This window comes from Schistocerca piceifrons, chromosome 7 (assembly GCF_021461385.2).
Source record: "Schistocerca piceifrons isolate TAMUIC-IGC-003096 chromosome 7, iqSchPice1.1, whole genome shotgun sequence".
NCBI lineage: Eukaryota > Metazoa > Arthropoda > Insecta > Orthoptera > Acrididae > Schistocerca > Schistocerca piceifrons.
In genome coordinates this window covers 568,417,044-568,682,857 of record NC_060144.1, presented here as the reverse complement: position 1 = coordinate 568,682,857, position 265,814 = coordinate 568,417,044, and the positions used below count along the sequence as shown (strand labels likewise).

The following is a 265,814-nucleotide window of genomic DNA, read 5'->3' as shown; positions in this document are numbered from 1 at the left end:
AATGGTGGTATCCTGTTGTGCTTATGGTTGTACCGAGCGTTTTGTGAAGGGAAGTAACATTAAATTTCACGTGTAAGTATAATTAGTATAATTTAGTAGTATTTCTTGAATACTGATTAACTATAGTGTGTATTATATCCTTACCCAGAACGCCACAGTTACGTAAATGGGCGGTTTGAAGTGCTGTGTGTGTTTCTAGGCGCACATTGCAATCGTATATATTTCATGAAATGGTAAGCTACAAAGCTGCTTTTTCTCTTTTGCATAGGTTTCCAAAGGATGAAGGGCGCAGGCAGTTGTGGATACAGGCAGTGAAACGAAAAGATTTCAAGCCTACTGCGTACACACGCATCTGTTTGAAGCACTTTGAAGAAGATATATAGTGTGTGTGTGTGTGAGAGAGAGAGAGAGAGAGATTTATTACCAATAACCCTTCCCACTCCAAAAGCAATGGCAATGTGCATTGCTACTACATAAGAAGAAAGGGTGATTTTTACTATCCTGGATTAAATCTGACTGGTACAAAAAGGGGTGAATTATGCTGGTATTGTTTTAGAGAACAATTTGCAAAAACAAGTTAGGGGTTTGATTTCTCATCAGGGTTTAGTTTTATTTTGTACTTCCCAGTTACAAAACATACAAATATCAGAAACAAATACTGAATACCATTTGCAAAAAGGTAGTTGTATGGCCTATGTTAGTTTCCAGATAATAAGCTGTAATGTATGGGATAAATAATATGCTGCTACAAAAATCTTTGGTCATTTACCAAAAAGCATTAAAAGCCCGACAGATAGCCAACCAGCATTTAAAATCAAACTAAAAGAATCTGTGAATGACAGCTCCTACTCAGTAGACGATTTTTTAGGTATAAATAAGTGATTGGAAGAATTGTCATGTAATGATAGGTCTACCTTTCATTAAACTGACACATCATTGTGAAGTATTGTATTCATGATCTGTGGAACAAGTATTCATGTAAGTAGGTACTGATTTTGTAGATATCTTATTTGATACATCTACGAAACAAACTGTTTAAACCAAAAAAGAGCTTTCAAATGAAACTGCTTTACGTTTTGTGGGTGAACGACACAACTGAGTTCGTTACATTCGATGTGAACACGTGTGTTTACGCTACAGGTTTTGTTGTTTATGCCGATTTATGAAGTCTAAAACACTTTCTACAACCAAGGCACTAAAAGACACACACACAATATTTACATTTTATGCAGTCCATAACGCGTATTGTGAGTAGAGAATGCATCTCATAATTGGTAACACTGAAATATTCGCGGCGAATATATTGCCGAACATCGAAAGTGTTTCTGCAGTTCACAAAGTTCATTGTGAAGTAATGGCTGTAAAACTAAATTTGTACAGTGGTTACGCAATAATTTATCACTTCTAGCTGTGTTTACATAAGCTACATTTAATGTGGTAAAGTTAGGAGGAAATCCACTGAGAAATACTGGAAGTGAAATCAGGAATCATAATGGTGCCTTGAACTCCCGCCGACGTTCTGCCAACAGTCACGTGATTCTATGTTGCAACCACGCCAGACGTATAGCAGCTGCACTGCTTGCCCAGTCTATTAGTATCTATGGTCGAAGGCTCTAACTTATGTAAACAATGACAGTGATCATCAAGTGACAGTCCAAAGAAGACATACCCCAAACAAAATTGTGATAAAACAATCTCATCAAAAGAACACAAAGGTACTACGAAAAAATAAGCACTATAATAACCTGAAAGTTTTCTCAGACAGTTTTGGAAGAGGGTTAGCTATAAAACTGAAAACAGATGAGGCAGCAGGAAGGTTCAAAATTCAGGAACTAGTAAAACCAAATGCAAAATTAAGCCAAGTTGTTGACAGTGTTGAAGAAGAATGCAAGAACCTATCATCAATGGACTACGCAGTAATTATAGGAGGTGCCAATGATGTGTATCATAATGATACAGTTGCAGCAACAAAAGCACTGAAAGAGTCACTGTGTAAGCTAACACATACCAATGTAATAGTGTCTAAAATATCTCACAGTCATGATCTAATAGAACAATCACGTGTGAACAATGAAATCAAAAAAGCAAATAACCTCTATGATTCAGTATGTAAACGTTTCAAAAATGTAACGGTCATTGACATAAACGATATTTCAGACTGCTGCCACACCACAATTGTGCCCCTTAGCAAACCTTGTCACTGCAACAGAGCTTGCCATATAAGCCATGGTCAGTATCTAAATGGCTCAGGAAAGTCGCTTCTAAGCAAATAAATACTTGGGATTGTAAGAGAAAAATTAAGCTCTGCTAATAAAACGATTTATAGGCTTCAGTTCAAAGATATGGTACAGGGAAACTCCCAGTAGTGACCAAATCTAACACAAGTTTGATTTGGTCACAACAGCCTGCAAGGGACAGTAAAGATAATACAACAGAAAAAGCAACAAGTATTTCTCTCAGTAACAAAAACGATTTAATGTTATTTCATGTTAATGTACAACCCCTAAGACATAAGGTTAATGAGTTACAGTACTTGGCAGACAAAGTTAACTGTAACATACTGTGTATTAATGAGCATTGGTTGCATGACTCAGAAATAGATTTGTGTGTACCTTAAGGCTACATATTAGCCATAAAATATTGTAGAACAAATATTGCACATGGTGGAGTTGCAATCTACATCAAAGAAAACTTAAATCTGCAGCATTCAGTGATAGACCTACGCAAACATTGCATTGAAGGTGTATTTGAAGTAGCAGACATAGTACTGCATACCCAAAAAATTATCATTGCTTCTGTGCACCGTACACCAGCCTCTGCTTTGGAAGTTCTTATAGATAAACTAAATTCACTAATCAAATTATTCACTAAACACAAAAATCACAAAATTTTTATTGCAGGTGACTTCAATATAGATATAAGGGAAAGTAGAAAAAATGTAAATGACATTGTTAACAGCCTAAAGGCACTAAACTGCTACTGTATAAACGATAAACCTACTAGACTAGGTGCATGCCTTGACAATATAATTAGTAATGTAAATCAGGATCAACTAAAGCATGATGTGATTAAGTTAGATTTATCTGATCATGACGGGATATGGGTCAAAATAGGCAGTATGAACCCGGAGATAACTAAACAGTTAGTCACTTTCAGAATACTAACAGAGAGTAATATTGCACAATTGAAACATGAACTGAAGGTGGTAGATTGGCCAAATACACTACACAATATAAAAAGTCTTGATGAATGTTTCTCTATGTTTTTATATATCATTAAAAAGGCATTAGATAGTCATTGTCCACTTATCACAAAAAGATGCGCCCCTAACAACAGAAAAAAGCCTCAGCACTCTAACAAGTGGTACACTCCAGAGCTCAAGCGAATGACGACACTGCTACTTATACTAAAAAATAATAGTGATAAAAATGAGGAAGCCAGGAAACACTATGTGACCCTTAAGAAATTGTACAAATATGAAATAAAATCAGCTAAATGTAATGTAAATGATGAATATATTGCAGGCTCAAAAAATGACTGTCAAGCAGCTTGAAATATAATAAAAAGTGAAATCAATATGAGTAAACAGGAAGCCACAGTGCCTATAGGTTGCAACAAACTTAACGAGTATTTTATAAATTGTGCCAACTCTCATTCTTCTTCTTCTTCTTTTGGTAAAAACAATTCTGATAATATTTCAGCTGCTGTAACCCTTCTTAAACAACAAGCACCAGCAACCAATAAATTCTCTTGGTCAAAAATCACCTCCGGCCACATTATCAAATCTATAAAGAAACTTAAAAACTCAAAAACAAAGGACTATTACAGACTTAGTAACAGTACTGTTAAACACATAGGCACTGCAATCTTAATGCCACTAACATATCTGACGAATCGCATACTAGAAGAAGGAGTATTCCCTGAATGTCTGAAAATGACAGTTACACAGCCAATCGATAAGAAAGGTGACAGAAAAATGTCAAATAATTATAGACCTATATCAATAGTTCCCATTATATCAAAAGTAATAGAAAACTGCATACATATCCAAATTTACAGTTATTTTGAAAGTAATAAATTATTGAGTAAGAACCAGTTTGGCTTTCGATCAGATCTATCGACAACCAAAGCAGTTGAATGCCTCCTTAGTCATATATATGAAGGATATGAAAATAAGAAACTCACTTGTGCTACACTGTTAGATTTAACAAAAGCATTCGACTCAGTCAACATGAAATAATGATTAAAAAACTAGAACATTATGGTATTAAGGATAAACCATTACAATTTTTTCAATCATATTTAAGCAATAGGGTACAATTAGTAAAAGCAAACTATCAAGAGTCAACATCCATGAAAGTAAAGAGAGGAATTCCACAAGGCTCAGTGCGTGGCCCTTTCCTGTTCATTGTTTACATCAATGACTTCTCAAATTATATTCCATGCAACAATGTACTGTATGCTGATGATATGATACTAATAACAGATGGAGAAAATCTGCAAGATGTCATGGAATACAACAAAGTAGTAACTGAAATGAGGAGTGACTGGTGCAGAGTCTATCTTTTATCAATAAACAATTTGAAAACTGAAGAAATTTACTTCACCCTGAAACCAATTTAACAGAATAAAAAATGTCAAGTTACTAGGTTTACATATAGATCAAAAACTTACATGGGACAGACACACAAATTATCTATGTGGCAAACTTGGTCGAACTCTCTTTCTAGTACACAAGCTGAGACACATTATCAGTAAAAATCTGCTAATCTCCACATACTTTGCTTTTTTCCATTCACGACTGCAATACGGGGTACTTCTTTGGGATAACTCAGTGGGTTCAAGTAGCAGAAGAAAGCAGTCAGGTGCATTTTAGGACTAGCACCAAGACAACGTTGCAAAAACCATTTTCAAGAACTAAAGATAATGACACTACCTAGTATATACATTTACAATTGTTTAATATATGCTAAAGAGAATGTAAAGAACTTTAACTTAAGATCTGAAGTGCATGTTCATAATAATAGTAACATAGACCTACCATACACAAGGCTGACATTGACACAAAAGAGCCATAAACACCTTAGCTTAAAATTTTATAACAAACTCCCAAAAGCTGTGAGTGAACTACCGATGAATAACTTTAAGCAGACAATAGAAGTGTGGCTCAAATGTACGCCATATTACTCACTTGATGAATTTCTAAACAATGACACAAAAGAGATATGCTACATGAAACAAAAAACTGCCATGTGAATTATAAATATATGTTTGTGGCAGTAATGTACCAGCAAAGACTTTTTACATGGATACGTAAGATGTACCATAAATATATCTTGATACTATTGTATATTGAACTGTTATGATGTATTATTATTACTACTATTGTGAATGAATAATTGTGGTATTATCAATATTACTTTAGCATGCTATCTGCTTGCCCTGCACAGGTACAAATATGTGCAATAAAAAAAAGTATTGAACACACTGATGATGCCAATTGTATGGAAAACATATTGAAAGGCAAATAAAGATTCTATTCTATTCTTAATTCTTGAAGGGAGGGCATTAAAAATCTTACAGCCACTGAAATGGACTCCTTTCTGCACCATACTTAGATTTGGCTGTTCATAGTGGATATCATGTTTCCTTCTAGTATTGTGACTGTGATATGCACTATTCAGCTTAAAGATGGATTTTTCTTTCCTTATGAAGCAAATCAAAGAGAATATATATTGCGCAGTGAATGTAAGTATTTCAAGCTTTTTAAAAAGGTTCCTGTATGTGGCTCTAGGATGGACTCCACACATGATCCTTATGGCTCTTTTTTGTACATACAGTACTTTATTATTCAGTGGCTGATTTCCCCAAAATATAATTCCAAATGCCATAATTGAATGAAAGTAACCATAATACCCTGACTTCATGGTTTCCATATTTCTGTAAGAAGAAACAATGCGGATGTTGCTGAACTTAGTCTTCTGCATAGATCAAGGATGTGGTTTGACCAATTCAGTTTGCTATCAATATGCAAGCCTAGGTATTTTGAGAAATCTACCCTGGTTATTGTCTGCTCACCTATTTTTACTACTATTTCCTCATCTTTGGATGTTGTGTGGAACTGAATGTAGTTTGTTTTACTGTAATGAAAAATAAGACCATTAATGTTAAATCAGTTCACCATTTCATTTAAAACCTTATTTGCTGTTACTTCAAGTTTATCTACTGAATCATCAATAAGTAGTGTAGTGTCATCAGTAAAAATGGTGAATCTACAATATTCTGTAGAGAGAGGGAGATCATTTATAAATATAATAAAAAGTAGGGGACCCAGAACTGAGCCCTGCGGCACTCCACATGTGATGGTACCCCATTCTGAAGATAAAATGGGACACCATCTTGACTATCTACCACAACTTTTTGTTTCCTGTTTGACAGATATGAGTCAAGCCATTTCCCTGCTGCACCACTTATACCGAGATGTGCAGCTGCTTGTAAAAGAATTTGGTGATTTACACAGTCAAATGCTTTTGTTAGGTCACAAAATATGCCAATCACTTTCAGTTTTTTGTTTATAGGTTCCAAGAGTTTGTCAGTAAATGCAAATATTGCATCTTCTGTTGACAAACCTTTCTGAAATCCAAACCGACTTTTGCTGAAGATATTGTGTTCACTGAGATGATTAGCTATCCTGGCACGCATTAGTTTCTCTAAAACCTTTGAATAGCTTGTCAGTAGTGATATTGGCCTATAGTTAGCAGTATCCATCTTATCCCACTTCTTGTACAGCGCTTTTACAACTGCATACTTAAGCCTCTCAGGAACTATTCCTTGCTTAAGTGACGCATCAAAAATGTGGCAAAGGACTTTACTTACATGGCTGGAGCAGTATTTGAATACTTTGTTAGAAATGTTGTCAATTCCAGCAGAGTTTTTACTTTTCAGGGATTTAATAACTCTTTCAATTTCTTGAATAGTGACTGGTTTTTCCTTCAGGTACTCTAGCTTTCAAAAAATTGATGGTTTGCTTCGTGGACCCTTGTAAACCAATTTTTTCTGTTACTGTTAAAAAATTGTTGTTGAATGTGTCTGCAATTGTTTTTGGATCGCTAACAAGATTACCCTCACTTTTGATGTGGATATTTTCACTAAAAACTGCATTTTTTCCCCTTTTCCTTCTTTACAAATTTCCAGATAGTTTTTACTTTATTGCTCGAGTTGTCAATTTCTGCCTTCAAGCACATGTTCTTTGCTACCTGAATGTTCTTATTCAGAACTTTATTGTAGATTTTATAGTATGTAATCCTACTGTTATCATTTGAACTCCTGGCTGCAGCATATAGTTCTCTTCTTGTTTTACAAGAGAGTTTGATGCCTTTAGTAACCCAAGGCTTGTTTCCAGATTTGAACAGCTTTTCTCTCACTGATTTTTTAGGAAATGCTTCTTCAAAAAGGCTTGTAACTTCATTGATAAATATGTTAAATTTTGAATTAACATCCGCTGTAGCATATACAGGAGACCATTTTACAAGCTGTTATTGCTGATTAAAGGTTTCAGTGCTGTGTCTGTTTATTATCCTAAATGTTTTCCAAATTAAATTTTCTTTTCTTTGTACATTCATTTGGTTTAGAGTGAGGAATTGCCCTTCATGATAAGAGAGACCATTTATATTATTTTTCATGGTTAAATTATTGAAAATATCCTTATCTGCAAATACATTATCTATTAAAGTGCTAGAGCTGGCAGTTACTCTAGTTGGAGTGTCCATCAGTGGTACTAAATTGTAACAGCACATTAAATGTTTAAAGTCTGTTTTGTTTCTATTTTCTGTTAAAAGGTCCACATTGAAGTCACCCATAACAATGAAAGATTTGTTTTCCTACATAGGTGGGACAAAAGTGATTCAGTTTGTCTTAGAAATAGATTTAGATTTCCAGCAGGTGCCCTGTAAACAGCCAGAAGAATAACAGTTGCACTGTCTGCTGTTAACTCGATGCCACACACTTCAAAATGTTGTTAATCACAGTATTTGCTTAAATTTAGGGATTTATACACTACCGTATATTATTTTTTATAAATATTGCAACACCACCTTTTTCCGTAACAGATCTACAGTAATGAGTAGCTAAACTAAAGTTCTCAATCTGTAGCACGTGGATTCCAGTCATAACGTGATGTTCCGAGAAAAACAGTACATCAGGCTCACTTTTACTCTCGTCTTTTAAATTTATTAGTAACTGGTCCATTTTATTCTTGAGGCTACACATATTTTCGTGGAAGAAAGACAGTGTTTGATTTTTTCTCACCTCTGCATTTGCGTGAGGTTTGCTAGGAGTGGCTTTTTTCAGTACATCAGTTGACAGTATTGCTTGAGGTGTGGAAAACTCATATTGAACACGCGAGAGAGATGCTTCAAGCAACTTTGAATCCTCATCTCTCGTGTTACCATAAAAAACGATTAGTTTGTTTTCTGTTGCGTGTAGGACGGGCAATAGTTACCGCTGAATATGTTGTTTTAGCTGTTGGTTCCGCCACTGACGATTCTGCTACTTTTGAGGATGCTTCTTTTTCTTTTGCTGAGACTGGTCCCATACCGGTACATGGAATTTTTCTGTTCGCTCTCTCTCTGTTCGCAGTGATTTCATTTATCATTTTACGTACAAAGTTTTTTCCTTCATAATTTAGATGGATTCCGTGTTTAGAATGCCGGAATCTGTCCAATTTGTCTGTATCAAGGACGCTACATTTTCCAAACAAAGAACACATCTGCTTTATTTTAATGTTAGTTTTTCTAATTTCTTTGTTTACACACGAGTGATACATTAGATCATACATGTGTGGTAATGTTGCAACTATCGTATTTTTTTGTTAACTGCGCTCCAGGAATTCCTTTAGTTCAGTAAGACAGTTATTTGCTTCGTTTTTCGCAAAATCATTTGCACTCGCTATACACACGAAATAGTCATTTTTTCCCGACATTTTGTCCTGTAAATCAACACCAATAGTATTTTTTGCAGTTGCTCCTGGCTTCACAAAACCTGTTGCATCCTACTTCGTGCTTTCTTTGAATAGTCTCATCATTTTTCTGCCGTGACTGTCATTTTTAAAGCATTTTTAAAGCAGGCCATTCACTAGAGTGGTCCCAGAGTAGTAGGGTGATATTCGTTTAACCAATAAATATTTATTTATTTATTCATCTATAGGTAAATTGCTTTGTGCGGATGTCGTTATTACACATATATGAGGTCTGTTCAAAAAATTCTGAAACATTTGTAATTTTCCACCAAGTGGTTGGCATCACTGCACATGTTGTGTTTAATGTGTAACTGCCAGAAGTTTCATTGTTGTGTGTCTATTAGCTACTGTTCAGTGCTGTATTGAGTAGAACTTGGTGTCACACAATTTGTGAATTTCGAGATGGTAGAGCTAGAGGAGCAATGCATCTGCATGAAATTTTGCATAAAACTTAAGAAAACTTTTACAAGGAATCGAAATGGTGCAGGAAGCCTATGGTGGTGAGTGCTTAAGCCATACTTGGTGTTGAAATGGTTCACATGGTTTTAAAAAATGGTCAGATGGAAGTTAATGATGACTTTCGTTCAGGATCCTTCAATGTCTAAAATGTGAAGTGTGAAGTTTCCAGCTACAGACCAATTTCTATCACTCCTATTCTAGCTAAAGTTATGGGGTCTCTTATGAAACTCCAGTTGCAGAATTATTTTGAAGTAAATAAGCTCTTCCAGGACACACAGAACGGTTGTCGCAAGGGAAAGTCAACATTTACGGCAGCACTGGACTTAACCAGAAAAATAAGGCAAGGATTCGAATACAGAGAAAGTGTGGCACTGACACACTGTGATCTTAGCAAGGCATTTGACTGTATTTCCCCACAAGATACTGCACCATAAATTGAAGTGTTACGGTGTCGGAGTTGTTGTTCTGGCAACTTTTCAGTCTTATCTGGAAAACAGGAGACAAGTGGTATCAATTCATGGAGCAACACCACAAGAACAAAAGCTGGAATATGGAGTACCCCAAGAGTCCGTCATAGGGCCTCTCCTGTTCCTTATTTATGCCAATAACATGGGTTATAACAACAATATGTTGCTGATGACACCACCCATTTTGCCAAAGGAAGAACTGCTGCAGAATCACTCCAAGAAACAGACGTACTCTTCCAAAACATTAAAGAATGGTTCATTCAAAATAAAATGAATGAAAAAAAATACAACTTCTGATATGCACCCTTAACAACATCAGATGCCATGACAATATGGAGGCTGTCAAACTATTGGGCTTCATGATAGACAGGAAACTAACAATGAACAAACACACAGTGTACGTGTGCTCCAAGCTCTCCCGTGTAATGTACCTTCTGAGGAGGTTAAAATGTGTATTGAATGACCAATATCTCATAACAGTACATTACGCCCTATTCCAAAGCCACATCAATGATGGCCTACTGTTATGCGGACATTCTGCAGGTTGTAAGGATGTGCTAATTCTACAGAAAAAAGCTCTCAGAATAATCACATAAAGCAACAGACAGGAGCACTACAGACCTATATTCAAGCAGTTAGGAATTATAACAGTCTTCAGCCAATAAGTGTTTTTATGTCTCATCAGCGTGAAAGAAAACCAAGGAGTCTTCAGCATGAGGCAAGATATACACAATCACAATACCCGTAACAAGAGGAGCATCGAAATACCCAGGTGTCGACTGATGGGAACACAAGACAGCTTTCCAGTGGTTGCGCTAAAGATGTTCAACTCACTGCCTCAAGATGTGCAATCCCTGCCCCTAGGAACATTCAGAAGGAGAGTAGTGCAGGACCTGAAAGAACGCCCATTGTACTCCATTGGTGAATTCTTAAATAATGACCAAAGTGAATGGACAGACAAATATTGTTTCTATTAAGTATAAATGTCTTAATTTTGTGAATATTTTTTTAAATGTATATATGTAATTAATCTTGATGCAGTCTGTCCAGTCATGGTTGGTAAACGACACAGATCTAGTAATAAATTAATAGATAAAGATAATGCACATGTCAGGAACATCAATGAAATTTTGTGTGCCAATCAAATACCTACTGTCCAAGTGATTTTAGAAGAATGTAACATTTCAGTTGCAGCTTGTCATGAAATCCTGAGTCAGCATCCTGGAATGTATCATGTTGCCGCCAAGTTTGCACTACGGCTCATGAGTCAAGGCCAGAAAGACCTTCGCCTCACAGTCTGTGAAGAGGTTTTGGATCACGTAAATGGCAAAAAGATGTTCCTTAACAGAATCATAACTGGTGATATGTGGGTCTGTGGTTATGATGTTGAGACCAAGGTTCAATCTTCACAATGGGTCAGGTAAGCTTCTCCAAGACAAAAAAAGCTCTTCAGGTCAGGTCAAATATCAAAGCCATGCTGATAATTTTCTTTGACAATGTAGGATTAGTTCATCATGAATTTGTGCCTCAGGGCAAACTGTTAATTGATGGTACTATTGGACAACACCTGCAAGAAAATGTGGGCAGGAAATTGTCGTGTAACGACATAAGTTTTTTATAACCGATTTTCGTTTGATATATGACCATGTGCAGACTTCGTCACCTATGTCAGTTACAACCCACTTCAAAATGATTTATATTCTTTTTAAATTGTCATAGAATGGTTCTTGAACGAAACTGTAAAACATCAGTTGAGTCGTATGCAAAGAATTACATCACTTTGGGGCAACTGGTTTTCGTAAACTTTTTCGATTTAAATTTCGTTTGTTTCTCCTCAGAAATTATATTGACACACATTATCTTGATTTAATCGATATCAGAATCACACATTGAATAAACCTTTGAGATTCAAAGTTTCAATGAACGCTGTCAGAATTCAATAATCTTGTCAAATATATTATTAAACCGTTCACATAATTCTTCATAAATAAATTCTCAGAACACGTGTTTCAACTTTAGTAGCATCCACTATTTTATTAGCTTCCTACACATACAGATGTGAACTTGACCATTGACAAACTAGGACTGACTTTTCAATAAGATTAAGCTCTCTATGACGTCATTGTTGTACAAAAATAGTACAAAAAAATTCATTTTTAATTTTTAGAAGCACGACGCAACAACTCGGTTCCAGGATCTTCTGTTGCTCTTTGGCTGTCGACCCGCGACGTATAGTGGCCAGCAATTTCCTCTCTGGTCGCAGCAGTGAAGATGCTGTCTCCGTTCGTTGCGCCGCCCTCTCCGTGCATGAAACATAAAAAAATACAAAACTTTTAGATAATTCACAGCTATTACATATATTAAGAAAAATACATAAACAAAACTAAATTAAACTTATATTCACCTGCAAACTGGGCTGACACTGGTGGATGGGTGACGCTTCAATTTCGTCCCACTACATACCCCATCCACAAGCTCAGTTTGTCAGGTTTTAACCGAAAATAAGACCTTTTCTGTATACCATATTTAACTGTTAATACATTTTCCTCACATTTTAAGTAATCTAGAGTCCTTGCTCTTAGATAGATTTAATCCATTTAATACGATATTGTTGTGACTATTTGTCATTTACTCTTAATTGTGCTATTATGGTAATTCATAACCGAATATATGGAGATTACTCCTCTTCATTTAATAGTTGCTAATAAATACTAATTTAGTATGTTCTTTAACGTTGTTACATTAGGACAGAGCGTTCAAATTGTGATAAATTAGTTTCAGTTTTATTCACTTACTAGAGTTATTCTTTCCAAAAATGTATATTACTAATAAGTTTCTCACAATAACTAATAGTACTATTTACTTTACGTCATTCTTTTCCCTAATGCCTTATATATACCTGAGGTCAAGAAGAAATCAAGCAAAACTTTCTTTAGAATCTTGGCACGGCTTTCTTTACCTTCGGACACCATGTTAGGTAATGGCAATTTATTTAGGAGAAACAAGAGAGAGAGCCCCGTCTGGTGTGTTCTATATTAACACAATTACAAACCTCTATTAAAGGCACGCTGCTATGTTCTCGTGAGCCATATAGCTCTGGACGCCCATGGTCCCTAAAATTATTAACCATCCCCTTTGGTTCCTATTATCCGAGTAAATTTAAAATATACAAAATTCCTTTTGACCTAATAGCAAAATTTCTTCCATATAAATCCCCCTTTTGGTTATCTTTCTCTTTTTGAAGTACCAGTAGATTATTGTAGAACACTTGTTTAAGCTTTCTGTTTAATTCTTTAAAATAATACGTAACTATCACGAAAAACTTCACATAAATAAACTATGAACGCTCTTCCGTGTGTAACATATACTAAACATTAACTTATTTAGGAATGAAGGGTTTCATTTGATCAACACTATATAATCCTTTAATTACACCTGATGAAGGTTCCATAAGAAGTAACGCTTTGGGATGTACAATCTTATGTACAACGTATGGACCTTCAAAGATAAAGAAGAATTTTCTACATTCCTTACCGATCTTAGAACTTTTAGGATCAGATCGTACTAACACAAGATCTCCTACCTGAAATGAGGGTTCTATAGCATGTTGATTATAACTTTTAATTCTCCATTCGGCATTTTTAACAATCTGTTCACAAACTTTTTCGTCTGGGATGCATTGTTGGATCTCATTTACTGGTGGCCAAGGTAGAGCAGCTGGTAAAGGCTCACCTATAATTCGTTTGCCTAAAATTTCTATAGGTGATAATCCCGTCGTTAGGTGAGGCAATTCATTTAATATCTTTTCGAATTCAGGCATTAGTTTGGCCCACCGAGTATGTTTATGTGCACAATAAGTTCTACATAATCATCCTAATTCTTTCATGACTCTTTGTACTAAATTACTTTGAGGGTGATATTTCGAAATTAAGATATGTTTGATTCCATATTGTTTTATCATATCTTGAAATCTTTGACTAATAAAGGCACTACCGTTGTCAGACATAAGTCGTTTAGGAATGCCCCAGTTAACAAAGTAATTTCGGGTGAGGCAGCGTATAACGCTTGCTGTATTCGCTCGTTTCAAAGTATATAGCTTCACATGTTTGGACCAACATTCCATTACAACAAACACATAAGTTAATCCTCCTGAACTACGAGGCAGAGGGCCGAAAAAATCTAATGACAGTAGATCACACAGACCTCGAGGAATTACAGCATATAATTTATAGTGCTTATATTTGTTATGAACTTTAACCTTTTGACAGGTTTCAAAAGCCCTAATAATACTCCTCACAACACAGGACATATTTTTGAAATAATAATACTTCATTAGATGTTTAATACATTTATGAATTCCAAAATGCCCATATCCTTCATAAATATAAGTAATTAACTCGTACACAACAGGTTTCGGAATGCAGATTTTCCATCTCTGGTGTTCCCTCTGTGCTTTCCAATATAACAAGTCGTTAAAATATAACCACACGCCCCGTGTGTTAACTGTCTCGTCCCCATTATTAAGGTTTTGTATAAGGTCCCTATATTGATCATCATTTCTTTGATTTCATCTAATAGCAGTTACTATCCATTTACCCTTACGTTCTTTCTCCTGAGTTAAAAGGAAATAAACATGGTAATTTGTTCCTGGTTCTTCTGCAATGTTAATATTCTCCATTCCTACGGGAAGCCTCGACAAAGCATCCGAAACTACATTCTGAGTTCCTTTTATATACCTAATTTCGTACTGAAATTCTTGCAAGCATAATACCCAACGTAATAGCCTACGGTGAAGTAACCGACAATTGTTCAAAAAGATTAAAGCCTAATGATCAGTATATACAATTGTTTTTCTTCCCATTAATAATCCTCTAAATCGTTGAAAACCCCATACCACTGCGAGAGCTTCCTTCTCGGATACAAAATAATTTCTTTCAAGTTTATTTAAAGTTCTACTAGCGAATCCAATAGGCTGATATAATCCCTTTTCATTGGTCAGATCACTTTGGAATGTTACACAAGACACACCTTAATCAGAGGCATCCGTACACATACAAAAGTCCTGATTGAAATCTGGGTGGTATAACATTTTGGCTTCGGTTAACACTCCTTTTATCTTATTAAAAACTTCCTCTTCCTCTTGTCCCCAGTACCATACTGACTTCTCTTTTAATAAATCTAGTAATTTAGGATTAACAATATCCTGCCCTGGAAGAAATCTCAGAAATCCTACCATTCCTAAGAATGATTTCAGTTGTTTCCGATTTCTAGGACTCGGGCATCGAGCAATAGCTTCAATACGTGCTGGGTCTGTCCTAATACCTTTACTGTCCACTATATGCGCCAAAAATCTCACTTCCTCCTTTCCGAAGTAAGACTTAGATAATTTTAAAGTAATTCCTCTGTCAATTAAACGGTTAAACAATTCCCGTAATATCGTTATGTGTTCTTCCCACGTTTTAGTAGCTACCAAAATATCATCTACATATAAAATAATCTTTTGTAACAATTGCTGACCCAAAGCAGAATCTAATGCTCTAATGAAAGTTGACCCTGATATATTAAGTCCAAAAGGTAAAACTTGGAACTGATATGATCTGCCTTCAAAAAGAAAAGCCGTATATTGCCGTGAATCCGGGTGTAATGTTACTTGATGGTACCCAGCGGTTAGATCCATTGTACTCATATAACGAGAACCAGCAATCTTAAGAAGTACGTCCTCCATAGGAATAGGTCTGTCTCTTTCCATCTCTATAATTTTATTTAATTCACGGGCATCCAGAACCAGTCGTACCCCACCAGTAGCTTTCTTAACTACCCACAACGGACTGTTAAAAGCGCTACATGATCGTTCGATAATGTTTTGTTCTAGCATCTTACTTATTTCTCTACTAGCCGGTTCTTTGGATTGTACTGGAATAGGATAAGGTTTCTTAAAGAATGGTTTTTGATCTTTAATCTTAAGTTTACAAACGTAATCTTTAATTCTCCCCGGTTCATCTGAGAAGACGGCTCTAAATTCTAACAGCAAAGATTCCAACTCTTCCTTTTCTTGTTCGGATAGACAATTCGTAGAATAACATTTTTCTTTCACTTCGGTTTCGATACTATTACTAGCCTGACATTGGTATACTGCATATTCAAGATCACTAAAATCTGTTAATAGGTTCATGGTCGGTGCGTACTTAATCTGTAAGGATTCGTAGCAATTTTCAGGTACTTGATTATTAGAAAACCTCACTTTAAAAGCACATGCCTCCTTATGGATGGTTAAGGAAGAGTCTTTAAAATCTAATATAGCTTTATATTTACACAGCCAATCTATACCTAAAATTATGGCCACATTTAAGTTGGCTACAACGAGTACAGAGTGAGCAATTAATTGTTTAGCAATTTCAAAAGTTAAATAAACTTCCTCAGTGATATTTTGACTTCTTTTACCAGTAACTCCTATAATTTTCACCCCAGTTACAGGTAAGGTTGGGAAATTCCAATATTTTCTTTTAAGCTGAAATAATTCTTTAGATAAAATACTTACTTCGCTACCCAAATCAATTATAATATTTACTTCGGTATCTTTAATATAACCTTTAATAATGGGTTTATAAATTATATTCTCCCTTATCTGATTGTCTTCCTGAAGTAAATCTTGTTGCCAATCACCGTCCTTTTGGCAGCTTAATAATAAATTGCAATTGGGTCTTGTATAATCTTGACTAACAGTTCCCTTTAGTTGACCTGTACTAAAGGACTTTACTAGTTTTCCGAACTTTCTATGATAACGTCACCTACCACTTGACCTTCATTAATTACTTGAGGATGATTTATCTCATGATCGTTATTGTGTAATTTCCGCATTTTAGAGTTATTACCACGATTTTGTTGGCTCTCTTTATCTTTAGATTGACGTTTTATATAACAAAACTGGCTATGATTGTTGTTGTTAGCTTTTCGTGGTTCTGAATTATTATTATTTCGAGGATTGTCATTTCTACCAAATCTAAATTTCTCGTCTTCCCTTTCTCTATTAAGTATATCTAACTGTTCTAAATATCCTAATAATTTGCACGGCTGTGACCATTCTCTTTCTATCATTTTTTCCTTTACATAATACGGTAACCTACTAAATAGGACTCGTATTAAATGACTTTCAATAATTGGTTCTTCAATTAATTTAGCACGATTTAAATGCCATTCAAAATAATTCCTATAACCTCCCCACCGTTTAGAATATGGAGGAGGGTCTAACAACTCTAAAGTTAAGTGTTGTTGTTTTCCTCTTGACCAATAATTTTGTTTGAACTGCTTAACAAAATCATCCCAGTCCCTAAATTCAGTTCTATGCAGTACTGCCCATTCCGCAGCTTCTGCTTCTAAATGTCCTATTACAAATTGAATCCGTTTTTCATTACTCCATTTAGGAGATAATGATGATTCAAAAGCTTTTATAAAGACTGTAGTGTGAAGTTCGCCTCCTGGTTTGAATACAGAAAATCGACTTGCTACATTTGAATTTGTCGTTATATCATCCAAACATTCTGCGAGAGAAATAGTTGGATTTTGTTTAGATTGCAGAGACGGAGTTGCATCGATTTGGCTTGCCGTGATTTCTTTATTCGTATTGTTGTTGTCTGAGCTAGCAAATTCGATGCGACTGTTGTCTCTGATTATGTTATTGCTTCTACTACTTGAAATGTTTTCATTATTATCTAATTCCGATAACCGTTTAGTAATTTCCTGTATTCGAATTTCTGTATTGGATACGCAATTAGCTAATATCGATTCTTCACTGTGTTCACAATGTGAAAGCTCTGTACCTTCGTCAATGTTATTATCTTTGGCAGTTTCAAGGTTACTGCATATTTCAGTAATTAAAAATTTCATGTTTTCGATTTCGGTATGATCTTTTTCTACTTGATGAGTTAATGTCTCTAATTCTAAATTATCTATTGAAGAAATCTCTACAGGTTTGGTAGAGACCTCTTTAATAGATTCCAATAATTCTCTACGAACAGTTTCTGTTTGCATAGAAAATTCATCTCGTAACATATCGTTATTTTTCTGTATTTCATTTACAACTAAGAGATTGACACTATCTAGTCTCTCAGTTAAGTCAGTAATATCGTTTCGCATGCGAGCTTTTTCCTCACGCGATTCCTGGATATGTTCTTCTAACCTTTTACAATTATCCGCAATCTTATTACTAAGTACTACTAATTTTTCCTGCATTTCAACTTTAGAAGCCTCTATTTTATCACTTAATTCTCGACTGGTTTCATGAAGATGTTCCTGTAACCCGTCTGTCGATTTTGTTAGCTCCCCTTTAAGTTCCTCTTTTAACCTAGCCGTAGATTCGTCGTTAGACTGTTTTAATCTAGTAATAGATTCTTCATTAGACTGTTTTAATTCCTGTTTCAGTTCCTCTCTTAATCTAGCCGTAGATTCGTCGTTAGACTGTTTTAATCTAGTAATAGATTCTTCATTAGACTGTTTTAATTCCTGTTTCAATTTAGCGATCGTCCTAAAAAGGGATCTCATGCTCCTATCGGACATAGACTGCTCTTCGTCTGACATTTCACTTCCCGACATTATTGTAAGATATTAACTAGTTACACACGCAGACTTGTAATCAACAATCCTGTAAAAGCACACTCACTATGTACAACATTCCACTTCCAACTTGAAACAAACTCACCGGACACTAATATTGTAATTTGTAGTTCTCGATGATCAGTGTGCTGCTATGGGCTGCAGATGTAACAGCCGTCGATGCAGCCACTGAGATGCTGCGACCCCGCTTCCCCAACCGGCAGGACGCTGAGTCGAACACTGGAGACGTCACTGGCTGCAACCACGCCCGGCACCGCCGTAGACAGGCGAAGCCCTCAGCAACACCTCTAATACCAGCCAGAGGAATGCCCCGCAGCTGACGTACTGGGCCTATTAGTTTAGGGAGAAAAAAGGTTGTCGGGGTTTGCAGCGTTCAGCTGCTGCCCAACAGATGCGCCTTCTCGTGGAACAACTGCGTGACCGTACTGCTTGGCTGCGCTCCGTCAGATGCCCGCACCCGCGAAGTCGCCGCTGGCTGGTGAAGGCTCCACGAAAACTCGCGTTGACTTCCGAAGGACTCTTGATGTTTTGTTTCGTACCTGTGTGCCTTAGTTGCACATAAGTCCTGTTTCTAAGGTCGCCACGGTGTAGTGTAACGATGTAAGTTTTTTATAACCGATTTTCGTTTGATATATGAGCATGTGCAGACTTCGTCACCTACGTCAGTTACAACCCACTTCAAAATGATTTATATTCTTTTTAAATTGTCATAGAATGGTTCTTGAACGAAACTGTAAAACATCAGTTGAATCGTATGCAAAGAATTACATCACTTTGGGGCAATTGGTTTTCGTAAACTTTTTCGATTTAAATTTCGTTTGTTTCTCCTCAGAAATTATATTGACACACATTATCTTGATTTAATCGATATCAGAATCACACATTGAATAAACCTTTGAGATTCAAAGTTTCAATGAACGCTGTCAGAATTCAATAATCTTGTCAAATATATTATTAAACCGTTCACATAATTCTTCATAAATAAATTCTCAGAACACGAGTTTCAACTTTAGTAGCATCCACTATTTTATTAGCTTCCTACACATACAGATGTGAACTTGACCGTTGACAAACTAGGACTGACTTTTCAATAAGATTAAGCTCTCTATGACGTCATTGTTGTACAAAAATAGTACAAAAAAATTCATTTTTAATTTTTAGAAGCACGACGCAACAACTCGGTTCCAGGATCTTCTGTTGCTCTTTGGCTGTCGACCCGCGACGTATAGTGGCCAGCAATTTCCTCTCTGATCGCAGCAGCGAAGATGCTGTCTCCGTTCGTTGCGCCGCCCTCTCCGTGTATGAAACATAAAAAAATACAAAACTTTTAGATAATTCACAGCTATTACAAATATTAAGAAAAATACATAAACAAAACTAAATTAAACTTATATTCACCTGCAAACTGGGCTGACACTGGTGGATGGGTGACGCTTCAATTTCGTCCCACTACAAAATGACATGAAATGTTGTGAGACAATTCATGGTTCTCGCATTATGGTATTGCGCTAACACATCCTTCTGTGTTGGTGCATGGCTATTGTGCAAACAAACACAATCACTGAGCTGCCTCATCCTCTGTACTCTCCTCACCCAGCCCCTGTGACTTTTTTTATGGCCAAAGTTGAAAACTCCAATGAAAGGGCAAAGATTTGCAATGGTAGATGAGATGAAAGAAAATTTGCAGATGGCACTTTGTGCAGTCCAGTAACAGGTATACCAAGACTGCTTCTGAAAGTGGAAATGCGACAAGGAGCAATGTATCAATTGTGGAAGAGAGTATTTCAAAGGAGACCATGTGCAATAAGTAAAAGATACATATAGAAAAGTTTTGTGGACAAAGTTCCGGACATTTTTGAACAGACCTCATATATATGCATCACTTATAACAGAAGTACATAATATAACGGAAAAAATACAGTATACATAAGAAATTCACAATACAAGTATTCATATAACAATATTACTGCATTATATAAGACCAAAGAGCCTGCTTGAAACAAGAGAAATGCATGATAAGATTGCTCCAATAATAAAACTTGGTTTTGTATTGCATGGAGTAGATTACAAGCATACTTCATATTCTTTGTCTATTTGTAATTGGTCCATCTGCTTATTCATTTGTAGCAATTGTATGTGCTGAACTCTTTAATAGAATATAAACTAATTTTTGTACACATTCTTTATGATATGTTTTAAGTTTATAGAGTTCCTTTAGTTTTTTATCTCATTTGGCTGTTTGTTATGTATCTGAACTCCTTGGTAAGATTAGATTTACTTTCATCCCAATTGATCCATAGTGAGGAGGTCCTCCAGGATGTAGAGCATATCAGAAAAACAATAATACATGACAAATATTTACAACTAAAACAAATAAGCTAATGTACCTTGCACAGGTCCCACGTGGAATGATTTTCTTTTTGTTTTTATGAATCATCATTTTACAACAATCATTTACTAAGATCGCATTAATGCACTGAATTTAAAATTTTAAAGAAATATTTTATTTTTATTTATAAGGCAATAAACATATAATAGAACTAAAACAATACTTATTTACAATGAACACATTACTGCATTGAAATGGTGACCATGATAAATCCTTTAGGCTTCCCTTAAACTAAATTTCATTGGTTGTTAAGCTTTTTATGGCTGCTGGCAAGTTATTGATACTGTGTGTTCCTGAATAATACACACATTTTTGTACAAGAGTAAATGACTTTAAGGCCTTATGAAGGTTATTCTTATTTCTAGTACTGATTCCCTGAACTGAGCTTGGATATACACAAGGAAAAGTAAGGGCTCTAAGATGGAACCTTGTGAGACCACACATGTCATTAGTTCCCAGTTGTATTATGCCTGATAGCTTAATACATGCCTCTTTCCTAATAACACCCTTTGTTTCCTCTCAGAGATATAAGATTTGAACCATTTTGCAGCATTCCCTGTTACACCATAATATTCTAATTTACTTAAAAGGATATTGTGATTTACACAGTCAAATGCATTTGACAGATCACAAAATATACCAGTTACCTACAATTTTTATCTAATGAATTAATTACATATCCACTGTAAGTGTAGATAACCTTACCAATATCAGAACCCTCTAAAAATCTGAACTGCGACAGAATGTTATTTGTGATAAGATGGTTATAAAATCGATTGTAAATTACCTTTTCTAAAATTTTTGAGAACGCTGGCAAAACTGAAACTGGATGGAAATTTGGCACTATTTTTTTATCTCCCTTCTCAAACAGTGGCTTAAGGTCAGCATATTTCAACCATTCAGGAAATATTCCACTGATAAACAATTGGTTACACACATAGCGTAATATGTTACTTAACTCAGAATCACATTCTTTAATAAACTTTGTTGATATTTCATCATACCCACCAGATGTTTTTGATTTTAAATATTTTATGATGGATATTACTTCTGCTGGGGTAGTGAGGGTTAAATTATATTATGGATGTTACTGGAAATTATAATCTGAGGTATCCCATGGCAGCATCTACAGAACCTTACAACTCCATCTTTAGAGTAACAGTTATAAAATATTTGTTAAAAAGTTCTACAATACTGTACACAAGTGTCACCAATGTATCATTTACCCTGAATATTATTTGCTCGTCTTCATGTGTGGTTCTACTGGTCTCTTCCTTCACTGTACCCCACATTTTCTTTATTTTGTTAGCTCATATGACTATCTTTTCCTTGTAATATATTTGCTTTGGTCTATATTACAGTCTTTAATATTTTGCAGTATTTCTTGTAATGTAATATAGCATCAACATCAGAACTGTTTTGGATTTACAGATACAGTTTTCTTTTGTTTTACAAGATACCTCTATTCCTTGAATAATCCATGGCTTCTTTGTAGAATTTTCAAATAAGGTAAGCACTTTATTAACAAAAGTGTTATATTTTCCATTCATGCCTTGAGCACTGTAAACATCACTCCACCGAATGTCTCTGAGATTCTATATCCTGTTCAGTATTAACATTTAACAGAAGGAACTGCATTTCATGGTCTGAGAGGCCATGGACTACTGGTTCTGTAATATAGTTTTGTTCATTCAACTTTTCTATAAAGATATTATCAATGGCTGTTTGTGAGCAATTGACTACCCTTGTTGAAAACTTTATAGTGGGAATTGAGTTGAATGATAGTGTTATTAACTCAAATAAGTTCTTATTGTGAGAGTCTTTAAGGAAATCTACATTGAAGTCACCCACAACCACTATTTCTTTGTTTCTGCTTGTTAAATGGGCCAGTACAGCTTCAAGGTGTAAATAATTGTCAGTATTCAGTGAAAGAATTCGAAGCTATATATGTTGTGTACAACAATTTTACCCAAATGCAATAGGTGTTAAACCAATATACACAATATGATGTTTGCAAAAGTCATCCTTTGACGTTTACAAACAAAAAATGTAAATAAATAAGTAAACATGTCGTTGATAAAACATTTCAAAACATTGATACTCATATGCTAGCGAAAATATATAGATAAAAACATAACAACAAATGTTTATAAAGAAATATATAGCCTTTTTATTTTATTTATTGTACAGTATATTTTTCTTTCTAAGTATCAAATAATACCAAAAACAGCTGTATTTTTTCTCTTTCAAGTTATCTGGCTTTTTCGCTGTAAAAAGGCTATGTATCAAATATTGCTCTATTAATTTATACTTTTATTTACCAGGTATTGTAAAACCTAAAACGTTTTTCGCTTTCAGATAATTGGCCTCCATTTGTGGAGGAACATGCAGTGGAAAGAAAATCAAGTTGTCATGGAACATCTGCATTGTGTATGTAAAATAATAAAAATAGAGGTAAAGAAGATGCAAAAACAAGAAAATTGACTACAAAAACAAATGAATGCGTCAAAAGTAGGTTAACTTTCAAAGTTAGCAGACAACACCACAGTCTGCCCAGAAATGTCAACGTCGAAACTCTTTTTGAAGAAATTTGTTTTTGACATCCCAAGCAGAGAAAGTGATATACGAATGGATGTACTCACTGTTCTTCGAAAGTGTCAGGGTATTTTGCTTTGGGCGGATGGGGCGGGAGGTGGATGTGCAAGTTTTTGTTGCCTGTGAAACTGCTGCTTATAAACATATAGTTGCTACAATTGTAGTTTCCCACCAAGTAGGTTAGAATGTAGGGAGATGGTATTACCTGTGCTGATAACAGTAATTGGCTGAATCCAGTGCCCATGGAACTGCTGCTCAATGCGATCAAATCTACGCTTTCTCCATTAAAAGCCTATGTGAAACGCTTTCTCTACTTAAAGCCACTGAATTGACAGTCACATCTGAGTAAGTACTTAGATACAATATACTTCCATGGAGGAATACTGGTAAATAAACAGTTGAGAGCGTAATATGTTGACACAAAACTTCATTTGGTGTGCATGAACTGTTTTATTTTAAATCGAGCTGCAGTTGTATCAGTTCGCTGTACAAGAGCCTTTTCATCATTTCACTCACAAATGAACGATCCAATAGTTTCCAATAGGAACAGCGTGCTCCACATCCATATTAATGAGATCGAAGATAGGAGGAAGAGCAGCATCAGTCATAAATTTTTAATCTGTTTATTCCAGATATATTTCAGACACTGTGCAAGTACCTTCAAATAGCTATCATTAGTACAATTATATCCAAGTCATGATGACTCATCATAAATAAAATCGCACATGGTACCACACTGACATCAGATAACACTTAAGCACGTTTAATGTTATCTGTAATGTCAGTGTGATACCATATTCTATTTTATTTACGATTAGTCATCATGACTTAAACAAGTTTAACTATTGTCTGTAATGTGAGTGCGGTACAATGTGTGATTTTATTTGTGATGAGTCATCATGACTTGGATATAATTGCACTGAAGATAGCTGCACATTACCTGAAATCAATCTGAAATAAATAGATTAAAAATTTACGACCAATGCTGTCCTTCTTCCTATCATGAAAATGAATGAATTTTAGAATGTCAGCACTGAAATGGTGCTAAGGTGGAAGAACATGATGACGTCATATGAAAATTGTTTGAGCTTGGGTGCATTTAAGGAACATGATTAAAATTAAAAATGTACACCTAATATCAGGTAGAGTCTCTGTCTCACTCACACATCTCCTCGACCCCTCCTAAGAATGTCTGTGTCAGTCTATTCACTACCAACCTAGTTTGACAATTTTGCACTAACATGGATATATATTTAAGTTATGATTTTTACTTACCGTCACAACACTATTGCATAGACATTCAGTTATGATGTCCCTGAAAAGGAATTTCTATGGCAAATAAGTTTGTAGTTAAGTAATCATTTTATTTGCAACAAAACGGTACCTCAGTGCTATCTGAAATTAAATCTTCATTTCACTTTCTCAAACAAAAAAACTCTAAACTTGTTAACCAATGCACTTTTAAAAAACCTAGCTCACTGCTATTTAAAGAGAATTAGGATCATGTTTTGCATCTAGATTTATTTTCTGGGCAAATATTTTCAGTATTTTCATGACATGAGCCACAGTAGACCATAATGCTATTTTATCAGTAATAATAAGTGATTGTCAAGTGACAGTTGAGGTCTCATGTGCCCACTCAAGTTAAGAAATGAAGTCTTATTTATACACACAACATCACTAAGAGCTAGATCAACTTAATTCTGTCGACACATGGACATATGTATTGCATCAGTTGCGAATCTGGGTGCTTCATCATAACTTTGATGCCAATTGCCTATAGCCTTGAGATAAGCTCTTGTAGAACAAGAGTTAAGCGGTAATGTAAATAAAAAAAATAAAAAAAATCTTACATGTGCTTCTCCCACTACCATTTGTCTGTGGAAAAACCCAACTTGTATACTGTCATGCCAGCTTACACATAAGTTACGAAAGTTGAAAGGCACTCTACTTTCTTGCACGATGTCACTTCCTCTGCCATCGCCTATGAGATTTAGCAATGGCCAATAATGTGGCTCTCAGTGATCTCTGTCTAGTACAGAGATCATTGGTGGACCCTCTCTCATTTTGCCCTGGTTCATTCTATGGCGCAGATCTAGAATAGTTTGCTTATGTACATAAAAATTTTAGCGTCATGCCAAAATAATGGGCTTCATCTCCAACTAAGTAAATAAATTCTTTCTAAAGTGGTAAAATACTCTCAAGCTCTGTGATTAGAATCACTTATTTCTAACAGAATAACACAGCATCGTTTGAAGTAACAGAATGTATTACAAAGTATTGAAAGAGAGAGTATGACCTTGTTGATGTTTATATTACTTCCAAAAAATGGTTCAAATGGCTCTGAGCACTATGAGACTTAACATCTATGGTCATCAGTCCCCTAGAACTTAGAACTACTTAAACCTAATTAACCTAAGGACAGCACACAACACCCAGTCATCACGAGGCAGAGAAAATCCCTGACCCCGCCAGGAATCGAACCCGGGAACCCGGGCGTGGGAAGCGAGAACGCTACCGCACAACCACGAGCTGCGGACTGTTTATATTACTGCTGAACTGTCAATACCATAAAGGTATTTTTTATTTCTGTATAGTGGCACTAACTTTTGCTTTAGTCATTTGTGTAAATATTAGGGTGAAATGAAAATTTATTAGTGGCATTGGAGACAAGGAACTACTCTTCACTCTCACTATAATACTATGTAAATATAATAGTGTCCATCTATTAAACTTAAAGAACATAATAGAAATGAGGAAAATCAGGAAGTTAAAATATGTAATTACTTTTGTGGATTTTAGAAACGAGGAAAATCAGGAACTTAAAATATGTAATTACTTTTGTGGATTTTAAAAAAGCCTATGATTCAATTGACAGAAATACATTGCTTGATATCTCAAAAGAATTGTGACTCGATGCTAAAACAACTGTAATAATTAGAGCAACCTTGACAAATACAAAATCGAAAGTAAAATTTAGGGGAGAGCTCTGAAAATTGTTTGAAATAAAGTCAGGTGTCCGACAGGGAGATGGTTTGTCACCTCTGCTTTTCAGTTGTGTGTTGGAGAAGGTAGTTCAAGAATGGAGGAAGGACACCAATACTAAAGGGATTCAACTAGGAAGAAATCCAAACAAGATCACTGTCCACTGTTTAGCCCTCGCAGATGAAATGGCATTGATTACAGATTAGCTAGATAATACCCCAGATCACGTAAGAAACAGATTGCCCGATCGCTTGGTCTAGCAGGCAACCCTTGCCAGGGAACGGCCACCAGGCGGCAACAGCGTCACACCCTTACTTCTGGAATCAACCACTAGATGGCTCTCCGTTCTGTGAAATATGTGGCAACATCGGCCGAACGCGTGCAGCTTTCCACTATTTGGCGTCTGTGAAGTACAGCTGATTCTGACATACCGGTGGTAGAGGATCGAGTCGTCATACCGAGGACCTACGAGTATATCAACTGTGGAAGGAGTAGACGAACAAATCCTGAACTAAAAATGTTCAGATTTCCCGTCAAAGATAAAGAAAGGTTAAGCGAGTGCATTTTAAATTCAGGCAAATCAATAAATTAGTTACGAGTAAGAATTAATTAAGAGCCATAAGCATTGAATCCTATTTAAATTTTGTCGATGTTATATTGGATATAACGTGGCAGCCCTTCCTGTACAAGAATCATATCATATAATTTTTAAATGAAATCTTTGCTGCGATTTGGACTTTTTAAAACTGTTTATTCACTTCACTATCGTAATTTTGGGTGTAGAGGCATTTTTGTGTGCAATGCGAAAAATGAAACCAATATAACATATGGATAACAAAATGCAAAGCATAGTGTGGTAACATTTGGTAAACAATTTAAGAAGCATTACCTTACAAGACCTTTCCCTTGGTACTTGAAAATGGCTCTAGAGCTTAAATCGCAACAGTGAAATAAATGAATAATAGTCGTCATCTAACTGCTAGATCATCGGTCCCTCTAAATCCTGGTATATACTAGAGCGAACGAAGGGAACGAGTGTAAAACCTCGTTTACACTGCTGCAAAAGAGTATTCATAGATAATTCGCCAATGTTCACTGCCATTCGTTTATACTTGTGAACAAGCGTTTATACTGGAATGAAGGGAGGAGAATAGAAGAGAACGAGCATAACATGCAAACTATAGATGCTGCATATTTTAATTTTTTTTATCTGTGCGCTAATAATCCTCACACAGCTTTCACGTGAAAACAACACTACTTATAATAACAGGTCTGCACGAGTGCGGATATCCCCAGTAATAACTGTGTTGCAGATAAAGGCGTACGTCTGTTGCGAATATTTGCGGGTTATTTTTAAACTGTACAAAGTAAATTTTTAACATAATTGTGGTTTGCCGTCTGTGGCTCTTCAAAGTTGACACCGCCAAAATATGCTCGAAAAACACGCTTTCACTTGTATATTACCCTTTCAACAACAGTTCAAAATTCATCGTTTTGTGCCACTCTTATATCATTTACGATAAGTTACATGCAAAGTAAAAGAATTTAAATTTGAAATGACTGTGACTGAAATATGTCCAGCATTAATTCGCATCATAACTGAGTGCGCATTTTGAAAACTGTCTAGCGTTAACCTGCACGTGGAGATCTTTCTACCACCATAATCCGTATCAGAAGAGCTGTATAGCAAAGAGGAAATAGACGGCATGGAAGGCGAGTGTAAAACCCTTGCGACTGCAATACAGTCTGCATTTAAACAGTAACTCGCGAGAAATGTTTGTGTGTTACTTTTCATTTATTTCATTTCGCATATGATTGTGAGAAATAAACTTGGTTTGTAGAATTACAGGAGCTAATCTACATTCTCAGATTGAAAACTCGGGAAAAACCACAGCCGATCATGAGCTATAGTCAGCAGTGTGACGAATGCATTTCGCGCGCAGCGCTCTAGCCGAACGCAAATCAGCGTCATTCACGTCACCGAAGATACAGCGTTGCCAATTCCGCGACATGGACAGGTCAGTTAGCATTGTAGCGTCGCCTGTGACATCTGTTGACCGATGGGAAAACTATTTTTACGGTTGCCTGTTCCGCCGTAAGGACGGTCAATCTGTTTCTTACGTGATCTGGGATAATACCCAAGAACAAATAAGAGAACTCCAAAAACAAGCAGACAGAGTAGGGCTACAAATATCCTTTGAAAAAACAAAGTTCATGGCAAACATCAGTGATGCTCCTCAAAATATTGCAGTTGACAACAATACAATACACAAAACAGATTCCTTTAAATATCTAGGAGAGTGGATTACATACAATGCAAAAGAAAAGACAGCTATAGAGACCAGAGTGCACAAAATGGAAAGACTGTTTCATATGATCAAAAACGTTTGTAACAAAAAATCCTTGTCCTGGAACACGAAATTAAGACACTACCAAACAGTGGCCAGACCTGAAGCTCTGTATGTGGCAGAAACACTTAAGCTAACAAAAATGAAGATCTTGAGAAACTGGAGAAGGTCGAAAGAAGAATTTTAAGGAAAATACTGGGAGCTAAAAGAAACGATAATGCTGAATACAGGTTGAGACCAAACAGAGAGCTATACTTGAAAAGTGAAGAACTAACTGATATAATGAAGAAGGGAAGACTACAGTTTTTTGGACATATATTCAGAATGGATAAGAACAGACTAACCAAGCGGATATTCACATTACTCAGTAGCTACAAATACAAGTTTGCATGGTTTGTAGAGACTGAAAAGGACATGGAAAACGTTGGAATTACAATAGACACTATAGAAAACAGAACACATTTCAGAAAGGCAGTTCAAAAGGCAGAATTTCATGAGAGAAAGAAAACAACTAGATGAAAGTGGAATCAAGAAGAAAGGGAACAACACTCTACAAGGATGAAGGAAATTTGGAAACTAAGGAAATCTAATACAATGAAGAGTAACCAAAGGTGATTCATTGTACCCTCCAAATGGGTTATTCGAAAGAAGAAGAAGTTTTCATATTGGCTCTATCATTGAGTAACGTAGTACAAATTTTGGTTACAAAATTAAGTATGGCACCAGTGAAATAAACATATATTTACAGCATCTTTGACCTGTCAGAACCTTGAATAACCCTGAAATCCTGAACTGGTGAGAATAAAAATCTTATTTTCCAATGTACCTTCAGTGTAGTGTAGAATTGCAGATAATATGAAAATTTCTAAACAGTGATATTCGACAAAAAAAGACTCATCACAAAGGAATAAGCTGAGTGGGACGGAAATCGGTAGATATAATGTTCATGTGCAAAAAAATAACTGATGATACATTCAGAAAAATTGAATGATTTATTCAAGAGTAAAAACTTCACAAACTGAGCAAGTCAATAATGTGTTGGCGAACCTCTGGCCCTTATGCAAGCAGTTATTCAACTTGGCATTGATTGACAGAGCTCTTGGATGTCCTCCTGATGGTATACTGTCAAATAACGCCCAATTGCCGAGTTAGCTCATCAAAATCCCGAGCTCGTTGGAGAGTCGTGCCCATAATGAACCAAACGTTCTCAATAGGAGAGCGATCCAGCGATCTTGGTGGCCAAGTACACATTTTCTAGGATTACATTTTTAGGTAATGTGTCCTATGCCATAGTTAAACTCTTTCAGAGTCAAAATATAAGAACAGTGTATCCCAACTCCTATAAAATCCAGTATCAGTACATTCACAATGAGCATCCCCAGAAAAATACATGTGCTGCCTCTGGCATATATATGCTCAAGTGCTGTGAATGTCAAGCAGCTTATATTGGCTAGATGGGGAGAGCTTTTAAAATTAGGGTTCAGGAGCATTTACTGACTAAGAAGGGACAGATGAAGCATAATTCTGCCTTCGCTGAGCACCTTATATCCTGTGGCCACCTACACCAGGAACTTAAAGAGTTTTGCACCACACTCCAAAAGGTAAGAGGCTCAGTTCGCTTGAAGAGATCAAAATTGTTAAACATTCACATGCTAAGAAGGATACGTTACTCAATGACCAGTTGTCAAGCAGTAATCAGGTTTTCTATTATTGTTCATTTCCCATTTTTAAACAATTTGTTAGTTTTTAGATTTTTATTACCACGATCTTGGTCACTTCTCATGTGTATGCAGTTATATTTATCTGTTCGGAATTGTTAGCTTTTAGGCATGTATTTAGAGTCTAATCTTTATTTTATTGCTCTATGTATTCTATTTTATTATTCTCTTACACTGCTTTTGAGAATACGGCTTTTCTATATCTCTGTGCATAGTTTTCGGCCTGGAATGTCCTGCATTGTGTATATTCCCATATGATCTATTATGTTTTATTTATTTCTTAATTTATCCCTTACTATTTGAGTTTTACACCATTATCACACCGTAAAAACGACAGTAGCGCCGCATGTTGACTGTCATCACTATTAGCCCAGTGTTTTGCATGAGCTCCTGTCCTCCATATCTGAATATGGAGAGGCTTGTGGGGCTGTTGTAATGTATGCCTGTTTGTGGTTAGTGTGGAAGGTCCTGTTCTATGCTTTTACTTTCCGTGTCCAGATCAAATTTTATTTTTTCAATAGTTAGCCACCGCTACGGCTTTGTCGTTGGCTTGTAGCAGGCCACTAAACCAGCAGAGCTCCGGCAGTAGTCGGCACATGAGCAGATGTACCTCTCCGCATCCGCAAAGAACGTCATCATCGTTAGTCAGCAGTCCCCACTTGTACAGATTAAAGTGCGCGTCATTTATGTTGGCGGCCGAGTATAGGTTCGTTCTGCGCATCTGACGTCACAAAACACAGTCAGCCAATGAACAGAGAACGACGTTGCCAGATCTCGACTGCAGTGCATAGCATGGACGAGTGTCTTCAGTATTAGAAACGTTCAGTCATAAATAAAGTAATAGAACAAAAGCAATGTCTTGATAGCAGACTTTCTTTTATAGAAAGTTTGGAAAAACCGTTCTTTATACCAATTGCTTCATATTCTATTAATTAATTAAACCAAACAAGCAATAAGACTTGTAATTCAGGCGATAGGAAGGAAAGGTGTTTGTATCAATCTCATGAACCGCTTTTTCGCACTAAAGAAGAGCGGTAATTGTTTATTTCCTATTGTACTTCGACGAAGCGTGAATAATTCATAGTCATACCGAAAGTGTTTGTCAGAATTTTGCGTAACGTGTTAGACTCCTCACTGTGATCTGTAGGCAGACGATCTGCGTTAGCGTAATGGTTAAGGTGTTGGACTTCTACGTGAAAGGTTATGAGTTGAAACCTTGTGCGGAACTTAAAATTTTAATTATTTAAAAACAATATCGAAGTGCCTTACGTCATGAATTATATTCGTTTGAATGCAATTTTTTGAAATTTCTAGTGCTTTGTCTCTTCATTAACCCTTTTGCTGCTGCAGACACGTGCTCCCCGCATTCCGCACTGTGCGCAATTTTGTCATCACTGCACTGCACGCCTGTGCAGACACATGGTGTTCCCACTGCTTTGACACACTTATCATTCGATTTCACAAAAACTATTTGACCCAAAAATTTCATTTTTACACGTCTTCTTGACTGATACCTTCCCCCCACAAATGACTTAATTTTGTTTCGATGTTCAACGTAGTTATTATGCAGCATTAAATGTAGTAAACCACTGCACGAAATTTTGAAGAGTTTGCAGAGGTAGAAGTCCATAGCGTATATTTCCGTATGGTCGATTTTAGTTGCCACAATGTTGAGAATGAAATGTGGACAAACTACCTAAATTTCATATAAAACTTACTGTATAACAATATCTCATTTAATTTAAGTACCACATAGGTGTCGTATGTAATATTGAGAAATATTCCGTCTTTCGCGACTGTAATGAAAGTTTCATTTACACCGGACGCGTTTGGCTTTATTTTAAAGCACTTCAATCAATGAAAGGTATGGCACATACACAATGGTACTCATGTTCTCTTTCTTGTTTTTGTTCCACAGTCGCAGTTTCACCTATGGTACTGAAATATATTCCTCTTCTGCAACTGTAATAAGCGACTTATTTAGACCAGACGCGTTTCTCTCTTTTGAAGCATCTTCAGTGGACAGTATTTTGTCTCCTCCATTGCCAAGTCACCTTTCGTAGTTTTGTGCTGCGGTAACACAATATTCAACCTTTGTGTTGGCAGATCAGTGTTTTAGCGAATAAATGATGTTTGTGTGTGCCACACACAAAAATTATATTTGACATAGCTCAGAGCACTTCACTGATAGACGGTATATTCAAGTCCTAATGTTTTTGTAAGTCCACAGTTTTGTTTAATGTATTTTGTCTACTTCCTTTTGATTCATTGAAGTGCTTTAAAATAAAGCCAAACGTGCTCAGTGTAAATAAAACTTTTGTTACAGTCGCGAAAGACGGAATATTTCTCAATATTACGTACAACACCTATGTGGTACTTAAATGAGATATTGTTATACAGTAAATTTTATATGAAATTTAGGTATCTTGTCCACATTTCATTCTCAACATTGTGGCAACTAAAATCGACCATACGGAAATATACGCTATGGACTTCTACCTCTGCAAACTCTTCAAAATTTCGTGCAATGGTTTACTACATTTAATGCTGCATAATAACTGCGTTGAACATCGAAACAAAATTAAGTCATTTATGGGGGGAACGTATCAGTCAAGAAGACATGTAAAAATCTAATTTTTGGGCCAAATAGTTTTTGTGGAATCGAATGATAAGTGTGTCAAAGCAGTGGGAACACCATGTGTCTGCACAGGCGAGCAGTGCAGTGACAAAATCGCGCACAGCGCGGAATGCAGGGAGCACGTCTTTGTAACAGCGAAAGGGTTAATGCGGCCGTGGTGGCTTTACTTCATGAACTGCGCGCTCCCCCCTAACGTAAGCTTGCAAACTAGCTATACTATGGCGCTGCTTCTATTGGCGCGTGCGTCGTGTGCAACTGGCAACGCAGCACTCAACTATAGTTTTGCATTTGGGCAAGTGATGGCGGCAAGTGATGTTGTTCGATCATGTGAAGCGTGCAAAAAAGTTATTTAAACGACAGATATAGTGCTAGTTTGTGGATTATGGTGTAATAAATCCTTTCACAACGAGTGTGTAGGCGTTAGTAACAGTGAAGCTCGTGCAGTAGTATGTTCTAAAGACCGAATTAAGTTTCACTGTGTGTCCTGCGAAAAGAGGTTAAGTAGCGAAAATTTACATGAACCTGAAGTGCAGAAACACAAAAGTGATATTGAAGTGAACGGTGACGTAAAATTATTAGAATACTTGCAAAATATACTCAAGTTAACAAATAAAATATCGGAAGATAACCTATCAATGAATAAAAAGCTGGATACAATTATCAGTGCTGATTCTAAGATTGAAGAATTGCAGTCTCCAAAATATAACGTAAACATATGTGAAAAACCACTTGTAAACGGTGCTGACTCCTTTGAAAGTGGTTATAGCAAAGTAAGTGAATTTGTGCAGGAAAACATTGGTACTGCATATGGTAAACAAACGGATTTGGCGGCAGATAAACATAAACACCATATTGTGGTTAATGTGCTGTGCAAGCCGACTCACAAATCCAAAACAACTGTTGGTGATCGAGAAAACGGCGCTGATGAATGCTGTAATAATGTAAGTAGTGTCAGAAACTGTTCAAATCCCTTTCTACAACAAGGAAAACAGATCATTCCAGACGAAAAATCTCCAACCGTAAATTGTAATCAAACTGATATCATGGAATCAAATGAGTGTTTTGATGTAAACAATGTATCGGTCAACAAAACAGGATCTGGCGTTAATAAAGACGAAAATAGTCTCTACAACTCTGCAGATTCCTCAGAAAATAAACTCTCACCCAATACAGAGTGGCGTGTAGTAAGTTCTAGGAAAAGAAGTTTCCGCCATAGGGACAAGAAAACCCCAACAACTTCTGCAGAACAACAAACAAATAATACAGCGCTAAATACAGATATACCATGCAAACTGCCACAGACAGTGACTATCAGATCAACTCCTCCAACCAATGCCATCTCAGTAGTTGGAAATTCAAGTGTTAAGCCCGGTCCACACGCAACGATCTGTCTGCGCAGACATCGGCGCAGATGTCTGTACATGCAAAAGATCACTGCAAATGTGGTGTGTTCACACGACACAAACCCCAATCTACTACTCGCCCGCCATCTGTCGGTGTAGAAAAGAAACATCAGCGACTACACTCCCCGTAAACGTCAAAAATTTAATTCAGTTATTTTGAAATATAGAGATGGACGAAGTTCTGTTGTGGTCTGTGTTCGCAAATTGTGTTGCAAAAAAGCATTCAGACCAACCGTAGGAAACAGAGAAAGCGGTCAAATTGGTGTAGACAGTGGCTGCTAAAGCGAAAGTAGTTTTCTCACGTAAATTTACTGCGAGAGTTGCAGAGCGAACCTAACGACTGGCGAAATTATTTGCGGATGGATGTCGAAACTTATAATTATCTCTTAAAGCTTGTAACCCCTCATATGTGAAAAAATACTTGTATGAGAAGTGCAGTTTCTCCTCATGAACGGCTGGCGGTAACATTAAGATTCCTAGCAACAGGAAGGAGCTACAAGGATTTGGAATTTTCATCTGCAATATCGAAACAAGCATTGAGTGAAATAATACCCAACACATGTGAAGCTATTTACCCTGTCTTGAAGGATGAGTTCTTTTTATAACAGTAGTTAATTTTCTATTATGTTTTCACACAAATATATTCTTTTGAATAAACTTTTGAAAAACGTATGTGAAATATATTGTTTTACATTACCTCGTGTTCCGTTTCCTCGCACATTGACACTCCAATTTCATCTTCAATTGTACTCCTGCTTGGTCTTGGCGTTTCTTGATCACTAAGAAAGCCAAGCAGATCAAAATACCATAACGTTGGCTGGTATACTTGATCTACTCCTACACCAGATCTTCTAGATTTCTGAACTTTGGATAACTCTTATCGGTAAACAGTTCGCAACCAATTTCTTTTATTACAGTTTCTCTGTTTGCGAGGCGTCAACTGCCCGCAATTTTTCAAGTATAGCATTGTATGCTGCTGTCTTTTTGCCTCGGTCACTATATTCTTTACTTTTAATCTTCCACAAACATGGGTGGTTTCTGTATATTTCAATGAATTCACTTACAAACTCTCGAGAACACTGACGAGTATCAGCCATTTTAAAGCCCTGTGCGCACAAATACAAACACTAGACTGAGCAAACAGCTGTTTCGCGCCAGATTTGCGGCGATCTCCTGTCCACACGCTCCAACTTGTCTGCGCAGATGTGGTTTGAACCCATAGATTTGAGAGGTTTCGCTCAAACCTCCAACTCCAACTTCCAGGTTTGCACACACCTCAGGTTGGTGCAAATCTTCTGTCCACATGCAACGATCTGTCTGCGCAGAGTGATGTGCGCAGACATTTGCGCAGACAGATCATTGCGTGTGGACGGGCCTTTAGTGACAGGAAAAATAAAATAATAGGCACTGGTGATGACCAAGGAATGCTGTATGGGGAAAAGAGAGCATGGTTTCATTTAGGAAACGTGAAAAGTGGAACGACAGCAGAAAACGTAATTAACTTTTTGAAGAAAATCCTACCAGGTCATAGCAACTTTCACGTAGAAAAATTGGAATCTAAGGGTGTAAATAGTAGTTTTAAGACTGGTGTAGACTTTCATCTAAAAGACAAGCTAATGGACACTGCTGTATGGCCCAAAAAGTTGTAATTAAGCGTTTTTTGTTCCGGAGACCATCCATTATGCCAATAAAATAGATTATGAAGTTAAAAACAAGGATCAAGGATCACTGCACAAGAATGTTTCTAGTACTGAAAACAATATGCCCATAATCATTGCAAGTGTAAATGTGCAGTGCATAAGAACCAAAATGGATCTCCTATCACTTTTTATAGAAGAAATTAAACCAGATGTTTTATGTATTTGTGAACACTGGCTAGCTGAAGCAGAAGGTGATTTCTATAAATCTGTTGAATACTTAGACATGGTCAGTGCTTGGTTTCGAAGAACTGCAACCCACGGTGGGGTCTCTGTGTATGCCAACAGAGATCATAGCATCAAGGAAATTGATTTAAGCAGTTTTTGTGTGGATTTTGATCTTGAATTAGCTGCACTGTTATTAACAAATATTGATTTAGTTGTTGTTTCTGTGTACCATTCACCAGATGGTGACTTTGAGAATTTTATTGGACATATGGAGAACTGTTTGTGTTACCTAACACGCCCAAAGTCAAAAATCGCACTGTGTGGAGATTTTAACATACACATAGGTGATGGAGATGCCAGAGAGAGGGTCTTTATGAGATTAATTACCAGTTATGGGTTGTTTATTGCAAATAAGCTCCCAACAAGGGGTGGTGCATGCCTGGAAACCATAATCACCAACCTCAACATCTGGGATTATAAACTCAGTGCAGTTGAACCTATGATAGCAGTTCACTATGCACTAATAATGGAAACCAGTATGAGGAGCAAACCGCAGATAAGCACATGGCATTCAAATTACACATTCAAAAGAAGATTTGTTAAAGAAGAGAGACTAAATGATCTCAAAGCAGCTCTATCTTGTGTAAACTGGCAGCAGAAAATTGCAGAGTTAGTAGGCAGTGATTCTTTCTTATGTCTGTTCCAAACCTTAAAAGCAATATTTGATGAATGTTTCCGGTAAGACCAGTGAAGAATCCTCTGGACAAATCACAAGGGAGGCAGAAAGTTATCAATGTGAAACAATGGTACACCGCCAAGCTCAATAAATTGAAGTGTATTGTAACAATGTGCAAGGACCGAATGAAATCAGCTTTAGACATTCCAGCTAAAGAATTACATCACCGCAACTACCTAAAAGCCAAAAAAGCTTATAGGAAGGCAGTAGTGGAAGCAAGAAAGAAATATAATGATACATACATTAAAGAGGCCCAAAATCCTTGTAAAGCTGCCTGGAATCTTGTAAATGAGAACAGAAAGAAGACTACCTCCTGCTTAAATTCGTGTAGCCCTGATGACTTCAATGAATATTTTGTCAAAATAGTGGAAAAGACAGTGAGTGAAATTCCACACTCTGACCTAGATCCAACTGCAAACATAAGAAATGCAGCCAGTTGCAGTATTCAAAACTGGAAGGAAGTACACCCTGAAGACATGATAAAAATTGTGAACTCCTACCAACACTCAGAAAGTGTAGACATCTATGGCATGTCCTGCACACTGCTAAAGAAAATTATTGCAGAATTAGCTCAGCCACTAGCCATAGCAATAAACAAATGTCTATCTTCTGGTGTCTTCCCAGACTTCCTTAAACTGGCACGCACAGTACCAATATATAAGAAGGGGGATCCTTGTGAGGTGTCCAGCTTCAGACCAATCTCAGTGGTACCAGTACTAGCCAAAGTTACTGAGTCTGTGATGCACCGCCAGGTACTGAATTACTTTGAGGAAAACAACTTATTCCAAAACACGCAACACGGATTCCGCAAAGGGAGATCAACAGTGACAGCCACACTGGACTTATTAAAAACAATTTGACAGAGTTTTGAAGAGAGAGAGAGTGTGGCACTGACACTCTGTGACCTCTGCAAAGCCTTTGACTGCATCTCACACACAACACTAACAGCCAAGTTAAGATGCTATAGTGTAGGAGGTGTTGTTCTATCAACACTCCAATCTTATTTGGAAAACCGAAAGCAGGTAGTATCAGTGCATGGAGCAACTTCTCTTGAACAAAAACTGGAACATGGAGTGCCCCAAGGATCAGTCTTAGGACCTCTCCTATTCCTCATATATGTCAATGATATGAGCTGTAATAGTCAAATGTTGCAGTTTGCAGATGACACGACCGTTATTGCCAAAGGACATACAGCCGCAGAAGCTCTTGGTGCATCAAATTTGATGTTTGAAGAAATAAAAGAATGGTTCGTAATAAACAAAATGAAGATCAATGAAGAAAAAACCCAACATTTGATATGCAGTCTAACCAACATTGAAGACCAAGAAAACATGGGGACTGTCAGACTACTGGGCTTCAAGATTGACAGCAAACTCTCCATGAATGATCACACTGCATATTTATGCACTAAACTTTCTCGTGTGATATACCTCCTGAGGAAGCTGAAGAGGGTAATAACTGACCAGTTTCTCACAATAGTCTACCATGCAATCTTCCACAGCCACATTAGCTATGGACTGTTGTTGTGGGGACACTCCTCAGGCAGCAAAGATGTGTTGCTATTACAAAAAATAGCCATCAGGATCATATCCTCTAGCAGAAGACAGGACCACTGTAAGCCTATTTTCACCAGGCTAGGCATAATGACTGTCTTTAGCCAGTATGTGTGTTTCTGCCTCATGTATATAAAAGAAAATCAAAGGGAATTTTTAGCATAAGACAAGAAATACATAATCATGACACTCGCTGTAAGAGGAACATTGAAGTGCCAAGGTGTCGCCTATCAAGTACACAAGACAGCTTTCCAACAGTCGCCCTAAAAATGTGCAATCAACTGCCTCCAGAAGTGAAATCCCTCAGCCTATTTAGTGTTCTCCACACTGTATAAGGAAGTTTGTTTCCAGGTGCCATTTGCTCTTTTGGTATTATCTGCAGTGCGGTTTGTTCATTCTCCCATTTACGGACTCTATTATCTTCCTGTGAACCGTCAAGGATCTTGGTTCTTGCAATAAAGCTATTTCTAGACTTAAGCCTCCGAGCCTGAGTGACGTGCCCATTCAGTGGGTGATGAGAATCTGTTTCTTTCTTTGTTCTCTCAGCATCTGCTGCCACCTGCCTTCTGATCTTGAATGGGGCAATTCCAGCAAGTAGGTACAAATTACCCATTGGTGTGGGTCTGAGACAGCCTGTAACAATTCACGTTGTCTCATTTACACTTACATAAACCCGTTTAGCATGTGCAGATGCTTCCCATACTGGCGCTGCATAGTCTGGGGCAGAGACACACAGAGCAAGTGCTGATGTTCTCAGTACTGATGGTTGAGCTCCCCATTCATAGTTTGTCAGCCTGCGGATGATGTTATTCCTGGAGCAGACTTTAACCTCGGTGTTTTGGCAATGCTGCTTGAAGGAAAGTGTTCTGTCAGGTACAACCCCAAGGTATTTAGGTGTTGGACAGTGCTTTAGCTTCTTACCTTGCCATGTAACGTCGAGCTCAACTCCAGCATCTCTATTGCGCATATGTAAAGCACATACTTGGGTTTTGTCAGGGTTTGGCTTGAGGTGACTGGCGTCATAGTATTGAGCCAGTTCTTCAAGCACTCTAGAGAGATTTCCAGATGTTGCATTAAAATTGGACCCCTGGACCACCACAGCTGTGTCATCAGCATACACGAACAGTCTTGCATCTTGAGGTATAGGTTGGTCATTAGTATACACATTATAAAGGATGGGAGAAAGTACACTTCCTTATGGTAAGCCATTCTTCTGCAGTCACCATCTACTGTTCTTACCATTTAGGGAGACATAAAATCTTCGATTCTGCAGAAGACTACCAATAACCAACGTCAACCTACAGTCCCCTGTGAGGTGATATAATCTGTTCAATAGCTTTCTGTGGTTTACCGTGTCATATGCAGCAGTAAGATCTATGAAAGCTGCTCCAGTTATTAATTTTTTTTCAAACCCATCTTCTATATGTTGCATCAGGTTAAGCATTTGTCCACAATAAGATCTTCCTGGTCTGAAACCGGCTTGTTCCTTTATGAGCTTTTTATCTATAGTTTCTGCCATCCGGTTGAGAATCATCCGCTCCAGTATCTTATAGAGATGGCATAGAAGTGACGCTGGTCTGTAACTTTTGGGGTCCTTTATCTCCTTGCCAGGTTTTAGTAAAGCCACCACTCTCGCCTGCCTCCATAGTTTTGGAATATTCAGCTCTTTAATACAGGTGTTCACCATTTGTAGTAGCCAGTTTCGAGCTTTGGGCCCAAACTGTTTTATCTGCTCCGTTCTAAGGTGATCAGTTCCAGCGGCCTTATTCAGTTTCATACTCTGAATGGCGTCTTCCAGTTCAGTTGCTGTGAATGAAGCATTGAGGAGTCCATAATCTTTTTGTTCTTGGGGTATAACTCTTTCCCTTTCTCTTTTCCCTTTGGTTTTCCCATTCTTCAGAAGTTGGCTAGCAATCTGATTTGCTGTAACCCCATTGTTCTTCTGCTGGTGGTCAGTTGGGTCCCCACTTAAGTTTTTCAGTAATTTCCATGCACATCTGCTGTTTTGTTTCATGTCAAGATTCTCGACTAGTTGGCACCACCGTGATGTCTTATCCTCAGCAATAGCCCGCATTAGTTCCTCCCCAGCCTCCATCGTATTTTCGCTGAAGGGATCCTGAGTAAACAGCTTTTGGTACATGTCAAGTAAGACCTTGCTGCTGCCGGTCAGACCCTGGATGTACTGGGTACGGCAACCCCTTGGGATGTTTTTCCTTGAGATCCCTTTCACAAGATCGATAAATCTACCATATTCATCTGGTCGAGGAGGGATTTTCTCAATTTCTTCGTCCAATTGCTCTTTAAATTTCTGCCAGTCTGCCTTTTTGAAATTAAACTGTCTTTGGAAAGGCACCTCCTATGGTTTAACCGTGGCATTCACAACACAAATGACGGGTCTGTGTTGTGTAGTTGGGATAGGTTCTTCAACAAGTTTCATGCACTGTGCTGCCAACTTCCTACTCGCAAAGATGTTGTCAGGATTATATCCCCTTCTTCATCTTCTGCTGTTGAACGATGCGGGCTGTTTTGGGTCATGAATAAGTTGTAGGTCGTTAGTGTCAGACCAAGATTCAAGCTTTACACCATTCTCATCAGTCTCATTATATCCCCATGCTTCACCATGGCAGTTGAAATCGCCCATGACAAAATTAATATGGTGATATGTAAAATTGTTTGGTTCATGGAAAACAAAGTCCACATCTGGTGGTTTGTACACAGACGTCACAGAGAACTTCTGGACGTGAATGGTAAGTACTTCAATGTTATTTACTTCTGTCATTGCGGCTGATGTTACGTTGAGCCCGGGTCTGATGAAAATCGCACTCCCATACTTGTCGTGAGGTCTTTCAATGGCCAAATCCATTCCTGCTATTTTAGGTCTGTGGCTGGTGGCTCCCCGGTGTGTTTCCTGCATCAACAATACGTCGCATATATGGTTATAGCACATGTCTGCTAATAAAACACTCTTATGACTAGAGAATCCCTCAATATTTATCGAGATCGTCACAAGGGGTGGTCTTGATAAAGGCCGTTGCATCTTGATGTTAATTTGGTTTTGGACTTTAACTTGATCTGGTGTTAGAAGGATTAGCCGGTGAAATCTTTCACCGTTTCCAGGGTACGCCCGATTGTGCCTGTCTTCAGTCTTTAGGCTCGCAATCTTCTAGGGGGCTCCTTCTATGTACCCCTGTTCTACGCTACTATGCCAGTAACCACCTCCATGAGGTACTATGCATTTTCGGTTTCTCTTTCACTCTCTACTAATACCCGATGTCGTGATTTTATTTCATTAATTTTTAATATTGTTCCATGTATGTTGCCTTTTAGTATGTTTTATGCAGTAACATCCCTTCTTGACTGATATATTTTGGCAGAAAATTTCTTTTAACGTGAGTTACACTACGTTTCTCTATATAATTTTGTTCGGTGAGTTTTTGAAACTTACAGTAGTCCAGAATATGACCACGCCAGATTTGTTGTAATATCGTAGTCTCCCTTATATTTGCACATAACCTGATGATGCCGAAACGCGTCGTTCTTGAGTTAATAAGTAATATTCTGCAACCTACGACTGTATTTTAAATAGTATATTGGAGCAGAACTGTTTTCAGTAATGAGTCTCTCTTCAAAGTGAGCCCCAATGATCAGCAAAGACATGTCTGGAGACACCTCAGTCAGCAGTGGGATACCAACAAGGCTGTCGCCTGCCACATGAACCGAGAGCCACAAATGATTGTTTGGAGTGCCATTTCATTTCATAGCAGGATCTATTTGGTATAATCCGAAGCACTCTTGCAGCTCAGTGATACATCGACGATATTCTAAGGCCCTTGTAGTTATCTTTCATGGCAAGCCATCCTGAGCTTACATTTCAGCAAGATAATGCCTGCTCGCACACGTCGAGAGTTTCTGTTACCTGGCCTTGTGCTTGCCAAACCCTATCTTGGTCAACAAGATCGCTGGATCTCTCCCCTATGGAGAACATTTGGCGGATTATGGACTGGGCCCTCCTACCAGCACGGGATTTGATGATCTACGGGCGAATTGGACAGAATTCAGCACTCAGGAGGACGTCCAACAGTTCTATCAATCGGTGCCAAGCCAAACGAATGCTTGGATAAAGGCCAGAGGTGGACCAACATGTTATTAATTTGTGAAACTGTTTCTCTTGAGTAAATCATCCACTTTTTCTGAAATTGTAATCATTAGTTTGTTTGTACATGTTCATCATATTCACTGACTTTAGTCTCATTCGGATAATTACTTAGCCGTGCATTATTTTTTGGTATTAAGAGTGTAGGCATTATTGCAATGACTCCAGTTGCCAGGTGTTTCAGTGTTACTTGTAATGTAATGTGAGCTGGCACGGCATGTTATGTACGTTTATTAGACTTTTGTACAGGGCGAGAAATATAGCTCACAAATATTTCAAAATTGATTTTACTCATTCAAGATGATTTTAGAACCAAATGTCGGCCTTGGCATTTAACTCCTCCAATTAGTCTACTGGATGTACCCACGATTCCTAAGAGATAGCCAACTTTTGTATGTCTGATTTGTGTTCATCAACGGCACCATAAGACCCCCGTTAAAATTTGCTAAATTCCTGTACTGCTAATTTCACTTGCAGCTACCTTGGAAGTCTCGTAAGTAGCTTTTCCAACTTCGATGTGTGGAAATTCTAACGTGCACGTAAGCGTAGTGGTGGGGGAATGCACATATAAGAAATTCATGCCTGTTTAAACTCAGTTTAAGTCGCTTGTCTCGCATTTTACGGTTTTTCAAAAAATTCAAACTTCCTTGTTGTCCTCTGGGTCAAAAGTTGAGTATCTTCAATGAATCTGATAATCTTTGCCTATTTACTGTAGCACGTATTCTGCGAGGCGCGAATTTAAATTATTGCAAAAAATTGCCGGAAGTAATATTTGATGCACCGGAAATTAAATTAGAAGCGGCATATCTGCGAAGAAACCATCAAAATTGAAGAACAACCAAGGAGGAGTTCGTGGGGAAAATGGTACGTGCAATGGGATTTGTTTAGAAATGCTGATTCGTACTTCGCCAGCCATCAGCAATTCGTAATATTACGTAACTCATTATACCCTGTCATTAATTAACATCTTCTGAGATCAATGTATTGCATTCAGACGACTGAACATCGATTTAAAGGTAGCAGTACTGTCAATGTTTTATACGGTATTCAACTTTCAAGTCCGATCATTCACTTCTGAAAGAGTAGCAAGCCACGCAACAGGTTGTTGCGTGTAAACAATAGCGAACAAGATACATTATTCATAAATTATGTTCAGATTTTGTTTTTATCGTAGAAGTATCATCTCGTATATCATGTATTTACATCGCAGAGCAAATATGTCATACTCGCGTAAATGTGTTGGAATGTAATACGTAAATTACTGGGTTACGTGTGGCGTAACCGTATGATACTCATTTTATTTGCAACAAGCACTTAGTAATAAGCCGATACCAATGCACTTTGAGAAAATCCTATGTGCTAGTAACATTTCGTTTGTGGGCTATTATCGTTCCCCTTGTAACGAACATCGTCATAAATCAGTCAATTTAGCTGTTCATTTATTCAACCAGGAATCATGTTTCAGTGATGTAGGATTTATCATTACAATACAACGAAAGTAAATAGTTCAAAAATTACACACAGTATATGTAAATGTGCCTTGTACAATATGATGACAGGACAAGTGTTCGACTGTGTATATTGGATGTTATTGGACATTTTACTTAAATCTAGTGTTTACTTGGAAAAATATTAACGTATATTTTGCATGTAGATCCTGTATTAGAAATTCAGATATTGCATAGACGAAGTGGTATGGGCCTGTTGAAAATATTTTGTAGTAGGTCTTTCAGATGCATTCCTATTTACTAAGCATGTTTTATTTTGTGACATTTTATTGAACAGTTTTGTTCTCATATAGAATCTACATTTATGAAACATATTTGTATTGGCATAGGAAAGTTGTGAGTCTCCTTGTAATCTTGCTCTGTGCTTGGGTATGTCCCATGTTTCCTCATTACATTTTGTTTTATACAACTTAGTATATACATAATATATATTCATGGTAAAGGTAATACATTTTCTTGTTTTTAAATCATGGTTTGCACTAGTATTTGCTCTTCCTGTAATAACCTTAGCGTTTTTCACTTTGATTCCAAAAGTAGAAGCTGCAGAAGAGTTTTGCCACAATATGAAATCATATTTCAGGCGTGCATGAAGGCACTCTTTAAAGGTAACTGCAAGCACTCTACCTGGTACTGACAAAGTCTGCATGTTTGCCCCATTTTAAATCACCCTAGTTTAGTGCGTCATAATAGTTAACTCTCCCTATGGTGTGAGATAAACCATTTTTACAATCATAGTACTATAGCCTCATGCGAACGATATACATGATAGTCTGAAGCTACACTGTGCTGTATTTTTACATAGAGTCGTTCATGCTTAAGTGGTTAGTACTTAAATATGTTAAGTCTCTCTCTCTCTCTCTCTCTCTCTCTCTCTCTCTCTCTCTGTGTGTGTGTTGTGTGTGTGTGTGTGTGTGTGTGTGTGTGTGTGTGTGTAGGGGGGACAGTTAAGAAAGTTTAGTTTTATATGTTGTACACTAATATTTTGAAGCAATGTCTTCAGTTATTTAAGGCTCTTGTGTCTTTGAGTGAATTGCTAGTTTTTTTCTTCTACCTAACGAAATTAGCAAAGTAGTGTTGAGAAGAGAGGCTTGCTACCAACCTTTGAACAACATTTTTTAGTGTGTACATGGTGCCCCAGTCTGTAGCATTGCTTCTTCCTTTCCTGTCCTGCAGTTCTACTTTCTGACTATGCCTTTTCTCTAACTTGTCCTCTGTGATGGATTCTCTGCTGACAACCTAGCTTCTTGCTCGTAAGGCATCGATTCTGACTTCTTCAACTTTATACTCTCATTTTACATTTGGTCCCCACACAGGGGTTTGAGCTCTACCTTTCCCCAAATTCTTTACAGGTTGAGCAGGAAGATCACTCTCTCTATGATGGATTCTCTGCTGACAACCTAGCTTGCTCGTGAGGCATCGATTCTGACTTCTTCAACTTTATACTCTCATTTTACATTTGGTCCCCACACAAGGGTTTGAGCTCTACCTTTCCCCAAATTCTTTACAGGTTGAGCAGGAAGATCACTCTCTCTATGATGGATTCTCTGCTGACAACCTAGCTTGCTCGTGAGGCATCGATTCTGACTTCTTCAACTTTATACTCTCATTTTACATTTGGTCCCCACACAAGGGTTTGAGCTCTGCCTTTCCCCAAATTCTTTACAGGTTGAGCAGGAAGATCACTCTCTACGCAGCACAGCAGTCAGTGTGTGTTGGAGGTCACCAGGTATCCGTACGGTGTTAGCTCCCTGACCATTCGGGGAATGCATTATTGATGTCCGGCCTGTCATCTCCCCCCTCCCCCCCCCTCTCCCCCACCCACCCACCCACACACACACACACACACACACACACACACACACACGCGCGCAGTGCCTGTCTGTCTGGGTGCACCAGGACATCGCCCACCACACAAGTTGGTCTTTGCTCTGGGTGGGCTATGCCCTACGAGAGAGCCGTCTATCGGAGTAGGTAGCATCGTGGTGGGTATTTGACACTATAAAACATCAAAGTTATCAACTGGTGGCTGCAAGGTCCTGGCAGTCTCTTCAGACAGAGTGCAATTTATTGTCAATTGTTACAGTGCTAGCAACATTCCCTACTTGGCTCTGCTGTAGGATAAAAACAAAATCAAATGACTTACGGACAGTTATTCCCCTCTATTCCTGATTTGTATCCGAACAGACGGATGGTCTTTTCCTTCTAACTAATCTGATTTCTTTTGTAGGCAATATTGAAAGCTTATTTGGCGAACTATCTTCCGGTCATTTCCGGTGCGGTTCCGACGCAGTGTATCACTCGGAATACCAATCGATTAATCAAGGCGTCTTCTCTGCCGACGGACATACAGAGAAACCTGCGCAACACGGAAGCCCTACCACCTCGGCTGTATGGATTACCCAAGATCCATAAGAACAACGTTCCACTGAGACCGATCGTTAGCGCTCCTGGCTCACCAATGTATAAACTGGCGAAACACTTGGCCTCTCTGCTCCAGCCACACGTGGGGAAGACCGACACATACATTAAGGACTCAGGACATTTCACTGAGAAGCTGAAGGAACTGAAACTTGCACCAAACGACATCCTGGTCAGTTTTGATGTTGTTTCGTTATTTACGAAAGTGCTACTCAGTGACGCTCTGGAGCACATCGGTTCCATGTTCCTGCAAGACGTCAGAAAGCTCTTCCATGCATGTCTCACCACGAGCTATTTCACGTGGAATGGTGATTTCTACGAACAGCTGGAAGGCGTCGCCGTGGGTAGTCCTCTCAGTCCAGTGGTGGCCAACTTCTTCATGGAACAATTCGAAGCACAGGCACTGGACTCGGCGACTTGCAAACCTAAGGTGTGGTACAGGTACGTCGATGATACTTTCGTGGTGTGGAGCCATGGTGAAGAACAGCTCGGTGAATTCCTGAGACACTTGAACAGCCTCCATGCCAACATAACATTTACCATGGAAGTAGAAAAGGACAAGAAACTGCCATTTCTAGATGTGCTGGTCACAAGGGACGGCGAAACCCTGGGACACAGCGTGTATCGAAAACCGACACACACGGACCGATACCTGCACAAACTGTCAAACCACCACCCGAGCCAGAAAAGAGGCATGATTAGTACGCTCGTAACGAGAGCAGAATGAATATGTGAGCCGCAACACCTCAAACGAGAAATGAAACACCTGGAAACTGTCCTGAGGAGCAATGGGTACTCCACAAATTATATTAAAGGTGTAACAGAGCCAAACACTCGGCATAGTAAGGAACCAGGAAAAGAAATGTCGGGTACGGCCTTTCTGCCATACATTCCCAGAGTGACGGACAGAGTCGGCCGTATATTGCGCAAACATGGCGTAAAGACGATTTTCAAACCAACAAGGAAGATCAAAGAGTGTCTTAGATCGGCGAAGGAGGAAAGAGACCCACTTGCAATGTCGGGAATATACCGTATACCATGCACATGCGGAAAAGTTTATGTCGGAATGACTGGACAATCCATTAACACCAGGATCAAAGAGCATAAGCGACATTGCAGGTTGGGGCAGGTGGAGAAATCGGCCATGGCAGAGCACGCACTGAATGAGACCGACCACGTAATAAAAATCGCCGATACGGAAGTTCTGGCTGTAGAGAAGCACTATCACATGCGCTTGTTCAGAGAAGCTGTAGAAATACAAAAAACACGCGAACAGTTTCAACAACAAAGAGGAAAGCCTTAAGGTAAACGGATCCTGGCTTCCCGTACTGCAGCGAACGACCTTCACAGGTAGCAAGAGGAGAACCGCACCGGAAATGATCGCGGAGAAGCCCTCGGACGTTGGAGCGCCAGGTACATATAGTCTGCGGCTGCGATCTCGGCTCCAGTTCACCACCGGCAATGGAGGGTGAAGCTTTGACAATGCCAGCCACTCGTGCTGGCAAAAGTCAGAAAAATCATTAGATGAACGTCGGCCGAAGAACCCAAGTCAGAAGCCAATAGGCAGTTTGTCAACAAGTGGCCACGAAAGCCTTAACAATTTTGTAAACTATCTTCCCTTAGCAACTGTGAGTGGTTCCATCATAATTAAGGTGGCCTATCAATTTCCGGGTGGCACACTCATACAAACAGGTTCATGTTGACCTGTTACCATCAAACGGTATAAGAACCACAACATGATATAGGAGTTAGTTTTTCAGTGGGACCTAACACTGCAGACGGACGAAGAACTATGAGAACACTCGGAGAGGTGAGGGATCCGCTTTTTGCTTGGTGTACATTGGGGGTAGACAGACACAGATTAGATGCCAGCAAAGTCGTCCTTGCTCATTATGGGGATTTGCTTCCAGAAAAGACCAAAAACATTTGTTACCGCTGCAGTAAAGTCGTATTCTCCATCCCCGATTTAGTGTTTTAAAAGCCAACACTTCAGGCAGATGTTTTCCCGGTGAGCGTGTGACCCAAATTGCGGGGACTGTGACCAACCACTTCATGAAAATTCTCCATGTGCACTGCCACGTGTCTGTGTCGTCTACCCTAATTCCTGGAGTGTGCTGCCCTGCTCAAGAAATGGAATGGAAAAATGCAGAAAATGGAGGTCAGATTGTCCACTCTTAGTGAAATCAACCTTTGCCTCTGTTGCGGACATGTTATTGGCAGTGCCCTGTGTATTTGCCCCCCTTGACATCGACACTGATAGCCTACAAATAAACCTGACTGTGGAGGTGGTGAACGCTCACCTCTCTTGGCTCTTGTGGCACCATCTTCAGGAAACACTTCCCGTATCTGACTGGAGAAGCAGCTTCGTCCTCTGGTGTCTACCGGCTACAGGGCATCTTTGAAGAAGGCACCTCCAGTGCCCCCTGAGGTGGCAAATAACCCCTCCCTCCCTCCTCCCTCCCCTTCAAACTCCAAGGCAGCTTTCATTGATGTTGTTCCACTCCCATCTTCAGGACTCCAACAGCTAATTTCCTATTCTTCAGCAATCTGTGTTGCTCTCCAAGAAACACGGTTCGTTGATGACCATTCCCTAACTCTGCACTGCATTCTGTCAGTACTGTACTGGCCCTGTGAGACCACCTGGGGAGATCTGAACATTGGTTTGCACATAAATCATCGTGCCACACTGAAATAAACATCAGTGCAAGGGCAAACAATGCTGGCGATCACCATTTTTAATGTTTGTTTACCTCTAGATGGAACACGTACATATCTTAAGATGTCCAACTTAATCCAACCCCCCCCCACCCCCCCCCCACCCCGTTCCAATTCTATTTCATCTGTTATGTCAGTATTTGAATGCGCAGCATCCCATGTGGGGTAGCACAGCTTTGTCTCGTACGGCCCTTCACCTTTTAACCTAGGTAGTTACATGTTCCACAGATTATTTCAATAATTCTTTTTATTGAAATGATTTGAAACGAGTTAGTTTACAGGTATACACTACACATGATCATAGTTAGCTTTAATGAACACATTGTTTTTTTTATTTGCATTCATACCACTATACTTACAATCTATTTGATGTGCTTTTTTAAATTTTTATTTGAAAGTAGCTTTCCTGATAAGTTATTCAGAAAACCCATTACAAAACGCGTAAGCCATGGATAACTAAGGGAATTAAAATCTCTCAGACTTAGGGAAATTTATGTAAAAGCCAGAATAAGTCAATGTCTGACATTACTTACATACTGTTGTATTTCAAGGGAAGCCATTGAAATGTCTAGAAAAATGCACTTTCTGGCAGAAATTAATGACGCAGATAATAATCGGGTTGGATTGTGTTGTCCACAGAAACTGCAATGTAATTAGAGCAGAAAGGAAGTTAGCAATCAGTCGCAGATAGTAAGATTAAAACTATACAAGATATTCTCCAGGTTTGTTTCCATTAGTAACAGCATGCTCCACGACTGTGTTAATGAAGTCCAAGATAGGAGGAAGGGCATCATTGGCCACAAAATTTTAATCTGCAGATAGGTTCCAGGTACTGTACGGCTATCTTCAGTGCCACTATATCCAAGTCATGAAGACTCATCGTAAATAAAATCGGATTGTACCACATTGACCATACAGGCAACAATTTGTTGTTTGTAATGTCAGTGTGGTATCATGTGCGATTGTATTTATGATGTCCATCTTGACTTGGATATAATTGCACTGAAGATAGCTACAGAATAGCTGAAATCAGTCTGTAATAAACAGATTAAAAAGTTGTGTCCGATGCTGCTCTTCCTCATGTCTTGGGCATATGGAATATTGTCATACAGGAGACAGGACAGCCAGTCAATGAACAAGATACCAAACGATTAAACAAAATGACAGTGTTGTGACTGACAATTCAGAGGTTGCAAGTACGCTGAAGAATCATTTCCTAAACGGAGCAGTGCAACAAAACTAGGGTTAAATGGTTCAGTTGAAGCAGCAAGAGAATACACTAAAAATATCAGTCCAAAAGACTTTGCGCAACAAGAAATAGCACCAGCATCCTCCACTGAAATTAGAATTATAAACATTCTAAAATATAAAGGCTTATATGGAGTTGGTGAAATTTCCAACAGAATTCCGAAAAGTAGCTCTAACTTAATAAATAATTTTCTTGGTAACATATGTAATGTGTCGTTGGCACAGAGGATTTTTCCAGACAGGTTACAATATGCAGTTGTTAGGCCTCTTTATAAGAAAGCTGACAAGAAAGACTTAAATAATTATCATACAGTTTCATTACTGGCGTGTACTTAGATGCACATCATGGAATCAGGAGGCATCTCACATTTAAGGAGAAACAATTTGCTTAGCATTTCACAGTTTCAATTCCAGAAGGTTTACTCAACTGAGAATACCATTTATACATTCACCCACCAAATATTGCAATTTATATATTATAAAATAATGCCAACTGGTATTTTGTGTCATCTTTCCAAGGTGTTTGATTGTGTAGATCATGTAACTCTTAGAACATCTCAGGTTGTATGAAATTGAATGTTTTTTATAGAACTGGTTTTGATGATACTCAACAAACAGAATGCAAAAAAAGTTGTATTGAATAACTGAGACATTGTTGGAAAGGTAGAAAATTTTAGTGACAGGAGAAATCACAAAGGGAGTCCCACAGGTTCAATTTTAGGTCCACTCCTGTTCCTTGTATATGTGAATGACCTTCCACTTAACATTCAAGAAGCAGAATCGGTAATTTTTGCAGGCAGTTCCAGTGTTATAACAAATCCCATTGAAGAGAAAGCAACAGAAGAGTTGGCAAATGATATTTTCCAAAGAATTATGAAGTCGTTCTCTTAAAATACACTCTCTCTTAATTTTGAGAAAAATACACTATAGTCAGTTTTGTGCAACAGAGAGAGTATACCAGCAATTGACATAGCACATGAACAGGAGACAGTAAGTAGGATAGACTGCTCCAAAATATTTAGTGTAGATATTGATGAAAACGAACTGGAATGAGTATATTATGAGCTTCTCAAACAATTACATTCGTCTACATGTGCTCTTTGTATAACTGCTAGTCTTGGAAACAAACGATTATTCTCCTGACATTTTTTGCATATTTTCATTCGGAAATGTCTAATGAAATAATTTTCTGGGGTAACTAATCATTTATAAAGTACTGAATGCACAAAAGTGAGCAGTAAGAACAACATACAGTGTTCACCTGTGGTCGTCATGTAAGTATCTCTTCAAGAAGTTGGGAATTTTAACCACACCATCACAGTACATACATTCATTAGTGAAATTCATTTATATAATTTATCACAATTTGAGAGCGAGCGAGGTGGCGCAGTGGTTAGCACACTAGACTCGTGTTTGGGAGGATGGGGGTTCAAACCTGCATCCAGCCATCCTGATTTAGGTTTTCCATGATTTCCCTAAATCACTTGATGCAAATGATGGGATGGTTCCTTTGAAAGGGCACAGCCAATTTCCTTTCCTAATTCGATGGGACCGATGAACTTGCTGTTTGGTCCCCACCATCAAATCAACCAACCAACCAACAATTTGAGGAGAATAGTGATAGCCGAACCTACAACAATAGAGGAGAGAAATAACCTTTATTACCCATTATTAAAGAGGTCAATGGCTCAGAAATGAGTTTAATATGGAGCAACAAATTTTTTGATCATTCTGCAATACCACAAAATCTCACAGGTAGAAAAGCAAGTTTTAAATCTAACCTAAAATCATTTTTGCTGGACAACTTATACTTCATCAACTAATTTCAATTTAAAAATTCATAGCCCATAAAAAAATTAAAAAAACCACTAACTTGTTTTAAGCACAGTGGCATGAACAGGACTAAAAAAAATAATGTGTTCATTAATTAACACTAATTATGTGTACCGGTACATGTAAATTGATTTGTTCCCCATCATTTTGATAAGAGAATCGTTCAAACGATCTATGGAATGTGTAACTAACAGATTCTTTTCTATCCTAATTTGTGCTGCCTCAATGACAGTACTCCTATCCACATCATTGCTGGGCATGGCACCATTTTGCGTTTTGGCTATCAACTTTGCGACTTCTTCCTCAGTTTTGTGGTTTCGCTACAGTCCACGCTACATAACGATTTTTGTGACAGTGACCACTTTTCGGTGATCCTGTCACTTGCTCCTCACTACCTAATAGACCAGTTACCCTGATGGGTTCTTTGAGGATCCATCTGGCATTTGTATATCCCTGCTGTAGCTTCGGCCCTTTTCTATCAGACTGGACTGGTGAGGTTCTGGGTGATGTCTCTGATGTGGTCACCTGTGCTCCTGTTCCTGTTGGCCTCTCCCGTAGTTGGCTGCTGCCGTGGTGGACCAAAGACATTGCAAAAGCTATTCAGGGTTGTCGGAAGGCCCTCACATGTCTCAAGCTGCATCCTTTACCCACAAACCTCCTCACTTTTAAGTTGTTTCACCGTAAGGCTCACTGTCTAATTAAATGCAGTGAGAGGAAATCGTGGGAGTGCTCTGGCTCCTCACTTGAGAAAGTATCCTCCTTGTTCACAGGTATGAGCCAACCTCTGTAGTCTTGTGCACTGTCAAAGATTAACAACTGTTATGCGTTGCTTCCTTCATGGTATTATTTGTATCGATGTGTCAGTTCTTGCTGATCACTTTGCAACAGTGCTGGCCCACTCTTCTCACCTGGCTACCTTTTGAACGCATAAATGACAAGTTGAAGACATCTCCATATCCTTCTACCCTTCCTGCCAAGGTGAATTATATTACGAAACTTTCGCTCATTGGGAACTGCTCCAGGCTCTTGACTTATCATGCAATATGGCACCATGCCCTGATTCGCGTCTTGATCAGATGATCTAACAGCTGAATGGTACTCAAAAACGTCATCTACTGAGGGTCTTCAGCAGCATTAGGCTCTAAGCTGTTTTCCCTTTGCAGTGGTATGACAGTATCATTGTCCCAATCCTTAAAGCAACGAAAAACCCCACATGCATCAACAGCTACCAGTTGATTAGCCTCACCAATGTACTCTACAAACTGCTTGAAATGGTGATAGCCTGACAATTATACTGGGTTCTCAAATTGCGGTCAGTGTGGTTTCTGGTTGGGATGATCTGCAAATGACCATTCATTGGGTTAGAAAACAAGCACTTTTTAGTTACCAACACTTTATTCCAGTCCTTCCCCCTCCCCCCGCTACTTAAGGCATAAGAGACCACTTGGAACCAATACATTTGACTTAACCTCCATGACTGAGGCTTTCAAGGCAACCTGCTGAATTTTCTCAGTTTTGTTTCGATTTAGAGTTGTACATCTCTCAGCTACCTTTGGGTCCAAGAGAATGGCATCCCAAAGGCTCCATGCTGTGTTACGCTCTTCCTCATTGCCATCAATAGACTAGTGACCTCCACCAGGCAACTGGCCATCCCCGTACTGTATGCTGGTGACTTTTGCATTTGACACAGCTCCCATTCTGTAACTTTGGCTGAACACCAACTCCAAGTCTCCACCCAGAGGGGTTCCACGTGAACCCTGTCATGTGGCTTCCAAGTGTCTTCCGCAAAAATGCAAGTCTCGCTTTTCCGTTGTTGTACTACAGTCCATCCTGACACTGGACTCTTCTTTCATAAAATCTAACATAGCAGTATTAGACAGTAATATCTGTCGGCCGAAGACTAGCTGCATACAAAATTTTAATTATCTCTGCTTCCTCGCCAACGCCTCTTGGGGAGCAGATTGCACTACGCCTCTCTACGTTAACTGAGCTCTGTTCTCATCCCGATTAGACTATGGTTGCCAGCTTTATGGCCCAGCGGCACATTCACCTTTGAATTTATTGGACCGAAAACATCACCATGGAGTGACACTGCCCAGTGGCAGCCCGTTCCAAACTAGTCCTGTAGGCAGTCTCCCTGGCGAAGTGCATATCTATCCTCTTCTGTTCTGACAGTATGAACTGTTGCTCATTTATGAGATCACAATTGAACAATTTCCTAATCAACCAACTTATCAAATTATTTTTGCATCCAACTAGTATCAACCCTCTAACACTACACATGTGCAACAGGTGGTTATACCCGGGTACTGAGAAATTTCAGTGTGGGTTGTTGCTGACAGTTATTTTTGTACCCTAAAGCATATACACACACCTGTGTATGCCTGATTTCATACACAGGACCTAACTCAGTCCCATATTATTTTGTGGTTGTGCTCATTTACCTCTAGTTGTAAGAAGGCATGTAAATAATTTAGAAGTGTTTGTTGAAATGTAACCAACACACAAAAAGCTGTGATGTAACAATACATCTTAAATTTTTTCTAGTTTATCCATTTTTAAGTTAAAATATATCACAAGCTTGAAATCATTTGTCTGCATGTTTATAATACTTGTTAAGAAACAAAAGTTCATCACCATATTTAGGAATTATTTATAATATTTTATCTGAATAATTTTACCTGCCCTACTAAATGTCCTTTCACATGCAGCGCTAGTAGCAGGAATACCACAAATATGTTTCAAACAATGGAAAATCCAGGATGCAATGTAACAATACCAGAAAGGAAAGTTGCTGCTCACCATATAGCGGAGATGCTGAGTCGCAATAGGCACAATAAAAAGATTCACACAATTAAAGCTTTCGGCCATTAAGCCCTTTGTCAGCAGTAGACACACATACACACACGCACACCACACTCGCATAAATGCAACTTGCACACACATCTGCAGTTTCAGAGAGCTGAGACCACGTCTAATAGTTGTGGAAGTATTGGTGATTTTTGTTTCCACCAATCAAGCAGTCAGTTGTCATCCAAGTCTGATATGTCAGTTACTTGACACATACGCACATCGACATAGCTTTGCGCGTCATCAACATTGTTACACCAAGTGTTGTAATCAGTTCTGGTTCTCTTGAATTCTCTGCTCCTTCCCTCGTCCAGTTGCTACTTTTCGATTGCAATTTGCAGAATTCTCCTGCAGAGATCTCTACAGCATGTAATATTTCTTCCTTTCCTGCTGGATAGGAAAGCATTCTCATATTTCAGAAATGAGGAGAGAGAAAGTGGAGATCCTGAGATTCATTCCAAATTAACTTTCCGACACATATGCCACTAAGCTCTCATTGCCAGTTTTTCCATTATTTCAAACTTGCCCACAACACTGAGAATCCCAGACAACAGATTTGCTAGCCCATTCAAATATGCTGTCTGAAAAGCAGCTGTTCCAGTTTCTGATTAAGTCAGCACAGTCGCTGTTTCTTTTCGGTTAATTAATAAAGGTAGACAGGTTTATGATTGGTCTAATATTTCTGCTTCTTCACTGCAGTGTCAACATTAGCCAAAAATTTTTAAAAGGAAAGCATAACCTGAAAACCCAAGCACATTTTGCATTTAGATGGAAGCAAAATTCTATTGTAGAAGTGAAAACCATCAGGTAGAACTGGATTTCCACAATTTTGAATGGTATTGGAAAATCAATTTACAAAATCTGGTTTTTGGAGTGCCAAGTAAACGTAGTGATTCTACATAACTTAGGAGGCAATACTGTATTGTAGGACAAATCTTCTTTTGCAGTTTGTGTTCCATGTTACATCTTTGATGAAGAAACAGCCCCACATTAACCCAAAATGTATTAGGGAACTCACAGGAAACCTAAACGTAAGGAGCTGGAAACTCCTAACTGTCACTCCCTTCCCTACTGTTAGGTAACCACTGTCTTACATCCAGAGAACTTCTCACATTGTTGTGACAGTGGCAGTGTCAGACTTCTCATCCTATTGCTGGTGTTTCTGCTGAAACGTGCTGTACAAATATATTGGGACAGATGTTACAGTTACAGACAAAAACAATTGGGAATTTTGTATTACCTCATTTTAGAAATATTCTTCAACACAAATGAAATTTGATGGAGCCATTCCTTTTTGGGAGTCACTAATCCACAATGCCAGATTATCATTGGAAATAGCCCAATTCACATGGGAAAATATTTGCACTGAAAAAGTATTAAGTATATAGAGAAGTTTGCTTGCTCCAGGCTGTAGCACGTTAAAACGCCCGGACAAGATGGCAGCAGATAGAGTAACTTCCACACCTGTGTTGGACACTAAGAATATGGTTCGAATTTCAAATGCACTTTGGGGGGGGGGGGGGGCTACAAAAAGATAGAATGGAGGGTGTTAATTAAGCAAGAGAGTTCTAGAGATTCATTGCATGGGGCAGCACAGACCATATCATTTACAGCCTTAGTGACAGCTTGTAGGTGGCCGACAGCTCGAAGCTTTGACCCCGGGCGTGTGTTGCCTCAAGGCTGGCATCCGCCGATACCACATTGTAGAGATGCGATGCAATGAATAGCGAGGCTAGACTCTGCGGATCTGCCTCCCTGGTAATGGGAACTGATGAGCACGGCACCAGACGGCTCTGGCGATGTTTGGGTTAGCGAAGATCTGGTAAGCCACAAATGAGACACAACTGAGCAACAAATGAAAGGGTGCATGGTGCCATCAGCCATTTTATTACGTCGGTACTATGACTTCACAACTAAAAACATACTCCATGTTTCCAGTCCTGCAGGAAGCTGTGCTGAGCTACTCCTGTTATATATGTTTACAGCAGAAGTGAGGACTTTTTTAGCTCTAGGGTTGTCCTTTCCACATGGCACTGACATGAGATCGTGCAGATAAAAGTTTCCCTCCGCCACTGCATAGGTCATTAATAAATGGCTGTTGATACCGTTCTTCAAATGCTCCTTCTAATCAAATTGTTTGCCTATGGAGTATTGTCTCTGTTGTGTGACAGGATTCGTGATTTCCTGTTAGGAAGGTCACAGTCCATAGTAATTGTCAAAAAGTCATCGGGTAGAACAGAAGTAATAGGCATTCCCCTAGGAAGTGTTATAGGCCCTCTGCTGTTCATGATATACATAAACAATTTAAGAGACAGTCCGAGCAGCCCTCGTAGATTGCTTGCAGGTGATGCTGCCATTTGCCATCTTGTGTAGTCCATCAGATGATCAAAAACAGTTGACTCTATGTATGGTAAGTGTGAAGCCATTGACACTAGTACCAACAGGAATCTATTAAATTTTAGTTCCACAATAAATCATACAAGATTAAAGTCTCTCAGTTCAGCTAAGTACTTAGGGACCACAATTACAAATAACTTAAACTGGAAGATATGTTGGGGGGAAGACGAACCAGTGTTTTTTATTAGCAGAATACTTTGAAGCTGCAACAAATAAACTGAAAAGACTGCCTACACTACGCTTGTCCGCCCTCTGCTAGTGTATTGCTGTGTGGTAGAATTGAAGGAGAACATAAAAAAGGTCAAAGAAGGGCAGCACGTTTTGTATTATCGAGAAATAGGGGAGTAAGTGTCACGGACATGTTACAGGATTTGGGGTGGACATCATTAAAACAAAGGTGTTTCTTGTTGCGGCAGGATCTTGTCACAAAATTTAATTCACCAACTTTCTCCTCCTAATGCGAAAATATTTTGTTGGCACTCATGTACATAGGGAGAATAATAAAATAAGAGAAATCAGAACTCACACAGAAAGATTTAACTGCTTATACTTCTCATATACTGTTCAAGAGTGGAACAGTAGAGAAATAGTGTGAAAGGGATATGATGAATCCTCTGCCAGGCACTAAAGTATGAATCACAGAGTAATTGTAAATGTAACTGGGAAGAATTTTTCTTAATCACAAACACTATTTTGGACTTTTTAATAAAAGTGATATATGATAATCACATAATTATTCTAATTCTTGTAGTTTAATCCTTCCACGACATGTTGGTATTTTCAGTATGTCATGCATAATTGATTTACATGCATAATCAACATGTAATCGGCTCATGATTGTCGTCATTCGACTGATAATGTCGGCACCTGTCAGGCTGTATTATCAGGATTTAATTACATTGTGTTATAATATATTCTTTCATTGCATGGGCAGAATGTAACAGTTGATGTAGCTTTGCCAGTGTGATCATGTATTGCTTTGGAAAAGTCTGTATTCTACAAGATCAGTTTAGGTATCTTGACAGGATCCTCTGACGTGGAGGTTCTGAGTTCAGTTCCTGGAGAACACCTCCGGTCTCTCTGTGGAATAAATCTCTGATCAGGGTGCTTACAGGCTCATCTGGGTGAACTGCTGCTTCCCATGTCTGCTCCCTAGCTCACTCGTAGAGAAATTATTGTAATGCATAATCAGAACGGTGCTGTATGTTGGGTCAGATTTCTTCATAGCGTCAGGTGAAAGGTTTTTCGACATGGGATTCGGCCTGTCAACCAGCGCAAGAGAGTGACTTGCATGTGTACATTAGGAAGTCCCGGAGTAAAATCCTGTGTGTGTCTACGAACACAGAAAAAAGCAGCAGCAGAAGTAGCAGAGGCCACGGGAGGTGTCGTGAGTGGCTCAGTCTCCACCTCTCATAGTTCTGTCTGGAAACTGAACCGGGTGGCACTCTGTGGCCCGGTTCTGGTGCTGCCAAGCCCCTTCTGAGCTGCTGCTCTCTGTGGAAGGTGGAGGATTCTTTTGAACCGTGTGTTCTTTCCTACACTTTGCGCTCACTGTTTCATTGAAAATTGCTGCTACAGTGATTTTTAGTGCCTGGTTTACTTTCTGCCTTCTGGCTGGTGTAAGCGGTTACTCATCAGCTGTTTGACGGATTCCAAAACTCGGTGAGAATTTATTTCCTTATGCTGTGTTTGTGCTGCTGACCTCTAACAGTCACGACACAGAGCTAATGCGCCCATTGTAAGTGACATTTATTCCTGCCCTATGTATTTTAGCAGTTGTTCTGTAGTCATTGTAGCACAAGATCATGTGTGTCCTGTTGTTGTTAAGATTTAGTTCTCTGTTTCGCATTTGAGTGTTTCTGTTTGACACTATCATAATACATCGTATATGTGTTAAGTATTTCAGAGTTCATTTTGATAATAAAAGCATAGAGTTCTTTTTGTTTTAGTTCAGGCTTCTGTGAGGCCCCTTGTCTCTGTCAGATGTTCCAAAGCTGAGCTTTCTACTTCGTGACTACAACATGGAAGATGATATAATGTAATCAGCAATTGATTATTTTATTGTTACAGTAGAAGATATATTACATGCCACTTCTGTGGTAGGTGTTTTTTATGCTGTTTTTTGACAACTACTTTGTGGTCACACTAGTAGGAGCTGTCAGTGAGTGGCATCTATAGTTTTTCAGAAAATAATTTCCTTGTATTTATTAACAATAATAGGTTGCTGGTAAGTGACAATTCATTTTCTTCCCTTATAAATAATTCTTGAAAAATGCTGTGTCTGGCCTTGGCAGTCAGAGACAGTGGTCATAAGTGGAGGAGCTGTGTGTGTGTGTGTGTGTGTGTGTGTGTGTGTGTGTGTGTGTGTGTTTTATCTAATTCAGAAGAAGGCCTTTCACTAAAAGCTTAATTGCTTAGCAGTCTCTTGGTTGTGTCTGTCTGTAACTCAACATCTCTACTGTATGGTGAGTACGAATCTGTCCTTTTCATAATATTGTCATTATTCCATCCTAAATTTTCCATTGTTTGATTCTTGAAAATTCTTAGTTCATATCAGCAATTTTTAACTATTTTAGAAAATCCAGGTGTATAGACTTGAACTATTTAGAGCATTTACTGTCATCTTTGAGAAGCCTGCATTTACACAATCGTTTTTTTTTATTAATTAATTAATTTATTTATTTATTATTATTTTTTTTTTATAAATGGATTCCTTATTTTCATTAACTGTTTGCTTACAGTCCTGTTGAATTGAACTGTCATTATAAGTAGACTGCACTTCTAAGAGTCTAAGAATGTGGAAGGAAGGCTGTAATGGAGTTTGGAGTGAGACAATGTCATGGCCCATGTCCCATTTTAACTTTATATTGAGTCCCTAATGAAGAAAATTGAGGAGAATTTCAGAAAATGAAAGTTTGTGCTGAAGAAATAAAAATAACAGATTCGGCGATGACATTGCAATTCTGTCAGAGACAACAAAGCTCCTGGAAGATCGCTTAAATGGAGTATATAGTGTCTCGAAAAGAGGTTTTGAAGTAAAACAAGGACAGTGCACTGTTATCAAAGATAAACATTTTTGAGAAATGGGAATCGTGTTAACATTGAGTATAAAGCTGAATTTCCAGAGTGAATCTTCCATTCTGCAGCAGAGTGTGCACTTATTTGAAATTTCCTGGCAGATTAAAACTATGTCCCATGATTTGAAATTTCCTGGCAGATTAAAACTATGTCCCATGATTTGAAATTTCCTGGCAGATTAAAACTATGTCCCGTGAAGTTTCATAAATTTAAACATTAAGGATATTTTCTAATGATATTTGTCTAAAGTGCAGCCTTGTATGGAGGTAAAATGTGGATGATAAACTATTAAGACAAAAAGACAATGTAAGCTTCTGGAGGAGGAGGAGATTAGTGTTTAACGTCCCGTCAACAACAAGGTCATTAGAGATGGAGCACAAGCTCGAATTAGGGAAGATTTGCAAGGAAATAGGCTGTGCCCTTTCAAAGGAACCATCATCCTGGAATTTGCCTGAAACGATTTAGGGAAATCATGGAAAACCTAAATCAGGATGGCCGGAGACGGGTTTGAACCGTTGTCCTCCCGAATGCGAGTCCAGTGTGGTGAATACTAAACTAGATTGGTAGATTGGATAACTAGGTGAAGAGGTAATGAATCCTGTGGCACAACTTGACTGGAAGAAGGGATCTGTTGATAGGACACATCCTAAGGCACCAACTGATATGTAATTTGGTAATGAAGGGAAGTTGGAGGAAGGGGGGTGGGACAGAAATTGTAGAGGGCGACAATGCCTTAACTACAGTAAGCAGGTTCAAAAGGATGTCAGTTGCAGTAGTTAGGCAATCTTGCACAGGATATACCAAGTGTGGTGTTTTGTATAATAACAGTATTTGGAACAATGACTGCGACGACAGGAGACATGAAGTAGATAATGACATCTAAAGCCTTCTTACTTCATTACTGTTCATTGAGGAGAAACTGGCGTATTACGAATGCAAATGGGCAGGGGACAAAAGTAAGCGATAAATTTATTTCCAATCAGCCTCCTAGGGAGATTATATTGATCTGGCCTCCTTTAGTTCTTAGACTATGAGAGTGACCCCTGTATGCTTTTAGTGTTCGTATCCTTCTGAGGACATCTGGATTTAAGTTTTCCACAGATCATTTAAGACAAAGGCTGGGACAGTTCCTTTATTGTTGTGGTGGTTAGTTGTGTCTTCCCCCACCAGTACAACTGAGCAAGGCTTTTTTCCACTTTTTTCAATTGGATGTTAAACAGTAATTTTCCTTCGCATTTTGTACCAAGCTGTGTCGACAGAATCCCGTTACCTTCTGATTTAATTTGTTGTCAACTCCCACAAATGTAAATACCCATAATGCATTATTTGAGCATGTAACACTTTGATAGATTTTATTTGGAAATAGTCTGAGAAGCAAACAGTTCTCTATTTTATGTGACTTTTTACCTCACAGAGCTCTCCGTTGCTGAGCATGTCACTGCTAAAATCAAACAAACACATATATCTTCTGTATTGTTATAAAGGTGCCAGTCTCTCTCTCTCTCTCTCTCTCTCTCTCTCTCTCTCCCTCTCTCCCCCCCCCCCCCCTCTCTTTCAGGCACACTCTTGCACCCCCCCCCCCATACACACACACACACACACACACACACACACACACACACAGGGTCTTCCATTTGGTTCAGCTGATGCCAGTATAGATGGCTGTTTGAGTTATATTTCACAACTTTATCATGAGATAAATGGTTATTTTTCAGAGACTTACTCCTGTCAGCTGCTGAATGTCTTATTATGTGCATAATCCAAGAATAAAAACGTTCTTAATTTATTGCATTATATTTGTGGTAGGTGCACTGTTATAAGTGAGAAGGAGCAATAAAGCTGCTGCTGATTCGGAAAATAAAGTGACAGATGTCCATCATGTGTACAGAGTTTCTCTTCAATATTTGTTAAATGTGCTCAGTTAAATGGTTATATACATGAGAATTATTTTTATTTTTCCCCCTCAATTTCTTGTGAATTCAAATATTATACTTGAAATCAAAACCTAGTAATTTTTACACGCCTTTGTGAAATACTTAACTTTGGAGACTTTACGGTTGAGACAGTTTCAAACTATTTTTCTCACCCCTCCTCCTTGTTAGACATGATAAGATGATCTTGTTCTATGCCTTTCAGTTCTACCATCTGTCATTTTCTCTGGAACCAGCCATATGAATTAAGTAGTGTGGCTGCTTGGGTTCAAGGATCATGACCTTAAGATTGGTTCTTGTTTTTGCTTTGTGACTGTTGTTTTTCTGATAACCTCTGACGTCACTACTGCTCATATATTCCGGACCCCCTGGAAATTCTGTGTCATGTGGTAATAGATTAGAGATAATTCACAGTTGCTTTCAAACCTCTGCTACAGAGTAAGATGGACATCCTTTACCTGTACAAGAAGCCGGGCCTGAGTGTGGCGTCAGAATGCGAGAAATTAAAGCAGCTTCAAGCAGAGGCAAAAATAGAAGCTCTACATACAGAAATATGCTTTTATGTCGAGATAAGCAAACCTCTATCAACTGGAGAACTGGAGAAATTGAAATGGATTTTGGGATCACCCTTCAGACCTGATGATGTTCAGCACAAGCCTTACCTTCAAGCAAAAGGAAAGGAGAACATGCTTATTGAGATAGGTCCAAGGTAAGCTCATGACAAGAAATATTTTTTACTGTAAGTCACACTTGTTGGAAAAAATATAGTTTTACATTTCAAGGATGGCAGTTGAAAATGTAATATACCAACAAACAAATGTTTCAATATCTCGTGAAAAAGTGCTTTGGTATATAACTATTACATACTGTATTTCAACATTTTACAATTTGTTAAGCTACTTGCCTACATCTCATTTGAGTTTGCCTTTGTAGCCTCAAATGATGATAGAAGTAGTAACTAATGCTAGGAAATTTTCAGCTTACGGTTGAATGTAGCACGGTCTTTGTTTAAAATAGTGGACCTGTAATTTACATTGACATCCACAGTGCCAACGTAAACATAGTTCTACTAGTGGCATATTTTCACAAATAAACATAGGTTCCTCAGCCTTACATTTTCAGCTGAAACTGCATAAGGCATTGTCCACTGTTTCTGTATAGTTTCATCCTGTACATGTGTAGGAAATTATCTACAAATTATTTGCGAATGGGTGAAATACATCTCAATTATGTTGTAGTCAATAATTTAGAAAACAGTAATATGTATACACATTCAAAAATGAAATAACTTTTTTTAATAGTTGGATCTGTATTCTTCAAATAGCTGTTACATTAAATTCTATTTTATAAACAGATTTTTAGATTAAAAAAATTCTCCCACAGTTTCTGTCATAGCCTGCCAAAGTTATTTCAGAAATAAAATCTGGTAATTAAAATATTTGATTAACTAGTGTGTTTTCCTTGGCATCATACACGTTTCATTGACAGAAAATTCATTTTTGAAGGGTTCTGTTGCGTAAATTGCTCTAGCATTTCTTACAAAAAATAGTTTTTGATTACCAGTATTTTGTAAACTAAAAATTTTTGAAAGAAGTTAAGGTGCTTTTTATGGAAGAAAATTAGGGCATTAAAATAAGGGACATCAATCCTGCAACAGAAACTTATTAGTAGGGTTGAAATTTTGAATATGCAGGGTCTTATAGATCTTAAATATTGAATAATTCATTAAAGACAAGATTTCTGTAAAGAATACCTTTGTCCCGATACTCAGCTAAATGTAAATTCTAATTTAAATAATAATAATTGGAGTAATAAAAGTTGTAAAAGAATTTTGGAATGCCGTTTATTACATATAGATTAGGCAAGAAAAAATATTTGTTTATTTATTGAAATTAATCAGGTGCAGTGGATATACTCCACGTTGTTACATTTCCATCTATAATCTAATTCTTGAATTAAGTTCATCATTTGTTGCAAACTGATGCTCATCCATAGTATTTATGGATGCATTGGAAGTAGAACATCACATTGGATAGTTTAACATCTCACACAGGAGCTGCCAGGTTATCTGAAACATTAACAAACAGTAACCTCGTACAGTTTCGAAAGATTCTTTAAACAGGTCGGATACATAGGGAACTGTGTGTACAGTTGAAATTATCAGTATTTAAGGAAACAAAATGTACAAAAAAAGTCGTGCAGTAGGGGCCCATGTGACATAGTCATGATGAATGCACATCTTCATCTAAACACTACAACTACTGTGAAGTGCATAGCAGAGGGTATTTGCCATTGTAGCATTTATTTGTAACACTCATTAGGGCTTCTTTCCATTGCATTTGCACAGGAGATGCCAAAAGAATGACTGCTCGATTGCCTCTGTGTGTGCTGTTACAAGTATTGCTGGTCTTTGTAGTCCATCTGGGGATGGTACATAGTAGGGAGGTGTAGCATAATCCTAGATTCATCACTTGTTGAAACTTTGTGAGTGGGCTTTGACGTGACAGTCTGTGTCTGTCTTCAATCACGTGTCAGTTCAAGTTTCTCAGCATTTTCGCAATGCTTCCCCTTGGCTCAAAAAACTGTGACCAGATGCCCCATATGATTGTGCTTTCGTTAATAAGTGTTGTTGTGGTACTGTGTCAAAATGCTTTTCTGATGTCAAGAAATGCTGCAACTACTTGTTTACCTTGATCCACTACTTTCATTGTGTAGAGTGAAAAAGGCAAGTTGTGTTTCACATCACTGATGTTTTTGGAATCCGTGCTGGTCGACATGGAGTAGATAATTCTGTTCCAGTTACATTACATTTGAGTTCAGATTGTTGTCAGAGGTATTGGACAGTAGTATTGTGGATCAGTTCTACTACAATTCATGGAGATGCGCTTTTTTCCAAGTACTGGAGATAGTTTTTTCTTTGAGTGACCTACAGTATATTATGGTTAATAGAGGAGCTAACTCAACTGCAAATTCTGTGTGGAATGATGGGTGCTCCATCTGGCACTGAAGCTTTGTTCACTTTTAGCGGTTTCACTGGTCTCAGTGCAACTGACACTAATATCTATGTCACGCATCTTTGCAGTGGTTATTTATTCGACATATGACAGAACACATTGTGTGAGAACTAAAATGGGGCATAACTTCCATACCTCCATATGGAAAGGAGCATTTGAAAATGGATACACCATTTCTGTTTTTGCTTTGCTGTCTTCATTATCAGTTTCTATGTCATCCATGAGTCTCTGAACACTAATTTTGATCCCACTGACAGTCTTTACATACGAACAAGATTTCTTTGAATTTTGTGAGAGGTCTTTCGGTAAGATTCTGTTATAGTAAACCTTGAAGGCTTCACACTTAGCCATTTTGATAGCCAAATGTGTTTTGTACAGTACCATTCTACCAATAGGTGTATCCTTTTTTTTACACCTTTTATGTAGTATTCTGTGTTTCTTTAGAAGTTTCTTTACAGAAGTATATACCAAGTAAGATACCTCCCGTCCTGAACTGTACTATTAGGTACATGTCTGTCCAGTGCATGGTCGACTATTTTTCTAAACGTGAGCCACATTTTCCTGTCCAGAGCTAAATGTTTAGAGTTCCTGATTGAGACATGACACCTAACCCTTTATCTCTTTTGTCAAATATGTAAATCTTTCTCATTGTTTTAACTGCCCTTTGTGTTTTGGTAGTCACTGTTGCTACAACCACTTCGTTTTCATTGATACCTGCTTCAATGTGGTCATCGTCAAAGGGGCCGTACATGTCCGTTTGTTGCCATCATACCTAATAAACATTGATGAGCCAAAACATTATGACCATTGCCCGCTGTGATACTGAACTCCACTTGGTGGCGTTGTGGGCGTGTGACGCGACAAGGAAAGTATACATGCGGAGCAGAGACAAATGAGAAATCATTCTAGCACATTGCAGGGCACAAGTGAAGAAATGCACTGACTAAGCAACTTTGACAAAGGGCAGATCGTAAAGGCCAGGTGGCCGGGAACAAGCATCTCGGAAATGACAAACCTGATCAGCTCTTTGAGAACTACTTTTTGTGATTGTCTGTGGAAATTGGTTGAAGGACAGTGAAACCCCAGGTAGGTGAGAAGTTGTTGGGACATCCGTGAAATGACACGATGGACATTCTGAAGGGAGCAAAATATGTCTATCCTATGGGTATGCAGTCTGGCTACCCTCAGATGAGGTTGATGAGGCTGCCAAGAAAAACAACTTTCATCAAACCTGATGTTCCCTCTGTTAGTTCAGAGTTATTTCATTTAGTCCATACAATGCTCCAAAGGCATATGAATGCACAACTGACAACCTGGTTTGAGAGCTTACATATATGATGTATCTTTAATAGGCTACCTCAGTGACATTGTTATGTTCTCAAAGACATTTAAAGAGCTTCTAAGTCACCTGATACTTATTCTAAAGTGTTTCCATGACACAGGTCTTTTTCTGGGTTCAAAAAATTGCCTCTGTGCTGCCCAAGAAATAAAAATCTTGCAACATCTAGTTAACAGAAATGGAGCCTTTTCTGATCCAGAAGAAGTAAGAGCTGTAGCAATTTTCAACCTTACCTGGATGGTATTCCTAGCATATATTATTTATTAAGGATTTCTAAAGTCATGGCCACAACAATTTTCCTGGAGCAAGGAACGGGAAACATCTTTCTCTATCCTGAAAGAAGTGCTGATATCTTCAACTGTCCCAGAACTTTGGGTTTGTGTTGTTTTGGTCTTCACTCCAAAGACGGGTTTGATACAGCTCACCATGCTACTTTATCTTGTGTGATCCTCATCATCTCTGAATAACTGCTGCAACCTACGTCCTTCTGAATCTGCTTACTGTATTCGTCTCTTGGTCTCCCTGTACTATTTTTACCTCCCACACTTCCCTCCAATACTAAGTTGGTTTTCCCCTTGATGTCTCAGAATGTGTTCTAACAACTAATTCCTTCTTATAGTCATTTGTGTCACAAATTTCGTTTCTCCCCAGTTCTATTCAGTACCTCTTCATTAGTTACTTGATCTACCCATCTAATCTTCAGCGTCTTTCAATAGCACCACGTTTCAAAAGCTTGTATTCTCCTCTTGTCTAAACTATTTCTGTCCATGTTTGACTTCCATACATGGCTATACTCCATACAATTTTTTCATAAAAGACTTCCTGACCCTTAAATCTATACTCGATGTTAACAAAATACTCTTCTTCAGAAATGCTTTTCCTCTCATTGCCAGTCTACATTGTATAAGCTCTCTATTTCAGTCATCATCCGTTATTTTACCACCCAAATAGCAAAACTCATCTACTACTTTCAGTGTCTCATTTGATTTAATTCTACTACATTCCACTACTCTCGTTTTGCTTTTGTTGTTATTCATCTTATATCCACCTTCAAGACACTGTCCATACCATTCAACTGCTCTTCCAAGTCCTTTGCTGTCTCTGACAGAATAACAATGACATTGGCAAACTACAAAATTTTTATTTCTTTTCCCTGAACTTTAATTGCTTCTTCAAATTTTTCTGTTTGTTCCTTCACTGATGTACAGATTGAATAACATCGGGGATAGGCTACAACCCTGTCTCACTCCCTTCTCAATCATTGCTTCCTTTTCTTATAATGCCATCTGGTTTCTGTACAAGCTGTAGATAGCCTTTCGCACCTTGTATTTTACCCCCTTCTACCTTCAGAATTTCAAAGAGAGAATTCCAGTCAACACTGTTAAAAGCTTTCTCTAAGTCTACAAATGCTATAAACGTAGGTTATCTTTTCCTTAACCTATGCTCTAAGATAAGTCGTAAGGTCAGTGTGACTTGTGTGTGCCCACATTTCTCCAGAATATAAACTAATCGTCTCCAAGATCAACTCTCACCACTTTTTCCATTCTTCTGTAAAGAATTCGTGTTAGTATTTTGCAGCCAGTTCTTATTAAACTGATAGTTCAGTCATATTCGCATCTGCCAGCACCAGCTTTCTTTGGAATTGGAATAGATTAGATTAGATTCAGTTTTCGTTGAATAGACCCAAAAATGAGATGACTCTTGTGGGTTTGGAACAAGTAAAAAAGTATAATATAAAATTATTATTTTATTCTTGAAATCTGAGTGTATTTTGCCTGTCTCATACATCTTGCACACCAGATAGAAGAGTTTTGTCATGGTTGGCTCTCCCAAGGTTATCAGTAGGTCTGATGGAATGTCATCTACTCCTGGGGCCCAGGTTCAACATAGGTTTTCCTCTGATCTGTCAAATTCTTCCCACAGTATCATGTCTCCCATCTCATCTTCATCTACACTCATGCCCATAAATTAAGAATAATTGCAGAATGTGCTGCCACACAACGTGGCACTACACAAAACTGGTGCTAATAGCATAGGCTCATAGGGAACACACACGACACAGGTCTGTAAGTCCACAGTATTGGTGATAAGTTGAGAAAACTGTCCCGAAACACATGTGCTACAAAACGCCCCTGTTTCCTGCCCATGTACCCCCACATCAGTATAGGATATGATCAACATGCACACGTACGCAGGCCGCACAATGGGTTGCCATACTCTGTATCACGTGGTCGAGCAGCTGCTGGGGTATAGCCTCCCATTCTTGCACCAGTGCATATCGGGGCTCCTGAAGTGTCATAAAGGTTTGAAGACTTGCAGCGATTCGTCGACCGAGAGCATCTCAGACACGCTCGATGGGGTTTAGTTCTGGAGAACAGGCAGGCCACTCCATTTGCCTGATATCTTCTGTTTCAAGGTACTCCTCCATGAAGGCAACTCGGTGGGGCCGTGCGTTATCATCCATCAGGAGGAAGGTGGGACCCACTGCACCCCTGAAAAGGCGGACATACTGGTGCAAAATGACGTCCCGATACACCTAAACTGTTACAGTTCCTCTGTCAAAGACATGCAGGGGTGTACGTGCACCAATCATAATCCCATCCCACACCATCAAACCACAACCTCCATACAGGTCCCTTTCGAGGACATTAAGGAAGTTGGTATCTGGTTCGTGGTTCACGCCAGATGAAAACCCGGTGAGAATCGCTGTTCAGACTATACCTGGACTTGTCTGTGAACATAACCTGGGACCACTGTTCCAATGACCATGTACTGTGTCCTTGACACCAGGCTTTACGGGCTCTCCTGTGATCAGGGTTCAGTGGAATGCACCTTGCAGGTCTCCGGTCGAATAAACCATGTCTGTTCAGTCGTCTGTAGACTGTGTGTCTGGAAACAACTGTTCCAGTGGCTGCGGTAAGGTCCCGAGCAAGGCTACCTGCAGTACTCCGTGGCCGTCTGCGGGCACTGATGGTGAGATATTGGTCTTCTTGTGGTGTTGTACACTGTGGATGTCCTGTGCTATTGTGCCTGGACACGTTTCCTGTCTGCTGGAATCATTGCCATAATCTTGATATCAAACTTTGTGGCAAACGGTGGGCCTGTGCTACAACCTGCTGTGTTTGACCAGCTTCCAGTCGCCCTAGTATTCTACCCCTCGTAACATCAACAATATGTGTTCTTTGAGCCATTTTCAACGCAACATTGGCACATCCGAAAACGTCTGTACACTTACTCGCTGCACCGTACTCTGACATGCACCAACACACTTCTTCGTATGTGGACTGCTGCCATTGCCACCGTGCGACGACCACAGGTCAAGTGCACCACATGGTCATACCAAGAGGTGATTTAAACCTGCAAACCACCCACCAGAGCGTTGTCTCACCATACACAGTTCTGCGTATGTGGACTGCTGCCATTGCCACCGTGCGATGACCACAGGTCAAATGCACCGCATGGTCATACCAAGAGGTGATTTAAACCTACAAACCTCCCACAAGAGTGTTGTTTCACCATGTATCAGCGTTAGCCTTAATTTATGAGCCTGAGTGTAGGTGCTCTTCCATTTCTGTAATATTGCCTGCAGGTTCATCTCCATTATAAAGACCCTCTGTATACTCCTTCAGTCTTTCAGCTTTACCTTCTTTGCTTAGGACTGACTTTCCATCTGAGCTCTCGAAATTCATACTGCTACTTCTCTTTGCTCCAAACGCCTCTTTAATTTTCCTATAGGCAATATCTATCTTTCCCCTAATGTTATGTGTTTCTAAATCCTTACATTTGTCCTCTAGCCATTCCTTCTTAGCCATTTTGCACTTTCTGTCAATCTCATTTTTTGTATTCCCTTTCGCCTGCTTCATTTGTTGAATTTTTGTATTTTTTCCTTTCATCAATTAACTTCAGTATCTCCTTATCACTCAAGGATTTTTTTAATGTGTTTAATCCTCTGCTACCTTCACTGTTTCATTTCTTTAAAGCTACCTATTTGTCTTCTTCTGGATTTGTTTCCCCTTTTCTAGTCAATTGTTGCCTGATGCTCCTTCTGAAATTCTCAACAATCTTTCAACTTATACGGGTCCTATCTTCTTAATTTCCTACCTTTTCCCAATTTCTTCAGTTTTTCATCTGCAGTTCATAACCAATAAATTGTGGTCCGAGTCAACAGCTTCTCCTAAAAATGTATTACAGTTTAAAGTCTGGTTTCTAAATCTCTGTCTAACCATTATATGATCAATCTGAAACATTCCGGTATCTCCAGGTCTCTTCCACATACACAACCTTCATTTATGATTCTTAAGCCAAGTGTTAGCAATGATTAAATTATGCTCTGTGCAAAATTCTACCAGGCGGCTTCCTCTTTGATACCTTTCTCCCAGTCCATTTTCACCTATTTATACTTCTCTCCCTTCTCCTACTATTGAATTCCAGTTCCCCATCATAATTAAACTTTCATCTCCCTTCACTATATGAATAATTTCTTTTATCTCATTATAAATTTCTGAAATCTCTTCATCATCTGCGGACCTAATTGGCATCTAATCTTGTACTATTGTGGTGGGTGTGGGCTTTATGTCTATCTTGGCTACAATAAAGCATTCACTATGCTGTTCAAAGTAGCTTATCCACATTCCCATTTTTTTATTCATTATTAAACCCACTCCTGCATTATCCGTATTTGAATTTGTATTTATAACCCTGATTTCACCTGACCAGAAGTTCTGTTTGTGCTACCACCAAAATTCACTAATTCCCACTATATCTAGCTTCAACCAATCCATTTCTCTTTTTAAATTTGGTTATCTACCTACTCGATTAAGGGGTCTAACATTCCACTGTCCAATCCTTAGAACGCAGTTTTGTTTCGCCTTATAATGACATCCTCCTGGGTAGTCCCCACCCAGAGATCCAAATAGGGGACTATTTTACATCCAAAATATTTTACCCAAGATGATGCATCATCGTTTAACCATACAGTAAATCTACATGCCCTTGGGAAAAATTATGTCTGTAGTTTTCCCTTGCTTTCTGTCATTCACAGTACCAGCACAGCAATGCCGTTTTGGTTGATGTTACAAGGCCAGCTCAGTCAATCATCCAGACTGTTGCCCCTGCAGCTACTGAAAAGGCTGCTGCCCCTCTTCAGGAACCACATGTATCTCTGGCTTCTCAACAGATACCTCTTTGATGTGGTTGCACCTACAGAATGGCTATCTTTACCACTGAGGCATGCAAGCCAACCCAGCAAGACAAAGCCCATGATTCATGGAGGGGGGGGGGGGGGGGGGGTTCTGGATTTTGATGTTGGAATGTAACTAAAAACACTGGTGCTAGTGGTTACAATTTAGGTGCAGTTCTAGTGTAAATCTGGGAAGGCACTGACTAATTGATTGCTTATGCCTTCATAATACTCTTGAATTCTGAAAAGAATCACTCCATGACTGAGAAAGAGTGTCTAGCAGTTGTTAGGGCAGTGGGTAAGATCCGATCCTATTTTTATGGCAGACAATTCACTGTTGTGACTGACCATTTATTATGCTGCTTGAAGAGCCTGGAGGGTCCATCAGGATGACTTGCGAGATGCAGTCTGAAGCTTTAGGATTATGACGTCGCAGTAAGATATGAAAGTGGATGCAGACACAAATAAGCTGACAGCCTTTCACAGGTTCCGTTGAAATACTATTACAGCACTGGTGATATGCAATTCATCATTGCACCGACAAGCACTGCAGCTGAACAACAGGAAGACCCAGCATTACTGAAGACATTGAGCCCGTGCAGAAGGAAGAAGTTGTCAAAGGAGAATTCATGTTAACTGATGGAATGCTGTACAAAAGAATTTGGGAGCCAGTTGGACAGAAGTGGTTGCCCATCATCCTAGCTCATTTACATTCAGACATGCTGAAGTACTTACACATTGCTCTGATGTCGGGTCATTAGAGAGCTGCAAAGACCTTTGACAGGAACCATAGTAGGTGGTGACATTGGCCAGGTGTATGCTGATGTCAGGCACTGTGCAAGGCAGTGTAGGAAATGCCAACAGCACAAATGTGTGCCTCAGTTAACTGTGGTCACCTGCTACCATTTCCTCTTGGAGTTGCTCCATTTCATCAGACTGGAATTGACCTATTGGGGAGGTTCCCCAAGTTAACAAATGGTAACAAGTAGATAATAGTGTGCACTGACTGCATTACTTGCAAAGCTGTCTGTATTTATGGCCAAAACTCCATAAACTACTTGAAGCATGGGACACAACGTATAATGATATCTAATTGTGGGAAAATGCCTCAGTCAAAACTGGCAATGGAAGTAATTTTGTGATGCAGCATCAGTCACAGGATGACAACTGCCTAAAATGCAGACAAATGGTGTGATAATTACAGTTGCTGGCTGGTGACATGCAGATCATGAGTCTGATTCCCACTTCCTGCAGTTATTTATTGTTCATGACTTGTATCTTCTAGAAGTCTGTGTAGGGAGTTCTCTCTCTCTCTCTCTCTCTCTCTCTCTCTCTCTCTCTCTCTCTCTCTCTCTGCTGAGGTACTCAGTTCAACTTCATCTGAACTTTCTTGTGTTCTCAGTATACATGCTTTCAGTGTGGAGTTTCAGTTCTTGCTCTTGTAATTGGTACTCAATTGCAGATCTTATGTGTCAGTATTATTATTTCTTGTGTATTATTTTGTACAGCAAGTTGTTTTTCTAGGATCTTCAACAATATTCCTTCGTTACATTTCCACACTTCTCTTTGGTTGTTGATCCCACTACTTCCTTCAGTATTTTCTCAGCTATTTATTACGACACAAATTTTTAAGTCAGTTGTGTTTTTATACTAAAAGTGTGGAGCTGCACACAGGGACAACAGAGAGACTGCTAAACAAGTATGCTTTTGGCCAAGAGGCCTTCTTCTGAAGTAAACAACACACGCGCACACACACACACACACACACACACACACACATATACACACACACACACACACACACACAAGCACAACTCTCATGCATATGGCCACTGCTTTCAGACACTGTCTGTGACTCAGCATCTCCTGCAGGTGGTGAGCAACAATCTATCCATTCCATAATGTTATATCATCCTAAAATTTCAAATTCTGGATAATTCTGAATGTAATTCACCCAATTTGCGAGGCACTATTGCATGGTTTAAATGGCAGCAATTCTTGTCTTTTGGATAAATATTAGTTTTCATTTTAATTTAACTTCCAGTGATAATTCAGCAACTAAATTTCTGCTCCTTTGTTAATGCCACTCAAAATTTAGTCAGGTTGCACACTTTCAGAACCCTTTTTACTGTTTGGCGTAGACTTGCTTCAGTAATGAGAATTAATTTTTTTGGTTGTGAGAAATGGCACACAACATGGTGAACAATGGTTTGTTGAAAACTACATCAGCCTGATTTGAATTTGCGGGCTGCCACCGATGAAACGACACCAAATTTTATATATTTTACTGTCATAGTGAGTCTTTTTAGCTTGTAGAATGCTGTGCCTTGCTGATTAATTGGAGGATTACGCAATGCAAAACTACAGTGATCAGAAACCACAGTGTGTCGCCCATTGCGCAGTGTACTTCTTGTGTTCCTTAGGTTGTGCACCATCAACTCTCTAACACCCAGGAGCCTCTGAGACATATATAGAACCTCAATAAGTACTATCCTTTTACTGTACGTAAATGTTGGTATATTAGAGCTAGCCACGCTTAATTAAATTCCTCTATGGCATCATCAGTTCCACTCCTCATTACATATTTGTCACACTTAATTTTTGTTCTGTCACAATGACCATTTTGACATTATCATTGTTGCCATGGTTCTGTAAGTGCTGGAACAAATTTGTTGTCACTAAGACGCTAGATCAGGGTCACACGCAGCATGATCAAGTTGCTCCAATCATAGGATGTTGTGCGATGTCGTGCCCATCTTGTTAAATGTGGACAGACATCGCCACTAAGGCAAAGAGTCCATTAACATAGCCTTTTGTTTTGGATTGCTCTGTGCATTTTAGTTAAGACCTCACAAATGTCTTAACATTGATCATGTCACTTGAGAACACTGTAAAATGTCAAAGAGGCAGAACACCCGGGTGGTATATACCTTTCAGGAGCTGAAATTCCAGTCCTCATGACAGGTTGGTCCCTCGCACCCTGTGGCATGCCTCCCTTTCCCGTCCCTCTCTCGAACCTCCTACATCCACTCTCTTTCGTTCCTCTCCAGAGAAGGAAGTAATAGTTCCAAAAGCTAGCATTACTGTTTTCAGCATGTATTGCCAGTACTGGAATTTTCAGAGTTGATTGTGTAATTGTAGGACATAACATGTACAGACAACACCCCCGAAAATCCAGAAACATGGTGCACAGAAGTTTTTTTAACTGAAAATCTTCGCTTGAACTTCACACAGTTTGGTGATGTTGAATATCTCGATTCCACAGGTTGTTGTGACATTCAAGTGTAGCATAAGCCATGAACGTTTTTTCTCCAGTGACAGTTTGACTTGAAAACTCGTCACCTTCATTACTGTGGCACTCAAAGGAATTTGAAGTAGGCCTATTGAATACTCGTCTGTTTTATCCATGTCAGTTTGGGAACTTTCAGTACCTGACATGAACACGGTTTCTGATAGTGTAAGCATTCTGTAAGAATTTTGTGAAGAACACTTCTTAGAATTCAAGTAATCAGAGTAAATGACTTTGAGATAGTAAAGAGTCTGTTTTATTGACCTTTTGCATCAACTTTTTGCACCGAGTATTCAGAAATGACAGATGACCCACTCTGCATATCATCAGAAACATATCATCACACCCATCTTTAATCACTCTAAATATTTTCTTTCCTTTTCATCACTCATTGTTCTCCTTCAACTTCACTATTCCTGTAGCAAATAATACACCACTTTCATGTGTTTTGCACACAGAAAACAAATCGGTCTATATATATTATGTTAGGAGGGATTTTCAGTTAACTTGGGTACTTTAAATATGTACAAAAAACATAAACACTGACAGATAATTCTGTGACAGCATTTGTGGGTAACCAACAGATGCAGGTACTATGTGTGCTAGCACAGATTGCCTACCCCAGTCTTGCTGTGGTCGTATCTAGAAGTGATAGTTACAAATCATACTATGTACCTGGTTTGTGGAATAAAATAGGTTTGTCTCAAGTAATATTACTGGAGTTGCATTTTCACACAAATATTGTTGTATTATTTGTAAGAGGTCTTTTATTGCAAATAGTGAACATAAAAGTTGTCTTAGGGCTTATGTGTTTTTTTCCTCGGAATCTATCTTGTAACACTAATTCCTGCATTTTGAATGTGTGCTTGAGGAGTAACATATTATAAATGTTTATTGCAGGTTAAACTTTTCTACAGCATTTTCAAGTAATGCAGTCTCAATGTGTAAATCTGTGGGTCTCCAACAAATAACAAGGCTCGAAGCCTCTACGAGGTATCTGCTGTCTTGGAGACACGAAGACGTTGTGATGACTGATGATCTTGAAAATAAGGTTTGTCCGTTAGCAGACAACTCTACACATATGCTAACTGTATATCTTCTGTAACAGTCTTGGTAGGCTAGAAATGGCTGAAGAGTACTGGATTCCTTAGAAATAAATTATTCTTACTGCGACAATAAAAGTATATCAGAAAACGTCGTAGAACATTTGTCACTGCATTAGTCTTTTTTTCTTGCCATTCTGTCTTATACCAAGTGTTGGTTATGTTTAGATTTGGGAGAAGTTTGCTTTAAACTGCCAATCCCAATTTAGGATGTTTCTCAGAATCACTTTGAGCAAATATCACAATGTTTTCTGTGGCAGAGCCATGACCTTGAACTCTGACCAGCCTTCCTTGCTTCTCACTAGTCTTAATGTGTTGTTGGAGGGCCTGTCTTGTGCTTTGTTGTTTGTACTGACTAAAAAAAAAACTTCACTCCAGCCATGTACCCAGCATTAATCACACTCACCGAGTTAACTCTTTCCTTTCATTTACTCCAAATTAGACAGGATATTTCACTTGGCCATTTATTCTCTGGATATTTTTTATGCAGGGCCTGATGTTCAAAGAACCACCTTTGAAAATTGAAAGTTTGTTCCAGACCAGAATCCGAACACAGTTTTGCTGCTTGTTTCAACACCTCAATCATCAGGCTGTTTGAGCATGACTCCAGTCCTGACTCAAACTTTCACTGTCACCAATGCTTCCACCAATGTTTTCTGAACACTAACTGCCAGAGGTTAGATGGGAATGAAATCAAAGCACCTTGCTAGCAAAAAGCAGGAAATCTGGGTATGAATCTCACTTGGCACAAATCTTCATTTGTCACTGCTATTCATTAGAGTGTGGGTTCAGCATTCCTGAGTAGTGTTTGACATTTACAGAAACAGGAAAAATACGTTTGGTGCATAAAAATGTCTTAGCAACTGTATTCTTGGGATAAAATGGTAAAACTGGAATTAATATGGGCCTCAAAGATGTATTTTCATCAAGATTTTTGTTCCTTGTGGTGAAATATCGCTGTACAGTATGAAACAAATAATTTTATACCATGTCACATGTTTTCTTTCCTGAAAATTGTAGTGCCCATTGCCGGTAGGTTCTTCAATGCCACCCTAAGTAACAAGCATGTAAGAAGTGCAACAAATTAGTTACTACAAGAGAATTTATGGTTACTGTCTTAAGACAAAGCTACAATAACAGTAAACATAAAAGTTTAGTTATGTGCCATGAATAAAGAATGAAGACACTTTCACCATTTTTAGGTCACATTCAGAGTTTCATAAAATTGCTTTTGTATTGGATCCTGGAATTTGACCTCATCTCTCTCACAATCCTGAGTCTTCCACTGTAAAGTAGATTCACAGTTGAAAGCCATGGGAAATTAATCTTGTCCTTACTGTTGAGACAGTGGTATGTCTTTCCCACGGTCAAAGTAAATTGTGATTACATTGTGGATTGTCACTACATAGTTTTAGCTTCAGCATTTCGGTAATTTTCGAAGCATTTGGCTTTTTCAAAGCTCATTCAGTGCAGACAATGACCTTGAAATGTTCTTCTATTGTGAGCTTTAAGGTACCCACAAAGACATCTGCAATTGCGTACTTTTATTCAGAAGCATACCAACATTTATTAGGATGTGGAAAATTCAGACTAAAACTCTGTGGGAATTATTATTTTGATCTTCTATCCAAAGACTAATTTGATGCAGCTCTCCATGCCACTCTATCCTGTGCGAGCCTCTTTATCCCTGAATGATTACAGTAACTTACATCCTTCTGAATCCACTTATTGCATTCATCTCTTGATCTCCCTATACAATTTTTACCTCCCCTGCCCCCAGACGCACACATACATATTCACTTTCCTCCAATATAAATTGTTGATCCCGTGATGTCTCAGAATGTGTCCTGTTAACTGATCCCTCCCTCCTATTCAGGTTGTGCCACAAATTTATGTTCTCATCAGTTCTATTCAGTAATTCATTAGTTACATGACCAACCCACATAATCTTCAGCATGCTTCTATAGTACCACGTTTCAAAAGCTTCTATTCTCCTCTTGTCTAAACTGTTCATTGTCCATGTTTGACTTCCATACATGGTTATACTCCATACAAATACTTTCAGAAAAGACTTCCTAATACTTAAATCTATATTCAGTCTTAATAGATTTGTCTTCTCCAGAAATGCTTTCCTTGCCATTGCATCTACATTTTATATCCTCTCTACTTTGCCCATCATCCATTATTTTGCTACCTAGACAGCAAAACTTATCTACTACTTTAAGTGTCTAATTTCCTAATTTAATCCCTTCAGCATCACCTGATTTAATTTGACTGCATTCCATTATCCTTGTTTTCCTTTTGTTGATATTCATCTTATATCCTCCATTAAAGACACTGTCCATTCCGTTTAACTGCTCTTTCAAGTCCTTTGCTGTCTCTGACAGAATTACAATGTCACGGCAAACCTCAAAGTTTTTTATTTCTTCTCCCTGAACTGTAATTCCTTCTCCAAATTTTTCTATCGTTTCCTTTACTGCTTGTTCAGTGTACAGATTGAATAACATCAGGGATCGGCTACAACCACTGCTTTTCTTTCATGCCCCTCGACTCTTATAACTGCCATCTACCATCTGGTGTCTGTACAAGTTATAAATAGCCTGTGACTCTAGGACTGTATAGTGTATGGATATTGGACCTTCCTTGATTACTATACACATTTCTAGAAATTTTTACACTCATCATTTTAGCAAAAGGTAATCTTACATGACATTTTATTACTTTATATACTTTACAAAAACTTTTTTTTTTGTAAATAGGTATTCCTATAATCTATAAAAGTAGTGTTTTACCAAGTAATCCTTCACTACTGATTTGAAATTTTTCTGTCCATGATTATTTTTGTGGATTTTGGTAATGCATTATACAGTTTGATGTCAGGATGGAGTATGCCTTTCTGTAATAGTACTGTATTTGTCTGTTGTAAAAGTACAACATTTGTCTTTTGTGGTAGCTGTGAAAGGCTTATTACAGGTGATGAATGGATTGCTACTGTTTAATTTTTCTTTTATAATAATTGTATTTTCTATTATGTAAAGACATGGAAGTGGCAATATTTTATTTTTCTGAAATAGTGTCTTGCATGATGATCTTTCATCTACCCCTTTCATTAGTCTAATAATCTTTCTTTGTAATGTAAATGATCTCAAACTTGTTCCTCAATTTCCCGAAAAAACTATGCTGTACTCAATACAGAGCGGAGAAAAGCAATGTATTGTTCTTAGATTATCATGTGATATACAGTTTCTTAATACTCATATTATGAAACATGTTTTTCTCAGTTTACTGTTTATTTAGTTTACTTGTTGGGGTGTTAGATATGAATTGGCTTAGTATGTTGTGTTCCACACCATGCACGATCTGTCACCTGAGTGATATGTATGCTAACTTTTACCTTACCAATATCTTGGGGTCACCATTCTTGAAGCTGTTTCCTGTAGTGCACCTGCTGTGCAACACCACTGGCCTGTGACATATGATTTCTTCACCTTTTGTAGTGGGTGGGTGCTGAAAGAGAGCTCTGATATATTTAAGCTACTTTTACCCTATTATGTCATACTGTATCACATTTTTGGTTAACTCTGCAAACCAAGGCAAAGTTTTTGGACTGCAAAAGGGCCTAATAAGACTCATGTGGTGTAAATTAAAAGACAGCAGGTTTCTTGCTTTGTGACATTTTTACCTCTTTGTTTTCACTGTGAGAACACATAATGAAAGCTGATTCATATTATAACAAATGAGAATCCATGTGAACCCAGAACGGTATAGTAGGTACGTTTATGGAAGGACGACTTTGCAAATCAGAATAGTTCATATTGATTGTTCTAACGATCTCCTATGTTACGCACAATTGGATGACCATTAATTGTAGTAAATGTTCATGGAGTAAAAACTATTGGCCAGATCTAGTGGTAGTTTTAAAGAAAAAATACTCATCGTGTTTTTTGAGGATCTCCTTCAATCCATTGCTCGAAATTCTTCTGTCTAGAACCCAGATTCTCTTGTAGATCAGGAAACCTATTAGGTTGACGGGTTTCTTGAATAACATATATGACAAACTGATTCGTATGTAATTTTCATTTTTAATAGTCCTAGATGCCTTGCTGCCATCAATTACAATGTTCACTCAGTGAAATACAATCCATTTGTACGCAACTCGAATTTATGATTTGTCCAATAACTGAGCACATCAGGAAAACTTTACATCCCTCCTTCCTCCCTTCCTGCCAGAAAACACACCACGTCGCACACATAACATCATTCCAAAGTACGTCAATAAAGATGTAGTCATACCAAGATCGAAAAAAGTTTTTAGTATTTCAGCTTTACTCGTGTCATCCTCTGTTTCAATGTCATCATCACCCCTGAGTGTCTGGATATGCTGTTTCGAGCCACTTACCGATTTAAGGTAAAACCAGAACTTCCTAGGATTTTCTGTCAAGTTGGTACATAAAATTTTAGTTTCGAATTCACTGAATGCTTCACGCATAGCCCTCCTTACGCCAACTTTGACACCATTTAGCTTCTGTTTGTCTGAGAGGTTTTGGCTGCGTTTAAACTTGCAGTGAAGCTCTCTTTGCTTTCGCAGTAGTTTCCTAACTTTGTTGTTGAACCACAGGGTTTTTTTTTTCCGTACCTCACAGTTTTACTCGACATGTACCTGTCTAAAACTCATTTTACGATTGTTTTGAAATTTTTCCATAAACACTCAACATTGTCAGTGTTGGAACAGAAATTTTCGTATTGATCTGTTAGGTAGTCTGAAATATGCCTTCTATTACTCTTATGAAACAGATAAACCTTCCTCCCTTTTTTTATATTCCTATTTACTTCCATATTCAGGGATGCTGCAACGGCCTTATGATCACTGATTCCCTGTTCTGCGCTTACAGAGTCGAAAAGTTCAGGTCTGTTTGTTATCAGTAGGTCCAAGATGTTATCTCCACGAGTCGGTTCTCTGTTTAATTGCTCGAGGTAATTTTCGGATAGTGCACTCAGTATAATGTCACTCGATGCTCTGTCCCTACCACCCATCCTAAACATCTGAGTGCCCCAGTCTATATCTGGTAAATTGAAATCTCCACCTAAGACTATAACATGCTGAGAAAATTTATGTGAAATGTATTCCAGATTTTCTCTCAGTTCTGCCACTAATGCTGCTGAGTTGGGAGGTCGGTAAAAGGAGCCAATTATTAACCTAGCTCGGTTGTTGAGTGTAACCTCCACCCATAATAATTCACAGGAACTATCCACAGGAACTGTCCACTTCTACTTCACTACAGGATAAACTACTACTAACAGCGACAAACACGCCACCACCGGTTGCATGCAATCTATCCTTTCTAAACACCGTCTGTGCCTTTCTAAAAATTTCGGCAGAATTTATCTCTGGCTTCAGCCAGCTTTCCGTAACTATAAGGATTTCAGCTTCGGTGCTTTCTATCAGCACTTGAAGTTCCGGTACTTTACCAACGCAGCTTCGACAGTTTACAATTACAATACCGATTGCTGCTTGGTCCCCGCATATCCTGACTTTGCCCCGCACCCTTTGAGGCTGTTGTCCTTTCTGTACTTGCCCAAGGCCATGTAACCTAAAAAACCGTCCAGTCCACGCCACACAACCCCTGCTACCCGAGTAGCCGCATATCTCTGTGTGCGTTCAGTATCCCCTGTTAGTCCTATTTGGTACGCGTCCCACTCAATGAGCAATAATCAATAGCAGGTCTCACAAGTGATTTGTAAGCAATCTCATTTATAGACTGATTGCACTTCCCAGTATTCTACTGATAAACTACCTGCTTTACTCACAACTGAGCCTATGTGATCATTCCATTTCACATCCCTACAATGTGTTGCACCCAGGTATTTGTATGAGTTGGCCGATTCCAACAGTGACTCATTGATAGTGTTGTCATAGGATACTACGTACTTTCGTTTTGTAAAGTGCACAATTTTACATTTCTGAATGTTTAAAGCAAGTTGCTAAGCTTTGCACCATGTTGAAATCTTATCAAGATCTGACTGAATATTTATGCTGCTTCTTTCAGATAGTACTTTAGTACAGATAACTACATCATCTGCAAAATGCCTGTTTTTTACTTTTGATATTGTCTGCAAGGTCGTTTATATACAATACGAACAGCAAGGGTCCTAATGCATGCCCCTGGGGCACACCCGAAGCTACTTCTATGTCTGACGATAATTCTCCATCCACGATAACATGGTGTGTCCTCCCGACCAGAAAATCCTTAATCCAGTCACAATTTTCACTTGATAGTCCATGTGATCGCATTTACGACGATGAGCATAGCTGTGGTACTGAGTCAAATGCTTTTCGGAAGTCAAGAAATACTGGATCTATCTGACTACCTTGCTACAAAGCTTTCAGTATGTCACATGAGGAAAGTGTGAGTTAGGTTTCACATGGTCGATGTTTTCAGGGTCCATGCTGGTTAGCATTAAGGAGGTCTTTCTGTTGAAGATACCTCATTATATCTGAGCTAAGAATATGTTCTGAGAATCCACAACAAGTCAATGTCAGGATTATTGGACTGTAGTTTTGTGGATCACTTGTCTTACCCTTCTTGTAGACGGGTGTGACCTGTGCTTTTTTCCAAGAACTGGGAACTGGGCACATTTTTTTTTGTTCCAGGGATCTACAATAGATTATAGTTAGAAGGAGGACTACCTCAGTCACAGATTCAGTACAGAATCTGACAGGGATTTCATCGTGCCCTGGAGCGTTGTCTAGATGTTTCTCAACTCCACTGACACTAATACATATTTCTCTTTTCAGTGCTATGAGGATTAAATTGGGACAGTTCTCCTAGGTTTTCCTTTGTAAAGGAACATTTGAAAATGGAGTTAAGCATTTCAACTTTTGCTTTGATACTTTCAATTTCAGTTCCTGTCTCCTTTCTATGTGGGAGGACACTAACATTGGTTCCACCAACGGCCTATACGTATTACTAGAAATTCTTTGGATTTTGTGAAATGTCATTTGCCCATATTCTGCTATGGTACTCATGTAAGGCATTATGCATTGCTTCATTGACAACCAACTGTCTTTCATTGAGCATCTCTCTACCTATAGCCAAGCCCTTTGTTTTACTTCAATTATGCAGTAATCTCTGTTTCTTTAGAACTTTCTTTATATTGGCTGTATAGCATGGACGTTCCCTCCTATTATGAACTGTTCTGCTGGGTACAGATCTACACAATGCATGATGAACTATTCTTTTAAACTTGCGCCAGACTTTCTCTACATGCTCCTGGCCTCTGCAGGAGGTTTCAAGTCCCTCACTGAGATATGATGCTACTGGTTTTTTAAAAGCTAGTTTACTGAAAATATTTCCACTCCCGGGATTGGAATGACTCCTTACCCTCTCCCTTAAAACCCATATCTTTTCGTCTTTCCCTCTCCTTTCCTCTTTCCTGACGAAGCAACCGTTGGTTGTGAAAGCTGGAATTTTGTGTGTATGTTTGTGTTTGTTTGTGTGTCTATTGACGTGCCAGCGCTTTCGTTTGGTAAGTCACATCATCTTTGTTTTTAGGTATATATATAAAAACAGAGATGAGGTGACTTACCGAACGAAAGCGCTGGCAGGTCGATAGACACACAAACATACACACAAAATTCTAGCTTTCGCAACCAACTGTTGCCTCATCAGGAAAGAGGGAAGGAGAGGGAAAGACGAAAGGATGTGGGTTTTAAGGGAGAGGGTAAGGAGTCATTCCAATCCCGGGAGCGGAAAGACTTACCTTAGGGGGAAAAAAGGACAGGTATACACTCGCACACACACACATATCCATCCACACATACAGACACAAGCAGACATATTTAAAGACAAAGAGTTTGGGCAGAGATGTCAGTCGAGGCGGAAGTATAGAGGCAAAGAAGTTGTTGAAAGACAGGTGAGGTATGAGTGGCAGCAACTTGAAATTAGCGGAGATTGAGGCCTGGCGGATAACGAGAAGAGAGGATATACTGAAGGGCAAGTTCCCATCTCCAGAGTTCGGATAGGTTGGTGTTGGTGGGAAGTATCCAGATAATCCGGACGGTGTAACACTGTGCCAAGATGTGCTGGCTGTGCACCAAGGCATGTTTAGCCACAGGGTGATCCTCATTACCAACAAACACTGTCTGCCTGTGTCCATTCATGCGAATGGACAGTTTGTTGCTGGTCATTCCCACATAGAATGCATCACAGTGTAGGCAGGTCAGTTGGTAAATCACGTGGGTGCTTTCACACGTGGCTCTGCCTTTGATCGTGTACACCTTCCGGGTTACAGGACTGGAGTAGGTGATGATGGGAGGGTGCATGGGACAGGTTTTGCACCGGGGGCGGTTACAAGGATAGGAGCCAGAGGGTAGGGAAGGTGGTTTGGGGATTTCATAGGGATGAACTAACAGGTTACGAAGGTTAGGTGGACGGCGGAAAGACACTCTTGGCGGAGTGGGGAGGATTTCATGAAGGATGAATCTCATTTCAGGGCAGGATTTGAGGAAGTCGTATCACTGCTGGAGAGCCACATTCAGAGTCTGGTCCAGTCCCGGAAAGTATCCTGTCACAAGTGGGGCACTTTTGTGGTTCTTCTGTGGGGGATTCTGTGTTTGAGGGGTTGAGGAAATGGCTCTGGTTATTTCCTTCTGTACCAGGTCGGGAGGGTAGTTGCGGGTTGCGAAAGCTGTTGTCAGGTTGTTGGTGTAATGGTTCAGGGATTCCGGACTGGAGCAGATTCGTTTCCCACGAAGACCTAGGCTGTAGGGAAGGGACCGTTTGATGTGGAATGGGTGGCAGCTGTCATAATGGAGGTACTGTTGCTTGTTGGTGGGTTTGATGTGGACGGACGTGTGAAGTTGGCCATTGGACAGGTGGAGGTCAACATCAAGGAAAGTGGCATGGGATTTGGAGTAGGACCAGGTGAATCTGATGGAATCAAAGGAGTTGAGGTTGGAGAGGAAATTCTGGAGTTCTTCCTCACTGTGAGTCCAGATCATGAAGATGTCATCAATAAATCTGTACCAAACTTTGGGTTGGCAGACCTGGGTAACCACGAAGGCTTCCTCTAAGCGACCCATGAATAGGTTGGCGTACGAGGGGGCCATCCTGGTACCCATGGCTGTTCCCTTTAATTGTTGGTATGTCTGGCCTTCAAAAGTGAAGAAGTTGTGGGTCAGGATGAAGCTGGCTAAGGTAATAAGGAAAGAGGTTTTAGGTAGGGTGGCAGGTGATCGGCGTGAAAGGAAATGCTCCATCGCAGCGAAGCCCTGGACGTGCGGAATATTTGTGTATAAGGAAGTGGCATCAATGGTTACAAGGATGGTTTCCGGGGGTAACAAATTGGGTAAGGATTCCAGGCATTCGAGGAAGTGGTTGGTGTCTTTGATGAAGGATGGGAGACTGCATGTAATGGGTTGAAGGTGTTGATCTACGTAGGCAGAGATACGTTCTGTGGGGGCTTGGTAACCAGCTACAATGGGGCGGCCGGGATGATTGGGTTTGTGGATTTTAGGAAGAAGGTAGAAGGTAGGGGTGCAGGGTGTCGGTGGGGTCAGGAGGTTGATGGAGTCAGGTGAAAGGTTTTGCAGGGGGCCTAAGGTTCTGAGGATTCCTTGAAGCTCCGCCTGGACATCGGGAATGGGGTTACCTTGGCAAACTTTGTATGTGGTGTTGTCTGAAAGCTGACGCAGTCCCTCAGCCACATACTCCCGACGATCAAGCACCACGGTCGTGGAACCCTTGTCCGCCGGAAGAATGACGATGGATCGGTCAGCCTTCGGATCAGAGATAGCCTGGGCTTCAGCAGTGGTGATGTTGGGTGTAGGATTAAGGTTTTTTAAGAAGGATTTAGATGCAAGGCTGGAAGTCAGAAATTCCTGGAAGGTTTGGAGAGGGTGATTTTGAGGAAGAGGAGGTGGGTCCCGCTGTGATGGAGGACGGAACTGTTCCAGGCAGGGTTCAATTTGAATGATGTCTTGGGGAATTGGATCATTAGGAGTAGGATTAGGATCATTTTTCTTCGTGGCAAAGTGATATTTCCAGCAGAGAGTACGAGTGTAGGACAGTAAATCTTTGACGAGGGCTGTTTGGTTGAATCTGGGAGTGGGGCTGTAGGTGAGGCCTTTGGATAGGACAGAGGTTTCGGATCGGGAGAGAGGTTTGGAGGAAAAGTTAACTACTGAATTAGGGTGTTGTGGATCCAGATTGTGTTGATCGGAATTTTGAGGTTTTGGAGGGAGTGGAGCTGGAAGTGGGAGATTGAGTAGATGGGAAAGACTGGGTTTGTGTGCAATGAGAGGAGGTTGAGGTTTGCTGGAAAGGTTGTGAAGGGTGAGTGAGTTGCCTTTCCGGAGGTGGGAAACCAGGAGATTGGATAGTTTTTTGAGGTGGAGGGTGGCATGCTGTTCTAATTTACGGTTGGCCTGTAGGAGGATGCTCTGAACAGCTGGTGTGGATGTGGGAGAGGAAAGATTAAGGACTTTTATTAAGGATAGGAGTTGACGGGTGTGTTCATTGGCTGAGCTGATGTGTATGTGAAGGATTAGGTGGGTGAGGGCAATGGATTGTTCAGTTTGGAACTGGTATAGGGACTGATGGAAGGAAGGGTTGCAGCCAGAGATGGGAACTTTAAGTGTGAGGCCTTTGGGGGTAATGCCAAATGTCAGACAAGCCTGAGAAATTAGAATATGCGAGCGTAATCTGGCTAGGGCGAAGGCATGTTTGCGGAGGGAATGTAAATAAAACTTAATGGGGTCGTTGTGGGGGTGTTGTGAGGGTGACATGGTATAAGAAGGTGGAAAGTGTAACATGAGGTGAAATGAAAATGAAAATAAAAATATATGGGGAGAGATAAAGGTGAACTGGAAAGTAACTGGAGATCTGGAATGAAAAAAGGTGAAAAGGTGTTGGTTACAGCTGGGCTATGTTGGACTTGGGTTGGTAGACAACGATGTGCACAAAGGTTAGGTGGTTGTGTTGCCGCCAAAACACGTTAAAGGACGGAGAAATTCGGGAAAATTTCGAAAAAACTGCGTGTAGTATATTAAAAGGAGTGGTTTTGTGGTGTCAGATTACGAAAATGAGGCTAACAATTGTCTGACGAAGAAATAATGACGTTAAAACCTGTGGGAAGCGGCTAAAAATTATAAGTGATGTGGGAAAAACGGAAATGGAAATAAAGCGAAAGTTATTAGAACTGGCCGAAATGGTTGTTTAAAAGGTGAAAGGAACTGTTTGTGAACTAGAACCGGGGATATTATAGCGGCGGTAGTGCTGAAACCGTCAAAAAAATTTTTTGGTTATGGTTTGGAAGTGGGTTACGTATTATTGAGTATATATAGGCGGGATAAAATAATATAGCAGATTACGGTAAAAAGGAGAAGGTGAATACAAAGTGAAACTACTGGCAAAAACAGAAAGAGGAAAATAAGACGACAGAAAAGATTTCGAAATGCAACAGTGACAATAACAAACGTAATTGTTGGATTCAAATTAATGATTTCAATATAATAGAGGGAAACATTCCACGTGGGAAAAAATATATATAAAAACAGAGATGAGGTGACTTACCGAACGAAAGCGCTGGCAGGTCGATAGACACACAAACATACACACAAAATTCTAGCTTTCGCAACCAACGGTTGCCTCATCAGGAAAGAGGGAAGGAGAGGGAAAGACGAAAGGATGTGGGTTTTAAGGGAGAGGGTAAGGAGTCATTCCATTCCCAGGAGCGGAAAGACTTACCTTAGGGGGAAAAAAGGACAGGTATACACTCGCGCGCGCACACACACACACACACACACACACACATATCCATCCACACATACATACACAAGCAGACATATTTAAAGACAAAGAGTTTGGGCAGAGATGTCAGTCGAGGCGGAAGTATAGAGGCAAAGAAGTTGTTGAAAGACAGGTGAGGTATGAGTGGCGGCAACTTGAAATTAGCGGAGATTGAGGCCTGGCGGATAACGAGAAGAGAGGATATACTGAAGGGCAAGTTCCCATCTCCGGAGTTCGGATAGGTTGGTGTTGGTGGGAAGTATCCAGATAACCCGGACGGTGTAACACTGTGCCAAGATGTGCTGGCTGTGCACCAAGGCATGTTTAGCCACAGGGTGATCCTCATTACCAACAAACACTGTCTGCCTGTGTCCATTCATGCGAATGGACAGTTTGTTGCTGGTCATTCCCACATAGAATGCATCACAGTGTAGGCAGGTCAGTTGGTAAATCACGTGGGTGCTTTCACACGTGGCTCTGCCTTTGATCGTGTACACCTTCCGGGTTACAGGACTGGAGTAGGTGGTGGTGGGAGGGTGCATGGGACAGGTTTTGCACCGGGGGCGGTTACAAGGATAGGAGCCAGAGGGTAGGGAAGGTGGTTTGGGGATTTCATAGGGATGAACTAACTGGTTACGAAGGTTAGGTGGACGGCAGAAAGACACTCTTGGCGGAGTGGGGAGGATTTCATGAAGGATGAATCTCATTTCAGGGCAGGATTTGAGGAAGTCGTATCCCTGCTGGAGAGCCACATTCAGAGTCTGGTCCAGTCCCGGAAAGTATCATGTCACAAGTGGGGCACTTTTGTGGTTCTTCTGTGGGGGATTCTGGGTTTGAGGCACTTCCTCATCCCCTCAAACCCAGAACCTCCCACAGAAGAACCACAAAAGTGCCCCACTTGTGACAGGATACTTTCCGGGACTGGATCAGATTCTGAATGTGGCTCTCCAGCAGGGATACGACTTCCTCAAATCCTGCCCTGAAATGAGATCCATCCTTCATGAAATCCTCCCCACTCCGCCAAGAGTGTCTTTCCGCCGTCCACCTAACCTTCGTAACCTGTTAGTTCATCCCTATGAAATCCCCAAACCACCTTCCCTACCCTCTGGCTCCTATCCTTGTAACCGCCCCCGGTGCAAAACCTGTCCCATGCACCCTCCCACCACCACCTACTCCAGTCCTGTAACACGGAAGGTGTACACGATCAAAGGCAGAGCCACGTGTGAAAGCACCCATGTGATTTACCAACTGACCTGCCTACACTGTGATGCATTCTATGTGGGAATGACCAGCAACAAACTGTCCATTCTCATGAATGGACACAGGCAGACAGTGTTTGTTGGTAATGAGGATCACCCTGTGGCTAAACATGCCTTGGTGCACAGCCAGCACATCTTAGCACAGTGTTACACCGTCCGGGTTATCTGGATACTTCCCACCAACACCAACCTATCCGAACTCCGGAGATGGGAACTTGCCCTTCAGTATATCCTCTCTTCTCGTTATTCGCGAGGCCTCAATCTCCGCTAATTTCAAGTTACTGCCACTCATACCTCACCTGTCTTTCAAGAACTTCTTTGCCTCTATACTTCCGCCTCGACTGACATCTCTGCCCAAACTCTTTGTCTTTAAATATGTCTGCTTGTGTCTGTATGTGTGGATGGATATGTGTGTGTGTGCGAGTGTATACCTGTCCTTTTTTCCCCCTAAGGTAAGTCTTTCCGCTCCCGGAATTGGAATGACTCCTTACCCTCTCCCTTAAAACCCACATCCTTTCGTCTTTCCCTCTCCTTCCCTCTTTCCTGATGAGGCAACCGTTGGTTGCGAAAGCTAGAATTTTGTGTGTATGTTTGTGTTTGTTTGTGTGTCTATCGACCTGCCAGCGCTTTCAGTAATCATTGCTGCCACAAGCGCGATATGATCACTGATACCTGTTTTTATGTGGATATCCTGAAAGAGGTCAGGTCTGTTTGCTGCCATTGGATCCAATGTATTTCCATCATTAGTGGAGTTCCTAAATATCTGTTCTTGGTAGTTTTCAGAGGAGGCACTTAATAATGTTTCACAGGATCTCTTATCACTCCTGCCACTAACAGAACTGTAATTTCCCCAATTAATTGTTGAATGTTTGAATACTCCACTGATGATAGCTGTATGATTGGGAAACTGAAGTATAAGTGAACTGAAGTTTCCTCTAAAGTTTCCAGTAATGCCAGGAGATGAATCTGGTGTGCAATAGAAGGATCCAGTTACCATTTTTGCCCACCCCTGATACTGAGTCCTGTTCAAACAATCTCACATCCAGCTTCAATTTCTGTATCGGTGGATTTGAGTTTCTTGTCTCGTTCAACAAATACACCACTTCCATTTGCCTGTCCTTTCGATTTTACACAGAGTACGCGAAGGAACTTTCCCCCCTTCTTGCAGCGGTGTCCCGTAGGTCTCTAGAAGAGCATAGCGTTCCAAAGGATTGGAAAAGGGCACAGGTCATCCCTGTTTTCAAGAAGGGACGTCGAACAGATGTGCAGAACTATAGACCTATATCTATAACGTCGATCAGTTGTAGAATTTTGGAACACGTATTATGTTAGAGTACAATGACTTTTCTGGAGACTAGAAATCTACTCTGTAGGAATCAGCATGGGTTTCGAAAAAGACGGTCATGTGAAACCCAGCTCGCGCTATTCGTCCACGAGACTCAGATGGCCATAGACACAGGTTCACAGGTAGATGCCGTGTTTCTTGACTTCCGCAAGGCGTTCGATACAGTTCCCCACAGTCGTTTAATGAACAAAGTAAGAGTATATGGACTATTAGACCAATTGTGTGATTGGATTCAAAAGTTCCTAGATAACAGAACGCAGCTTTTCATTCTCAATGGAGAGAAGTCTTCCGAAGTAAGAGTGATTTCAGGTGTGTCGCATGGGAGTGTCATAGGACCATTGCTGTTCACAATATACATAAATGACCTTGTGGATGACATCGGAAGTTCACTGAGGCTTTTTGCAGATGATGCTGTGGTGTATCGAGAGGTTGTAACAATGGAAAATTGTACTGAAATGCAGGAGGACCTGCAGCGAATTGACACATGGTGCAGGGAATGGCAATTGAGTCTCAATGTAGACAAGTGTAATATGCTGCGAATACATAGAAAGATAGATCCCTTATCATTTAGAATAGCAGGTCAGCAACTGGAAGCAGTTAATTCCATAAATTATCTGGGAGTATGCATTAGGAGTGATTTAAAATGGAATGATCATATAAAGTTGATCGTTGGTAAAGCAGATGCCAGACTGAGATTCATTGGAAGAATCTTAAGGAAATGCAATCCGAGAACAAAGGAAGTAGGCTACAGTACGCTTGTTCGCCCACTGCTTGAATACTGCTCAGCAGTGTGGGATCCTTACCAGATAGGGTTGATAGAAGAGATAGAGAAGATCCAACGGAGAGCAGCGCGCTTTGTTACAGGATCATTTAGTAATCGCGAAAGCGTTATGGAGATGATAGATAAACTCCAGTGGAAGACTCTGCTGGACAGATGCTCAGTACAGGCTTTAACGTTTCGAGAACATACCTTCACCGAAGAGTCAAGCAGTATATTGCTCCCTCCTACGTATATCTCGCGAAGAGACCATGAGTATAAAATGAAAGAGACTAGAGCCCACACAGAGGCATACCGACAATCTTTCTTTCCATGAACAATACTAGACTGGAATAGAAGGGAGAATCGATAGAGGTACTCAAGGTACCCTCCGTCACACACCGTTAGGTGGCTTGCGGAGTATGGATGTAGATGTAGATGTAGACGTAGGTACTCTTAAATTTTCCCCAGATTCTCACTGCTATCAATTTCAAGTTTCAATTAGCTTTCGGTAGCTAGTATTATGTGAGCTTCACTGCTTTTCAAGAGTGCTTCAAACTCTGGCACTCTGTTGCAAATGCTTTGGCAGTTTACGTTTAGGATTTTAATACTGTCACCAATCGGAGGCTTTTCTTTCGCTCTTTTGCACTGATACTTCTCGGTTTCCTACACGTATTGTTATTTTGATTGCATGGGCAGTCTCTTAATCGAAAAATCCTCATGTGCACCCACACACAGTCAGCTACCTCAGTAGCAGCGTCTGATGAGTAGTGCACACCTGGTCCATTTAGGAATATACAGTTCTCAACCCTAAGGTGCAAGTCTAGGAAGTCACAGTCTAGCTTGTCACAGAACTGTCGAAGTCTCTGGTGACTGAATTCCTTCCACTCGACTCAGAACCAAAGGCCCAAGATCAGTTTTGGGGACAATGCTACAAATTATGAGCTTCATTGAAACTCCATGCGCTAGGCTGGTCTTCTCAACCCTCTCTGACAGTCACTAGAATGGTCCAACTTTGACTTTGGAGACCAGGCAACAGGCATGCGCTACAATCTGCAGTTGTTTGCACTCTGTTCCCTCAGTGGCTGCCAGGAATGGCCTTTTCAACGTGTTGAATGAGGCCTTCAGGCATACACACTGAGTGCACCTGGTGTCTTTCCTGTCCATTGCTACCATTTCCCTAAGGAGTACCATCATTTGCCGTATGTTTGAACTGCCAATGATTAATAGAACCCTATCCTTTCATGTTTGCCTCCTCTTGACACTCATTGCGGTAACTTATGAAAATATAACTTGTAAGCATCCAAAAATTCTCAAAAATACCTATTCCTTAAATAATTGTTCAATGATATTAGAGCACAGTTGTTTTGAATGAGGATATACCTTCTGATTTCAACAATTTTGAAAGAGCACAAAAAAGTTTAATCCTATAATTGTCGTTAACATAAGAGTTTATCACAGCACTCACGAATGTTCAAAATTTCACAATATATCACAATACAAATAGGTATTGATACAGTCAGTGAAAGATTATGTATAAGTGACCCGAACAGTAAAATATTCAAATCTAGGACTCAAATTGACATATGAATCTTGTACACGCAGTCTCACACAAATGAAAATTCTGAAGTCAGCTTTTATATTTAAATAAAAAAGGATATTGCGCGGATTTTTCGCTTAGCTGTTTCTGTGTACACTTCCAGTTTGGCATGCTGAAGAAGAACACTGCAGCGTGAGTTTATCTCGGTCAAAATCACTAAAATGTGCAGCACTAACTAAGCATGTCTTCTGCTTGTTGCAACTAACAATCACATCACAAATTTTGAGTACATGAGAACATATAAATCTTAAATTTTTAATATTTCATTTAATTAAATATGTTTACGAAGAATATTTGCATTATGGTAATCAACCAAATGTAAATTCTATTTAAAACAATAAGATTCACAAAAATACAGCCTGTAAAAAAATTTGGAGATTTTTGGGTGATTGTTTATTTGTAGATTAAATGAACGTGTTTGTGTGTGTGTGTGTGTGTGTGTGTGTGTGTGTGTGTGTGTGTGTGAACAAATTAACAATTCTGTTGTTCAAGTCCACAACTTTTATTGTGCTTCCTCATGCAATATGATGGCATTCATAAACAGAATCTTTGAAAATGGATTTTTTTAGGCTTGTTTCATCATGATAAATGTTTTTTTTAGGCTTGTTTCATCATGATAAATGTTATTATTTCAGTTGGTTGCTGTCCTACATGACCGAATGACTCAATGTCGTTATGTGAAACCGATCAAGAGTTTTGACTTGGGCATTAGACCTGAACCATGGTTTGAAGTGGACGTCATGACAAAGGGGCGGAAGGCGCTCGAAGATGTTAATACGAGCTTGGGTAAATATTTTCAGTGTAGAGAAAATAATAGTAGTTATTGTTGGTTTTATTCGGAATACAGTGCATCTTTATTTTTGTTGCCACAGGTTTAGCCTTTGATAACTGGGACCTGGACTTTTATACAGATCTATTTAAAAATAAGTTGAAGAGGAATCCCTCAACTGTGGAGTGCTTTGATTTGGCTCAGTCAAATAGTGAACACAGCAGGCATTGGTTTTTCAAGGTATTTATTTCACATATGACTGTGTAAATGTGATCTTAAAAAAATGCTACATTTAGCATTTCATCTGATGTTTCCTTATTAGTTAATTTCACGCCCCCTCCCTCCCACTCCTTCTCTCTTTCTAACTTTTTCATGAAATGTTCATAAACTGATTGAGTGACCGAGCTGCAGAATAACAATTTTCATACTTAAGCATACAATCTTACAGCACTTGCTTATTGAGCTTTCCTATGATGCTCCGCATGACACCGTGAACAACACACTGTGAAGCACCGTGTAGTTGACACTGGACCAAGTTGCATGTTGCCACATACCATATTCCAGAAAATCTAGCAACAGAATTAATATGATACACACAAGAATTTCCTCACATATGTATCACTTAGCATGACAAGTAGATAAGATAAATAATTTTCCTATGTATCTACCATAGCGCGCCTCATTCAGTTGTAGGAAAATTTAAATATATATAATGTATCTTGCCTATTGCTAATTTTTGTGACATTACAGTGTTTTCCATTAAATTACATCTGCAGCATTGAAAATACAGTCTGTGTCCTTTGCTGAGATACAACTGACAGTTCCAACTGAACATTAAGTATTCAATATTGCCAGGATTCGTAAGAGTTTTATTTGAGAAGTGCCAGCAAGACTTCTGCCTGTAGTTCTGTTCTCTTTGTCTTCTTTCCTTTCTCTGGTATGACAATGCAGGGAAATTTGCTTTGAAAAATGTAAGACTCTCAGAATGAATCTTTCTCTCTGAAGCGCACCATTTCCAAACTTCTGAGCAGGTTAAAATTGTGCACCTGACTGGGACTCAAAACTCTGAGCCATTTGGTCAAAAGGCAAAATCAGAGAGGCCATCGAAATACTTAAACACCCTAATAACATGAACAGGGAGGATGGACTCAGGCTTGCCCCACGTTGGCTGCAGCAATCAGAGCCCAACAGACCGCTCTGCCAACACAAGGCACGAGCACTAGCGGCGAGTAACTGCCGCCGCGCGGCCGACGTCCAGCAGTTGGTAAACAGCAGCAAACTTCTCATTCTACGGTGACCACCAGCCATGGTACACAACACAAGAGCCAATAGACAACAGAGGTCACATTCCCCCTCCACCACAATAACCTATTAAAATCAAGTTCCCTCTCCTTCTTCCTTAAGTGACCAATGAAACTAACTAGCTTTTCAAAATTCTGACGTAATGGCATGATCAGTGAACAGTAACAACAAAATATAAAGGACACTGCATAGCTAGAATGCACCATTAGACACAGAAGAAGGCCGCTGCAACTGTGCCTGAAACGTTGGTTTTCCCCAGCAGCAGTAGTTTTTTTTTTTTTACAATATGATGTGGTACCATTCCCAGAAAACTTTTATGTCGACTGACTCTGGCCGCGGAAGCCTACGCAATTGTGATAACACCATTAACCCTATGGACATGTGCAAGGTAAATATCCGTTTGTGGCTTTCTCGCTTGCAGTGGAATTTATGAATACGAGTCCCCTTTTTTATTCTGTGGCCTATAGCTAAAGGGAATAGCATGTTACAGACCTGCTAAGCTTGCTGTGTTGTTTAATTGAAGCTTCTTTCTCCAAGTGGTAGCGATCATCAGTGGGTGGGTGTAGCAATATTTTTCTCAAGCAAGCTCTTACACTGTGCATCAGATAGCACACTTTTGTTGCTAATGCTTGATCTGTGTCATAGTCTTTCGTAGCGGTGCACCTGAAGAAGATCTTCTTGGTATACAAGCCACATCATTTTGAATAAAATTATTGACATTTCGACACCTTGCTCTGCTATTGTCTTCAGGAGTAAAATTACTGAACACTGCTGAGAGAACGGGGGCACCGCACATAGTTCGAAAAGATCAGTGTTTCAGTCCGTGGCTGGTCATTTTGGTATTCCATTAGTTAAACAGTTGTCAGAGATCAAACTAAATTGCAAAAATATACAATATTCCTGGATGGAATAATGCATAAAATAAAGGAAAGACGACCACTCTCCTATAGCTTACTGACGTGTGGTGCATAGAAATGTGCAACATTTACACTATCTTCAAGCTCGTATCCGCGCACCCACACACACAAACGTACACACCTGCAACCACAGTGAGACTGAGTCGGTCAGTCTTGTCACTGCTGCTGGTGTGTAATTTTGGGTGTAAGTCTGATTGTGTGTAGTTTTGCTACCGAAAGAGCAAGTGATCAAAAGCTACTGTCAATATTGTTGTCTGTTGTGTGTCTGAGCGCTACATATGTCAGCTATAGCTGAGTGGTTGCTGTCCTTTATTTTACTTATTATAGATTGTAAAGCTTTTATGAGATGGGGGTACACACTTAGTAATGCACAGCGGCTGGCTTTGGGTACCAAATGAAAACAGAAACATGCAGCAGTTATATGGAGTCATACAGTGCCGGCTTTCACAGCTTTAGAGTTGTTTTTGTTTCTTGGGCATTTGATTGTGTTTCAAGGTTTATTTCTCTGCCTAACGTTTCACTCTCCAATGCTGTAGACATGATCAGGAGCTATAACGACTCAGAAAACAGTTACAGTGCCAGACATGCTTAACAAACTGAACTGTTTGCACGTATTCACGGAACCGTAAATTTGTGTTGCCATCTGGCCAGAGCCTTAGATTGCGGAGCTGTGTCACTGTGAGTTACAAAGCTCATAGTGGGGAAGAGTTGCTGCAGATTGCTTTATTTAATGCTAAGGCCCATGACTTATCTAATTTCAGCCGTGCTTCTTTTCTGTTAAAGTTATTTGTATACTTTTGAATTTCTATGTGGAAAAATGAACATGTGATTCCCTGGTCTGAATGCATGACTTGCTACTTCCGATTAATCCATGTTGCCCATACAGTTGCTTAGCCATAATGCAGTTGTTAATTAAATTAAATTTAAGAAGGCATTAACACCCACCTTGAGGCACACAAGAGCAGTTTTCTGTGCAACACAGATAAATCGGCAGTAGCAGAGCATGCACTGGGACCAGTGAACAACAAAATTTGTTTTTTGGATACTAATAGATTTATGAATCTTTAAATCATTATTATGCTAGGATATGCTGAGAGACTGTAGAAACTGAAAAGCATGAAAACAACTCTTAACAGAAAAGGAGGATGGTTGAAATCAGGGAACTTGTTGGCCTTAGTGCTAAATAAAGCAGACAGCACCAGCTCTTCCCCACTACCCCTCTAAAAGCTCAACAACACATATCAATGCGTCTCCATGATATTAAGTAGCAGTTTGATGACATTACGAACTAACTTTTTCCTGGATACGTATAAACAGTTGGGTTAGCTGAGCTTTTTTTGAGGTTGTAACTGCTTTCCAAGTTGTTATAGCCATTGATGATGTTTCCACTAATGGAAGATGAAATTTTAACCACAGAAATACGGCTTGGGCCGTGGCCTAATGCTCATAACACAAGACACCAAGGATGGTTATAGGAAGGCTGGAGTGGCAGTTTGGGACATGACACCAGCCCCCTTCCCCCCCCCCCCCCCCCCCCCCCCCCCCACACACACACACACACACACACACACACACACCTTGTGATGTTATTTGGTTCCTTGCAGCCTGGGGCCATCAAACTCGACCTCACACACAGACACACACACACACACACACACACACACACACACACACACACACACACACACACACACACACAGCTGCATTGCCTGCATTTGTGGAAGGCCATACCAGACCCAACAGTCAGTAGTTTTACTCCTGATGCTGATGATGATGATGACAGTGACAGCTGTCGAAAGATCAAGGATTTTATTTGAAATGACCCAACTGGAAAAAGGAGAGTCAGTTGTTAGGTACAATTAAAAAAGAAGTAATAATAATAATAAGAAGAAGAAGTAACTGCCTGTAGAGATTGATGATAACTTTAATGGCTACTTTCACAGCTGATGAGGCACAGACAATGAGGGCATTCGAAAGTATCTCACTACCGTAGAGGCGCCAGCAACTGTTCCGGTTCAGCTCACTGTTGCCGTCTAACTCTGCTGGTAAGACTGGTCCTGTGGTGACGGGGTACCAGTTCTGTAGACACCGCTACCTGAGTTGGGTAGGTTAACACTGAGAGCTGTTCTGCAACCTATTTGCTGCCTTGTGGATCGAGCTGGGGGCACACAGTAAACTGTATCATAATTACTTCTTATCCCCTCCCTCTAGGGCGCTTCGATGTAACAGGCCATTCAAAATTCCAACTAGAAATTTGATGTATCTTATCATTTTAGTTACTTTGATAAGGACTTAGTAATCACAGAGCAGAGATGCTGTTTTGTTTCATCAACATATGAAAGCGGAAATAATTCGAAGTTCAATATTCCCTCACATCACTGTAACATAGGTTAAGTATGTGTCATTTGGTATTGTCATAAAAGTGTTAAATCATACAGAATGTGAGTGCAAATGTGGAAGTTTCTCTCCAATGCAGAAGATGAATGTTATGTGGTCAGACGCAGATAATAAGTAACATATTATACAGGGTTATTTTAAATGATGGACCCATTTTCAAAACTTCATATTTGTTCAAGTACAGATCCAAAATGAACAAGCTTTATACCGATGAAAAGAGAAAGTTTCAAAGTTTTTTTTCATAATTTTTTATATCAAATTAATAAATTTAATAATTTGTAATTAACTAGTGCTTAATAATTATTTGATAATGAGAAATGTGATAAATGTTATAAATGTTCAATGTGGCCACCGTGGTTGGTGGTTGAATACCAATTTTGGTACGAGATGCTCGCTGCACTGAGACTCACTTTTCATCAACTGAAGAACACAGAAAACCTTGTGTTCCACAGTCGCTTTCTCACTCTCAATTGATAGTGAAACAGAATGACGGCCCTTATGCCATGCGAACTCTGCTAGCGGGTTCTGAAACTATCACCACCTGCCCACCAAAAACTTTGAAACTTCCTATTCTCATTGGTATAAAGTTTGTTCATTTTGGGTTTGTACTTGAATACGTACGAATTTTTGAAAATGGGTCCATCACTTAGAATAACCCTGTATTTCACTAACATTTCTCTGATTAGTCCCACCTGAGACAGTTTTCTTGTTAATAATGACTGTTGTTCTGTTACTGTTAGGTGAAAAACTGAATCAGACATAAGGCCTGTTATGTCTATACTGTCCTTCAAAGTGGAGTTGTAATTCCGAAACCCATTGGACAGTAATTAGGTAATAAAAATATTGTGACTGAAGATGGAATATTATTAGTAAAATATATCACTAAGCTAGAAGTTGCATCCATGGACACAACATGACGGAATGTTATTAATAGCATTAACAGTGCAGTTGTGAAAGAGAATTTTAGGAATTTGATGTAAGATATGGCTCTTCAACCTGTGTGTCTTTCCCCATAGTGAAAACAAGCTTGATAAAAATAATTTGTACTAGAGAGGCCTGTAAGAAAACTTTCATCTTCATATTTTTTTTCTGCCTTTCTCTCTTGGTTCATTTTTACACAACTAATTCAGGAGTAAAGTTAACATTATCAGTGAATAGTCAGTGCCTCTACTATTCAGTTATCTTTACTCCTAAATTATTTACATTCTACCAGGACTTTCCATTACCATATCTTTTTATTTTTAGGGCCGCATGATTATTGATGGAGAGGAGCAGAAGGAATCCCTAATTGACATGATTATTGACACGCAGAATTCATCAAACCAAAACAATGTGATAAAATTCAATGATAACAGCAGGTAAGTAAACCATACTTTAATTCTGCATCAGCACTAATAATATGTGATTGCCCTTTCCTACCTTTTTACATTACATTCATTGGTCAGAGACTAATTATCCATTTGGACCATTGTATAGTTTCAGTAAGTGGCTTAAGGCAAATGCTGGGTTGGTCCCCTAAATGACAACACGGACAATATCTAAACTCATCTGTGCCAAGCACATGACCTCAGGGTCATTTGTTGTTGTTGTTGTGGTCTTCAGTTTGAAAACTGATTTGATAAAGCTCTCCACATTAATCTATCCTGTGCAAGCCTCTTCATCTTTGAATAACTGTTGCAACCTACATCCATTTTAAAACTGCCTATTGTATTCATCCCTTGGTCTCCCTCTGAAATTTTTCTCCCCATACTTCCTTCCATTACCAAATTCTTGAGCCCTTGGTGCTTCAGAATGGGTTCTATCAACTGAGCTGTTCTTTTAGTCAAATTGTGTGATAAATTTCTTTTTTACCCAATTCTGTTCACTATCTCCTTATTACATACTTGATCTACTTGTCTAATTTTCCAAACCTCGTGCGGTGCAGTCCCCAACAATCAGTCTTTCCTTCTCATCCTGTCCTGTAAGTCTCCCCTGATCTGGGGTTCTGGATGACTTTTCTAAACTGTACCCCTTTCCCTAAACCTATCTAGTCCTTTTCCTTCACCCCTCTTCCTTTCCCTTCTACTCTTCTGCCAGAAGAAAGAGCCACTGGCTCCGAAAGCTTGTGAAAGTAAAATCGTTTTGTGTGTGTGTTCCCCTGCTGCTGCTTGGTGAGTAGATTTTTTTATCTGTCCATTTACATGATATTATTAATAACTGATTTTTTTGTTGTTATATCTAATCTTTAGCATTCTTCTGTAGCACCATATTTCAAACACTTCTACTCTATTCTTGTCAGAACTGCTTGTCATGTACATTTCAGTTCCTCATAAGGTTATAATCCAGACAAATACCTTCAGAAAAGACTCCCTAACATTTAAACTTACGTCAAACATTAGGTGATTCCTGTCTTTCAGAAATACTTTGCTTACTGTTGTCAGCCTCCATTTTATATATCTCCTCTACTTCAGCCAGCATCAGCTATTTTGCTGCCTAAATAGCAAAACTCTTCTATGAAACAATGGAAACTCCAAGTAGGAATATTAATCAAGGCTAGTGAAGATGTAGGTCTAAGGATAAGTGAAGACAAAACTAAATACCTGGTTACTACTAGAATGCCAACAGCAGTAGATCAGGAAATGTTAAGAGTTGGTGACATGCAGTTTGAAAAAGTGAACACATTTAAGTATCTAGGCGTGGGCATCACTTTGAGAAATGAGATTGAATCCGAACTGAAGAAGAGATTACGGGCAGGAAATGCGTGCTACTTCTCACTGAATAGATTACTTTCATCACAGATATTGTCTAGGAATTTAAAGATTAGAATATACAAAACTATTATTCTACCAGTTATGCTGTATGGGTGTGAGACTTGGTCTCTCACTGTGCAAAATGAAAAGCTGTTTCGAGTATTTGAAAACAAAATTTTGAGGAAAATTTTTGGAGCAAAAAGGGATGACATTAGCAGGGAGTGGCAAAAACTGCGTAACAAAGAGGTTCACAAACTCTATTCAAGCCCTGACATAATCAGTATTATTAAATCACGTAGGCTGCGATGGGCGGGTCACGTAGCTTGAATGGATGAGGGCAGGGCAGCGCGCAGAGTACTGGTAGGGCACCTAGAAGGAAAATGTCCTGTGGGGAGACCGAGGCGTAGATGGGAGGACAATGTGAAGGCTGATTTGAGGAGCCTAGGTATTGAAGGTGAATGGAAGGAAATAGCCCAAGACAGGGACAGATGGCGAAAATACGTTGCTGCGGTAATGGACTCTCGAGTCCGTTATGACCAGTGAGTAAGTAAGTAAGTAAGTAAGGTAGGAATATCAACAATGTAGGAAAAGACAGATTGAAACTTACCATAAAGAAGACAAGTTAAGTTGCAGACAGGCACAATTAAAAGAGACTTACATAAAGCTTTTGGCCACATCCTTCATTAGTAAAAGAGAGACACATACAAGCAAGCACAGTTCATGCACACATGACCGCCATTTCCAGCCTCTCAGTCCGGACTGCAACTATCATGTGGGATGCAACCAGCAAGCTAGAGGGAGCAGAAAAGGGGAAGGAATAGAAGTGTATGGATGGGAAGAGAGACAAACACTGTTTGGTGGAGTGTGCAGGGACTAGAATGCCAACAGGCACAATGTCAGGAGGTTGTGGCGCAGGGAGTTGAGGAAAAAAGGAGAGGAGTGGGGAAAGGCAGCGGGTGTGGTGGTAGAGGGTGGGAGATGAGAATGGGGAGGTGATGATAGGACAGAGGGCGTGGAAACTGTTGGGTGGAGGGTGTGGGGCAGTGTGTTACCATAGGTTGAATCTGGGATAGTTATGGGAGTGGAGAACGTGTTGTAAGGGTAACACCCATCTGCATAGTTCAGAAAAGCTGCTGCTGGGTGAGGGGAGGATCAACATGGCCCAGAACGTGAAACATCCATTAAAATAAAGTGTGTTATGTTCAGCTGCACGTTGTTCCACAGGGTGGTCTACTTCGCTCTTGGCCACAGTTTGGTTGTTGCTGTTCATCCTGGTGGACAGCTGATTAGTTGTCATACCAGTATAAAAAGCTGTGCAGTGTTTGCAGTAAAGCTAGTAAATGACATGGTTGCTTTCACAGGTGGCATGGCTCCTGATGGGTTAGGATAAACCTGTTACAGGACTGGAATAGGAGGTGCTGGCTGGGTGGATTGGGCAGGTTTTGCACCTGGGTCTTCTGCAGCGATACAATCGCACCCGTTCCAGATTGCTGCTTGCATCCCAAGTGATAGCTGTATTCCGTCCCGAGATGCTAGAGTTGGCGGTCATGTGTGCATGAGGTGTGCTTGCTGCTGTGTGTCTCTTTTTTACTAATGAAGGCTGTGGTCAAAAGCTGTATGTAAGTGGCTTTTAAGTGCACCTGTCTGCAACTTAACATTCATCTTTATGCGAAGTAGCAATCTGTCTTTTTGCCTGTTTGAATCTTGTTCTGCCTTCACTGGTTCATCTGTCAAGTCAATGCATTTGTTTTTAGTTGTGTTATTTATTCTTGTTTCTGTCAGTTGGCACCTAAAACTCCTTTTGAAACTTTCAGAAACTGATCTTTTTAAGTTACCCAAGTCCCATCTCCTTACTTTCCTTCCTTTTTGTAATTTCTTCAGTTTTAATCTACAGTTTATAAGCAATATATTGTTGTTGTTGTTGTGGTCTTCAGTCCTGAGACTGGCTTTGATGCAGCTCTCCACACTACTCTATCCTGTGCAAGCTTCTTCATCTCCCAGTACGTACTGCAACCTATATCCCTCTCAATCTGCTTAGTGTATTCATCTCTTGGTCTCCCTCTACGATTTTTACCCTCCACGCTGCTCTCCAATACTAAATTGGTGATCCCTTGATGCCTCAGAACATGTTCTACCAACCGGTCCCTTCTTCTAGTCAAGTTGTGCCACAAACTCCTCTTCTCCCCAATCCTATTCAGTACCTCCTCATTAGTTATGTGATCTACCCATCTAACCTTCAGCATTCTTCTGTAGCACCACATTTCAAAAGCTTCTAGTCTCTTCGTGTCCAAACTAGTTATTGTCCATGTTTCACTTCCATACATGACTACGCTCCATACAAATACTTTCAGAAACGACTTCCTGACACTTAAATCTATACTCGATGTTAACAAATTTCTCTTCTTCAGAAACGCTTTTCTTGCCATTGCCAGTCTACATTTTATATCCTCTCTACTTCGACCATCATCAGTTATTTTGCTCCCCAAATAGCAAAACTCCTTTATTACTTTAAGTGTCTCATTTCCTAATCTAATTCCCTCAGCATCACCCGACTTAATTTGACTGCATTCCATTAGCCTCGTTTTGCTTTTGTTGATGTTCATCTTATTTCCTCCTTTCAAGACACTGTCCATTCCGTTCAACTGCTCTTCCAAGTCCTTTGCTGTCTCTGCCAGAATTACGATGTCATCGGCGAACCTCAAAGTTTTTATTTCTTCTCCATGGATTTTAATACCTACTCCGAATATTTCTTTTGTTTCCTTTACTGCTTGCTCAATTTACAGATTAAACAATATTGGGGAGAGGCTACAACCCTGTCTCACTCCCTTCCCAACCACTGTTCCCTTTCGTGCCCCTCGACTCTTATAACTGCCACCTGGTTTCTGTACAAATTGTAAATAGTCTTTCGCTCCCTGTATTTTACCCCTGCCACCTTCAGAATTTGAAAGAGAGTATTCCAGTCAACATTGTCAAAAGCTTTCTCTAAGTCTACAAATGCTAGAAACATAGGTTTGCCATTTCTTAATCTAGCTTCTAAAATAAGTCATAGGGTCAGTACTGCCTCACGTGCTCCAACATTTCTATGGAATCCAAACTGATCTTCCCCGAGGTTGGCTTCTACCAGTTTTTCCATTTGTCTGTAACAAATTCGCGTTAGTCTTTTGCAGCCGTGACTTATTAAACTGATAGTTCGGTAATTTTCACATCTGTCAATGCCTGCTTTCTTTGGGATTGGAATTATTATATTCTTCTTGAAGTCTGAGGGTATTTCGCCTGTCTCATACATTTTGCTCACCAGATGGTAGAGTTTTGTCAGGACTGGCTCACCCAAGGCCGTCAGTAGTTCTAATGGGATGTTTTCTACTCCCGGGGCCTTGTTTCAGCTTAGGTCTTTCAGTGCTCTATCAAACTCTTCACGCAGTATCAGATCTCCCATTTCATCTTCATCTACATCCTCTTCCATTTCTATAACATTGCTCTCAAGTACTTCGCCCTTGTATACACCCTCTATATACTCCTTCCACCTTTCTGCTTTCCCTTCTTTGCTTAGAACTAGGTTTCCATCTGAGTTCTTGATATTCATACAAGTGGTTCTCTTTTCTCCAAAGGTCTCTTTAATTTTCCTGTAGGCAGTATTTATCTTACCCCTTGTGAGATAAGCCTCTACATCCTTACATTTGTCCTCTAGCCATGCCTGCTTATCCATTTTGCACTTCCTGTCGATCTCATTTTTGAGACGTTTGTATTCCTTTTTGCTTGCTTCATTTAATGCATTTTTATATTTTCTCCTTTCATCAATTCAATTCAATATTTCTTCTGTTACCCAAGGAGTTCTACTAGCCCTTGTCTTTTTACCTACTTGGTCCTTTGCTGCCTTCACCATTCATCCCTCAAAGCTACCCATTCCTCTTCTACTGTATTTCTTTCCCCCATTCCTCTCAATTGTTCCCTTATGCTCTCCCTGAAACTCTGTACAACCTCTGGTTTAGTCAGTTTATCCAGGTCCCATCTCCTTAAATTCCCACCTTTTTGCAGTTTCTTCAGTTTTAGTCTACTGTTCATAACCAATAGATTGTGGTCAGAGTCCACATCTGCCCCTGGAAATGTCTTACTATTTAAAACCTGGTTCCTAAATCTCTGTCTTACCATTATATAATCTATCTGAAACCTGTCAGTATCTCCAGGCTTCTTCCATGTATACAGCCTTCTTTCATTGGTGATCAGTTCTCAAGAATCAGTCAAATGAGTGTTCCATAAACCACTTTTTTGGTGGATGAATTGTATTTCCTTAAGATTCTCCCAGTGAAGCTCAGCCTGGCACCTGCTTTTCTTACAGTTAGTTTTGAGTGTTCATTCCACTTTAGGTCACCCTAGACTCCTCAGTATCAATTTTCTGTATTCGCTCCACTTGATATCACTTCAGTCAGTTACACCTGGGTGTCCTACAGTCATTACTGTTTCCAGTGATTTGTCACCAGTAGTGCAACAGAACAGTTATGGTTCTCTTCACCTACTTATGCGCAATATGTTACATTTATTTACATGTGGGGTCCACTGCCAGTTGCTGTACACTCTGTAGATCTTTTGGCATTGCAGTCTTCCTATAGATAACAGTATCATCAAGTCGTAGCCTCATGAAGCTGCCATCATTAATATATACTGTAAACAGTAATGACTCATAACATTCCTTGGGGTATTCAAGAAATTCCCTTTACTTCCATCAGTTTCATCCCGTTACAAACAAGTTCAATGTGACATCCTGAATTAGTGACAAATGGCCAACACTCAGCAAGTTCATATTTTGTTCACCAAACAACAGTGAGGAATTGTACTGCATGGCTTCTGAAAGTCAAGGAATAGGGAATTGGCCAGGGCAATATTGTCTGTGGCACCGTGGATGAAAAGAATGAACTGATGCTGATAGATTTCCTCACAGTGCTGCAATGGATGTTTCAATCTGGCTAAGAGCTTCTTGTGATGAATTTGGATCAGAATGATCTATGTTCTGTAACACTGAATACAAAAACACAGATAGGTCAACTAAATCTATCTGCTCTCTTTTCTTAAGCCTGCTGTAAAATTCCTTGAGAAGAGCAGCTTTTGAGATGGTGGTCATACCCAGTTTCGGAGGCCAGATATTTACTGACTAGAAGAAACAATTTCATAGCTGCAGTGTCTCTCCTCATAGTTCTCTCATCGGCTGCTTAACATACCATAAAAAATTTAACACTTTCCAGGTCTACGGGAGTTAATTAATGTAATTTTAGAATTGGTTAAAGAATCTTCATTGTGTCAAATTTGTTTGACAGGATATGTGCTCACCAGTGAGTGGTTACATCCAATACTGACCAAAATTATATAGAGAACAGAATTTCAAAAGTCCATAATATATGGAAGATGTTTCAATATTGCGAAGTCACCGACAGTAAAATACGTCTATAAATATCATTATAGAATGAGATTTTCACTCTGCAGCGGAGTGTGTGCTGATATGAAACTTCCTGGCAGATTAAAACTGTGTGCCCGACCGAGACTCGAACTCGGGACCTTTGCTTTCGCGGGCAAGTGCTCTACCATCTGAGCTACCGAAGCACGACTCACGCCCGGTCCTCACAGCTTTACTTCTGCCAGTATCTCGTCTCCTACGTTCCAAACTTTGCAGAAGCTCTCCTGCGAACCTTGCAGAACTAGCACTCCTGAAAGAAAGGATACTGCGGAGACACGGCTTAGCCACAGCCTGGGGGATGTTTCCAGAATGAGATTTTCACTCTGCAGCGGAGTGTGCGCGATATGAAACTTCCTGGCAGATTAAAACTGTGTGCCCGACCGAGACTCGAACTTGGGACCTTTGCCTGTCTCCGCAGTATCCTTTCTTTCAGGATTGCTAGTTCTGCAAGGTTCCCAGGAGAGCTTCTGCAAAGTTTGGAACGTAGGAGACGAGATACTGGCAGAAGTAAAGCTGTGAGGACCGCGCGTGAGTCGTGCTTCGGTAGCTCAGATGGTAGAGCACTTGCCCGCGAAAGGCAAAGGTCCTGAGTTCGAGTCTCGGTCGGGCACACAGTTTTAATCTGCCAGGAAGTTTCATATCAGCGCACACTCCGCTGCAGAGTGAAAATCTCATTCTGGAAACATCCCACAGGCTGTGGCTAAGCCGTGTCTCCGCAGTATCCTTTCTTTCAGGACTGCTAGTTCTGCAAGGTTCGCAGGAGAGCTTCTGCAAAGTTTGGAATGTAGGAGACGAGATACTGGCAGAAGTAAAGCTGTGAGGACCGGGCGTGAGTCGTGCTTCGGTAGCTCAGATGGTAGAGCACTTGCCCGCGAAAGGCAAAGGTCCCGAGTTCGAGTCTCGGTCGGGCACACAGTTTTAATCTGCCAGGAAGTTTCTTTATCATTATAAATAATTAAGAAGTAAAGGTAACAACTTGGCAAGCACATGAACAAGAATGAAAACTTTGCTAACTTCCAGACGAATGCTTCTTCAAGCTAGAGTGCACACAAACATGCACACTGCCAGAACTTTCCATGCCAAAAGTGTATTAAAATAGATTTTATTTCTATAAAATATTGATGTTTTCAATATATCAATGCATTGTTGTCATGTCTTCTTATGGAAAGTAAGCACCCTGACAGATGGCTGTCCTGCTGCCAGTTTTCAACTGTGACACACAAAAGTCTGCTTGTGGTACTGAAGTTGTCTGTAGAGCTGGAACAATTCTGAGGCCTTTATAACAACAAAAACAATCAATATTTGACAAAGTAATTTAATTGGATAGATAAAAAAATCTACTCACCAAGTGGCAGCAGAAAACACACACACACACACACACACACACACACACAGCCGCGCGCGCATGCACACATCCACACACACACACACACACAAATGAAAGTTATAATTAGGCAAGCTTTCAGAACCAGTGGCTCCTCCTTCAGGCAGACGGGTTGAAGAGGGAGGAAGAGGGGTGAAGGAAAAGATCAGGAGAGGTCTAGGAAAAGGGGCAGATTTTGGGAACGTCACCCAGAACGGCAGGTCGGGGGACACTTACCAGAATTCTATTGTTATTTATAAATTTGCATATAACTATTTACGGTTCACTACACTGCAGGACTTTCTCTCAATCGTCTATTGCTTATTCAGAAATTTGACAGCTATTCTCTTCCCCACCCTCCACTTATTTTGTTTATTTGTAATTCTTTTATGTTTTTGTGCGTTTGTTTTTCACCAAACCGCTCTGATCGACTTTTACTGCTATCTCCTGCGTTACTTTAACTGCCAACCTAATTAGTTTACATTTTCTCCTATGACTTTGTCTTTCCGTTTTCCCAGTTTTTAAAATTTTGTCTGTTTTCATATCATATAGAGCACCTCTCTTATTACTTATTGTCTGTTGTCACAGTTTTCGTATGAATTTTTCTGATTTTTCCAAATTTTTTCCTTGCTTTTCTTCTGTTTTTCTATATTATATCCTCACTCTGTTTATCTTTTTTGTTATTCCCACAATTTCTAGCCCTTCAAACTGTCCTCTCTAGCCATGATGAATCCCATCTCTTATTACATCTGTTCCTTTCAAAAGCGTGCTTTTGCACTGTCAAAACTAAGTCCCACGTTTTGTTTCTTGAAACCTGCTTGTCCCTTAGAGTTACTCCAAAAGGCCTAACATTGAAAGTTCCTGTTTCTGGATGTAATCCCTCTCTACACCAGGTTCTTTTACAGTTTCAAATGCAGCCCTCGCTTGCTGTTACCCGGCTAATCTGTGACGTGTATGCCTTGTCCGCCAATTTCCACTTTACCAGACTTCTTTCCTTCTACAAAATCCTGCAGTTATCTGCCCCTCATGTTTCCTTGGATGATATCATCCACCAAGCCTAATTCAAACTGTGACAATATGCCAGATTTCACCACAAAAAGCTATTCGACCTTCTCCTAAACTACGTGAAAAAATGTGTTTCCCTTCCTGTCCCTCTGCTGCTCCCTAAATAGCCACACCATCGACCACCACTCCTCTCCTACAAACTGAGCTTGGCCAACCTCCTTAACATCCAACAGCCTTCGCTACTGCCTCCCAGACCAAGAATAACCCATAATCACAAAAACCAATCAAAACAGTACAGTGTCCTCAGCCTCTTTGTAACGTGCCGGGCTGTATCCTTGTATTAATGCCACTTAAAGTTCACGTCACAACCGAATGTATTGGAAACATTTCCTCACCCAGTAGATAGTGCGCAGTGTTACCGACCTACCTTGCTTTGCTTATTCAATATTGTCTTCCCGGTAGCTGCGTCCGTCTCACCTAAATCACACTGAAATTAAGAAGCCATGATCCTAGATTAAGTTTTCCAAAATCAAAATTCAAGACCATATTCATTGTTGAACATTTATGACAACCACAGTGCGATTTATTTGCTGTCAGTCACACACACAATATTCATGTGACCAGGCCTCTTACACTTAATCGTCACATTAGGTAGGTCAAAAACTTCCAGTCTTTAACAATGTTCACAGTTACGCTTTTTTGGTACCGACCGGAAAATTTAACCAACTTGCCGCACTTTTGCTCCATGAGAATCTGACCGAGAACTAACTGAGAACCGCACCAGCTCGGACCTTATATAGACGAGTGCTTGAATATTTGACTATTTCTGTTCATATATTATAGTTTATAATTTCCCAGGGTTAAAATGATCCTTTCTAATTGGTTTTGAAGTTAACTATTGGGTTTTATTACTTAAATAACATGAGTGAGCTGTATCAATTTAAATACGAGGAACTAACTTATGCATCCGCAGTGGGAATTCTCGATTTATAACCGTGGCAGCCCTCTTCAACAATAATTTTTACTTATTCAAATTTACTTAATTCTTAATTAATGCACTTACAAAGTTGAGACTGGAGTCATTTTATGTAGAAAAATAAAGGTAGCAAAAGTATCAAAACAGGTCTCGGAATTATTTAGTAGTTTGGTCACAATTGACACTGAAAGTCATACAGGCTACAGATTTCAAGTCTTAATATCTATTTAACTAATAGATTTTAGGTTAATTTAAACACTTTGCTGGAATCAGTAACATTTAGGCTTTCTTTTGGATGCAGTCTTATAGCTGAATTCGATCTATTACCTCACTCAAATTTTACTTAATATGTATTGCACAATATATGTCATTGTTCATAACTTTTAATAGGATGCATTTCCAATAAAACTAATTAGCTCATTACTTTCAGAATAGAATGTACTGAAATAATAGATTTTACTAGGGGAATTTTATTTGAACTATCTCTGAATTCTGTACTATGAGGTGAAGGCCACAGAATCTGAGTAGTGAAAATGAAAAAATATAAAAGTTCATTGCTTAACTAAGTTACTGAATGAGTGTAAAACCAAAACAGGATAGCAGTGGGCAACTGTGCTTCGTTACATCTTGTCTAAAGCACTCTCTCTTGCATTTGATAATGCTGCTTTGGTGAAGGACATACTTTCCTTCATTTGTAATGTCAACTGGTAATATCACTTTGCAACCCAATCCCAAAACCTTCCCAACAGAAAACCTGAAATTGGACCCTGCCTTGAACAGTTCCGACCATAGTACCAACTTGATCTACCACCAGTACCTCAAAATTATCGCATATAAGCCTTCCAAGAATTCCTCACCTCCAGCAGTGCTTCACAGCACTTCCACAGGTCCCTTCAACATTACCCTAACTTGTCCTCTGCAGAACTCCAGGCCCTACATTCCCTAAAAGCTGATGACTCCATCATTATCTTTCCAGTAGACAAAGGAACTACCACTGTGGTACTTGACCGTAAGGAGGATGTTAGCGAAGGTCTACCTTCCATCTGACGCCTCTACATACAGCAGCTGCCATTAACATCCCGTGCCTGTGATTCAAACTGATCTCCAGTCCCTCTGTAAGTCCGCTCACAAGGACTAACAAGTCAATCCGTAAAACTTCTCACCCCACCAGAACAACGCACCCCAACCTTTTATCTTCTTTCTAAGATCCACAGATCCAACCAACCTGGTCGTCATAATTGCTGGCTTCAGAGCACCCACTGAACATATATCTGCCTTAGTTGATCATCACCTGCAAACCATAGTACAAAGACTTCGTTCCTATATCAAAGATACCAATCATTTCCTAGATCGTCTGAAATCCGTGCCTGTCTCAGTTCCGCCACACACCTTGCTTGTCACTATCGATGTCATCTCCCTCTATATCGACATCCCCCACATACATGATCTGTCTGCTGCTGAACATGTCCTCGGCCAGTGCGCACATGATTCCAACCCATGGTATCCTTTCGACTCACCTTAATCAACTTTATACTTACCAACTACTACTTCACATTTGAGGTTATGTAAACACTGTTTGGCATTTTACATCGGCATGACTACCACCAGATTATCAGTTATGATGAATGGGCATAGGCAGAGGGTGTACACAGGCAACACACAATATCCTGTTACAGAGCATGCTGTACAACATGACAGTCATGACCTCGGTGCCTGTTTCACCACACACCATCTGGATTATTCTCCCAGACACCAGTTTCTTAGAACTCCACAGGTGGGGACAGCATCTCCTTGGCTCTCGCCATCCACCTGTCCTTAATTTATATTAATTCCTTCTGTCTCAGCATGTCTTCAAAGTAACTACTCTTTTCTTCACTCCGTTTTAGTTTTCCACATCTTTCATTGTCTTACCCATCTATTTTTCACCCCCCCCCCCCCTCCCCCTCACCGCCCTCTCCCTTCCAGCTCTGTTATGTGCGATGCACTTAGCTTTTCACTCTTATTAACCATGCACAATGTTTAAACAGTAATCCCTGTCTTCCATATTACCCTGTCTTCTACCTTTAACCTCTCAAGTTTTCAAAGCTTCTCCAATGCAACAATCAACCTTTCCTTCACATCCCATCCAGTAAGTCTCCCCTGCCCCGCATTTCTGCGTGAGTTTCCCAAAATCTTAACTTTTTCCTAGAGCTCTCCAGTCCTTTTCCTTCACCCCTCTTCCTTCCCCTTCAATCCTTCTGCCTGAAGAAGAAGCCACTGGCTCTGAAAGCTTCCCTAATTATAACTTTCTTTTGTGTGTGTGTGTGTGTGTGTGTGTGTGTGTGTGTGTGTGTGTGTGTGTTCTGCCACCGCTTGGTGAGTAGATTTTTTACCCATCCAATTAAATTATTTTGTCAAACTCTGAGGCTTTGCCATAGAGGCATATACAAAATCACATTAGCTAATCAGTGTGGTTGGTGTGTGAAGCAGCCATGCCTAGCCCACTGTTGGGGCTGTTCTTTTGCTGTTGGACCTCTTTTGTGTGTCCTAATGAAGTATTAGGCTGATGAGCAGATGTGAGGACATGGAATCCACCATTTTAATTATCATTACTGTTATTATTATTATTATTATTATTATTATTATTATTATTATTATTTCAGTGCAATTGAAGGCTTTCAAGTCAAAAAATTCCATCCAAAAGTGGCAAAGGAAGCAAGTAACTTCGAAATAGAAGAAGGAATGTTGCACATTGTCTTCACTGCAGAGACACACAATTTCCCTACAGGTGTTGCACCATTCAGGTAATGATTTCCTGTCTCAGTAGTAATACCCCCAGTACAGCAACAAACTCAATGCTACTGATGTGTTCTTGATACTCTACAGTGGGGCAACAACGGGCACCGGAGGCAGGATAAGAGATGTACACGCTGTCGGAAGAGGCGGCCATTATATTGCGGGAACTGCCGGCTACTCTGTTGGAAATCTATTGATTCCTGGTGAGCACTTATTTAATCTTCTATTACATAATCAGTGCTGCATAATGCAGATAAAAATAGATTTCCTGTCTTTCAGTTGTAGTGTTACTACAAACATTTTTCGGTTGTGGAATGTGTGAGAATGGATTCTTCTGAAACTGTCAGTGTCTCAGCTTGTAATATATATGAGTCTTATATCAGCATCTACATCTACATGATTATTCTGCAATGCACAATTAAGTGCCTGACCGAGGGTTCATTGAACCACTTTAAAGCTATTTTTCTGCCATTCCACTCTTGAACAACATGTGGGGAAAAAAGAACACTTAAAACTTTCCTTGTGAGCTCTGATTGCTTTTATTGTATTACAGTGATCATTTCTCTCTATGTAGGTGGTCACCAACAAAATATTTTCACACTTTGGAAAGAAAGCTGGTGATTGAAGTTTTTAGAGAATATGCTGGCGCAACAAGAAATGTCTTTTGTTTTAACAATTGCCATCTTAAATTGTGTATCATATCCGTGGCACTCTCTCCCCTATTTCACAATAATACAAATTGATAAGTGGTTTTGAAAGACTTGACTGTCATTTTCTGGACTTCAAAAATTTTCACTACAAAATGTGTTCATTGTGAGTTATACCCTCATGCCAAATTGTAATATTCTTGGATAAAATGTAACACATTATTCAAAGGTTTGTCAGAAATAATTTACAATCAAAAAGCACTTTGTGCACATGACCACGTCTGTGTAGGTAACGCCCACAAGTGATCATTACAGTTTAAACATCAAAACATACAGTGAAATGCACATCAGCACATTTGTTTATGTTAGTTTGTCTTGTTCTATTCATTGATGACCATGTCATGATAAATTAAACAGATGTGCTGATGAACATTTTACTGTATATCATGATTTTTAAGACTTAACAGTTGTTTGTAAAGTGTTAGATATATGGACAAGATCATGTGCACAAGGTGCTTTCTGATTGTGACTGCTTTATATCTGACAAATATTTATATAACAATATAATGAAAAGGATAGCTGCTATTCACCATATAGTGGAGATAGTGTGTTGCAGAAAGGTGCCACAAAAAGACTGTCGCAAGATTACCTTTTGGCCAGCAAGTACTTTGTCAAAATTTGACAACACACACACACACACACACACACACACACACACACACACACACACACACACACAAGCCCATTATGGGAGAGGCAACCAGCTGGGGGGTAAGGAGGAGGCTGGGGTGGGAAGGGAGAGGGATAGCAAGGTAGGGGTGGGGGACGGTGAAGTGCTGCTGGGAGCAGGCAGAGATGAAGGGGAGAGTAGGGCAGCTAAGTGCAGTTGGGAGGTTAGACGGAGGGCAGGGGAGAGAAGGGGGGGGGGGGGGTAGTGAAAAAGGAGAGTAGAGCTTCCACCTGCACAATTCAGGAAAGCTGGTGTTGGTGGGAAGGATCCAGGTGGCACAGGCTGTGAGGTAGTCATTGAAATGAAGGACGGCATGCTCAGCAACAGGGTGGTCCAGTTGTTTCTTGGACACAGTTTGTCGGTGGCCATTCATGCGGGCAAGACAGCTTGTTGGTTGTCATGCCCATGTAGAATACAGCACAGTGGTTGCAACTGAGCTTGTAGGTCACATGACTGGTTTCCAAGGTAGCCCTGCCGTTGATGGGATAGGTGATGTTTATGACCGGACTGGAGTAGGTGGTGGTGGGAGGATGTATGGAACAGGTCTTGCATCTATGTCTATTACAGGGATATGAGCCATGATGCAAGGGGCTGGGAGCAGGAGTTGTGTAGGGATGGATGAGAATATTGTGTAGGTTCGATGGGTGACGGAATACCACTGTGGGAGAGGTGGGAAGGATAGTGGGTAGGACATTTCTCATTTCAGGGCACGGCGACAGGTACTAAAAACCCTGGCGGAGAATGTAATTCAGTTACTCCAGTCCTGGGTTGTACTGAGTCATGAGAGGAGTGCTTCTATGTGGCCGGATGGTGGGATTTTGGGAGGTATTGGGTGACTGGAAAGATAAGGCTCAGGAGATCTGTTTTTGTACAGGGTTGTGAGGGTAATTACGATCTGTAAAGGCCTCAATGAGACCCTCATTATATTTTGAGAGTGAGTGCTCATCACTACAGATGAGACGGCCACAGGTGGCTAGGCTTTATGAAAGGGACTCCTTGGTATGGAATGGATGGCAGCTGTCGAAGTGGAGGTATTGCTGGTGGCTCGTAGGTTTGATATGGACAGAGGTACTGATGTAGCCATCTTTGAGGTGGAGCCAACCTGGAAAAAGGTGGCTTAATGGGTTGAGTAGGAATAGGTGAAACAAATGTGGGGGAAGGTGGTGAGGTACTGAAGGAATGTGGACAAGTGTCCTCACCCTCGATCCAGATCACGAAGACGTCATCACTGAATCTGAACCGGTGAGGGGTTTGGGATTCTGGTTGTTTAGGAAGGATTCCTCTAGATGGCCCATGAAAAGTCGGCATAGAATAGCACATGCAGATGCCCATAGCTGTACCTTGGATTTGTTTGTAAGTAATGTCTTCAAAGGAGAAGTAATTGTGGGTGAGAGTATAGTTAGTTATAATGACTAGGAGGGAGATGGTTGGTTTACAATCCAGTGGACATTGGGATAAGTACTGTTTAAAGCGGTAATTCCATGGGCACTAGAGATGTTAGTGTAAGGGAATTGGCATCAATAGTGACGAGCAGGGTACCATATGGTAACGGAATAAGAACTGCAGAGAGTCGATGGAGGAAATGGTTGGTATCTTTTATATAGGAGGATAGGTTGTGGGTAATAGGCTGAAGGCATTGGTCAACAAGAGCAGAGATTCTCTTGGTGGGGGCAGAATAACTAGCCACAATGTGGTGTCCTGGGTGGTTGGGTTTATTGACTTTAGGAAGCATGCAGAATGTAGGAGTGCAGGGAGTGGTAGGGGTGAGGAGAGAGATGGACTCCGGGGAGAGGTTCTGGGTGGGCCTAAGGGTTTGAGGAGAGACTTGAGATCCTGCTGCATTTCTGGAATTGAGTCACTGTGACAAGATTTGTAGGTAGATGAATCTGACAGCTGGCAGGTAAACCTTGCTATTTAAAACAAGAATGGTGAAGCCTTTGTCAGCAGATAGGATTATAAGGTCAGGATCAGTGTTTAGGTGGTGAATTGTGTTTCTTTCTGTGGATGTAAGGTTAGTTTGCATGTTGAGTTATCTGGGGAACAATGGTGAGGCAAGGTTTGAGGTTAAGAAAAGGGGTTGATTTTGGGGCAGTGATGGTGGATCGTGGTTGAATGGAGAAATGAACTGGGTCATGCAGGGTTCAACTCTGGTCTCTGGTTGAGTCTGTTTGGTAGGGTTGGTGGCGAGAAAGTGTTTCCACCGTAGGGACCAGGAGAAGGAGAGAACATCTTAAACAAGTCCTGCATGACTGATTTGGGAGTGGGCCAAAAGGTGAGGCCTTTGGAAAGGACTGATACTTTTATGGAATTAAGGATTTTGTAGGATAGGTTCATGACTGTGTTTGGGTCTGTTTAGGTTCTGGATTTTGTGTGGTGGTGGGGGAAGGGGGGAGAGTTTTGGAGGGTGGATAAATGTAGTAGGTCTGCAAGATAGCTGTGAAGGAGCATGGGGGAGGTCTGGAAGTTGTTGCAGGTGTGGTGGACAGTGGAAGTAGACGGCAGGAATAGGAACCGAGCAGGTTGGAGAATTTTTTGAAGTGACATTGTGCGTGTCGCCCTAGTTCCTGGAGGGCAAGAGTTTGTGTGTGTTACGGGATCCAGGAATTTGGGATTGCATAGCAGGGGAATTTTATGGATGGAGTGAAGGTATTGCAGAGAGGTTTGGGCCTGATTGAAATGGTTTTGCAGGAGTATGTTGGTAAGGGCTAAGGATTGGTGGAATCTGAACAGATGGATGTCATTGTTGAAGGAAGGGTGGCAGCCAGAGAAGGGAATTTGATGGTAAGGCCATTTGGGGGGATTCAGTGAGCCAAGCAACAACGCAGGAACAGTATATTGGACTGGATTGTGGCTAGTGATAAGGAAACTTTTCTGTATTGATGCCGATGGAAGGAGCAAGGATCCATGGTGGTGGAAAAAATATTTATATAATGTGCTACATTTTACCACTAATATGACAACTTCACATGAGATTGTAACCCAGTGAACACATTTTGCTCCAAAAATTTTTGAAGACCAGAAGCTGACAGCAAAGTCTGTAGAAACAGGTTGTCGAAAATAAATAAGTATTTATGCAATCTTGGCTATAGAAACTTTTTTACCAAGTAAAACAGATTGCTCCATCTCGTTTCTCAGCATGATAAAAAATTCAGTACAAAATGAGCAGCCCTTCCTTCCACTTTTTTGATGTCCTCCATCAATCCTATCTGATGTGGATCCAACACTGCACAGCAATACTCTAGAAGAGGGTGGACAAGCACGTTGTAAGCAGTCTCCTTAGTAGCCCTGTTGCATTTTCTAAGTGCTCTGGCAAGAAATTGCAGTCATTGGTTTGCTTTCCCCGCAACATTATCTACAAGATTGTTCAATTTAAGTTCTTTGTAATCGTAATGCCTAAGTATTTAGTTGAATTCACAGGCTATTGATTTGTGTAATTCATCATGTAATGGAAATTTAGTGGGTTCTTTAAGTACTCATGTAGATGACCTTTCATTTTTGATTATTTACAGTCAATTGCCACTTTTTGCAGTATACAGATATCATGTGTAAATCATTTTGCAATTGGTTTCAATCATTTGATGACTTTACAGGACAGTAAATGACAGCAAAGTCTGAGACAATCTAAGAGGGCTCTTTAAATTGTTTCCTAAATCATTATGTAGATCGGGAACAGCGAAGGTCTATAACACTTCCTTGGGAAATGCCAGATATTACTTCTGTTCGAGGTAATTCATAAGTTTGAACACAGTATGTGTTCCAAAATCACTGCAAATCGACATTAGTGACATGGGTCTGTAATTCAGCAGATTACTCCTATCTCCTTTACCGTACTTTACAGACTACATGATGCACTTTTTTCTTCAAAAAATTGGCTCGAAAATTCACGTGCGTCTTATACGCAAAATTTATATAAAAAAGGCCAGTGTTTATGTAAAATTCTCGCTGGTCCTAAAAATGGCCATATATTCGATGCTGCGAAAAACCTATTTCTATCTGGCAACATTGGATTCAACTGACAGCAGCAGTGCACGGATGCAACGAACATGAGTTGTTGAGATTCACAAGATTGCTAACACTGTCTCTCTCCCTCCCAACCATCACAAACACAGAACACTGTCTATCCTATGATGTGTTACTGCAGTCTAGAGTACCAGTGAACTTGAATTGAAAGTGATTTATGTTATCAGTAACAGTACACTATTTTTGTTAGTAGCTAGTTTCGTAATGGAAAAAAATAAAAGTTATTCATATGATGCGAGCTATGAATTGAATGCAATAGTATATGCAGAAAAACATGGAAACATAGCAGCTGACTGGCATTTCGGCCCTCCACCAACAGAAACAAACATTTGCGATTGGCAGGCTCGAAAGAAGAACTGAAAAAAATATGGAAGACTAAATGTGCAAACAGAGGACTGAATGCAAAGTGGCCAAAACTAGATGACGTATTGAAAAATATTGAAGGACACCGTCAAAAGGCATTGGAATTAATACAAAAGTGATTCAAATACCAGTACACGCTCGTAAGCTAGTGCTGTAGTGGAACTTAACAAACTTTAAGGGTGGAGTTGGTTGTTGCTACAGGTTTATGAAGTGTCGTGGACTTAGAGTACAAACCAAAATATCTCAGAAAATGCCTTAAAAGTAAGAGGAGAAAATATTATCTTTCCATCACTTTGTTAATCTACATCAAAAGGAAACCAATGTGGAACTAAGCCAGATACCAAATATGGATGATATTTGATGTGCTGATTAACAGATCAGTTGTGATGAAAGGCACCGAAACTATAACTAAAAAACTATAAAAGCAAGTGGAAATGGAAAAATGCACTACTCTGTTGTCCTTTCATGTTGTGCCGACAGTGCTAAACTAGAGGTAATGATCATTTTCAAGTGCAAAACAGTGCCGAAACCTTCTGAAATACCATCAGGTGTTGTATATGTACATAAGGGTAGAATGGATGAGGCTGGGATGAAATTATGAATTAACCGTGTGCAGCAGAGAAGGAAAGGTGCTTTATTGAAGAAGAGCTCTTCTTATGCCAGATCAGTTTAGTAGTTATTTGAAAAATTCAGTGAAAGAGAAGTTGAGATGGGGAAATACAGAGCTTGCTGTTATTCCAAGAGGACATACTTCACAATTGCAACATCTAGATGTCTCGATAAATATACCATTTAAAGTGTATATGAGAGAGGAATGGAACAAATGGATGCTGGATGAAACCCAACACGAATTCATGCCAAATGGAAGTTTAAAATGACCTACAATCATACAAGTGTGTCAGTGGATAAAACAGTTGTGGTCTAGAGTGATCAAAGACATTATTGTTAAATCTTTCAAGAAGTGCACCATAAGTAGTGCTCTCAATGGCAGCGAATACAATCGTATACATGAAGAGGACAATGATGACAATGAAGAGGAGGAAGAAGAAGAAAGTTCAGATGACGATTTTCAAGGTCTTTAAAGTTCATTTTGATTTTGTAAACTAAGAAGTTTTTTTAGTCAGACTTTGCATTCTAAAAATAAAAATGGTAAAAATATTATTTTTTTTAAAAAGTTGCTTAAAAATTAAGTTGCATCTTATAGTCCATAAATTATAGTAGTAGGTATTGGTGTGACTTGTCCAACTTTCCAGTCTTTAGGTACGGATCTTTCGAGTAGCAGGCAGTTGCATATGTTGCTAAGTGTTGAGCTATTGTATCAGCATACTCACTGGTATACAATTTGAGCTGAAGGCCTTGTCTTCATTAAGTGATTTAAGCTGTTTTTCTGCACCGAGGATTTCTCCTAAATGCATTTGGCTTGATGAATATTACACTATTAAAAACGAGTATGTTATACTGGACAGTGAATGTTCTACAGAAATGAAAGAAAGAGCCGATGTGCCCATAGGAAGCATGGTAGGATCTCCAATGTTCACAGTTCATATAAACAATTCATTAGCAGCACTTGCCAGATTGCCTCCTGTCAAGGCTGTTGTCTACAGCAACATATATCGTTTGGATGAGGCTAGTAACCGGAACTTTGCAAACCGTCTGTAGCTGAACTTGGATAAAATACAATATGTGCAGTTCTGTGTTGCACAAGACTTGAACATGTGATTGAAATTAGGCATGAAGGTAAATCAATAAATGAAACAGAATATTCTAAATTCTTATGGAGTCATATTGATAAGAACCTGAACTGGTGGTCATGTTACAAATCATCTTAAACACAACACATGTTATAAATCTTCTAAAATGTCTAAGCTGTGCAGCTTGTGCATTAGAGTTATATTGGTTTTGGAGCTGAAAATGTCAAAACAGTGACTTACTTTTACCAATTTTCATCTACTAAAGTCTTCTGGCATCATATTTTATGGCCAACCCTACATTGAGAAAGAGTGTGTGTGTGTGTGTGTGTGTGTGTGTGTGTGTGTGTGTGTGTGTTGCACAGTAGCATGTAATAAGGATAATAATTATGTGGCATCCACACTACACATCCTGAAGACAGCTCTTTAAACAGTTGGGCATACTGTGATAATAATCTCACACATTAAGCACTAGCCTGTGAAAGGCAAAGGTCCCGAGTTCAAGTCTTGGCTTGGCACACAGTTTTAATCTGCCTGGAAGTTTCGTATCAGGACCCACTCCACTACAGAGTGAAAATTTCATTCTAGACTCACTCATTACATTTATTCCACTAGGACATTTACTGTCATCAGTCAATCACTAATCAAAAACCACAGCATTATTTATAAGATAATAAAAGATGAAAAAATGCTTCACATTATCCATCAATGCCAGATATCATATCTGCTTGACATGTCCTTCTGCGTAGAGGAATTCCTGATTTGTTGTAATATTGTGTGTGTGTGTGTGTGTGTGTGTGTGTGTGTGTGTGTGTGTGGCACGCATAATCAAGTACATATCACTGTAATATAGAGCGTGTAACAAAAGGGTACGGCGAAACTTTCAAGAAAATTTCTCACTCATAAAGGAAGAAAATGCATTATATGGGAATGAGTCTGGAAATGCTTTGTTTCAATGTTAGAACTCCTTTTCTACTTCTCTTCATATAATAACATTATCATGGGAAACATGCAGAAGCAGGACGTTCCAACATTACAAGAAATGTCCAAAATACCCTCTTGGTTACATTTGGTTAGAATGTACAGTGAGTTAGGGCCTCATGTTCTTCCGTCCAGAGTCAACTGAGGATCTTACCGTGCTTTCTTAGAGAATACTCTACCTGTTCTGCTAGTGTGACAATACATGTACTCCATGCACAATGGAGCTCCTTCTCATTTCAGTGTTAATGTTTATAGGCCTCTAAATAACAGACTCTGTGATGGATGAATAGGTGGAGGTAGACGAATTCCTTGGCCTCCATCCTCTGTAGACTTAAGCCTATTTAGACTTTATTTGTGGTGGCTTTTGAAAACTCTTGTGTATGGAAGCCTGGTATGAGATGTAAAAGTCTTGGTGCCCATATTGTGGAAGGCAGTAGCTGTGAAACAATATACAGTTCTCCTGGGATACATCAGTGCATCTGGGATTCATTGCAACAGCAGGTTGATGCATGTGTCCTTTCTTCCTGAATGTTTGTCCATACTTTTTTCGTTGCACATGGCAGGCCTACACTGAACCATTTGGGGCTTCATTATGGCAAGCTCAAGGTCTTTCCTAACTGGTGTTGTTCACTTCCGCTTTCTTTCTAGAAACAGTGCTGACGATCCTTGACATGAGTCTCCAATCATTCTTTCTGACTTCGTGCCTGTAGAAGATCAGCCTCCTCTTTCTCATTGCTGTTGTAATGCACTCTAAATGTTGGTAGAGTTCCTTGTTGTGTCTGATTCTGTACACACTGCCTTCTTTGACGAGGCCCATGTTTTTTCTGTCCCTTTTATTCTAGCTCTCTGAGTTATCTTTTTCTGCCATGTTAGACATACAATATGGAAAGTCCCCATACTGTCAGATTTTGAGATTGAGGGAAGATGATTCAGATCTGTAAATATTCTTACGTAGATAGTAGACTTTCTCTGGTTGGTGCACTTGTTGTTCACAACCATTACCTGATTGATGTTTGGGGTTATCCATTTTCTGAGGTATTTGAAGGAGTTGGTACCACACATTAGTGTGTTGCCTAATGGGATTGTATTGGGTGTATCTCAGTCTTGTTGATGGCATTTTCCAACTCAACTTGTTGCTATGCAGTTGAGGAAGCGGAATTGGTAAGTAACTCCCTGTACATTGCATATTGGAAGTGTGGCATTATCTGTAAAAGCTAGGCAGGTGACAACTAAATTGTCCTTCTTGAAACCAATTCTCAGTCCAGAGTCATCTGTAAGTAGCTTCATCCATTCTCAAATAACATTCTTCAACAGACAGTTGAAGAATGTTGTGAGTAGGCTGTCTCCTTGTCTAACACCAGTTCTGATCTCAAAGTTCCTTGACAGTTCTCTGAACTTTACTTTGAACATTATATTGATAAGTGTTGCTTTCACAAGGTTTGGTGTATTGTTATCTAGACCTTGTTCAAGTAGTGTGTGCAAGAGGGAGTGTTTGTTTAATGAGTCATAAGCCTTTTGAAAGACAGCTATTATTATGTAAAGTGAGGCTCTTTTATTTCATGTATTTGAGGATCATTTTAAGGTTCAGTATCACTTCTGCACATGGTCTTCACATCCTGAATCTTATTTCATCCTTTCCTATGCACGAGTCTAGTATTCTTTCCACTATTCCGAGTAATTTCTTATAGGTCACTGAAAGGAAGGAAATGCTTCTATAGTTGATGAGGTCTTGACATGTCTCCTTTCTTGTGTAGTGGGCACAGGACGGTAGAGGTCCAGTTGTTAAAAAGTCGGTCTGTCTCCCATATTTTGGCTACAATGTTATGAATACTCTGAACTGACTCATTACTTACGTGTTTCCACAGCTCTGCAATGGGACCACCTTCTCTTCCTGCTCTGTTTGATTTAACTTAATGTAATGTCTCAATGCTTGTATATTGTGGCTGTCAACGTGACATATCTGCCAAACCACTCTGGCCTAGGATAGTCAGCGACAACATTAAAGGATGTAGCAACAGAGCCCAACTGCACGCAACAGCACAGATGCGTAACTTCAAATGCTCAAAGAGAAGACTACTTTGAAATAATAGTATGCTTATAGTGAAGAAATACAGTAATGTGAGAAAATGTTCCACAACTATGATTTTGGGTTGTTGGAGTCGTCGCTGCAGTTCTCTTCAACTTGGATCCATCATAGTGCTTTTTGACACGTAAACAACCAAAAGAGTAGCCTTACAGTTCCAAATAACTGTCACCAGATGTTTTCGCGTTGACAAAGTTTTTTCCAATTTCCATGCCTTTTTGCATTGACAAGGTATGGTGCCAGTCTTTGACACTCTTATCTCTGGGGTGAAGTGACACATCTGGTCTCATCATAAGGAACAACACTGGTTAATAATGGAATTTTCATAAGGCTAAAAGGTTTTTCTCGTGTATTTTTTTATGCTGATTTCAGATAAAGTTTGATTCTTTGGTGTCTCCCCCCTCGACGCACATGCATGCTCTCTCTCTCACACACACACACACACACACACACACACACACACACACACACACACACACACACACTCACACACTCACGTACACCCTCCTGCCTCCACTTCACATAACATTTGAAATTATGAAACACTTTATTAAAGGCCTATGAATAGATGGTGACACTTCCAAGTACCTGCCAAGTAGGTTTTCAAGGCTATCAGAGGCCGAACTAAAAGGAGTTTTTGTTGGCCCTGATGTTCAGAAACTAGTAAAAGACAAAACACTGGAAGATAAAATTAAAGACTTGAAAGATCAGCTAGGATATCCTTTAAAGAAGTTATCAACATGTTTCTTGGCAACTACAAAGACCCTGATTATAAGAATGTACTAAGAAACATGCTGTACAACTTCAAAGTACTGGATGCCTCAGTGGGCTCAAAACTGTTCTTTCTGGACTCTCACATCAGCTATTCCCAGACAACCTAGGTAGGTTACTGTGAGTGAGAAGAAAAGAGAGAGGTTCCATCAGGAAATTAAGGAAATTGAATGAAGTTATCAGAGCCTGTGGAATGTTGGCATGATACCAATGGGGAATCGTCTCAGGCAGCACACTAAAAAAAAATTTGTTTTGAAACTTAGTTTTGAGGCGGAGAAGAAGAGACAGTAACATTTACACCTTCATATTAGTACTGAAGAACATAATAATTCATTATAATGTTAGGAGGGCCTTATTTTAGCATTTTATTTTTAAATATATGTGATTTCATGTGGATAGCATTAACAAAGTGACTGACAGCTAGTTGTTGAGAGGACAGCTGCCATATCAACAACCAATCAGAGAATGAGTTTGGTCACATCTTCTGCCCTGTGCACAGTAGTCATACTGCTCTGCTACCTGAGCTGCTGGCTACCAGTCAGCAGCAGGCGACAGTTGTGGTCTGTAACAGAGTTGTTTTGATTTGTTCTGATATGCTTTGTTTCTCAGTGTGGTATTTTTATTTTATGAAATGTGTGAAGTTATCTGTGAAATTGCTAAGGAGATTGATAACACTATTATGATCCTCTGAAGTGAGCCCAGTAAAGTGAGCCCAGCCCACCACATTTGTGGAGAATGTATGAATGTGTACGCTACTGTAGCCACATTGTGCTTGTGCGAAAAGCCCCTAACTGACAACATCCACTCATTCCATACTCAAATGTCAATCACTTTGTTATTCTGACCCAAGTGTAGCTTGAATTTTCAGAATTTTTATCATTAGTCTGTGAAAAAACCTAATGTGTTATAGAGAAATCCTTGGCATTTTTGAACTTAGCATATGAAAAAACATTAAGATCACCTAAAATTATTGTAAAAAAAAAAATCCAAAGTATAAATTTGTAGGGCTGTGCAGTTGGGCTGAGAAAGTCATTTTCATTGGCTTTATACTGCAGTATAAATTTCAGTGCTGCAATCATGCTCTGTGTGTTGTGTTGGCTGGAAACATATCGGTTGCCAATTTTGCTATAGTCAAAATGTTTAGACGCAACTTCCACTGAGCAAAGAATGAGAGGTATTTGGGAAATAAAAGAATATCTCCTCTAGGGTCACATGTTTATTGTGCATGATTTCATTCTTCACTCAACTCTTGACACCACATTCTCATCTTTCATTCATTCATTGCTGTACTACCATATACTTCCTTCAGTTGACTGTATTTGTGCAGGTTTCAAAAACCAAGTAACGCATCTGACCTCATAGCCTGCATGATTTTGTACCAATCAGTTTATTTTAAACAACCAGAGAAAGCACAGAGTAACAACTTACTTTGAGTGGCACTGGCATAACACAGAGGCAAGATGTCGAGGAAACTGTTCGACATTGAATGGGAGGCTGACTTCAATATGTGCAGTGGGTGGGCATAATAGGCCACTATTTTCTAGATTACACTCTTATTCTCATTCCATGGAGACCAAAATTACCTTGAAGTAAATGTCAATAATGATTGTAATTTATAGAAACATTTTGCGAAACTTCACAAAAGTAGTGATATAAATACCTACCAGTAGTCTATGGCACTTTCTCTCATAATCAATTTGAGACTGTATAAGAAACAACATGCTTTGTACATTTCACACTGTTCAGATTGCAATAAAATGCAATTGTACACGTGTCTTTGTTGCCCCCACATTAAAGCTGCTTTTTATGCTTATGCTGTATTCAGTGTGTAAACCTGTACATGGACAGTATGACCAATTATTATCTGTTTGTTTTATGAATATTTATTGTTTTTATGCTGTATTTTTCAAAAAATTTCAGACTATAATCTTCCTTGGGAAGAAAAATCATATTCATACCCAGATAACTTTGCAAGACCTTTGGAAATATTAGTTGAAGCAAGCAATGGTGCGTCAGATTATGGAAATAAGTTTGGCGAGCCTGTAATATGTGGGTTTGCTCGCACCTTTGGTATGGAGGATTTGCATAATGAAAGGAGAGAATGGATCAAACCCATTATGTTCAGTGGAGGTGTGGGTGCCCTCGATGCTGATATGATTGAGAAGATGAAGCCTGAGAAAGGTGATGTGCTGCTGAAATAAAATGCTTCTTACAATTTACTAAAATCTATTGAAATTTTAAGTACCAGTTTTGTTTCAGATTGGAAGGATCATATATTTTGCTTTTGAATTATGTGTGTAGTAGCCTAGTTATCAAAATGTGGTTTTCAGGTCTTTGTTAAACAGTCAGGTACGAAATCTGTTTCCTTTCTTCCTAAAATATTTTTAAAACATAATCTACAGCTATCTGCAATACCATTTGTATAGTTTATGTTAATATGTTTTGGGTTGTAGGTAATAATATGATATTTTATAATTTATTGGGTTCTTTTATATACTATAGCCTTTGGGATTAGTTGGCATTGTTGGCTAGGTAATTAAGTATTTAACTATTCTGTAAAAAGAAAAGACACCACAGATATTCATGCATTCAATTTTAAAATGGAAAATGTCTTTGGTCCCCTTATTCCCACCTTGAATTACTGACGGAGCAGTACCTCCTGTAACATTAATTTAGTGAAAACTATAGAGTAGTGCTTTCTGTAACTCATATTGTTCCAACAGGTAAGTGGTTTAATTTAGACCAGAACCAGCTAGGTACACATCATGCTGTAGCTACATAATTTTTTTCCTTGACTGCCTTCAGTCGGTAGCAGGAGACACAAAAGTGTTGATGAAAGTACACACACACACACACACACACACACACACACACACACACACACACACAAGAAATTTCTGTTGGCATTATTAAAGGATAAAGGATTATTTGCTGTGGCACATTAGTGTATGGCTGAATGTTCTGCTGTGAACTGTGCTGATTTGCTATGAAAAGTTTAGTCATAATCGATGACCTTAGCGGTAATGGATCAGTAGTTTACTAAAGACTCGTTGTTCTGCACTACTGGGAAGTGTTGTCCATGAGGCATGAGACTGATGCTGCTGGCAGTGGTACTCCTCATGGTAGTAAGTTCCACATATCTGCATTCATCCCTTCGACATTTCTGCCTGTCAGTTTCAGAGAGGCCACACAAAAGTTCCCGACTTTGTCCTCTAGTAGAGTGAAGGAGCATGTCAGTAGCAGACTGCTTACCCTCTGTGATCACTCGATCAGTTTTGGTGATGTTTGTGTAACACTCCTATTCGCAGTATACGCAAGAATTTAACACACAATTTTAGTTCACCAATATTAATTATTTGTGGTATCCACATTATAATATTGTGAGTCCTGCAAAATGATAAATTGAGCTCTGGAGCAGGAAAAGTTACATAAATACGTAAACAAAGGGAACCCCAGGTTGGAATATAAACAACGCTAGGAGAAGATAGATTGTTACTTACCTTAAAGATGACATGTTAAGCTGCAGACAGACACAATTAAGAGACACTTACACATTATCTTTCAGCCACAGTCTCCGTCAGAAAAAAACAACAACATGCACACATTCATTCACACAAGCATGCGCGCCTCACGCACACGTGACCCGCCATCTCTGAGAGCTCAGACCAGAGTGCAGTTGTCATGCAGAATGGTGGCAGCAATCTGGAGGGGATGGGGAAGGGGAAGGTATAGTGGTGTGGTTATGGGAGAAAAGAGCACTGGCTTGTGGAGTGTGGAACTGATTGCCAAGAGGTGCAGTGTCGGGAAACTGTGGAGCAGGGAGATGAGGGCAGGGGAGTGGATGGAACAAAACGGGGAGGAGTAGAGAAAGATAGGTGGATGCATTGACAGAGGACAGCACATTGTTACCCCTTTCCCATCCCTGCCCCCTCCAAATAGCTGTTTTCGTGATATGTGACAGCTGCATCCTATTCATTCTAGCCCGAGCTGCTGGAGATGGCTTTCATGTTTGCGTGAGGTGTGCTTGCTTGTGTGAATGAATGTGTGTGTGTTTCTCTTTCTTTTTCTGACGAAGGCTGAGGCCAGAAGCTAATGTGTAAGTGTCTTTTAATTGTGCCTGTCTGCAGCTTAACATATCAATTTTAGGATAAGTAGCAATATACCTTCTCCTTACATTATACAGGGTTATTCTAAATGATGGGCCCATCTTCAAAACTTCGTATTAATTCAAGTATAAATCCAAAATGAACAAGCTTTATACCAATGAAAAGAGGAAGTTTCAAAGTTTTTATTTTTTTCATAATATTTGATATCACTTAAATAAATCACTGTTGACTTTTCCACTAATGAGGAACATCGCTTCACCGCTAAGAATTACATGCTTTAGAAATGCATCATCCTCCATCTTTGCTAGCACATAACCACAAAATGCGAGATTCTTCTCTTTGTCATTGGGATTGAGAGCCTGCACAAGTTGTAATCACTAGGTCTTGTACAGCAAACTCTGTCTCAGAACTTTCCATATAGTTGGTTGGAGTATCCCATGTTCTTGATTGACTCTATTGGTAGACTTACTGAGACTGTGCACAAAACTTTCTTGAATCCATCAGACATCATCCTCTGACACATGCAGTCGGCCTGCACTTTTTCTTTGCACACACTCCCAGTCTGTTTAAATTGCTTAAACCAACAGCTAATGCGTTTGCGAGTTGTTGGTTGAATACTTAATTTAGTACGAAATGCCCACTGCACTGCAATTTGCGACTCACTTTTCGCAAACTCAAGAACACAGAAAACCTTGTGCTCTGCAGTCACCATCTCACTCGCAACTAACAGTGAAATGGAATGACGGCCCTATTGGCGCACAAACTCTACTGGCTGCTTCTGAAACCATCACCGCCCACCTGCCAAAAACTTTGAAACTTCCTCTTTTCATTGGTATAAAGCTTGTTCATTTTGGACTTGCACTTGAATACATATGAATTTTTGAAAATGGTCCATGATTTAGAAAAACCCTGTATATAAATCCGTAGTTATTTATCTGGTTGAACTGGATGTGTTAAATATTGTTATCATATTTAAATGTTACTTATGTTCACTGCAGAAGTCCTGAGGTGATTTTTTTTTTTAAAAAAAGTCCGGGAGGATGGTGCTTAACGAAAAGTCTTGAAACAGCTCATTTCCTTTTTCATCCCAATGATTTTGCTTCAAGATTCACTTTAAAATTTCTCACTATTTTAAATTAATGTGATTACAATGATGCTTTTTTATCAACCTTTTCTTTTTTGGTGGAATCCCTATTTACTTTGAGTTTTGACATCACCCACAAGAGCCAGAACAACAATTGGTGTTAACATTCCTTCAAAAATTGTAACTGTTTCAGAAATTAACAATTAAGTGTCTTTAAGTATTATTGTTATGGTTTCGTGTAGTCAGTTATTACATTTATAGAATAATGAATGCAAATAAAAGGAAAATTACAGAAAAATGAGTGTCATTATATAGCACTAATATAATATTATGAAGTCACTTATGAACTGAAAGGTTAGGTATTAAAAATAAAATGTAGAAATGTATCGTTATTTTTATTAACTATGTGTATTGTATTGTTCATTTGATGAATCTCAGTCTGTTACATTACACGTCATAACTCAAACTCAAAAACTAATTTGATGCACTGTATGTCGTGACAGATAGTTCATTTGAGAAAATTGTAAAATTACATGCCGGTAGAACACGTGGCTGGAATGAGAAATTCAGAATACTACCAACACTCTCATTTAAAAACAGAAAAGACACATTACCTACCTTACAGAACTGGTAACTCGCCCCTGCAGAGAAAAGAGGGATAGGTTGGGGAAGGTTGAGAGGGAGGAGCAGGTCACTCACATCACAGGTTGAGAGGGACCTGAGGGCAGAGGGTCAGTGACAGTAGACTGACATGCACAAGTGATGTCGGTGCTGCCTGGTTGGAGGAAGAACACTGGTGTGGAGAAAAGAACTGCAGATTCCTGTCACTTGCATTGTCTGCCATACTGTACTCATACAAAAAGCTTCCATCACTCTGTACATGGTTCAGAATTATTTAAGTTCTGATCGAATGTGGATAAATTTGCAGTGAAGGTGTCAATTCATCAAATGATACTGCTGTTGAGTCATTGACAGGCACATAAATAAGGCTGAATACTTCGCGAGCTTTCAGATGAATCCATTTTTTAAGCTAGAACACACACACACACACACACACACACACACACACACACACACACACACACACACAATCGTGTACATGCACCTTTTTGGCTACATTGTGTCAGCTGAATCAGCCTCCTTTATTCCATTCATTTAATACTTCGTCTGCTTCTGTCCAGATTAGGTCCATCTAGATATCCCATCCGTCCCCAGGCTGATAATTTTCCTCTCCTCTCTTTCCATTGGGGTTTTGTAATTCTTCAAAACATCCCTTCCACATCTCCTTGATTTCCTGTACAATCTCAACTTCTTTTCCATGTTTATTGGTGATAATGGCAATATCCATCATGTCTCTCTTCTTAGCCTTGACCATTCCATAGAGGACCTTCTTACTCCTCTCTCTCTCTTCCTCCAACCTCTTTTGTTCACTCTTCCATTCATTTCATCTTCTCTCGTGTTACCACTCTCTTAGCCACCTTCTTCTTCTAAGCATATTACTTTCTTGTTTCCTCTTTTCTCTCTTGTAACTTTATATGTAATGCAACATTATTATGAGAAGGAAAGTTGCTACTCACCATATAGCAGAGACACTGAGTCGCAGATAGGCACAACAAAAAGACTCTACAATTACAAATGCAACTCACACACACAACAGCAGTCATCTGTTGTTGACGAAAGCCTTAATGGCCCAAAACTTTAATTGTTAGAGTCTTTTTGTTGTGCCAATCTGCGACTCAGTATCTCTGCTATATGGTGAGTAGCAACTTTACTTTTCGTAATATTGTTGCATTCCCTCCTGGATGTTCCATTGTCTGATTTATATGTAATGCTTTGTCCTTCTTTGCAATTTTCTCTCTTATCTGTTATTCCACCAGGATGATTTTTTTTTTTTTTATTACTGGGTCTTCTGCATACATTTTCTGCAGCTCCCACCATCAGTGTTTTGAACTTTTTCTGTTCTTCCTCTACTGACTTTATTTCATTGCCTGACACGTTGTTCTTTTCAGTTTTCTGAAATTCTTCTTTGCATCTCTCTTTTTTCAATATCTGCACTCGTAGCCTTCTTTCATGTTCTTCTGCCTACTTTTCTTCTTTAATTCCTCCAACTATTTCTATTAAAACACAATGGTTGATATCTAGGTCTCTGAAAGATATTATATTCACATATTGTCACATTTTATGTAGCCCATCGTGGATTTAGTCAACAAGTTATGGCTGTATCATATTACCTTTTAACTTTCCCTCATTTTAAACCAGGTGTATCCAACTGTTAACTTATACCTTTTACAAAAGTTTTTGTCCTTCCTCATTTCTGCTTCCCCACTCTTCCGCTTCCAGTGCTTTCTAATGCCGTTTTCTTTCCTTGCTTGTGTGTGCATTTAGGTCTTTCATTACCATGATCTTACCAGTTGGTTGTCTCTGCATTTCCTCTTCACAGTCCTCTTCCTCTTTAACAGAATTTCCTTGTGGTGCATATACTTCTAGAATTTTCATATCCTTCCCTTTCACTTTTACTCTGGTGTTCATCATCATACCACTTATTCCCTACACCTCTTATTTCAGTGCTCCTCTCATAACTACTGCCACTTCATTTCTTCCTTCTTCCTCATTCCATTCTACTCCACGACAGCCTATATCCATTCCTTATTCCCTACTCCCTATTCCCTTCCAAATGGTTTCCGACAATCCTATTTTTCAAGTCCAGGACTTCATCCGCCTTCCCTGTCAGCATCTCAGACCTAGTACCTCAAAGGTACCAAATCTGTGTCCTTGGGAATAGCTAGGTCATGTTCCATTATATGCATTCTTTTCTAGGCTTGTAGCAAGTTTGAAAGTGTTTATTTTATCCACTACTGGCTTGCTAGCCTTTTGAAGCTGGACTTGCTACCAGAGTTTTCTCTCTGCCCTTTTTGGTCCTCAGGATGTATTTTATTTCCCTTCTACCCTTCAGCAGCCAGGAACTGGTGGTAATCATTCCCTTATCCAGCACCAAGGGACTTGCTCTGTATGGGTAAGGCTTCCCCGAGAGGGGATTGATATACATCATTTCTGGCAGAACAATCCACAGTCCTCCCTCCAATGACTCTCTTCCCTCAGTTGTGCTATTCCCCCATACTATGTGGAAGAACTTGTCGTTGCAGTGTTCGGAAACTGTACGTGCAAACATCAGTCAGAATGAAAGTTTGAGGCAGGCCTGGAGGCTTGCTCACATAGCCTAATGGTTGAAGTGAGTGCTTGCAAAAAGCAAGAAATCCATGTTGTAGTCCTGGTCTAGCACAAAGTTTCAGTTGTCACAATAAACCACATTGCAGGATCAGCATTTTGGAACTCTTTTATACTGACACTATTTGGTGTCATTGTGTCTTCATTTATTTAATACCCATTGATTTATTTATTTTATTTATTTATTTATTTATTTTTGTGCATTCTGTTTAGTTTGGGCATGTCTCTGTTAATATCAGTTACTTCCTTCTTCAATAGAATTAATATATGTACCACCCAATACATAGGGCACAGCTGAGGATTACCCCAACAGTATATAGACAGTAGGTGTAAAAACAAATAAAGCAAGTTTTAAATTTTCATGTGGCTTTCTGCAGGAATGAAAGTTGTGAAGATTGGAGGACCCGTTTACAGAATTGGTGTTGGAGGAGGAGCAGCCAGTTCAGTGGAGGTATGTGCCTGATGCAGACATGCTCGTACTGCTTAACGAGTTACAGCTGTTCACTTTCCTACATTATAAGCCCAATAATCATTATATGTATGTTTCTGAATAAAACTGTGAATGAAATATACACTTTTGAGAGCAATGGGAAATTGAATTAAATTATGACAATATGGAGCTACAGCATGTAGTGCTTCGAGGATTTCCACATAAATTCTAGAACCACTCGGCCTTCTACCGTCTCGAACACACGATATTTTTAAATATAAGTAAGAGAGAGCCTATGTACTGCACATCACCTGTCTGTGTGTGCAGGTTTGAAGTTTATCATGAGACGACTATAGACGTGGCGGTCGAACGGCACCAACAAGTGTTTGCTGGTCGCACCATGGAAGCCATAGTGAAAGAACAAGGAGTGTTTATGTATTATGCACTGTTTTATAACTTTGATGATTGTAGTGGGGGAAAAAAGAATAGTTGAGATATTGTTAATTAATGCTCGTTTTGGACTTGGAAAGGACAAGATGTATATTCAGATTCATATTGAAAAAGGACATGCTTATCAAGCCAGCTGTACCTTACATGTAAATCTACTTTGTTTCTACGCTTTGAAGATGCGAAGAGACTTACTTGATAGTATTTGTTTATGTGGAGACTGAGATTTTTAAAAGTTTAATGTTCAAATATACGTTGTTAAGTGAAGAAAAAGAAACTGCATACATCTGCTTATTTTATAAGTAGAAAGAGTCTTGAGAAATTCCTGGTCCTAGCAAATATACTTCGGAGAAGAAGAGAAAAGGAGGTTGCAGCAGCAAGCTAACCAGCAAGGAAAGTTGGTTGACAATCTCAAGTAAGTCATATGGTTAAAGAAGTGCGAGTTTATTTACATACTTCACCACTGTAAGTCGTCCAAAGCATTAGAAGCTTCGCAGTTAGAGCTGTTTTCTGTGTTGGAGAGGAGCACTTTCACCACCACAACCACTGAATGGGACAGTTCATATAGTCCAGTGACTGAATTGTCAGGTGTCTTTCCCTGCAGGCTTCCCAAGCAAAAATTCGCAGGTTGTACATCAGACATTAGTATCATGATCTTTCAGCATCGAACTTGGATGCCATCATTAGGTGATGTGATCTAATTTGGTGCCTGGAGACTACTGTATCCATGCCTGGCTCTTGTGTGTGTGTGTGTGTGTGTGTGTGCGCACGCGTGCTTGTGCTGTGTGTTCTAAGTCTGAAGGAGGACTGTGTCCAACAGCTTAGCCTATTTTTAAATGTGCCTCTCTGTCACTCAATGCTGCCTCTGTGTAGCGAGTAGCTACCTATCCTAATTCATATATCAACTATGAATATTTGTATACCTCACCTGGTGACCCTGATGTGAGGATGGAAAACTCTATGAGTACATGACGGAATTACCGGCAGTCCGTGAGTACAGACAATCCGTGAGACATGAACAGTGACTGCCCACAATCACCATACATGGATTTGGAGTAGCTTAAGGCACATCTGCAATTTTTAAGTCAGTGTCAGCAACAAAATGGTCAGCTGCAAGAGCAGCAAAAACTGGCATGCCAGCAGTAAGAATTCCTCCAGGAGAAAGCAGCTGCACGAGGAGAAGGTCACTGCCTTACGGATGAAATATCGAGCAGCAGCAGTAGGTATCACAAGAGCAATACCGCAGTGGAATTTTACAGCAGCTTCCCTCCCCCCCCCCCCCCCCCCCCCCCAATCTCTCTCACACACACACACACACACACACACACACACACACACACACACACACACACAGAGGAAGGAACTGGGACACAGAAAAATACTCTCAATTGCTGCAGTACCTCCATATGTACTTGAGTACGTGACAAATTTTTGCTCTCCATATGGATATCCCACATGCTAGAACTGCACCACACATTACTGTCAAAGGTACGTAAACTGAAGCCAAATAGGCTTGTAGAAACTGCGGACAGAATTTCAGTGGTTTCTTCTCAATGAGAATTTATCACAAATGGCACATCACATAAGAATGCTATGAAGATATTAATGTCACACCTTAATGAGCTCTCATGCCAGTTCGCATTGCTTGGACTACTCCATAAATTACGGAGAAACCCACCGACGCCCTGAAGGAATAGGGAAATCAACACTCCTCGCAGATCAGACAGCACATCATTATCAGACATGCCAGTCAGGCTCTTCAACAATTACTGAAGTAGTAAACATGAAATAAATCAGAGGCTGATTAGTAGCAACTTACTTAGGTATAAGAATTCAGACATATTAAAACATAGTGTTACATGAACAATGACAATCAATGAAGGTCCTCTACATTCTATTTACAAAGTTTAATATTCGAATAATGTTGGATAATCTACTATTGTATAAAATAATATGTGCCTGTGACTAAAAGGGACTGTAGGTCTCGTAAACTCTTCCTCTATCTGTCTCTCTAATGATTCAATAGGTGGAGCATTCCTATGGAGCACATTTGTTGACTTAAGTAGTGAAATTGGTATTCATTAGCCAAGTGCCTGGAAGAATGCCTTTTGTAATTTTTTACAACATTATATGAAAAAATGTAGACTCCTACTTACCATAAAGAGGAGAAGTTGAGTTACAGACAGGCATAGACTGCACAACAAAAGATTGCTATAGATCTGAGCTTTTGGCCAAAAGGCCTATTGTAAAGTAGAAAACCAAACACACATGCAGGAATGTGCTGGGGGCAGGACAAGGCTGCTAGGTGCAGTTGGGTGATTTGAGGGGGGAGGGGGCAGCGGAAAAAGAGAGAAGTAGAGAAGGGTTGTGTTGGTGGAATAGAAGGCTGTGTGGCGTCGGAGTGGCAGTAGGGAGGATGTAGGGAGGTGAAGGTCAGGTACTAGTGAAGATTGAGGCCACAATGGTGTACGATATATTGCAGGAAGTGTTCCCACCTGCGCATTTCAAAAATTCAGTCTGGCAGCAGAGGCCAGAGACGGTCGTCATATGTGTGTGTGTGTGTGTGTGTGTGTGTGTGTGTGTGTGTGTTTTCTACTTCAGAAGAAAGCCTTTTGGCCAAAAGCTAAAATGCATAACAGCCTTTTTGTTGTAGCTGTCTGCGACTCAATGTCTCTTGTTTGCTTTAGTAATTCCTTCCCTCACAAAAGCATCCACCATTTTGATATGATAGGGCCCAGCCTAAGCGTTAATTACGTTAATATCTCAATGCTTTGTCTCAACAATATGTATTTCGTTCAACATATTTGCTAGGGGCTTACTTATTTCTTGTAATTGTTGTGATGTTTCAATGTTTGTAATGTATTTTTGCTAAGTTTAGCATTAAAGTTTCGAAAATAGTGACATTCCTTATTTTATAGAGGCCTTAATAGCCAAGATGTCTGCAGTAGTTTTGTAGATTTCGTAAGGAAAGGCACAGTTTTTTTTTATGCTTTGGGGAAAATTGCAGTAGAAGGCATGCCCTATTCCATTTTGGTCTTAGATCCATCCATCAGTACGTATTTGAATACAGTTGGGCCAGCTAGACTGTACAAAACTCAGTACTCTACTGCTGGAGTTGTTGCTGCTGAATGTATTATCTTTGTTATATACAGGAGAGTTCTGCCAGCTGACCCCATGGTTAGACTGTTAAACTGGAAGATCATAATCTTGAAAAATAAGCAGTATAAACCAATACAGATGATCATGACTTCAGAGTAATATGGTACTGGGGTACCTCGTCTTCTGCTTCTATGGTCTAATGTGACTGCCAGTTTCATAATTATTATTATTTTAATGATGCAAAGAGGTTAAAGCCTGCAGATAATTTATCTGCTCAACATTTCAGATGCTCAGAATGTGGGGTGCTCTCTCTCTCTCTCTCTCCTCTCTCTCTCTCTCTCTCTCTCTCTCTCTCTCTCCAGTCTGCAAGTTCCTAGTTAACTATTGGTTAGTTAGTTAATTAATTAATTACATGTGGAATGAGTAAGTTTACAGATTATATGCATATGATTTGTGTGTGAGCATTGGAATGTAACTATGCTGTTTTGCGACTAAACTAATCACAGAAGTGTGTTACCATCCAAATGATCTGTCACCCTGATGACATCATGCATAGTTTTTAGCTTGTTATTTTCTTGTACAGTCGCCTTTCTTGAATTATCATGGTGCAGTGGACCTGCTATGCGTTGCATGAACTCTTGCCATGTGACTTCTTCTCCATCTGCAGAAGTTCGAGGGCTGGAAGAGAGCTTAGAAGTGTTCAAGCTACTAAATGACGTAAACATCTTTCTGTAACTCTTCTGCATTTTGTTGTTCCAATACGACAATTACAATTTTGGCTGAACAGATCTAATATTAAACAGTATATCGGAACATCTCCAAACATACCCTTAGAACAGAACAAAATCGAGTGACATTTCTCTCAAGCTTCTTCCACTGGTTTCCCAGGCATTGTCATTGTCAGCAGTGCCTCTTGTTCTCTGCCTTCCAAAACACCACCAAGCCGTGACACAAAAAGATAAGCAACACCTTCACAGCAGGCAGAGAAGTTCAGTTGCAGTCACGCCTTGGTGACGTTCTGTGCTTGCACATCTCACTCCAACTCTATACTCCCATCAAAACAGCCCGCGCACAGTGGAGAGTTCTGTACATACTAACTACCTAGACAATGTTTTTACATGGCTGTCTTTCATCCAATTGCGAGAAACAGGTTGAACATGTTGGAAAAGATTTGTTTGCCATGTGGCAGACATTTTATTTTATGTTATTGAACAAATGAGCAAAGAATTTTGTGCATGCCTGTTCAGTAATGAGTAATAACAGGGTGTATACGACCCGGGAGATCCGGGAAAAACCCGGGAATTTTTCATTGTTTTAGTTTTCAGTTAAATTTTTATAATTTTGGTTAGTAAGAACCGATACTCTAACAAAGGATATTACTGTATCCCGCTCCTGCAGAATAATACTTCAACAATAGAACATGAACGAGAGAGAAAAACGAAAATAACTTAAAATGCAAAGGAAATGCGCCATATACAACAACGACAAGCCGTGCTCATGCAAGCGTCTGCCGATAGCAACGTGTGTCAAAGGCTTTAAGAAGACTGCAATGCTTCATAACAACAAATTGCCTCCGTTGAGTGTGAAGTCACAACTGTTTACATTTGATTTGTTTTAGCAGTTACGAGCAGGCTCATGCACATGCGCAGTTGAGTCGCATTTGAGTAGTAGATTCCCCCGCTTTTGGCTACAGGAATGTGGCTGTTGGTTGTGCAAGCAATCGCAGCAAAGGGGGCGCCAAATTTATATTATTGAGAAAAAAAAACTTGTTTCACAAAGCGCCTAGCATGCAGAACACGTTTGTCTATCGATTATTCATATTATTTTAAAACGCTTCCCTTTTGGGTTTTGAACATTTTTGAACACATTTTAAGTTGATTTCTGAATGAATCATAAGTTGATTTTTTAGTGTGTGCATAGTGTATGTGATGTCTCTGTCAGGAGAATCCTCGTCACATCTAGCAGTAAACTTTCCGGAGACAAAATGGAAGGGGGCTGTACGAGCTGAGCGGAGTAAAACCGAACGGATGAATGCCAGTCGCTGTCTGATTATGTGGTTGATTGGGTTTGCGAATGATCAGCGTTGTTATAATTACTAGCAAAATCCATAGATTCAGACTACCAGAATGGAAATAAATGACTGACAGGAAGAACAGATGAGAAAGATGTATGCAAGAAAATGAAATTTTGGCAGAAAATTTTTGGCCAGATCGCTACACTGGTAAGGACCAGTTGTACAGTCCCCGGCTAGCAGCCGCTTAAATTCTATTCTGGAAGTAATGCGGAAAACGTGTTCTACGAATACGTAATAACGCCTAACCGTAAACTAATCGCGGGATAGCTAAACCTGTGATTCTGGCAGGGTTAGTGTAGTTACTCGACGAACAAATTTTGACAATGGCAGGTATAGCTACAGAATTGGTGATGACAAGATTGTTTGTTAGGACGAGGAAGGAGAAGAAATGGGGACATCACACAAATTATCGAAGAATAAGACGATTCCGAATTTATATAAAAATTTCGTAATACTACTTTGCGATCTCATGCTTGAGAAACTGGTGCGTATGAATGAAATGTGAAACTATTTCCTAACATAAAGCTTTTTGCTTGTAGTAGGCCTAATAGGCGTTTGATATTGGTAGTTCGTGAATTATATTCTGTCGTGTTATAAAAATGGCCATTTGTGCCAAAACAGTCTCGTTTATTTGTTGTGTGTTACAAAATTGCTGCAATATTAGAAAGGCCTATTTTAAAAATAAACTCTTTGATGACGAGCCAGTTAGAAGAATTTCAAACCCTGAAGATCAGACATGTATGTCCTTATTAAAAATTTTACTGTCACATTTGTGTGATATATCTTAAAGTGTAACACGCGCAAAAAAGACCAACATTATATGTGAAAGCTTAATTTCTCTTGCAGCTTATTAACCTTAGAGACCAATATTATATGTGAACGCTTTGCTTTTCATGTAGCAACACTATGTATATTAATTTAAACTATTAACTTTCACCAGCCGTTGTGGCCGAGCGGTTCTAGGCACTTCAGTCTGGAACCGCGCGACCGCTACGGTCGCAGGTTTGAATCCTGCCTTGGGCATGGATGTGTGTGATGTCCTTAGGTTAGTTAGGTTTGAAGTAGTTCTAAGTTCTAGGGGACTGATGACCTCAGTCCCACAGTGCTCAGAGCCATTTGAACCATTTTGAATATTAACTTTCCCTGTTTGTGTGTTTGTGCTACTTGACAGTGATGTTGCTGTTGGCTGACTACATCATGTCTCCTATGCTCTGAATATCTGCTGTCATCGACTGGCGAGATCACGTGATATGAGCTATGACTGGCTTACAAAAGCGCTTCGCAATCTCGATTTCAATTATTTGGAAAGTAACATGCGGTGTTTGGTGGAATTCCAATGTATACTTTCGTAATACGAAAATACACAGCGTATATGTTGCTGCACATGAAATATATTTCCAAAATGTGTCTTTTTCCCTGAGTTTTGTTTTCTAAAGTGCTGGGAAATTCTACGTCCGTGTATAAAACCATAACCATTCAAAGGATTCGTAAGGGAAAATACACTGTCACTTAACAGGGAAAAAGCATGTTTTCACCCAGGAGAAAGTGTATTTTTAACCAGGAAATCCGGGAAAAATCCGGGAATGTTTTTTCCTTGTCCACGTATACACCCTGAATAAAATATATATATATATATATATATATATATATATATATATATATATATATATATATATATATATATATATTTTCTTATTGTAGTCTAGCTGTCAACATAACTATTCTGTTCAAATTGTGATAGACTGTTTATAACTAATTTCATTAGCAGATATAACATAGTGAAAAGGTGATTAAAATGTCCAATTATTTCAAGGGACATTTACAAGGTGGTTCTGGGCTAAAACCACATACCGTTCTAGCTGCTACTTTCTTTCTGAGCAAGGAATTTCTCCAGAAAACTATACCATACACCATTAATGAGAAATGTGCAGAATATGTAAAGATGCTGATTTGTGAACTTAACTCTGTGGTATTTGCATGAAAATGACTGTATTTGCCCAGGTACAAGGAGACAACAAATCGGAGCTGGACTTTGGTGCAGTTCAGAGAGGAGATGCTGAAATGGAGCAGAAGCTGCACAGGTTCATACGAGCATGTCTGGAGATGGGCAGTAAGAATCCCATCTGCAGCATACATGACCAGGGTGCCGGAGGAAATGGTTTGTGTGTATTTACATCCTGTACTGCCTTGAGAATTATAGATCTCACCAAAGCCAGCTGTCACATGCTTAGCGTATGACATAGCAAATCACATATGATCATACACATTAAATACAAATACTATTTAAAAAATAAGGCATGAAAACTCCTATAGGGGGAAACAGATCTCTAATCTAACAATGGAAAGTCCAGGGTGGAATATCAATAGTTATGACAAGAATAGATTGCTACTCACTGTCAAGATGACACAGCAGATAAGCACTATGAAAAGGCTGTTAAACACTCAGCATTCAGCCAAAGCCTTTTTTAGGAAAGAGAGGAAAATGTGCACACAGGCAGTAACACCTCACACACATTTGTGACCATCATCTCCAGCCTTTTGGCCAGACTGCATGCATTGGGTAGAACAGGCCTTCCCAACGTGTGGTCCACGGACCCCTTAGGGGTCCACCGGCTTTTTCTAGGGGGTCAGTGGCCACCTTTCACCAAATCGTGTAAAATAATGAGTAAATTTATTGAATGAAAATGTGAAAATCAAATTCATCACTTTTTGTGTGTGTGTGTGTGTGTGTGTGTGTGTGTGTGTGTGTGTGTGTATATATATATATAAAACATGTACTTTTACTTCAGGTCGTATCCCCAAGCAGCCTTTCCAGTTCCTAAGTGAGAACGTATACACAGTTTAGTGCCAGAAAATGCGGCTTCTCTGATCGACTGTTTCGCAAAAATACGGAGGTCGTTTGTGCGCCGGCTCACGGCATTAGATGCGCTGAAACCTTTTACACATCCGCGGAGCGAGTTTTGTCGACCAATCACAGCGCTCGCTGCTACGTATGCGGCCCCAGGCACCATTAAATGTTAAACTTGCTTTGTCAGTGCACTACCTATTTCATAAGTCGATTTTTGATCAGTTTATTACTTCTAACATGGATCGGTGGCTGAAGTCAGGATAATTGAAGAAGGGTGCAGTTTTTCCATCTCCTTCACAACTAGGGAAGTTTCCAGTTGAAATGAATGAGGAGGGAGGATGACCAAATGAAGACTTTACATACATTTGAAAAATTTTATTCGGATTTCACGAAAAACCACACACACACACACACACACACACACACACACACACACGACTGTTACGAAATATGCATGCTCCTTACACAACAGTAGCCAAACAGTGGAAGTGAGCAGACCATAAGCGGCAGTTTGTCAACAGCGAACAGTTTGGACGTGACGTTGATTGCTCTTGGAGGAAGGCAGCTCCATCGTGTGAAATTTCAATTACCAAGTAATTTTAATCAGGCTACAGTGTGTTGAACAAAGGGAGTAAATCCAGTAGTAAGTGTCTGGATACAGTGGGAATTCAAATTGGATCGTTAATTTCAAGGTGTTTTCATTCATCTCTAAACCAAAGACTATTGATACTTCTGGGGGGGGGGGGGGGGGGGGGGGGGCATTGGGAACATGGCACTTGCATTAAGAAGCTTTCAGTTCCCATGGGTTTCGCTCTGGAACTTAAAGAGTTACTGTGCTCTTGACTGACTAGGGGTCCGCCATGGATTTTCGACTGAAGAAGGGGTCCGCCAGCTGGAAAGGTTGGGAAGCACTGGGGTAGAACATGGTCTGCATCGGGGCAGAGAGTATTTCTGTCTGGCAGAGCTTGCAGGGACAAAAACAGCATCAGGAGTGGGGGGGGGGGGGGGGGGATGAAGTGGCAGGAGAGGTAGAGTGTGAAAGGAATCGAGCAAAGAGGGGAAAATACCAATGTGTGCATTGGCAGAGGGCAGAGCACAATGAAGATGAGGGGGTATGAATAGGGAGGAGGTTAGAGAACAGAGTGGGTGGAGGGGTTTGGGGACAGAAGTTATTGTAGGTTGAGGTCGAGATAATTTCGGGAGCAGAGAATGTGTTGTAAGGATAACTCCCATCTCTGCAGTAATCATTAAAATCAAGCATGTTATGTTCAGCTGCATATTGTGCTACAAGATGGTCAACTTGGTCTTGGCCACAGTTTGGTGGTGGCCATTGCAGCTGAGTGGTAGTCATACGAATATAAAAAGCTGGGCAGTGACTGCAGCAGATCTGGTACTTAACGTGTCCGCTTTCACAAGTGACCTGGCCACTGAGTGGGTAGGATACGCCTGTGAGAGAACTGGAATAGGAAGTGCTGGGTGGGTGGATGGATTGATCAGGTCTTGCACCTGGTTCTTCTACAGGGATATGATCACTGTGGCAAGGGGTTTGATTTGGAAATGGCATAGGGATGGGAAGGGATGCTGTGGAGGTTGGGTGGATGACAAATCACCTCTTTAGGAGTGGTGGGAAGGATCTTGGGTAGGATGTCCCTTATTTCAAGGCATGATGATAGACAATCAAAGCCCTGATGAAAGATGTGGTTTCATTGTTCCAGTCTAGGGTGATGTTGGGTAACAAAGGAGGTGCTCATTTGTAGCTGATTATTGGGGGGCGGTTGGAGGATTGAGGGTTTATGGGGATATGGCACAGGAAATATTTTTAGTGGACTAGGTCTGGGGCATAGTGTCTATCTGTGAAGGCCTTTGTAAGACCTTCAGTATACTGGCCAAGGACGTTCTTAGTCACTGCAGGTGCACCATCCTCAGTTGGCCCGACTGTATGGGAGGTGTTTTCTCTCTCTCTCTCTCTCTCTCTCTCTCTCTCTCTCTCTCTGTGTGTGTGTGTGTGTGTGTGTGTGTGTGTGTGTGTGTGTGTGTGTGTGTGTGTGTGTGTATCTTTCTGATGAAGGCTTCGGCTGGAAGCTCATATGTAACAGTCTTTTCTTCATGCTTCCCTGCAACTCAATGAGTCATGTTTACAGTGAATAGCAATCTATTCTTTTCAAAATATTGTTAATATTCCAAGCTGGACTTCCAATTGTTTGTTTTTACTTTGACATAAGCTATTTCTCTCTCACTAATGCTAGATAGCTGCTTTTTATCTCCCAATAGTTGCTTAATATCAATTAAATTAGAATTTTCCAAGATAGTACGTACCTACATCTGCAAGCACTGAATAATAGTACATTACTACTACATGTCATATGACTGTACAATGAGCACTGTTACTTGACATATACTCTGGTGTGCAAATCTGAGGACAAAAGTAACTTTCATGTGATGAATTACTGCCAAGTAATGTAGCTCAGTGAAACTCGGAACATAGATAGAAAGAACTGCTACAGTATAGAACAGGAGGTAACTGAGAAAAATACGCAATGAGATGAACAGAAATGACGCTTTCATTCAAAACTATAATTAAACTGATGTCATCTTGACTTACGATGGTTCCAAGGACATTACAAAAGAACTGTACAAAGGTAACTGCTTACAGTCATCAGATATTTACAGTAAAACATCTTGAGCCTTCAGCAGTACAAGTGCAACCTTATTTCTCATTACAGGCATCATTACTGAAGGAAATGTCATTTTGCTTTTTCAATGTACATCTTTCCCTCACCCCCCCCCCCCCCCCCCCTTTCCCAGTTACGATGCTTGTAATAAGTGAAACCAATTGAGAAATGGAGTCGCATATGCACACGTTAAGGATCAGGCTGCATTAATTCAAACATTACAAAAGGCAGGGCATGGTTCTTAATTGGGATAGGGTGTGTGACAACCAAGGACGCTAGTGCGTGCTCTACCATGTGTTCCCATGCTGACCACAAAGTTGCTAAGGAGTTCTTTCAATAGGGTGTTCCATACCTCCACCGGTGTAGTTGACAACTGCTAGATAGTCATTGGTGCATGTGGACATGCTGCAGCATGTCTCCCCAAAGCATTCAAACTGTGCTCAAAGGGACATAAGTTGGGAGAATGGGCGGGCCAGTCCATTCGCCAAATATTCTCTTGCTCACCTACACTGTTCAATGCGATCGTGCATTGTCATCCATAAAAATGAAATCAGGGCCAAGAGCACCCATAAAGAGATGCACTTGTGGAAGGAGTACACTGTCACAATAGCACTGACTGATGAGTGTATCATGTTCAAAGATTTGGAGGTCAGTACACATATGCAACATTATGCCTCCACGCACCATAACACGTGGACTACATAAACGATGAGTTTTGGCAACATTTTTGGTTATATTATGTGTTCCCACATCTTGACATATGCAAGTTAATTCAGCATTGTTGCATGTGATTGTTGTGGTGGTCCAGGTCTTATGGTATGGGGAGGCATAAAGTTGCGTGGGCATTCTGCCCTCTAAATCTTGGAACATAGTACAATGACCAGCCAGTGTTATTGTGACACTGTACGCCTTTTGAGGGGTGCATTCAGCCCTGACTTCATTTTTATGGATGACAATGTGTGATCGCATCAAACGGCGCAGATGGAGGAGCTCTAGGAATGAGAAGATAATTGGTGAATGGATTGCTTGCCTGTTTTCCCTACTTAAATCCCATTGTGCATACATGGGAAGTGATTGGGAAATGTATTCCAGCAAGGACCGTACAGCAGTTGTTAGGTGTGTTGGTGGATGAATGGAATGTCCTACCACAAGAATTCCTTACAAGCCTTGTGGCCTGCATAGGAGCATGTTGCAGAATATGCATTGCCATCCGTGGTGATCACACACCATGTCCGTCCTTTTGTACTGTACAGGAGACCATCATAAATCACAATGACTTCAGTGTAATTATTGTGTTTGAATAAAACTGTGATTACTGTTCTCCTCTTTGTGTATTTCTTTCAGTTACCTTTTGTACTATATTGTAGCAGCTCTTTCTAGGTACTGTCCAAGTTTCACTGAGCTATCTTACTTGGCAGTGACACATGCTTATCTTATTTTTGTCCTCAAGTTCTGCACACCAGTGCAGAAATTTTTAATCCTTGAATCTAGATGATCAGGTAATTTGTAGGAAGATAACTAATGAAATATGTTTTTAATTCTGAATAGATCATTTTTCAATTTCTTGTTTTATGTTGGATGGAATGTTGTTGAACACCTTTTTGCCATATTACATAACAGCACAGTGAACCTTAAATAAATAGGCAAATATTTACATGAAAACTATTTTTGCAGTTTCTGTTGTAACTGTGCAAATCACAGTTCAGGTGAAACTCGTTTTTCATTATCATCAATGAAAACCATTTCTACATCTACATCTACATTTATACTCCGCAAGCCACCTGACGGTGTGTGGCGGAGGGTGCCTTGAGTACCTATATCGGTTCTCCCTTCTATTCCAGTCTCGTATTGTTCGTGGAAAGAAAGATTGTCGGTATGCCTCTGTGTGGGCTCTAATCTCTCTGATTTTATCCTCATCCTATATACATAGGAGGGAGCAATATACTACTTGTTCTCGAAACTTCAACAAAGCCCATATCGAGCTACTGAGCGTCTCTCTGCCAGAGTCTTCCACTGGAGTCTATCTATCATCTCCGTAACACTTTCATGATTACTAAATGATCCTGTAACGAAGTGCGCTGCTCTCCGTTGTATCTTCTCTATCTCGCCTATCAACCCTATCTGGTATGGGTCCCACACCGGTGAGCAGTTTTCAAGAAGTGGGAGAACAAGTGTACTGTAACCTACTTCCTTTATTTTCAGAGTGCATTTCCTTAGGATTCTGCAGTGAATCTCAGTCTGGCATCTGCTTTACCGCCGATTAATTTTATATGGTCATTCCATTTTAGATCACTCCTAATGCCTATTCCAGATAATATATGGAATTAACTGCTTCCAGTTGCTGACCTGCTATATTGTAGCTAAATGATAAAGGTTCTTTCTTTCTATGTATTCACAGCACATTACACTTGTCTACATTGAGATTCAATTGCCATTCCCTGCACCATGCGTCAATTCGTTGCAGATCCTCCTGCATTTCAGTACAATTTTCCATTGTTACAACCTCTCGATATACAACAGCATCATCCGCAAAAAGCCTCGGTGAACTTCTGATGTTATCCACAAGGTCATTTATGTATATTGTGAATAGCAACGGTCCTACGACACTCCCCTGCAGCACACCTGAAATCACTCTTACTTCGGAAGACTTCTCTCCATTGAGAATGACATGCTGCATTCTGTTATCTAGGAACTCTTCAATCCAATCTCACAATTGGTCTGATAGTCCATATGCTCTTTGTTCATTAAACGACTGTGGGGAACTGTATCAAACGCCATGAGGAAGTCAAGAAACACAGCATCTACCTGGGAACCAATGTCTATTGCCCTCTGAGTCTCGTGGACAAATAGCGCGAGCTGGGTTTCACACGATCATCTTTTTCGAAACCCATGCTGATTCCTACAGAGTAGATTTCTAGTCTCCAGAAAAGTCATTATACTCGAACGTAATACGTGTTCCAAAATTCTACAGCTGATCGACATTAGAGATATAGGTCTGTAGTTGTGCACATCTGTTTGATGTCCCTTCTTGAAAATGGGGATGAGCTGTGCCCTTTTCCAATCTTTTGGAATGCCACGCTCTTCTAGAGACCTTCGGTACACCGCTGCAAGAAGGGGCAAGTTCCTTCACATACTCTGTGTAAAGTTGAACTGGTATCCCATCAGGTCCAGCGGCCTTTCCTCTTTTGAGTGATTTTAATTATTTTTCTATCCCTTTGTCATCTATTTTGATATTTGCCATTCTGTCATCTGTGCGACAATCTAGAGAAGGAACTACAGTGCAGTCTTCCTCTGTGAAACAGCTTTGGAAAAAGACATTTAGTATTTTGGCCTTTAGTCTGTCATCCTCTGTTTCAGTACCATTTTGGTCACAGAGTGTCTAGACATTTTGTTTTGATCCACCTACCGCTTTGACATAAGACCAAAATTTCTTAGAATTTTCTGCCAAATCAGTACATAGAACTTTACTTTCGAATTCATTGAACGCCTATCACATAGCCCTCCTCAACTACATTTCGCTTCGTGTAATTTTTGTTTGTCTGCAAGGCTTTGGCTATGTTTATGTTTGCTGTGAAGTTCGCTTTGCTTCCGCAGCAGTTTTCTAACTCGTTTGTTGTACCACGGTGGCTCTTTTCCATCTCTTACGGTCTTGCTTGGGACATACTCATCTAATGTATATTGTACTATGGTTTTGAACTTTGTCCACTGAACTTACACTATCTGTACTTGAGATAAAACTTTTGTGTTGAGCTGTCAATACTCTGAAATCTGCTTTTTGTCACTTTTGCTAAACAGAAAAATCTTCCTACCTTTTTAAATATTTCTATTTACAGCTGAAATCATTGATGCAGTAACCGCTTTATGATCGCTGATTCTCTGTTCTGCGTTAACTGTTTCAAATAGTTCGGGTCTGTTTGTCACCAGAAGGTCTAATATGTTATCACCTCGAGTCAGTTCTCTGTTTAACTGCTCGAGGTAGTTTTCAGATAATTAAGGAATAAGTGTAATGGGAACTAACTGGAAAAATCCAGAGATCCTTTAGAAGGCATCTGTGGCATCCATAGTTATCTACTCTACATGATATTCTTATTGCCCACTCCTGCTGAGTGAACAGTTTATTTACTTTGGATGCACTCCCCAGAATATAATTGTGTCAGACAACAATGAGTGAAAGTGTGTAAGATAAGCCAACACTCTTGTCTTTATGTCAACACACTGACTCATGCTCCAAAGGCAGAATGTGATTAGCCGAACTTCTTGTTTAGTTTATCTACGTATTGACTCATTTAACTTGTTATCCACCTTGAACCTTTGGCAAGTACTTCAGCAATGTCTGCTGTAACACATGCTGCATTTGTCATCTGCACTGTTCTGTGACAATAACACATTGATCTGTGCACATAGTAGCTTGACCTTTGTTGTGCGGTCATCATAATTGGCACACACTGCAAATGTCTGTGGTGGTGTGGCAATGTTGCACTGTGCTGCAGTTACATTAACCTGTGCTGGAACGTGGCTTCTTGTACACCATCTGCCAGTCCCCTTACTGCGTCCAACAACATGTTTTTCTGAGTTGATCACCTTAGCTTGCAGTGGCAACCTGCTGCTCCACAGCATGCGCAGTAGATTGTCTGGAACCATGTTAGTATCCACCTTAGTGCTCTAAATACTGTGAGTGTTTCCGGTATCGTATGACTTCTTGCATGAGCATCTGGTGTATCCGGTCCTCTTGGGAGGCTACAACTTGTCGTATCAGCTCAGACGTCAGCGTAGTGTAGGATTCGTCCTGATGGCGCGGTGATAACGTCCTGCACTGTGGCTGCATAGTGATGGTGTAATTGGCTCACCATGAGCGCAAGTTTTGTCATGTCTGTAGTAATTCATACGTAATTGAAGCTTGAAGCTTGCTTCTATCTGCACTAATTATAGAATCGGTTTATGAGGCCAGAACGGAGATAGGCGGACAGCCAGAGAAGAAATGTTTGGTTCTTCTGACATCTCACTGTATTGTTAAAGGAATGAACTTGTTGTGTGTTTATTTTCCACTCCAGACCACATCAGGGTCACCACTTATCAGTTAACTTGGTTGACTGAATTTTGCCTTTATAATTATTACAAAACAAAACCAAAGAATAGCACAGCTGCGCCGAGGCACAACACAGTGCTCCTGGCAGTTGTGTGCATAATAGGGACGGTGCAGTATCAACTTCTGCGCTGTCCCTATTATGCACCAACACGGAACATAATTGTGCCCTCATCTTCCATGAAACAGCAGATCGTGGTGCTAGCAGATGTCACTGAAGTAGTCGCTTAAAACCTAAGAAATGTTACGTTGTGTGTTTCATTTTGTGTGTGACCATTATTGTCTACTTCTGGTGCTTAAAGGCCACTATTGCCAATAAAGATACCAGTTTTTGTGGAACAAACTTGGGTAGACTTTTATGCCCAGCCACCTAGATGATCATCACAGCTCAGTTCTGCAAGACCAGTGGCGTATTGTCGCATGCCAAGTTTATATTCCATAAACCTGTAACCATTACGTAATCCTATAAACCAAGTAAAATAATTAATGATATGCTATCTTTAGTGTAACAATGTATTTACAGTATCTAGGTAACATATTTTTTTTTGCAAATCTCTTTGACAGGCTGTTTTTTTTTTTTTTTTTTTTTAGAAAATCTATGTAAGAGATCATTTTTAGTTTGTCTCAAATAATTGATCACTGTTTTATGTTAACTTCCATCCTTGGTATATAACTGTTGCTTGCAAAAAATTGACTTTCATTAAAATATTGAACTATTTCATTCACAATATTGGTGCTGCAGTCCATGATTCATCATAGGTTTTGTGTTTGTAAAAAGAAAAGGATGTCTGCTTATACGACTAATTTAGAACAAGAGAACAGCCTTTAACATCATTTTCAAACACAAGGAAATGGAGTGGCCATAGTACAAAACATTGAGACACGCGATATCTACAGTTAATGGCTTCTCTGCTGTATGTGGTGGAGAAAAACAACCTGACAATAAGGTCAGGACAGGGCAGGAGATGTCAAATCAAGCAATAATTTTCCAGGTAATTCGGTCGGAAATGCATTGTTGCGGAGCTGCAGCCATAAAATGACAGCTAGTGAGGATTGAGGATGCAGAAGTTTTTTTTCTTGCCTCAGCTGATAGGTGTTACACTAAAGAGTACAGATGCTGTTAATTTAACTGAAGATAATGGCTTGAACTGTACAGTGAGACAGGAGAACTTTATGAAACTTTCTATGATAGATGTGAATTTTCTGTGATAATACTCAACTGCTAAATAAGCTATGCAAAAAGTCCTGTAAGGCTATTATTGCTCAGTCAGACAAAACCTTATAGTTGGACCTACACAGACTTGTTTGCTTATCAGATGAACTTCCACACACTTGGCACTGACTGACTATCTTTTTATAGTCCTACCTCTGAACTGTAGTTACCTGCAAAACTTTACTTGACTCAACATCCTCTGTCTTGTTGTAACCTTATCATTGTGCTGTTTTTCTCCACCATGTATATAAATCTTGCAGCTCTTAGAACTACAAACTGTTTCCTGTTTGCTTGGTAAGATTTTATCATGCCATCTGATGTACCGGTGAACTAAAATGAACTAATGTCTTACATGTATTTGCTAACTGAGAGCAAAAAAAAAAATGTAGTTCATTGTTGCAGGCAACGTGTTGAAGGAACTTGTTGAACCTAACGGCGCTGTGATTTTCACTCGCTGCTTCCAGCTTGGTGATCCTACTATTAGTACACTGGAGTTGTGGGGTGCTGAATACCAGGAGAATGATGCATTTTTATGTCGTCCAGAAGATGTGCCGTTAACGCAGCAGATAGCTAACCGAGAGAGGTGCCCCATCAACTTTGTTGGTACTGTTCTTGACAATGGAAAGGTGGGATTTTATACTTATTTCTCATCCAGAATAAATGTTTTAATTAACTAAGATACCTTTCTTGGAATACCGGAAGAGTACAAGTAAGCACAGATGTTGTTGTTGTTGTTGTGGTCTTCAGTCCTAAGACTGGTTTGATGCAGCTCTCCATGCTACTCTATCCTGTGCAAGCTTTTTCATCTCCCAGTACCTACTGCAACCTACATCCTTCTGAATCTGCTTAGTGTATTCATCTCTTGGTCTCCCTCTACGATTTTTACCCTCCACGCTGCCCTCCAATACTAAATTGGTGATCCCTTGATGCCTCAGAACATGTCCTACCAACCGATCCCTTCTTCTGGTCAAGTTGTGCCACAAACTTCTCTTCTCCCCAATCCTATTCAATACTTCCTCATTAGTTATGTGATCTACCCATCTAATCTTCAGCATTCTTCTGTAGCACCACATTTCAAAAGCTTCTATTCTCTTCTTGTCCAAACTATTTATCGTCCATGTTTCACTTCCATACATGGCTACACTCCATACGAATACTTTCAGAAATGACTTCCTGACACTTAAATCAATACTGGATGTTAACAAATTTCTCTTCTTCAGAAACGCTTTCCTTGCCATTGCCAGCCTACATTTTATATCCTCTCTACTTCGACCATTATCAGTTATTTTGCTCCCCAAATAGCAAAACTCCTTTACTACTTTAAGTGCCTCATTTCCTAATCTAATTCCCTCAGCATCACCCGACTTAATTAGGCTACATTCCATTATCCTTGTTTTGCTTTTGTTGATGTTCATCTTATATCCTCCTTTCAAGACACTGTCCATTCCATTCAACTGCTCTTCCAAGTCCTTTGCTGTCTCGGACAGAATTACAATGTCATCGGCGAACCTCAAAGTTTTTATTTCTTCTCCATGAATTTTAATACCTACTCCGAATTTTTCTTTTGTTTCCTTTACTGCTTGCTCAATATACAGATTGAACAACATCGGGGAGAGGCTACAACCCTGTCTTACTCCCTTCCCAACCACTGCTTCCCTTTCATGTCCCTCGACTCTTATAACTGCCATCTGGTTTCTGTACAAATTGTAAATAGCCTTTCGCTCCCTGTATTTTACCCCTGCCACCTTTAGAATTTGAAAGAGAGTATTCCAGTCAACATTGTCAAAAGCTTTCTCTAAGTCTACAAATGCTAGAAACGTAGGTTTGCCTTTCCTTAATCTTTCTTCTAAGATATGTCTTAAGGTCAGTATTGCCTCACGTGTTCCAGTGTTTCTACGGAATCCAAACTGATCTTCCCCGAGGTTGGCTTCTACTAGTTTTTCCATTCGTCTGTAAAGAATTCGTGTTAGTATTTTGCAGCTGTGACTTATTAAGCTGATAGTTCGGTAATTTTCACATCTGTCAACACCTGCTTTCTTTGGGATTGGAATTATTATATTCTTCTTGAAGTCGGAGGGTATTTCGCCTGTCTCATACATCTTCCTCACCAGATGGTAGAGTTTTGTCAGGACTGGCTCTCCCACGGCCGTCAGTAGTTCCAATGGAATATTGTCTACTCCGGGGGCTTTGTTTCGACTCAGGTCTTTCAGTGCTCTGTCAAACTCTTCACGCAGTATCATATCTCCCATTTCATCTTCATCTACATCCTCTTCCATTTCCATAATATTGTCCTCAAGTACATCGCCCTTGTATAGACCCTCTATATACTCCTTCCACCTTTCTGCTTTCCCTTCTTTGCTTAGAACTGGGTTTCCATCTGAGCTCTTGATATTCATACAAGTCGTTCTCTTATCTCCAAAGGTCTCTTTAATTTTCCTGTAGGCGGTATCTATCTTACCCCTAGTGAGATAGGCCTCTACATCCTTACATTTGTCCTCTAGCCATCCCTGCTTAGCCATTTTGCACTTCCTGTCGATCTCATTTTTGAGACGTTTGTATTCCTTTTTGCCTGTTTCACTTACTGCATTTTTATATTTTCTCCTTTCATCAATTAAATTCAATATTTCTTCTGTTACCCAAGGATTTCTACTAGCCCTCGTCTTTTTACCTACTTGATCCTCTGCTGCCTTCACTACTTCATCCCTCAAAGCTACCCATTCTTCTTCTACTGTATTTATTTCCCCCATTCCTGTCAATTGCTCCCTTATGCTCTCCCTGAATCTCTGTACCACCTCTGGTTCTTTCAGTTTATCCAGGTCCCATCTCCTTAAATTCCCACCTTTTTGCAGTTTCTTCAGTTTTAATCTACAGGTCATAACCAATAGATTGTGGTCAGAGTCCACATCTGCCCCTGGAAATGTCTTACAATTTAAAACCTGGTTCCTAAATCTCTGTCTTACCATTATATAATCTATCTGATACCTTTTAGTATCTCCAGGGTTCTTCCATGTATACAACCTTCTTTCATGATTCTTAAACCAAGTGTTAGTTATGATTATGTTGTGCTCTGTGCAAAATTCTACCAGGCGGCTTCCTCTTTCATTTCTGTCCCCCAATCCATATTCACCTACTATGTTTCCTTCTCTCCCTTTTCCTACACTCGAATTCCAGTCACCCATGACTATTAAATTTTCGTCTCCCTTCACAATCTGAATAATTTCTTTTATTTCATCATACATTTCTTCAATGTCTTCGTCATCTGCAGAGCTAGTTGGCATATAAACTTGTACTACTGTAGTAGGTGTGGGCTTCGTATCTATCTTGGCCACAATAATGCGTTCACTATGCTGTTTGTAGTAGCTTACCCGCATTCCTATTTTCCTATTCATTATTAAACCTACTCCTGCATTACCCCTATTTGATTTTGTGTTTATAACCCTGTAGTCACCTGACCAGAAGTCTTGTTCCTCCTGCCACCGAACTTCACTAATTCCCACAATATCTAACTTCAACCTATCCATTTCCCTTTTTAAATTTTCTAACCTACCTGCCCGATTAAGGGATCTGACATTCCACGCTCCGATCCGTAGAACGCCAGTTTTCTTTCTCCTGATAACGACATCCTCTTGAGTAGTCCCCGCCCGGAGATCCGAATGGGGGACTATTTTACCTCCGGAATATTTTACCCAAGAGGACGCCATCATCATGTAATCATACAGTAAAGCTGCATGCCCTCGGGAAAAATTACGGCTGTAGTTTCCCCTTGCTTTCAGCCGTTCGCAGTACCGGCACGGCAAGGCCGTTTCGGTTATTGTTACAAGGCCAGATCAGTCAATTATCCAGACTGTTGCCCTTGCAACTACTGAAAAGGCTGCTGCCCCTCTTCAGGAACCACACGTTTGTCTGGCCTCTCAACAGATACCCCTCCGTTGTGGTTGCACCTACGGTACGGCTATCTGTATCGCTGAGGCACGCAAGCCTCCCCACCAACGGCAAGGTCCATGGTTCATGGGGGGGTAAGCACAGATACACTCTCCAAAACCAAACAGCTGCAAATGAAAATATCGAAACTTCAACCAATGTACGGAAATATCTCTAGTTTTATGCAGTTTCAAAGAAACTTTTATCTCATGTCAGTTTAATGTCCAGAGTACTTCTTTCCTTATTCATATAAAAATAAATAATTATGACTGTGTTTTGAATTAATGTATACACAACATACTAATTTATCACGCAAGTATGATATTTCACGGGAATGTATATACAAATTCTACCTTTAGTGTCTTTACTTCAGGTTATGCATAATGACATGTGTTGATCCATATGATGAGGCTCAGTTTTTTTTTACAGAAGTTACAGGTACACCATTGTGTGGTTTCTTGTGTCTGCTGTTAAACAAAAACAATGTTGAGTAGAGCACATATTCAGCAAACTAGCAGGCTCTTCACAATTGTGCAAATAAATCTGTTGTTCCTCCAGTAAATTGACCTTTTTGTGCTGTGATGGATACTAGGGATTTTGTGTGTTTTCCGATCTGCAAATATGTAGCTATTGATTGATTCTAAATGCATCAAAATGTTGGAGAAAGTCTTCTTCAAAAATTATTCTTGTCTGTCCTGTATAATATGCAGAACAATTTTCAAATCTGACTTAAGTGTCCGCCATTATTTCATTTTTTTTATATGTGTATGCTCATGTGTATTAGCGAAGGATTCTAAGCCAGTGAAAAACTTCAACACCTAATACAATACCTTGTAATTATTAGAGCTCACCCCTTGTTTCAAACTAGGTTATGTTGTCATATTGGTAAGAAATACCTCTATAATGGATTTTTATTGCAATTTTTATATATGCACTATAGATAATGTAAAAAGGACACATCTAAATGTCATGAAAACCTGAACATCTATTGGTCGTTCCACCATATACAAAATGTCATCATGCATATTTAAAATATAGTTATTTTGTGTCTACAGGCAGAATTTATACTGGGTGTGTCTCTGAAGCGTTGTAATGCATATTTTCTCTGGTGTTTCAACAGATATTTGCAATTTCATTTTTGCTATGTGTAGCTGAGTCAGCCCTAACGCATACTGCTCACCATTCATCCTTTCATACGTTCCTGTGTGTTGCACTGCACCCCGTGTCAATGGATAAAGTTCCTCACTGGAGCACTTGAATCAGTCCGTAACTACCAAATTCTTCAAAATAGAGATTTGGCTTTTCAGTTTCCTCTTATGCTCCCAAAACTTTTTCATTCTTTGTGACCTGGCTGCCCTTTGCTCATTATTTATGGTGTATTTATGTTTTCATTTTAATTTATGTTTTCATTTTAATAATGTTAGTTTAAGTCTCAAGTCTCTTATCCTCAGAATGACTTTACAGTCGTTGTTTTCAGTTTGTTGCATTGTTTTATTCAACTCTTCAAAATCATCCTGGACGTCTGTGGACCATTGATTCTTGGCTTCGTTTTTCCAAAAGTAGTTGAACAGTTGTTTAACTAGTCTGATTTCTGGCAATCTTGATATTTGACAGAAAAAGGCAAGCCTCCTTTTCACATTACATGTGTTACTGATTGATTACCCCAATACACCACTTTCTTAGGCAGCAGTCTCCATTGCTCTTCAATTTCTTGTTTTTATGTTGAAGATTGTTCTAATGATTCTTCTCTCATTATCTGTTGTTGATTTGGTGATCAACTAATGTTTCATTTGTGTAAATTGCTTCAGGTTTAACAACAGAATAGCAGTGTTTGAATCTGGCGTTCATTGAGAGGGGTTTCTTCTTGTTGGTTAGCCAGGTGTTTTGTTGTGCCCATTTCAGTTGAGTTGTTCTGCGTCCTATAGAGGCTTCCGTGGTAGAGTTCCAGGTCATGATTTCAACAAAAATTAGATCTTATTTACAGTCTTATTTGTTTGTTATTGCTCAGTCGTACAGCTAGTGTTTCAGCCTTGAAAACTGGCATCATTTCCTTTTTTGTTCTAATGAAATTTACTCTCCAACTTCTGCTGCTACTTAGCTCCTCAACCCCATCCCCCACCACAAGTACTTCAGTTTTAAGTTAAGCCTCTTCCAGGTTTTTGCAAATTGTGCAAGATTTCTGTGAATGCTAGACAACGCCAGATAACAATAGCTTTAGGAAACCCAGAAGGTTCAGTGTAAGATTGAAAGAAAGGTCTCCCACAGGTGATAGTATTAAAATCGTAATGGTAAAGAGCCGGAGCATTAGCATCAAAGTGACAAAGTGTGAAGTGCTCATGAAAAGCAGTGAAGCCCACATAAAGTAAATACAGAAAGCTGGTTGAAACCTAAAATAGATAGCTGTGAGATTTTTGGGAAAAATAGGCAAACGGAAAACGGAGATCGTGTATTTGTCACAGTAGACAGGAAACTCAAATCTACCAAGATAGAAATTGGCGCTGCATGTGATATTGTTTGGAGAAGACTCGGTATCAAAGGTGGGCATAAAATGATAACTGGATCTTTCTATCACCCACCAGGCCTATCTCCTCATGTAACCGAAAACTTACAAGAAAACCTCGGTTCAATTATAAGTAAGTTCCCCAATCATACTGTAATTATCAGCAGAGGCTTCAAATAATTAGGAAAAAACCAGTTTTGTTAGTGGTGGTTGTGACAAGACAACCTGTGAAACTTTAGTAAATGACTTATTTGCTGTTGTTCCTGTTGGATCGTAGGGCAACAGTAAAGACCTTCCATCTGGTTTTGTTGGCAACCAAACATTTCACTTCACTCCATGTTTTACCAGCTTTCAGAGCTTCTCCTTCCTCCATTCTTTTTCATGTCTTTTTCAGGCGGCCACATCTATGTGTTCCTTGTGAGTTCCAATGCAGCGCTGCCTTTTCGACAGCTTCTTGTTGTTTGCGTATTGTGTGACCAATCCACCTCCATTTTCTATCCTTTATTTGCTCGTGGATTGGTCGCTGGTTTGTCATCTCCCGCAATTCGTCATTTGATATAACATCTGGCCACCTCGCATTTATAATTTGCCGAAGACACCGGTTTGCGAAGACTTGCAGCTGGTTTACAGTCATGTTTGTTACCTTCCAAGTTTCGCGACTATACAGGAGGACTGACTTCTCGTTGCTATTGAAAAAGTGCAGCTTAGTTCGCCTCAAGGTGTTCTTATTATGCCAGACAGGGTACAGTTGTACAAAGGCTCCATTTGCCTTCCATATTCGACTCTTTACATCCTCTTCGGCTCCTCCATCCTTGCAGGTGGTACTTCCTATATACAGGGTGGTCTGAAAATGTCTGAAACGCTTGTCATGATGTTGTAGGGCAGATTCTACTGAGACATAAATGTTTAGAAAAAAATGCGATACGTTGCGCCGTTTCCGAGTTATTCAGCATTGAAGTTAGCCAATCGGGGCATCGTGCGCTCACATTCAGGCGGCCTGCCAGGGGCGGTGTTACCTAACGAGTGCTTTGTTTGGTTAGCAGAAACTTGAATGCGCGCGCGCAACGACCTTATTGGCTAACTTCAATGGTAAATAACTCGGAAACGGCACGACGTATCGCATTTTTTTCTTAACATTTATGTCTCAGTACAATCTGCCCTATAACATCATGACAAGCGTTTCAGACATTTTCTGACCACCCTGTATACAAAGGAGTCTGCTTGTTCCAATTCCTTTCCAAACACTGATAGCTTTGCTTGTTTTCAGATCACATTCTCATTTCCTTAGTTTTCTGAACATTTTTTTTTTTTTAAGTCCAGCAATTTCTGCTTCCTCTTTCGGTCTTTCCAGCTTTTCTTTCATGTCATGCAATCTTTGTGAGAGCAGACAGATATTGTCAGCAAGTCAAGGTCTTGAAGCCTGTCTTGCATTCTCCACTGAATACCTCTTCTCCTACCATCAACAACTCTTTCATTACACTGTCCAGCACCAACAAGAACAAAAACAAGGTAGGTGACAGAATACATCCCTGTCTCACTCCAGCATTTGTGTGGATAGATTCAGTAAGTTTCCCATTGTGTAGCACCCTACATTCATATCCATCATACATGGCTTTAATAATATTTATTATCTTTGATGGTATTCCATATTCTTCCAAGGTATGCCACGTAACTCTTCTATTAAGAGAGTCAAATGCCTTTTCAAAATCAATAAATGTAAGGTAGAGTGTTTTCTGCCATTCTGCACTCTGCTCAAGTATTATACGCAGTGTGTTGATGAGATAGACACAACTTCTGTGATCTCTAAACCCAGCTTGCTCTTTTCTCAGTCGTGCCTTGACTAAGTCCTTGATACAGTTTAGCTTCAATCTACAGAGTACTTTACTTGGTACAGATAGGAGGGTGATGCCTTGCCAGTTATTACAGTTGGTAGTATCCCTTTTCTTTGGCAACTTAATAATCAGCCCTTCTTTCCAATCCTTTGGTATTTTCTCTTCTTACCACATCTTCTCAAACAATGGATGCAGTAGATTTACAATGGTGTCAATGTCTGCTTTTAGCACCTCAGGTGCAATATTATCCATTCCTGGAGCCTTCCCATTCTGTATCTGTTTGAGAGCTATTTTAATTTCAGTCTTAGGTAGTGTGTTTACATTGATTCTGTCACTGGCATCTGGAAAATTCCATTGCCTCTCCCTCTCTTCCGGTTGCTCTCTGTGTAATCTTTCCATCTTCTGAGTTGGTCTTCTTTTGTTGTCAACAGTTGACGCTCCTTGCTTTTCACAGGTCTGTTCTTGTTGAAACTTTTTTTGGACAACATTCTAGTGATGCAGTACAGTTCTTTTGCATCACCCCTTGCTGCGGCTGTCTCTGCTCTCAGAGCTTGCTCATCCATCCACTTTCTCTTATCATTCCCCACACTCCTCTTTATTTGAGAGTCAGTAGCTGCATACTCAGCTTGCATTTGAATTTTCTGCTGTCTTGTTTTACTCATATTTAATTTTGCCTTAATATCCTTCCAACAGGTGATCAAATTCCATGTATTCTCAGACATCCAATCTTTCTTCAAATGGTTTTTAAAGCCAAGGACCTGTTTGCTCACATTGCAATAGACGTCCTTAATCTGACTCCATGTATCAGCAACACTATTTTCATCATTTTCCTGTGCTTCTTGGAGTGCCTCGTAGCAGGTCCTTAGCTCAATACAGAAAGCTTCTTGTTTTGCTGTTATTCTAAGTTTCCCCACATCATATTTTTTGTTCTGTTGTTCGATCTTTCTATTTGTAGCCATGATATTTAGTCTAAAATTTGGAACAATAAGGTGGTGATCACTGCCAACATCAGCCCCACATTTATTTCTCATGTTCATCAGTGTCCTACTAAATTTTTTGCTTAGCGCTATATGATCTATTTGGTTTTCCCTTCTGCAATCAGGGGATATCCATGTAACCTGGTGGCAATTCTTGTGTGGTAATAATGTTACCAAATCATGACTGGCACAGAAATTTGAAAACATATCCCCATTTTCATTCATTTCTCTGATACTTTGGACTCCCTTTACATGCTGTAGGCCTTCATTGTTCTTTCCGATTTTTGCATTTAGGTTTCCCATAATAATCAAGATGTCTCTCTTACTGGTACTTTTAATGGTGTCACTTAAGGACAGGTAAAACTCTTTTTTTCTGTTCAGTATCTGAGGTTTCTGTAGGAGTATAGCATGGGATGACTGTGACATTTCGAATGTTTGTCCTAAAATGTGCGGTCAGTAGTCTTTGTGAAACTGGTTTCCATTCCATAAGGCTCTTTTTCGCTCCTTTGGTTAACAAAAGTCCAACTCCATTTCTGTGCTCTGCATCCTCTCCAGCGGGTCCAGAGTATAAAAAGGTGTATCCATCTTGTGTTTGGATTTCTCCAAAGTCTTGCCATCTCACCTCACTAAGTCCGAGAATGTCCAACCGGTAACTTGTCATCTCCTTTGTAACCTGTTTCAGTCTACTGGCTTCTCTCACTGTTTTAATATTCCAGAAACCTACTTTAGTTGTCCTTTTCATGCCAAAGGTCGTCATATTTGAGTCCGTCTGGCTGTTCTTTTCTGCTGTTTCTTCAATCATTTGTTTTTGGGAGTGCCGGTGATTGTCCCACAGCTCCCTAGTCTGGTGGTGGGGCTGCCACCTAAGAGCCTCCAGACTTGCCCGATTTTCTTTTAAGGGTTTACTCTCCTAGGGCGGCTGTGGGACAATCCCTATATTATGATTTGAGATGGCAGGAAAAGGACAGACTTGGGATAGGTGAAAAGGACCAGTGGGCTGTTGTGAGACACACTTCGTCTGGCTCCTCCCCCTCGGCCAATCCAGCATGAGTGACCCTGCTGGTAGCTAAGCTACCGCCAGCATAGCCCCCAGGATCCAGAGCACACAAACCTCCTTGCCTGCACAGACAGTGCTACTGTAAGGCAGTGTCCCCTGAGGAGGAGAATCTGAAAATCACCTAGAACAGATAGCCAGGTTGCAAGTCTTATTTCAGATGATGCCATATTGGGCAACTTGCGTGTCAGTGATGATGATGGGATGATGAGGACAACACAACACCCAGTCCATGGTCGGAGAAAATCTCCAACTTGGCCGGAAATTGAACCTGGGCATGGTAGCAAACAGGTTACCACTCAGCTAAGCAGACAACTAAAACAAGCAGAAAGATAGATATATTCAGGAAACTAGATAAAAAAAACAGTAGCATCATATCTCAATAAGGGACTTGAAACTTCCAGGATAGGGCAGGAGCATGTAGAGAAACTCTGGCTCAAGTTTAAAAGAAAAGGTCATCATGCACTGGATTGATATCTACCCAGAAGAACAGTTCATAGGGGAAGGGAACCTCCATGGTATACAACCACTGTGAAGAAACTTCCAAAGAAACAGAGATTACTGCATAATAGATGTAAAACAATGTGTAAGGCTATAGATAGAGAGATGCTGCATGAAACGTGTTTGGCTGTCAAAATGCCTTCAGTGACTGTCGTAGCAAAGTATTGTCAAGTGATCTTTCACAAAAACAAAACAAAAAAATCTAGTTGTATGTAAAGGATGTTAGTGACACCAAAGTTAGCGTATTTACTCGAATCTAAGCCGCACTTTTTTTCCGGTTTTTGTAATCCAAAAAACCGCCTGCGGCTTAGAATCGAGTGCAAAGCAAGCGGAAGTTCTGAAAAATGTCGATAGGTGCCGCCACAAAAAAGGTGGAAGACGAGCTTTTTTTCTCCGCCCCGAGTTTCGAACACTGCATTTTCATACATTATCCAACAAAGTAAATACAAATTCCATATTGCTCATCTTCAAATGTAGCAGAATTTCAATGTACTACAAAAATCCGACTGGCAAGACTGTTTGGGATATTTGTCAATATGGTCAACTCTACGTTCTGAATTTTTTCCTACCTGTGAGAAGAGATGGTTGCTAATAGGAACCTGATGAAATGTGAATCACATGCATTATTCTCTTCACCATAAGAATAATACGAATATAAACATTTTGCCATGTATTCTTTTGTGTTTGCTGCTATCTCCTTTAAATCCTGTCTGCCTAATAAACTACGAAACTAGAGTGAGACAACAGCAAACGCGGAAGAATATACGTATCGTGACATGTTTATATTCGTATTATTCTTATGCCTAATAGTGATACAGTCAGAAATGAAGCACGGCAACTGACTAGATTTTTAAATCTAAGATGACTCTAATTTCTGTGCAAAATTTGATGTACTAAAGAAGCGGCCGCAAAGATTTTCAAACGGAGAAAAATTTTCGCCTAATTCTCGTTCAGAACATGTTCTATCATACGCAGTCTATTATTTGGTTCTTGTTGATCATTATCAAAGAAAACAGCAGTCTAAGTAACAACAAATAGCAGTCTCTTGCCATTGTAAGCGGCGGTAGTGCGCATAAAAGAAAGCCATGCCGCGAGCGGCGACGGGCCGTAAACACTCACTATCAGAATGCGACAAACAATGCATTTTCAGCTTAGAGTGACATAAACACCTATAACAAAGAAAATGGCACTTATCATATCAAAGCAAAATAAGCAATCGATTCAAACCAGACGAAGGACGTGAAAAAGGAAGGGTACCCATATAAATACGGACGGAGCGCCTGACGCATAGCAATGGCTACCTGGTAAAGCTTAACTGCTAAGCTTACGACTCGAACCAAACTACTGTAGCTGTATCGTCACTCATTCGACCTAAATCGTGTCTCATATTACAATGGACCAACTTTGTTTCGATTTGGAGGTGCGGCCTAAAACTTTTCTCTCCCCTTGAATTTTGATTCTCAAATTTCAGGTGCGGCTTAGATTCGGGAAATTTTATTTATTTATTTTTTTTTTTTTTTTTTCCTTTATTTCGAGTCTCATTTTTCAGGTGCGGCTTAGATTCAAGTAAATACGGTAGTGTCCAGTAACTGAAATTAAGGGCAGCAAAGTGAAAGCTGAAATGCTTAACTCAATTTTCAAATGTTCCTTTACAAGGGAAAACTCTGGAGAATTGCTTCAGTTTAAACCTTGTACCACTGAAAAGATGAATGAAATAAATACACTCCTGGAAATGGAAAAAAGAACACATTGACACCGGTGTGTCAGACCCACCATACTTGCTCCGGACACTGCGAGAGGGCTGTACAAGCAATGATCACATGCACGGCACAGCGGACACACCAGGAACCGCGGTGTTGGCCGTCGAATGGCGCTAGCTGCGCAGCATTTGTGCACCGCCGCCGTCAGTGTCAGCCAGTTTGCCGTGGCATACGGAGCTCCATCGCAGTCTTTAACACTGGTAGCATGCCGCGACAGCGCGGACGTGAACCGTATGTGCAGTTGACGGACTTTGAGCGAGGGCATATAGTGGGCATGCGGGAGGCCAGGTGGACGTACCGCCGAATTGCTCAACACGTGGGGCGAGAGGTCTCCACAGTACATCGATGTTGTCGCCAGTGGTCGGCGGAAGGTGCACGTGCCCGTCGACCTGGGACCGGACCGCAGCGACGCACGGATGCACGCCAAGACCGTAGGATCCTACGCAGTGCCGTAGGGGACCGCACTGCCACTTCCCAGCAAATTAGGGACACTGTTGCTCCTGGGTTATCGGCGAGGACCATTCGCAACCGTCTCCATGAAGCTGGGCTACGGTCCCGCACACCGTTAGGCCGTCTTCCGCTCACGCCCCAACATCGTGCAGCCCGCCTCCAGTGGTGTCGCGACAGGCGTGAATGGAGGGACGAATGGAGACGTGTCGTCTTCAGCGATGAGAGTCGCTTCTGCCTTGGTGCCAATGATGGTCGTATGCGTGTTTGGCGCCGTGCAGGTGAGCGCCACAATCAGGACTGCATACGACCGAGGCACACAGGGCCAACACCCGGCGTCATGGTGTGGGGAGCGATCTCCTACACTGGCCGTACACCACTGGTGATCGTCGAGGGGACACTGAATAGTGCACGGTACATCCAAACCGTCATCGAACCCATCGTTCTACCATTCCTAGACCGGCAAGGGAACTTGCTGTTCCAACAGGACAATGCACGTCCGCATGTATCCCGTGCCACCCAACGTGCTCTAGAAGGTGTAAGTCAACTACCCTGGCCAGCAAGATCTCCGGATCTGTCCCCCATTGAGCATGTTTGGGACTGGATGAAGCGTCGTCTCACGCGGTCTGCACGTCCAGCACGAACGCTGGTCCAACTGAGGCGCCAGGTGGAAATGGCATGGCAAGCCGTTCCACAGGACTACATCCAGCATCTCTACGATCGTCTCCATGGGAGAATAGCAGCCTGCATTGCTGCGAAAGGTGGATATACACTGTACTAGTGCCGACATTGTGCATGCTCTGTTGCCTGTGTCTATGTGCCTGTGGTTCTGTCAGTGTGATCATGTGATGTACCTGACCCCAGGAATGTGTCAATAAAGTTTCCCCTTCCTGGGACAATGAATCCACGGTGTTCTTATTTCAATTTCCAGGAGTGTATTAGTGTCAATGGTGTTGAGAAAGAGCTGAAATCATTAAAACTGAACAAAGCTCCAGTCTACGATGGAATCCCTGTCAGCAGCAGCAGAATTTGTTGCTGATTTAGCCCCTTTTTTTTTTTTTAACTATAATCTACCATAGATCCCTTGAACAGGAAACCCCACTAAGTTCTTGGAAAAAGCCACAGGTCACCACCATCTACAAGAAGGGTAGTAGAAGTGATCCACAAAACTATCATCCAATATCCTTGACATAAATTTGTTCTAGAGTCTTACAACATATTCTGAGCTCAAACATAATAGAATGACCTCAGTACCAACCAGCGTGGATTTCGAAAACACCAATCATGTGAAACCCAGCTTGCACTTTTCCCACATGACATACTGGAAGCTTTGGATCAAGGAAATTGGGTAGATGCAGTATTTCTTAGTTTCCGAAAAACGTTTGACTCATTACCACACCCACGGTTATTGTCAAATGTACGATCATATTGGGCATCAAGTGAAATTTGTGACTGGATTGAGGACTTTTTGATAAAGAGGACATGCATGTTATCTTGGATGGAGAATTATCATTATATGTTGAAGTAACTTTGGGTGTGCTCCAGGGAAGTGTGTGGCGACCCTTGCTGTTCATGTTCTGTATTAATGACCTTGTGGACAATATTAATAGTAAAATCAGTCTTTTTGTGCAGATGATGCAGTTATCCATAACAAAGTACTATCTGAAAGAAGCAGCATAAATATTCAGTCATATATTAATAAGATTTCAACATTGTGCAGAGATTGGCAGCTTTCTCTAAATGTTTGGAAATGTAAAATTTTGCAGCTCACAAAATGAAAAAAACGTAGTATCCTATGACTATAATACCAGTGAGTCACTGTTGGAATCGGCCAACTCATACAAATACCTGGGTGTAACACTTTGTAGGGATATGAAATGGAATGAACATAGGTTCAGTTGTGGGGAAAGCAGGTGGTAGACTTCAGTTTATTGGTAGAGGGAAGTGCAATCAGTCTACAAAAGAGATTGCTTACAAATTACTTGTGTGGCTGGTTATAGAATATTGCTCAAGTGTGTGGGATTCATACCAGATGGGAATAACAGGGGATACTGAAAGTATACAGAGAAGGGCAGCTCGAATGGTCATGGTTTTGTTTAATCCATGGGAGAGTGTCACATTTATATTGAAGGAACAGAACTGGGAGACTCGTGAAGATAGATGTAAACTATCCCAAGAAAGTCTATTAACAAAGTTTCAAGAACTGGCCTTAAATAAAGGCTCTAGGTATATATTACAATCCTCTACGTATCGCTTTCAGAAGGATTGTGAGGACAAGATCAGAATAATTACTGCACGCACGGAAGCATTCAGACAATCATTCTTCCCGCACTCCATATGTGAATGGAACCAGAAGAAACCATAATAACTGGTACAATAGAACTTACCCTCTGTCATGCACCTCATGGCGAATTGCAGAGTACAGATGTAGATGTAGATGCAAATCGCATGACTTTCTCCAAAGTGCAGCAAAAAGTGACGTTGAGACACCATCCCCCAGTTGACAGCCAATTTGGATTTTGAATGGTTCAGACAGTTCATCTTTAAGTTTAACTTTTGATGTTTCTGATTTGGTATTCTGATAGGCTTATTGTGCGCATACACACACACACACACACACACACACACACACACAGAGTATATATTGGCTCAGATTACTGCAAACCAATAAGTATGTATGATCCTATCCTGCACCACATTCGCAAAGTTAGTGGCATCTCTTCTGCTGTCTGTAATCCTTCAGGGGACTTTGCTCTCCACAGCTCAGTTTGGCGAGCTTTTGTTGAAGTTGAAATTGTTGCTCTTGTTAGAAGGAAACTTTTCCAGAATTCAAGTTGTGATGGCTAAGCATAAGTTGAAAACAATGGATGACTCTTGATGTATACTGTCAAACTCATTTCTGAAGTCAATAAAAGTGATGACCTAAACTCTTGTTCCAGGCTATATGATGTTTCGTTATGCACATAAGACTGACAGTCTGATGCGACAGTGTCTTTCTGGTCAAAATCCTCCTTGATATTCTCAAAGTTCTCAGTCCAGTTGTTCCTGAATCCTCATGTATGCAGTCCTAGATAAAATATTTTACGTAATATCAAGTAGAGATACCCTCCAATAGGTATTGGGGCTCAATCACTTGCGTACTTTGTACAGTGGGTGGATTGTTGCTGTTTTCAACTCTCTGGGCACTTTCTCAGTATTCGAGTAGTGTATGAAGTGTTTACGTAGATTTTGAAGGGTATGTTCATTTGCCCCTTCCATAGGTCTGCAACCATTCGATTCTCTCATGCTGCTTCGTAGTACCTGAGTGAACTAACTGCTTTGATAATTTTGTTGTTAATCTGGTGGTATAACCTTTTCCAGTAGAGTTTTATTTCTTGGAGGAAGACCAAACTCTTGGTTCTTTTGATTTCTCCGAGTTGAATAATGCTTTAAAGTAGGTGCTCTTTCGAGTCCTTACACTTGAGTAACTGTTTGAACATATTGGCCCTAATTCTGACATTTTTCTCAAGTGTTGTGTGCCATTTTTCCATTTTTATTGTTCATCATAGGAGTGAGATCAATATACTTTGATATTGTCTAAATGTTTTGTAATAGTCCCTTGTTTTATGTTGGTCTGAATGCTTTGTCTATGGTTTTTGGTATTTCATTTTGGTGATTTATTTTAATTCTTCTAATTTTTTTGGTCATTTGTCTTCTCGGAATTTTTCAGTTTTCTATTGTTGTTTGCTTAACAGTTACTTGTGCCTTTTATTTAATTGCTTTGTCACAATTTTCATTCCACCAGGCATGTTTATTTCTGTCTTTATTTTTTATTGTGACCAGTTTCTTCAGCTACATTTTACAGTTAATGTATTGTCTTGCCACATTTGTCACTTAAAGGTGTTTCAGATCTCTCCCGATATACTGTATTATTTGTAAATAACTAGTTGTAATAATTCCTCCTCTTGTTGGAATGGTTTGTGTTTCTTTTTTTGGTGTTAACTTTATTTTTATTTTTGAGGTTTAATGATCCGAGTCAATGTCTATCCCATGGAGGACTTTCATTTGGCAAATTTCTTTGTGGTAATTTTTATCCTTGCATGTGCAATCAATCTGGAACTACCTCAGCTTTACTTTTTGGTATTTTCAGATAGTTAGTTTGTTCTATCTTCTCGTAAATCTTGTGGTTTCCAGTATAAGTACATAGTCAACACCCTGCTTATCTTGGTGTCACTTTGTATAATGTTCTTAAAATTTTGTTCAATGATACTTCCTGTGTTTATTCAGTAGAGTACTATCATATTAGTCTGATATGATATTTGGTTTAGCAGTTTATATTATAAGGAGAACAGAAAAACATGAAAACCAGAATTAGTTCAGCAGCAACTGAGTAGCATTGCTGAGAGGTGGTGGCATACCAGCATCCCGGCAAGGTGAGGTGATGTGAGGAGAGGAAGTGTGACCAGTTAATCTGTGAGGGTGTAACAAGTACAGCTAAACATTTCAATAAACTGAATATCAAACTAAACTAATTTACAATCTGTCGGATGGTCACATAAAATTTCACTTTGAATAACATCTTGTTTGCACTGGGTAGCACACAAATGATTTCCATTTACTCTGGGCATCACATGACATACTTGTTGAGTATTTGGTTGTTCAGAGAAGTGCCATAAAAATGTGCCTGACAACTCCTAGGAGAAGGATACAGTATATACATACATGTGAGACAGCATCTTATGTACAGATGAGTAGGTACAGAGTTTTGTTCTTTTTATACTCTACTGATGGTTTGATTGTCATTGTTTTAGGTCATTCTCTCAGAGGAAGAGGATCCTGAGGACACAAAATACTTGGATGGTACATACACATCATCAGATGTTCGACACCCCGTTGACCTGGAACTGGAGTTGGTGTTAGGAAAGATGCCAAGAAAAGTAAGTAAACATTGCATCACAGTTTTTAGATTGCATTTATTTAAAATAGGCCCTCCAAGATCCTGTTTGTTGACTGGTTTGTGGTTACCTTGAGTCAACCCCTAATATCGCCAAACTGCTTAATTCTTGTGAGTTATATATTTCTTAAATCATCAAAACTGAACACTAGTTTGTCCCTGGCACAAAAAGGAATTGAGAACTTGAAGAGGAGAATTCACTAGATAAAATTGAACAACTAACTATTACTTAGCTCCATGAGGTCGAAATTTCTTCCAGGAGTGGTAGTTCCGCAAGGTATACAGGAGAAATTCTGTGAAATTTGGAAGGTAGGAGGTGAGGTAATGGTGGAATTAAATCTGTGACGGCAGATTGTGAGTTGTTCTTGGATAGCTCATTCAGTAGAGCACTTGTCTGCAAAAGACATGTCCAAAGCTGAAAAAGACATTCCTGGTCTTCTCAACTGCAAGTTATTTTGTCAGGGATGAAAGAGAGACTGGTTTGGAAAGGACGAGCAGGCCACTCTGGCACCTGGTCGATGAGGGCGAGGGGCGACTAGGTGTGCAGCCTCGTGTGTAAACTTTGCAGTTAAAAACTGTAAACACAGGCAAGTAATCACTAACCATGTCACATAATGAGAGGTGTGTACTGAGATGTGACATGTCAGTTCTGATAAAAGGATATTTCACATCTCCTGAGCCTTCGTAACAATGAAAGATGTTAGCAAGATTTGAAGAAAGTTTATTTCATTAGTAATTAAGTTTTGGGCATCACACTGTGGTAGGAATGATTTGTGATACGTGCAGGTTTGATGAAAGATGCAGGTGCATCACATCTACAAGGCAGGACAGTGAGTTAGTGTTGTCATCTGTTGTGGGGCCGCTGGTTCCTTGATGTCACAGCTTGGAGGTATTTTGCTGTGACAGAGAAAACATTAGTCATGACAAAAATCTAAGCAGCGTGACAAACAAAAAATCCGGACAACGGTCAGTTGAATCTTGTGTGAACTAAGATAATGTAAAGATCAGCCATAATAACATATTTTGAAGCCTGTGAAAGTTACTATGAATGGAAGTAATGAATTCGTGTACTAAGAACAGCTAATGCAGCAGTTCAAGGGGACATTCTTCGGGATTATTTCAGTAGTTTGGGAGAAAATCCACTCTCTCTTTCAGCACCCAAACAATGCAAGGGGAGAAGAAGTCTATGAAACTCGGTTATTTGGCCCTGCCTTGCAGATCTGAATTGACAAAACATAAGAATGGGAAACTACAAGCAATTTTATTAGTACATGACATAATCGAGGCCAACGGGGTGACAGGTCATAATTTCCAGTAATCACACTTTCTCGACCACATTTCACTTCAGTACAGACCCTTGTGGCCAGTACGGTGATACACTGAAAGAGTGAGGTTCAAGCTCCTGCCTGGCTACCTTTACAGTGTGGTAGAAATTCAGATTGAGACAGCCCATTTAGGATGCCTGTGGGACTGTGCTGTTGAATCTGCATCACTTTTGGAGTTTTGTCCCAGTGTGAGGACAGTCAGGTGTTATCTTTCATGACAAGTGCCCTCTTAAGGAGGACTGCAGTTGTCCGTCTGCTCCGAGATGGCACAAAGCCCAGCATTGAAGTTCAAACTGCAGGTGTTGCGACATTGCCCCAGTAGATTCCATGTCTTTGGCCCCTGAAAGAAGTTTATTTTGTGAAACCTTTTCAACTCCTCGTGAGTTGTTCAGAGGTGGCTGTGTGTATTTTGCTACTGCTGCCACACTGCTAGGAACATTCTGAGTTTTCCTGCTTGCATGTCAAAATACAACTACAGTAATGTGTTTCCTGTAACACATTTAATGTCTTGTAAATGATTTGTGTGCGTAACTTTTCAATCTGCCCATGCAGGTTGTGTCGCTTGTAAGCTCAATATTGTCTGTGACTCTGAGTCTTCACAAATTTTGTTTTTAAACTTTTTCTAGTCTGTCGTTGTTTTGATCTTCAACCCACGCAAGCCTTTTCTTCTCTGCGTGACTACTGCACCCTACGTTCACTTTAACCCGTCTGCTGTAGTCAACTATTGATCTCTCTCTAAAACTGTTAGCTTGTACACTTCTGACCGTTGCAAAATTGGCAACGCCTCGGGGTTTCAGGATGACTTCTGTCAGCTTTAAGTTTCGCCACAAAGCCCCCATGTCGATTCAGTACCTCCTCATTAGGTACTCGGTCTACCTTCTAATCCTTCCATATGGCAACATTTCAAAAGTTTATATTGTCTTCTTGAATAAAATCTTCTTGGTTTTCAGGTCATGTCAATTCCAATAAAACTCTCAAGCTTTCAGTGGCTAGCTCTGCAATTGTCATCAGGTTGAAGACTATGTTTTTCATTTTTTCTTCATACTAAAACAATTTCCAACTGATTATAATCATAAAAAAAAAATTGAGAAGTGTTGGAGTCACAGAACAAAAAATCAGGACTTAAAGGACAGAAATCACAATCTCTGCAATAACTTCCAATTTATTAATTCCTGTAAGTATCAGCTCACAAAAACTGGGGAAAATACTCTTATGACTGTAGACCATTAATATGAAAATATTATGAAAAGGATAGTTGCTACTCAGCATATAGCAGAGATGCTAAGTGGCAGATTGGCATAACAGAAAGACTGTTGAAAGAGCATGGACCATTAAGATGTCGTCAGTCGGTCACCCTCAAAACACATGTAAAATTAATATTCAGAGCTTCACAGTCAGTGATTAATAAATATTTTTCATTTGTTTTTCATCTCGCTGGTTTTTCTCGCTTAATTCTACGCAGTTCTTCTATGTAACGCGATATTGCTACGACTTGAAAGTGGGGCACCACACGTTCCTCCAAAAAGGACAGACCATTTTCCTGCTGTACTGTTCCTTGACCTCAGCTGGTGCTTCATCTGTGACAACCTATCTGCATCTCTCTCTTTTGAAAATAATTTATTATCTGGCACAGTCACATTTATTTCTAGCAAAATAACTGGATAAGTCTGGCATCGACCATTGATGTTTATGTGTAGCTCCAGGTGATAGGTGGAATGGTGTGTGTGTGTAAAATATCATGATAAGTATAAAAATGTGCACCACTTGTGAACTCATTGTGGTCAAGTAACAATTTATCTAGGTCTTTCTGTTTAGTGACATAAATTTCTAATTCCTCAAAGGTTTTGAAGCATGTCCCTTCGTACTTGTTGATAATACTCTGTTTATCTTAACTAAGAATAAGACCTGCGCTGACTTACTGGTCTTGTACGTACATTAGTTGAAACAAATGTCAAACGACCTACTGATTTGCCCTACATATTGTTTTTTGCAGTATTGACATATCATTTTATACACTTCAGTTGCTGAGAACTTATCTCCCCTAAGTGTTGTATGATGTTGTAACCTCAATTTCGGATTATTGGTTGTTTTAAAAGCAGCTTTAGCATTATTTTTGTTCAGTTTTACCTGACACAGCAGGTGTATTGACTGCCATCGTAATTATTTTGTGTTTACATATTCCAGACGTACTTCCAGTTGGAACAGCGACCAATATACTTCTTTTTAATTATTTTTTCTTTGATCCCATTCTGTCTTCACACCAATTTCAGAAGATTTTTACCCTTCACTATCAGCCTACTCCCTCAGCTTTCATCTTGTTTCCCCAAACTTCATTCATTTAATCCTTTTCATGATTTTTTCCCATGTGCTTGGGTGTATTTTTGAGAATTTTTTCTGATGTATCTCTGCGTTATTTACGTATTTTTACACGCTTTTATCCTTCACCATGGATCCTTGCTCCTTCCATCTGCATCAATACAAAAGAGTTTCTTTATCCTTAGCCAGAACTAAGTCTCGCATACTGCTCCTGTGTTGTTGCTTGGCACATGGAATCCCCCCAAATGGCCTTACCATCAAATTCTTCATCTCCATGTGCCACACCTCTTTCCACAATGACCTCCATATGTTCAGATTCCACCAATCCGTAGCTCTCACCAATATAGTTCTGCAAAACCATATTAATCGGGCCCAAACCTCTTAGCAATATCTCCTCTCCATCCATAAAATTCTCCTGCTATGCAATTCCAAATTTGTGGATCCTGTATCACACATTGAAACTCTTGCTCTGCAGTAACTACAGCAACATGCACAATGTCACCTCAAAAAATTGTCCACGCTGTTCACTTCCTATTCCCAGCTTGCACTGCCACTATCCACCGCCTCTACAACAACCTTCCAAACCTCCACCACATCCCCTCACAGCTGATAAATCCTGCCTCGCAAACCTACTACATGTACCCCATCCTCAAAAACTTCCATCCATCACCATACGGGCTCCACCATACGGTGGAAACACTTTCTTGCCACCAACCCTACCAGTCAGACTCAACCAGAGACCAATGTTGAACTCTACATGACTCAGTTCATTTCTCCATCCAAACATGATCTACCGCCACTGACCCCCCCCCCCCCCCCCCCCCCTCTCAAAAAAAAAAAAAAAAAAAAAAAAAAAAAAAAAAAAAAAAAAAAAAAAAATCACCCTCTGTAAACTTCCCACAATTTCTTAACCTCAAACCTTGCCTTACCATCGTTCCCCAGAGCCCTCAACATGCAAATTAACCTTACATCCACAGAAAGAACCGCAATTCACCACCTAAACACTGATCCTGACCTTATAATCCTATTTGCAGACATAGGCTCCACCACTGTTGTTTTGAACCACTAGGATTACCTGGCAGAAGCACTCTGCCAGCTGTCAGATTAATCTACATACAAACCCTGCCATAGTACCTCATTCCAGAAATCTAGCAGGTTCTCCAGTCTCTCCTCAAATCCTTAGTCCCATCCCAGAACCTCACCCCAGCATCCATCCCTCTCCTCACCCCTACTATTCTCTGCACTCCTACCTTCTTCATGCTTCCTAAAGTCCATAAACCCAGCAACCCAGGATGTGACATTGTGGCTGGTTATGGATGTTCCATTGTGGCTGTTTACTGTGCTTTCATAGACCAACTCCTTCGGCCTATTACCCGCAACCTACCCTCCTATGTAAAAGATACCAACTATTTCCTCCACTGACTCTGCACAGTTCCTGTTCCTTTACCACATGGTACCCTGCTCATCACTATTGATGATGCCACCTCACTTTACTCTAACATCCCTGATGCTCATGGCCTTATCACTATTGAACTCTACCTTTCCCAAAGCACAGTGGATTCCAAACCAACAACCTCTTTCCCAGTTGCAATGATCAAGTATATCCTCACTCACAATCACTACTCTGTTAAATGCATTACCTACAAATAAATCCAGGGTATGGATAAGGGCACCCAAGTGGCACCATCCTATGCCAACCGATTCATGGGGCTTCTAGAGGAATCCTTCCTAAACGAACAGTCTCCCAAACCCCTCACCTTGTTAAGATTCATTGATGACATCTTCATGATCTGGATTGAGGGTGATGACACCCAATCCACATTCCTCCAGAATCTCAACAACTTCTCCCCCACCTGCACCTAGTCCTACTCAACCCAACAAGCCACCTTCCTCGATGTTGACGTCCACCTCAAAGATGGCTACATCAGTACCTCCGGCCATATCAAACCTACTAATCACCACCAATTCCTCCACTTGACAGCTGCTACACATTTCACATCAAGAAGTCACTTACATACAGCCTAGCCATCCGTGGCTGTCACATCTGTAGTGACAAGCGGTCCTTCTCGAAATATACCAAGGGTCTCACTGAGGCCTTCACTGACCGTAATTACCCTCCCAGCATTGTAAAACAACAGATCTTCTGTGCCTTACCTCTCCAGTCACCCACCACCTTCCAAAATCCCACTGTCCAGCCACGTAAAAGCATTCCCCTCATGGCTCAGTACCACCCAGAACTGGAGCAACTGAATCACATTCTCCGCCAGGTTTTCAACTACCTCTCATCATGTCTGTAAACAAGGAATGTTTACACACTATCCTTCCCACCCTGTTCACTGTGGTATTCTGCCGCCCAATGAACATACAAAGTATCCTCTTCCATCCCTTCAGAGGCCCTGCTCCCAAGCCCTTGCCTCAAGGCTGTAATGGACCTAGATGCAAGACCTGCCCCATACATCCTCCCACCACCACGTACTCCAGTTTGATCTCAAGCATCAGCTATCCCTTCAAAGGCACATCTACCTGTGAAACCTGTCAAATAATATACAAGTTAAGCTGCAACCACTGCGCTGCATTATACATGGGGCGTGATGACTAACAATCTGTCTACATGAATGGCCACTGACATACTGTGGCGAAGAAACAGCTCGACCATCCAGTTGCTGAACACACCACCCAGCACAGCATTCTTCATATCAATGACTGCTTCACAGCCTGTGCCATTTGGATCCTTCCCATCGGCACCACCTTTTCTGAACTGCACGGGTGGGAAATCTCACTGCAATATATCCTACATTCTCATAACGCTCCTGGCCTGAACCTTCGTTAGTCATTGTTCTTACCCATCTTGCCCCCTCTCTGTTCCCTTTCCAGCACTAAACAACCCTCTATTCCACCAACGCACCCACAGTCTTATTACTTCTCTCCTTTTCCACTTACCCCTCCCCCCCCCTCCCCCTCCTCCTCACCTTCACCTCTGTCTAACCTCCAGACTTCACCTAGCTGCTCTACCCTCTCTCTGCCTCATCCCTGCATGTTCCCACAAGCAGCACTTTACTGTCCCCCGCCCCTACCCTGCTGTACCTCCCCCTCCCCACCCCGGCTTCCTCTTTACCCTCACCACCTGGTTGCTTCTCCCGTCATGCGCTGCTGCTCACAGTCTGGCGCCTCAGCAGCCAGAGACTTTGATAGTGTGTGTGTGTGTGTGTGTGTGTGTGTGTGTGTGTGTGTGTGTGTTTTATCTATTTGCAATGAAGGCCTTGTTGGCCAAAAGCTTACTTTCTGACAGTCCTTTTGTTGTACGTATCTGCGACTCATCATCTCCGCTATATGCTGAGTAGCAACTATTCTTTTCAAATATTGTCATAGTCCATCCTGGATTTTCCATTCAAATTCTTGTCAGGTCTTCAGCCAGATCAATCTGTCGTCTGCACACATTATTTCCACAGATAGCTTGTCGCCATCATCAGGAGAGAAAAACTAAGTTACTCTTGCCGATAACTGACTCAGACCATGAGTGACAGAACGTTTATATGCAGTGAATATACAAAAGCGCATACACTGAGGTAATGTGCAAGCACTCGAATGTTGCTGCTGCCCCTGGTGCAAGAAGAGTTGCAGTGCCTCCAATAGTGAATACTTTCAAAAAATGATATATTGTTAAAAGTTAATACTTGTAGCTGGCCAATTCAAATTCCATTGTTTCTTCATATCTGATAAAATAGGATTCTAAGCTTTACTTAGTGGGTATCAATTATCATGGTTAATGATATTATCTGTTAGTCTTGATTTTGATAAATTCTTTTAAAACACGATCCCAGAAATGCAAGGCATTTGCAACCATTTGTCTGTCGTTGTATGGCATCCTACAACCCTCTGTAAGACGGTGCTCAGCCGCTACAGATTTGTCAGGTTGTAATAATCACGAACGGTGGTGATTGTGGTACATTCTCAGCATCCGAAATAGCATATATACTCTTTTGACCAGAGTTGGTAGGACTCCTGTATGCTGAAATGGTGGATGACAGCTGGTAGCATGTAAATATTTATCAGTGTGTGTCAGTTTCCTATTAACTCTGTATCCAAGAATTTCATCATCTTTTTTTTGTAAACCAGTACATCCAAAAAGGGTAACTTTCCCTCCTTTTCAATCTCCATCGTGAATCTGATGTTAGGATGTATACAATTAAAATGGTCCAATAACTGTTACAATGAATCTATGCCATGTGGCCAAACAAAAAAACATATCATCAACATACCTCGGAAAATAAATAGGCTTCAAGGCCATATTCTCAAAGTCCTCCATTAAAAGGTTAGTTACTATGGGGGATAAAGGACTCACCATAGCCACACCATCAGTCCGTTCAAAATATTAGTCGTTGAATAAAAAATAAATGTACATCAGTACATGACAGCAGGATCTCAACATTTCTGTATAGTTTTTCATTAAAATCAATGATTCTTCAAGAGGAGCCCGAGTAAAATGAGACACCACATCAAAGCTGGCAAGTAAATCAGAGGAACCAAGACAAAGCAGCTCTAAATGGAGAATAAAATCCATGGAATTGGAAATGTGGTGTTCACATTTACCCATGTGAAGGCTGAAGGTAGATGCTAAATGTTTTCCCAAGTTGTAAATCGGTGCATCCAAATTACTAACAATTGGGCGCGACAGGACCCCACCTTTATGTACCTTCGGCAATCCGTATAATCTGCTGTAGGTGGAATGGCCACACCAGGATTAAGTTTTTTAATAGTGACCTCAGATAATGTGCTTTTCTTCAGAAGTGAAGTCATTGTCCATTTTATGTGATCTGTATATAAAACGACGGGTCCTTAAGAAAGTCGTACATCTTATTCACATAATTGGCCTTGGAGATTAAAACTTGGCAAAATGTTTAGTGTCTGTCCTCAGCCCTCATGTGTGTAAATGTGGACATCATATTTCGAATTCCATGGATTTTATTTAGCGCTTAAAATCACTTCGTCTCGGTCCGACTGATTTACTTGTCACTTTTGATGTGGTGTCTCTTTTCACTCGGGTTCCGCTTGAAGAGTCATTGATTTTAAGTAATAAAAAACTAGATTTGGAAATGATGAAGCTCTGCTGCCACATATTGATGTGCACCTATCTTTTATTCAATGACAAATATTTTGAACAGACTGATGGTGTGGGTATGGGGAGTCCTTTATCCCCCATAGTCTCTAATCTTTTTATGGAGGACTTTGAGGATATGGCCCTGAAACATCTTTTTTGAAGCCTACTTGTTTTTTGAGGTTTGTTGACAGTATGTTTCTTGTTTGGCCCCATGGAATAGATTCTTTGTACCGATTATTGAACCATTTTATTTGTATTCATCCAAACATCAGGTTCATGCTGGAGATTGAAAAGAAGGGGAAGTTACCCTCTTTGGATGTACTGGTTTATAAAAAAGATGACAGAACTCTTGGATACAGAGTTAATAGGAAACCGACACATACTGATAGGTATTTACATGCTACCAGCTGTCATCCACCATTTCAACGTACTAGAGTCCTACAGATCTTGGTCAAAAGAGCATATGCTATCTCGGATGCTGAGAATGTACCACAAGAGCTGCAACATCGTAAGGATGTGCTTAATCTTAATGGCTATACGGGCAGAGAGATTTGACATGTATTTGAGTTTGGACCGCTACCTAAACCAGATGAAGACATTTTTAGTTCTGTGGCTTTCCTTCTGTATGCTGGGAATGTGTCTGCCAAGGCAGTAAGGGTTTTGAAGAGATGCGAAATCAGATGTATTGCATCTGCCAGCTAAGATTAGAGCACTTCTTGGCTCTGTTAAGAATGATTTAGGTGTGAGGAAGCCTGGTGTTTACAAAATACCATGTGAGTGCAGTAAAATTATACTGGCCATAGTATTCCTACCATCAATGACAGATGTGCTGATCAGACAAGCTGTTCCAAATGCCTCTCACTATCGGGATTGTGTTTTAAAAGAATCTGTCGAAATCAGACAGCAGATAGTATTGTTAACCGTGATGATGGATACCCACAAATTAAAACTTGGAATCCTGTTTCATATGCTATGAAGAAACAATTTGCATCTGCATTGGCCGGCTATGGGTTTTAATTTTTAACAATATATCATTTTACGTAAGTATTCACTATTGGAGGCGCAGCAACTCTTCTTGCGCCAGGGGACAGGGCCAACGATTGAGCACTTGTGTATTACCTCAGCGCTTGCACTTTTGTATTTTCTCTGGGTATAAAGGTTCTGTTGTTCACGTTTTGAAACAGTTATTGATGAGAGCAGCTTAGCTTTTCTCAGCTGATGATGATGGCCATGTGACCATGGAAATATTGAGTGTGGATGACAGTTTGATCCAGCTGAAGATCCGACAATATGCCAGGAAAGTCTACAGAGTCATATGGATTTTCCATTGTTTTAGTGTATAGTTGCACTTTTGTTCATTTTGCTTACTGGCTGTTGGTTGGTTTTGATACACAATACCATCCTCAGTCCATCCCCTGGCACATATTTGTCCCACTTACTTCCCAAGTGCGTTTGTGTGACAAAAACTTTTTGGCACACCACTTTAAGAACCAGGCTTGATGACTGCATGCCAGTGGATGGCCTGAAGACATTTGACAAGCAGTGCTGTGCTGGGGCAGCAACAGGTGTGGCTGTAGCTTCCTAGTGGGCACATGTGCACAGGCGCACTCTGATGTACATTGTAATATGTATCTGGCGATAACTACTCCCACCCAGGCAGCACTCGAATTTCACCACAGTGCCAACGTATTGTCGCAGAAAAAGCTGAGTAGCTCCGTGGTGTATTGGTTATGATACTAAACTGTTGCATGGAGGGTCATGAGTTCAAAACTCACCTGGACTGTACAATTCTAATTTCTATATTCAGTTCGAGTACATTCTAGAAGTATCCACAAATGTCAAGAATCATTGTACTGAAATGTTCTGTAGCTGTATGTGTTCTGACCGGAGGCAGTTCACTCAGCGCTCTTGTATGTGCAAGTGCTGAATAAACCTTCATTAAGTGAAGTTAGTGTTCATCATTTATCTAATTACACCTTCTTCTACATGAAAATATATTAACCAGGAGCCTGTTATCACAGTTCAGCTGAACATGGTAATGTCTGACTGTGTAGAAATCATGTGTTGTTCCCCTAGAGCTAACAGACTGCCCTCGGCACCATTTCCGTATAGCGACCTGTAAACCCAATTCTGTCCACCAGACGAAACGTCCACCTCTGTTCATTGCCTGTCTGTTACTCTTCACTCCCCTGATCACGTGTCAAAGAGGTCACCTGACCCTACGATCTCTTCGACATGGCTGCAGTCAGCTGCAATAATTCCAACCATCAGCACTCTGTATACAAAAAGCTGTGCTTATGTTGGGTTGGGTGATTAGAATGTGAATTTATGACGATGTCTGTGGATGTCAGTTTTCTATAATACAAATGAAAGTTTGTCAACTTTTGAAATAGTCAAATCAAAATAACTATCTTGTGTTCCATTTCAGATTTACCATAAATCGTATTTTAGCATGGAGTCTATATACCCTATCCTGTTTGCCAGGTGTTCCACCTACAGCGGCAGCCGGGCATCCCAAAGAGTCTGTCGCTGCCTGCCAGCCTGTCGGTGCTGATGGCACTAGAGCGTGTGCTGAGGCTGCCTGCAGTGGCCAGCAAGCGATACCTCACCAACAAGGTGGACCGTTGTGTCACAGGACTGATCGCACGCCAGCAGTGCGTCGGCCCGCTGCACACGCCAGCCGCTGATGTTGCTGTCACCGCCCTTTCTATCTTCGGAGTGGTAAGGAAGCTCTGCCAATGTATCCGATGAGAGGTAATTGGCTACGGCTGTGGTTCCCAAACTACTTTTGTTCCCTGTTGCGTCAGTACGTCAAGGTATTACCGTGGCCCTCAGAGTTGAAGTGAACAGTTGAGTCTGTTCAGTTAGTTTAATGCAGATAAATCTCCTACAAGTGACAGCTTCAAAAGCAGGTCTACGTAGCATATAGACAGTTGTGAAGGAGGGCTGAAAACCCAGAAACATCAATAACGTGGATGAGAGAAGGTAAAGCAGCACGAGGAAAATGGAAATAACGGTGAAAGAAATAGGAGAAAGCAAAAAATTCAGAGCAAAAGTAACAAGTGTCGGTGGCCAGCAGGAGAAAACAAAGAAAAAGACAGGCACAATATGGACAAAAGAGAGAAGAGAACAGCACAGGGAAGGGATCTGGAAAGAAAGGAAGGAGAAAGGAAATGGGGCATAACTTACTTCTTGTGGTCCTCAGTAGGCCAGACCAATAAAAAAATTAAATGTGTGTTTTAAATTCATAAATAATCTATTGAATTTAATAATTAATGGGCTGGAAGAGTTTTGCATGCTCTCTAAAACTTCTCAAATCCCAGAATCAAGCTGGGTGCAGCTACCTACATTTCTAGCTTATGTTAATTTTTCCATGTTTGGAACTGTGATAATTTTGCTATTCATTATTGCTGCAGAATGTGTCACAACGTTGGAGTACTTTTGCAGTGTCTTGCAGCATAGCCTTGGCAAACAGTTTGGGAACCACTGGCTTAAGGCGTCAACAGTAGTTTCATAGTGGTAGAAAGTAATTTTTTTGTTTAGTGTTTATATAAATAATGTTTTGTTTACTTCATTAGTTGCCCATCTAAGCTTACAACAATTCTTACAGTTGTGTGCAGTTCAATAATTATGATATGCATTTTTATAATAACAAAGTAGAAAAAGATAAATTGCTGCTTACCATAAAGAAGACACGTTAAGTTGCAAACAGGCACAATACCAATACATTTACAGAAAGCTTTCTACCACAGCTTTCATCAACAAAAGAGAAACACAAGCAAGCATGCCTCAGGCACACCTGACTGGCAGCTCGGACAAACTTAACGTGTCTTCGTTATGGTAGGTAGCAATCTGTCTTTTCCTACATTGTTGATATTCCTACCTGGAGTTTTCATTGTCTGCATTTTTATAATATTCAGTTATGTGGGTTTGTTGGCCTTCAGTCTCTCCTTCCCATTCTGTTGGATAAGTATCTCCTGACCCAGATTTTGGGTGACTTTTCCAAACTCTCCATTTCCTAAACCTCATCAGTCATTTTTCATCATCTCTTTTCCTTCCCCTTCAACCGCTCTGCCAGAAGAAGGAGCCATTGGCTCCAAAAGCTTGCAGATTTCCTTAACCTCGTTACCGTATTTACTCGAATATAAGCCGCACTCGAATCTAAGCCGCACCTGAAAAATGAGACTTGAAATCAAGGAAAAAAAATTTTCCCGAATCTAAGCCGCACCTGAAATTTGAGACTCGAAATTCAAGGGAAGAGAAAAGTTTTAGGTCGCACCTCCAAATCGAAACAAAGTTCGCCTAGTTGTAATATGAGACACAATTTAGGTCGAATGAATGACGATACAGCTGCAGTAGTTTGGTTCGAGTCGTAAGCTTAGCAGTTACGGTTTACCAGTTAGCCATTGCTATGCGTCACGCGCTCCGTCGGTATTTATATGGATATCCTTCCTTTTTCACGTGCTTCGTCTGGTATGAACTGATTGCTTATTTTTCTTTGATCTGATAAGTGCCGTTCTCTTTGTTATAGGTGTTTACGTCACTCTAAGCTGAAAATGCATTACTGTACTGTGTCATGCATTGTTTGTCGCATTCTGATAGTGCGTGTTTACGGCCTGTCGCCGCTCGCGGCGTGGCTTGCTTTTGTGCGCGCTACCGCCGCTTACAAATAAAAAATAGAGAGGAGTCGTCTCATTAGCGAAACATTTGTTGTTACTTACACTACTTCTTTCTTTGATAATGATCAACAAGAACCGAATAATAGACTGCGTATGATAGATTATGTTCTGAACGAAATTTTAGCGAAAATTTTTCTCCATTTGAAAATCTTTGCAGGCGCCTCTTTAGTTCATTACATTCTGCACAGAAATTAGAGTCATCTTAGATTTAAAAATCTAGTCAGTTGCCGTGCTTCATTTCTGACTGTATCACTATCAGGCATAAGAATAATACGAATATAAACATGACATGATATGTATATTCTTCCGCGTTTGTTGTTGTCTCACTCTAGTTTCGTAGTTTATTAGGCAGACAGGATTTAAATGAGATAGTAGCAAACACGAAACAATACATGGCAAAATGTTAATATTCGTATTAATCTTATGGCGAAGAGAATACTACATGTGATTCACAACTCATAAAAGCTCCTATTAGCAACCATCTCTTCTCACAGGTAGGAAAAAATTCAGAACGTAGAGTTGGCCATATTGACAAACATCCCAAACAGTCTTGCCAGTCGGATTTTCGTAGTACATTGAAATGCTGCTACATTCGAAGATCAACAATACAGAATTTGTATTTACTTCGTTGGATAATGTACCAAAACGCAGTGGTCGAAACTCTGGGCGGAGGAAAAAGGCTCGTCTCCCACTTTTTTTTTTTTTTTTTTTTTAATTTATTTACTGACGCAGAGATTTTGGTGCCAGTATTTATCTTTGTGCCTACAAAGCATGCCTGTGTGGCGCTACATATATTCGACGGCAGAAGTTAGTTGTGGCGGCACCCACCAACATTTTTCAGAACTCCCGCTTGCTTTGCACTCGATTCTAAGCAGCAGGCGGTTTTTTTTATTACAAAAACTGGAAAAAAAGTGCGGCTTAGATTCGAGTAAATACGGTATATGTTTGTGTTCTCCTGTCCCTGCTTGGTGAGCAAATTTTTTGTCTATCAAGTTTGATTATATACTGTATGTGTGATTTATATAGACGTTAGCGCAGTTTTATCCATCTTTTTATTTCTATTTGCTTCTGCTTTAGTTGTCTTTATTTATTTTCTGTCATTGAATCCTTCATGTTACTCATAAATTTGAGAATAAAGGCTTTTATTTTATGGAAATTTGTCATAAATAATTTAATGTTAGCACTCTTGACTCTCCCTCTATCTTTTCAGGAAGGCGTGGCTACAGCAATTGGTGAACAACCGATTAAAGGACTTGTCAACGCAGCAGCTGGAGCAAGGATGACAGTTGCAGAATGCCTAACAAATCTTGTTTTTGCAAGAATATCTGACATACAGGTAAAACATTACTGTGCTTGACTAGTGTTGCTATTTATCTGTATTTTATAGGTGATGCCATACCTGTAGGGGTGGTGGGAAGACATTGGCACCAACCACACCATGACATTTAACTGCACGTGAGCAAACAAATTTTTTACATTCGCTCATCACCATAGAAAGTCGGTCTGGAAAATCTGCCTTCATTCTATGAAAATATTTTTTCTGAAGGAAAACTATCAATGTATTTGAGGAAAGAGACATGTCTAGCCTATAGTGCAACAGATGAGTAGTTTAGCTGTGTATGAACAATGATGAAAAGGCTAGATTGTTACTCACTATAAAGATAACGTGTCTAATTGCAGACAAGCACAACAAAAAGACTATTACACACTGTGCTTTCAGCCAAAACCTTTGTCAGAGAAGAAAAGAAAATACACTCACATTCTCATAAGCCAGCATATCTCGCACTAATGATTGCTACCTCTGGCCACTTTAGCCAGACTTCAATTGTTGGGTTAAATGAAAGCAGCCATCTGGAGTGGGGCAGGGAATGAGGAGGGATAGCAGCGTGCCAGTGGCGGGGATTGGGTGGGGGGAGGGGGGGGAATGACACTGTTTGGTGGAGCATGCAGGGACTAAAATACAGAAAGATAAGGCTGTTAAGTGAAGTGTGGGGAGGCTGTGGGATAGGAGGGGGGAGGGAACGAAAAAGGAGAGGAGCATAGAGGGGAAAAGACTTGAGGGTGTATTGACAGAGAGTGGCACGTGATGAGGGTTAGGGGATGTGAATCGGGATGAGAGAGGGTGTGGGAACAGTGGGCTGTTGCTGGGATAATTTTGAGAATGGGGAATGTGTTGTAAGGATAACTCCCACCTGTGCATTCCAGAAAAACTGGTGGTGGAGGGGAAAATGCAGATGGTGTGGGTTGTAAAGCAGCTATTGAAATCAAGCATGTTATGTTCAGTGTTATGCTTTGCTGCATGGTGGTCCAGTTGGCTCTTGGCTGCCGTTTGGTGGTGGCTGTTCATCCTGGTGGACAGCTGGTTGATAGTCATACCAATATAAAAAGCTGTGACATGACTGCAGCAGAGCTGGTATATGACATGGAAGTGCTGGGTGGGTGGATTGGGCAGGTCTTATATCAGAGCCCCACACAAGGAGATGATCCCTTTGGCAAGGGGTTGTGATTGGGAGCAGCATAGGGGTGGATGAGAATGTTGTGGAGGTTTGGTGGGTGACAGAACACCACTTTAGGAGGGTTGGGGGAGTACCTTGGATAGGATGTCCCTCTTTTCAGGGCATGATAATAGATTAACGAAGCCTTTCATATTTGTTGATATTCCAGCCTGGACACCCATAGTTGGATGTAGCTGTGTATGAAGCATACAGTAAATAAGTCATATAACATTTTATACTGTATTATTCATGGTGATTCGGTGATGATGATACAGTCTTCCAGGGATGACGGAGAAGAACAAATTATCAATTTGAGGAAAAGGACCCCAGTCAGGAAATGACAGAGTGGAAAGTTATAAGTGAAAATTGTTCTGATACCTCTGACTGTGGAATACATGTGCCAGTACTTTTGTTGCTAAGATTATAGGAAGGAACTTCCAGAGCCGGTAGTATGGACCAAAGTAAGAAAAAAAGTATAGTACACGTGGACGCCGCAATGCATACCATAAAGACTAGGAACACTTGTGTAACACATCTCTTCCACTGAACAAGTGCCCATAGTTCTTAAGGTATGCGTTTTATAGCCCATATTTACTGGACATTTTTTTCTTGTTTTGCCCTAGACCACTATCTCTTGTGATTTGCCTATCCTACAATCTTAGCAACAATAATACTGGTACACATATACCACTGTCAGAGATATCAGATCAATATTTTCTTTTAACCTTTGACTTTGTCATTTCCAGACCAGAGACCCATACTTCAAATTGATACATTTACCCTTCTCCATTTTTACCTTAAAATTTGTAACACCATCACAGAATTATCCTGTATAATGCTCCTTTGGGTTTCACATTGGCTGTAATTTGTACACAATCAGAAATTAGTTTGACTGATGTCTAACAAATGGAAGCTGCCACAAGAGGTTATTTGGGCATACTCTTGAGAATGTGTCTGCGGTATTGAAAGTACCTCTTCTACATTGATGCTGGTCCGCCTGCAGAGAAGGCTTGGTTACAACCTGCTGGGTCACATGGCTACAAGTGGCAGCATTGGCACCTGTCCATCTTCTCGAGTGCTGCCTGAAACTGACACTTCTACTGGAAGAAATCCTTCAGTTGCAGAAGGGGAAAACTCTGTTACCTGTCAGTAGTTCAAAACTACGGAAGTTTATGGCATCCCTTAGGAAAATGGCAACAAGGAATGGGAAGAGACCTTAGAGCACTCAGTGTGTAGGCCCCGGAGACTTACTCAACATGTCAAAGAGACTGCTCTGACAGCTGTTGTAGGAACAAGGTGCGACCAACTGAAGAATATTGCTGTTCTAGAACAATGTCTATTGGCTGGTTTCTGACTCATATTGGGTTGCTTCTAAGAACTGCCAGGGAAGGTGCTTCACTGGCAGTTTCTCGATACAGTTCACTGTTTGTGACGTTAGTGCTAGATGTTACTGTGAAGCTCCAATTTTGAGTGAGTAGCAGCCCTCAACCGCCGACTCAGTGGCAGTCTAGCCTGCAAGTTCACAGACCAGTGCCTCAGGGTTGGGAGTTAGTGTCCGCCTAAACAGATAAGGGCTGTACTTCCCAACTGAGGTGAGAGGTCGTGTGTAGGTTTATATGACGGTTGTTTAGGCTGAACGACTTGCAATCCATTTGCAATTAACATCCCATATAAGTTGCTCAAAAATGAATTTGTATGACTTGAATATCTGTGAGCTTCGGTCCATGGTGAGCAAGAAATGAAAGAACAGGCCTTATGAAACTAAATAATATAACTTAAATGTGAAATGAAAGCATATGATGACAAAATAAAGGTCATCTATTTGAAAGTATACATCTTTGAAATCAAAATTTGCTTACGAATATCATCAACTACTGTGTTGCTCCACCCCATGCTTTGTAACGTGCCTGGAATCCTCTACTGCAGTTGCCCACCTAAGGTCATCCAGTCTGTGTAGGAAGTTCCTGCAACAATATATTGTGAGTTGAACTGGTCCCAGGCAGATCAGTGAAGTTCTCATCATTTGATATTGGAGGTCATTCCATTTGGTCGATTACTGCCTGTTCGAGGAATGTGTTCACGAGGTGGGTGCAGTGTGCTTGCTCAGTAAAGGAATGCATTAAAGAGCACAAGTGCCACAAATGTTTAAAACAAAGTGTGAAGCCTGCTGTAAGGGAACACCAGGCAGACCCTTTTCAAATACAAATTTTAATAACATACAAATGCTAGCTAAAGAATGTAAAATATGTAGGAGGAAAGTGAAGGAAGCATTCGAGATCTTCAAAATGAATTAAACTCTTTTTCATTAAACTCTCTTTAAACTCTGAGATCACAGCTACAGGCTTCTGCCTCCTTAGCTTCCTGACATCGAGAAAGTAACTACGCAGCCGAGGCATGCGAGGGATACAAACAATTATCATCAAGCTGTAATGAAGACAAGATTTTTGACCCCCCCCCCCCCCTCACACACACACACACACACACACACACACACACACACACACACACACACACACCAAGATTTCGGTCCTCCTCAGTAATGATGACCCACCAGTGAGAGATGAGGAATTTTACCCATGATGCCTGTTCTTTGGAAAAGTGTGGAGAAAATACATTTATTAGAGACAGGGTAATAGTTTTTGACAGTGCTCAGCCACCCAGAGGGACCGTGAAACTCCTGAGGAAGATCCTGGTGGAGGGGTCAAAACATAAGAGTTCAGTGTAGAAGCTGAAAGGGAAAATGACATGGAACTAACACCCAGAATTACAATAGCCATAGAAGCTTGCAGACTTATATAAATCCTTAACAACTTTAGTTAAGTATGAATATTGGAATTAGTAATGCACTAATAGTTGAGATAGTGAGTTGTTTTCAGCACATAACAAGAGGAAACAATGGTAATGTTTTGGGAAATGTGTTCCTGAAGGGCTAACTAGCATGTACACATGCGAGAACGTGGGTGATCATCCCCCCCCCCCACACACACACACACACAGTATTCCGGATGATCTCAGGACTAGCACACACCACCAACATATACAGTATTCCAGCTGATCTTACCACTATTATGATACCCCTACTTTTGTATTACATTCTATGTGTGTTCCTATTTGCCTGTACTGAGTCAATATCCTCCAATAATAAAGGAGATGTTTAGCCAAACAGGACGAAAGGGGTTTAGCATTTTCCATCACACAGCTTGGTCATACAGTTTTCCATTGACTTGCATCATAGTCTAAAAGTATATTGTAGAATGACTGATACATTTACTTTTTGCTAACACTAAGATTTTTCTCAGTACAGTAGTACAGAGATGAGCCTTTTGTATAGAAATAGGAAAAGGAATAAGGTCTGTTTTATGTACGTCGTCCAGTTCTTTGTGTCCACGTTAAATGAGTTATGCCATAAAGTCATTGAAGGCTCCAACAATTTGAAAAGAAACCCTAATGAGGGCAGTTTAATGTCATTTCTCCCTCAGTGTGTGTGTGTGCCAGGATGTGAAGTGCAGTGGGAACTGGATGTGGGCCGCGAAGCTGCCCGGAGAGGGTGCAGCACTGCACGACGCGTGTGTTGCCATGTGCCGTGTGATGGCGGAGCTCGGCGTTGCCGTCGATGGCGGCAAAGACTCCCTTAGCATGGCCGCCAGGGTCTCCGGCTCCACTGTCAAGGCACCAGGTGCGTGAGTTCAGCCTTTTATTATGTGAATATTAACTTCTAAAGTATTTTAATTAATTCATTATCTGTGGATGTCAGTACATCAGTGTATCTGTAAAATCGCAAATGTTTGGTTAGAGACTTGTGTAGAAGTAATACGTGCCTCCTATTTTATCACCAGTGGTTCTTAAATACTCTCTGGTCATGGATCCTCAACGCACAGTTAACATCAAATTTCCTACTTGCCCCACCCCCCATCCCCAGTTGTGCATCATTGCGTCTTTGTCATCTGGTAGCCTCAGAGAAGAGTCTTATGCACCAAGAGTGTCAGACTTCTGAATAAATCCACTAAACATATGTAAATCCCTACTTTGTCTTTTATGTAACTTGTAAGTAGCCACAACTCTTGCCTTTTGGGTAAATAGTAGCTCTCACTTTAAATTATCTTCCAAAGATAATACTGAAACTGCATTTTGACCATTACATCACACTCATCTGAAGACTAAATATTTAGGGGGCAGGAAGAAGTTAATGGTGTCACAGTTGTCTGTAAAATCACTATCCCTTAACTGTTTTGGGATTCATCTCCATGTTCAGTTAAAATAATCGTCACCTTGGTTTTTCTAGCTTTGTATTTTTATCCTGTATTTTAATTAATGCTATAATGTATGAACTGTGAAGTGATAAAAGCAGTGTCTTTAATGCAGTTTATTATAAAGTGCACTCAAAATGGAAAATCAGCTAAATGTTGTTTTGGAGGCAGTAAGACTGGTGATCTTGTACAAATAAACAGAACAATGAAGAAAGGATTACCATTGCATTTTACAGTACCAAGCAAGGTTATGTGGAAGATGTTTGATTGGCAAGGGATTCATCTTACAGCAAGATAACAACCTTAAACACACTTCAAAACTGTGTAAAACATAATTGGCAAATTTAGAAAAAAAGAAGGAACTGAAAAATATGATCTGGCCACTCCAATCCCCTGACTGTAATCCTATTGAACTGCTTAGGGATCACTTGGATAGAGCAGTTAAATCAAAGCCTACTACCAACGTTTATCACCTCTGGACCAGACTACAAGAGGAATGGCAGCACATCACCGAGGAAACCCTGATGGATGAAGCTGATGGAAAGAGTGCCTCAGATATGCAGAGAAGCGATTAAAGCCAAAGGAGGCTACTTTGAGGAGAGTAAAATTTAACTGCATGTATTTATTTTCAATAAAAGATTATTCCAAATCTGACTTATGAGTATTTCTAACATTTCTGGTTCCAATTTGCATTTTTTTCCCTCAAAATCACCAATGTTCAAAAACTTTTGAGCGATAGTGTACACACTAATGGTGTATTCCTTGGAGTTTAGGCAGAGTATTGTTTGCATCTTATCCACAGTATTTCAATGAACAACGTAGTCATCACCTTCAGCTGCTGTAAGTGCATAAAAGGGGAACAACAACTCAGTTGAACACTAGGAAGTACACTGTTAATCGATCTTGCCGAGAAAACCTGGGAGAGACTGTGCATATGCTGCTGAAAAAAAGTTAAGCGCATATAAGAAATGATCTGATGTATGTGCAGTTTTGTAGTTGTAAGTGACATGACTAGATATCTAAATGAGTTGCAGGGAGCTGTGACACTTAAAATAACAACCACAGGTCATTAGTGCCATCACCGCATGACAACATTATGATGAGTGACAAGTTATATAATGGACGTTCATGAAGACTACATAGAATGGCAGTTTCTCACATGAGAGAATGATGCTAGAGTTGGATCTGCATGTGGTCAGTTGGTCGAACAGTGTGATATCCAGGCGCGAGGGGTGTTCAGCTGTGGCTGTGGGATAGTGTTGGACTGAATGAAAACATGAAGGAAATCACATGCATCGGCAAGGTTCTGGTTGACCTAGTCTGATCACTCCGAGGGAGGAATGCTTTACTGCAGAGGCAGCTTATTGTTGGCCCTTCAGATATGCACCTGCAATCCGGGCAAAAGTGATGAAGTCACAACAACACCACACATCATAACTCAGCGTCAGTAAGAGACAAGCAAAAGCTATAGAACCTTTGTCCCATCAGTAGGCTGCTGTTGACAATACCACGCTGATGACTGCTGATGAGTAACAGTGCACCACTTTCAGCATTGACTGTCGACTCTGCAATTCACTGGTCTGTGAGATTGGCAGCACTGAGGGAAGAAGACGTGTTCTGACAGTGTTTTGGAGAGACACACTGCTGTTACATTTTAGGGCACTACTGTGCGTGGCTTCAAGTTACCTCTGGTAGTGATTCAGGGAAGTCTTAAAGCACAGTGGTGTGTGACAATATAACAAAAAGGATAGTTGCTACTCACCATAAAGCAGAGCTGCTGAGTTGCAGAAAGGCACAGCAATAAGACTGTGAGAAAGTTGGCTTTCTGACAGTCTTTTTGTTGTGTCTTTCTGTGACTCAGCATCTTTGCTATATGGTGAGTAGCAGCTATCCTTTGTGTTATATTTTCACAGTGGCATGTCACATATGTTCTCCGATGTTGCCTCTCAAAAGACAACACCCTGACACCAGCTTTTGACAGCACCAACTTCATCCTGATTCAGCCTGTGTCTCAGTGTACTGTCAGCATGATGTAGAGAAACTCCCTCAGCCAGCCGGAGCCACTGGTCTGTCTCCAATAGAACTTGTGCGAGACCCGCTCAGATGTCAGCCTCGTCCAGTTCTCGAGATTCAGGGGTCAGTTTACCTCAAGAGAGGAAACATTGACTGTACAGCATGATCAGTACCATTTCCAACTGATTAGTGCATCGTTCCAGGGATGATGGGGTGCAACACGATACTGACAGGGAACAACCAGTGTGCCTGTGCTGCCAATTTTGTTTCTCTGTGGATCTGATTTTGTTATCACTGAAATGAAAACCACAAAACCTTTTAGCATTTGAAATATCATTTCACTTCCTTGGCTTTTTATGGGTGCTTACATTTTTTTGGTCAAGTGAGTGCAAGCGCCCCCTCCCACACACACACACATATACATACATACATACATACATACATACACCGACGGACCATCACATTGTCGTCATCTGACTGCAGTGCAGAGGGGCCATAGGATCAGCAAACCCCTCTGCAGCCCGTTGTCGGTTTCACAGACCCTGGAGCCAAGTAGCTGCTCAGTTGGCCCCATGATGCTGCATGCACCCTTCCACCGAGGAATAGCCCCTGGCAATGCTGCAGCAGTAATATCTTTACACCATTGTATAGGAAATGCATACCACGTCTGCAACATTTTTTCCTTTGCTATACTGGGTTATTGTGTTCCTCTCACTCACCCCCTGACTCCCATTGTATCCACACTTTTTTCTTCCTTGTACTTATTCACTTCTGTTCATTTTGTAGGCACTCTGGTAGTCTCGGCATATGCGCCGTGTCCGGACGTGAGGCAAGTTGTGACTCCCGACCTGAAGAGCCCATCTGTGGGTCGTTCGGGACTGCTGTTCCACGTCGATCTGTCGGGCGGGTGCAATCGCCTAGGAGGTTCAGCACTTGCACAGTGCTTCAGGCAGCTGGGCGACAGCTGCCCTGACCTTGAACAACCTTCTCTGTTGAAAAAAGCTTTTGGAGTCACACAGAAGCTCATAAAAGGTGAGTTTTGTAAGTGTGGTTGGAATATCGTGAAAATTTTTGTACAACATGTTGTAGAAACTTCCATGATGTAAAGAGAAAGACTTTTTACAATGTTTGTTAGCAGGTGCTAGGGGGTGTATAAAATCATAAAATGAAAAGAAGAATTCGCATAAAAAACCATAAAATTACAAGGAGCCAGAACAGTTGGTCAGTGATTGCCTCCGGGAGGCTGAATTATGAGTACTGCTGATAGACGCATTGAAAAATAAAGAAACTATTTTCAGTCTTTGGAACTAGTAGATCCTTCCTCACAGTAGAAGGACAGACAGGTTGATGAAAGTTGGAAAAGACAGTTTGCTCAGACCCTAGGATCTGCTTCCCACATTCTCACAGCGGGCTGCTCCTGTTTAATCTTCCCTAGCCCACCCTTCTTTCTGCCCCATGGAAGGAACTACTAACTCCAAAAGCTGAGAATACTTTCTTCACTTTTAAATGTGTCTGTTAGTAGTAATTAAAATTCTGTCTTTGAAGGTAAACGTTGGCCAGCCATTTCTGTATCTTTGTAATTGAGTCATATGTGCAGCTTTAAACTTTTCCACAGAATGCAATGGAATTTGCAACAAAACAATTATTATTGAACAATATTAGTAAAATACCTATTTGTTAGACATAACTATTGTATGAATTGGCTGATAACATCATGGAAGAAGAAACGGATATTGATTTGTAGAACATACAGGATCTACTGCATTCTTACGTAGCGGATTATAATTTTGAAAGACTTTTATCAAGCACAGAAGAAGGATCGATAACATTCCTGCTAATTTCTGAAAGTAGTGGGGGAAGTGGCAATGAAACAGTAATTCAAGCTCTTATTTAAAGTCTATGAGATGGAGATGTGCCGTTAGCCTTTCTATCATCCAACAATCCTGATAATAGCAAGGGTAGATAAAAGTGAGAACTACTACACAATTCACTTAACACCTAATGCAGTCAAGTAACTGACTAGAAAAATATACAGACGAATAGAAAACACCACTCACAACTTTTGCCTTAGTCCTGTCCCAACTGGCTGGCTGCTATCTACAAGCCAAGAAGAGTAGTGACCTGTGGTTGTGGAACATGTGATCAACATGTTACTAATACCTCAAACCTTTGTTGCCTGCAGACAAATCCAGATGGTCCTGCTACTTGTTTATTCGAGCAGCTCCTCATTTCGCCTCATGAGGCTGAATGGACCCCTCTCCACACCACCCTTCCTCAGAAAAATATTTGAGGAGGTACTCAGAATCAAGCCCTTCTGCACCGAAGGCAGCAACACTAATCATGTGGCTACGGAGAAGTTATGTGTATGAAGAAATGCAAAATAAAATTCTGTTAGATGACCTTTATTTTGGCTTTAAGAAAGATAAGGGCACCAGAGAGGCACTCACATGTGTTAATGCAAGATGTCTGAAATTGTCAGGAAAATAGGTTCACACTATGGGTACAAGACAGGTAATTCACAGTATGTATCAGAAGCAAGAGGAAGCAATAAGAGTGGTAAACCAAGAGAGAAGTGCTTGTATTAAAAGGTGTATAAGGCACAAATGCAGTCTTTCTGCCATACTGTTCAACTTGTATATTCTAAAAGTGATGAAGCAAATAAAAGGAAGGTTCAGAAGTTGAATGAAAATTAATAGTAAAATGGTATCAGCTATAAAATACACTGATGACATTGTTTTGCTTTGTGAAAATGTGGAAGAATTGCAGGACCTGTTGAGTGGAATGGATGGTCGACTGAGAGCTAATCAAAAGAAGTGGAAGTATTACAGACCAGAAAAAATGAGAGGTTTGAGAACTTTAACTGAAAGTTGGGGATTACATAGTAGATGGTAGACAAAGTAAAGGAATCCTGGACACAAAATAATGAGTGACAGAAACAGCCCCGAGGAGGGCAAAAAAATTGTAGGCGAAGACAGGTGTTGGAATATATACAACAAGACAACTGAGACTTCAGCGACCACTGTATGGCATGACAGTGGGATGTTATATGTCACAGGAAATGAAGATCTTGACTTGATTGGTCAAATTGTGAGGATGGTAAAAACCTCTATAAAAAAACCCTCAATCTCAAGGTGTGCTGCATGCTGATGAGATGCGTTGCTGTTGAACTGAAACAGTTAATAGCGTGCAACTTCTGGGGAACCTTTTGCACCTCTGTTGTATAAAGTTAGCCGCTTGGAGATACCAACACCCAGTCGCACAAGAGGCCTCGTCTGAAGAGTTCTCTGGATTCTAGAGTTGTTAAAAGTTGTTAGGGATTTAGTAACAGGCTGCATCCTACAGGACAGAATGTACTTTTGATAGTTAAGAGATGAGAGGAAACTTTCTCAAGAGTCTCCCCGTTTTACATTCGAAAGGGTTTGGAGGGCATTGCAGTGACATTAAAATATTCCAGGTGGCTATGGAATGGGACACTGTTGCTCAAAATCTCTTTTTTCCAGCAAACAATGAACGTGCAGAAAACGAAATGCCTTGGGAAGTATGGCACTGAAACTGAGTTCCACACCATGTTGAAGGGGAGCCGGAATGATGAAAATCATGAAATTTTTTGGTTTTTTCACTATAAAATTATTTGGAGTTTTCTGAATAAAACAAATCAAGTTTCACCCTTCTAAGTGAATACTAAGTGTGTTTTTTATCACTGCAAAGTTGACACGCCGCGTAAACGGTTGTAGCGACTTGGTGTGTCACTTCTGACAGCACCACTCGCTGGCTGCAAACAGAGTATCTTTGCGGAATTAGAGAGTGTTTTCTTTTCCAACGTTGTATGGCTTTATCTCTGTGACAAGTGACTGTTCATATCGGTAAACATAAATGCTATACCATGTGTGTTGACTTGTGGAGTTTGTTTTGTGTTGTTCAGCTGTTCAATTTTGTGTATTTGACGAATTTTGCTTGTACCTGTTTTACGTATTTGGTTTGTGGATATCAATGTGCCCCGTTTCAGCAATCGAGTGTTTAAGAAAAGGCACAGTGAGTGGAAGAAGAAATCTTTTGTTGTTTCGAAGGGAGATGCTGCTCAGACTGCTTCACCGACTACTTCAAATGAATGTGATAGAACTTCTTCCAGCAAGAAACTTTGTTACAGCAAAGAAACATTTGAAAACTATGAAAGTGATAGTAATGATTTGAATGAAATAATTAACATTTCCTTGCTCTCTAATACTTTGAGACATAACGTATTATCCGAAGTTTGCAAAGAAAGAGGACTGGAATTGAAAATAACTTCACACATTGCTCTGGCATGTAAAATGGTATTGAAGTTTAACAAATGTGCTGCAGAAGTTTCGTTTTCTAATTCTAACAGTATTCCTCATAGTGGTAATAGTGGAAAGAAGGTGTATGATATAAATGTTAGGCTAGTGTATGGCTTGTTGCATTGACAAGGGCAGTGCTGCAGGGACAATGTTATGTGGAATTATGAACTTGCCAAAACCACCAACCAAGTTTGGATTTTATAATGAATTGGTGGGATCTTCTGCTGAAGATACTGCTCAAGCAACAGTGAAGAAAGCAGTTGAAGAAGCTGTGACGGATAATGAGAATTGTAGAGATTTAGCTGTTGCTTTAGATGGATCGTGGCAACATAGAGGCCATAAATCTCTAAATGGGATTGTGACAGCTACCAGTGGAGACAGTTGCAAAGTAATTTATGTTGCCATTCTCTCAAAACATTGCAGATGTAAGGGCAATGCCGAGGACGAAGATAGTGAAAGTTGTGAAGCAAATTTTCACGGCATGAGCGGAGCGATGGAAGTAGAGGGAGTGAAAGCAACTTTTTCCAGATCATAGGAGTGGTATAATGTACGATACACTAACTATCTAGGAGATGGTGATTCTAAGGGATATAAAGCTGTAGAGGAACTCAAACCTTATGGCAATGAAATTCACATTAAAAAACAGGAGTGCATTGGACATGTGCAGAAGCGCACAGGGGCTTGCTTTTGTAAACTAAAGCAGACATTAGGATACCAGAAGCTTAGTGATGGTAAGGCCCTTGGAGGAAGAGGAAGATTGACAGATGAAGCAATTGATAGATTGCAGAGGTATTGTGGGTGCAATTAGGCAAAATACAAGAAGCATTTAGCATATGAGGAGAGCAGTATGGGCATTACTTTTTCATACTGCATCAACAAATGAGCACCCACAACATGCACTGTGCCTCACAGGTGATAACTCACGGTGTAAGTACCAATCAGGAAAGGAATATGCCCACAAAAATAGTTTGCCAAATGCTGTAATTGATGTAATTAAGCCCATAGTCAGAGATTTATCACAGCCAAGTTTATTGGAAAAGTGTTTACATGGGAAAACACAAAATCCAAATAAAAGTGTAAATAATTTAATTTGGATTAGGATTTCCAGAAGAGTGTTTGTACAGATAAAAACATTGCATTTTGGAGAGTATGATGCAGTGGCAACATACAATGAAGGAAACATTATCAAATGTGATGTGCTGAAACGTTTAGTTTTCCAACCAGTACACAACACCATTTCCACAATGTGCCTAATTGATGAAGAAAGACTGAGAGGTGCAGGAAGAAGAGACAAAAGCCTACAACATTCAGCAAAAGGGAATAAAAGACCAGTGAAAAGAAAACTAACACTGGAAAAAGAAGAGGATACTGATAATCCATCATATGGGGCAGGAATGCATTAAAAAACTTTGGAAGCCATTTCCTGTAACTTTAAAATTTTCATCTTTGAGGAACATTTTCTCAAAAACTGCTAACAGTATATCAATGAAATTTATACACAATATTGTTTACTTCTTTTCCTTCATGTTTATAGCAAATTGTAAAAAAGTATTGTATAATTCAAGAGTTATTGAAGAAAAAGTGCAAACTTTTAGAGAAAAAAATAAGCATCTGTTTAAAAAAATTGTAAAACAAAAACCAATAAATATTTCTTAACATGGCATTATAACTTTGCAGAGAAATGTTCACTGAACATGTAGTCCAAATTTCAGAGCTGTATGTTTAATGGTTTTAGAAAAAAATTTCCTTCTACTTGCTAAAATTAACATGGAGGAGATGTATCATTCTAGCTCCCCTTGAATTAAGGTAAAGGTGTTGTGACATGCAAGGATCTGGTGGACATCCTTTTGCAGTTCCACCTGCTTTGTTTATTTCTTCGTTTGTTGTCCTTGGTGTCGATGTACTGCATTGCTACACTGGCTGAAAAATGGGGTTTGTAATTTGGACACTGACTGCTATAAATATTGTAGCCGACGGAAGCACAGTTGCGTTTCACTGTCTTTTACTTTCACTTTTCACAAACCCCCATATACAGATTTATAAGGGACCGATGACCTCTGCAGTTTGGTCCCTTTAATCCTCAAACCAACCAACCAACAGATTTATATGCCCAGTGCACTATTGTTTAACTTTCAATAAGCCTCATTATTAGTTTGCGTGCAAACCTCCACATACTGCTACAATAGTTTCCTGTCGTACATCTACGAGCAGTAAAACCTAACCACAAAGTTCACAGTTCTTGAAGAATAATCAGTTACATATGGAGCAGACACTGTCATTGTTTTTACACATGGCCTATTGGTGTAACACTTATTCCACGGTCAAGTTGAAGCATTGTTGTAGCTCTAATCAACACAGGTTTCTCATCTGAAACTCAGCCATGACTGACTGTCTCATGACCAAAATTCGGGCCCTTATATATCATCGCAATAATAGATACTAAAACTACACATTGTGTGTGTGTGTGTGTGTGTGTGTGTGTGTGTGTGTGTGTGTGTGTGTGTGTGTGTGTTACTAATAATATCAAAAAATGCAAGTACTAGTACAATCTGGCTTCTGTAGAAATTCTGTGCAGTAATGTGATCGTTGTAAAGAAGTGTTGTAAAATGATTTCTTTGTTTAATGATTCATGGCTGCAGTAGCCACAGAATCACCATATGCACTTCAGTGTATTGAACATATAAATGTTTTGTGACAAATTTGTTATTACCTTTTAAATGAAAATGTGTCTTTAAGATTTTTTGATTTATTCCACATCCATTTCACTTGGGATCTGTGGTAAGTACATTACCACATCTATTGTTCTTTATAAATATTTACTGTATATTTTTGGCAGTATTATAGAAAGGGTAGGTTGATACTCACCATGCAGAGACAATGATGATGAGTTGCAAACATGCACAACAAAAAGACTGCTATACATGTGAACAATCGGCCACAATGCCTTCTTCTAAAGTAGGAAACCCACACATTCACTCAAGCATAACTCACACACACATGACTTCTGTCTCTGGCCACTGAGTCCAACCTCAGTGACCAGAGGCAGTGGTCATGTGAAAGTGTGTGTGTTTTCCGCTTTAGAAGAAGGCCATGTGGTTGAAAGCTCAAATGTATAGCAGTCTTTTTGTTTTGCCTGTCTGCTACTTAACATATTCTCTATATGGTGAGCAGCAGTCTGTCCTTTCCACAATAATGTTGTTATTCCATCATGGATTTTCTGTTGTATATTTTTGTTTTCTGATATGTTCTACATCCGGTAGGATCTCCTCACGATGGTTCTATTGGAACAGAAAGAACATCTAATCCAATCTTATCACATGACGCAAATTAAAATTTCAGTTCACACCTTCCTCTGTACTCCAAATTGTCAATAAGTTTACTGCAAGTGATGGGAAAATAGTTTCTGAGTTGTAACAATACATTGTGTTAATACTTAACTTGATGCCCTCAGGGGCTCAGCATTGATTTGCTGGGTACGGGCTTGACGATTCCGAGGTTCCTGAGCTGGGGGCTGGTAAGCGCCGCCAATCCCCTGCTACCATAAGCTCTCGGCATGCTTCAGCGACCACCATGGAGCGTGGAGCTGGAATGTTGTGTGTCTCAGGGAACGGGGATCTTGGCTTGACCACGAGGATAGGATAAACTTCTTTTAAAAAAATCCTCAGTCTCAAGGTGTGCTGCGTGCTGATGGGAGGCATGGCTGTTGAGAAGTAATAATCATTAGCAGGCAACCTCTGGGGAACCTACCACACCTCAGTTGTATAAGGCTTACTCAGGCATGCAGGGCTCTGTCTGAGTGGACACTTATTTCTCTAGCTGCTCGTGGGGCCGAAATGGAACACTCGAAATCATCTTCGTCTCCTCCCAGCGGGAAGGGTGCACCGCCTGCAAGTATTCACACCCATTCATCCAAACGAATGAGAGAGGCTAGCCCTCCTGATAATAAGAATACTTTGGACTGCAGTAACAGGGCTCATGCAGTCATGAATAACAATTTGTTTCTGGTGATAAAGAGGAAGGAGGGAACATTTGAAAAAGTGTCCCCTTTTTATATCCATAAGGGTTTGGAAGGCCTTGCTGGAAAATTAAAATCTATAAAACGATTGCGTAATGGCTCATTGTTGGCCGAAACTAACAGGTCAAAGCAGGTAGACCTTCCTAAGAAATCATAGAAACTGAGTGACGTCACACGGGATAGCCGAGCAGGGAGGTATGAGTCCTTCCTCAGGCATTGGTGTATGTGTTGTCCCTAGCATAAGTTAGTTTAAGTTAGATTAAGTAGTGTGTAAGCTTAGGAAGCGATGACCTCAGCAGTTTGGTCCCATAAGATCTTACCACAAATTTCCAAAAACTGGGTGACTATGATTGTTGAGATGCACACCTCTTGCAACTCCAGTAAGGGTGTTGTCACATGCCGAGATATCATGGCCATGGACATGGCAGAACTGAAGCAAGAATGAATGTGGAGCAACGAATGCACTGGAATAATGGAGCAACTGAAAAGGCTGCCACTTTCATTGTCACATTCAATTCTCGGACACTGCCTGAACTTCTTGTGGTGGGGTTCCTTCGACTTAATGTTCGGCCTTACATTCCAAACCCTTTGTGGTGCTATATATGCCGGCGTTTGAGCCATTCAACCATGAGTTGTGGAGGTGAAGCGATCTGCGGGAACTGCAGAAAAGCCGCTCATGATACTGGGACTGACTTCTCGTATCCAGTAATCTGTATCAACTGCTGTGGGAACCACCCAGTCTGGAGCTGGGACTGCCCTGTTTTAGCTGAAGAACGCAAAATACAGGAGATAAAAGTGACCAAGCAGATCCCCTATGCCAAAGCCAAAAAAGAATATAAGGCAACGAAACCCCCTGTCTTCGTCACCTCATATTCTTCCAGTGTGCAGAAACCTACTCCCAGGGCGACACTTCAGCACAGATGACGCCTAGTGTGCCTGTGTTCACCACAAGCACCTGTACTTGCACATGTACATGTCAAGGGAAAAAGATTAAGGAGAAAGCAGTCCAGGCAGCTGCATCAGGAAAGACCAACAACAGGTCCGCATTAAGCATCCAGAAGGTACAAGAAAAGCAGAGTGCCTCTCAATGCCCCCTTTCCCCCTCATCCTCAAAGGGACAGGGTGCAGGGAAAGGCTCACGATGATCGGGTCAGGCTGATGAGGAGGATATCATGGAGCTAGGTGCCTTGGATCCAGGCAGCCCCTCCACTCCCCCTCACTCTTAAAGTGCTTCACGCCCCCCAGTGCAAAGATAGGGGTAAATTAAAACTGCACCAATGACATTGCTTCCATACTACAGTAGAACATGAATGGGTTCAGGACTCATGTGGAGGAAATGAAACGTCTAGCACAGGCACGTCTCTTGTGCTTTTGCTTACAAGAAACACATTTTAAAGATACAGATGTTCCTGCGCTACAGGGATATACGCTATACTGCAAGAATGATGTTTCGGGATGAAAGGGCCAAGGGAGGTGTTGTATTGTTGTCACTAATACGCACCACTCTTTGTTCTCCCCTTGGCTACTGACGTGCAATCAATTGCAGTTCAAATTCATGTGTGTCAAATGATCACAGTTTGCTCACAGTATTTACCTCCACAAGATGCACTAAACTCTAAGACTGTCACAGATCTTATCGCACAACTCCCACTATCATTCCTCCTCATGGAAGACTTCAGTGCCCATCATGTCCTGTGGGGCTCAGCCAATACTTACCCTTGGGGTCGTGTTTCGAAGGGCCTCGTGATGTCTCACGTACTGTACATGCTCAATACGGGTACTCACACACATTTCTCAACTGCTACTGGGTTATTCTCAGCCATCGACCTCTCTTTCTGTTCTCCTGCCCTCACGGACTCTGTTCACTGGGAGGTCATTGACGACCTTCATTCCAATGACCACTTCCCAATCTGCCTTCACCTACTAAATGGCTCACCACCCAAAGTTAAGCCCCAAAAATGGGTGGTCAACAGGGTTAACTGGACGTGTTTCAGCCAGCTGGCTGTGTTCGAACACTGCAACAGCATCCGAGGACGGGTAGACAACATCACACGAGTGATTCATCGTGCCGCTGACTTCTCCATCCCACAGTCCTCAGATCTTCTTAGGAGGCGACCAGTACCTTGGTCGAGAGATGAGTGCCATTCCGCAATCTGCGAAAGGTGTGCGGCTCTTTGACATTTTAATTGCCGACCGACAGCAGACAACCTTAGGGCTTTCCGAGTCGTTAGGGCCAAGGTTCGACCCGTCATTAGAGAGAGTAAGAAACGGTCATGGCAACGGTTCCTGGACTCCATCAATCGTTCCACTTCTTCTATAAAAGTATGAGAAGCCATCCGGAGGATTTCCGGTAAACACAGCTGTTTACCGATAGCAGCAGTGCTGAAACAGGGGTGCTTCTAAACAACTCCCAGAGATTTTGCTCAGATGCTGGCCGAACATTTTGCGCAAACTACTGCCAGTGCAAGCCAGGATTGTTGCTATCGTAAGTCTGTAGAGAGGGAAAAGTTGGACTTCAGGTCCAACAGTTCTGAGGCCTACAACTCCCCTTTCTCCATGTGGGAGCTCGAATCAGCACTGACTGAGATTCGTGACACTGCACCCAGTCACAACCAAATCCGGTACTGCGTGCTTCAACATTTGCCAGTGGCATCAAAGGAAATCCTCCTCAAATGCTTTAATCTAATATAGCAGACAGGCAACATCCCCAACTCATGGAGGGAGGCAATTCTGATCCCTCTCCTCAAACCAGGAAAGGACTGCACAAGTCCCAGTAGTTAATGGAGTATCGCCTTAACGAGCTGTGCAGGAAAGACAATGGAGCGGATGGTTAACTTCGTCTGGTGTGGTTGATAGAGACCAGACAAATCCTTAGCTGCCATCAGTGTGGATTCCGAAGATTTCGGTCCACTGTCGGCAATCTGACCCTCCTAGAGGCGGCTATTCTGCAGGTTTTCCTCTGTAAGTATCACTGTATCGGCATATTCGTCGAAATAAGTAAAGCATACAATACTACTTGGAGACACTGTATTCTCACACAACTGCATCAATGGGGCTTCCGTGGCCACTTCCTCATCTTCATAAGGTCTTTCCTCTCTCAGTGGTTTTTCAGGACCTGGACTGGTGACATGCTGTCTGATCAATTTGAGCAGGAGAATGGTGATCCTTAGGGCAGTGTTTTAAGTGTTATCCTCTTTGCCATAGCCACCAACAGTATCACATCTAAGCATGGAGTCCTGTACAGTGCTCCTTATTTGTAGACAATTTTGCTGTTTTTTGTTCCTCCTCCAGTATTGCAATGGCAAGCTGTCAGTTGCAACTTACAGTGTGGCATTTAGAGAAGTGGGCTACAAAGATAGGTTTTCAGTTTTCCACAGGTGCGTGCGTGTGTGTGTGTGTGTGTGTGTGTGTGTGTGTGTGTGTGTGTGTTGTGTTCATTTTAATCGTTCTTGTCGTCTTTTTAATTTGCCTGCCTTGAATATGAGGGACACCATCCTACATTTTAGAGACACAGTTTGGTTTCTGGGCCTCATTTTTTACTCCCAATTGTTGTGGTTACCACACCTGCGAGACCTGAAAGACAGAACCCTGAAGGCACTGAACATCATCAAGTGCCTTAGCCACAGGTCTTGGGGAGCAGACGGGGCATGTCTCCTTCAGTTTTATCAGGCTTTTGTGCATTCGCGGCTGGACTACTGTTGCACGGGTCAGCGAGGCCCTGTTACTTGCATATCATTGACACTGTCCATCATGAGGGGATTTGGCAGGCCACGGGTGCTTATCGGACCAGTCCCCTACCTAGCATCTGTGCTGAGGTGGGGGAACTGCCACTTACTATCAGGCGCCAGCTCCTCGTGGTGCGTCAGTACGTTCCTTGCAGCTCCAATTTCACCCCCACACCATACTGTTGCTCGTCCATCTCTGGAATGCCTTTTTCCTACCATCCACAAGCGATGTCATTTGGGATCTGTGTACAGTGTGTGTTGGAGTCACTCGGTTTGGAGCCAGTATGACCCCAAATCCAGGGTTTCAACCGCTTGCTGCCCTGGTTACTGGAGAGGCACAGAGTGATTTTATATTTGGTGTAGTACAGGATAGATTGTGGTGTCACCGCCAGACACCACACTTGCTAGGTGGTAGCTTAAATCGGCCGCGGTCCATTTAGTACATGTCGGACCCGCGTGTCGCCACTGTGTAATCGCAGACCTAGCGCCACCACCAAGGCAGGTCTCGTGATACGAGAGAGCACTCGCCCCAGTTGTACGAGAACCTAGCTACCGCCCAGTTGTACGAAGCCTTTCTCTCTCATTAGCCGAGAGACAGAATAGCCATCAGCTAAGTTAATGGCTACGAACTAGCAAGGCGCTATTAGCCATACAGTGATTGAACTTAAAGTCTCCTGTGTATCGTCAAGATCGATGTACCACAATGATATTAAAGATAAGTATTAATCCTGCTCCGTACTTTTCTTCCTAACATTAATTACGTATCCTGTTCCAGTACATCACGCCCGTCTGCGTTAGTCTAGCGTGCATTTTCAGCCATCTCAACTTCACGGTGTCGGCCCAGATACCGACACAACATAGATAACACTCCTGCTTCCATTTTCAATGTGATATTCTCTGATGTTTTATCTGAGTACTACGACTATGTAGCTGTTTTTACAGGTGGGTCTAAGCAGGGGGTTGCTATATCGTTTTCCCGAATCGTGTCCTCCTCCAGAATTTACCATCTTTGACCCCGAATTATATGCAATTTTGTAAGCACTGGAGCAGATGAGACATTCTTCTAGATTTCTCATCTGCCCAGATTCTCTGAGTGTCCTTTACTCTTTCCAATGTTTGTACCCAGAAGATACAGTAACCCAGAATATCCAGCAGCCCTCCTTGAACAACAACAACTGACGAAGGAGTTGTCTTTCTGCTGGGTACCTGGGAACATTGGAATTGCGGAGAATGAAAGAGCGGATCAAGCAGCCAAGGAGGCGTGTCGTGATCCTCTGGTATTTCGGTGTGCTATCCCCCTGCATGCTATCACGTTGCTGTTGAGGTACAAAGTCATGTGTCAATGAGAAGATGAGTGTCTGGAAGTGATCGATAAAAAGATCTGTGTCATCAAGTCCACAACTTGGCCATGGGGTACTTCCTACCAGCCATGTCGGTGGGATGAGCTCCTTCTTACTCGTCTTCGCATAGGCCACAACCCTATGGCACATGGATTCTTACTCCAGCGAGAGGAGCCTCCAATGTATGGTGCTTGTGGTGTGCAGGTCACGGTGCGCCACATTTTATTGGACTGCATTTTATTTGACAACCAGCTGACTGCAGCGGATTTGCCAGCAGATCAGCCGTCTATTTTATGTAATGATCAAACTAATGTGATTAGGGTCTTAAAGTTTTGTGAATTGTCCAATGTTTTTAACAAGATTTTAGGGAGATGTATTTAATGTGTCAAAGGGTGGCTTGCTCACCCTAGATTTTTATAAGTGGTCAGCCAGTCACATTTCTCCGCGCTTTTCTTTTAATTCGTCTGTGTTTCATTTTCTCTGTGTTTTAATTTCTTGATTAGCTCTCTTCCCTCCTAATTGGGTTTAGTGCGTGTGAGAGTGCTTGTGATACAGAATGACTCTAGTCATTTTGAGTGCATGCATGTACAACACTTTTAGTTCATCTCCACATTCATTTGTTTTTAAAAGTGTAAGGGCGCTGATGACCTTGCCACTGGGCGCCCATCAGATCCAAACACACACACACCTAACTTGACAAATTGAGAGTGTCCATGACTGTTGATCATGCTAGTAAATCATTCCCGTTCACTGCAAACCCTCTACGCTTGTATCTTTGTTCTGAACATCTGCAACTGACAACAACAAGAACAGCCACAATAACTTCATTATTAGTGCATAACAACTAATTCTTTGACCAACACCAGCCCGTATATTGACTTCAGACAATGTATGCTTTTTACAGTATTGTTGTAATAATGACCCTTCGTATTTTGCAGTGGATAGAATTAATACAAGTGAATATGTGTGTGAGAATATAGTCAACAGAAAATAAAATTATAATTTAAATAAATTATTTTGTGAAGTGAAACACTTTCCTATGGAAAATTTTGTAAAATGAATATTTTTAACAATTGCTACAGCAATACATAAATTTCGTTAAAAAGAAGTGGGTGTTTAGTTCTGTGTTACAATACATATAAAAGACTCAAAGAAACTGGAATCATTTAGATTATTAACAACTGATTTTGTTATTGAATGGGATTATATTAAGTTACTTTCTTTCATTGAGTGATTTTTATTCTTATTGCCATGATCAGTGTAAGATAAAAATTAAGACGTGACTACACATACATGTTAACAATTCCATGATGTAGCCAGCTGTATTGTTAGTTTATTAGATGAATCTCGGTCTCTTACTTTGCACTGTACATTTAATCTTAATTTTACTGAGAACTCTGTGTGTAGTGAGTACCTCTTGTCTCATTTCAGAGGGCAGAGTCCTGTCTGGTCATGACATAAGCGATGGTGGTCTGATTACGTGTCTTCTGGAGATGGCATTCTGTGGCATCAGTGGACTGAATTTGGACATAACTCACAAGAAAGGAGACCCCGTCGACATTTTGTTTGCTGAGGAAGTCGGTTGGGTGCTCGAAGTAGATCTAAAATTCCGAGATTATGTTGCCACATCATTCAAGAACTGCGGTGTCCCGTGCCACTACATTGGAGATTCTGTTGGCTATGGAATCGAGTCACCGGTACAAACTTTATTTTCTGTTATTCTACTAAATCTGCTCAGTAATAGGAATTATCTGTTCATTGCTTGAGAAGAATCTAGTGTTTGTGAAGAGATCAGTTGTCTTGTGAAACACACAAGTATTAACTACAGCCACTATGCATTATCAAATATTACAAGATCTATTTAACATTATCACCAGTTGGTATTTTTTGTGATCCACCCAAAGCATTTATGCAAATCACAATATAGTTGTAGAAAAGGAAATGTTTTATACAATTAAAGCTGTTATAAATAACTGTTTTGATGTATTTCACAGTAAGAATGCAAGTAGGGGTGTGGAATTATTCAAACAATAATGGAAGGTGATAACATTTTAGATTTGGGAGATATCATTAGTGGAGTCGTTCAAGGACATAATGTGTCTGTATCACACCCACAGATTTTCCAAAGTCATCTATCTGCATTCCACTGGGTCATCGTCGAGGTCGTTTTATATCCCGTAATCCAGAAAACACCATCCCTGACTCACATACCTGCATGGCTGCATGTGCCACCCACCTCTACTTCATTTTCATTGTGGCTGTAATTGCATTTTCCATTTGTGTCTGTTCACTGGTCAATTAGTTTCTTTTCCTTTCTAGTCCATTAGTTTGTTTTCCTGTCTCCAAATAATTCCCAATACACATTTCCTCCATTGCTCACTGAGAAACCCTCACTTTTTTTTAAAGAAGTCATCAACTTTACACAGATGCAACATTTTCACTGCTGACAGAAACAAACTACAGCATGGTGCTCCACTTTAACAGTAGGCCGCCTCATTTTGTTTTGGCTCGTCCAGTGGTGTGATAGAGTACTGTGGCACGGAGACTTCAATGTGTACTGGGACTTCAGGCAAATAAAAATTAACTACACAATCTTACTTTTTCAAAGAGATATTTAAAACTTTTTGACCACGCCTCATGTATACTCTTAGATTTACTAACATAGGCCACAAATCAGGTCTTGTTTTTCAATGGTGTTAACACTAATCTTCTTCAGATGAATCTCGCACAGAGTTGTGAATCATACCCATTTCTCAATTCCATCAGTTTGTACACAGCTTGCAAATGGCCCATTGTCCTATGTTCATTTCTACAGCCAGCTTATCCCTGTGCCTGATAAATAGATTTTTTCTGTGTAGTAAATGACAATTTTTGTGAGTATTTGTCCCATACAGAGAGGAGGTTGGTAAGTCAGCATTTTCAATGCCTTGTCTGTCTATTTCTTTCTGGAGGAGAGTAATTGTGGCATTGTTCCAGCTGTGGGGGACTGTCTTCTTTCACAACATTCTCTAAATAATTAGGAAGTTCCTTTTGTATAACTTCCCAGCCAGCAGTAATTTCTATGGAAACTTATAAAAAGCAACTTATGCAATACCATGCCAACACTTATTAATGAAAGTATTAACATTTGGGATGCCAAACAACTTTTGAAACTGGATTTAGAACTTCTTGGTAGGGAGCACACAGCATGTTATCTGTCATGGAAACTTCTTAACAGTTGTAGAATGAGCTTCAGGTGTGCTCCAGAAAAGTGTATTGGGCCGCTTGCATTTGTGTTGTAAATTAATGACCTTGCAGACTATTAATAGTAACCTCAGACTTGTTGCAGATAACGTAAAAACAAAGTTCTGTCTCGAGAAAAAAACTCTGCAAACACCCTGTCAGAGCTTGATAACACTTCGGAGTTGTGCTATGTTTGGAAACTTGCTTTAACTGTTCAGAAAATTAAAAATGCACACTTCACAAAATTTTGAAATGTAGTATATGTGACTGTGGTATCAATGAGTCTCAGTTGAAATTTGTCAACTCATACAAATACCTGGGTGTAATACTTTGTAAGGATAAGAAATGGAACGCTCACTCATAGATAAAGCAGATAGCAGTAAGGAATCCAGATTGGTCATAAACAGTCGAAAAATTCCAAGTGAGGATCTACATACAGTTATAATTAAAAGTGCACTATTTGTCAGTATTAATTCACAAGTACACACTTCAATGTGCCGATCACTACAAAATTTGCTTGTCTTAATGTTTTAGAACTTGTATTCTGTCTTACTGTATGTAACAATTCCTCCTTTTCTCATTTTAGTTCTGCATGAGTAGGATGCTAGAGTGTAATCTTTTATATGTAACTTATCTAAGCCTGCGGCTAAGTGGTGCTCAGACAGTCTGTCTTTTCAGAACTCTGTAAATTTTCCAAATTTCATTCAGTTGAACTATTATCTCAGAAGTCGATGTTATTTATTATAAATAATGTATTTGCAGCAATTCTTGTTGCAAAGGCCAATGAATGTACAGAAATGTTTCCCCAGTGCCCAGAAATCTTAATGTAACTTCCACTGTACATTAGCCCATTGATGTTCAGAATATTTCTTGTTTGTTGATGTTGGTTATTTATTCTGGCACCTTAAACTAGACCCCATAGACAGATTTTGATTACTGTTTGTAGTTAAATTCTGTGACTGTCCTTCATATTACCTAACTGTTACATGATATCCTATATCATTAGTTATCCAACATTTTCTCTTTTAATACTACTGCACTTCTTACTGTAATTTTTTTTTTAATGAAAAAGGGCTATTGAAAGACGGTGGTGAAGGTTTGTAGAATGTATTATATTTTTCATTCATGTTTCCAGTATTGTAGCAATTTTACCAAGAGTGCATCTCACTTCAACATTAATGAAACTTTCATTTCCGTTCCATGTATAAGTGGGTGTATTTCTTTTTTGCACAGTCATTGTAGCAGAAACCAGAACAGATGGCAGAAACATAATCTAAAATTTGATTCTAACAGTATATCCATGGGAATCTGCTTCAAGGTCCAATCTTAAACACATATATCACAGGAATATAATCATTTTCAAATAGGTACCTTTCACCCTCACTGCACGGATTTCAACCCATTAACCTTATCCCATTGTCAATTTGTTTGTTCCTTGCTGTAGAATGCCCAAATTTGTTTTGTACATTTGATGTTGAATGTCGACTACTACATGTGGTTTTGGTGATTAATATCTCAGCAGCTTCTTCTTCTTCTTCTTCCTTTTTTCTTAAAAAAAACTTACACATGTACAGGAATGTCATATACTCTTTCCTCCTCAAAATCTAGTAGCAGTTAATTTTTACTGTCTAGTGTCTAATTTGTAGTCATTAATGCTTGGCAAACCTAAACTAAACTGAATGCCACTTAGAGGGCATCAGTATCTCTCCTTGCCTTACAAAAATATAAGAAGCCCTTCCTTCCAGAACTGAAAAACAAAGTTGTACGAGGGCATGCTGAAAAGCAATGCCTTCAAGTTTTTTATGTGAAAACTGTTAAAGCTTTTTGAATAAAAAAATGTTGAGGACATTCTACATCTTTATTCTTCATGTAACATATTTGTTTCTCTATATAGTCATCCTGGCAATGAACACATTTCTCTCAATGAGAGACCTGTTTGTGTTCATACTGTCGCTGTGGAATGTTTGACTTTGTTCATGGCGCCATAACCTCACTTCCGTTGAACCACTTCATCACTATCAAAGTGAAGTCTTTGAAGGTGTTCTTTAAGTTTTGGAAAGGGATGAAAATTGGGCAGAGTCAGGTCAGGACAGTGAACCAAAGGCATTGTATTGTTGCAGACGTCACAGCACTCATCTGTGGTCTGGCATTGTCATACTGACGGAGACTGTGCACCATATGTGGAAAGACTCTTCAAATTCGAAACTCGATTACAGCATGCTATTTCTTGCACACTGCCATGATTACACACCACATTTCGGAGGCCTGCAGTGACAGAAAATTACAAATATTTAGAATTAAGAATAAAGATGTAGAATTTTAGTAACATTTATTTTATTTAAAAAGCTTTAAGAATTTTCACATAAAAAATTCGAAGCCATTAATTTTCAGCTTGTCTTAATACAAAAGCTGGTATCAATGATTGCTGATTACAGCGGTTCTTGTGCAATGTCTGTTAGAAATTCTCACAGTATGGTCACAACCTTCCATGTGCAATATATCCATGACATTTGATTTATTGATCATATTTCACAACCTTACTCTCGGCTATCCTGGCTACATCCTGGAAAATGCAGAGATTTCAATAACCTCTGTCTGTTCTACCATTTTATTGATGTATGCAGTCCTTTGTATCTGTCTTCGACTTTGAACTCTTGTCTGAATAGCACAACAGAAACCCTCATTCCCTTCAGGGCAACCAAATCTTTTCCGACAAAACGCATAACCCAACTGCCTGGTCTAAATCATTTTCAGTAGTAGGAACAACGTTTTGGAGTGATCTTCCTTACTATATCAGAGAGGTGAAGCACCCTTCAACCTTAAAAGACAGTGAATGACTTGCGCACAAAAACAGTTGGTTCCTGTTGTTACTCGTATCGCCTTACTCTATTTCCTCAGGCCCTAGCTGGGTCAGTACTTCAAATTACCTCTCTTAGAAGTCACTTTTGTACACCTACAGAAGCTTTTGTCTTTTATTTTTACTACTACTACTGCTGCTGCTGCTAGTACTACTACTATTGCAGTAAAATCACAGCAAATGAGTCCACTGTGCCAGATCTCATATTTTATCATTAGTTTGACATTTACAAGACATCTTGGACTGCATGATGTATGAGCAGATAATATGTGCAGATTCCAGTAAAGTGGCTTTTTGTAGTTGGCAGATGGACATTTTATCAGTGCCACTGATTTTCAGTGGTTTGCTAAGATACTCTGACAGTGCTCCCAGTGTGCAGAGAACTACTGGGACCACTTTTACTGGTTACAGACACTGTAGTTCGATTCTGGAGTTCTCCCATCTGGCAAGTTTTACTTGTCGATTCTGCTACCGCCTGCATGGCAGTGTCAATGATCCACATTTTCTTTCTCCACAGTTGTGAACTATTATTGGTAATAGCTGTAGTTTAGCCGTGTTTTTTTGCTTTAGAGCTATTAGTTATTTGTCAGTAGCCTACAGCTATTCTAAATAGCCTTACATATATGTTTGTTTCTATGGCCACCTCCTGCAGCAGCTATTATGTATCAGTTATTCCTAATGTAACTGCTGTTAGAATTAATTGCAGTTAGCTTATGACAGAAAAATTAATAACAACTGAGGACTTGGATATATTCAGATTTGTCTGAAATCTCCTTTTCACTCTTATTACTACCATTATTATCAGTATTTATCACCGAGCGAGGTGGCGCAGTGGTTAGCACACTGGACTCGCATTCGGGAGGACGACGGTTCAATCCCGTCTCCGGCCATCCTGATTTAGGTTTTCCGTGATTTCCCTAAGTCGTTTCAGGCAAATGCCGGGATGGTTCCTTTGAAAGGGCGCTCCGTCTCTAATGACCTCGTTGTCGACGGGACGTTAAACACTAACCACCACCAACCACCATCAGTATTTATCATATTATAATTAATATCATAGTTTAAGCAAGTCTTACCTTAAAAAATCTTTTATGCATAAAAACCTTGATTCAAGATTAGAGAGAAAAAAAAATCAATGAATTTCATATTTAATGGACATAACCCAGTGATACTGGGAAGCAATTTTAAATGCTTCTGCATTACCCGGAGCAGAGATATAGGGAAACATTGTGTATGTGCTGTTGGTTCAAATTCTTTGTCACTGCACTCGGCACAGTGAGAGGAGAATAACATTGTTGACTTTTATGGGTGCATTTTTCAGGTGAAGATACTTGTAAATGGAAACCTCGCTCTGAAGAGTGATGTGTACTCACTGTTCAGAGTGTGGGAGGAGACAAGCTACCAGCTGGAGAGACGGCAGGCGAACCCGGACTGCGTCCGGCAGGAGTTCGAGAATCTGGCAAGGAGGAGGGCACCCAAGTACCGGCTCACGTTCGACCCCAATAGGAACCCTGACGTGGCAGTCAGCTTGTCATCAGGTGTGGGGATTGCATCGAGAGCGCAACTCACTGTAAAATTAGGAGGCAGCACATTGGCCGGCCAGCACTTACCGCCACGTTACTGCCAATGTACATGTTTATAAGTAGGAAAGGAGTGTTTGTAATAAAATTGTTCTCATTTTGAAATGTGGCGTGATCCAAATGGTGCAATATTTCTGCAAGCTGACATGTTGCCATCTTCATGTGGCCCTGATGACCTATCATCTCCCAATGGATGCTATCTCGTATACCTGTGCCTACTGCTGTCAACCTCAAGTCCTCAATACGTGGCTGTGGCTCCTCTGGTGACATGGAGGAGACACAAGTTGTGGCCCTCAACCTCCGTGTCACCACAGCAGGGGAACCAGATCTAAATGAGCTCTTCAAGTGATGTACCATGACTGGATCTCCCCACAGGTTGTCTTTCTGCTTTGCTGCTTTGAGCATACTCAGTGCTTGGTCCCAAGCTTTACTTAGTTGGAAAAGGCAGTTCATGTTGCCAGATCTCTTCAGATTCTCATAAAATGCTGTCCCAGAAATGCTTAAATGTCTTAACAACTTGGTGCTATAATAACTCATGTAGAATATAGTCCGTCTTCGGGGTCATCGGAATATGGCAGCAAGATGGCTTCCTGATATTATAGTGCACCATTTGAATGATGTCACGTGGTTGTATACCCTAGAACATTTCAAAATAATCATTCGACAGGAAATCTTAAAATTACACAAAATGTTCTTAAGGTCATCGGAATGTTGCAACATCCATGTACTCAGCATGACATAGAAATCAGAAGACATTTATTAAGCTCACAATTTACATATTATCATAATACACCAATAAAAGTATCTGAATAGACATTAAAATAATTTCAATGTACCTTACATAAGTACTACGTTGTGTCACTTTTAATCACTTAGGTGGTTGATACAGCAGTGAGAAAACTCTAGTATCTTTTTACACTAGACACTTCCCTGTGGTTACAATCACACAATTGTAGACAGCGGTTAGTTCCATATGTGTGATGACTACCGACAGTTGTGTGTGGTGAAGAAATCCTTCCATAGAGGGGCAAAAGTATAGAATAGCAGATCTTTGACAAAACTGACATGATTAAACCTGGGCCTGGAGTCGAGGATTGCACATTTAGAAAGGACTAAGGTGCCTGGTTAGTAGGAGGAGGGCTTGCTTATAGTTTGCCCTGTGGGGCATTGCTGGGCTGATTAGCTTATCATAGAGGAAGAGCAAGGAAATCTTTCTATAGTGTAAAAATTTTTACAACAACTTTGTTTGAAATTCCCGTGTTAAATGTAAAATGTTATTAGAATTGTGCTGTTGCCAGTTGGCTTGTAGATTTGGTACTGCTGTAGATCTTTTTCGATTACTCTTATGTCCCCTCTCCCACACCCCAACCCCACCTTAAGGCTGATGGGAGAGGCTTACCCAACAGTGTAATAAGTCATATACATACCAAGTTTGCCTGAAGCTCGATTGTAGAGCTACACGGGGACACAAACACATACATCCATTGTACATAAACTGTCTATCTACAGGTGGTATCAGCTGAAACAAATACTGCCCACCATGTGTTTCTTCTAACATCCAGTGTCAATGGAAGACTCTACTGTAATATTTGATTTAATGAACTGGCCTCTATAGCTGATCGTATTGGTAAATATTAGTGGGCTACGCCTTCCTCGCCTGACTACCCATCCTCGCCTCGAGTTCCAGTCTGCGTAGAGCTGCCTGTCTGCCACTGCTGTACAGCAGCACTATGTGTTTGTTGGTAGACTACTTGTTCTTCACGTTTAGCAGTCCCAATTGACCCATACCATTATATAAAATTTACCGCTATGCTATTTAAGACCTCACTATCAAATGGGCATACAAATTTCCCATTTGAAAAATATTTTCGCTGTGATAAGACAGAAACCAATATTTTCCAACAACACGGCACCGCACAAAGCACCTATTTTTTTTGGGACCATTCCACCTGCACATTGCAAAGTTCTCCAGAAATGCCAGAGGAACTGTGCTTGACATTTTGTACAAGAGATACTCAGTGTAGATTTCTGAGTATTTGGGAAATGAATTGTATCAGTAAGGCAGGATTTGGAACTATTAGGAGTAGCCAGGAGGCTGCACGAGAGTGATAGGTCTTTTGGTGGGTAGCGATTCTTGCATGTGGAAGTGAGACATAAGTAGCTCAGATAGCATCTTCGACAGTGTCAAAACAAACTGATCAGAGGCAGCTAAATGTGTAATGTAATTATGTAGGGCAATAATGACGATGGTTGGTTGGTTGATTCGTTAGTTTCACGTTCCATGGATCAGTTTGCATGACAAATCATAATGTTGTGGAATGAGTCACTTCACATTCACATCACAAATTAATTTGTAAATATGGCTACATGCTGAACATTTATAAGTGTGTGTTTCGGGGGGGGGGGGGGGGGGGGGGGGTAATTTCACAGATGATGTGAGTTAGTAATTCCTACCTGCCACCTTTTACACATTACAATAACAGAAATTCTTCTGAATGCCATTTTCCTTCTGTTATTGTAATTATGTACATCATTGTTCCTTGTGAATTGTGTGGATTATTTACAACAAACTTAATGATGATGTAAATGTACTGTTAAGCAGGAGGGTGTAGGGACTGTAGTAAATTGTAAAAGTGTAATTGTAAAAGTGTGCCCAGATTAGAGACAGATGGGATTTCAAGGAGAGAGCCAATTCAATCACTTGGAGATGTGACCTCTTTGAGTCAGCTCACAGTATAGGGTACCAGCTGATTATTCCATTTCTACCAATTATGTGGTCATATTTTCTTCAAACAACATGATCAGCCCACTGCCATTTCAAGGTATTCCATTATCTTACTTCTGTTTGTTTTACATCTGATATCTACTGCTGTCTTTCTTTGTTTCTTTCTCTGTTTCTTTCTTTCTTTGTATAGCACAATATTGATCTTTCCACTTCTGTATGAGTTTTCTAATGATGAACTCATTAAATATTTGTGTCTCACAGCCATAAATTATTATTGGTAGTATACATTGGTCAAAAACTGTTTCCTTCAGCTCAGCTGACTTCTTAGACTCGGAAACTGAAGAGTATCTTCCTTAAGTTCAACTTGTCAAAATATTTCTAGTTTCAAATCTGCTTTCATATTTACAGACTGTCCCAGATAGACACATTTGTGATCCTTTGCAGTTGGTCCATTTATTTCATCATGATCTTGGTTTTGTCAAAATTCATTTTTAGATCAACTTCAAATCAGACTAACACAAATTCGCTAACTAATATTTGAATGTATTCTATACTGTGGCTACGAAGGCTTTCCCGGCGTAATAATTGATAATATTCTTCTCGGGTATGCAGCCAGATCGTAGCGTCTTCATGACTCAATATTTCCGCGGTCCAACTGGCTGCCATCTTCAGGTGGGAGTGCTGGTGCACGATCTCGTCGGAACTGACTTACTAGCGCAAGCGGCAGCCCATATATAGGCCGCAGAAGACCCACAACACGTACGTGAGAAGGTGCCGTAACTGCCCTCTAGGGCAGTAAACATACCATGCCGCCAGTGGTGGAAATAGGCGAAATCGAGATATCGCTGTCAAAAATTAAAAAATTTTTTATTCCGATGATCGAAACACAGACCGTTGTTTTTTAATGTCAGATAACACCGGGTCCCAAGTCTTACTTAAAAGATAACCCTTGTCTCTATTAATAAGATTGTCAGATAAACGAATCTCTATGGATTCTTTTAAAACACAGCCCCAATAGCGAGATGCAGGGGCAACCATTTGTGTCTCGTCATAGAGCATTCTGTGTCCCTCGGTGAGACAGTGCTCCGCCACTGCAGATTTCTCAGATTGAAGCAGCCGTGTGTGCCACTGATGCTCAACACATCGGTGCTGAATGGTCCGGATTGTTTGACCAATATAAGCCTTCCCACAGTGGCAAGGGATCTTGTACACACCGGGCTTCCTCAAACCCAAGTCATCCTTTACAGAGCGAAGGAGTGCTCTAATCTTGGCTGGTGGCTGAAAAATACTTTTGATATGGTATCTTTTCAGAATTCTTCCTATCTTCGAGGAAATGCTCCCAGCAAAAGGCAGAAAAGCCACCGATTTGCAGGTATCTACTGGTGGTTCAGGCGAAGGTCCAAACTGGAAAGCACAACGGATCTGTTTATCTGTATAGCCATTCTGCTTGAACAAAAAATTTTTTAATTTTTGACAGCGATATCTCGATTTCGCCTATTTCCACCACTGGCGGCGCGGTATGTTCACTGCGCTAGAGGGCAGTTACGGCACATTCTCGCGCATGCGTTGTGGGTCTTCTGCGGCCTATATATGGGCCGCCGCTTGCGCTAGTAAGTCAGTTCCGGCGAGATCATGCACCAGCACTCTCACCTGAAGATGGCGGCCAGTTGGACCGCGGAAATATTGTGTCATGAAGACGTTATGATCCGGCTGCGTACCCGAGAAGAATATTATCTATTCTATACTATTTGCAAATAGAACAATATCAACAACACATCTCAGTTTATGTAATGTCTTTCCCAGATCTTGGATCCCCATCGTTTCTCAATTCAATTTAGATGATGTTTTTTCCAAGATTGCTGAGAATAGTTTTGGAGATATATTGTCATGTATGTCCTCATAATATTACGAAGTTTGAGTCAGTGGAATTGCATCATTTGTGGAGTATGCACAGTATATTCTGTATAATTCCAATACATATATATGCAGTCAAATGTCTTTGTAAGGTCACAGGATGTACTGGTAGCCTGTAATTTATTGTCTAATGAATTGATTACACTCTCAGTATCAGAACCTTTTTAGCAATCCAATCTGAGGCTCCAAACAGTAGAGAATCCAGGATGAGAAGAATGGTTGCTACTCACCATATAGCTGAGATGCTGAGTCAGAGATAGGCATAACAAAATAACAAAAAGACTGTCAAACAAGTAAGTTTTTGGTCAAAAAGTATTTCATTGCAACTAGGCAACTATCTCTCTCTCTCTCTCTCTCTCTCTCTCTGTCTCTCTCTCTCTCTCTCTCTCACACACACACACACACACACACACACACACAAATACAACTCACAGACACATGACCAGAGAAGTCTGACCTCGGCAGTGGTCATATGCCAGAGCTGTGTGTGTGTGTGTGTGTGTGTGTGTGTGTGTGTGTGTTGTCTAGTTGCAATGAAATCCTTTTGGACCGAAAGCTTACTTGTTTGATAGTCTTTTTGTTGTGCCTATCTGTGACTCAGCATCTCTTATATGGTGATTAGTAACCATCATTTTCATAATACTGTCAAACTGAGACTTCAACAATATGTAATTTTTAGTCTGATGGTTATGAAAAAGCAACAAAACACTACCAAGAAACTTTGAGGAATTGTAGAAGGTGGCTTGAGAAACATACTGAGGTAGCAACCCATGTCCAGGAACATTGTCCAGCAACACTACAGAGTGTCTGTCTAAGTTTTAGGGGTGAGCTGTTGTTGTGACAGGCATGAACTCATTTAGCATTGTCTAACACAGTGAATGCTGTGAGGACCATTGTCAGAACTTCTGCTGGTAGTGCATCAGCATAAAAACTCACATTTGCTGCTGAACGGGTAGCCTAACAGCAGCCATTGGCCCCTGCAACTTCAAAGCTCTGTAGTGTGGTTGGATGATATTTCTGGATAGATGTTCCTGTCTCCAGTATGTTCCTCAAGACATCGTCTGCAACTCCTCGAAGTGTTTTTGATTTTGCTGTGTTCCATCCTGTATATTACTATACCCCAAAAAATTGAAAAAGCCAGCAAAAGTAAAATTATCTGGAAACTCGACAGTTTTCTTTGTCCTGTTTCTTGTACAGTGGCTGAATTTTAGCATATTTCAGGCAGTCAGGAAAAGTTCCATTAATAAATGGTTGCTTATATTACCAAACCCAGAAGAACACACTTTAATTTCTTAATTTCAATATATCTTGGCGAATAACAATATATTGATGGAATTCTAAAAAATATAAATGACTGACTATCTGATAATTAATTCATTTCATTTGATATTCTCTCCTTTTACAGTTTATCAAATTTGTATTTGCCTTGTAATAGTCTTTTTAAGTTATATAAAATACTTTGTAGATTTATGTAACAATAATCAGACTAAAATTAAATTCACAGTTCAGCGTGTTGCCGTAATTCGTGAAGAAGGAATTAATGGTGATCGGGAGATGGCAGCATCACTTCATATGGCTGGCTTTGAAGTTTGGGATGTGACTATGCAAGACTTACTTGATAAGAAAGTGACTGTTGATATTTTCAGAGGAGTAATATTTCCTGGTGGTTTTAGCTATGCAGGTATGTTGTATTTTTCTTCTTCATCATCCCCTGAAGAACTTGTATACTTCAGTAAATGTGTTTTGTATTTTTATTTCTCTTTTTATTTTTAATGGTTTCAGATGTTCTTGGATCAGCAAAAGGCTGGGCTGCAAGCCTGCTCTTTCACCCTTCACTCAGAGCTCAGTTCCAGGCATTTGCTGCCAGAGAAGACACTTTTAGCCTGGGAGTTTGTAACGGCTGCCAACTAATGAGCTTACTCGGCTGGATCGGAACACTTCCTGCAGGTATTGTGGCAGTTACAACTTAGCCGAATGGAATGTGTTAATTTATCATGTCAGTATAAAGATTGATAAGTAATTGTATAGCAAAAAATCTACTCAACAAGTGGCAGCAGGAGAACACATAAATGAAAGGTATTACAGTTTGCTAGCTTTCGGAGACAGTGGCTCCTTCTTGTGGCGGAAGGAAGAGGAGTAAAAGAAAAGGACTGGTGAGGTTTAGGGAAAGGCGTAGAGTTTGGAAAAGTCACCTGGAACCCCGGGGCAGGGGATACTTACCTGACGGGATACGAAGGAAAGACTGATTGTTGGGGACTGCACTGGACAAGAGTTAGTTAGTTACTGTAGTTAGTTGTTACATAGATCAAATTCATGGTAAATGTTGTGATGTGGAACATGTTGACAGTAAAAACAAAGAACACATAGATATAACTTACAATTAATAATAATAATAATAATAATAATACTCTTCTCAAGAATTCCTGTGTGATGCATAAGTAATAGTCAAGGATAACCATCTTTAATGTACATTTGAAGACACTTCTGGTATCTGTCAGACATTTTATTTCCGTGGGTAGATTGTCAGTGTTTAGTAGCTACATATTTCATCCCTTTCTATGCCAAAATTATGTTCATTATAGGGTAATGCAGAACATTTTTTCTTCTGGTGTATTGTGCTTGTGAATATCTCTGTTACTCTCAAACTTAGATGGATTGTTGATACCAAATTTCATAAGTGAATAAATGCACTGTGAGGCTGTGGTTAATATCCCCAGCTGCTTAAAGAGATATCTGCAAGATGTATATGTGTTAACTTCATATTTCTAATTACTTTCTTCTGTGCAATGAATACTTTTTGCCTAAGCAAGATATTATCTGATACACCCGCTAAACACGCTGGGCAGAACAGGTAATAGGATTTTGGAAAGGGCCAAATGTTGAGGTCAGTTTCTCCTTCTAACTGTAATTTAATAACCTTTACAACCAAAGTGGCACATAGCCGGACCTTTACCGAATGCAACTCTTTCACGGCTGAAGGCCTCCAAACAAGAAATCATAACAAATCAACAAGATAAAATTCCAATTAAGGTAGCAATAAAATAATTTTTTAAAAATATCAGCAAACATATGCAAAGTGCAATACAAATGGCTGATGGCCGCAATTAAATTTCAAAATTTTAGAATGTATTACCATAGACTTTTAAAGGCAGAAGGCTAGAATGTTTAACAACCAGAAATCTTAAAAATTAATAAGATTAAAATGCAATTAAAGAGGCAAATCAAATAAATAAAGAAACATATCATGGCTATGTGAAAAGCCTTAAGGCTATGCAGATAGAACATACATGTGCAAGGTCCAATACCAATTGCTGAAGGCCACAACTAAGTTTCAAAATTTTAAAATATATTACCATAATCTTTTAAAGGCAGAAGGCCACAATGTTTAAGCTTGAAAGATAAATTTAAAAATTAATTTTGCAAAATTTTAAGAAAATAAAAATAATAACCATAAGCCTTGAATTTAAAGTAGCTGACAACCGATAATTAAACACCGGTGGCACTCAGAAGCCTCCAGGGAGGTCAGTCTGCCCCCGTTCACTTAGGCGAGACAGGTGGTGAGCCCAACTATACTTGATCCGTCGGAACCCAACCAGGGGACAGCTACAGACTGACCGACACAGCGACTTGCTTCCTGTCAATCAATACATGCGAACTCAAACCAGAAAGGTTACCAACGTGATAATCCATAATGGAGTATGTATTAGCTGTCAAAATTACACACCATATTGGACAGTGACAGCAGGTGAGGAAAGGACACTGCCTGAAATTACGTTAGTAGCCAGGGCAGGTAACCAGAACACTAACGGCCACTAGGCAGAAAATTCCGCTGGTACACTTGAATTTGAAACACGGTAATATAGTTCATTTCATTCAAAAGAACACTGCCTGAATTTACGTAGTGCCCAGGGCAGGTAACCAGAACACTAACAGCCACAAGACAGAAAATTCCACTGGTGCACTCAAATTGTAGTTGACCAAAATAGTTAATTGCACCACATGGCGCCTAAATTTCTGCAGTAGAAACACTTGGTGTTGCTCACAGGAAAACCTCCCCAACAGCAATCCACCGAAACAAACCACCACAACATGAATGGATGTGGCTTGGGTAGTTGAAACCACTACTCAACTTTGACGTCATGGGTCGGTGAACCATGAAGCTTGCAGCGATCGGACAGATCCACACACACTCCAACACTGTGCAGGGGCTGCCAGCGGCCCCAGCCAACTGCACCACATGGAGATAACTTCCCTCATCCGCAACAACCGACCGACTGCCTGCTGGTCCGTCGCGACTGCTGCTCCGTCGCGACCGCACTCCTGTTGCGTCTGCCACAGGATGGCAGAAATTCTGGTTCGGACCCAACCATGCAGAGGAAACACGCCCACTGGCTAAATGACATCCCTGCACCAGAAAAGGGCCAACCCAATTTCCACAAGATGGTAATTGAAGGGGCCCAGAAGTGCTCTGTCACCCGATGAGATGACCAACCTCTCAGAGCCAGTACGCCGACAACATTTAAGATAACTTGTCAAGGAAATAACGCCAACCCACCTGACAAACACTTGCACAAAGACCTGAACGATACCCAACAATAACTAAGCACACGTGAAGACAAATCGGGAGTCGATGCGCGCACACACACACACACACACACACACACACACACACACACACACACACACACACACACAGCCGACTCATGAATGATTGGCAAGCCTAAATGCGTCGTCCAGTAGGACGACCGACCGACAATCCACCAAGGCTGTGGCCCGGCTCAAGTGATGCGTGGCGGGATTGGTTGGGCAAACCATGTCGACGCAGACCTCACTGCTGCTCCAGCCCGACTGCACTAGTGCCGCATTGCAACTCCCTGACTGGCAGGTCCGGACTCTGCTCCAGACGCGTCCCAACTGACTGGCTGCCCAAACTCGCAACGAACTGCCTATGACCGGGAAGTAATAGCAGTCAAGCAAAGATACTACGAGAGGGGATACATCGATACACGCTGCTAATGCCACTCACAGTTGGGCAAAGCAGCAACTCAGTGACACTAGTAATTTAAATTGACGTAGTGAGGTGGATGTACATTAAAAACAGGGTGTAAAATACATGATGGCGGGAACACGAGCCACACACTCATTTTCCTGGAATATGTTCCCACAAGAAGTCATTGAATGAATGTTTGCAAAATACATCAACTTACTAATTTCTGTATTCCCAAAGTTGGCAAAATTAGCCGATTCTAGACATTTTAGCAGCTCTACTTACGGTTTTTCCAGTTTGTTTTATGCACACCTAAGATCTTTCAGTTCTGTACCCTGTTTATTCTTCCTTGTTGATATATTACATTAAGAGGAGTACAGTACAAAACTGGATGAACCATGTTTTTTTCAAAGTTTAGAGCTAGCCTCTTTGCGCAAAACCATTCAGCAAGGACACAAATATATTTCTGTTGATGAAACAGCTAAAAACTGCATACACATGAAGCTTTCGACTTGGGAATTATGAAGTGAACATAAATAAAAATAAAATAATGGTAATGAAGCTTAATTGAATTAAGTCAGTCAATGCTAACTGAACGAGAGTCTATCCTGTGACAGCCTCTAAATCTCTGCTTAAGTACTTTGTTCTACAGTCATTTGAATCTGTGTACTATATTCGACACTTGGCCATATGGTCATCCTGTACAATACCCCCAACATCTTCATTAAAAATTAATTATTCCTTAGTGCCTCAGGAAATGCCCTGACAACATCTCTCTTCTCCTTGTCACCTTGTGCCATAATTTTTTTATCTCTCAAATTTTATTCAGTACCTCCTCATTAATTACATGATCTGCCCATCTGGTCTTCAGCATTCTTCGGAAGGACCACATTTCCGAAGCGTCTATTCTCTTTCTGCCCTTACTGCTTCTGATCCTCATTTCTGTTCCATATAATGCTGCATTGGCAAAGAAATACTTCCAAAAGAAACTACCTGATTGTAATTCTAAAGAGTTAAAGGACATGAAAAAGACAAAAAAGTTTTCCAGCTATTGCCTGTTTGCATTTTATATCCTCTTTACTTCCATTAGTGTCAGTATTTTGCAGCCCAGCTAGTGAACGCTTCTACAAATTTTAGCATCTCATTTCTTAATCTAATTGCCCTAGTATCATCTGATATAATTCAGTTACACTCCTTACTGTTATTTTAGTTATGATTATGTTCCTCTTACAACCTCTTTGTGCAGACCCTGTCCATTCCATTCAACAGATTTTCCAGGTCCTTGACCTTCTCTGACAGTATTACAATGCCCTCAGTAAGTCTTCGAAATTCTGTTGCTTGCCCCAGAACTTTAATTATCTTTCCAAATTTCTCTTTGGTTTCCTTCACTGCTTGCTCTCTTCTCACCTACTGCTTTGCTGTCACGTTCTTTGATTCTTGCAACAGCAGTCTGGTTTCTGTACAAGTTGCAGCTGGCCTTTCGCTATTTGGATATTATACTTGATACCTTAAGAGTTATAATTAGTGTATTCCAGTCAACATAGAGCTCAGAGTTTGGGAAACAAATAAATGCATTGCTTTGAGCACACAATTATAGAACAAGTGTAGGGATGGGGAGTAACAAAGGAAGTGGTGTTATAGTTTGAGATTGTCAAATTGGCACAAACTGAGCAAGAACCTTCCTCCTGTCAGAAGACCCATTCGGTGATGCTAGCCTCAAATTTATGTCATTTGTGAGGGGGTACGCGGTTCCCACTGCACACAGACGCTCTCTAAACTAAAGTTCACATCATATAGGAAGGTGGCCCTATTTTCAGCCATTCTGCGCATCCCCCCACCAGTATCTGCTAGCAGCCAATAAGATTATTTCTGTCTCTGAGTGGCTACCCGCAAGTTACAAACTAAACTGCAAGAATCTCTCTCCCGCATGCTGCGCTGTTTCCGTATTTAATGACCATGCAGTTTCATTCACATAGCGACAGTGTTCAGATGTCGATGTTACTTTCTTGTAACAGTATAGCTGTGATTGTGTATCTGTGACATCTTCGTGTGATTTCTAAATGAGTATGTAAGGTGAAGGCAGTAAAGATGAAGTACCTCACAAGCAACTTTAGTTAAATTGCGTTCCTATAGAGTGTCACCTTAGTTGTGCGACTATCAGCAAGGTCACACAGTGTGCAGTAATTCATGGAAAATCGTTAAGTAAAACAGAAGTGATAACTGGCATTTGCAAGGAAGTGCTGTATGCCTTCTTCTGTTTCTGATCTCATAAACAATTTATGAGACAATCTGATCTGTCCTCTTAGACTGTTTGCAGATGACGCTGTGATTTACTGTCGTATAAAGTCGTCAAATGATTAAAACAAATTACAAAACAATTTAGATAATATATTTTTGTGGTAAGAAAAGTGGCTATTGACTCTAAATAATGAAAACTCTGAAGTCATCCACATGAGTGCTAAAAGGAAACTGCTAAACTTCGGTTTACAAGATAAAACACACAAATCTAAAGACTGTAAATTCAATTAAATACTTAGGGATTATAATTACAAATAACTTAAATTATGACATTCATGTGGATAATGTTGTGTGGAAAGCAAACCAAAGACTATTATTTATTGGTAGAACACTTAGAAAATGCTACAGGTCTACTACTAAAGAGACTACTTACTCCACGATTTTCCGCCCTCTTCTGGAGTATTGCTGTCTGGTGTGGGAGCCACAGCAGATAGGATTGATCGAAGAAATTCAAAGATGGGCAGCTCATTTTGTACTGTCGCGAAATAGGGGAGAGACTGCCGCAGTTATCAGATGCGAGTTGCAGTGGCAGTCATCAAAACAAAGGCTTTTTTCGTTGTGGTGGGATCTTCTCATGAAATTTCAGTTAACAGCTTTCTCCTCAGAGTGTGAAAATACTTTTTTGGCCTACCTACATAGAGAGGAGTGATAATCATAATAAAATAAGAGAAATTAGAACTCTCACAGGAAGATTAAAGTGTTTTTGTTTTCCGATGCTGTTCAAGAGTGGAACAGTAGAGAAATACAGTAGCTTGAAGGTGGTTCAATGAACCCTCTGCCAGGCATTTAAGCATTTAATTATGAATTGTAGAGTAATCATGTAGATGTAGATGTAGATGCTTTACAAGCAGTTGAGGTGGTTTATGTTCCACATCTATAACTTTTTCAAATGTGAATCTGAAAGCGAGAATTCTATTTTTCTCAATTTGAAGACTCAAGAATGAACTGCAGAAGCATGAGTCGGCAAGAGAAGTGTACAGAGAATGGTAAACAAAAGTGTCAGAGCTGTAGAAACTTCAGGAAAATTTGTTCGTGTCGCCTGGAAGGCATCGAAATTGCAAGAAACCTGTAACACAAATGGAAGGTTTTGACTACAATATTTTAAAGTGCTCCATGTTTGAAACGTAAATAAGCAGTGAATACCTGACGTCAAAAAAACTTATTACAATTATACCTGAGAAAATTGGATTCAAAGGTAGCATCTCGTCAGTACAATGAATTTTAATAGTCTTTGGTTTCAAATATGTTGAAGAGAGTTTTTCATTGAAAGAAGTGACACAGAAGCAGCACGAGTCATGTCTCTTATAAAGATGCACGATACAAGAAGGGGAGGTAGCTCTACAGTGTGTTACATTGATGAAACATGGTTGAATCAGAATCATCCCATGGATACCTGCTGGAAAACCAGTGATGGTAGTGGTGGATTTAAAGTTCCCATACGAAAAGGTTCTCAGACACTTATTCTACATGCTGGCTCTTCTTCTGATTTGGTTCCTGAGAGTAAGCTAGTATTTAGATGTAAGAAAACCAGTAGTGACTACCATTTGGAAATGAATGCTCTCATTTTGAAGAAGCGGTTCACTGAACAATTATTGCCTACCTTGCTTCCAAGTTTGTCATTGTAATTACCATGGCAATTATCATTCAGTTGTTACAGAGAGAAGACCAAGTGCGAGCACCAGGAAATAGGATATTGTGCTCTGGCTGAAAAATAAAAATATTCCAGGCAATATAATCCAGACCCGTGCTAAACTCCTGCAGCTCGTTAATTTATAAAAGTGACGCAACGAAATGTACAAATTTTACTTTCTTGCGTAAGAACGTGGTCACACAGATTTGCATTTACCCACATACCACTGTCAGTATAATCTGATAGAATTAATTTGCACACAGGTTACAAGCTGTGTGGGGAAAAAAATAAAACATCAGAGATAAGACACTGAATTGCTTGTGCATGAAGCAATAAACACCATCACCCTTCAGCGTGGACGCACTGTGTGCAGCACACTGAAAAGTGTCAGAAATAAGACTGACAGAAAGATGAAGATGTATAAAAGCCTTGATCCTGTCATCCTAAATTTGCAATTAGATGGTTCAGACATGGACTTGGATAGCAGATGGTATTACGATGTAGATTGGTTTTAAACACTCTTGGTTTAAAAATGTTTTTGTCAATGTATCAACTGCGTAGAGTATGGATGATTGACTGATCTGGCCTTGTAACACTAACCAAAACGGCCTTGCTGTGCTGGTACTGCGAACGGCTGAAAGCAAGGGGAAACTACAGCCATAATTCTTCCTGATGGCATGCAGCTTTAGGGCTTGTAGAAATCCTTGGGTAACAGAAGAAATATTGAATTTAATTGATGAAAGGAGAAAATATAAAAACGCAGTAAATGAAGCAGGCAAAAAGGAATACAAATGTCTCAAAAATGAGATCGACAGGAAGTGCAAAATGGCTAAGCAGGGATGGCTAGAGGACAAATGTAAGGATGTAGAGGTGCATATCACTAGGGGTAAGATAGATACTGTCTACAGGAAAATTAAAGAGACCTTTGGAGAAAAGAGAGCCACTTGTGTAAATATCAAGAGCTCAGATGGAAACCCAGTTCTAGGCAAAGAAGGGAAAGCAGAGAGGTGGAAGGAATATATAGAGGGTCTATACAAGGGCGATGTGCTTGAGGACAATATTATGGAAATGGAAGAGGATGTAGATGAAGATGAAATGGGAGATATGATACTGCGTGAAGAGTTTGGCAGAGTACTGAAAGACCTGAGTCAAAACAAGGCCCCGGGAGTAGACAACATTCCATTAGAACTACTGACGGCCTTGGGAGAGCCAGTCCTGACAAAACTCTACCATCTGGTGAGCAAGATGTATGAGACATGCTTCAAGAAGAATATAATAATTCCAATCCCAAAGAAAGCAGGTGTTGACAGATGTGAAAATTACCGAACTATCAGTTCAATAAGTCACAGCTGCAAAATACTAACGCAAATTCTTTACAGACAAATGAAAAAACTGATAGAAGCCGACCTCGGAGAAGGTCAGTTTGGGTTCCGTAGAAATGTTGGAACAGGTGAGGCAATACTGACCTTACGACTTATCTTTGAAGAAAGATCAAGGAAATGCAAACCTACGTTTCTAGCATTTGTAGACTTAGAGAAAGCTTTTGGCAATGTTGAGTGGAATACTCTCTTTCAAATTCTAAAGGTGGCAGAGGTAAAATACAGGGAGCGAAAGGCTATTTACAATTTGTACAGAAACCAGATGGCAGTTATAAGAGTCGAGGGACATGAAAGGGAAGCTGTGGTTGGGAAGGGAGTGAGACAGGGTTGTAGCCTCTCCATGATGTTATTCAATTTGTATATTGAGCAAGCAGTAAAGGAAACTAAAGAAAAATTTGGAGTAGGTATTAAAATCCATGGAGAAGAAATAAAAACTTTGAGGTTCGCCGATGACATTGTAATTCTGTCAGAGACAGCAAAGGACTTGGAAGAGCAGTTGAACAGAATGGACAGTGTCTTGAAAGGAGGGTATAAGATGAACATCAACAAAAGCAAAATGAGGATAATGGAATGTAGTCAAATTAAGTCGGGTGATGCTCAGGGAATTAGATTAGGAAATGAGACACTTAAAGTAGTAAAGGAGTTTTGCTATTTGGGGAGCAAAATAATTGATGATGGTCGAAGTAGAGAGGACATAAAATGTAGACTGACAACGGCAAGGAAAGCGTTTCTGAAGAAGAAAAATTTGTCAACATCGAGTATACTCGTAGATTTAAGTGTCAGGAAGTCGTTTCTGAAAGTGTTTGTATGGAGTGTAGCCATGTATGGAAGTGAAACATGGACGATAAATAGTTTAGACAAGAAGAGAATAGAAACTTTCGAAATGTGGTGCTACAGAAGAATGCTGAAGATTAGATGGGTAGTTCACATAACTAATGAGGAGGTATTGAATAGAACTGGGGAGAAGAGGAGTTTGTGGCACAACTTGACAAGAAGAAGGGACCGGTTGGTAGAACATGTTCTGAGGCATCAAGGGATCACCAATTTAGTATTGGAGGGCAGCGTGGAGGGTAAAAATCGTAGAGAGAGACCAAGAGATGAATACACTAAGCAGATTCAGAAGGATGTAGGTTGCAGTAAGTACTGGGAGATGAAGAAGCTTGCACAGGATAGAGTAGCATGGAGAGCTGCATCAAACCAGTGTCAGGACTGAAGACCACAACAACAACAACATCAAATGCGTAAACAGTACATGAGAACTTCCTAGATTTTATTGATTAGAACTATGTATCTTATGAAGTACTATAATGTTCAACACATTGCCCAAGGAGAAGTTAAGCTTTTCACAGTCTGTTGTATGCTGTAGTTGCTCACGAGAATGCGACCTGATAAATTCCTCAAAAACTGCAATATTTGACAAGTAAACCCCTGTTAGTTTCAAGGCACGAGTTTGAAAAGGCCTTAAAATGAAATTGAAGGTTACCTGTCGAGATATCGGTGGTTTTCGAGATTATCGTGAGCATTCCATCGAGTTATTCACAGAAGGTGGTTAATTGTTTGCTTGTTCAATGGATCATTAATGCGTTCTCACACTGTAATGTTGAATGAATTAATATATATAAAATCATAATGCCTCTTGACACCAAAAAATGTAACATACTGACAATTTTTATGATAGTCTTTTGCACTAGTCTTTGCCACTAGTAATTATTTTTTACACATAGTGATTTACGTTGAACTGCAGTGAAACACAACCACTTACGCGCATTACAGACATTTAAAAAATTACATAGAGTAGAAGCAATTGTCAAGCAAATGTAATGATTTTGGTTTGAGTTTGAAGTTTATTTTGTTTTGTATTACATTTTTACTTATAATATAGTCTAAGTCTCAATAAATGGCTATTATTGCAAACATTATCAATGATCTTGTCGTTAGACAATCGCCGTTTTGAGAACAATTCTACTTGACTTCTTCACAAAGCTGCATCAGCTGTTCTCTCCTACCAATGTGACACAGACAATTGCTATGGAGCCATGGACACAACCTCAAGATGTGAAGTGAGATTTCTCTCATGTAGATGGCTGATCGAAATCGGTTTTAAAATATATTACTCCCTCATAGATTTGAATGTATAATACTATATACCAAAGACAAATGGGCCTGACTGTTGTCTGCAGCAACACAGTACAGCAACACTGACCTTGTTTGCCCACTCTCTGCTGCACACAACACATGCACAGACCTCATCCCCTCCACACTTCCCCATCGCCCCACCTCTATGCGTGGAAGCGCCGTCCTATGTGATGCAGGCTATAGTGGCAGGAGTAGTGTGCAGCTCTTGGTATGCTGGCTATTTTGGTTAAAATAGAAGATACTAGATGTGTGCCCACTTCGTGTGCTTTATTTAAAACATACTGTGTGCCAAATGAAATATTAATTAATACACGGTAATTTAAAAAATATAGAATAAAGACATGAAATGCTTTCTTTGTACTGAGTAAAACTTAATTGCTTCACATCTTGTATCTGAGGACATAAAAATAAATTTATTTTATGTTTTTATGTCCCTTTTTGGGTTTCATACCTCAGTCAGTAAAAGAGGACCTTTATAGGATCACTTTGATGTCCGTCTGTCTGTCCATCTGTTAAGAGCCCTTTTTCCCATTAACAAGTAGAAATATCATATTGAAATATACGTCACATGCTAAAGTCTACAGTTTCTTGGCAGTGTAAAAAATTTAAGCGGCTAAGTCAGTGCAATCAGAAGATATGGCCATTTGTGCCACACATTTTGGTAGTTGCAAACTCACTCATCAACACCTATAGAATACTTCCTGTTGATGCAGAATCATGAAATTTAGCAAAAAGTAAGGTTTCACACTACAAGTAAGGGGGAAAATCCAAAAGTCATCAATTTGTAATTATATCGCATGGAGAAAAAAAAATGGTCATTTGTTATGTGACTGTGTCTGTCCGTCTATTAAGACCCCTTTCTCTCAGCAACAGGTAGATGTATATCTGGCCAGTATCGATATCAATAACAGGGAAAAGTAGCCAAGATTTTTTTCCCTTGACCAGATTAGAATCTTCAGGCAATATTGGACTCTGTACCAAAAACTATTTACTTTGAAATGAGTGAAGAGACTAATCCTGGTCCATGACAGGGTTACACTCATGGCTAAGTGCCATGATACAGTGTCTGCACTCTGCAGAACCCTGTTTACCAACTTCTCAATTTTTGTCCGTACTTGTGCTTGTGGCTCAGTTATATGTACATCTCAGATACTGTTATAAAGATAATTATAATTGTGTGATGTGACCTGATTGGAGTTTTGCGATACTAAACGGTGAGGTTATCATCAGTGCCCTAGTAGGAAATAAATAGACGTGAGGATGGGGAAAATCTATTAAAAAATAACAGTAACCTTTAATATTAGGCTGCACCAACAAATGAGCATTTAAAATACAACACTGACATCAGGAGATCAATAGAAGACCATCCATAAAATTCAGATAGATCACATCAGAAGAAGCAGATAAAATCAAGAACAAAATACTAGTTCGGACTCATTTGGACGGGGACCGGACTATTGTGGCTGGGTAGCTACTTAGAAATGATGTTTTACCAAGCCTTCTCAGCAGTACGCTAAAATCAGACACCTAGTATTTTAAGGAGGAGTCTCAACATCACGCATAATCCTAGCACACAAACCACACTCTCGCCTCATTATTAGTTAAAATAGAAGGTAGGGCATGTGGAAGACACAGGTCTGTCCTCAGGTCATCATATTAAACACATTCGATTCATATGTTGTATTGTCAACTGTGTTCTCATCTTTGACACACTGGTAGCTCCTCACAATGTATGATAAAACCATGTCTCAATGGGCAGTGTCCCACTCTGAACCTTGTAAATGCTACTTCTTCAGCTTTTTATGGTTGGAAGGAGGTAAACCATGGTCACGCAGACTGTTTCACTGAACACAGCTTATTTTTTGCGCTGCTAGCCATTGAGCCTCCCAGCAGCAAATGGTCTTCCGGGTCACGTATGAGGTGACAGCTTGTAGAGGGACTGAACAGCTAGCAGGAGGCGGAATGGAGCAAGCCTCTTTGGCAGCTGCATCGGTGGGTTCATTCCCTCATATCACTATGTGTTCTGGAGGCCAGAAGATATTTGTTTTCTTTTCCTGCCTGTGCAGTAGAAGGAGAGTGTTTTCTGGACAGCATGTACCATCTTATCCCCTGGGTACACCTGACCAATAGCAAAACGGCACTTCGGGAATCGTAGCAGATTAGACATTTCTTGCCATGATGCCATCTCACCTACTCCAGTGCCCTCAGAATAGCAAACGATCCCATATAAGAAACTTATAGCTGTTCTGGGATCCCTATCCTGAGAAAAAAGTCACAGAACTTGACAGAGCAGCCAGTGAAATCCCATGCTTAAACCCACATGTGTACACATTAATAACATCTGTATGGCAATTTAAAATCTCATAAAAGGGGTAGCATCTTTGATTAGTCATCAAAACGTCCTCGGTCCCGGGTTCCAACCCCGCCACCTCTTAAATTTTGAATAAAAATCATCAGCAATGGCAGCCAAAGACTTCTGGCATGAGAAGTTACCCTCATTCAGCCAATGGCCTTGTTATAGAGGGCGGAGGAATGGACAGAGGTCCAGGGCACTCTCTTGCCCTTGGGGTGGGAAACTGGCCCTAAAGGCAGAAGAATCAGCAATTACCAACAGCATGTGGATGAAGAAGGCAATGGAAACCACTGCATTAAAGACACACAATGTGTATCCACAGGACATGTGGTCTGTAATTGAAAAAGTGTCGTGATGATCTCTCCATTGGCAAAAAATTGCAGAATAGCTCCCATTCACATCTCTGGGAGGGGACTGCCTAGGGGGAAGTGACCATGAGAAAAAGAGTGAATAACCAACAAAAGGATAACGCTCTACAAGTCAGGGCATGAAATGTCAGAAATTTGAACATGGCAGGGAAGCTAGAAAATCAGAAAATGGAAATGCTAAGGCTCAATCTAAATATAGTGGGGACTCGTGAAATGAAATGAAAGGAAGATAAGGATTTCTGGTCGGGAGAGTATAGGGTAATATCGTCAACTGCAGAAAATGTTATAATGGGTGGAGGATTCATTGTGAATAGGATGATAGGGCAGAGAGTGAGTTGCTGTGAACAGTTCAGTGATAGGGTTGTTCTTATAGGAATCAATAGCAAACCAACATCAATAAGGATAATTCAAATATATACTGATGTCACAAGCCAAGAATGAAGAGATGAGAAAGTATATGAGGATATTGAAGATGTAATTCAGAATGTAAAGGGTGATGAAAATATAACATTCATGGGGGACTGCAATGCAGTTGTAGGGGAAGGAGTAGAAGAAAGGGTTACGGGAGAATATGGGCTTGATAGTAGAAACAAGAGAGGAGAAAGACTGATCGAGCTCTGCAGTAAATATCAGTTAGTAATAGCGAATACTCTATTCGAGAATCACAAGAGGTGGAGCTATACTTGAAGATGACCGCAAGATACGGGAAGAATTCAGATAGTTTACATCATGATCAGGCAGAAATTCTGAAATCACATATTGGATTGTGAGGCATACAGAGGAGCAGATATCGACTCAGATCACAATTTAGTAATGATGAATAGTAGGCTGAAGTTTAAGAGACAAGTCAGGAAGAAGTGGCATATGGAAATACTAATAAATGAAGAGAGACTTTTGAAGTTCTCTGAGGCTATAGACATTGTAGTAATGAATAACTCAGTGGGCAGTACAGTTGAAGAGGAATGGACGTGTCTAAAGAGGGCAATCACAGAAGTCGGAAAGAAAATTGTAGTTACAAGCAAGATAACTGTGAAGAAGTCACGGATAAATGATAAACTACTTCAGATGATCAGTGAAAGAAAGGAGTACAAAAATGTTACAGAAATTCAAGAATACAGAAATAACAGTCACTTAGGAATGAAATAAATAGGAAATGCACAACAGCTAAGGCAAAATAACTGCATGAAAAAATCAAGAAATTGAAAAAGTAATGATTATAGGAAGGACAGATTCGGCATATAGGAATGTCAAAACAACTTCTGCTAAAGTTAAAAGCAAGAGCAGTAACATTAGGAGTTCAATCGGAATTCCAGTGTTAAATGCAGAGGCAAGAGCGGATATGTGGAAAGAGTACATTGAAGGCCCATGTGAGGGGGAAGATTTGTCTGATGACGTGATAGAAGAAGAAACAGGAGTCGTCGGAGAAGAGATGGGGGCTCCAGTATTAAACTCAGAATTGAATAGAGCGTTGGAAAACTTAATATCAAATAAGGAGAGAGGATAGATAACATTCCATCGGAATTTCTGAAATCATTGGGGGGAAGAGGCAACAAAACGACTATTCACGTTGGTGTGTAGAATGTATGAAACTGGCGGTATACCATCAGACTTTCGGGAAAACATCATCCACACAATTCGTAAGATAGCAATAGCTGACATATGCAAGAATTATCACACAGTCAGCTTGACAGCTCGTGCGTCCAAGTTGCTGACAACAGTCATAAACAGAAAAATGGAAAACAAAATTGAGGATCTGTTAGATGAAGATCGGTTTGGCTTTAGAAAAGGTGAAGGCACCAGAGAGGCAGTTCTGGCATTGTGGTTGATGGTGGAAGCAAGAAGACATGATCATAGGATTTGTCGATATGGAAAAAGTGTTCAGCAGTGTAAAATGGTGCAGGATGTTCAAATTTATGAGAAAAATATGGGTAAATATAGGGAAAGGTGGGTAATATGTACAAGAACCAAGAGGGAGCAATAAGACTGGAAGATCATGAATGACGTGCTCGGATTAAAAAGGGTGTAAGATGGATGCAATCTTCCACCCCTACTGTTCAATCTATACATAAACGAATATCGATTAAGAGTAAATCGAAGAAAGATGAAATTATTGAGAAGTAGCAGAAATGAGAACAGTGAGAAATGTACAGTACAATTTGGGATTAAGTTAAGACAAAATTAAGGAATTCTGCTACTTATGTAGCAAAATAATCTATGGTGGACAGAGCAAGGGGAATGTAAAAATCAAACTAGCATTGGCAAAAAAGGCATACCTGGCCAAGAGAAAGAAGTATCAAACATAGGTCTGAACTTGAGGAAGAAACCTCTGAGAATGTACATTTGGATCACAGAATTGTATGATAGTGAGACATGGACTGTGGGAAAACCATAACAGAAGGGAATAGAAGCCTTTGAGATGTGGTGCTACAGAAGAATTTTGAAAATTAGGTGGACTGATAAGTTAAGAAATGAGGTGGTTCTCCGCACCATTGGCAAGAAAAGAAACATGTGGAAAACACTAACAAGAATGGACAGAATGATATGACATCTGTTAAGACATCAAGAGATAACTTATGTGGTACTAGAGGGAGCTGTAGAGGGTAAAAACTGTAGAGGAAGACAGAAATTGTAATACATCCAGTAAATAATTGAGAACATAGGGTGCAGTTGTTACCCTGAGATGAAGAGGTTTGCACAGGAGAACAAATCTTGGCGGGCCACATCAAACCAATCAGAAGACTGATGATTCAGAAAAAGAAAAAAAATCGGGAGTTCAGCTCATCCTGCACCAGTTCAATTAAAAACATAACATGGGTCTCTTCAGTAGCCAGGGACAGCCCCTGCCCATGGCTTTGAACCTTAGTAACCTCCACCTGCAATAACTCGACACTCTCCCTCGCATACATGCCAAATGGCCTCGTTACCCACAGACGGTCACAGAACATAATGTTCCAGAGGCAGCTGGGCAATGCAATGGAGGCAGATGTTGGCAATTTTGAATTAGTCAGAGCCCTGTATGCTTGGCCTATCATGAGGAGATGACATCAAGTAGACACTGGAACCTCACCACCACCACTGCACACAAGCTAAAACTGGACTTGTTCAGTACACATTTGTTACCATCCTAATACCATCCTGAACTGCATCCAGCATTTTAAGGCATGAAGACCTTCCTTATCCATTAATGTCCAATCTGTATTGAAGCCATGGCCGCATGAAGACTTGACAAAATTGGAGTATATATGCCCTGTCCGCTCCCCATTATCGATGACTGACGTATCTGAGAATATTTAAAGCCTGGAGGCTTTGCAGTTTCACTTCCTTAAGCTATGGCAGTCACGTTGGCAACTCATGAAAAGTCAGACCCAGACCCAGATATTTCAACTTTTCCTTAAAAATGAGAAAAGTATCCCACAGTTTTAAAACAGCTAAATTAAAAAGACAGAAGGAGCAATTAAAATCAAGACAATCAGTTTTCTCCAAAGAGAACTTGAAACATGTGGTGTTTGCCCATTCCTGTAACTGCCTGACCGTTGAAGGCAATTATCAAGTAGCTATTGAAGGATGTACCGAAAATAGAGAAGTCATACGTGAATAAGGAACACTGTACGGGATTCCTTACCATGGATTTGATACTGTTTGTCATAATATATTATAATCCACGGAAAACCCACTTTAGAGATGCAACAAAACACTATGCTTTCAGATAGAATCATAGGTCTTTTCCAAATCAAAGGATACACAGACAATGTGTTGCTTATGTAGGAAACCTTGTTGAATTTCTGCTTCTAGCAGAGTCAGTCAAGTGTAAAGTGATACTGCCTGAGCCCACACTGGAAGTGACTTCGTAGTGACCTGGTTTAGAGAACCCACACATGGCACCAGTTTACCATATGCTCCCATGTCTTTCCTGTACAGATAGTGAGAGTGACGTGACAATAACTACTGGGGTTAGTACAATCCTTCCCCGGTCTTAAAATCGGGACTAAAATAGCTTCTTTTTATGAGGTGAGAAATACTCCTGACACACAAATTTCATTACAAAGCTGAAGGAGTACCTCCTTCAGTTGCTGGTTCAACTGCTGTTTGTTATCAGCTCATGACCAGAAGGCCAGTTGCATTCCTCTGTGTTGGTGGAATGGAAGCCCCAACTAATCATCTCCTGCATTGCCCAATAGCAACAGAAAGTCAGCTCCTGGCTGTAATCAGCCGTAATGTTCTTTTAAGATTCAGCCAATGTCTGAGCTACGTCTTCTGATGATGTTTGGAGCCATCCCTCCAATTGTACAGCTGCTATTGGTGGGCATGAGTTTCTTTCGGAAATCCTTCTAATAGTTTACCATACTTTACTTATGCATGGGGATCTAAGTTATAGAATTAGGACCTCCTCTTACTCTCTCAAATTATTTTCCTCACCTTTGTCATTGCCACCCAAAAGGTTGCAAAATTCTGATCCATAGGGCCTCAACTGAACCTTCTCATAGCCCCCAACCTCCTGTCCCTGATTGGTGCTGCTCATCATTCCAACAAGAGACAGGCTGTCTCCCAGGTTTTCTTAATGACCTGGGGATGGAGGCATTGGCAGCTTGGTGAATCACAGCTGTAATGTGACCCACATAGCTCTAGATGCATTCATGCTGCTCAGAAACACCTAACTGGCTACAAAGTATCCAGTTAGTCTTTCTGTACAGCCATTTCTGCAGGCTTCTTTTGGGACCTGCTCCATCTGGCAGATGGATCCAGAAGGGATAGTTGTCACTTCAGTGAAGGTCATCATCCACCTCCCACTGAGCAGTGAGGAGTATCTTTGGGTGTCGGTGACCAAGATTCTAAAATATTATTTCATAAGATCCGTGTGGTGCCATCTGTATACAAGTGATTAATTTATCCTGTGGTTCAGTGATGGAAATGGAGCAGTTCACTACAAGGAAAGGAATTCTTTACTTAAAGTACTGTTTGAACATAAAACTATTGGAAAAGGTGCAAAAATAATTTTGCTGAATCCCATACTTAATCCTTATAAGCTGTTAACCATATTTGTGTTCAGCATATATTTGTGTGTTCACATAGAAAGAAAATTTTCATAGAAAGTAAACTTAAGGTGCAGTTTTCACGTTTAACTATTGGATACAGTACAAAAATATTTCCTTTGTGAATCTAGCACTTTTTTCTTTTAAAATGTTAATTGTGTTTGCATTCAGTGCTTATTTATGTATGTTTGTGTTAAAATGTTCATATGTAATGTAAACAGACAAACCTGTAGTAGTTCCAAAATGGATGCTGATGTTAATCAGTATGATGCTTTCAGTGTGTGTGAGAACCTCATTTTCTCGACCCTTGGGGAAAATTATGTCACATCATCATAGTGTGCTGTGCACATTAAAATCACCTGCGAGGAGAGGGAAGGGGAAGTTCAGCAGTAGGCTGTTCTCACTGTCAGCAGGCTCGCGGGATGGCAGGTGCACAGAAAACACCGTGACATTAACATGGTCGTTTATCTTGACAGCATCGTTTGTAGTATTGTGGGTCAGTGCACAGGCGAGGAATGGAATGTCTCCTTGATGAACACCCCTACCTCAGCTTTTGCCCTATCACCAGTAATTTCATCTTTTCTGTGGAGATGATAGCCCCAGGTACAGGCGTGTCAGTATTTTTAAAATTTATCTCTAGGAGATTCGGGCAGAAAGGTCTCTCCTGTGCAAGGAGACTTAATTCTTCCAAATGGGTCATATATCCACTCACATTCCAAAAGCCTTTTCAATATCTTGGTTTTAATCTACCCTGATCCTTGTGCTGGGACAGTGCGATGCTGGTAGAGCGAGGAAGAGTGGGGGGCTGTCTCAGTCTGGTGAAGAGGCATCTAACTGCATGATGTCCTCCTCATCAGCCAGATATGCCAATATGACATCTGACCTTTTGACCTGAACATCCTGCTTCTTTTCCTACCCCTTTTCCCTTCAAGAGTAGCGGGGAAAGAAAGAAATGGAGAGCCTTTCTGTTGTTGTGGTGCATTTTTTATCCTCAAAATGAAGGGCTGTCTTTCCACACTTCCTGCAAGTTGTTTCACCTCTGCAGCTCAGCTTTCTGTAGCCAAATTGCTGGTATTTGTAGCACCTCACAGGGTTAAGTATGTAAAGTCTAATCCTGCATCAGTGAAACCCTGCCATGATGCACTCAGGAAATGGAGAAATGAATTTCACAATGAAAGTGGCTGTCTTCTCAATCTACCCATTGTAGTTTATGTTCCAATATGTGCATGTCCAGAATATCACGGCATCTCACCATACGTTTGCTTGAGTCGAGGGAGCTGTGGAACTCACAACTATATAACATTCGTCAAATAGTTGAGACTTCCTTAGGAGCCCCACCTGCTTTGATCTGTTAGTTTAAACTAGCAAGGAACCATTCCACAACTTCTGATAGATCTGAAGGTACCAGCAAGTCTTCTAAACCTTATGAATATAGAAAGCGGCATTTTTCTTCCTGTTGATCACTAGAAACTTAAAACTTAGAGACTTACAATTTGTTGATCCCCATTACTATGTACAGTCAAGATCGTCAGGAGGCCTAGCCTGCCCAGTCTTGTGGAAGAGTGGGTACGGATACTCTCAGGTGGCATATTTACCGCATCAGGAGTGTTTTTTGTAGATGCTTTAGTGATTTACCATGGTGTTCCCACAAGCAGTTACAGATATGGAGGTCCACCCAGATGGAGTCCCACTTGCCTCAGTATGTATTATACAACATTGTGGTAGGTTCGTTAGAAGTTGCCCGTTAATACCTGTTTTCCATCAATAGCCATGCATCGTCATGCAGCATATCTTGACATTGAGGATTTTTTTTATAGATGTTTATACCAACCTTGCAATCCAGGCTAAGCCACGATTCCCATCCTTGTGCACACAACATTCCATCACTGCACCTCATGGTGATTGCTGAAGCATGTCTAGAGCTTACAGATACAGTGGAGTCATGACACTTACCAATCCCCCAGCTCAGAAAACCTGGAATCACCAAATCCTTACCCAGCCAACAAAGACAGAGCTATCTGAGGTGCTCCCAGTATTTGACATGGAATAATAATAATAATAATAGTAGTAGTAGTAGTAGTAGTAGTAGCAGGCATTCATAAGAACAATAATATTAATTAATTTAGTACTTTTGAAGTCATGTTTAATATCATCAGAAATAGGAGTGATAATGGTGGAGTAGAAGATTGAAGTGACAGTAAATGTTAAGAAGGAGAAAGCAGACTGTTTCAATAGACACACCTATAAAAGAGTAAGGAATGTTGAAGAGAGGGGGCTTCAGTAAACTGCAGGCAGGTATGTGAAAGAGCTGTTGTGGTAGGAGGAATCTTTTGAAGGGAAGAGGAGCTTGATTTCTCAAAGATTTTGGTTTCGAAGTAGGGTTCCTGATGCAGAAAATACTTAGAGTACTAGACTGTGTTATGTAGTGGTATGGAGAGCATTTTGCTTTGTCAAGAGTGAATAGTTTTGCTGCATTGTTCAGATAGAAGTATTTATAGTTTAAAATAAATAAGTGGGAGTGCAATGATTGTGCAGATGATGGACCAAACATAATTTGTGATAGTCTCTACACTTATCTGCATGTAGACAGGAGTAATATGGCCAAAAGAAGAAGGAGGTCACAAATGTATCCCACATATGTGTACATTGCCAGTTTCATCCAGCTTGAATCTTCAGAATTTGACCTCCTTATACTCAAGAGGAAGAACGTTTTGATATTTCTGTAGTGTATGGAGAGATGCTAATACCTCCTTGCAGTTTGAGTTCTTCCTTCAGTCTAGTGTAAGTGTCAGCAAGAGCAGTTGTTGGACTGTGGTTTTTGTAGAAATCTGATACATATTTCTCTTTAAGGCTATTCAAGATTAAAGTAATTGATTGTGAACTAAAGCTTTAGATAATGCTGCTGAATGCAGATGGGGTGATATCAGAGGGTTTTTTGCCAGATTCCTTCTTGGGTAAAGGTTTGTAAGTCCCTGCTTCCAGTCTGGGAGGGCAAATGCAGTTAAAGATGTCCCCCCTCTGTTCACCTCCTCTTCCCTCCTCTCTCTGATCTTGAACCTTGTTTGTTGTTGTTGCAAACTAAACCTTGACTTAGAATTGAACAGTCTTAAAATGAGTGGGTAAATGAGTTGGAATCATTGGGTGTATGGGGTATCAGAGAGACCTCTCCATCTACTGGATCTGTGGGGACAGTAGTTTCAATGACTGTACTTCACATACATACTCTGTAACTAAGTTGTATTACAAAGTTCACCATAAATACAACTATCCTGTTTTCTGTTAAAACTTTCTGTGAGGAAGAAAACTAAACAGCACATTGTTATGCCTACAATTTTTGTGGAAAACTATATATAATGAAAAAGAATACGTTGGGAGAACCCATTTGTGTAAATGGTTTAAAGCAGGGCTTCCCAACCTTTTCATCTGGCGGACCCTTTCTTCAGTCGAAAATCCATGGCGGACCCCTAGTCAGTCAAGAGCATAGTAACATCAAATTTCAGAGCGAAACCCATGGGAACTGAAAGCTTCTTAATGCAAGTGCCATGTTCCCAATGCCCCCACCCCCGAAGTATCAATAGTCTTTGGTTTAGAGATGAATGAAAACACCTTGAAATTAACGATCCAATTTGAATTCCCACTGTATCCAGACACTTACTACTGGATTTACTCCCTTTGTTCAACACACTGTAGCCTGATTAAAATTACTTGGTAATTGAAATTTCACACGATGGAGCTGCCTTCCTCCAAGAGCAATCAACGTCACGTCCAAACTGTTCGCTGTTGACAAGCTGCCGCTTGTGGTCTGTTCACTTCTACTGTTTGGCTACAGTTGTGCAAGGAGCATACATATTTCATAACAGTTGTTGTGTGTGTGTGTGTGTGCGTGTGTGTGTGTGTGTGGTTTTTCGTGAAATCCGAAGAAAAATGTTCAACTATATGTAAAGTCTATGGGACTTAACTGCTGAGGTCATCAGTCCCTAGTCTTACACACTATTAACCTAAGTTTAACTTCCGCTAAGGACAACACACACACACACACACACACACACACACACACGAGGGAGGACTCGAACCTCTGGCAGGAGCAGCCGCGCAATCCACGATGACATGGTTTCAACGCATCTAGCACCGTGAGCCGGCACACAAACGACCCCCATATTGCGAAACTGTCGATCAGAGAAGTCACATTCTCCATCACTAAACTGTGTATGCGTTGTCACTTAGAAACTGCAAAGGCTTCTTGGGAATACGACCTGAAGTAAAAGTACACATGTTTTTCACAAAAAAAAAAAAAAAAAAAAAATTATAATTGATGAATTTGATTTTCACATTTTTATTCAATAATTTTACTCATTATTTTACACGATTTGGTGAAAGGTGGCCGCGGACCCCCTAGAAAGGGCCGACGGACCTCTAAGGGGTCCGCGGACTACACGTTGGGAAGCCCTGGTTTAAAGGGTGTCACAGTTAAAACTAACAGCAAGAAAGAAAATGAAACTGTACATTTTCACAGCACAGCATGAGATTTTCTCTCTTGCAGTCAGTGTTAACAGATAACGTATACTTTTTTAATATAGTCTGTCCTTGTCTCAATGTTTATTAGTGTACTGTATAAAAATCTGGAGTAAGTCAGTCAAGAACTTCTCCAAAATTTTGCTGTTTCCATGTTTTGGTAACAGCGTTAAACGACAACTTGTCTTTGTATAGTAGAATAGATGATCAGTTTCACTATAATTTCATTGTGTTCTACTGCTGCTGAACAAATTTGCACAGCTAAAATATGAACTAGAGTTTCAACTGTAAATCTGGGCTTGCTTACTCCCAGACCATGTAGATTTTTCCACAAGTCGGCACATGCACAGGTTGTTCTCATGTAGCAAATGAGCGTACCTAAGTTCTGCATTTCTCTTCGACTGACTGACATGGTTGCATAGTTGTTTGTAGGCAAGATAATAATTTCCAGAGGTCACGGTGCCATTCATATGCCCTAAGTGATACACCTCTTGTGGCGCAAGTTTGCTTTTTACTCTAACAATTTGCAGAAGAGCATGTTTGCTCTACAAATTATTGAGTTTCATAGGTAAATTAGATACTTCACATCTTTCAGTTGTAAGTGCATATTTATTATTACACTTAAAGTTTCTGAATGTTGTGGTTTGATCTTTGGACATTGTAACAAATAGGTCATAAATAATATGTTACGAGCTGACGTGCCACATACAGAGATCTGGTCAGTAAAAAGTTACTGTGTTTGGTGCTTCTATTGCAAATACAGCAATAAAAATATGACTGACTGACAAGTTGGACCAAGCAGAAGCTGTATATGATTTTAGTAGAAAAGTATTCACTAGATTTTTGAAAGTGAGCGACTGATGTTTACAAAATTTATGTTATTACCTCTGGCTACAATTATGTATTCAGAGATGCAAGATCTGATTAGGGAAGTAGTGCAAGTTGAAAACACAGTTGCATTTGTGATGGGCTTTGTATTAACGTGTTTGAGGTACATGCTACAAAAATGCTTTAACTAACACCCAAATCTCCAGATGTCGGACATTCTGATTGCTACCAAACATTGCGTGTTGATAGAGTATCAACTAAAACACTGATTTAGTTTGTGCCGTGTGCTGTTGTCCAGTAGAAGATGTGTAAGTGGTAATCAAAAGTGACACCAGAGCTATGGAGTATACACAAACCATACCTGTGAACTCTGAATGTGAAAATCTGTGGTAGATGAGTCCGTAGTGCGTCAGATTGTCATGCTAAAGGTCCTGACTTCAAAACCCACTGATGATGATTTTTTTTAACTGATTATGTGCAAAATTGTTATAAGGGAGAACATTTTTATGCCATGTAAAAGGATGTTTCAGAGGTTGTAGTAATGTTCTTTTGGCAGTCTGCTTTCACTTTGTTAGATGAAAGTAGAAAACCTAGAGCATACATTTGTGTACATAACACCACACATATCTATACAAATGTACTCTGTAGGTTTGCTACTGTCAATTAATGAACCGAAAGCAGACTGCCAAAAGAACGTTACTACAAATCCCGAAATGTCCTTTTACATGGCAGAAAAATGTTCTCCCATATAACAGTTTCACACATAATCTGTTAAAAAGAAATACTGTTTATGCATCTTCTATTGGACAACAGCACACAGCACAAACTAAATTGGTGTTTTGGTTGATACTCTATCAACACGCAATGTTTGGTACCGATCTGAGTGTCTGACATCTGGAGGTTTGGTGTAAGCATCGTCATCAATTACAGTGTAAACTACAAGAATTTCATATTCCACGCACTGGGTAGTTACCGTAAAAATTTCTGCATTAGCTAATTTAAAATTAGTAATGGATTTTGTAATCGACGCTGGTCGTATAAGAGGTTGTATGTTAGAGTTGCCGATACGACTCCTAGGGGAAGCAGACAGACATTTTGCCTTTGTGGGAAACCAGTCTAATAGTTACCTTGATCTGTGACGCATCAACTTGGACAGTTAATATGTTCGGTTGTGGTTTACCCAAATTTGGAGCAGTCATTTTACTCTATCTGTCATCATAATTGTTTGATAACGAATCCTGCAAGTATAGTGAACATAACTGTTAGCTGTTATCAACACAAAATAAAACTTTGCAGTAATGGAGGGAACAGTAGCTGTATTCGTAATTAATGTGACTGATGCAGCAGTAGCAATCAGTTGTAATAATATATGGTATATCTGAAAAATAAGACATTGAACATGAAGTCATCAGTGAAGTCATCTTTTTGACAGTTTCATCTCCATAGTCTGCTATTATCTGCAATACAAATGATGCAACTCTTAGACTTTCAAGATTATCTGTAACATGTGTCTTCCATTTCAGGTTCTTATCAGTGTAAACACTTGAGAATTTAGAATATTTTGTTTTCTTAATTAATTTTCCCTCACGTATGGTTTAATTTTACCTGAAAACTGTGACAGGTTCTTCCTCAGGCGACAGTTTATCAACACCGGAGATTGTATTGGATCACAACTTGTCCGGAAGGTTCGAGTGTCGCTTCAGCACTGTCAAGATCGAGAGATCTCCCTCTATTATGTTGCATGGTATGGAGGGATGTCTCCTTGGAGTTTGGATTGCTCACGGAGAAGGTATAATAATTTGTCATACTACTTTAATTAATTGATGTGACAAAATTTATGGCCAGTATTTTCCTTCAAGACAAGAGAGAGAGTGAATACTGACCAGCGGTTCTATCTCATAGTTATATAGCCCACCCTCCCCCCAAGCAAGTTTTCATTTTGATAGAATTTATTTTTATATTGAGAAGGAGCTGAAGGATGACTGCTTGTATCAAATTTAGTTTTTTTGTCTGTTAAAAAGATATTGTCTCTTACATGGCTAAAAATAATGCTTCAGTATTACTATGTTTTTATTTTTGTCATTTACTGTGGACATTCCTGAATTTAAGATTGTTTTCCATATGATTTCACAGTGTACTCAGTCTTCATTTTTGCAGCTGATTTCAATTAATTTTAAAACTATCTTCAGGTTATCTGATAGGAAAGAAAAATCATTAAAAAGTGCATTTGCATGTAGTATTAAACAAAAGAGAAAGTTGTATGCCACTGTTAGCTGAAAACCTTGGGGGGTGGGTACAGTTGCTTAACCTCCCCTTGCTGGTCAAATACTGGTGGTGAAAGTTTCTTCTGCTACTGAGACTTGGCTGGCTACTTCAGAGTCAAGCAGCACTGCACTGCTGTGTGTTGGTACCCTTGGCTAAAGAGGCGGGAGCAATACTTCATTCAAATAAAGTCACTGTCTTGAAGTGATGTTGTGGCTATACGTACATAAGAAGTAATTAACTGAGCATCATACACATAAAAAAATCTTTCACCGAATTTGAACTATAGCACCATACTATAAAGACAGTATATGCATACGCTGTGTGAATATAATTATTGTCTGTTTGTTTGAGTAACATTCTGTATGTTATCTGTGACTTTAGTTGTCTCATCATCGTTTGTTGCGTGTAATATTATGTTGATAATTATTATGTTAGATTCATCAATGTGCAACTGGATAAAAGACATTTTATCGTTCCATACACATTTAATCTTTATTTTGAAAGGAATCATCAGTGCCTTGAAATATACACATCTTTATGTGTATACTGTTTTGTTTTATATATTGTACTTTCAAGTTAGAAACAGTTCTGGCACTTTCTGGTGTGCTACAATGTAATAATAGGCCGAATCTTTACTTGCAAGGTTTCTGGCTCCTACTCTACATGAGTGCTCACTTAGCTCGATTTAAAGCTGCTGTTCTGCTCCCAGTCTTTTGAATTGTCAATAGTAAAACATTGACAGTATGAACAAACATTTTCTTAATGCTTTGTATCAGATGTTGTCGCCAACCAATGAATGCTTTTGCTAACAGTGAAGTGAATGTGTGTGTGTGTGTGTGTGTGTGTGTGTGTGTGTGTGTGTGTCAGTTGGCATACACACCATCTGATCAAATGTATCCAGACACCTATTAGTGGACATTAATATGGTGTATGTCCACCCTTCACATTTATGATAGGCGCTTTGTGATGTGTCTTTGAAGGAATGGCGGCCCATTCTTCACATTCTCCATCAAGAGCCAATACCAGAGAAGTTAGTGATGTTGGACACTGGAATCTGGAGTGAAATCAATGTTCTAACTCGTCCCAAATGTGTTCCATTGGGTACAAGTCGAGACTGGGCTAGCCAGTCCATTGCAGGAATGCTATTGTCCACAAATTGCCTCACGGATGCTGCTTTATGCCAGGGTGCATTGTCATGCTGACACAATCAATCATTCTCTCTTAAGGTGGCCACATGTAACTGCACAAATTCCTCGTGCCCCCACACGGCTCAAGTGTGCTTCCACAAGAATCAGTTCATTTTGCTAGAAATTGTTGAGCTATGCTGTGCTGGCTTTGGAAGCAATTTTGCTTATTTTACAAAATAAATAAATAAATAAAACTAAATAAAATGAATAGGAAATGCGATATGTGCAGGAATGAGTGACTGAAAAAATGAAAATCAGATTCCTGTATTAACTATTTATACTAGACTCACTACAGAAACTATCTCACTCTGTTGCTGTTATTCTTCTCTTTTTCTCCATGTAATATTCTTGGACTTACCCACATTACAGTACCGAGTGAGGTGGCGCAGTGGCTAGCACACTGGACTCACATTCGGGAGGACGACAGTTCAATCCCGCGACTGGCCATCCTGATTTAAGTTTTCCGTGATTTCCCTAAATTTCTCCAGGCAAATGCCAGGATGGTTCCTGTGAAAGGGCACGGCTGACTTCCTTCCCCGTCCTTCCCTAATCCAATGAGACCAATGACCTCACTGTCTGGTCTCCTCCCCCAAACAACCCAGTCCCCTATATTACAGTAGAACATTATTACAGAATGTAATTTAACAGGACTAAATAAAAATCAAATCAGATCACTGACAAATGCTTGCACAATCATCCCTACTCCTGGTAGACACACAATCATGCACATGTTTGAATGTTTGCACAAGCAACCATAATCAAAGTTTGATCAAGCATCAAGCATTCTTGGACAAGCACATTTGCACATGCTTGCTTATCAAGAATGGATTTAGGTATATGGCCACTTTTAACTCTTCCTTCACTGTACGCAGTACACAATGTTATAAAACGTGTCCACACCCTCTGCATTTAGCACACCCTAACTACAACAGACACCCCCATACCGTAACAGCACCTCATCCATATTTCACCATTGTACGACATACTACCGTATGCCGCTACTAGTGTGTGCGAGTGTGAGTACGCTGAATGTAGTGTCGCCATGCAGAAGTACTTAAATCGACTGCCAACTGTATCATTGCAGGCCGGCCACTACAGGCCACCTGTAGGAGGCGTGCACACGGTATGATCTCCACCACGCTGTCTGCTGGCAACTTGTGCCTATATATGTGCGGAGCAGCACTGGCTCACTCTCACTATGTTCTTTGAGTTTGTCACGCCCACATCAGGTGTTCTGTGTATCGTTTATGTTACCCCGTCTGTATGAATCTTTTGTCTTGTTATGTGTGGAGTCCCGAGAGGCTTATTTCCATTATTGTTCAGAGATTTATGAATAAAGCCATATTTGTGTTACTGGATTGGTTTCATGTATTACTTGGTTACTAGATGATTGGCGATGAGGATGGGATCCCAATCGTGTAGTAATTAAGTCATACACGAAACCAATGCAGTAACACAAATGTAGCTGCATTCGTAAACCTCTGAACAATAATCGAAACAATCCTCTTGTGAGTCCACACGTAACAAGGCAAAAGAATCTTGCAGGAGGTGCAACATAAGTGATACACAGAACGTCTGATGCGAGCTTCTTCTTTCTTCTAGTTGACAAAACGAAGGGCTTATCTGGGACCAAAGTACCATATGGGACCTTAGCTAGTATTCCTGAAGTCTCTGTTATATTCCAGATCTTCCACAAAAGAATATTTGCAACAGGGAAAGCTTCAAGGCCACCCTAGTCTGCAAGATTCCCCCATACAACAAACAAGGTCAACCGTGTACTACCTCCAAAGACAGCAGTAACAACACACATTAACTGCATTCTTAGTGCATGAAAGACATTTGGACCACCAATAAGCTTCTGCTTATTGAATTGGCCTGCAAGGTCAGTGTCTAGCTTTCAAAGATTTGTACACAGGAACAATGCGCCGCCAATAGTGACGATAATAATGTCGCGTAGGTGTTGCAGAGGCACTTGTGTTAACGTGCCTCTGCAATGACTACATGACGTTATTATCTTTACCAATGGCAGCACATTGTTCCTGTGTACAAGTCTTTGAAAGCAATGGAATTGACCAGCTTATTGGTGGTCCAAATGTCTTTCATGCACTAAGAATGCAGTTAATATGTGTTGTTGCTGCTGTCTTTGGAGGTAGTACACGGTTGACCTTGGCTGTTGTATGGAAGAATCATGCAGGTTACGGTGGCCGTGATGCAAATATTCTTTCGTGGGAGACCTGGAATATAACAGAGACTGCAGAAATACTAGCTAAGGTGCCATATGGTACTTTGGTTCCAGAGAAGCCCTTTGTTTTGTCAGCTAGAAGAAAGAAGCTGAACGCTGACAAGTACCTGTTTATTTGGGCCAAAGTAGGGAATGGCAATTGTAAAATAAAGATTGTTGGTAACTGTATGTTGACTTATAGTCAATAAATGTAAAATCCTTATCTCCTTTCCTAATTCTCTATCCCTCAAAAAAAAAATTCATTAACGTATGTAGGCTCTTAGCACTTGGTTACACGCTAGGCAGTTGGGTACCTTAAGAGAGCTGGTGTGTTTCATCTCGTGACGAGGCTGTTGGCTACCATAAGAGAGCTGACTTACCTGCTGCCTGGCGGCGCGGTGTCTCTAGTTTTAGCTGCAGCTAGTTGACCGGAAGCAAGTGGAGGCCCCAAGCACAGAGTGTCCCAACAGCAGCATCCGGTCGTTGTAAGAGGGAGAATGACGTATAGCCAACCGCTGCAGCACGTGGTGTCATTTGCTCTGCAGCTGTCAGCGTGTGGATGCTTTGCTCTTGAGTTGCACTGGGTGATGGCCTGCAACGTTCACTTCTGTTAACATGCCTCTGCAATGCCTACACGATGTTATTATTGTCGCCATTGGTGTTCCTGTGTACAAGTCTTTGAAGGCAATAGACAGTGACCTTGCTGGCCAATTCAAGAAGCAGCAGTTTATTGGTGGCCCAAATGTCTTTTGTGGACGCAGAATGCAGTTTACATGTGATGTTATTGTTGTCTTTGGAGGCAGTACATGGTTGACCTTGCATGTTGTATGGCAGAAACATGCAAACTACAGTGGCCTTGAAGCTTTCCCTGATGCAAATGTTCTTTTGTGGAAGATCTGGAATATAACAGATACTTCAGGAATACAAGCTAAGGTCCCATATGGTACTTTGGTTCCAGATAAGCCATTTGTTTTGTCAGCTAGAAGAAAGAAAGGCCACCGAGCCTCTGGTGACGCCTACACTGCCGCCTGTCAGGCCAGCAGGCATGTGAGGTCTTCTGGCTGATATCTGCAGGTGTGGCCTCTGCAGTTTCACCACATAGGCCACTAACATGAGCTGGTGTCAGAGGGATAGCTGGTAGACAGGGCGAATGGCTTACACACGACAGATTTCTTTCATACTTCCAACGTCTGATGTGTTCTTTGTAACATATTTTAAAATTCCTAAATTAACTTTGGCATTCGGTTTATATACAATTGCTCCCTTGTATTTGTCACTCTTAGTTGTTGATTGGCTTAAGTTTGTTTGGAGAGTTTGGACAGTTTTATATGCTACAGGGAGGCTTTGTCTCTGTAAGATGTTTGCCACTCTGTTAGTTTATAAGTGTAAGTCATTTTAAACCATGTTGTTTGTTTTTATTTTGTGTTGTCACTGTGTTGGTATGTTGTGTGTATTCATCAGTTACACAGCCAGAGACTAGCTGCACTAAGGCAAAATCATATAAAATAAACAGGATTCCACTGAACAAGAGAAATTATGAAAATGAAATGTATGCAAGCACACACAATTGGTACGACACATATGTATGAGGGACCTTCACTAGTTAAAAGACACAAATTGATGGAAAAAGCAGAATTGTTAGGAAATGAGACTTTTACTGCTTTTCAGCATAATACTCAGCCCCCCCTTTCCCAACAATGAAATAGTTCTTTTTATACCAAATGCAAAGAGGTCTCTGTCTTGTTGTTTGAAACACTTTCCCATAAATTCTTTGACCACCTTGTTGTTGCTGAACATTTTTTCTGTGTAATGCCTCCGTGAGGGGCTCAAAGAAATGAAAATCCGAGGGTGCCAAATCTAGACTGTGGGGAGGATGAGACAGTATGTCTCATCTCATTTATTCAGTGGTCTCTTGGGTCAGCTGAGCAGTGTGAGGGCGAGTATTTTCACCTTTTCTTTGAAATATATGATGTTTTTCTCTCATTGCTGGCTTTACTTTATTCATAGGCATGCCTAAGTAGTAGGGGTTTTCATTGTGCACTGATCTTCTGAATGATTACAAAAGACGATTCCTTGGACATCACAAGAGACTGTCAACACGACTTTTCCAGCTGATGTTTGTGTTCTGAATTTCATTTGGATAAGTGAGCTGCTGTCCTTCCATTCCAGGATATTTTGGACTCTGGTTCAAAATGGTGAACCCAAGTTTCCTCACATGTTAAAATCTTGGTAACTGGCCGGCTATCACATTGCTCATCAGTCACTGAGATTTGACCGGTCTTGAACTGTTCTCACAGCCACTTACAAAAATTTCCATGGTTCGTTTAACCTTCACCAAAGTGTAAAAAGCATTCAAAAAAATATTTTAGCCAGTTTTTCACCTTTAGAAAAAAACAGTATCACTGAACAGAACATTGTTCAACTAATGTGGAAACTGCAAGTGGACACGCCATCATTAAATGCAATTTGGGAGATAATAAATAAAATAACTTTGTATCCATCTGAATAACTTTTTATCCATCAGCTGCTCTCTGCTCATGACAGTGATGCCAACCAAAAGTAATGAAACTAGAGTACTCCTACAAACTGTTTCACTCCTACATCAGTTTGTCTCTTTAATTATTGAATGTCCCTTGTATTGCACAAACTTAGTCAAAAAATTAAAACTACTACAAAACAAACACAATATGCCCACAATATAGGGAAACTCGAAAGCCCCAAACCAACACACACACACACACACACACACACACACACACACACACACAGGACATAGTGTACGGTGACTTACACACACAAAGTAGCACAGAGAGCAACAAACATCATAAAGAAACAGTGCCTCCATATGGCATATAAAACTGTACAAATTCTGCAAACAAACCTAAGCCAACCAGCAGTCAAGAGGAACAAATTCTAGGGACCAGGAATAAGCAAACTTGAAGCCAAAGGTGAGATACATTATACATAAGTATAAGACGAGATTTTAAAATATGTTACAAAGAACAAACCAGATGTTGGAAATATGAAGCAAATCATTCTCCATTGACAGAGCATGTACAGCTTCACAGCCATCATTCCACCAATGCAAAATAAGACATGGAAATTACTAGGACAGTTAGCCACACACACACACACACACACACACACACACACACACAGATAGAGAGAGGGGGGGGGATGATCACAAACACACATTTAACAGTTGAAAATGACATTCAGTAATTGGGAAGAACATTCAAACCAGCAAAGCGAGCACTCGTGTAGAGCAGCAGCTGCAAACCTTTAAATAAAGATTTGGGCAATTATTATGTTCTAGTCAGGAAGTGTCAAAACTGTTTCTAATCTGAAAGTACAGTGTCTAGTATGTGAAACAAAATAGTAATCACATTTATATGTATATATTTCAGGCTGATGATGATGCATTTCAAAAAATAAATAAATAAAGGCAAAACATGTATTGCATGGTAGGAAAAGACAGATTGGTACATACTGCAAAAAAGACACATCAGGTTGGAGACGGGCACAATTAAAAGACACTTACATAAAACTTTCAACCACAGTTTTCATCAGTAAAAGAGAGACACACACGCCATTGACACACAAAGCAAGCAACACCACACGCACTCATTACCGCCAACTCCGGCATCGCGAAACCGAGCAAAATGGAGTTACAAGGTTTTCACTGCCTGCTATCGATATGCTCTATGATCTAAATACTGTTGATGCAGCCTTCATTATTCTGCATGCAGTGATGAGAGAAATAGATGTATCCCACAGTCTTGTATCCTATGTAATATTAAATATTTGCAGGAGTTTCAGTTAATTAAAAAATTCACTTGCAGTTTAATTAGGTAATTGACCATTTTGCCATTTATATTTCTCGTGTAAGTACAACCACATCCCTTTTTTTTCCCCCAATAAACTACTGTGTAACAATACATATAAATGTATCATATATTATGGCATTTTCTTTTGGTACAGATACGCAGAAGACTAACCAAAATTGATTGTTACAATAATAATAAGTATGGCTCTGCAATCATGTAATAAAGTTTCTGAAATATGTAAAAGCTGCTTGGGACCACCTAATATTTGCATATGTGAGTTAATATTATGAACACAATATCTGAAAATCAGTGTTATATAATTCAATTTGGATTGCAGGTCGTTTCACTTTCCGAGATGAAAATGTGTACACAGAATTAGAAAAAAACAAATGTTTAGCCATAAAATACGTTGATGATGATGGCAAACCAACGCTGGAATACCCACTGAATCCAAATGGAAGTATTGGTAAGTCCAAAGTTCTACAAGGTAATCTTGACGGATTTGCTGGCATACATCTCAATTTGATATTTAGCAAATTACAATTGCTTTTGTAGTTTTAATGTTCCTGAATCTCTTGTTTTATACTATCACATCGGGCTACAATACTTTATTTCAGAGGTTTTCCATTTTTAACATGCTTCTTTTATTTACAAGTAAGAAACAATATCGGGCACCAAGCATCCACATCAGTGTGAGACAAATTCAGTGATATAACTCTTTTGTAGGAGTAACATGATATTATTGCAGTTACTTCAATGGCACAACAATGGAAAATTTAAGCCGGTATCCACAGAATGTGTAAGCAGTACATCATGTCTGTGGCATTACTGACAAAGATTGCATTCCACTTTCAGGTCAAGAAGTGGTGGAATATTGTGACGTTCATCTGCTGTATTTCTTCGTTGATAGTCCTCAGTGTCAATATACTGCATTATTATACTGGCTTAAAAAAAGGGGGGGGGGGGGGGGAAGTTCAACACTGACTACTGTAAATGATGTAGCCGACAGTTGCGTAGTTGCGTTTCACACTATCATTGTTCACAACCCCCAATATTACACAGTTATATGGCCTGTTAAATATTGGCAAATTTTGATAAGCCTCATTAATAGGATGCAGGCAAACATCAGCATACTGCTACAATATTTTACTGTTGAATATCTATGAGCAGTGAAAACATAACCACACAGATCACAGTTCTTGCAGAATAATACAGTACATATTAAACAGACGCTGTCATTGTTTTAACACACTTCCTAATTGTGTTACACTTATTACACTGTTAAGTTGATTCATTGTTGTTGTTCTAACCAGCACAGATTCCTCGTCTGAAAATTGGCCATGGACTGTCTGTCTCGGGACCAAAAATTGGGCCTTTATATCATCACAATAATAGGCACTGAAACTATACATTGTTTGATGTTTAAGTTACAGAAATTACAATTAAAACATAACTCCTTCAATTAACTGAATATATAGTTTCTTCCACTACAAGGGTTAGGCTGTATTATTTGTTTAAATGATGAAATTAACAGATATAGGTATACAAACAATACTTTTGACAAACCTGGTAATTACTTTGTAATTAATTAAGTGCTGGCTTTGCTAACGTGTTTTCAAATAGAACCAAATAGATCCTTTAAGACTACTATCAGTTGTTCCTCCAAATGCTTATAATTAGTACAGAATTTATATTTTTTTATAAGTCAACAATAGAATTTAAGTTACGGAACAATTACTGATTTCACCCTATAACCAAAGTATTAACTAGGAATAGTCAAAATAAATTAGAAAATCGATTACATACATAAAACTAAGCACAAAATTAGATCTGGTGGTATATTCTTTAAGACTGAGGGCCAACCTTTCTCTTTTCTGAAAATGCAGGTTATACTCATGTATGTTAATGGTAATTAGTTAAAAAATGACAAAATTAATTTTAAGGAGGCAGATGCCAAGGCAAGAGAGGAAGTGAAAAGATCCCAGCTTGCTTTGTCACAATATGGCCCAAAAACATCAATTTAGGGGTTCTAGTTGCAACTATACCATCTCATGGCGTTCTGCTGACTCTCAAATGTGCTCACTGTGTGCACTCATATCTCCCCTTACATAAAATTGTCAATTAATCACTGAAGATGACACAAGTCAGAAAATCTTCATCATGCAGCAACATTTCGTTTGCAAAGTTGGCACAAAAACCATAGTCTGTAGGTTTTAGAGTTTGTGACAACAGTGAACGATACGGACTATTTGTAAGTGTCTCCTTAAAAGTTTCGATGTGAACAGCACTGGAATTGCTAATTCACAACTAGACTTCTGAACTGATTTCTTGGTTCTATGCATGAAAGATTGTCTCACACAGCCGGAGTCTTCAAACTGATTGTATCATCTATGGATGTCATTATCACTTAAGAGTATTACAGTGGAACTTGATACAGAATGCTCATTACACTGTAACAACAGATTCAGTCCTTGCAAACTGTAAAACACAAAGAGCTTTCTATTCACTAGTCGCCATCTTTGCTACTAGCATGTTTTAACAGAAGACACAGGAAACAGTGCATGCGCACAGGTATTTGAACCAAACAGTTTGAGTTGCTCTCTCATTTCATATATTATTTGTAATTGTAAGTTGAATTTAATGAATGCTAAAAAGCCTTAAAACCCTGCTATTCATTTTGAAACAGCTGGCACTTTTTCTGCAGCTTCTTCTTTTATTATGTTTTGTTTTGTTCTCAATCTTTTTTTAACGGAGATACTTGAAGATTTGTTTTGTTAGTCTGTTGTTAATTTTGTATAATTAGCAAAAAATATTTTTTTTTCATTATTGCTTGTACATTTCAATGTATTTCATCACTGCTTCTCAGTTTTCAGACTGCATCTTAGGAAATATAAAATTCTTGTGTTGATTCTCCTCTACAATATTTCTGTTTGTCTAATTAATTATGCACCTCTAGGTGCTTGTTCGTAAGAGGCAGTCAGGTATTATTTCTGTGTAGCATTTTTGCATTTCTCAATATGCCCTTTTTATTGTAAATATACTTCACCATTCTGTACGCACTTTCCATTGTGTGCACCTTTCGTCCATAGCAGATTTTTCTTAGGCCTTTTCTTGAGTAAGCTATTACTGATATTCGAACTCTTTAACGACTGCTGGTTGACCAGTTTTCGCTAGTAGTTTGAAGAATTTTATTTATATTAGTAAAAAAATTAATATTCTCCTTGGAGATTTTGAAACCTGGTCTACTTACTGCCCATTTAAAGAGATCAACTCATATTCCTTCGTCTGTCAGATTTTCCTACATTACAGCAAAAGCACCTGCAAGTGCCAGACAGCTTATCCTAGCACACTGTATTGTTTCAGGCGGTGTGGCGGGGATATGCTCGGACGACGGGCGGCACCTGGCAATGATGCCGCACCCGGAGCGCTGCACGCAGCTGTGGCAGTGGCCGTGGCTGCCACAAGAGTGGAAGGGCGAGCACACGGTCTCCCCGTGGCTGCGCATGTTCCAGAATGCATACTGGTGGTGTGTCACCGACTCATAGGCCAACCGAGCTCTCCTCTCTGAATTTACACTCAAGAGTAAATTACTGTTTACTCGGAGTATTACTTATATCTGAGAAATAGAAGGGAATATGTCAGTTGTACACAACTATAACAATTGATAACAAAAATTATTGTCAGACTGGTAATATAGAGAAGGGACCACTGTGGGTATTCATGTCACGTGCTCTCCTGTCAGTGCTTTGTCAGTGAATCTACTGTTCTCTTTTTAAACATTTATCATTCTCGTGTCATTGCTTGATTCTTCCTGTATGTTGTAAATTGCAGAGAATTACAAGTTTACTTCTGGAAGTTAGGTATCTCTGTATTCATCCTCTGTCACCTTACAAACCCATCAGTGAGATTACTTCATTGTTAATCAACACAATTCACTGACACCTTAATTTCTTTTTCTTGTTTTATATTAATAAGATGTTCACAGTCTGAATAAATATACCAAAACACATTTTATTCTTGTATGCAATTAGGAACATAAGTAGAAATTACTCTTCAGTGCTATAGCTAGAGAAAATAAAAATACCAGGACAGGTAAAAAAGGAATGGAAAAGTTAAATATATTCTGAAGTATACAAAAGAGAAGGTAAAATAATATTTAGAAGAAAATGTTCCTCTGAAATAGATAGATGAAAACAATTGACCCAAATGGAAAATTATGAAGTTATAATATAATCCTATTAAATGTTGGAACTACATTAATAATACGTGTTTTACAATCTCATTATTTTATCATTTTTAAGGCCTGTTTTGAATCTCATTTCTTATATGCCTTACTTTCTTTCTTCAGAAATAATGCAAAAATCAATTTTTTATATGTCGTTAACTTATAAATGCAAATGATGAAATATTACTTTTTTTTAAATTTCAACCTAAGTTATTGTTGTCTGTCAAAATGTACATTGTGTGTATATTTCAATACTGTTGTGTTGTTTCCTGTTAGTAGAATTTATAACTTGCACTGTTAAAATGCTCCACATGACATTATTGTTTAAATACTGAAGTAACAAAAATATATATTTGGGACTTGTTTCAGATTACCTCTTGGTTCAAGTATGTTGCAGACTTTTTGTATGATTTTATTTTCACAATATTTGATGTACAAAAAAGTGAACCATGTGCCATATTAATGATTGTTACTGTAATTTTATGTGAAGTATTCTAGTTTATAAGGGAAAGCTTTAATGAAGTGTTTTGATACAAAAAAGACCAAGTATGGTTCATTAAAAAGAAAGAGGGAGAGAAGCTGTTTCATAATTTTTGTACTGTTCCTTATATTCCCTCAGTAATGCATTCTCAAAATTGATGTACTCACCTCTGCACTTAAGGTCGCTAATAGGTATTAATACAATTATGCTCAATTAAAGGGTAGCTGGAAGGGAGTTGTACAACAGTGGTGTTCTTATTTTTTTAAACAGATAGCATTTTTTTTAAATTAAGCAGAAGTGTATTTGTTCTAGTTTTATTATTACATGAAACTCTATACCTTAAACTACTTTTCACTGGTATTCCAACCAACGTCTGAATTCCATACTCATAAAAATTTGGCAGACAGTGGTGAATGGCCATTTTGACAACAGTATCATGGCTGTGGCACCCAGATGGTTCTTCAAGTGGAGAGGGACAAAGGGTAATCACTGGGCACTAGATCAGGACTGTACAGAGGGTGATCAAGTTTGTTCAGTGCCACAAGATGCAAGGAGATCTTGTGTTCTTTGAGCCATACCTGGATGGACATTGTTATGAATTCAAAAATATCCCATTACTAAGCTTGTCATGCCCTATGCTTGTCACTGTACAATCATATTGAGTGAATATACCATTAACAAATCCCATTCATTTTTTGCAATTCTGTGTTGAGTTTGATACATGCCCTGATCTCTCTTAAATCCTTTAAATTCCCTTCTCTGAATTTCCTGGTTTCCTCTGAGATTTTTTCACTAAACCCTTCTAGGAGTTTTGATATCATATTCATCTTGGCATTACTCAATTCTATCTAATTTCTGACACCTTTACCACTTTCTTATCAGTACCCTTTGACATAAAACAGTAACAGTATATTCAACAAACAGGGTGGAAGGCAGCTTGCCCCTTGGCCCAGACTCTGCCTCACTCGTGTGCACACCCATTGTATATCTCCATACACCTCTCGGAGCTGCAGGTACTTGTGCCCACTTGGTCAGGTGACAGAGGATGTAGGTTCACTTTGCAAAGACTTCACAAAGGAAAACACCATTTCAATAGTGGGTGGGGCAGGCAACAGCATAGATAGGAACTCTAATTATTCAATTGAGAGTGACCTGGTGAAGATAGCTTCAGCAATGAGACATACTGGTGTTCGGCTTGTGTCTGTTCTGAGGCACCATGACAGGCCTCATTTAAACTCTTCTGTTAGGAGAGTTAATTTAGAGAGAGAATGGCTGCTTGGATCAGGTACAGTTGACGCTATCAGCAGATGAGACTATGCTAGGCATGGCCTTCACCTCAACTGGAAAGGGGAGGGAAAACTGTGTGGGCTAATAGCAAATAACTTGGGGGGGGGGGGGGGGGCATTGTCACAAATGGTAAAGCACTAGTGGTTACAAGTGACAGATCAGCAGTTTTTTTAGTGTGAGAGGACAGAAATAAAAGATGTTCAGACATTCACACTGATAAAACAGGCAGTCAGAAAGCAAATTTTAATGTACACAATTCATGCACACAGCCTTTGATTGAAACTAGATATATTCAAAAATTGACTGGAAAATTAGGTTCATCCAGTTGTAATTCAGCCAGTGCACGAAATCAGTTATCCTTATTGCATCAGAGTATCTGAGGACTAAGGGGTAAGCTTAATGAGTTGCTTACTTGTGTTGAAGAATTAGAGTTGAGCAAACCAGTTGATATAATCTGCCCTTCTGAACATCATATGACCACTGGTATAGATATGTTAAATGTTACAAGATTCAAGTTAGCCTCTTACCTCTGTAGGGCAAATATGGAGAAAGGAGGAGTTGACACATTTCTCAGAAACTGTTTTGATTTCAATAATATTGATTTGCTATCTGGGGAGCAAAAGAACTGATGATGGTCGAAGTAGAGAGGATATAAAATGTAGACTGGCAATGGCAAGGAAAGCGTTTCTGAAGAAGAGAAATTTGTTAACACTGAGTATAGATTTTAGTGTCAGGAAGTCATTTCTGAAAGTATTTGTATGGAGTGTAACCATGTATGGAAGTGAAACATGGACGATAAATAGTTTGGACAAGAAGAGAATAGAAGCTTTCGAAATGTGGTGCTACAGAAGAATGCTGAAGATTAGATGGGTAGATCACATAACTAATTAGGAAGTATTGAATAGGATTGGGGAGAAGAGAAGTTTGTGGCACAACTTGACCAGAAGAAGGGATCGGTTGGTAGGACATGTTCTGAGGCATCAAGGGATCACCAATTTAGTATTGGAGGGCAGCGTGGAGGGTAAAAATTGTAGGGGGAGACCAAGAGATGAATACACTAAGTGGATTCAGAAGGATGTAGGTTGCAGTAGGTACTGGGAGATGAAGAAGCTTGCACAGGATAGAGTAGCATGGAGAGCTGCATCAAACCAGTTTCAGGACTGAAGACCACAACAACAATAACAATATTGTTATTAATAAATTTTGCTCAGAGCGGCACTTAGAAACTTGTGCAACAGAAGTAGTATTTCATAATAAGTCCTTTATAAATATTAGGTATCTACACATCACCTTAAGGAAATTTTATCCTCTTTATAAAAAATCTGGAAGCTCTGTTGTCCCATCTCATGGTAAAAAAAACACACACACACACAAGGAAATAGTGGTTGCTGGTGATTTTAATATGGGTTTATTGAAAAGCTCTGTCAGTGAACAATTATTGCAGTCAGTAACACAATCATTCAATTCAGTTCCTACTGTGAACTTTACAACTAGGATATGTAAATGCTCTGAGACTGCTGATGATAATATCTTTATAGACAGATCTAAAGAAAAAAGTCCTCTCACAAAACCAATAGTAAATGGGTTATTTGATCATGACATGCAACATCTTGTGTTGAATGTTGAAACTTAGTAAGATAAAAAATCTAGTAAATCAGAGTACAGGAGGGTGATAAATAAGTCAAGAATTGAGAAATTCGGGTTATTGCTTAAAGACATGAACTGGATAGATGTTTACAGTACTTCTGACTCAAATGGAAAAGACAAAGCATTTGGTAATAAAGTTACCTCCACTTTTGAAAATTGTTTTCCCCTAAAGGTAACTCAGATCACACAGAAGTCAAAAAATAAAACATGGATTACATAAGGAATAAAGGTATCATGTAGGTCAAAAAGGAGACTGTCTACTATCTAGAAATAGTTCTGATGTTAGAATTGTAATGCATTACAACAAATGTTACAAAATATTGAAGCAAGTAATCCAGAATTGAAGCAGCTTTACTATGAGGAAAACATAATTACGTCAGGCAACAAAATAAAAACTGTATGGGATATAGTCAAGACAGAGACAGGTGGGGCCAAAAAGGAAGAGGAACAGATAGCTCTGAAAATAAATGAGACTTTGGTAACAAGTGCATGTAATGTTGCAAACCTCTTAAACAAGTACTTCATTTCTGTTACTGACAACTTGGGGTTATCAGGTTCAGTGAACAGTGCAGTGGAGTATCTGAGACCAGTCTTTAAAAGTAACTTCAGTAAAATGGAAATGACATGTCTCCCAAAGAAGTAGCATCTCCAGACTGGCTAATATATGCTGAAGTTAAGCCTCTTTACAAGAAGGGGGATAAAGAGATACCATAAAACTATTGACCAATTTCACTTTTTCCGACTTGATCAAAAATATTTGAAAAGCTTGTGTTCAAGTGTCTCCTTAAGCATCTGACTGCAAATAATATATTGTCCAAGTCACAGTTTGGATTTCTTAAGGGCTCTGATATAGAGAAAGCTATTTACACTTACTGTGAGAATGTACATAATCCATTGGATAATAAATTAGAGGCTATTGGCATTTTCTGTGACCTGTCAAAAGCCTTTGACTGTGTGAACCACAGCATTCTCTTAAGTAAATTAGAATATTATGGTGTCACCAGCAATGCTGTGAAATGGTTTGAGTCTTGTCTATCTAACAGGAAACAAGGGGTGTCATTGCAAAATACCTGTGCAGTCAGCAGGCAGTCTTCATCTGATTGAGAATTAATTACATGTGGTGTTCTTCAAGGTTCCATCTTGGGTCCATTGCTTTTTCTTTGTACATTAATGACCTCTCATCTGTTACACTGCCAGGTGCTAAGTTTGTTTTGTTTGCAGATGATGATACAAACATTTCAATAAGTAGCAAGTCAAGTACAGATTTAGAAATAGCTGCTAATCAAATTTCCACTGACATTAATGAATAGTTTAAAGCTAAATCACTGTAAGCAGTTCAGAACCTGTAAAAGATTTCCTTCCAGCTTGTATACAACATATGAAGACACGCAGACCGAAGAGGCTGACTGTGTTAAATTTCTGGGATTACAACTTGATAATAAATTCAGTTGGGAAGAGCATACCACAGAAATGCTTAAGTGCCTAAACAAGTCTGTATTTGCAGTAGGATGATGTCAGATGCAGGAGGTACAAACATAAAAAAACTTGCCTGCTTTGCTTACTTTCAGTCTATTTGTCATACGGGATCATATTTTGGGGTAACTCATCAAACAGCAAAAGTTTTTAGGGTGCAAAAGCTTGTAACAAGAATCATTTGTGGTGTAAATTTAAGAACATCACGTAGAAACATATTCAAGGAACTTTGTAAACTAACCACTGCTTCTCAGTATATTTATTCCTAATGAAATTTGTTGTAAGTAATATATCTCTATTTCCAACCAACAGCTCAATACTAGGAATAAGAACAATCCACTTAAAGACCTAAAATCACTTACCTTGGTCCAAAAAGGGGTCCAATAAATTTTTCAAATAAATTGTCAGCAACCATTAAAAACTTGGTTTCAGATAAAGCACAGTTTAAACAGATTTTGAAAGACTTTTACTCTATAGATGAATATCTTAACAGAGACTGTTAAGCCAGCTTAAGTAAAAATGTGTGTTAGATTTCAGTTTTGACAGCACTTGATCACAAAAGTCAAAATTAGTTATTTTATGTATGATAAATTTATTAATAGTGCATAACAATGTTTCATTCTGAGAGTGTGTTAATTCTGTAACTATTAGTTGTTCCAGTTTATCGCATTGTATTCACCTATTTTGACAATCTCCTAATAAATGATCAGTGTAGTAAGTATTATATTCAAATGTTTTATGTTATACTTTCTAACATGTTCCGTACCCATGGGAATCGTATCTTTTTTGGGTCTATGGAACGAAAACTGAATCTGATGTAATCTAATCAATGTTGCTGTAGCTTTCTCTTCCAAAAGGCAACTGTGGCTCCTCCTCTGGATGTCTCCTCTCTCTTGTGCCACTCTTTGTTTCTCCTTCTATCTTCTAGTTTCTGTCTCTGATCATTTATACCAAATCTGGTATTTCCTTTCTGCAAGCCATCTGGCTGTAGCCATTTCATATGATGCATCTAACAATTTATCCAGTTCATAATTTCCAGAATAACCTTTCATCAAATGTGGCACACTGCAATTTAAAAATGTCACTTGTAATAGTCTATTTATTTGGTTATGACAGCTGACTGTTCACTGGATTTCTGATGACATGCATTGTCTTTAGACCACTGTATGTGTTCATCACCACATCCTGTGCATACGTCTGAGCAAGACTTTGAGACCTTTTGCTAACACTGATGAAGTTACAAGCGTAACCATTTTGAGTTACTCGTCCTAAATATTATGATCAACTGATGCGGAAATGTGAATGAGATGTTGTCGCTCATACAACCCGGTATAGGTTTGTGAGTGATCGTTTGACAGTGAGATCCCCACTTTCTTTTAACCTAGATAGTTTGCAATTACTAAATCATAGCGGCACTTTTAAGTAACAGAGACTGTTGTTTGATGTATATTATTTTCTGTATGTTGCTTCAATTACAATGTAAATTTTAAAGCATTTAGTTTGACATTCACACAAAATGCATCACTGTGCCTAATCATCACTTCTATCTCCCCTACTTTACACTCAAACAGTCACCTGCCACTGTAAAATATTAACTGCACCTGTTCTGCCTGATTAATATGTGAGGTGTGGTTACTCACAGCACATCCATGTACACGTCTTTGGATAAAGCTTTTCTTAGGTGCCAAAGGAGCCTTTTTCAGATGCAAAATTAATCAAAATGCAGGTTCTGAGGGAATCATCGCAAAGTGTTGATAGCTTTAGGATTGGAATATAAACATAGCTATCGCAAAGTCAACTGCTGTGACATAGTATTGGGTACTCTGCATATTATAGCTATTGTATCATATTACATTTATTTTAGCCCTTCAACAGCAATGTATAATCTTGGCATTTGTCATTAATTTCTGCTACATTTTAATTTGTTAGTGAGCATAATCTCAAGGAAACAAAACTAGACTCAAAGTTCCAGTTAGCTTCAGTAATCCGTAAATTTTACCTTAGATTTTTCTTGTGTTATAACAAAAATCACTTTGTTGAGTATCAACCACTTCAGTTCGTAAAGGGAATTTACTGGGTGTCCTAGGAGGAATGGTCAGTATTCAGAACAATCATTTGAAGCGAAAATGTCATATGGACATCTGCCCTATTCCAAATGGTTTCCAAAATAGAACACATTTAATGTACATTTCATTTATTTTCTGTATTATTCAAATGCTGGCTGGTTTACACATGTACAAAATGCATTTTGCAACAAATCAATTGAAAAATACGTATTTTTAACACATTCATGTCTAGGTATTGTTGTACACATCACATTGCAGCTATTGAACAGTTCCCAGTAAATGTTTGAATATCCCACCATCAACCTCAGTGCATTTGTGCACTCGGAAAATGTGTTACTTATTGCATTGCCTCTGCAGATTCCCTAATGAGAGCAGCAGTGTCCATGATGTGACCAAGCAGTTCATCTTACATATTCACCTTTCATATGTACACATCCAGCCCAATAAAAAAATGTAATGGCATAAGGTCCAGCAATATTGGTGACCAGTTAATTGTGCTACCACAACCAGTCTAAAGGTTGGATAAGACATAAGTGCATGCCACTAGCCTAAAAACAAATATACATAAAATGAGTTCTATCTCTGAAACAAGTTGGAATAGAGCATATGTCCATATGATTTTTTTGTTTCAAATTAGTGTTCCTGCCATATCCCCCAATATTGACCATTCCTCCTGGGACACCCTGTATAATCCTTGTAGCATAACAAATCCAGAAATTCAACAATACTAGGAAATGGACATATTGCTACTCAACATAAAAATGTCACACTGATTTGCAGACAGGCACAACAGAAGGCTGTTTCACATTCAGCTTTCGGCCACAGCCTTCTTTGAAAAAGAACATACACACATATTCACACAAGCAAGCACATCTCATGCATACATGACCATCATCTCTGGCACCTTGAAGGCAACTGTCACGTTAAACAAAAAGTAAAAATGTGGAGTGGAGTGGGGACAGGGGAGAGACAGTAGGGCATGGGTGAGGGTAGAGAAGAGTACTGTCTCAAGGAGGGTCCAGGAACTGGGAGAAGAAGAGCAGCAGGGAAAGGGAGAGATGGGCGGGTGTGTTGACAGTGGGCAGCATACAATGATGGTGAGGGGACATGAATTGGAAGGAGGTGACTGGAAAGAAATTATTCGGTGGAGGGCGTAGTGACAGTAGGTTACTATATGTTGAGGCCAAGATTTCTGGAGTGGAGACTGTGTACTAAGAATAGCTTCCACCTATGCTGTTAAGAAAGGCTGGTTGTGGAGGGGAGGATCCAAATGGGCCCGGGTTGTGAAGCAGCCTTTGAAATCAAGCATGTTATGTTCAGCTGCATGTTGTGCCACAAGATGGTGTACGTGCTACATGATGGTGTACTATGCTCTTGGCCACAGTCGCAATGGCCGTTCATCCTGGTGGACAGCTAGTTGATAGTTATACCAACATAAAAAGGTGAGCAATAGTTGCAGCAGAGCTGGTATACGACATGGCTGCTTTCACATGTGGCCCAGCCTCTGATGGGATAGGATAAGCCTCTGACAGGACTGGAATAGGAAGTGCTGGGTGCGTGGATCGGTCAGGTCTTACATCTGGGTCTTCCATAGAGAGAGAATCCCTGTGGCAAAGGGTTGAGATTGAGAGTGGCACAGGGATGGACTAAGATGATGTGGAGGTTGGGTGGGCAATGGAACACCCAGTTTAGGAGGGGTGAGAAGGATCTCGGGTGAGATGACCCTCATTTCAAGTTACAATGATACATGATCAAAGCCCTCACAAAGGATGTGGTTCAGTTTGGGTGGGCAATGGAACACACAGTTTAGGAGGGGTGAGAAGGATATCAGGTGAGATGTCCCTCATTTCAAGTTACAATGATACATGATCAAAGCCCTCACAAAGGATGTGGTTCAGTTTTTCGAGTCCAGTTGGCATTGTCTGACGGAGGGGGCACTCTTTTTGTAGCTGCTGCTAAGGGTTGGTGGGGGGACTTGGGGGTTGTGTACTAGAGGTCTGCAAATTGGGGGTTTTGCTCACTCATACTTGCTCGAGTGTGCTGTGCTCAGTTGTGGCCTCCCCAAGTACGAATGCTTGAAGCGGGCTGCGGTTGAATGAGGCACCGTGGGAAGGAGAGGACAGAGGCCAAACAGTGTGGCGCATTCGCTGCACTGCTATTGGCACTGTTTTAATAGCAGCACTCTGTGTCTGTAGGCTGGTTCGCTCCTGACATACTCTCACCAGCTGATGGAACTACATTCATATCAGTTTGTTTATGCTGTATCCATGTACTCCTGGGTGGCAGTTTCTAATTGTGACATCATTGTGATCCATAAGAGAAGACACCTTGCTTTATGCAGTAACGAAATTTTGGAAATAATTTGGAATTTCACATGAAAACTATGTATCTACCAACTTTTGTTCGTCTCGTAACAAAAAAGTTACATTTTTGCTTTTTATAACACCATCTGCTCTAATGATTCGCGCCCTGCAGATGTACACATTTTTCACAACGCTGACACCATGATTCCATGGCAGCGGCGAAGGCTTCTTTAGAAGTCTGTTTTGACCACTGGAAAATTGCTGAGGCAATAGCAGCACGGCTGGTGAATGTGCGGCCACAGAGAGTGTCTTCCATTGTTGGAAAAAGCCAAACGTCACTAGGAGCCAGGTCAGGTGAGTAGGGAGCATGACGAATCACTTCAAAGTTGTTATCACGAAGAAACTGTTGCGTAACGTTAGCTCGATGTGTGGGTGCGTTGTCTTGGTGAAACAGCACACGCGCAGCCCTTCCCGGACGTTTTTGTTGCAGTGCAGGAAGGAATTTGTTCTTCAAAACATTTTCGTAGGATGCGCCTGTTACCGTAGTGCCCTTTGGAATGCAATGGGTAAGGATTATGCCCTCGCTGTCCCAGAACATGGACACCATCATTTTTTCAGCACTGGCGGTTACCCGAAATTTTTTTGGTGGCGGTGAATCTGTGTGCTTCCATTGAGCTGACTGGTGCTTTGTT

At 39.9% G+C, this 265,814-nt stretch overlaps 1 protein-coding gene across 2 annotated transcripts; it reads left to right on the top strand.

The window, feature by feature from the left end:
- Window positions 1–43,662: 43,662 nt before the first annotated feature.
- Window positions 43,663–257,033, top strand: LOC124709107 (phosphoribosylformylglycinamidine synthase). 2 transcript variants are annotated; one of them, XM_047240757.1, is made up of 24 exons: window positions 43,663–43,799; window positions 63,351–63,622; window positions 76,635–76,785; window positions 94,223–94,373; window positions 94,460–94,596; window positions 100,218–100,330; window positions 113,134–113,274; window positions 113,357–113,469; window positions 126,470–126,730; window positions 133,342–133,415; window positions 141,016–141,172; window positions 151,233–151,456; window positions 168,613–168,738; window positions 179,979–180,215; window positions 183,384–183,509; window positions 188,164–188,344; window positions 191,715–191,960; window positions 205,756–206,021; window positions 211,722–211,938; window positions 218,124–218,300; window positions 218,402–218,566; window positions 243,762–243,929; window positions 251,978–252,106; window positions 255,004–257,033. In XM_047240757.1, the coding sequence occupies exons 1-24, from the start codon at window positions 43,797–43,799 to the stop codon at window positions 255,183–255,185; spliced, it is 4,017 nt and encodes a 1,338-aa protein (XP_047096713.1). In that variant the 5' UTR covers window positions 43,663–43,796; the 3' UTR covers window positions 255,186–257,033. The 2 variants fall into 2 exon arrangements, with proteins under 2 accessions (XP_047096713.1, XP_047096714.1); XM_047240758.1 differs by lacking the exon at window positions 43,663–43,799 and having other exon boundaries at window positions 63,294–63,622.
- Window positions 257,034–265,814: the final 8,781 nt, after the last annotated feature.

Bases quoted from the DNA above. Each gene is read 5' to 3' on its own strand.
- LOC124709107 (XM_047240757.1), top strand. The intron at 168,739-179,978 runs GTAAGTAAACAT...CCTGTTTGCCAG, and splicing joins TAGGAAAGATGCCAAGAAAA to GTGTTCCACCTACAGCGGCA. The intron at 218,567-243,761 runs GTATTGTGGCAG...AAACTGTGACAG, and splicing joins GATCGGAACACTTCCTGCAG to GTTCTTCCTCAGGCGACAGT.